General features: G+C 40.4%; 1 protein-coding gene across 2 annotated transcripts; it reads left to right on the top strand.

The window, feature by feature from the left end:
* Positions 1 to 147,141: 147,141 nt before the first annotated feature.
* On the top strand, positions 147,142 to 282,713 carry LPAR1 (lysophosphatidic acid receptor 1). Of its 2 annotated transcripts, XM_047700531.1 has the most exons (4): positions 147,142 to 147,991; positions 203,828 to 203,987; positions 227,093 to 227,840; positions 280,257 to 282,713. In XM_047700531.1, the coding sequence occupies exons 2-4, from the start codon at positions 203,943 to 203,945 to the stop codon at positions 280,556 to 280,558; spliced, it is 1,095 nt and encodes a 364-aa protein (XP_047556487.1). In that variant the 5' UTR covers positions 147,142 to 147,991; positions 203,828 to 203,942; the 3' UTR covers positions 280,559 to 282,713. The 2 variants fall into 2 exon arrangements, with proteins under 2 accessions (XP_047556487.1, XP_047556486.1); XM_047700530.1 differs by lacking the exons at positions 147,142 to 147,991; positions 203,828 to 203,987 and adding an exon at positions 222,866 to 223,004.
* Positions 282,714 to 288,358: the final 5,645 nt, after the last annotated feature.

Here is a 288,358-nt window from a genome sequence, read left to right as displayed (position 1 = left end):
CAGAGGCTTAACTCACTGAGCCACCCAGCTGCCCCTACCACACACTTTTTAATTGGATGCATGCTATTCCATTTATATGAATGAGCCATAGAAGTGGTTATACTATATTTATTTACCATGTTTAAGGTTGTTTTCTGTATCTATCATCTATCCATCCTTCCATCTCTCTATACATCTATCTACATATACTCTCTTAAAAACTTTCAAATATACAATACAGTATTGTCAACTGTAGTCACCATGCTGTATGGTACATCCTCAGAATTTATCCTATAACCGGAAGTTTTTACCTTTTGACCACCTTCACCCAGTCCCCCGCTCTTCACTGTCCATCTCTGACAACCATCACTCTGTTCTTCATAACTGTGGGTATAGTTTTTTGTTGTTGCTGTTTGTAAATTCCACGTATAAGTGAACCATACAGCATTTGGTGTATTGTTCCAGTTCATTGTAGTGGTCACTTACTGCTTTTGCAATTGTGAAAAACTCTTTCTGTGGTAAAGCTTCACTCCCAACTTCTCCAATGCAAAAAATACTGCAAATAAGAGAAGATGACGGAAGACTGGCTGGCAGTGTCTTTTTTACAGCATATTTGGCAAATAGGTTAATTTGCATAATACACAAAGAGCTTTTTAAAAAAATTTTTTTTATTTATTCATGAGAGACAGGGAGAAAGACGGGGGCAGAGGCAGGGGCAGGGGGAGGAGCAGGCTCCCTGGAACTTGATCCCGGGATCTTTGGATCATGACCTGAACTGAAGGCAGACGCTTAACCGACTGAACCACCCAGGCACCCCATAAAGAGCTTTTAAATACATCAGCAAAAAAAAGTTGAAAACCATAATATAATTTAGGCAAAGAACATGAATCAGCATTTTATGGGAAAAAATACAAATGGCAAATACGTGAAAAGATGCTCATTTCTTCTAGTTGGAGAAATGAAATTAAAATCAGATTTTTTTCACTTCTCAGATTGATAAAGAGGAAGAAGTCTGAAAATAATAAATGTATTTGAGGAAGTAGGGAATGGAAATGCCTTATGGATGTATAAATTGGTGTGACTTTTTAGGAGTCAGTTTTGCAATATTTTAAAACATTTCAATCCAAATTTTGGCCCATCATTTTCACTTCTAGGATTTTATCTTGTACAAATATTTGATGCATATAAAAAATAGCAGAAAGTGGTTCTTTTGATATTTGTGAATGTTTGTGTATCAGCAAAACAGATAACCAAACTGTGAACTGTCTGCATAGTCTGTATATCTCTCACCATGGTACTGCTCAAATGAGGTATATTCATAAAGGGAAATTTTATATAGCAACTAGAAAATGGACTGCATAGTTATTTGAAAAGAAGTTCCTGATATGCCAATAACTGAAAAAAAAGAAAGTTCAGACTCGCTTTTATGGTTTTATGCACTTACGTCATATGTACGCTATCAGGTAGAAAAAAAAACATGCTTAGTTATGCAAAGACAACTTGTGGAAGAATTTATAAGAAATTGTTGAAGGGGTTCGACTGTGGTGATGGACAGTAACTAGATTTGCCGTGATCACTTTGTAGTGTGTATGGATATTGAATTAGAAAACTGTACATCTGAAACTTACATCATTAAAAAAAATTGTTGACAGTGACTATTTTCTGGGAATTAGATTGAGGGGCTCAAAAGGAGAGGGGAGGAGTTTACTTTTGACTCTCTCACTTTCTCTACCTTGGGAATCCCTCCTCCCCAGTATTGTATTATGCAAAATTTTAAACATGTAGAAAGTTTAAGGAGCTATTCAGTGAAAACCCATAAATTTACCACCCAGATGCTGTAATGATTTTCTATAATTGCTGTATCACTTAATTAAAAACCAAGGATGCTTAATCATTTTTAGAATTTAGTAAGAAACGGGAGTTTAGCAAGAAGAGTACGTTAGAATAGTGATAGAGTAAAATTTTTAAAAAGTACATAAATCTGGAGGAGAAAACGCAACAGGATAATGCGACAGATGTAAACAACTGTTAGGAGTACAAGGCTCTGTGTCACAGTTCTATGTGAGAGCAAAGGTATAGAGGCTCTGAAACAGGAGGGGTTTCCTGCTTGCGGCTCCTCAGGCCTGAGGTCAGGGGAGGATGGTCCCAGGGCAGAGAAAGCTCAGGGCAGCTTGGGCTCCTATGAACGGCTGGTGTCTGTGATGTTACAGGGGCCCTGGTAATGGTCTTCGGACCAGGCTCATCTCACACTTCAGTGGGTGTTAATCACCAGGGAAACTTGTTGACAACACGCATTTGACCCTCCCAAGCTCTGTCTCTCTCTCTCTGTGTGGAAGGGAAAGAGATTCACAAAAGTGTTGGAAACTAGCTTGGATTTGAGTGAGGACTGAGAGGAGCGTTTTGTCTTGCTCTGTTCTGAACTTCTTAGTCATTCAACACTGAGCCACTTCTCTCTGAGTAAACCTTGATTCAATAGAAAAGAGTTGGGGTACAAAAATCTAAACTTTTAACAAGCACCCTGGACGATCTCATGGCAGGGAGGTGCTGGCAAACATTGTCCTTTACTAAGGATGTGGTTTATTTAGCGTCCCCCCACCCCCCACTCCCTCGAGATCCAGCTGCCCCAAGAGCCTGCCCATTGCCTTGCCCGGATGCCTGTCTTCTCTAACAGCTCTTACTCGTTTTCTAAATGATCCTTGATTACTCAGCTCCTAAGGGAGTGAACCATCAAGGGCTTTATCTCTTGGTGCAGGTGAATGATCTCACCCCTGGTGTGAGATCCAGGGCGGGGTCTAGAAAGCAGAGATTCGTATGATTCTCAGACTTCTGGTTGTGTGATTTAGCGCTGGTGCTGTGCCCCTTGGCGTAAAGCTTCACCAGGGCATTTGATGCCGTTCCTCTAACCTCTGATTTGCAGGGTCTACCAGATGCCTGTGGTTTAACTAGTCCCTCCTCTGAGGGAGAAGTGTCTCCATGTCCCTCTCCCTGGTGCTTCTTTTTTCCTTTGGAGGCATTGCCTTACGGCTCTCGCAGCGTATTTGAATTCTCATCAATTTTCTTGTGACTTCTCTGGAATGTGCTGGTAGAAGTGCAGCTGTTACATCTTCTACTTAGAGCAGGTTTCCCTCCCCTGAAGGATTAATAGGGAGGCAAACTATTTGCAGTTGCTTCGGCCTTACCTCTGACAGCTCTTTAACCCCATGAGAACGAACCACCTCTGAGTTTCTCAGTGCTCCTCAGAGTGACATGTTTCTCTTCCTTGTCTGCTCTTACCTTCTCTTGTTCCATCTTGGCTGGTCAACGTAAGCCGAAAAATGTGTTTCTATGGTGGCCCGTCAGCTAAAAGAAAATATGCTGTCTCAAGTAATGGGAACTTAATATTTATTTATTAAAAAAAAAATACAACGAACATTTCTTGAGCTCTTCCTGTGCACCAAGTATTGTGCTAAATGCTGGAGACGTGGGAGAAAAAGACAGTGGAGCCACGTTTCCCATGAACCTTGACAAATCCAGGTTGAGAGCATCCCCTATAATGAGGACCAGCACACATGCAGCCTTGGGAGCAAAGCTGTAGCATAAGAGGACATCCAGGTGTGGTGGGGATACAGGTTGTTTGGTGAGAAATTCAAGTTTTTTTGAAGACTTGGTGCTGCTGTCAACAATTCAATAGGAAATTATTTCTTAATTTTAAAAAATCAAGATACAGAGAACACATCATTCTAATATAAGAATGAAAAAGTAAATTGATGTTTCTTTTTTTTTTTTGGTAATCAGAAAAGCATGGTAAGAGTTAATGAGGATAAAGATGATGAAAGGAAAAGGGGAAGGAATTCATGTGGACAGATGGTCCAAAAATAAGTATCAGCACAGAGAAAGCTACATAGAGAAAAAGATGCACAGGCACTAGGATAGTGCCTGTTACGTAGTACGTGCTTATGAAATAGTTCTCCAGTGATAGAATGAGTGGCATGGGAAGAATAAAATGAAAGGAAATAGGGAGATGCACATACCTAGAAAATACCAGGATAGTGCAAGGAAAATATTGAGAGACAAAGCAGACAGAAATATGCATATTCAAAGGAAGCAGATTGGCAAGGGAGATAGGGAGAGAAAGGACCGAGGGGAGGCTCATAAATTCGGCAAGTGCTACTGAGCAAATGATTCCTCGGGTATACTGCATCTCAGTCACTGTGCTGGCTGTGGGCTGTAGACCTGGGGAAAGTTACTCAACTTTTTGAGTGTCATCTGTTTGAAGAAAAAGTGTTGAAATGGGATCAAATACAGTATTGTAAAACGTTATGATCTGAGGAAGTTCTGTGGTAAGGATGTGGGACTTTTCTACCATTCACTGTATTTAAATATGTTTAAAATTCTCTTAACAAAAAGATCTTATAACAGGAGGGCTAATAAAGGAACATGGGCCCATCTAGTTCCCTCCCCCCATTAAGTCACTAGAGTTACTGTTGTCAAGACGTGGCCACAGACTGCATATGGGAGGCAAATGGCCAAAGATCCTGTTCACGAATGGTTCGTGTCCTTGTGACTAAGGGGGTGATTGTGCCGAGTGGAATGACAGGTTGGGGAGGAAACTAATAAACCTACTTGTCTCTAACGTTAGGGGATTGTTCAAGGAGATATTTGTATGTAGACCAAAGGCAGCTCGTTCCTTAAAGAGCTGGGATTTCACAAGGCACAGTGGGACGGTTTGCAAGCAGCAAGGCATGGAGGTGGGAAGCAGAGTGGGGACAGCCTGGGAGGGGAGAGGAGAGAGGCTGGGGAGCCTTGGCTTATACTCTTCCTTAGTGAAGAAGGAGGAGGCAAGGGTGGAAGCCTAGATTGAGGGTGTGGCGAGGCTAACAGCTGAATTTGTTGAATTATCCAGCCCCAGTGTTCCTGGTGGAATGTTGACTTGTTGGCCTCTGCAGAGTTCTTAGCCTCCCAGGTGCTGGACACAGTTGCTCAGAGCAGCTCCTGCAGGGAAGGTCGAAGGATCAGGAAGGAAAGAGGTCAGAGGGGAGTGCTAGGCATATCGGCCTCTGCAAAAGGCACTTATTTTTCTTGGCATCTGACAGGTGGACGGGATGAAATCGAGCTGGGGGCCCAGCCCGGCCCAGCCCAACCCAACCCAGCCCAGCCCACAGATTCCCTTAACTGTTCTCACCACTCCCCGTAAGTTCATTCCTTTGTAAGGCAGCTCTTCTTCACATTTTTCCTTTGGTGGACATTCTACAGCATTTATTTGCTAAATGACAGTTTAAGGGAATAAGTATAAAAACCCCTTCAATGGAAGTGGTTTTTGAAAGTGACAAATCAGTTTAAAGAAAATTTGATGTTGTTATGAATTTCTGATATTCAGTACCTTTTGCTTTTTTAAGGACTTGGAAGCCTAACTCATTAGCTGAATTAGAGAAAGAATTTTTTGATATCTGAGATTGAGGTAAATTTGTAGTTTTGTCTGTATGGAGGAAGATTCCTAATGGAATGAATGATTACTGATTGGTTTAGAAAATCATAAAACATGTTCATGACAAGAAAGAAATACTATGTCATCATGGATTCCAAACAAAATTAATATGTCCCAAATAAGTACCAGCTGTTTAGAACATCAGAGAGGGGGATGGGAGAATTCAAGCTTAATTAATTATTTCCTTGGTTAGAAAACAAAATCTTCCAACAAAGAGAACATTATCTCTGTACGACACCAGCATTTCTAAGATTCCAGCCACAGTAAGACCAGCAAACAATAAAGCCAAGACTTTAACTGGGTTTTGAATCACTCGCATAAACTTGGAAAATTACAACAGAGTAACTGCAAGATTGTGTTTAGGTAGTTGGGATCAAAAGACTGGTTGTGCTCCCTTTTCTGGGAGCAGGGTTCCTGCTTTTTATTCTTCTGCATCCAGCTTGTCATCAAATCATATTTCTTTTGGGGGGGGAGGGGCAGAAGGAGGCGGGCAGAGAGAATCATCAGCAGGTTCCACACCCAGCATGGAGCCTGACTCGGGGCTCGATCTCACAAACCTGAGATCACGACTTGAGCGGAAATCAGGAGTTGGACACTTAACCCACTGAACCACCCAGGTGCGCCTCAACTCCTATTTCTTAGGATACTTCAATATCAGTTGTACTCAAACTTGAAAACAAAATAGAGTGAAGAGTCTAACCATAAGAGTTAAAGCTGTTGACCACCAGGCTCTATCACACACACTGTATGACTGTATCTTGTCCTTCTGGCAGCCCTCCCGTGAGGCACTATTATTAGCCTTCCCATCGGGGATTCACAGATGGGGAAACGAGGCCTTTGAGCAGTGCTTCTCCGCTGTGGCTGCCCATTTGTGTGGCTGGGGGTGGGGCTTTGAAGACTGTCAGGGCTCAGGCTACCATCCACCCGGAGCAATGAAACCAGAACCTCACTGAACATGGGACCTGGGCTTCTGTAATTTCTTAGCGCTCCCCGGGTGATTACGAAGTGCCCGAAGGTTAGAACTCCTGACTGTGAGAACAGTGAATTCACCAGTGCAGGGTCACAGGGCTGACTGGGTGATGGAGCAGGGCTTGGAATCCAGGGCTGTTAGATTTTAGAGCCTCGTCTTAACCTCTTTGCTATATGGTCTCTCAAGGTATTTACCACTCCCGGGCATGTACCTGACATTCTTGCATCGGGGGACATGGGTCAGAATATTCATAGTAGCCCTTTTTGTGATGGGTGGAATCTAGAAACAAGCAGAAGTGTTCCACTGCAGCAGAATGGATCAATAAACTGGTGTATACTAAGACTGAATGCTTGCGTCCCCCCTCCCCCAGATTCGTTATGTTAAAGGCCTGACCCCCAGTGTGATGGTAGATGGTGTCCTCTGAGAAGTGATTAGGTCATGGGGGTGGAGCTCCCGTGAAATAGAAGAGCCCCAGGAAAGCTGCATCACCACTTCTGCCCTGTGAGGAGATTTTTATCAGACTCCAGGTCTTCTGGCTCCTTGATCTTGGACCTTCCCAGAAGTTCTTCCGGAATGGTGAGAAATGAATTTCTGTTGTTCACAAGCCACCCAAGGTGTGGTGTTCTGTTACAGCATCCCGAGGGGCCTGGACAGTGTGTTAACGAAATGGAATACAATACAGCAATAAAATAGAATTACGTCTGTTCACAAATACAAAACCATATAATTTTATATTCAGGTACATAATCATGTTTGGAGAAATTTTCATAGAGAAGCAAAGCAAAGTTTATGAAGTAGAAGTTGAGGGAAGGTGATGGGTCATGGGAGGAGCATACCGAAAGCTTCAAATACAACGTTCTATTTCTTAAACTGGGTGATAGGTATACAGGGTTTTCAAAAACTGTTCTTTATATTCATATATTTTTATAAACAGTCTTTGTTTTTTAAGATTTTGTTTATCTGAAAGAGAGAGAATGAGAGAGCGTGCAGGAGGAGGGGGGAGGCTGGAGAGAGAAGTAGACTCCCCATTGAGCTGGGAGCCTGTTGCAGGACTTGATCCCAGGACTGAGCTGAAGACAGTCGCTTAACCAACTGAGCCACCCAGGTGCCCCATAAACATTCTTTTTATATCTACAAATGTCTTTTTTTTTTAAAGACTTTATTTATTTGACAGAGATCACAAGTAGACAGAGAGGCAGGCAGAGAGAGAGGAAGGGAAGCAGGCTCCCTGCTGAGCAGAGAGCCCGATGCGGGGCTTGATCCCAGGACCCTGAGATCATGACCTGAGCCGAAGGCAGAGACGTAACCCACTGAGCCACCCAGGCACCCCTACATCTACAAATGTCTTAAGTGATTATAGAAAATAATAATTACTGGTTTTTAATGAACTATATTAATGCAATTCTAACAATATAAAGTACTAAGCAAAAAACTAAAGACAAAAAAAAAAGCCCCACCAAAGATGTTACCACTCAGAAACACGTATGAAGTGATAAACATTTCACAGTATCTTTTATGCATATGTAAAAAAAGGACAGATACGTAGGCAAATTAGGATTTCCCCAATTATGTAGTGTGTATAACAAACCACGTCTAAACCTAGTGGCTATGGTTACAAAACCCAGTTATTTATTTATGATTCTGCAACGGAGCAGAGCTTGGTAGGATGCCTGTCATTACTCCTCGTGTTGGCTGGAGTTCCTTGTGTAGTTGCATTCAGCTGGGAAAGTGGGTGGGGCTGGAACATCTAAGATCACTTCCATGTTAGGAACCTCTGCTAGGATGGCTAGGATGGCTCAGGGCCTCTGGCTAGGCTTCTGTTTTTCCATGGGTTCTTATTATTCTGTGGATCCCAAGAAGGAGAAAGCAGAGGTTACAAGTGCTTTAAGATCTGGGTGTGTTAGTCCCAGAACACACCTTCCATGCATTCTGTTGCTCAAAACCATTCACAGGGCCAGTTAAGACTCAAGGGGAGGGGCGCCTGGGTGGCTCAGTGGGTTAAGTCACTGCCTTCGGCTCAGGTCATGATCTCAGGGTCCTGGGATCGAGTCCCGCATCGGGCTCTCTGCTCAGCAGGGAGCCTGCTTCCCTCTCTCTCTCTGCCTGCTTCCCCGTCTACTTGTGATCTCTCTCTGTCAAATAAATAAATAAAATCTTAAAAAAAAAAAGACTCAAGGGGAAAGGAAACAGACTCCCTCTTAATGTGCAGAGAGACACACGCCTACGGGGATCGAGGAACAGGTGGAGGCTCTTAGGAAATGATCTACTATGTTGGTAGGAAGTATTCAGCTGTTCACAGTCTATTGGCAGAACGCTGTTTTTTTGTGGTTCTTTGAACAACTTCAATAATTACTATTGAATATCTACTATGTGTCAGGGGTTGTTTCTTTTGAAGATTTATTTATTTGAGAAAGAGAGAGGAGGGGATGGAGAGAGAGAGCATGGTGGGCAGAAGGAGAGGGAGAGAGAGTCTCAAGCAGACTCAGTGTTGACTGTGGAGCCCAGCTTAGGGGCTCCACCTCCGGATCCTAAGTTCACAACCTAAGCCAAAACCAGGAGTTGGTCTGACACCTAACCAACTGTGCTACCCAGCCATCCTTAGGGACTGTTTTAATCATCGTTAGAGCTGAAAACCAAGAGACAAAAACTACGTCTTCATGGAGTCTACATTTGAATGATGTAGGCAATCATTCAGACCATATGCCCTTTTATACTGGAGATCAATAAAACTTGGTGGGGTGCCTGGGTGGCTCAGTGGGTTAAAGCCTCTGCCTTTGGCTCAGATTGTGATCCCAGGGTTCTGGGATTGGGTCCCTCATCGGGCTCCTTGCTCAGCAGGGAGCCTGCTTCCTCATCTCTCTCTGCCTGCTTCTCTGCCTACTTGTGATCCCATCTATCAAATAAATAAATAAAATCTTAAAAAAAAAACTTGGCTAAATAGAGAAATTTGGTTAATTGAAATGAAAGAATAAGAACAGGTGAAAGCTGCTGACCTTACTCAGTGGTCTCTCTGAGCTCAGATAGAACTAATAGAAAAAAAGAGTTTCCAGAAATAACAAATCTTGAGATGCCACGCAAATGAATTCGGCAAATACCTACTATATACAAAGATCTTTGCTGGTCTACTGGAATGTGAGATAAATTTGGAAGCATTTGATTTGGTTCAATTAAGGATTTGTTGTATGTATGGGTGAGGTGCCAGAGGTCGTATACAAGATTAAAAGCACAGGATTCCTGCCCTCATGGTGACAATGATGTCGAATACCCATAACTGTGTATCTACAAGGTAAGTGCCAAGGCTTGATATCAATATGGTACTAGGGTCTCCCAGAAGCCAGTATCTCATTCCTGTGTGGGAATCACTGAGTCTTCTTGAAGGAGAGAACATTTGAGCTGGTTCTTGAAGACTGACTACATTTTCATTTGCGTGGGGGCTAACAGGCTTTGTAGAACAGAACCATCTGATGCTGTGCCCTTTTATCATCATCTCACGGGTGGGTGCATTTTTCCTCTCTGTTTCTAGCTGAAGCAAGCTGGTGTGGGCATTAATGGTGCTTTGATGATTTCCATTTTCTACCTGAATTCCTTGTTTCGATGACCTATTTACATTACTACTCTGGGTGACACCTATGCCTGGAGATGTCTGCCAGTTGAAAATGAACAAACAGCAGCTAGGGGTTTCTTATCTCTAATGGATATTCTGCAAATCCCTTAGCTTTACCATTTTGTGTGCAGTGAGTTTTTTTTTTAAAAAGTGAATAAAAGGAATTAGAGAAGGAAGGACACACATCCAGGTGCTGTGTGCAAACATCATGTTATTATGTCAGGTGACTGTAAGCATAGGATATGCAGTTTGGAGGCCATTGACACAGAACTGTGTGTGCCTTCTCGCTTGGTGTCCGCTTTGTTAAAAAAAAAAAAATGGACTTGTGTCTGAGGTTAAACTTGTTAACCTCTGCTATACTGTTATTTGTAAAATACCACTTTCATCAGGATATTCTCTTATACAAAAGGGAGTTACTCCCAGAGGAGTAACATTTTATTTTGATAATATTTCAAACTTAAAGAGCAGTTGCAAGAGTAGCATAGACAGCTGCCTTATCTTCTTTACTGAAATCACCAATATTTTACATTACTACATTACTGTCCTATCTGCTTTCCCATTCGCTCTGTGGAGTATGTGAGTATGTGGGTAAACTTTGTGAGCCACTTTGAGACTAACTTGAAGTTATCATGCTTTCTTACCTCTAAATACTTCAGTGCATAATTCCCAAGAGTAAAGACATTCTTTTATGGAACAAATAACATCAGGACCATTGATATAACACTATACCTAATCCATGGTTCATATTCAAATTTTGTTAATTGTTAAGTAATTGTGTCTTTTAAATAAATTTTGTTTTAATTCCAGTAGAGTTAGCTATACTGTTTCAGGTGTACAACATGATACTGTATAATATATTGTATATTATACAGTATCATGTTGTATTAGTTTCAGATGTACAATGTAGTGATTCAGCCATTCCATATGTTACTCAGGGCTCATGAAGAGAAGGGTCCTCTTAACCCCTGTCACTGCTCCACCCACCCCCACCTCCCCCTCTGGTGACCATCTGTTTGTTCTCTATAGTTAAGAGTCTGATTGTTTTGGTTTGTCTTTTTGTTGTTGTTCATTAGTTTTGTTTCTTAAATTCCACATACGAGTGAAATCAGTCATACGGTATTTGTCTTTCTCTGACTTATTTAGCTTAGCATGATACTCCTAGATCCATCCATGTTGTTGGAAGTGGCAAGAGTTCATTCTTTTTTATGGGTGAATAATATTCTGGCATATATATATGTGTGTGTGTGTGTGTGTGTGTGTGTGTGTGGGTGTGGGTGTACACGTATATCACATCTTTCTCCATTCATTTTTTGGCAGATACATGGGCTGCTTCCATAATTTGGCTACTGTAAACAATGCTGCAGTAAACATAAGGGTGCATACACCCTTCAACTTAGTGTTTTCATATTTTAAGGGTAAACACCCCGTAGTGTGATTACAGGATCATATGGTAGCTGTATTTTCAATTTTTTGAGGAACCTCCATACTGTCTTCCATAATGGCTGCACATGTTTTCATTCCCACCAATAGTGCACAAGGGTTCCTCTTTCTCCATATCCTTGTCAACACTTGTGTTTTGTGTTTTTGATTTTAGCCATTCTGACATGTGTGAAGTAATGTTTCATTGTGGTTTTGATCTGCATTTCCCTGGTGATGAGCGATGTTGAGCATCTTTTCATGTGTCTCTTTGCCATCTGTACATCTTCTTTGAAGAAATGTCCACTCACATCTTCTGCCCATTGTTTAATCAGAATATTTGATTTTTTTTTGGTGTTTGAATTGTTTAAGTTCTTTATATATCTTGGGTACAAATACTTTATTGAATATTTCATTTAAAAATATGTGCTTAGTTTTGTTGGTTGTCTCCTTTGCTGTGCAGAAGCTTCCTGTTTTGACATAGTCCTGATAGTTTATTTTTGCTTTTGTTCCCCTGGCCTCAGGAGACATATCTAGAAAGATGTTGTTATGGCCAATATCATAGAAATTACTGCCTGTGCACTCTTCTAGGATTTTTATGTTTCAGGTCTCACATTTAGGACATTAATCTATTTTGAGTTTATTTTTGTGTCTGGTGTAAGAAAGTGGTCCAGTTTCATTCTTTGGCGTGTTGCTGTCCAGTTTTCCCAACACCATTTGTTGAAGAGGCTGTCTTTTTCCCATTGCATATTCTTGCCTCCTTTCTTGAAGATTAATTGACCATACAGTCATGGGTTTATTCCTGGGCTTTCTATTCCATTCTATTGATCCACGTGTTTTTGCACCAGTACCATACTGTTTTGATTCCTACAGCTTTGTAAGACATCTTGAAATCTGGCGTTGTGATCCTTCCAGTGTCGCTTTTCTTTTTTTTGAGATTGCTTTGGCTATTTGGGGTCTTTTGTGGTTCCATTCAAATCTTAGGATTGTTTGTACTCATTCTGTGAAAAATGCCGGTGGTATTTTGATAGGGTTTGCATTAAATCTGTAGATTGCTTTGGGTAAATATGGACATTTTAACAATATTTGTTCTTCTGATCCATGAGCATGGAATGTCTTTCCAGTTGTTTATGTTGTCTTAAATTTCTTTCTTTTTAAAAAATTTATTTGACAGACAGAGATCACAAGTAGATAGGCAGGCAGAGGGGTGTCGGGGGAAGCAGGCTCCCTGCTGAGCAGAGAGCCCAATGTGGGCCTCAATCCCAGGACCCTGATATCATGACCTGAGCTGAAGGCAGGGGCTTTAACCCACTGAGCCACCCAGGCACACTTCAATTTCTTTTATTGATGTTTTATAGTTTTCAGAGTACAGGTCTTCCACCTCCTTGGTTAAGTCTATTTCTAGGTACTGTATTATTTTTGGTGCAGTTATAAATGAAATTGTTTTCTTCTCTTTCTGCTGCTTCATTGGTAGTGTATAGGAATGCAAGAGATTTCTATACATTGATTTTGTATCCTACATGCTTCCTGAATTCCTTTATCAGTTCTAGTAGTTTTTTGGTGGAATGTCTTGGGGTTTTGATATATAGTATCATGTCATCGCAAATAGTGGAAGTTTTACTTCTTTCTTACTAATTTAGATGCCTTCCCTTTTCTTGTCTGATTGCTGTGGCTAGGACTTCCAGTACTATGCTGAATGAAGGTGATGAGAGTAGAAATCCTTGTCTTGTTCTTGACCTTGGGAGGAAATGTCTCAGTTTTCCCCATTGAGTTTGAAATTCACTGTGGATTTTTCATATAAGGGCTTTATTATGTTGAGGTATGTTCTCTCTAAATCTATTTTTGGTGATGGTTTTTATCATGAATAGAATTTACATTTTGTTGAATTCTTTTTGTGGATCTATTGAAATGATCGTGTGATTTTTATTCTCTCTCTTTTTGTTATGATGTATCACATTGCTTGATTTGTGAATACTGAGCTGCCCTTGCATCTTTGGAAAAATCCCTTGATCATGATGAATGATTTTTTAAAATTTATTGTTGGATTTGGTTTGCTAATGCTTTGTTGAGGATTTTTTTTCTTCTTCTATGTTTATTAGAGATGTTGGCCTGTGGTTCTTTCTCTCTCTCTCTCTCTGTGTGTGTGTGTGTGTGTTTGTGTGTGTGTGAGAGAGAGAGAGAGAGAGAGACAGAGAGAGATAATTATATTGTTTTGGAATCAGGGAAATGCTCTCCTCATAGAATGAATTTGGAAGTTTTCCTTCCTCCTTTATTTTATGGAAAAGTTTGAGAAGAATAGGTATTAACTGTTTTTTCAATATTTGGTAGAATTCACCTGCAAAACCATCTAGTCCTGGACTTTTGTTTCCTGGGAGGCTTTTTTTTCCTTGATTACTGATTCAATATCATTGCTGGTAATTGGTCTGTTCAGATTTTTCTTCCTGCTTCAGTTTTTATAGGTTATTTTGATAGGTCTTTTAGGTTGTTGAATTTGTTGGCATCCGATTATGTCCTTATAGCCATTTACTTCTTGGTCTCTTTCATCTCTTTGTTATCTGAAGCAATTCTTCATTTTTAAATTTATGTTCATGACATTGATTTTTTTTGAAGATTAAAGGCAATTATTTTCTAGAATGTTCTTCAGTTTAGATCTGCCTAATGTTTCTTTTTTTTTTTTTAAAGATTTTTTTTATTTATTTATTTGACAGAGAGAGATCACAAGCAGGCAGAGAGGCAGGCAGAGAGAGAGGAGGAAGCAGGCTCCCTGCTGAGCAGAGAGCCTGATGCGGGGCTGGATCCCAGGACCCTGAGATCACGACCCGAGCCGAAGGCAGCGGCTCAACCCACTGAGCCACCCAGGCGCCCCTGCCTAATGTTTCTTAAGGAAATATTCACATTACTTATTTATAATAGAGAAAATATGGAAACAACCTAAGTTTGTTTGATTAAGTAAGTTAAGATATAGCTAGAATATGAGATAATATGTTGTCAAAATGATAGTTATAGATGTTTAAATATTGATATAAAAAGTTCTAAATATATTAAGTGCAAAAGGCAATGCACAAAAGCAGTCTATAAAGATGGTACAATTTTTGTAAGCAAATATATAGTTATTTACATGGGCAAACTTGCATAGGAAATAGTCTAAAAGGAAATACACCAAGTTACTAATTCTAGGTGTTATTTTTGTCTCTAGGTGATAACTCAGAGATTTTTTTCCCCCTCTTTTCCTTTTGAAGATTTTTGTTTTTCTGTAAAGAAGATCAGTTGTTCATGCAATTTTAAAAAGGAAAAAATGTTTTTTTTTTCTTTAAACCCAACAACCTTTTCGATTTTAAAAATAGGGGTGCCTTCATTTTTCCAGGAAAAAAGAGTTAAATGAAATTTAATTGGTTTAATGGGAAATACATTGAATTGAGATCAAGGCCAAATATTGCCATTTACTATTTATAAGATCTTGTTCAGGAGTTTTATGATTTTTGGTCCTCAGTTTCCTCATCTTAAAATGGTGATCTTAGGGGGCATATGGGTGGCTCAGTCACTTAAGCATTTACCTTCAGCTCAGGTCATGATCCCAGGGTCCTGGGATTGAGCCCCACATTGGGCTCCCTACTCAGCAGGGAGTCTGCTTCTCCTTCTGCCTCTGCTTGCTACTCCCTCTGCTTGTGCTCTGTCCAATAAATAAATAATCTTTAAAAAATGGGGATCATAGTATGAATTTCCTGTATGCTTTGCAGAGTCGCTTTGAGGATTAAATGGGATAATATATGTTACTCTTCTTTGTAATCTTTGAAAACCAGTACCAGTACCAACAAAAAGCATTCTTATTTTTCAGAAAATATTCCCAGATCATTGCATGCCAGAGATGATTTTTTCCAAAAATTATTTACAGTTAAAAAAACCCTCAAACTACCCAGGCATTTGAACATCATCCTTGAAAGTTTCCAGTGTTACTAATCTTCTCACTAGTGGAATAGAAAGAGCAGTAAAAGGAATTAGCAGATCAACCACCATAACATTTATAGCTTATCCATGTCTTTAGCTCATATTACTTGTTTTTCCATTTCTGCTTCAATTTTTTCAACTTATTATGATCATTTATTTCTTAGCTTTGAGAAAATGTAGGAAGTTCTCCTTTGCTCTTTATGGATTTCTTTTCTTTCTTTTTTTTTTTTTAAGATTTTAAAGATTTTATCTGTTTATTCGACAGAAATCTCTGCCGAGCAGAGAGCCCAATGTGGGGCTCAATCCCAGGACCCTGCGATCATGACCTGAGCTGAAGGCAGAGGCTTTAACCTACTGAGCCACCCAGGCACCCCTCTTTATGGATTTCTGATCTGCCACATCCTAGGAAGCAGGAATCAGAAAAAGCCGTTAATGAGTATGCAGTTATACCCAGATGCTTCTGGGGTGTCAGGGCTTCTGACAATACTATAACCCATTTCTGGGATGGGAATGCCTCATGTCTTTTGCTCTTACTGCTGCTCAGGTCTGCAGAGCAACAGGAGAGGCAGGGACTTAGGAGAGACAGCAGCCATGGCTGAATGAGATAAGCTATGAGGAAGTAACTTGGCCACGGCAGAGAGACTTCTGGAGCCATCCAGAAATTTTTCTGGAAACCCCAAGAGCTGGGGAAGAGGAAGTGGAAGGAAGGAGGAATGAGGTTCTATCATCTCATCTTAAAAGGTCGCAGACAGAGAACACTGGTTTTGTTTCTGCCTTTTTATCTAGATTCAGAGGCTCTTCTTAGGCTGGTGGTCTGTCATGCCACACAATCATTCATACTTTCATTGTGAATGTTAAATCAATATTTAAGAAATAATGATTGTTCACATAATAGAGTTTGGAGGCCAAGCTGGCCTCTTATATCCCAAATATGGATATTCATTGTGTCACAGAGTTCACTGGAAAAAATTTCCCAATGGCAATGCAAATGAAACCATTTGTAAGTCCACAACACACAGAATCCAGGGATCACTGAGTTACTGTAATGCAAGTTTCAGCTGTTTTTTTTTTTTTTTTTCAAGTGAAGGCTTCAAACATGTCTCCAAAGCAATCTAAACAGTTTAGATGTTATCATAAACCACAATATATTGTGAAACAATATATTATAAAAATGAAATTTTTTCCTTAAAGATGAAGGCTGCTGCAAATTAAATCTTTAAGGCTTCCTTTTTTTCTCTTTCTTTCTTTCTGTCTCTCTTTCTTTCTTTCAAGATTTATTTATTTATTTTAGAGAGAGAGAGAGCTTGGGTGGGGGGAAGGAGTAGAGGGAGGGAGAGAGAGAAACTCAAGCCGACTCTGCACTGAGTGGGGAGCCCAACATGAGGCCATCTCACAATCCTGCGATCAAAACCTGAGCTGAAACCAAGAGTCGATGCTTAACCTACTGTGCCAGCCAGGCCCCTCTTCAAGGCTTCTATTGAAGATCCTCATTTTTTTTTTCCTGTAAAATTAATACTGAGGAAGGAAATGGATAATCAGGTAAAGGAATTCAGTTTATTTATGAAAAGCATGGCAGATGTACCTCCATTATAGTCCAAGAGCTTTTTATGCTATCTTTTAATTGGTGTATATCCTAATCCTAGGACATTCTAGTGATCTTGATGACTTCAAGTATATGGAGAGAGTCTGTACTCAGCATACAAGTTTGGGAGATGAGTCAGGCTCAGTTCAAGTACATGTTTAGCTTTTTTTCCACATCCTTTTTCCTTTGTGAATAATTCTTCATAGTGTTCTCATATCATTATTTTTGATGGGATTAAATGCAGGAACCTTGAGTTGACATAGTATTGTACCCTATGTAGTATCATGTATGAAGTGATTATACGGCAATATCGGTGGCATACTTACCTGGGAAAATTATGAATGACCCCATTCATGACCAAAGAAGCAACACGACATCTTTCAGGCACATACTGAAGAACCAAAAGGAGCATTTATATCCTTTTTTCCATTTCCCTAAAGGATGATCATTGGGTTAGAAAGGACAGAATTGCCTGTGAAAAAAGGCCATTGACAGAGCCAGCTCGGGATAGAGACACAAGGAGCTGCAGCATCATATACTTAAGCCTGCACTGTGTAGCGAATTTTGGAGGGAAGCACATTCTTCCCTAAACAATAAATTGCAAAGATAACCATGATGAATCAGCGATACATTCCATGAAGTGAGAAGTAAATATGCCAACAAAGAGCAAGTGGAGCAATGGCCAAAGTAGGACATACCAAGGAAGAAAGGAACAGTTAAACTGATTAAAGACTATGTAAAGGAACAGTGGTTTGGCATACCAAGGAAGAAAGGGATGGATAGTCAAACTGGTTAAAGATGATTAACAACTTATTACTGAGGAAACTAGAGAAAAAGAACCCCCTATGAGTAATGTATTGGCACAAAAGAGAGCATGGATTAAAAATACATGCACCTTATGAGCTAGCAAGTCTACTGTAGGTGTTTATTCAGGAGAAATGAAAAGCCACATGCATAAAAGCTTTAACATGAACATTCATGTAAACTTGATTTGTAATATTCCCAAATTGGGCTGGGAAGGAGCACAAGGGTCATTGGAAATTTCCTATATCTTGATTGGGGTAGTGGTTATACAGTTGCCTACATTTATCAAATTCATTGAAGTGTATACTGAATAACTATACATTTTATTATGAAATACACATGAGTAAAGTTGGTTTAAAAAGAGATGGAAGAGGGGCACCTGGGTAGTGCAGTCGGTTAAATGGCCAACTCTTGGTTTTGGCTCCATTCCTGGTCTCTGGGTTGTGGGATTGAGCCCTGAGTGGGGCTCTGTCTCAGGGCAGAGTTGGCTTGAGGTTTTCTCTACTTCTCCTTCTGCCCCTCTTCCCCACTCACATGCTCATTCTCTCTCTCTCTCCAAAAAAAAAAAAAAAAAAAAAAAACGGGTTGGGGGAGTGAAAGGGAGAGATGGAAGAGAGTTTTGGGTGGGGGGCATTCTTCCAAAGCTGGCACAAAAGCAGTAGAAAATTTCTTTTGCCTCCTGATTTAGCAAGTAGACCAGAAGAAACTCTGTGTCCTTGGGCACATAACCTGAACTTCTTTGTGTATGGAACTATGTACAAGTAGACATCATGCAGTGAGTAGAGTCTCAGACTACAATTGAACAATTTATACTTGTTTATTTTGAAACAAAGTTATTAAAAAGTTGAAGTACAGAACAAATAACTACTTTTCTCAGAATATTTAAGAGAAATTTGTCGGGGCACCTGGGTGGCTCACTGGGTTAAGCCTCTGCCTTCAGCTCAGGTCATGATCCGAGGGTCCTGGGATGGAGCCCCGAATCCGGCTCCCTGCTCAGCAGGGAGCCTGCTTCCTCCCCCCCACCCCCCCGCCTGCCTCTCTGCCTACTCTCTGTCAAATAAATAAATAAACTCTAAAAAAAAAAAAAAAAAAAACTAAGAGAAATTTGTCAACCTGATGCTTCATTACCCCCAAATACTTTAGTGGGTGGGATGGGCAGGATAATAGCCCTCACGATACTAGGTTTTACTCTCTGGAAACTGAGTGTTACATAGGGAAAGAGGGTCCTTACATGTGATTAAGTTAAGGATTTTCAGATGGAGAGATTATCCTGCATTATCCAGGTGGGCCCCAGTTGCCTTTGCAAGTGTCCTTATGAGATAAGCACAGGGAGAGTAAACAGACACAGAGACAGAAGTGGAGGAAACAATGTGACCACAGAGGCAGAGAGTGTGGTGAAGGGGAAGAGGAAGATGAGGAAGAGCTGTTTGTTACTTTTGATTACATAAATAGATTTCTGTTTCTAGTTCATTCATGTCTAGCGGTAGAAAACCTATCATTAGCTTTTGTGAGGTCTACTCCAATTCTCCTGGGGTTGTGTTGAATATCGAGAGGGCTTACACTGAACTAAGGTGTTAGTGGGAGGCAACTCTGTTCCTTGGTCATTGGACCAAGTGCTCAAAGCCCCATGTCTTCTACATAGTCTCTGCCAACTGGGGGACCCCCGCTTAATTGCTATATTGAGGGAGCCACTTTGCTTCTGGGCCCCACTTTGGAGGAAAGTCCCACGCAGACCTCTTCCACTTCCTTTGCTTTTCACTGTATCCAGGGGAACATGATTCTGGGATTGGGTGGGCAGCAAGTGAGAGCCCCGCTGTCTTCTTCCTGTGATTCTCAAACCTCGATTTATGAACCTCATGTTTTAAGTTCTCTCTTTAAATACTTGAACTTCTGGGGGCACCTGCGTGGCTCAGTCATTAAACATCTGCCTTCGGCACAGGTCATGATCCCGGGATCCTGGGATCGAGCCCCACATCGGGCTCCATGCTTGGTGGGGAGCCTCCCACTTCCCCCTGCTTGTGTTCCCTCTCCTGCTTTGTCTCTCTCTGTCAAATAAATAGACAAAATATTAAATAAAAAAGACATACATACATACATATTTGAACTTTTGGAGGACAAAACCAGAGTGAACCACACAGTTTATCTGCATGCCAAAAAGAACATTATTTTTAAGGTGGAACGTGACAAACTAAAATAGCCTTCCCTCCTCCTTTTTTCCTATTTCAGTAAGTAATAATTCTAATTACTTAGCACGGGGCTTAGCAGGTGATATGTGTTCAATAATTATATACTGAATGCAATAAAGACCCCGCCATAGGTGAACACTTGCCAACCATGTGGTTGAGCCAACTTGGCTGTCCATCCAGGCAAGCTTTTGGGTGATTGTGGCCTCAGTTGACATCTGAATGCCATGACATGAGAGACCCCAAAGAGAGACTTAGCAAAGCCTTTCCTAAATTCCTGACCCTCACAATTGTGAGCAAAATCAAATGACTTTTTTTATACCACTAAACCTTGGGATAATTTTCATACAGCAAGAGTGACTGGAACAATCATGTGGCTTCATACATTTTAAGGAAAAATAAAAGCGAAGGTTTCCAGTGTTACTGTTCTGCTATGCAGATCCCAGAGCAGGCAGTTTCCTTTGCCAGAATCCACGCTTGCATTTCACACATCGTTCCCTCTTCCATCCTCTCCGTTGGTCTCTCCCTACAGCCCTGCACCATCCCCAACTCTTCGCAAGCCAGTGTGGTTCAGGGTTTCCTAGACTTGCTCATTATTCCAGTAGTCTCCAGCTCTACAAACTCTACTGTGTGAGGAGTTATTGTCCAGATCGAGCAGGAGAAAAGAGTATGTGTTTCGTTCAAAGCCACTGATTGGATTTGGAATTATTTTGATTCTCTCTGACATTCCAAGAACAAGATGCTTGTTTTTCCAGGATTCTTTCCTGCTGAATAACAGACTACAGATCACAGCAGAACAGACTTTTGTTGTGAACTGGCCATGGGGGCTCAATGTTCCTTCTCCCTTTTTGATTTTGCTTAGAGTTACCTTCCCTAGGTTACCAGGGAAGCAGGAAGAGCATGTAAGAATTGAGAGTTTTCTTGAAAAATGTACAGACTTTTCACTTCTTTATCGTTACAGTGACTTACACTGCGCTGCCCCAAATTTGAAGAAAATCTGACGCATGATTGAAAGTTTTACAGACCTATAATAGGGAACTTTCATGATTCAACAGCCATTTGAGAAGAAGCAGTCCATCCTTTCTTCCTTTCTTTTCTTTTTTTTTCTTGATAGAAGAGAGAATTTGTCATCTCTGGTATTTTTCTTGTTTGCTTTAGAAACAAATCATTTTATTTTTTTCTGGTTCATTTATTATTCAGCAAACATGTGTTGAGGACCTACTGTGTGCTTCCTACTCTTCCAGCTATGGGAATACATGGGTAGTTAATATGAAATAAATTAGTTGGTATAAAGTACTACAACAGAAGAATAAAACACAGCAAGAAGCATAGGTTTAGAGGGGGAACAGAAGGTCTCTCTGTTATATTTAGGCGTAGCATCATCTTTTTGACCAAGTAACATTTGAGCAAATCTCTGGAGGAAATTTTGTAGACAGAACAATGCCCCCCTCCAAAGATTTCTATGTCTGAATCATTGAAACCTGTACATATGTTACCTTACATGTAAAAGGGATTTGCCGTTGTGATTAATGATCTTGAGATGGGAAGGTTAGACTCAGTGGAAGGGATTGTTACAAGCAGGGGCCCAAGAGTCTTTCTAAGAGGGTGGTAGGAGGGTCAGTCAGAGAAGGAGATGCAGCGGGGGAAGTAGAGTCAGGGAGATTTGAAGATGCTGTGCTGATGGCTTGAAGATGAAGGAAGGGGCCCTGAACCAAGGAATGCAGGCAGCTTCTCGAAGTTGAGAAAGGCATGCAAACAGATTCTCCCCTAGATCCTCCAGAAGGAATGCAGCCCTGCTGGCAGCTGGATTTTAAGATTTCTGACCTTCAGAAATGTATGATAATATATTTATGTCATTTTTAAGCCACCGGGCTTGTAATTTGTTACAGCAGCAGCAGGAAAGAAGCAAAGGCAGAAGCAGGATTAACAGGTAATTGGGGAAAGAGGAATCCCAGAGGAAAGCATAGCAAGGGCTAAGGCATTGAGGTAGAAGCATGAGGGATGAGTTGAAGGATGGACAGTTTTGTGTGGCCATGAGTCAAGGGAGTTGGCAGGGCGGGTGAGAGTGGAGGAGATGAGGTCATCCAACTGCTGGGTTATAAGGACTGAGACCTTCCCTCTAAGTGAGCTGGGAGTCCCCGAAAACACAAAGATTCATTACATATTGCTCAGTTTGTTACTTGCTCTTTGTTTTCCCTAATTGCCATAGTTCTCAATTTTTATGTTATCAAATCTGTTAAATTTTTCCTTTAAACATATCTCTATTGCTGTATGCTTAGGAATTCTTTCCACAACTCAAGATCAGTTAAATAACCAGTTGTAATATCTTCTGGTTTTTAAGGGTTTTATAGCTGTATTAACTTCTAAATCTGGCTTATTAATTTTTATGTGTAGTATTAGGAGGGGCTTTCATCTTTATTATTCTTGACTTTTTTTTCCTTCCCAACAGAAGCCAGTGTTCTCACAATATTTATTAGATAATTCATTATGTTTCCACTGGTGTGTGATACTTTGTCACATATTAAATTCTTAGACATACTAAAATCTCTATTCTTGCTACATATTCTCATTTTTCTGTTCTAAGAGCAGGCCCTTTACATCTCTAGCAAGGTGCCTAGAAGTATAGATTGGTAAATATTTTTTGGACAACTTGCCAGAGGTCTAGAGGAAAGAGGGAATGTGACTTGTTTGGGGAGAGGGAATGTGACTTGTTTGGGAAACTAGAATCAATTGTTCATGTGATTGGAATGGAGGGGAAAGGAGGAGAGTAAAAAGTGGGAGGTGGGGGCGCCTGGGTGGCTCAGTGGGTTAAGCCGCTGCCTTCGGCTCGGGTCATGATCTCAGAGTCCTGGGATCGAGCCCCGCGTCGGGCTCTCTGCTCAGCGGGGAGCCTGCTTCCTCCTCTCTCTCTGCCTGCCTCTCTGCCTGCTTAAATAAATAAAATCTTTAAAAAAAAAAAAGTGGGAGGTGGCAGTGTCTGGAAATGAGGCTGGAGGCACAGGCAGGATTTGTAAGTCAAGCTGAGTAATTTATATTTTATTACAAGGGCAATGAAAAGTATTTATTATAAGGTTTGTAGCAGAGAAGTGACAGGATCAGATACAGTATATGCCAAGGCTATTCTAAGTGAACTCAATAGAGAGCTAGAGTTCAAAGCTAGAGGTAACATTGGAATTTTAATTCCCTAGGAATATACAAAATCTTGAGGGAAGGTATTGGACTTTTGACCAAATGCACATTTGGGTCACAGGGAATAGGTTAGATAAATGGTGGCACACCCATAATTCATTATTTTCTATATTGGAGTTCATTGCCATGAACTCTAACTCTAATCCCAACATTGTGAATGATGCTGTAGGAGGATTTTAATGAGACGGGTGGCATATTGGGACATATCGCTACCTGAAACCAGAAGGTCATCTTGGGGTGGTAGACTTATGTGTGATTGCCATCTTTCCTGTTGCTTATTTGAGTATTCTTTTTCTAATACAGTCATTATATATGTTTTATAATTAGAAAGGAAAAATTTATTCTAAGGAAAAAAGACACTGGATTTTCTATTTTTCTGGGTTTTTGTATATCTGGAAAGATGAATTTTTTTTCTTTCACACAGGAACAACTACCCATGTGTAAATAATATTCTTGTTTTAGGACTTTACCTCCAGAAAATCCTAGAGACTTTTCTATTTTGTTTTGGCATTTTTTTATTGGAGAGAATTTTGAGGCCAGCATAATGTCAGGGCCGGCCAGCCGGCCTTCCATCCATCCTTTCTTTCTTATCGTTGCTGTTGTCTTTTAAATTTCCTTCGTGCCCCTGAAAGCTTAAAGGAGATATATATATATATATACATATACACATATGTGTATGTGTGTGTGTGTGTGTATCTCCTTTAAGCTTTCAGGGCTCAAAGGAAATTTAAAAGACTATATACACACACACACACACACACATGTATACGTATATATATGTATGTATATGTATATATATATATATCTTATGTGTGTATATATATATATAGCTTAAAAGATATATATATATAAAGCTTAAAAGATATATATACATATATCTTTTAAAGATTTTATTTATTTATTTGACAAACAGAGATCACAAGTAGAGAGGCAGGCATAAAGAGAGAGAATGGAAACAGGCTCCCTGCTGAGCAGAGAGCCCAATGCAGGGCTCCATCCTAGGACCCTGGGATCATGACCTGAGCCGAAGGCAGAGGCTTTAACCCACTGAGCCACCCAGGTGCCCCTATATATATTTTTTAAAAATTTATTTTTAGAGAGAGGGAGAGAGGGGCAGAGGGACAGGGAGAGAGAGAATCTTAAGGAGGCTCCACACCCAGCATGGATCCCAGCATGGGGCTCGATCTTACAGGGTATTTCCTTTATTCTTCTAATTCAGAAATTTTGGCATAGATCTCTTTTTGTTAATTTCACATAAAACATGTTCATTACTTTTGATATGAAATATTCTAATCTTTGTGTTTTTAAGCTCAAAAATGTTATGTGACTTAAAATTATTCTGGTTTTGTAGGTATGACCATCATTAATTCCTTGGTTAGACTATCATAAAAGTCCTCAATATAACTTCCCACATGATAGTCAGTTCATTGTCCTTTACAGCTCTGTTTTTGGAAGATTCTTCAAGTTGATTTCCATATTTGCTTTCTTTGCCACGTCATTTCTTCTCTTTGCAGATCTTAATTCTGCTAGTTCAGTACCAGTTTCTTTTTTGTTCTCTCTCTCACTCCAACCCCTGCTCATCTCTAATTACTATCTGGGCTTCTCAATTTGTTGCCATTATTTTACCTCTTCCTGTTGTCCTTCTTTCATAATTGCTGTGTTGTCTTGCATCCTATTGAAGATGCCAAGTTTTATGAAATTATCCTTTGCTTCCCACCAAATATCTTTTTCAAAGATAGGAAAGTTTCTTTTAGATTATCAGATTGATATTATGTTTTCCTTGTGACCCATTATTTTTTCCACAGGGCCTGTTTACCTTTTCTTTTTCTTTTTTTGTTTTGGAAGAAATTTGAAGCTATACATTTTTTCAAAAATTTAAAATAAAAATTTTAAATTTAAAACAATTTTAATTAAACATTAAATTAAAATATTTTATTTATATTTTTAAACTATCTTAAAAATTTGACATTAAACATTTTCTTTTTTTAAGATTTATTGATTTGAGAGAGAGAGAGAGCATGAGCAGAGCAGGGAGGGGCAGAGGGAGAGAGAGAGAGAGAGAGAGAAAGAGGCAGGCTCTTTGCTGAGCGCGGAGCCTAAGGACCTGAGGACCCCAGGATCATGACCTCAGGACACCTGAGCCAAAGGTAGGTGCTTAACTGACTGAGCCACCTGTGTGCCCCTTCTTATTCTTTTTAATCAATGGCAAGACCTACTCAACCCTGGTGTTTATCTCATCAGTCAAGATGAGTAGATTCTCCTTGAATTTTGGCATGATCTTATTGGTGCCTCTTAGCCAACATGGCACCGTGGTCCATGCGTTCTGCTGGAACAAGGTGTGCTTTTCTCTCATTTCCACTCTGTGAGCTAATGAGCCTGTGAAACATCAGAGCTGGCATTGTACATTCTTATGAAATTTTTGCGTTTGTGATACAGCTCTCCTTGTGTGGGGCCAGAGAAAGAGAGCAGAAGAAGGAGGAAGTGAAGTGTCTGTACTGTCATTTTTCAACTAAGCTGAGCCCTCTCTTTCGCTTGATGAGGCTTGAGAAACTCTGGATTGTTTTTTCTCAATCCAGCCCCATTGACATTTTAGTCAATGGGAATTCTTTTCCTTCCACATATTTCCACTATAGTGTCTATTAATCTGACTGCTGCTTTCATAGTTTCCTGAATCTTCACCACAGTGTGAGAATGTTTTCACGAAAAATTGTTACAGAAGTTGCAAAGTAGACGCCAATTTAATTAAAAAAAAAAAGATTTTATTTATTTATTTGTCAGAGAGAGAGGGGGGGAGAACACAGGCAGAGCAGCAGGCGGAGGCAGAGAGAGAAGCAGGCTTCCTGCTGAGCAGGAAGCCGGATGTGGGACTCAATCCCAGGACCCTGGGATCGTGACCTGAGCCGAAGGCAGCAGCTTAACCAACTGAGCCACTCAGGCGTCCCTAGATGCCATTTTATACCAAAGTCTTACATTTTCTTTTATCTGGTGGAAATATCTAAGTCCTGTGTTCAATTGAAATACTTTTCTTTGGGGCACCTGGGTGGTTCAGTCAGTTAAGTGTCCCACTCTTGATTTCAGCTCAGGTCTTGATCTCAGGATCTCACGGTCTTGAGTTCAAGCCCCACACTGGGCTCCATGCTAGGTATGAAGCCTACTTAAAATTTTTTTTTTTCCTCAACATAGTTTTCTCACATAATTACTTATTCTACCACTTCTTACAATGTCTCTGTTAAGTCTTTCATTTCTTTTTCAGTCTCTTAAAATCGTTTTTGGAATTTGGAGGAGCAGCAATAATAAATGAATACATGAAATGAGTTTTTCCTTTAACAAAAGTAGCCAAATCGCCGAGACTAAAATAATATATAACTTCAAAAAGTAATAATACCCGGAATTTCCAAGCCAGGCTGCAAACACTGAACCCTTCCAGTATATTATTAGGCTCATTGTCCACTCAGGATCCTGGGTAAACACTATCATATTTATCCCACAGTCAAGAATGAATGAACTGTGACCCATAGAAGAAGTAATAATTTTATGTTTACACTGTATCTAGCCGATCCTAGCCATTTGCAGACTCTTCACTCATTCTGAGATAGTATCCCTGAGGAAGGAAGTGGTTCTATCCCTGTAGGCGAAGGGTCGTCAGAGGCTTAGAGATGGACATACCAGCATTCTCGACTGTTTTTCAACCCTAACCTGTCTATCTCCACATTCTCTGTTTTATCACCATGTCATCCTGCCTCAGCATCACCAAATAGTCCTGCTCTAATGACAAAGAGGCTTGCTTTCTCCTATAATCTGCAGAATACTTCAATATACTATAAGAATTATGCTCAACTGCAAACATTTTGGGTGCTGCCATAGTTGCTGTGAGAGCTTACTATGTCCACATTCTCAAAAGTATAATCATTCAGAGAGCTTTTTCAAGACTGAGGGAAATTTCCAGACAGTTCTCAGTGTAAAATAATCTTTCCCCAGAATTACTCAAGACTGTGAAAGGATATAGATTATTTCTTAAAATGTTTGTGCTCCATACACCATTAGGCACTCTCTCTGTCCTAAAAAGAAAATAAGGCTAGTGAATAATTTCTTCTACTTTTATAAATATTTAACCTGGCATCCCCAAATAACAGATTGGTCTTGTGAAAGTCGGTGAAACCATTACAAATCTCACTGAAAATTCTTTGAGAAGTCGATGCTTCAGGGTCATGTATGTAACACATGGAGGACATCTTTTTTGTCAAACAAATTTGGGTTCTCATGCTTAATAACTGTGTGCTCATTGTTTAGCTTGGATCTTCTTCATGTTCCTGGTCTCTGTCTTTTGTAAAGAAGGTTGTTAATGCTCAGCCAGAAGGCTTGGTCACAGAAAAAAAGGTGGTAGACCACTGAAATTTCACTCTGGTGAGACAAAATAGAATTTATGCTATACATTGACTCCATCCAAAAAGCTGGGTTATTAAGGAACAGGAAACATGGTGTAGAAATAAAGGACCATCCATTTTACTTTGAAGTAATGCAGAGGGAAAGAGAGAGAGGGAGAGAGATTGTTGACACAAAATACTACTTAGAAAAGGATAATTGTAGAGTGTGGTTGATATAAGACAATAATAACTGATTGCCTAATTAAGTTGATTACCAAGTCATTTAAATTATTTGTCTCCTTTATTTTAATGACAAATAAACCATTTTCCCATCTTGTGCCCTAGATTTTTTTTTTAAGATTTTATTTATTTATTTATTTGACAAAGAGAGAGAGAAAGAGAGCACAAGCAGGGGGAGCAGGGAGCCTGATGTGGGGCTCCATCTCAGGACCCTTGGGATCATGACCTGAACCAAAGGCAGACGCTTAATGATTGAGCCACCCAGCGTCCCTTGTGCCCTAGATTTCTCATCAGTTTTTACTGCCAATGAGTACTGCTGCATATGCATGTATTCTTTCTTTTGTTTGTATTATTACACACATTAGTCAAAGATGTGGTAGAAGATTGTTCTGGCCCATGTCTTCATTGTGTCCTGAGAGTGACAAGACACCCTAGAGAACCAGTAGTTCAGAAAGCTTTCAGATTAAACACAAGGTCATTAAAAAAAACGCCAGCAAGAACGTTTGAAGCAGTCATCCCCTCTACCACGAAGATATCATACATACCCCCTAGTACAGTAGATTTTACAGATTCTACATATCTGAATTGGGTAGTGAAGAGTCTGGAATCAGACCAGCCAGGTTTAAGTCCCTGCTCTACCATTCTCAGCTGTGGGATCTTGGGCAGATTTTTTGGTGGTGGTAGCAGCCCTGTGCCAGACTGATCCTTTGATGTGACCTTAGCTGGTGGTGGGTTTCTCAGCCTGTCCTCATTCTGCTAGGAAAAAACTTCCCAGCAGTTTTAATAAACTTTTTATCACTTAATTCAGACCCTGGCAAGTCCATCTCATTAGCAACTCCTGCAATGATTGCGTGCTACCCGCGTCTCTCTAAGGACTCATGGTGGGAGACGCCAACCCCACAACCTTTGGAATCCAGGTCTTTTCCCACACAAATCCACCCCATCTTTCACTAATTCTTATTCATTCATCCCACCAAAATCTCATTCTCTGCTTAGTGTTCCTGTGATGGAGAATGGGAAAAGGACCGAGGGAAATCCTGGAATCACAATGATGATCCTCTGGGACGAATGTGGGGGTTGACACAACCGTGCAGACCTTAGAATACTGTATAATGAATGTTTCTTATGTAATGTCCAGTGTCCACTGAAAAAGCATTACATAATGGACCCTTGTGTACCATCCCCCCCAGGGAAGTTTCTAGTTTCTGCCTCATGAATCCCACTGGACCATTTGTGTGTGTGTGTGTGTATGTGTGTGTGTTTATGATATTGAAGCATTGCTTCCGGCTTTGAGTAGTGTAGCCAAAACAGTGAAACAGAATCAGAATTGCTGGTGCCCCTGTTAGTATACATTGCCAATGCTCTAATATCCAAGCAGTCTGGGAGCTCGTAAGAACTCTTCACCTTCGTATCTTCTTGACTGGCTATAAAAGAACTATAAAGAAGGCAACTATGTATTCAGTTTCCCTAGGAATGTCCTGGTTTACCACTGTTGTCCCAATGCGATTATCCACAGTATTCCAGATTGAATGATCAATTATGTAATCACCCTGTTTATAAAAGATTCCCTCCCTCTGGGTGTCATTATTGCAGTAAATCTCTATAGAATTTTAAATCCCAAACGAGTTTAACCCATGTTCCCTAATGTTTGGAGCAGATGTTTTCTGATTTTTTGTTGTTGTTTCCTACTCATGCCTTTTGAAATAATACTTCAAGTTTCCATTGCCTCTCAAGCATGCCCTCATCTTGTTGACTTTGGTTGCCTTTTCCTATGAACATATTAGCAGGCAGGCACTATGTTCTTTTAGTCTCTGTTCCATGATTAGAATCCTTGATGGCCCATACCCAAAATTACAAGCTTGGCACATTCTGGAAATTTGTAATGGCTCAGGGAAAACGCATGATGTAATGTTAAGCAGAAGAAGGATATACAACTATTTCCATGTGTGGTACTAATTATGATTTTTTTTTTTACTAGCTATGATTGGAAACAGTAACTTGAACTGGTAACTTTTCTTATCACTTCGTGGGAAGATTATGGATCAAATATTGTCTTACCTTTTATTTGTGGAAATTGATTTTAATCCACCATTCACATAAAGTCATGTCACATTTTATCATCAGAAAAAGGATGTAAAAATAATGCAGAAATGTTAGTGGTCTCTTTTGCCTTAAGAAGTTCAATGTCCAGCAAGTTCCAGAGGTGCCTCATCCATCCTTTAGTAGATGGATTTTATTTATACTTATTAAAAAATTTTTAAAATATATCTGACATACAGTGTTACATTAGTTTCAGGTATATAACAAAGTTATTCAATTTCTCTTATGCTCCACTCACTGCAAGTGTAGTTACCATCTGTCACCATACAGAGCTGTGACAATATTATTGATTATATTCCCTGTGCTGTGCCTTTTATTTTCCAGACATATTCATTCCATATCTGGAAGCCTATACCTCCCACTCCCCTTCACGGGTTCCCCTGTTCTCTCACTCCCCCTCCCCTCAGGCAACCAAGCAGGTGGATTTTAGATTAGTGACAAACCCCTCTACCTTTCCTTACTGACCCATGAAACGAGATCCTGCAACACAGGCTTTTTAGGACTTGTCTATAGTATCTTGTGTGAACTGAGGAAGCAGAGTCAAGGTCTCCTTTATTTTTCAGAAGACCTCTCATTAGAGACTTTCGGGAACTCCCAAATTTGCCAAGCTTCATATCAATCAGTTCACAGTGAAACTAAGAAAATTTGACTGGAGACTTCTGGATCACTGGAACGGATGGCTGGTTCTAGGCCCAGCTGTTTCCTCTTCATATTCCAAACCCAGATTATATTTTCTAATCCAGAGTAAAACAGTCAGTTAAGCATTATGGATGATCTCTGAAGAACTTGACCCTTGTGGAAAGACCATTGTCTTTCCAGACATGGCCAGGATGAAGCTATAAAAAGAATATGACTTACCAAGTCGGGTTGGTCTTCATTTGAATTTTTAATCCACTGCTTACTAGCTTTCTGTCTTCGGACAATGTTTTTTTTCTAAACCTTTGTGACTTTGTTTCCTCAGAATAATTACAACTTGTCCCTGATCGCTGGAAGCATTTTAAGTTTCTTCTATGGTACCTGATTTGTACCAGGTACTAAGTACTTGTTAGGCAAAGGGTCTGTTCTAGTCGGTGGGATACATAGATTGACAAGTATCTTATTTTTCTATTAATTTTTCATGAATGCAGAGCCATACCTGATCCAGAGGGTGTCAGTCTTACCTCCTAACGCCAGGTGGAGAAGGGGGACTGGCAAATTGATTTGGTTTATTGGTGCCGTTGCTTTGGCTTCTGCCATGCGTTGTTGCTGTTACAAGGCCAGTCCTGCTCAGCCTGATGGGTGCCTGTCTGCAGCTGAGGAAATGCTCGTAAAGGTCTGGCTTCCTGCCAGTACTGCCGTGGTTCCTGGCTTCGAGGCTGCGTTCTAGGCTTGGTCACTATTCTCCAAACAGCTCGGCACAGCTAGTGTGTCTGAGGCTGCAGGGTGTATTGTCGTAGCCACCCAGGGCTTTCCTTCCTAAAACCTAGGCTTAGCTGAAGGCTGCACCACCTACTCAAGAAAAAAGAGCCTTTTTTGGTTTTCTCTCAACGTTTTCTCCTTTTGTGTCCTTGTCACTCTCTTCCAGTATCTCTTGCTCAGTAACACCTTGGTCCTTCCCACATTTCCCTGGCCTTGGATTTTTAGGGGGACAAGGGCTGCAGTCTCCTTCCTTTCCACCTTGTAGATTCTGGGCTTCTTATGCAAGTTGATACACTTCTTCCCTAGAGCTCTCAGGGAAGATGGGCAGCCTTCCCCCAGGTGAGCAATGACTGCTGACTTTATGCTGCATAATTGAGGGCAGCCACAGAAGTGAATTTTCACCGAACACAGACCAGCTCCTAGGGAGCTCCTTTCTGGGTGTCTTCTTCAATCAAGATATCACCCCAGGGGGCGCCTGGATGGCTCAGTGAGTTGAGCGTCCAACTCTTGGTTTTAGCTTGGGTCCTGATCTCAGGGTGGTGAGATCGAGCCCCATGTGGGGCTCCACATTCAGCAAGGAGTCTGCTTGGTGTTCTCTCTCTCCCTTACTCTCTGCTCCTCTCCCTCACAAGCTCTCTCTCTCTCAAATAAACAAACTTTAAAAACAAAAGGATGTCACCCCAGAATAAAAGGAAAGCCAAGCAAAACAAAGCAGATAAAGCCCTGTGCCTCATCAGTCACCCCATCAGAGTAATTATATTTTATAAATTCTAAGACAACGTTAGCAAACACAACAGCAAGCAGCCAGGCAAACAACAACAAAAAATCTTTGCCAGTCAAACCACAAAGCATCATAGATTGTAAGATCCATCCTGATTGCAGAGGTGGTAAAATATGAAAACCAAACCAAACAAGAACAAAAACTAAACACAATAAACCAAACCTGAGTCTTTAGAGTTGATGAAAGGCCAATAGATGACTTTTCCATCAGTGGGCAAGAAGGAACCTCCTCCCTCAGTTAGTGGTTAGGTGACTACCCAGGCCAGCCAGCATCCTGTAGATTCAGAGTGAGGTTAGCAGATTTGGGGTAAGGAGGCCAGGAGGAGGGAATAATGAGGTGGCTTTCCTTGGTCTGCCTTAAATGCAAGCATGTTAAATTCATGAGTGAGAAACCCCGTTTTAAGTCTTTGTTTCAAACTTGGAGTATATGGATTTCTCCCTTCTTTCCATCTGGACTTTGTTGAAAACCTCAGGTCAAGCCAGCTTGAAAAAAAAAAATACAGTGGAGTTACCTTCTACAGTATGACATCATGTCTCCTCTGTTTCTCATTATAAAGTTGAGTTTCAGATGTTAAAATCATATCCTCCTCACCCTTCTTGGCTTTCTTCTTCCCCCTCCCCCACAACAATCCCATCTTGTTGGAGTTCTATTGTTTTCACAGTTGAACCACAGTGCCAGACACACCAAATTATTAACCTGACATTGGGAAAACATCTTCTGGCCAAGAATTCAGCCTCTATAATTTTTAACTCTATGGAGTTTTTAGCATGTTTCTTCACCAGCTGCAGACCTACATCTCATTTTTAACTTTCCAGTTTTGCCCTAATTACAAGAGGCTATATTTTATAGAATGAAAAACTTAGGATTTGTTAGAAAACATTACATAGCTTCTTAGGCAGTATTTGAAATTATAACATAATTTATAAAATAGTATATACAATTTTATTTAAAGTTTATAAAGTACTGATATAAATTTTAAAAATTTAAAATAGTGGAAATATGCCATAATAATGGAAAATGCTTATTATCAACACTGGAAAATATAGAAAGGCTATATAAGGTTTTTGGGTACAAGGTACACTAGTATCTAAAATTTTAATTAAAAAAAACCCCAAATTTTATTATTGAAATTAGTTAAAAAATTCTTTTTAAGAATAAGGATTTATAGTGAAACTATAACTTGATAGTCCAAATTATTATTTGAGTAAATGTAGTACCTAATACTTTATTAAAGTAGCATATTTGTCCAAGATACTTGATAATATTAGTGAAAAGTAGCAAATTAGCCATTTCTAAAATAAATTACATTTTACAGAATTAAGACAGTGGGCTATACGAAGCTGTCATCTACTCTACTGTGCCTTATCTAAGCAGCAATTCAGAGAAGCTCGAGAAGACAGGAAAGCAAGTAAAAAGGAAACTAGCAGAAGTATTGGTTGTGGGAGGAATGTAACTGGCAGGTAAACCCTTTAGGTAAAAATAGAGAGAAACAAGATGGGAGAGTTGATTTATAAATATGCATAAAATGTTGTACCCTACAGAGAAAACCCATCCTTTTTCATTATCTATGGGTTTTTAAAAATATATGATCATCTATTAAGGTATTAAAAAATATCACTATGTATGGAACCACAGAAGACCCTGAATAGCCAAAGCGATCTTGAAAAAGAAGAACAAAGCTTGAGGCATCACACTATTTCAAGATATACCACAAAGCTGTAGTAATCAAAACAATATGGAACTGGCACAAAAGTAGACACATAGATCAATGGAACTGAATAGAGCCTATAATAAGCCCACACTTGTATGGTTAATTCATCTCCAACAGAGGAGGGAAGACTATACAATGGGATAAAGATAGTCTTCAATAAATGTTGCTGGGAAAATTGGACCACTACATGCAAAAGAATGAAACTCAACCATTTTTTTATACCATACACAACAATAAACTCAAAATGGGTTAAGGACCTAAATGTGGGATCTGAAACCATAAAACTCCTAGAAGAAAACATAGGCAATAATCTCTTTGATATTAGCAGTTGCAACACTTTTCTAGATAGGTCTCCTCAGGCAAGGGACACAAAAGCAAAAATAAACTACTGAGACTACACCAAGATGAAAAGCTTTTGCACACCAAAGGAAACCATCAATAACATGAAAAGGCAACCTACCACATGGGAGAAGATATTTGCAAACCATATATCCAATAATAGGTTAATATCCAAATATATAAAGAACTTATATGATTCAACACCCCCAAAAAAAAAAAAATCCGATTAAAATAAGCAGAAGAAGGAAAGAATGTCCAATGGAAAAAAGACAGCCTCTTCAATAAATGGTGTTGGGAAAATTGGACAGCCACATGCAGAAAAATGAAATTGGATCATTTCCTTACACCACACACGAAAATAGACTCAAAATGGATGAAGGATCTCAATGTGAGAAAGGAATCCATCAAAATCCTCGAGGAGAACACAGGCAGCAACCTCTTCGACCTCAGCCGCAGCAACATCTTCCTAGGAACATCACCAAAGGCAAGGGAAGCAAGGGCAAAAATGAACTTTTGGGATTTTATCAAGATCAAAAGCTTTTGCACAGCAAAGGAAACAGTGAACAAAACCAAAAGACAACTGACAGAATGGGAGAAGTTATTTGCAAATGACATATCAGATAAAGGGCTAGTGTCCAAAATCTATAAAGAACTTAGCAAACTCAACACCCAAAGAACAAATAATCCAATCAAGAAATGGGCAGAGGACATGAACAGACATTTCTGCAAAGAAGACATCCAGATGGCCAACAGACACATGAAAAAGTGCTCCATATCACTCGGCATCAGGGAAATACAAATCAAAACCACCATGAGATATCACCTCACACCAGTCAGAATGGCTAAAATTAACAAGTCAGGAAATGACAGATGCTGGCGAGGATGCGGAGAAAGGGGAACCCTCCTATACTGTTGGTGGGAATGCAAGCTGGTGCAACCACTCTGGAAAACAGCATGGAGGTTCCTCAAAATGTTGAAAATAGAACTACCCTATGACCCTGCAATCGCACTGCTGGGTATTTACCCTAAAGATACAAAGGTAGTGATCCGAAGGGGCACGTGCACCCGAATGTTTATAGCAGCAATGTCTACAATAGCCAAACTATGGAAAGAACCTAGATGTCCATCTACAGACGAATGGATAAAGAAGATGTGGTATATATACACAATGGAATACTATGCAGCCATCAAAAGAAATGAAATCTTGCCATTTGCGACGATGTGGATGGAACTAGAGGGTATCATGCTTAGCGAAATAAGTCAATCGGAGAAAGACAATTATCATATGATCTCCCTGATATGAGGGAGAGGAGATGCAACATGGGGGGTTGAGGGGGTAGGAGAAGAGTAAATGAAACAAGATGGGATTGGGAGGGAGACAAACCATAAGTGACTCTTAATCTCACAAAACAAACTGAGGGTTGATGGGGGGAGGGGGTTGGGAGAGGGGGGTGGGGTTATGGATATTGGGGAGGGTATGTGCTATGGTGAGTGTTGTGAAGTGTGTAAACCTGGCGATTCACAGACCTGTACCCCTGGGGATAAAAATATATGTTTATAAAGCTGTAAAAAAAAAAAAAAAAAAAAGAAAGGATGAATACCCAAGTTTTGTAGCAACATGGACGGGACTGGAAGAGATGATGCTGAGTGAAATAAGTCAAGCAGAGAGAGTCAATTACCATATGGTTTCACTGATTTGTGGAGCATAACAAATAGCATGGAGGACAAGGGGAGATGGAGAGAAGGGAGTTGAGGGAAATTGGAAGGGGAGGTGAACCATGAGAGACTATGGACTCTGAAAAACGATCTGAGAATTTTGAAGGGGTGGGGGGTGGGAGGTTGGGGGCACCAGGTGGTGGGTATTGTAGAGGGCATGGATTGCATGGAGCACTGGGTGTGGTGCAAAAATAATGAATACTGTTATGCTGAAAAAATAAAAAATTAAAAAAAAAATAAGCAGAAGACCTGAATAGACATTTTTCCAAAGAAGACATACAGATGGGGGTGCTTGGGTGGCTCAGTGGGTTACACCACTGCCTTCATCTCAAGTTATGATCTCAGAGTTCTGGGATTGAGCCCCACATCGGGCTCTCTGCTCAGCGGGGAACCTGCTTCCCCCCCCCTCTCTGTGCCTGCCTCTCTGCCTAGTTGTGCTTTCCTTCTCTGTCAAATAAATAAATAAAATCTTAAAAAAAAAAAAGACATACAGATGGCCAACAGACATATGAAGAGATGTTTAACATCACTCATCATTAGGAACTGCAAATTAAAACCACAATGAAATATATCACTTTACACCTGTTAAAATGGCTAGAGTTGAAAAGTTAACTAACAAGTATTGGCAAGGGTGTGGAGAAAAATGAACCCTTGTGCACTGTTGGTGGGAACGCAAATTGGTGTGGCCACTGTGGAAACAGTATGGAGGCTCCTCAAAAAACTAAAAATAGTAAAAGTAAAAAACTAAAAATAGAAATAGCAATAGTAATAGTAATTAGTAGTAAAAAAGTAGTAATTAGTAATAGTACTAGAAACAGTAATTCCACTACTGGGTATTTATCCCCACCACCCAACAAAAATGAAAACACTGATTTGAAAGATAAATATGTATATATACACACCCCTGTGTTTATTGCAGCATTATTTACAGTAGCTGAGATATGAAAGCAATGCAGTGTCCATCGAGAGATGAATGGATAAAGAAGTGGTACATATATGTACAATGGAATATTACTCGGCCATAAAGAGGATGAGATCTTGCTCTTTGGGACAACATTGATGAACCTAGTAATATAAGTGAAATAAGTCAGAGAAAGACAAATACCATATGATTTCATTTATATGTGGAATCTAAAAAACAAAAACCAATAAACAAAAAGCAGAAACAGACCTATATATACAGAGAACAAACTGATGGTTGTCAGAGGAGAGGTGGGTGGGGGGATGGGCAAAATGGGTGTAGGGGTGTGGGAGACACAGGGCTACAGTTATGGAATACATAAGTCACAGGAATAAAAGGTACAACATAGGGAATATAGTCAATGGTATTGTAATAGTGTTGTATGGTGAGTGATAGTAGCTACACTTGTGGTGTGTATAGTGTAGCATACAGCCTTGCCCAATCACTGTGCTGTACACCTGAAACTAATGTAACACAGCGTGTCAAGTATCCTTCAGGTAAAACAAATGTCAATAAATTTAACAGCTAGGAATAATTCATATCCCATTGTTTGGTCCACTGAAACAAACTTAGAAATTAAAAATTAAAATAAATCAGGGGCACCTGGGTGGCTCAGTGGGTTAAACCTCTGCCTTCGGCTCAGGTCATGGTCCCAGTGTCCTAGGATCAAGCCCCACATCAGGCTCTGTGCTCTGCAGGGAGCCTGCTTCCCCCTCTCTCTCTGTCTGCCTCTCTGCCTACTTGTGATCTCTGTCTGTCAAATAAAATAAATAAAATCTTAAAAAAAAAAACAAACTCTCTGGCAGATAGTGATTCTTTTTCCCCGTTTATCTGTTCTCCCATTTTACATAGTAATAGAGTTTTTAACCGAGCACCTGGCCAAACAGGGGAAGACCATGCGTCTCAGGATCCCTTGATTCCAGATGTGGCCACGTGACTGAATTCTAATGCGGATGGCAGTGATATATGCAGTGTATACTTTGTAAATCCTTTCCTTCCCTCTTCTGCTCCTTCTGTGGATGGGAATGTAGCTGTGATGTTAAGGACCACTTCAGTGATCTGAAGTCATGATATGGAAACTGCACACTATGGACACTGGTGGTATATATCTTAACAAGATAGAGAAAGACTGAGCTGCCCTCAGCCCTGGGCTCCTACATGGATATTTCCCTGATTTCAGCCACTATCAGGGCCTCTCACAGCAGCCAAACCTGATTTTTAACGAATACATCTCTTTTCTTGACTTAAATAGGAAAAAAATTTGAAGCTGAGGTTATTGAACATGATGAGAACACTGAGTATAAGATCTTACATAATGGAAGCTAAGTATATCCAGAATGTGTTCTTATAGTGCATCTCTACTAAACCAGAAAGGATGAAAATAAGCTATCATCATCAAAGAGTTGGAAAGCAATTAAATTAATCTAAGGCAAGCAAGGGAAAAGGATTAAAGGTAAAAGCAGAAATTAATCAAGAGAGATAAAAGAGAGAAACCGCCAAACAAAATTAGCTTGCCATGTACAAAACACACAGTGTTATGAATTAAAATGGGATTTAACTTTAAGTAATGGAGTTATAAAAATTTTATAAGAGAATATGATATTTAATATTAGCAAATAGGTAAACTGGCAATTTGTAGGAAAATATGTATTGCTCAAAATGAGTCAGGATACAGAAAAATTGAATATACCAATAACCTTCAAAAAGAATTTTTTCTGAAATGGATAAAGACCTGAGTCATTTTTATGTGTGAGTTTTTTCAAACCTTCTAGTAACTGATAATTGCTGTAGTACATGAACTATTCTAGATTCCATAAAATGAAGGAAAAGTCCCAAATTCATTGTGTACTGGCTAAACACTGATACCAAAATCTGACAATTATGGTCACTGAGGCCAAACTTCCTGAAATGCTTACCACAGGAAAAAAAGTTCTCCATTTACAATTACAGAGGCAAAAAATGGACCTACATTGCTTATTTAAAAAATAAAGCTATATATTTACAACTCAAGAGGGGGAAAAAACTACCTAAATTCTTGACAAACCAAATGTAGAACTACATTGAAAGGAATATGGTACCTAGGAATCTGGAATAATTTGATGTTAGAAACTCTGTTATGGGCTCCTGGGTGGCGCAGTGGGTTAAGCCTCTGCTTTTGGCTTGGGTCATGATCTCAGGGTCCTGGGATCAAGCTGCATCAGTCAGCGGGGTGCCTGCTGTGATCTCTGTCTGTCAAATAAATATATAAAATCTTAAAAAAAAAAGAAACTCTTTTAACATATCATGGCATTAGTAGATCAAAGGAAGGAAACCATTTGAAAATTTTGATAAGTTGTTGAGATGAATTTTCTGTACCTGGAGAGGCAAAACTCTATACTCATCTATGACAAAATTCAAAGAAAACTAAGGATAGATGATAATATCTTAATATGAGAGTGAATCTTTCTCTTAATCTAATGTCAATATCCTACTAGTGGTAAATATTAAAGGCATTTTATCAAGATTATAAAGAGGACAGGAATTCTAGATTTTATCATTTTTCCTTTAATTTTTACTGATATATAATTGATATGTAGCACTGTATAAAATTTTCCATCACTAAAAAATAGCTTTTTGGTAGTGCAAGCCAAGAACAAGGCAGTACTGTCATTATTTTTTAGTGATAGGATCAATGAAAACAAGCCGAAACAACAAATTCTAGAGAGAAAATAATGGAAATAAGGAAGTTAGTTAAAATAACTATACTATTATTTTCCTATATAGGAGAAACAACTCACTGGTGAGTATGATGGAAAAATATATAATTAAAATTTCTACAAAAGTAATTTTTGAACTGAGGAAAAAACTTAATATGTTGAGAGCGTATTCAAATAAAAATGAATAAATGGATATATAATGTGTTTCTGATAGGTTGACCCACTATGTTATCAGTTCCTCTTAGGTTAACTTATATATTTAATATGACCCTTGGGGCACCTGGGTGGCTCAGTCATGTAAGCCTCCAACTCTTGATTTCTGCTCAGGTCATGATTTTAGGGTTGTGAGATCAAGCCCCGTTTTGGGCTCCACACTGGGCATGGGGGCTGTTTAAGATTCTCTCTCTCCCTTTGCTCTCTCTCCCCCCTCCCTCTGAGCACTCTCTCACTCAAGAGAAAATAATATGACTCTAAGCAAGAAACCAACATGGGTATTTTGGATCTATCAATTTTTTCTTTGTGGAAGTATATGAAATCAAGAATAGGCAATACGTATGCAATAAACATTTTTTTTAAAAGATTTTTATTTATTTATTTGACAGAGAGAGATCACAAGCAGGCAGAGAGGCAGGCAGAGAGAGAGGAGGAAGCAGGCTCCCTGCTGAGCAGAGAGCCCAATGCAGGGCTCGATCCCAGGACCCTGAGATCATGACCTGAGCCGAAGGCAGCGGCTTAACCCACTGAGCCACCCAGGCGCCCCGCAATAAACATTTTTTAACACTGTTTTCAGTGAGTTATATTAATACAATAAAACGTAAAAATTTTGATTTTACAGCTCAGTGAATTTTTACAAATGTCTATACCCCTTATGACCACTACATAAGATATAGAACATTTTCATATCCCTAGAAAGCCCCAACCCAGAAGTAATTACATTGTGGTATCTGTCATCATAGATTAGTTTTACCTGGTATTGAATTGCATAAAAATCCAGCCCTACAGTAGCGTTTTGGGCACATATCATTTTTTTGCTTCTTCTCCTTTATGGCGGAAAAATAACCTTAAAATTGGAACAGGCTTTTAAGTGATAATTTTAAAAAGGAATTTAAAAAAATAATCAGAGAGTGACTTGCCTAAACATAGTTAACATAAAGTATTTTACAAACCTCCTTTGTTTCCATTCAGTCTACTTCACTAGCTAACTTTTTCTGTGCCCATTTTGTGGTACTAATTTAAATAGTGTTCCTTTGTGTAAATTGATGTTCCCAGAACTCACCAGACCATAGGTCTGGATGCGATGATTGTAGTAATAAATTCTTTGGGCACTTGTGTAAGACTGACAAAGGATGTGCAGCCTTTTCAAGTTTAATTTGGTTATTTCTGTGGTGTCTTACTTTAGCTCATGTTTTTCCACCCTGTGCACCCTTTTGAATATCTGATGTTCATTAAACTTCCAGAAAGTTGTAACTCAGCATCTCATCACTGCTGCTGGTGTCTACCATGACAACTTTGGTGACATTGCCAAAAGATGGCAATCCTCAGGCCCTTGGGGTGCCTGAGGGACACTGTAGTTCCTTTAGTCCTCACCAAACCAAAGCTGTGCTATGCATGGGCCGAAGGGAGGAGCCTGCACCCTTTCTGACTATATGTTGCTCTTTGTCACCTGGGTAACACTATGCTTCTTTTCCTTCCTTGGGGAAATAGCTCCTTTACCTCTTTCCTGCTGTCTACTCCAAGGTGCTAGGCTAGGAACCAAGACCAAGTATACCTTTTTATTCTACCCCAATTAAAGAGTGGTCTGTTGGGATGCCTGAGTGTGGCTCAGTCAGTGAAGCGTCTGCCTTCATCTCAGGTCATGATCCCAGGGTCCTGGGATCAAGTTGGGTTCCTTGCTTGGCGGGAGCCTGCTTCTCCCTCTGCCAGCTGCTCCCCCCTACTTGTGTGCACTCTCTTTCTTTCTCCTTTTCTCTGTCTCTCTGACAAATATATAAAATCTTTAAAAAAAGAGAGAGAGAGAGAGAGAGAGAGGTCTCCCAAGCAAAGTTCATTTGAACTTTCTACACACACAAATGAACACCTAAACTACCTAATCTACCCCTTGTATGTCATGTCCACACCTGAATGAGTCTCCTTTAGGATCAGCTATAAGTCCCAAGAACACATTCGTAGGCTGAGTTAGATGAATGATGATCCATTCCATTACCAATTTTTGCATTTCCCTTCACTTGTGGTGGAAACTCTACTTCAGCAGGGACTGTATTGCTGGTACTTGTTTGGCCTCAGCGAAAGCCTTTTGCTCAATGGCCCTCATTTCCTTCCCTCTGTCTGGCAAGTCACTATCTTTACCTATATTCTGGTGACACAGTGAAGTGTAACTGATTGACTATAGTGAAACATGTGGGAGAGAAGCCCAAGACAGGCACAGTGAAAAATTTTAAGACTCAAACCAATGAATCAACTAAAGAGGCAGAATCTCCATAAGAAAGAGGACTGACCTTCTAAGCTTTTGCCCCTCAGGGAATATTAGTTTTACCTTTGCTGTTAACGTGATGGCAACCAGGCTGGGAATTTGGGATAGATTATTTATTCAATGTGACAGTCCCTCCTCCTCTATCTCCCCCTCCTACACTTTACCCATGACCTTTCCTGTCTCTGAGGTTGTGTAAAACAAATGTCATCAAAGAATCAGTCTTAAGTGACTAGGCATTGGTTACCTGAGTAAACTTTGTTTCCCTTTGTCTCAAAAAACAAAACAAAAACCCCCCAAAACCAACAACCCCCCCCACCTTTAAATACCCAGGTGATCTTTACCTATGGAAATTAATGGTAGCAACAGTAGCCTTTTAAAAATATTAAATTATCTCATGGATCCTCGGAAAAAAAACAAAAGTTCTGTAGTTCCAACTGCCTGTGTGGTAGAAAGAAAAATGAATTCTTGAAAAAAGTCTGTTGATCACAGCTTTCTCTTGTTAAAAGAGCGATTGCTCATGGGAACTGAAAGATCACAAATCTCCCACTTTTGGAACCAAAAGATAGAGTTCTAATACCTTCAGAGAAATAAAACTCCTCCCTCAATGAGCTACTCAAACACTGTACTGCTTGAATAATGTGCTAAGTTAAGGAGGGAGGCCTGGGATGCAGTAATTACTCCAAGGAGGCTGCAGGGAAAGGAAAGTACATACCAGACACCTAATCATTTACAATTGAGTTTAATGAGGTAGCAATTTACAGCTTTGGGGGTGGAAGTATGGAAAGGTCCCTGCCAGGAGCTGGGCAGACTCTTTTAAAATCCTGAAGTTTAATGAAGGCATTGGAGGGTGGACTCATATGGCCAAACTTGTGTAATTCCATCTGCTCTGTTCCTGGACAGGAAGTAAATGACAGGACACTTGGGACCTACATCTGGAAACAGCATGTTTCAAAGGATTTTATAAATCCTGAAGTAAAAGAAGAAGAAGAAGGAAGAAGAAGAAGAAGAAGAAAAAAAAAACAGAGGTGAAGGGGCATAGTTGTGTGGGGGATGGGGAAGCACAACAGAGAAGGGTCAATGCCAGGTTCTTTTCAGTTTGAAGAAATAACATTTTCTAATGTCATGGTCGGGCATTGATAATAATTGATAAAACATGCTCATCAAGCCCTGTGTGAAAACAGAAGGGACTGAACTTTGCTTTTTGGATCAGATTTGGGTGAAGACTACAGAGTAGTTCAAGGTCCACTTAACTTCCCTGAACAACCCTTGTCAGTCTTCCAGTGGTGTTGCTGGTACCTTCTTTATTGTCATCATTTCTTGGTTTGTAATTTACTGGGTTAATTAAACTTTTTGTTCACTGGTACTTTTTAAATACAGCCGCAAAATCAAGGAAGTGGGTCTTAAAGAGATGGAAAAGGCTCAAGGTACAATTATGGAATTTTGGAGGCAAAAAAGTCGCTGCTAGACTGGCTTTTCAGTAGGTCAGACCAATGATGGACACATACATATCTCAGGATTTGTTTTCTTCTCACTTGGGCTGGCTGTCCTTCATATTTCATTTTATGTTACCCCATTTCAACTCTCTCAGGAGTAAACCTCATGCTCTTCAGTGTCCAGATCCTCAAAAACATTCTCCTATTTGTCACCAAGTCTTCTCATTCTTTCCTTCTCTGGTTTCTGAAAGTAGGGAAGAAAGATGAAGGAACAATGAAGGTGGATCAAAAGGAACAGAGAAGAGTCATTACATTTCTTGACTTTTAAGAGCGTGGATCCAGGTTAAAACTCATCCTTCCATTAGTCTGTAGGAAATATTTAAGAAGGAAGTATTATGTGACCATGTGCCAGGCAGGCAAGTGGGGTTAAAGGGAAACCAGACTCACTCATCGCCATCTATACTACTTACCGTGATGACATTCCCATTCCTAACCGAAATCACTAATAATAGTGCTTGAGAGTGTACTCTATGGTAGGTGGTTTCCATGTATTATTTCATTAATTCTTTCAGTAACTCTGAAAGTATGGAACAGGCCATATTTTATCCCATTTTGTAGATGAGAAAAGTGAGGCTCACAGAAGTTAATAGTTCAAGGATAGTTAGGATAGTAAATAAAATGGAGAATTCAAACTCAAATCTGATTTGAGAGCCTATAGTCTTTAATTCCTTTGTTATATTGTCTTGAATTTTATGTGTTAAGGTATCAGATTGTAGTGATTTTAGAAAGATTTGGCCACAAGGCAGAGTGATGATCTTAAATGACATTTAGGAAGCCATTCCATTCCCCCCAAAAGCAAAAATTCTATCTTTGAAGTATAATGATATTTGGACTACTGGATACAGAAAAAAAAAAAAGATTTTTTTTCCCCCTCATGTAATATCTTTTTACCACAGATTTTAGAATCTGGCTCAAAGAAAAGGGGAAATTGATTTTCCAAAGCTTTATTTCCCTGTTTTCCAGAGAATGAGTTGTTTTCCATGTCTTATTTTGAACAGTCTTTTGAACAGTCTTTTCCTGGTTAAAAATCATAAATAAGTTTTTTAGTTTCTCAAGATGTATAATGTGCCTTTTGAAAGTCTGGGCAAAATCTGCCCCCTGGAATATTAATTATTCTTTGGAAAGCTATGTATGCCTATTCACAATAGGAAACATGTGACAAGGTGTTTAGTTATGGTTTCAATCTGCATGAACTGGGGAGGGCTTTCAAGTTAAATAAACCTTCGCATATGTGACAAAAACAAGCTTCCATTCGCCGACGGTAATGCCGGCAGTGAAATCTGAGACCAGAACTGCTAATGAGGATGGAAAAAATTTGAAAATTTTGATATTATGGTCTTATTTCTCTCTGTTTTTGGTGTGCAGAGTTAACAGCCTGATTACTGGAGTTTTCTTTGGTACTGCTAATTTATTTTCAGTCTTAAGAACATTACACTGCTAATCTTCGAAAAACCACTCCCTTACTTGGAAAAAGTATACTTCGTTAACCACAAATAAGACTGTCATCTCTCTGTGGAAGACTGTAGACCTACCAACATCAGCAACCTCCCAGTCCCTGGACCAGTGTGTACCAACTTGTGTAGGATTGCTGATATCAGATGTTATTTCCATGATGCAAGTTGTGTTATATTTATCACCTCTCAAATACCTTTGGCATGACTTAAACACAAATTAAAAATAAAAATTAAATCCACTTATCCACTTAAATCCACTTTGGTTCTTTTTTTACCCTTTGAAGCAGTACGTTAATGTCCCATTTATTTAGCATGATTGAGGGTTGGGCTCCTCTATTAAATAGACCTCCCCCCACCACCGAAATGTTACCTCTTCAACTGCAGGCTTTAAAACCTTGCAACCAGATTCTATGGATAACTTTAAAATGTATGAGTTCCCTATCTGCCTTTTTAAAATAGAAGCTATGTTAATTAATTGAATTTAAATAACTTTTAAAAATAAAAATAAAACAAGATAACTGAATACAACTCAGTCTTATCCTCATAACCTCAGATCATTGTTCTAAACAATTGTTGTCTTGTGCTTCTCTGCATCCTGCTGTCTTTCAGAGGAACCACTGCTAAGGTATAAAGGACTTGTGAGGTGTGAAGTGCTGTGGTAAGCCTGCATGAAACCACACTAGGTCATTTAAGTTCTTGCCCAAGCTTCTGGAACTTTGTGTGTGTATGTGTGCGCGCGCGGGCACACTGGTGTGCTCCCTCTAGTACCTCGCAGTTGGTTGCTTTTAGAATACCTATCTCTAGGGGCACTGGGGTGGCTCAGTGGGTTAAAGCCTCTGCCTTTGGCTTGGATTATGATCCCAGGGTCCTGGGATCTAGCCCCACATCGGGCTCTCTGCTCATCAGGGAGCCTGCTTCCCTTCCTCTCTCTCTGCCTGCCTCTCTGCCTGCTTGTGATCTCTGTCAGTCTTTAAAAAAAAAAAAAAAAAAAAAAAAGAATACCTATCCCTAAACTTGGGGCCCTGAGAGAACCCACCAAAGTCCTCGTGTGTAAGCTTGGGCTTTGTGACATCTGCTTAGGTCATTTAGAGGCTGTGGTTCTTCCATTTCTCATTCTGGATTGTGTAGTAGGCCTAGGAGATTGCCAGATTACTCACCTCTGAGTAAGTAGGCAATTTCTCTAATATTATGCTTATTTTGCAACTATTAAATGATTTCCCAACTCTCCATGGCAAATCTTCCTCCTGTTATAGACCCTACGTCACTAATGACACTGCCATCTATTTCAGTCACCTCCCCAGAGGCCCAGGTTGTACCATAAAGCACTGGGGTGCACGAGGTGAAAGTCAGGTACAGCTGTGTTTAGATCTCTGCTCCCCACCTGGCTCGTTGCATAATCTTCAGCATGGTGATTTATATATCTCACTTATCCAGGTAACAGAAATTTATGTCCACTTGTGCCAGGCGGTGTTCTGGGCCCTTGGGGTAGAGATCCTGGAGGCTACAGACTGGTTGGGGGAGAGAGGTAACAAACAAGGAAGTAACTATACGGTATATCAAATGATGACATGAAGGATGGAGGGTGAGTGAGGGAGACAGGTTTGGGGATGTTGTTTATGAAAGCCGTTTCCGCGGAGCATTGGGAAGGGAGTCTGACAGGAATGTATCCGAGAGAGAGCGGGAAGGGCAGGATGTGAGACACTCTTTGTAGGTCGACCTTCCATAGAATGTCCGCAGTAGAGGGAGGCAGAATTGTGTTGTGGTAGCAGGGAGGGAATGTGGGGTCAAGTGAGGGTTTTATTTTAAGATCTAGCATTTTTGTACGCTGATGCGAATGACTCAGTAGAGAGAGGGAAATTGAAGATGCAGGGGAGAGAGGAAACAATTGTTGAAGTAGTGTTCTTGAGTTGGCAAGAAGGATGAGACCTACCACACAAGTGGAGGGCTTGGCCTCCGCTCAGAGGCCACGAGTTTATCCATAGCCACAGCAGGGAGGGTGGAGAGTAAGGGCACACGTACCGATACGTCAGGAGACGTGGTGGTGGGAGTATGTCAAAACCTTTTCCCATTGCTTCTGTTTTCTCAGTGAGAAAGCAAGCCGTCTCAGCCTCTGAGACAGAAGAAGGGGAGGAAGTGTTGAAGGTTTGAGGAGACAGAAAAGGATACAAACCAGTTATGGAGAGTAGGCCGGTGAATGAGCTACTGAAACACAGTTGAGTGGCCCAGAGGCTCTCTGGGACCATTTGAGATTAGTGATCATCAACCTAAAGCTGCAAGAGTTATTAGAAGTACTAGGATATCTCTGCCTCCATCCTCCCCTTCACATCCCCCTTCACAATTTTTTTTCCTAGGAAAGTAAGTGAGTGGTTTCTCTTCTGCCCTTCCCAAACTGCTCACACATACCTTTCTTCTAGCACTCTTCAATGAACTGCAATAATTTCTTTACGTTTCTTCCTCCACTCTCTCCTTCACTGTGTATGAATTTCTCTTCCCAACCACTAGTACATTATCTTCTTATTAGAGATTTTTGGGCAAATCTGTAATGAATGGAGGAAGGAATGAAAAATAAAAATTCTGCCTCTTATTTCCATGTTCAGTCCTTATAGATGCCCTATTTCTGACATTCAAAGACTAAAAAACAAATCACTACACTTTGTGTCTCTAGAGATAGACTAACAGCGATTTTTCTTTGGATTTGATTTGGAGATTCCATTTATTTTACTGAATATTTCTTATTTTTCTTCTGGTATGTCTGAACGATGAAGAATATTTCTTGGCACCCCTTTAACAAGACAAGCCAAAAATGATTTATTTTCTAACAACTGTTTCCCTTCCAGATAATGGCAAATTACATAAAACATTTCTAGGTCAACCAAGGCAACTGAGAAATTTTGACTTTGACCACGGCTGAGGCAATTTGCTGTGGAGATGGCTGGAGGCGCACAGAGGCTCCTGAAGCCAGTTGGGGGGCTGTAATTGATTTCAGATGTGCTCTGAATAACACTGAAGATAAATGTCCCAGAGGTAGATTATTGGAGAGCTCTTTAGCTGTTTCTAATAAAACTTTCTTAAAAATTCCAAGATTTTTTTTCCCTACAGATGCATATAATAATTCTAGCATGAACTAGTGGGCCTGAATGCAAACTACACGTTTGTTAATAATTTTTCCATTTCTCCATAATTATGAAAGGAATTCATGGTCTCAGTAAGAAAGCTGAGAGTTACAGATAACTATAAAGAAGAAAGTAGAAAGAATCACTGGATATTTATACACATGCATTTAGTTGGGATCATATAGGATACAGTTTTCTATATTTTAATTTTTATGTGCTATTATATCTTGAGCCTTTGCTCTCATCATTACAGATTTTTCAAAGTATAAATTCAGTAGTCTTATACTATTGTACAGCGGTGTTTTTTTCAGTTTTTCATGTAGTCTTGGGGATTCACTGAAGTGCTTAAGGGCCACCACAGGGCTTGGGAGAAGCAAGAACTGGGAGGGAAGCTACTGAGTCAGTTGGCTCAAGGCTCCCCTTGTGATTTTCAAACAGCAGCTCCACACTTAACTCATCTATATATTGGGCTTCTGTACAAAATTCTCCTTGAAGAAGGGTTCCCAAGCATATCTAAGTTTGAAATCAATTACTGGTGAGCCATGATTTATTTAACCACATTATTTGTTGCATATACAGTTTTTCCATAGTTTAAGTCATAGCATGGACCATTTTGTACATGCATACATAGATTCACATGTAAATATAAAATATAAATACAACATACCAAATATGATTATGTGTAAAATAGGTGAATATATATATATATAATATAAATATAAATATATAGTTATTTCTCTAGGACATGAAAAGATCTGGGCCCAGGTGGTGGGTTAGGCACAGAGCATTGTCTCATGTGCCGTAACTAAATGCAGCCTGGGGTCTGCTTGTGTGACATCAACTCCTAACAACAACATGGGAAAGGACCTGTCTCATAGCGCACAAATTATGTTTTCTTGGTGTTATTTTCCATTTGCTGGTTAAAAAGCAAGACATCACTGTTATTTTAATAAGCAATTATTTTATTATGGTAAGGCTAACCTTTTATTCACATGATTATAAGTGATATTTTCTTGCATGAATTTTCTTTGCTACTATTTTTTATTGGGAGTAGCAGTGTTTTTCCATTAGATTTGAAGACTTAGAAGTATGCTTTGTATATTAAGGGTATCAAATTTTTGCCTTATTTGTGGCTGTTTTTCCAGTTCCTCACTTACTGTGTTATGATAGGTTTTCTATCATTTAACATACTTTATGGAGTTTAATTTATCAGTTTTTTGCTTTATGAATCTTACGATGGCCTTTACACTTGCAAAACCTCTTTCCATGTGCTTAGACATTCATCTATATTTTCTGATAGTCTAATCGTTTCATTAAAAAAAAATAACATTGGGACGCCTGGGTGGCTCAGTTGGTTAAGCGGCTGCCTTCGGCTGAGGTCATGATCCCAGCGTCATGGAATCCGAGTCCCACATCGGGCTCCTGGCTCAGCAGGGAGCCTGCTTCTCCCTCTACCTCTGCCTGCCACTCTGTCTGCCTGTGCTCACTCTCTCTGACAAATAAATAAAATCTTAAAAAAAAAAACAACACATTAAAATCATAAAAAAAAAAAAAGAGTTTCTTTGGGATTAAGATGTGTTTTGTTTTAAATTTATAATAGTTTATTTTAGTGTCATTTTTTGGTTTGGATTATTAATGTAGGAGAATGCATTGATTTTATATATTGACATTTTATACAATGACTCAGCTAAACTGTGTTGTTTGCTCTGGTAGTTTGTTCTAAGGGTTTCTTAGAGTTTCTAAATGTTAGCAAATATTGTCAGGAAAGAATAGTTTTGTTTCTTTCTCTCCAACCTATATGCCAGTTATCTTTTCTTTCCTTAGCCCTCTGGCTAGGGCATCTGGTACAATGTTGAATGGGAAGTATTGATTGTGGGTATCCTTATCATGTTCAAAAGGAATGCTATGACTTCTCACTATTCAGGGGGATTGTTGTAAGCTTTCAGTAGATTCTGTTTATCAGGTTAAGGAAGTTCACTTTTATTTTTATTTGCTAAGAGTTCTTTAAAGTCATGAATTAAAAAACCATTTCCCTCATTCCCTAGTTCATTTTGTTAAAGTGGTTGGGTTGTACTAATTAGGTTTTCAGATGTGAGCTGCGTTTGGACACCATGTAGTTTATTTTATACATTACTGGATTTGATTTAATAATATTTTATCTAGGTACTTTTTGATTTATATTTTTAAATAAGACTGGCTCATTTTCCTTGCAGTAGTACTTCAGTAGGCTTTGGAATCAAGATTACAAAAGCAGTGTAAAGTGAGCTGGGGAACATTTCTTTTCTTTCTTTCTTTCTTTTTTTTTAATCCTTTGGAAGAGAGTGTTTATAGAATTAGTCTGCAAAACCAAATGGGCCTGACTGTGGGTGCGTGTGTGCGTATGTATTTCATAATATAACAGATCTATTCCAGTAGGTTGTCTACAGAGGTAGACATGAGCAACGGGACGTTGTATGCACACGAAAGTCCTCCAGTCAAGAGTTAAAGTCTGTTTACCCTTTTTTGAACCTGGGTGTGCCTTGCTTTGGCTCATGGAAGCAACTGCGCTGGTATTGTGCTAGCTGTCGTCCTTGAAAGACCAGGGAGCTTGGGTTCTTGCTCTCTTGCCTTATCAGCCACTGTGTAAAGGAACTCACACAAGATTACTGGCAGATGAAGAGTCCAAGCGAAGAGAGTGATTGATGGTGGGGGAGGGAGAGAGGTGTGTGACTGGGAGAGAGAGAGAGAAGAGAGAAGAAGGGAGGGACAGGGAGGAGGAGAGGAGAGAAGGTCCAGCCAGTCTCAGTCAATCCTGCCACCCCAGCTGAAGCCCCAGACACATGGTGAAAACCATCTTGAAACTTCTAGCCCAAGCTGAGCTGTTTTAGTTCACACAATGAGAGGTGGAAATACGCTGTCTACTCGGAGCCGTACCACAATTTTAGAATCATGAGAAGCAACAAATGGATTTTTGTACTAAATTCTAATGTTATGGTTGGGTCTGTTTCTGTCTCTTATCGTTTGTGGGATTGTTATTATCTGGGTTTTTTTCTGCCCATCTCTCACATGGCTGTTAGTATTACTTCATTATATTTTTCCTCTAGTAGTGCAATTCCCCCTTTTTATTCTGGATTTTTAAAAAAATTCCCGTCTTGTTTTATCATTCAGGTGAACCTCAGAAAATTGTTGTCAATTTCCTTTTTGTTTCTTAAAGATCATCTTTATTTATTTCTTTTTTTTTAAAAGATTTTATTTATTTATTTGACAGAGAGAGATCACAAGTAGGCAGAGAGGCAGGCAGAGAGAGAGAGAGAGAGGGAAGCAGGCTCCCCGCTGAGCAGAGAGCCCGACGCGGGGCTCGATCCCAGAACCCTGGGATCACGACCTGAGCCGAAGGCAGAGGCTTTAACCCACTGAGCCACCCAGGCGCCCCTCTTTATTTATTTAAGAGAGAGAGATAGAGAAAGAAAGAGAGCGAGAGTGAGCATGGATGGGGGGAGGAGCAGAAGGAGAAGCAGGCTCCCCGCTGAGCAAGGAGCCAGACAAGGGGCTCCATCCCAGGACCATGGGTTCATGAGCTGAGCCAAAGGCAGACACTTAACCAACTGAGCCACCCAGGTGCCCCTTTTTGTCAGTTTCCTAAAACCCTTCGGAATTTCATTAGGATTGCATTAAAGTTATGAGTTATTTTGGGAAGAATATTTGTGTGGTTTTCTTTACAACCTAATTCATGATTTGTCTTTTCATATTTTCAAGTCCTTTTACATTCCTTAGTAATTATTATAGTCTTTACATTTTTAAAATTTAACCCTTCATTCACTCATTTGTTTATTACCAATTGAGAGGGCACATTTCTTTTTTTTTTTATTTTATTTTAATTCCAGCATAGTTAACAGTTACACTAGCTTCATGTATGCAATATAGTGATTCAACAAGTCTCTATATGACTCAGTGTTCCTCATGATAAGTGTCCTCTTAATTCTCTTAGCCCGTTTCACCCTCCCCCTTTCCATCTTCTCTATGGTAATGATCAGTTTGTCTCCATAGTTAAGAGTCTGGGTGGTTTTTTTGTTTTTTTTGTTTGTTTGTTTGTTTTGGCTTTGGTTTTGGTTTTATTTTGTCTCTCTCTCTTTCCCCCCCTTTTGTTCATTTGCTTTATTTCTTAAATTCCACAAGTAAGTGAAGTCTGCTATTTTTCTTTCTCTGACTGACTGATTTCACTTAGTATGCTACTCTCTAGATCCATCCATGTTGCTGGAAATGGCAGGATTTCATTCTTTTTAATGACTGAATAATATTCGTGTGTGTGTGTGTGTGTGTGTGTGTGTGTGTGTGTACACCACATCTTCTTACCCATTCATCTATTGGTAGATACGTGGGCTGCTTCTGTAATTTGACTGTGGTAAATAATGTTGCAATAAACATTGGGGTGCATATACCCATCAATTTAGGATTTTCATATTCTTTGGGTAAATAACCAGTAGTGTGATTTCTATGTCATATGTTAATTCTATTTTTAATGTTTTGAGGAACCTTCATACCGTCTTCCACAGTTATTACACTTGTTTGCATCCCCCCCAGTAGTGCACAAGGGTTCCTTTTTTTCCACATCCTCGCCAACACTAGTGTTTTTGATTTTAGCCATTCTGATATGTGCAAAATAATGTTTTGTTGCAGTTTTTAATCTGCATTTCCCTGATGATGAACAATGTTGAGCATCTTTTCATGTGTCTATTGGCCATCTGTACATCGTCTTTGGAGAAACGTCCATTCACATCTTCTGCCTATTGTTTTATTGGATTATTTGATTTTTTGGTGTTTGAATTGTTTAAGTTCTTTATATATCTTGGGTCCTAATACTTTACTGAATATGTCATTTGAAAATATGTTCTCCCACTCAGTAGGTTGTCTTTGAGTTTTGTTGGTTGTCTCCTTTCCTGGGCAGAAGCTTCCTGTTTTGACGTAGTCCCGATAGTTTATTTTTGCTTTTGTTCCCTTTGCCTCAGGAGACATATCTAGAAAGATGTTGTTATGGCCAATATGAGAGAAATTACTGCCTGAACTCTCTTCTAGGATTTTTATGTTTCAGGTCTCACCGTAATCCATTTTGAGTTTATTTTTGTGTCTGGTGTAAGGAAATGGTCCAGTTTCATTCTTTGGCATGTCGCTGTCCAGTTTTCCCAACACCATTTGTTGAAGAGGCTGTCTTTTTCCCATAGCATATTCTTGTCTCCTTTCTTGAAGATTAATTGGCCATACAGTCATGGGTTTATTCCTGGGCTTTCTATTCCATTCTATTGATCCACGTGTTTTTGCGCCAGTACTACTGTTTTGATTCCTACAGCTTTGTAAGACATCTTGAAATCTGGCGTTGTGATCCCTCCAGTGTCGCTTTTCTTTTTTTTTGAGATTGCTTTGGCTATTTGGGGTCTTTTGTGGTTCCATTCAAATCTTAGGATTGTTTGTACTCATTCTGTGAAAAATGCTGGTGGTATTTTGATAGGGATTGCATTAAATCTGTATATTGCTTTGGGTAAATATGGACATTTTAACAGTATTTGTTCTTCTGATCTGTGAACATGGAAAAGATGTATGGCACGACTTCAATCTTTTTTAATTTGTTTGTTTCCAGTTGTTTGTGTCATCTTCAATTTCTTTTATCGATATTTTATAGTTTTCAGAGTACAGGTGTTTCACCTCCTTGGTTAAGTTTATTTCTAGGTATTTAATTATTTTTGGTGCAATTATAAGTGAGATTGTTTTCTTCTCTTTCTGCTGCTTCATTGGCAGTGTATAGAAATGCAAGAGATTTCTATACATTGATTTTGTATCCTACATCCTTCCTAAATTCCTTTATCAGTTCTAGTAGTTTTTTGGTGGAATGACTTGGGGTTTCGATATATAGTATCATGTCATCCTGAATAGTGGAAGTTTTCCTTTTTTCTTACTAATTTGGATACCTTTTCTTCCTTTTTCTTGTCTGATTACTGTGGCTAGGACTTTCAATACTATGCTGAATAAAAGTGGTGAGAGTAGAAACCCTTGTCTTGTTCTTGACCTTAGGAGAAAAGGTTTTAGTTTTTCCCATTGTGTATGATGTTCGCTGTGGGTTTTTCCACATAAGGCCTTTATTATGTTGAGGTATGTTCTCTCTAAATCTACTTTGGTGATGGTTTCTGTCATGAATGGAATTTGTACTTTATCAAATACTTTTTCTAAATCTATTGAAATGATCATATGGTTTTTATCCTTTCTCTCAACTGATGTCACTTATCATGTTGATTGATTTGAGAATATTGAACCACCCTTGCCTCACTGGAATAAATCCCACTTGATTGTGGTGAATGATTTTTTTTTTAAGATATTATTTATTTATTTGACAAAAAGAGAGATCACAAGTGGCAGAGCAGCAGGCAGAGAGAGAAGGGGAAGCAGGCTTCCTGTTGAGCAGAGAGCCCAATGCAGGGCTTGATCCCAGGACCCTGAGATCATGAACTGAGCTGAAGGCAGAGGCTTAACCCACTGAGCCACCCAGGCGCCCCTGATTTTTTTTTTAATGTAATTTTGGGGGGCGCCTGGGTGGCTCAGTGGGTTAAGCCGCTGCCTTCGGCTCAGGTCATGATCTCAGAGTCCTGGGATCGGGTCCCGCATCGGGCTCTCTGCTCAGCAGGGAGCCTGCTTCCCTTCCTCTCTCTCTGCCTGCCTCTCTGCCTGCTTGTGATCTCTCTGTCAAATTAAAAAAAAAAAAAAAATCTTGGGCGCCTGGGTGGCTCAGTGGGTTAAGCCACTGCCTTCGGCTCGGGTCATGGTCTCAGGGTCCTGGGATCGAGTCCCACATCGGGCTCTCTGCTCAGCAAGAAGCCTGCTTCCCTCTCTCTCTCTCTCTCTGCCTGCCTCTCTGCCTACTTGTGATCTCTCTCTGTCAAAAAAATAAATAAAATCTTTAAAAAAAAAATCTTTAAATGTAATTTTGGATTCGGTTTGCTAGTATTTTGTTGAGGATTTTTTTTTTTTTTAATCTATGTTCATCAGAGATATTTGCCTGTGGTTCTCTTTTTTGTGGGATGATTATCTGGTTTTGGAATTAGAGTAATTCTGGCCTCATAGAATGAATTTGGAAGCTTTCCTTCCTCTTCTGTTTCATGGAAAAATTTGAGAAGAATAGGTATTAACAATTTTTTAAATGTTTGGTAGAATTCACCTGTGAAGCCATCTGGTTCTGGACTTTGTTTGTTGGGAATTTTTTGGTTACTGATTCAGTTTCCTTGCTGGTAATTGGTCTGTTCAAATTTTCTATTTCTTTCTGCTTCAGTTTTGGTAAGTTATATGTTTTTAGGAATTTAACTATTTCTTCTAGATTGTCGAATTTGTTGGCATAATTTTTTTCATAGTATTAAGATCCTTTGTGTTTTTGAGGTATTGGTTGTTATTTCTAATTTAGTTTATTTGTGTCCTCTCTCTCTTTGATGAGTCTGACTAGATATTTATCAATTTCATTGATCTTTTCAAAGAACCAGCTCCTGGTTTCCTTGATTTTTCTACCTTTTTAAAGTTTTTATTTTGGGACACCTGAGTGGCTCAGTGGGTTAAGCCTCTGCCTTCGGCTCAGGTCATGATCCCAGGGTCCTGGGATCGAGCTCTGCATCGGGTTCTCTGCTCAGTGGGGAGCTTGCTTCTCCCTCTCTCTCTGCCTGCTTCTCTGCCTACTTGTGATCTCTCTCCATCAAATAAATAAATAAAAATTAAAGTTTTTATTTTATATGTTTTATTTCTTTTCTAATCTTTGTTATTTCCTTTTTTCTGTTGGTTTACATTTTGTTTGTTCTCTTTCTAGCTCCTTTAGGTATGAGGTTAGTTATTTCTTTGAGATTTTTCTTGCTTCTTGAAGTAGGCCTGTATTGCTATAAACTTTTACAAATGCTTTTGCTACATCCCAACGATTTTGTACCATTGTGTTCTCTTTTTCATTTGTCTCCATGTATTTATTTCCACTTTGATTTCTTGGTTGGCCCATTAATTGTTTAGTAGCATGTTATTTAACTGCCATGTATCTGTGGTCTTTCAAAAGTTTTTCTTGTAATTGAGTTCTAGTTTCATGTGTTGTATTCACAAAATGTGCTTGGCATGACTTCGATCTTTTTGAATTTGTTGAGATTTGTTTTGTGGCTAATATGTGATCTATTCTGTGCACTTGAAAAGAATGTGTATTCTGTTGTTTTAGGATAGAATGTTTGGAATATGTTAAATCCGTGTGGTCCAGTGTGTCATTCAGAGCCACTGTTTCCTTGTCAATTTTCTGTTTGGATGACCTGCCCATTGTTGTAAATGGAGTGTTAAAGTCCCCTACTATTATTATATTTTTATAGATTAGCTCCTTTATATCTGTTATTAACTGTCTTATATATTTGGGTACTTCCACGTTGGGTGCATAAATATTTACAATTGTTATGTCTTTTTTTGGAATGTCCTCTTAATGATTATATAATGTCCTTCTTTGTCTCTCATCACACTCTGTGTTTTAAAGTCTATTTTGCCTGATATAAATATTGCTGTTCTGACTTTCTTTTCACATCCATTTGCATGGTAAATATTTCTCCATTCCCTCGTTTTTCAATCTGCACGTATCTTTAAGTCTGAAATGAGTCTCTTATAGGCAGCATATAGGTGGGTCTTGTTTTCTTTTCTCTTTTTTTTAAATCCATTCTGTCACTCTATGTCTTTTGATTGGAGCACTTAGTCCATTTAAATTCAAAGTAATTATTGATAAGTATGGATCTTTTTTGCCATTTTGTTATTTGTTTTGTGGTTGTTTTTGTAGATCTTCTCTGTTCCTTTCTTCTTTTTCTCCCTTCTCCCACTATAAGTTGGCTTTCTTTAGCGATATGCTTATATTCCTTTCTCTTTATTTTTTGCATATCTATTACTGGTTTTGATTTGTGGTTACCATTTGGTTTGTATAGAACATCTTAGGCCTATAACCGTCTGTATTAAGTTGATGGTCACCTAAGTTTGAACCCATTCTTTTCTCTTCTCCCTACATTTTAGGTATATGGTGTTATCTTTACATCCTTTTATCTTATGAGTCCCTTGACTGATTTTTATAGAGACATTTATTTTTATTGCTTTTGTGCTTCCTACTTTCCTTACTTTTACTTGTGGTCTTTCTTTTCCACTCAAAGAGTCACCTTTAACATTTCTTATAGGGCTGGTTTAGTGGTCATGAAGTCTTTTAATTTTCATTTGTCTGGGAAACTTGTTATCTTTCCTTCATTTCTGAATGATAGCCTTGCTAGAGTGTTCTTAGCTGCAGATTTTTTTCCTTTCAGCACTTCGAATATTTCATGACACTCCCTTCCCGCCTGTTATGTTTCTGCTAAAAAGTCTGCTAATAGCCTTATGGGGTTTCCTTTGTATGTAAGTGCTTTCTTTTCTTGTGCTGCTTTTAGAATTCTCTATCACTACTTTTTGCTATTTTAATTATTATATGTCTTTTTGTGGGTGTTCTTGAGCTAATTTTGTTGGGTTATCTCTGCGTCTCCTGGATCTGAATTTTTGTTTCCTTCCCCAGATTAGGAAAATTTTCAGCTATTATTTCTTCAAAGAAATTTTCTGCCCCCTTTTCTCTTCTTCTTCCATGACCCCTATAATATGAATGTTATTTCATTTGATGGGGTCACTGAGGTCTCTAAGTCTGCCCTCATTTTATATAATTCTTATTTTCTCTCACATGCTCAGTTTGATTACTTTCCATTATTCTATCCTTTAGTTTGCTGATTTGTTCTTTTGCTTCCTCTAGACTGCTATTTATTCCATCTAATATATTTTTAATTTCAATTATTGTGCTCTTCATCTCTGATTGGTTCTTTTTTATCTCTTTGTAAAGTGTCTCACTAATGTCCTCCACTCTTTTCTCAAGTCCATTGAGTATCTTTATGATCATTACTTTATTTTTTTAATTTAATTTTTTTTCAGTGTTCCAAAATTCATTGTTTATACACCACACCCAGTGCTCCATGCAATACGTGCCCTCTGTAATACCCACCACCAGGCTCACCAAACCCCTCACCCTCTCCCCTCCAAAACCCTCAGTTTGTTTCTCAGAGTCCACAGTCTCTCATGATTCATCTCCCCCTCTGATTTCCCCCAAATCACTTCTCCTCTCCTAATGTCCTCTGTGTTATTCCTTATGCTCCACAAGTAAGTGAAACCATATGATAATTGATTCTCTCTGCTTGACTTATTTCACTCAGCATAATCTCTTCTAGTCCTGTCCATGTTGATACAAAAGTTGGGTATTCATTCTTTCTGATGGAGGCACAATAGTCCATTGTATATATGGACCATATCTTCTTTATCCAATAGTCTGTTGAAGGGCATCTTGGTTCTTTCCACAGTTTGGTGACTATGGCCATTGCTGTTATGAGCATTGGGGTATAGATGGCCCTTCTTTTCACTACATCTGTATCTTTGGGGTAAATACCCAATAGTGCAATTGCAGGGTCATAGGGAAGCTCTGTTTTTAATCTCTTAAGGAATCTTCACACTGTTTTCCAAAGTGACTGCACCAACTTGCATTCCCACCAACAGTGTAAGAGTGTTCCCCTTTCTCCACATCTTCTCCAACACTTGTTTCCTGTCTTGTTAATTTTGACCTAGTCTAGCTGGTGTAAGGTGGTATCTCAACATGGTTTTGGTTTGAATCTCCCTGATGGCTGATGATGATGAACATTTTTTCATGTGTCTGTTAGCCATTTGTATGTCTTCTTTGGAAAAGTGTCTGTCATGTCTTCTGCCCATTTTTTGATGTGATTATCTGTTTTGTGTGTGTTGGGTTTGAGGATTTCTTTATAGATCCTTATGATCATTACTTTAAATTCTCTATCAAGCATATTACTTATCTCCATTTTTGCTTAGGTCTCTTGCTATAATTTTGTCCTGTTCTGTCATTTGGTATGTGTTCTTCTGTCTCATCATTTTGTCTAACTCTCTTTGTTTCTGTGTTAGGAAAGTCAGCTAAGTCTCCTGTTCTTGAAAGTAGTGGGTGGAGCATGAACTTTTAATGGGTGGTAGTGGTCCTCTGCTGGAGGGGATATGCTGCTGCCGCCAAGACATTGCAGTGGAGACCAATCTGCAAAGCATGTGTGGGTGGGGCATTCAGTGCCTGCAAGTTTTGTGAGCTCTACCTCACAAAGGATGTACTACCACAAAGAGGACTACTTCTTCCACAGGGGACTTGCAGCCGCCACTGAGACTTGGACTGGTCAGGCCCATCCACAAAATGTCTGGGGACAGGTGTGCCATTTTAACAAGGTTCTTACATACTCTGTAGGAGGTGACTGGTGGCAGCCACCAGGACTGAGGTCCTGCAAAGTATGTGGTTGGGAGACTTGGTGTTGGCAAGGTTTGTTTAGGTCTTCTAAGGGAAGGGACCCACAAAGCTGGGATTGAAGTTGGCTGGCTGGAAGGGGTAGGACACTGCATAAGCAAGTTAGGTGTGAATGCTGGTGCCCTGCTGTTTCCACCCTGCAGGTGGCCATGTGTTTTTGCTGGGGGGTGGGGGAGGGAGGAGATGGAAATGGCACCTGCCAACTCTTTTGTTTCTGGAGGAGTCTCCCAGTGATCTCCTTCCTTCTGGGAAAGTAAATAATTCCCCCTCCCATGTGCTCCAGGCATTTTTCAAACTGATATGTCCATGCTGAATTTCTGTAGGCTGTTTGTTGTGCTGTCTCCTTAAGGGTGGGGACTTGGCTTCCTATCACACTCTCTCTCCCAGAGTTGAGCCTGCTGATTGTTAAAGTTCCAGGTTTTAAGTCTCATTGGTTGTAAGAACTCATGAAATTTGGTCCCTTTAGATTTTGCCAAATATTATGGGGATTCATCTTCTGTTTGTAGGCTCCCCAGTGTGATAGTCTTTTCCTCTCCCTTCTCCAAACCAGTGGCTCCCCGCCTCCTGCAGACAGTTCCATGTATTTAGTTCCCCACAGAGTCTCTGCCCTTCCTACCCAATCTGATGTGGTCTCTTCTCTACATTTAGTTGTGGAGCTTGTTCTTCCAGTCTTTGGGTCATTTTCTGGGTTATTTATACAGATGTAAGTGTTATCTAGTTGTATCCATGGGAGGAGGTGAGCTCAGGGTTCTCCTATTCTCCCATTTTCCCTGGAACCAGAGGACACATTTCTTCTTTCCTCCCTCCCTCCTTCCATCACTCCCTTTCTTTTCCCTTTCCTTTCTGAGAGAATATGAGCAGAGGACAGGAGTGGGGGACAAAAGCGGGGGGGAGAAAGAATATCTTATGCAGACTCCACACCCAGCATGGAGCCCCTTGTGGAGCTCGATCTCATGACCCTGAGACTGTGACCTGAACCGAAATTAAGAGTTGGACACTTAACTGACTGAGCCACCCAGGTGCCCCAGGGAGCACATTTCTTATTTAACTCAAATTTGCAGTCCACCACTAGCAAGAGTATAGGACATTATAGAATGTGCTTTGCATACTAATTCTGTCACCTGGTATTATTTTGTTCTCAACTTCACCCTCTTTTTCTATTTATTTTATTGTGGTTCTTATACATTAGAGCCACCTGGAATCACACTGCATATATTAATGCCTGAACCTTTACACCCCCACAGGTTGCTAGGTCATTGGATACAGGCTGCCCTGAGGTGGGTATGGCCATGGAGGAAGAAGTCCTAGGTAGAGGAGACTGACCCTGAAGTTTCTGTCAGCTGGAGGCTCACTGCTGAGCACGCTTCTCTTAGCCAGGCAGTGAATTCATTCTTGAAGAGGGACCTGGACAGTGTATTGCTGTGTTCATTACAGTTCTGAGAAACTTGGGGAGTTCATATCCTTGGCCCTGCCAAATGGGGAAGGGGAAACAAAGTGGTTCTCTGTACTATCTGCTGCTTCTTGCTGTTTTGAATTCTCTCTGTTTTTCTCAACCACAGCTTTTAGTCTTTTCCCTGATGTGTGTTTATTTAACTTGCTTTAAAGTCACTGGAGAAGCTTGACTTACAGCTTTGATGTAAGGAGTGACTGCAAGACCCTCAGCATGTAGTTGTTCACACAGAAGCCACAGCAAGGCGCGGTCCTGACAGAGCAGGAGGCCGCATTTCTGGCCCTGGAAGGAGATCCCAATTAAATTGCGTTCATGGCTTTCCGTTTAATTGAAACCTTTTGGCACTCCACTTTTGTCGTTTCATCTTTCTGCAGTGTTTTTGTGGCTTGGAGATTTGCATGCAGTGCTAACTCCTAGACTTTCTGTAAGTAAATAGACCTAAAATATCATTAATGTATTGTTGGCTGACATTTACATTTCTCTCCATCCAGAGGATGATGAGTCTGATATTTTCAATAGACATTTTGTTCCTGAAGCAGTGTAATAAAATTCATCTGATGCCATCATTTTTTTAAAAAGATTTTATTTATTTATTTGACAGAGAGATAGAGAGCACATGTAGGCAGAGTGGCAGGCAGAGGGAGAGGGAGAAGTAGGCTTCCTGCTCAGCAGGGAGCCTGATGTGGGGCTCCATCCCAGGACCTTGGGATCATGACGTGAGCTGAAGGTAGATGCTTAACGACTGAGCCATCCAGGCACTCCTGATGCTATAATTTTTCGAAGTCCATTAATAGAGACACCTGAGTGGCTTAGTCGGTTGAGCATCTGACTCTTGATTCTGGCTTGGGGCATGGTCTCAGGGTCCCTGAGGTCAACCCCCATGTCAAGCTCCATGCTCAGTGGGGAGTCTGCTTCTCTCTCTCTCTCTCTCTCCCTCTGCCCCACCCCTCGCTCACACACTCTCTCTTTCTAAAGTAAAGAAATAAATCTTTTTAAAAAAATTTTTTAAAGTCCATAAATAAAACAAAATTATTTTTCTCTTTTTACATTACCTGTTTCTCAGATCATCTCAATTAAACATTTTCCTTAGGATCATTATCTAGGGAAAGGAAGACAAATTTTGAAATGGATGTGAGGGCAGCAGAACCCCAAATAAGTTTTTATTAAAATATATGTAAATAAGTTATTTATGTCATTATACGAATATAGAAATATTAAAAGTCTACAACTAGATATTCTAAGCTAACTAATTGAAAACAGTAATCTGTGATCAAGGTATTTTAAACACTCTTGGTAATGCCAACTTTTTAACCATCCCTACCTAGATTTTGTGCTACCAAATTTGGTTTTAAACCTCAGTGTATGATATACTCTTTCCCAGTGATCCATTAGGCTATGACTGGTATATAAAACTACATAACTAAAGACCCTAAAACCAAATAAAACTAAATGAATAAAGGCCCTAGAAAATAGAGATGGTAGGAGACCACATTCTAGAGTACAGAAGGCAATTCCATCTGCTGCTGTGACACAGAAACTGTGTTGAAACTAAAAGACCATGACCTATATGCTCCCCTACTAATGCCACAGTGCATGGCAGGTGGGAAAATAAAACAGAAGGAGATTTGAACTCACTCCCGCTCTCTGGCCTTACCTCTGAGAGATGGAAGGTTCCCTGGGCAGAAAGACAGCCTCCTTCACTACTTCATACATATGAATTTTTTGGTAAAGGGGCCAAGTAGACGTCTCTTTCTTTCTCAAATTCCTAGCCCCTATCAACTGTCCTCTTTTTTTCACTCATGGCAGCAACCTGACCATTGTACAAACTAAAGGAAAGGAGAAAAAGGATGTTTTATTTTCCAAGATGTGTGTTTGTTTACTTCAACGGAGAGGTTATAGGTCAGGGAAGAAATGAAAAGAATGTGGAGGCTGCTAGGAAGGCTTTCAGGGTAATATACTTGAGTAGAATAAAACTTCAGGCTGGATCTGGTGTCCTCTTATGGCCAGAGGCCTGGAGCCATGTGAGAAGGTGGAGTACCTCAGTGGGTCTGAGGTGATCCAGTCAAGAGGCAAATAAGTGGAGGAAGAGGGAAGAGAATCCACTTATGCTGGTGAAAGACAAAAACAAGATTAGAATAGATGTCTCCAAAAGCATGAAAAACAAAAAATAACATTCAGCCTATGAAGTGTTCTTAACTTCGAATTTGTCATGCTAATATAACACAAGTATTTACAAATGTTATTAGGAAGTTAGTTTAATCATATTCCAGTGGCCTTGTATTACACTGAATGGGTGTACTAAGAGTCTCTTAGTCTCCTATTCTCAGATATTTGTATTATTATTTTTCACTAACATAGATAAAAGTGTAACAGCCAAATCTATGATAAAGAGTCTACTGTAATCAACTTTTTTGTTAGAAGGGAATTCTAAAACTGTGACTATTGGTAAATTACTATCAGTTTTTAAATAATCCTGTGACATACTATGTTACTTTCTTTTTTTTCTACTATGTTACTTTCTAAAAGTTGTAGCACTTTCTCCACCAGTATTGCTTATTTTAATGGACAGCTGCCATCAATAGTCTCTTCTGTTTTTTTTTTAAATAATGTAATTGGTGAAATGTTTATGTATTATTGCTGTAACCATATCCTTAATTAATAGGAAGGTTGAACATTTATTATTATTGGAAACAAGGATTATTATACTCTCTCTTTTGTGAGATTTCTCATCATGTATTTCCATTTTTCTGCTAATACTAGGAAAAATTTTAATGGTTTAATTTTCTACCCAGGTAAAGGTGGAAGACAGTTTTGTGACAATCAAATGATAGGTTATATCCCTAAATTAAACCATGAAAGCTGTAACATCCTCAGTATTTTTTTAAAAGACTTATTTATTTGAAAGAGATAGAATGAGCAGGGGGAGGAACAGGGAGAAGGAGAGAGAGATCTCAAACAGACTCCCCACTGAACATGGAGCCTGATGTGGGGCTGGATTCCAGGACCCTGACATTATGACCTGAGCTGAAGTCTAAAGTCGCTATCTTAACTGAATCACTCAGGTGCCCCAGAAATAAAATCTTAAAATTAATCGTTATCCTGGAAAAAAATAAGTTTTGGTGGGTTAGTAGTACAAATTATTATAATGACAGTGATGAGGAGTGTTTGCAAGATATTTTGTATTTTGCAAATCATCTCACATATCCATATATGCAATATATTGTGAAATAAAAATGGAATTTACCAAACTATATATCTCTGGTCCTAATTTTATTATAAAATATGTATGTCTTGGGGCTCCTGGTTGGCTCAGTGGGTTAAAGCCTCTGCCTTCGCTCAGGTCATGATCCCAGGGTCTTGGGATCAAGCCCTGCATCGGGCTTTCTGCCTAGTGGGGAGCCTGCTTCCCCCCCTTCTCTGCCTGTCTCTCTGCCTACTTGTGATCTCTCTCTGTCAAATAAATAAATAAAATCTTTTTTTTTAAGATTTTATTTATTTATTTGACAGAGAGAGATCACAAGTAGACAGAGAGGCAGGCAGAGAGAGAGAGAGAGGGAAGCAGGCTCCCTGTTGAGCAGAGAGCCCGATGCGGGACTCGATCCCAGGACCCTGAGATCATGACCTGAGCCGAAGGCAGCGGCTTAACCCACTGAGCCACCCAGGCGCGCAAATAAATAAAATCTTAAAAAAAAATAAGTTTGAGGAGATATTTGCAAACGACATATCAGATAAAGGGCTAGTGTCCAAAATCTATAAAGAACTTAGCAAACTCAACACCCAAAGAACAAATAATCCAATCAAGAAATGGGCAGAAGACATGAACAGACATTTCTGCAAAGAAGACATCCAGATGGCCAACAGACACATGAAAAAGTGCTCCATATCACTCGGCATCAGGGAAATACAAATCAAAACCACCATGAGATATCACCTCATCCCAGTCAGAATGGCTAAAATTAACAAGTCGGGAAATGAGAGATGCTGGCGAGGATGAGGAGAAAGGGGAACCCTCCTACACTGTTGATGGGAATGCAAGCTGGTGCAACCACTCTGGAAAACAGCACAGAGGTTCCTCAAAATGTTGAAAATAGAACTACCCTATGACCCAGCAATTGCACTACTGGGTATTTACCCTAAAGATACAAACATAGTGATCTGAAGGGGCACGCGCACCCGAATGTTTATAGCAGCAATGTCTACAATAGCCAAACTATGGAAAGAACCTAGATGTCCATCAACAGATGAATGGATAAAGAAGATGTGGTATATATACACAATGGGATACTATGCAGCCATCAAAAGAAATGAAATCTTGCCATTTGCGATGACGTGGATGGAACTAGAGGGTATCATGCTTAGTGAAATAAGTCAATCGGAGAAAGACAACTATCATATGATCTCCCTGATATGAGGAAGTGGAGATGCAATATGGGGGGTTAAGGGGGTAGGAGAAGAATAAATGAAACAAGATGGGATTGGGAGGGAGACAAACCATAAGTGACTCTTAATCTCACAAAACAAACTGAGGGTTGCTGGGGGGAGGGGGGTTGGGAGAGGGGAGTGGGGTTATGGACATTGGGGAGGGTATGTGCTAAGGTGAGTGCTGTGAAGTGTGTAAACCTGGCGATTCACAGACCTGTACCCCTGGGGATAAAAATGTATTATATGTTTATAAAAAATTAAATTAAAAAAAAATAAGTTTGTCTTCACAAATGCCTGCAAATGCAAATGCATGCATAGTCAAGATGGAAGTATATATTCCAAAATGCACATTGGTGAGTGAAGTTATGAGTAATTTTTAATTTTTTGAGTGTCTGTTTAAAAACTATAGCACTATTCTTTTCATAATCATTGCACTTGATTTTATTTTGTGTTTTAAAAGCAACCTAAAGATAATTAAAGGCAAATACCAGACTTAAAAATTTGCTATATGATTCATATATTTAATATATAAAGAACCTATGTAGTTTTATCAGACACACCTAGGAAACCCATTGTGGAATGGTAAAAAGTTATGACACTTCATCCTCATAATAATCTAAAGTACATAGGACAGTTTTGTTTTGTTTTGTTTTGTTTTTTTAGACAAACAAACTACAATTTAGAGAAGTGGGAGTGGTTTTTCCAAACTCAGACAATCAATAACCTATGAAGCCAGAACTAGAATTAAAATTTTCTGAATATGAATAGGCTGCTATAAACTCTTAAATCAGTTAATATTCCATTTTTAAGGACAAGCATTGCCAAATAAAGCAGCTGCAGTCCCTTGTAACCAGAAAAATGAGGAGAAAATGCCTTGGAGAAAATGAAGCCAGAACTTGGAAAATCAAGTGGTGATGGGAACCCCCCAGGTTGTTATCTGACATTGGGTGTGCTCTTTCACAATGGAGCCAGTGGTGTGAGGACACCCTGAAAATTCAGGGGTGTGGTACCCTTGGAAAATAATTCCAGCTGGCTTCCCACCTCCCACATTGGAGGGCCAGTCTTGGCTGGATGCACTCCAAATTACTCTACGAGATACCAGCCACAACCGTGCTAGTGTGTCAGCTTCAGAGCCAGATTTTCTCCTGACTCACATAAACACGGCCCAAATGTGCAGCTCCGGGGCCAAGTCTCCATTCCCTACTCACAGATTTTTGCTGAAATTGTTAGTTATTTCAAATCCAGTTGCTTAAAATGGCTTAGTCTGCTCTGCAGACTTTCATTACTCTCCTGTATCTAGGTAGTAGTTCTCCTAAGAAGCAGTCAACTCAGAGCATTCCTGTTCTAGAAAGAGTGGAACTCAGGCAGGTCCGGTTAGTTCCTTGAGCTTCCTTAAATTCCAATATATTGTGTTGGACGATCAAGTTGGACCAAGTTCCCGTCTTCTCAAATACCTGGAGAGGAGCTTCCTAATCACGAAGTAGACCCACGTATCCAAGCTCATCTAGGTTTAGATACGCTACTGGGACCCGGAGCAGTCTTAAATCCTTAGCCAGCAGTGGAAGTGATGAGTATAGAGAAGTGATCCTTTTTTATGAAATTATGGAATCTGGGCTGAGAAGGGGAGCAAAAATAGAACCTAGGAAATTTTGGTGGAGATAACAAGATGGCCCCAGAGTTGGAGCAACCAAATAAGAGAAAGAGATGGAAGTGAAAAGCAGTGGTGTTTGAGTAAATAATCCAGTCTCAGTGTCTGGTAAGGGTGACAGAGGAATGTAGGTACGCTTTAATCTTTGTTTTGTTTAGCTTTTTTGGTCTTGTTTTTTTGGTTATTCAGCATCTGTTCCAGTTTCTTTTGGAAATAGGACCTGGATTTTCTTTAAAATTTGCCTTTAAAGACAGTCTGATGGTCAAGGAAGGCTAGTTGGAAGTTCTCTGCCTAAAATTTGAATTAGGAGCAGAATGATGAAAGGCTGTTAGTTATAGGAATTAATTCCTTATGGCACCAGTTCCTGGGGGGCAATGGTATACTTGCTGTTACCTAAACTCTTTGGAGCAGTCTGGTTTCTGCATGTTCCATGCCTGGTTTCCAAGCCCTCCGTCAATCCTGTGAGCTTCCCTATGTCCTTCCAATAAATTCCCTGTTTAAGTTAGTCAGCATATGGTGATCACAACCAATGTGATCTAAAACTGATCCTCGAATATTCCAGGTGAGGTAAAGTAATTCAGGCTGAGCCTTGTGATTTCATAGTACTAGCACTATACTGAATCAATATAGGCAAGTCTATTTTTGAGAGAAGAATGGAGCCGTAATCCCCAAACATTCCCCAAATGATCATGAGCGAAGGGGATTATTGAAGGCAGATACAACAAAGTAATGTACTTACTTTGTATTTTATTTGTAGCCGGGATGGAGAATGTGAATTGATTTTTTTTCCCTCCAGCATTTTATTATGAAAAATTTTAAACGTGCAGCCAAGTTGAACAAACTTTACAGTGAACAACCCTATGTCCACTATCTACATTCTATAATGAAAATTTTACTTTGCTTTCTTTGTCATATATCTATCTAACTATTCCTCTAAACATCTGTTAATCCATCTTATTTTTTTTAAGATTTTTATTTATTTGAGAGAGAGGGAGAGAAAGAGAAAAGAATGGCAGAAGTTGGGGGAGGGGAAAGGGAGAGGGAGAAGCAGACTCCCTGTTGAGCAGGGAGCCCAACGCCAGGCTTGATCTCAGGACCCCGGGATTATGACCTGAGCCAAAGGCAGATGCTTAATAATCTGAGCCACCCAGGTGCCCCTAATCCATATTATTTTGATGATATAATTCAAGGTAAATTGTAGACTTCAGTATACTGATATCTGCATATTGTATTATGTATGTCATTAAAACTATTAATTTACACTTTTTTAAAAAGATTATTTATTTATTTATATATTTGACAGACAAGAGATCACAAGTAGGCAGAGAGGCAGGCAGAGAGAGAGGAGGAAACAGGCTCCCTGCTGAGCAGATAGCCTCATGCGGGGCTCAATCCCAGGACCCTGGGATCATGACCTGAGCCGAAGGGAGAAGCTTTAACCCACTGAGCCACCCAGACGCCCCTAATTTACACTTTTTAATGTAAAACTGGCACACCGTGAAATGCACAAGTCTTGGGTATTAATTTTTTGAGTTTTCACAAATGCATATACTTGCGTGGCCCAAACTCCTATTTCCTTCATCTTAGAAAGTTCTCTTGTCCTTCTTCCTAGATACTCCCTGCCCCTGCTCTGCAGCTCCCCTCCTACTCCCCAACATCAGTACTCTGATTTTTCATCATGGAGCTGATTTCCTATTTTGGGAAACAGGTGAGCGAACAAGATAGGTGCCTGAGTCTCTCGTCATAGGGCTACCGAAACATTACTGCAGATGTAACTATATGGAGAAAATTGTATTTAGCACAGCTACTCTTGGGGAGAGCTCTCTAGGTGGTTGAAGAGTGTTTTACCTAGGTAGACTCTTGGGGTGGGAGGAATTGGCTTTCTAGAAAGCAAGCTCTAGTCACAGCCAGCGAGATTCTGTTTCTAGGACTGTGCAGAGGGGCCTCAGGTCCTCCCAACCATCATTCAGTCAGTTTTTCCTTTAAGTAAAGGACACACACATCCCTAAATAACATCTGTTCAGAGGCGTACAGATGTTTAGCGACCTGTAGTGTGAAATTATCTGTATGAGTCCTCAGATGCCTCTAGGCCTGAAGTGAAAGGGAAATACGCGCTGAATAAACGTATAGCAATTCTGTTTATGTCGTGTTAATTACTAGCTAGGAGACACACATGAGATTTTAACTCTTATGCATTTGCTACAGAATACTTGACTGAAAAGACTGAAAAGAGAGGAACAAAATATAGACTTTTAAACTCACGGATGGTAGGCTCTGGACAGTGGCAGGGATGGCCTGGAGTCTGGGGAGGGCAGAATAAACTCTACTCTTTTTTTCCCTCAGGAGGCTTCGTAATGGTCTGTGGTTGTCATGAACTGGTGAAACTCCAGATGTAGTCTCTCTACTTTTCTATTTCCTGCCATTGGCAGAGGGGGTGATCTGATCGCTTAGCATAATTCAATATTAAACTTGACCTCACAGGGACAGGCAGACTCCTTATTTGTCTCAAAGGGTTATATTCACCTGGAAATAAAAATGCATGTGGTTCCAGGAGCTATCACCACACATCAATTAGGATGGTTATTATGAAAAGGCCAAGAGATAACAAATGTTGGCTAAGATGTGGAGAAATGGAAATCCTTATATGCTATTGGTGGGAATGGAAATTGGTTATAGTCATTATGGAAAACACCGTAGAGGTTCCACAAAAAGTTAAAAATAGAACTTCCGTTCTACCACATGATCTACCATATGACCAGCCATCCCACTCCTGGCTATATATCTGAAGGAAACAAAATCACTATCTTGGAGAGATATCTGCACTCTCATATTCATTATAGTATTATTCAGCATAGTTGCGATATGGAAACAGCCTATGTGTCCTTTGGGACACAGAGAAAGAAAATGTTGTGTATATGTATAATGGAGTATTATCCATTAGGATAATCCTGCCATTCATGACAACATGGATGAAACTGAAGGATGTTATGCTAAGTGAAGTAAGCCGCATAGAGAAAGACAAAGCTATATAGTATCACTCATATGTGGCATCTAAAAAAAAAAAGGCAATTTCATAGAAACAAACAATAGAGTGGTTGCTAGGGGCTGTGGGTGGGTAAAAATGAGGAGATGTAAATCAAAGGTATAAACTTTCAGATAAAGTTTCAGATAAACTATTAGATAACATTCTGAGGAGCGAATGTACAGCATGGTGACCTTACATAATCGTGTGGTTCTGTACACTTGAAATCTGCTGAAAGTAGACACACGTGCATACATGCATGCACACATGTTAACTGTGTGAGGAGATATGTGCGTTAATTATCTTAGTTTTGGTAATCAATTCACAATGTCAAATCATAATATCAAATCAAGTTGTACACTTTAAATATATATTCTTTTTCTTCTGGAGGTTTGTCATTCATCTGTGCTGTAAGAACATCCCCACCTTAAAAACATAGATGGCTGAATCAAGATGTATGCAGGCCGGGGATTCTGACCCTTTGGGGGAACCCATTGGAACCAGGGCTGAAAATGGGAATCGTTGGCTGGCTGGCTACCACAGAGCCCCACTCACCTTGGAAGTTTTTTGGTTATGGGCCAAAAACTATGGAAGCCAACAGACATCACATGTATTTTCACATATAGTTTTTCTTCTAAAATTAATTTCACCGTTCCAAAAAGAGTGGAGAAGAAGTTTTTAACTTGTCACCTTAGTAATTGCTATTAGCATTTTGTTATGTTTTATAAACAGGATGTAGATTCTGTATATTCGTGTATTTTATATTATTTTTACCTTTATTATTCAATTGTAAGAAATTTCCCAGTGTGCATCTTTTAAAATTAACTTAAAATTTAATTAGAAAATATTTTCGGAGGGTTCCAGAGTATTTCAGTGAGCTCACTTATGATGATGGGATGTTTAATGATTTTCTAATTCTTAGTCATTTTAGGTTGTGTCCATTTTTTACTGGTATAAATAACACTGTGATGGATGTCTTTTTTTTTTTTTAAAGGTTTTATTTATTTGAGAGAGAGAGAAAGTGAAAGCATGAGCAGGGGGTGGGGCAGAAGGAGAAGGAGAAGCAGGTTTTCCACTGAGCAGGGAGCCCCACGTGGGGCCATCTCAGGACCCTGAGATCAGGACCTGAGCCAGAGGCAGACGTTTAACCACCTGAACCACCCACGTGCCTCTGGATGCTTTTGTGTACATATTAATCTCCACGCGTTGGCAGTTATGTACAAGTATGAATGGAGGTTACTACTAAAGGCTATTACTGTTTGCTTAGGAACGTGCATACCTTCCCCTCAATATATGTAAGCACAGATAGTGAAGGGTAAAGAAAGCAAGCTAGCTAGTGAAGATCGTCTGATGGGCTCCGCGGCCTGTGCCAGGGCTGGCTACCTCTCCATTCTACCAGGAGTCGAAGACAGGGACCCAGTTTTGCAGTGGATACACCGTTGTCCTTTTGCAACTCAATATTTTAAGTATTGAAAATCTTTGCATTGCTTAACCTATTATTTGCCATTTTGCACTCAGGCTGCTGCCTATTTTACTTATCTAATTTTATATGTGATTCCAAAAGTTTTATACCCTTGTTGGTGATATCAATAATATATATGTCTCCTTATCATTATTAATCAGTGTTCTATTAATGAATCAAGATTTTTTGTTTTTCATCCCAAAGTTTTAAGGCATTTTTGTAAACCAGAAGTTTATTTTGTTTTTTAACACCTTTTTGTGCCTTCCCTCATATTTCTGATTTATTATTTTAAGATGTTTTCATTAAGTAGAATTTCTGGGTCTAATTACACAAATAAGTTTGTGGCTCTTTATTCATGTACCAAATACAAAGGTGCCACGTTTATTTTACATTCATCTACAAAACCCGAAATTAATATTGTGTATTTTGAAATAAAACTTTAGAACAGTAAGCATAGTGCTGTGTAGCAGGAAGACACAGAAGCATCTGGAAAAGCAGTTCCTGTCTCACTGACTGCCTATTAAGTGAATTTATTGGTTTGTAACCCAGAGGTTGCTGACCTCCAAGGTTGTCAGAACTAGCGCTTCCCCCTGATTCTGAATGAAAGGATCTGAGCTCTCATTATGTTTGACTACAGCAAAGTTAGGCTTTTCTCACTTTCCCCTCCCCAAGGGCTCTGAGACTCCCTCGAGAATACCCGAGTATTTCCCACATCAGTCCTAGATTTCACTGCACCCTTGGGCCAGTGACCTCCTTCTGGCCTGCATCTCTGATCTTTGGATAATACCTTCTTATTATTTCCAAACTGGCTTTCTAAGGCCACTGCAGCTCACCCTATAGAGCTGTAACCCAAATGGGGACATAGGCCCATCGATTAGTACGCAGAGTTAGCTGAGATCGGACTGCAACATTTAAACAAAACTCTACTCACAATGCTGGGTAACTGGTTGGCTTAAAGATAGAATCCCATTACGAACGCATCTCCTCTAGTTCTACAATTATTTTGCATGTCTGTATTCCAGGGTTAACATCTAGCCCTGGGAGGGAATACATCAGTGAACAAGACAGATATATCCTCCACCTCCAAGGAGATTACTGCCTGTTCTGGAAGATTTATATTTTAAAAATATGCATACTTAGTGACATGACTAATTAAAACTGTGCTGATTGCAGTATATAAGGTACAGGTGACCTACACATGGGTAAACCATGAAGTGGGAGACGGTGGCACAGTTGAGGAATTCCAGGAAGGTCATAGTGATTGAAGGCAGAGAGAGAATCAGAAAGAATGAACTGGAGCCACAGAGGGAAGGAAACCCCGGGTCACGTGGGGCCTTGTTGACCGTATTAAAGATTTTGACCTTTATTCCAAGAGCAATAGGAAGCCACTGAAAAGTTTTATGAGGGCTTAAAGAAATATTAATGACAGGAAACAACCTATCTATCCAACTGAAAGGAGAAGACTTTAAAAATTATATTACTACCAGGAATAAAATACTTTTCATTATGAAAAATGTTCATTGGGAATTTTTAATGGCATAGAAAAATGACAGTAACTAAAGTTAAAATTTAATAGTTAATAGGTTAATAGGTATAATAGATATCCATGAATAGAAAAAGTTAGCAATGGTAAAATCTACATTTGAGGGCTTCCATGAATCTTACGTTTTTCATATTTTTCTGAGTGTTCCACATTTTCTATAACGAATGTGCATTAATTTTACAACTCGAGAAAAAAACCATTGTAATATTTTAATTTCTGATCCCTCTGAATTGGTTGCTTCTGAAATAATTTATTTGTGGACCCAGTAAAAGTGAATTTTAGGTAAACTTCATTCACTTTTCTTTATTTGGACATGGATGAGACTTACACGTGTGTGTATGCGATTGCCACATCTGCTGACTTGAGAATTTGTAACGTGTGTGCAGAAAAGAGTTAAAGCAGCAGACTAGAAACTTCTATCCTTGGAAATGCCTGTTTGCAAGGTGGCCCTTGACTGGCATCTGGAAACCTGGATTTCTGGAAGGTTTCTATTATTTGCAGAACTGGTAAGAGTGGCTCACTGGGCCTAGACCTTTTGCACAGTGTGGTTTCTGCTGAATACTGGCTTTCCTTTTGGGAATCTGGAATTTTGGAACATGCTAGGCAGAGGGTGCCTGTGTGACCAGCCCCCAGCAAAAACCCTGGGGGCTGAGTTTCTAATGAACTTGGTTGGTAGACAACATTTTACATGTGTTGTCACAGTACGTTGCTGGGGAATTAAGTGTTTCCTCTGTGACTCCACTGGGAGAACACTCTTGGAAGCTTTCATGATTTCCGCTGGCCTTTACTTTGATTTTGCTTTGATATTTTTGCTGTAATAAATCACAGCCATGAGTATGGCTTTCTCTTGAGTCTTGGAATCCTCCCAGCAGATCATCAAACCTGGGGGTGGTCTTGGGGACCCCTGACACATGTTGTTGAAAACTTTATGCCAGAATTGTGTTTTTAATTGACATTAAGACATAATTTAGGGGTGCCTGGGTGGTGGCTTAGTCAGTTAAGTGTCCATCTGACTCTTGGTTTTGGCTCAGGTCATGATCTCAGGGTCCTGGGATCAAGCCTCTAATCTAGTTCAGAGCACAGCAGGAAGCCTACTTGAGATTTTTTTCTCTCTCTCCTTCTCCTTCTACCCTTTTCCTTGCTCATGTTCTTTCTCTCTCTCTCTCTCTCTAATAAAATAAAATCTTCAAAAAAAATCATTTAAGTGTGGGAATGAATTTAAGTGGAGAAGCATGCTGACTCCATATCAGTAAAATGCGACAGTATGTTTATATTAGTGTATGACCATATAGAACTAGCTAAATTTATGCTCATTTACAGAAAGTTTATTGCTGACTTGGTTTGAGTGTCAGTGATTCACAATGACAGCACAGTTGTATTTGAAAACAAAAATTTCTAAATAACTTCCAAATATTTTGCAGGTCATCTAAAACCAAATAGTTTATACTTTACCATATTTTCTTATTTAGCTCAAAGTTATTAGATTTCAACTTAGTGTATAGTTTTAGCTCCAGACCTCATAAATGTGTGTGTGTGTCTATGTTTAGTCCTGCTTTGTTTTGCTTAACATGAAATTATGAATATTGTCATATCAGAAAATATCCTTTTTGACCAAAATCTCACTTGGCACAAGGTTCTATCTTATGGATGTTCTATGTAATCAACTAATCTCATCTTCTATTTTTTTTTTTAAGATTTTATTTATTTATTTGACAGAGAGAGATCACAAGTAGACGGAGAGGCAGGCAGAGAGAGAGAGAGAGGGAAGCAGGCTTCTTGCTGAGCAGAGAGCCCGATGTGGGACTCGATCCCAGGACCCTGAGATCATGACCTGAGCCGAAGGCAGCGGCTTAACCCACTGAGCCACCCAGGCGCCCTAATCTCATCTTCTAATACATTTAGGCAGTTCCTCAACTTTTGGTATTTAAGCAATACTGCTATAATATCCTTATCAGATTTTTGAAGGTTGATATTTTTAAAAATCAATGGGAATATATAACTGATAAAAAGATATCTAAAATTTAAAAAGATTATATTCTAAAATAATATAATTGAATATTTACATAATCTTGGAGGAAGATGTTTGAAGCATGGTTTCAAACAATGGAAGAAATCACAATGAAAGAGTATTGACTTTCTATAAGACATAAAAACATATAAAAGAGAAAAATCATAAAAATCATAAAAAAGGCTAAAGGACAAGAAAAAAATAAAGAATAAAGAAATAAGGAATAAAGAAACAATGAGAAAACTATTTGGAACTCATATAATGGATTAAAAATAAGAGTGATAACTTATAAGTTTATTAGAAAATATAAACATGGCAATTGATACATGGAAATCAATGGAATATTTGTAATGGCTAAGAAAAATACAAAAGAGTCTTCACCTTCATTATTGAAGGTAATAAAAACATAAAATAATGCAAATATATTTAGTTTATCTTGTCAAGCTAAGTAACATGGAGAATTATAAGACAGTGTGAACATGAATACAATGAAAAGCTCTTACCACCAGTGGGATTACAGATAGCATAATATCTGTGTATATTAGCCGCCCTCCAGATATTTGGTAATTGAATGAATATGTATGAAAGTAAACCTTTAGGACTGATTATTAGAAAAGGCTCTGTGAATGCATAGGCAGCATTGTTCACAAGAAAGCAACATGGACTTTCTTGCACCTTAACTTCATTCTCTTCTTTAACATGGAGCCAGGCTGGAGGGTGAGGTCACTGCATCTTGCCTTCAGCGACATGTATGACATGACCTCTCCAATATGCTAATAATCAGAAAAGAGAAATGTAGTCTTTGGTAAACCTAAAAGTAGTTCTGTGGATATTAGACCTATTGAATCAGAATCCCTACAGGTGAGTCCAGAGAATTTGTAAGCCACCCAGCTGACTCTTAGGTACACTAAGGTCTGAGCACCTATGGGCTAGATGCTAGAAACATGATGGGAATTAATTAATGCATAAGGAGGTTTCACATTATGTATAACCTCTGTGCCCCAAGATGTCCTGGTAATTCTTTTCATCAGTGACTTTGATGATGACCTAAGGATTGTTCCTTACAAATTTTCATATATCACAGAGCTGGTGGAGTTCATGAATACCTTAAAAAATTGCATCAAATACAAAGAACTGGAATAGATCAAGATGAAGTTTGATGGAATTAAGGTAACGTTTTATGCCTTATTCCAATACCACTGCATGAGGGACGAGATGATAAAGATAGTTTTGACTTAGCAGCACTGATTATGAACAAGTCTCGGAGCTTTAGGCACTAGTCTTTGACTCAGTTATCAGTAAGCTTTGTGCATTAACTGCCCCAAAGGGCTAATATGATTTTAGGATACATTCATGTAAATGAAGTAACCAGAATAACCAAGAAAATAAGCATTTATTGTGTGCCAATCAGTCCACATTAAATGTATTTGGGTTAGGTGCCAAACTCTAGGGAGGTTATTCATAAATTAATCTATATTCAGAGAAAATCAATAAGGCTGAAAAAGCAACTTAAAATCAAGCATATGAAGATATATCAAAGAGATTTTTATCCTAAAATAGAATAAACACTGGAGAAGGAGAAGCATAGGTTATTTATTTTTTAATTTGCCTTTTTTGCTTAATTTTTTAATTTTATTATTATAAAAGTAATATATTTGCATTATTTTAATAATTAAAAATTGAAATTTTCTCACTGCATATGCTTTTAGGCATTGTAGTATTTTAGCACATAGAAATAATATCTAGAAGCACTAAGTCAATGTCAACTGGCTTATGTTTTACACTATTTTCCAGATTTCTAAAGTTGAATTCTTTCATGTTTATTTTCTCAAGAAATGTATAATCATTTTGTCAGGTGAAAAACGTTCCATTAAGATTTTGATTGGATCTGGGGCGCCTGGGTGGCTCAGTGGGTTAAGCCGCTGCCTTCGGCTCAGGTCATGGTCTCAGAGTCCTGGGATCGAGCCCCGCATCGGGCTCTCTGCTCAGCAGGGAGCCTGCTTCCTCCTCTCTCTCTCTCTCTGCCTGCCTCTCTGCCTGCTTGTGATCTCTCTGTCAAATAAATAAATAAAATCTTTAAAAAAAAAAGATTTTGATTGGATCTGTATGGAATTTATGGGTTAATTTAGGGAGTTTTCCTGTTCCAAATAAAACGACCTTTATATTTCATCTTTCCACAGAGTTCTTCAGTTGTAAAATTGAGATATGATTCAAATAACATTAAATTTACCTGCAATAAATTATGTATAATTCAGTGGATTTTAATATACTCAGAAAGTAATACAAACATCACCAGTAATTCTAAAGCATTTTCATTTCCCTAAAAGATGCTCTCTATCTCACTGAGCATAATGTTCTCAAGGTTCATCCATGTTGAGGCATGTACTAGTACTTCATCTCTTTTTATGGCCAAATAATAGTCGATTGTGTGTAAAACCACATTTTGTTTATCCATTTGTCAGTTGATGGATTTTGGATGATTTACACCTTTGAGCTATTATGAATAAATCTCCTATAAACATTATATGCAGAAGTTTTTTGTGTGAACATATATTTTAAATTTTCTTGTCATATACCTAGGAGTAGAATTGCTGGGTCATATGATTAAATTCTCAAAGAACTGCCAAATTATTTTCTAAAGTGTCTACACCATTTTACAATCCTACCAGCAATATGCAAGGGTTCTAATTTTTCTGTATCTTCACTTGTTATTTTGTATATATATATTTTTTAAGATTTTATTTGTTTATTTGACAGAGATCAGATGTAGGCAATGAGGCAGGCAGAGAAGGGGAGAGCAAGATCCCTGCCAAGCAGAAAGCCCGATGCAGGGCTCGATCCCAGGACTCTGGGATCACGACCTGAGCCAAAGGCAGAGGCTTTAACCCACTGAGCCACCCAGGTGCCCCTATGTTTTTTTATTATAGCCATCCTATTGGATGTGAAGTGGTATCTCCTTATGGTTTTTATTTGCATTTCCTGATGGCTAATGACATTGAGCATATTTCCATGTGCTTTAGGCCTGTTTGTTATCTTTAGAGAAATGTCTGTTTAAGTCCTTAGTCCATTTTTCATTTGGGTTATTTGTTGAGTTATGAGAGTGGTTTACATATCCTGGATATAAGTCTCTTATCAGGTATATGATTCACAAATGTTTTCTCCCATTCTGTGGATTTTTTCACTTTCTTGCTAGTGTCTTTCGAAGCACATATGTCTTAAATTTTTATGAAATATAATTTACATGTTTTTTTTCTTGTGATGTTTGATCTTTTAGTGTTATAGCTAAGAAATCATTGCCTAATCTAATAAGAGTTTTATAGTTTTAGCTCTGAGATGGAGGTCTTTGATCTGTTTTGAGTTATTTTTGATGTGATGTAAAGTAGTGGTCTAAATTCATTCTTTTGTGCGTGAATAGATAATTCTTTTAGCAAGATTTATTGAAAAGTTTATTCTTTTACATTGAACTGTCATGGCACTCATCAAAAATAAATTGGCCATAAATGTATGGATTTATTTCTAGACTTTCTTTTCTATTGATTTATATGTCTATTTCAATGCAAGTGCCATACAGTTTTGATTACTATGGCTTTGTGGTAAGTTTTAAAATTGGGAAGTGTGGGTCCACCAATGTTGTACTTCTTTTATAATGTTTTGGTTATTCTGAGTTCTTAGAATTTTCATATGATCATCTTATTAATTTCTGCAAAAATAAAAGGCAGCTTATGGGGCGCCTGGGTGGCTCAGTGGGTTAAACCGCTGCCTTCGGCTCAGGTCGTGATCTCAGGGTCCTGGGATCGAGTCCCGCATCGGGCTCTCTTCTCAGCGGGGAGCCTGCTTCCCTCTCTCTCTTTCTGCCTCTGCCTCTCTCTGTGATCTCTCTCTGTCAAATAAATAAATAAAATCTTTAAAAAAAATAAATAAATAAAAAATAAAAAATAAATAAAAAAAAAAATAAAAGGCAGCTGGGATTATGTTAGGGATTTCATTGACCCTATAAATCAATTGGTAGAGAATTTCTATCTAACAATTTTAAATCTTCCAATCCATGAATATGGGATGTCTTCCCTTTCATTTAGGTCTTAATTTATTTCAATGATATGCTGTAATTTCCAGTGATCAAATCTTGAACTTCTTTTTAAAAATGTTTTTCCAAGTGGCTTAGTCAGTTGTGTATCGAGCTCTTGATTTCGGCTCAGGTCATAAACTCAGGGTTGTAGGACTGAGCCCTGTGTTGGGCCCTGTGCTGGGCATGGAGCCTGCTTGAAATTCTCTCTATCCCTCTGCACCCTGCAAAAGAAAGAAAAGAGGAAAAAATGTTAATGTCATTAACACTACACATTAAAAGAAAAAAAAAAGTAATCTCTGCACTCAGTGTAGGGCTTGTACTCACGACCCAGAGATCAAGAGTCATCTGCTCTATTACTGAGTTAGCCAGGCGCACCTCTCCCCTTTTTAACCTAATATCCATTTCCACAGGACTCTTCAGCACATTCAGGTCCTTTGCCATGACTATGGTTTACCCACCACAACCAGGTCAATCCTCAGCCGATCCTAGATGGATTCAACAATTAGCCTTCTGCATTCTTTTTCTTGAGTTGCCAAGGCTTGCTGGAAAAAAAAAATCAAGTTTGTATTACTCTAAGTCCATAGATGTTAAATCGAACATGGCACTTACTGCCATTCAGCAATTCTTTGCTTCTTTCTAGTCAATTACTTTTATAAATAGCAGGTTGTATCCTGATTCTACAAGTTACTAGTCTGTATTTAACCTCCCTGATTTTCCATTATTAGTCTCTAAAATGAGAACAGTGGTACCTATATCAAAAGATTATTTTAAGGATTAAAATAACAATGTATATTGAAGCAATGTATCCCTTGCCTGGCACAGAATACTCAGTTAATGCTTGCTCTTGTTTTAATGGCAAATCCCAAATTTTGCTGCTTTCTTTATGTCCTTTCCCTTGAATCTTCCTTTCTTCCCTATTACCCTCTACTCTTAACAACTGCTTTGACTTTATGGAGAATAGAGGCCAACACTTGTGTATCTTCTGTTTTCCTTTCCTCTCCAGATAGACCACGAATTGTATTCATTTTTTTGCACTCTGAATGACTAGCTCAGGTTTAGCACATGAAAATATCCAGGGTTGGTTCCATTGGATTTAAAATGTCCATATTTTTATGTTCATCCCATGGGATTAGGGAAAGATAAGGCGGCAGGAATCACAATGCAATAATAAGTTTGGGGAAATTAGGCTAAATATTTGCTTGTGATGGTTGGTGAAAAATAAATCCCCTGGTATTCAAAATCTGCCTGAAGGAGACTTTGAAAATCAGGAAATGTCTAAATGAAAACACTCATTTAGGTCTGATAATTAGCAACATAAACGGAAAACAGATGAATAAGCTGGCTTTATTTGTAAACAACCATTTATGGTCCAAATCATTTCCCTTCTATGACAGAGACTTCCCTGCTCAACATTGCAACATCTCTCAAATATAAACAGTAAAACCAAATGGCTACAGACAATGATCAATGTGTTTTATGATAGCAATACAGAGGGAGAACAAACATTCCTCTACTAACTAAACACAATCAACCAAGCAAAACCATTTTAACCTTTCTTGGGTCAGGATTAGAGTCTAATGATGTTTTCAACATATACCCAGTCCGAATTTTCTATGGCTAATTCTGACATTAAGTTAAGTTTCTTTTCCTGAAGTAAGCTTGAATTTAGGAGAGAACATTAGGATGATGTTATTTTCTTGAGGATATTTATTTTTTTGCTAAGTGTTTTAAGCTAAGACCTTGATATAGAAATTTGAGATGGGGAATTTTAGCAGAGGAAGCTTATGGATTCAAACTGCATTGAAAAGTCATTTTCTCGAAACCTTCTTTCCCTTAAGAATATCTAGGGATGCCTGGGTGGCTCAGTCCGTTAACGTCTGCCTTCGGCTCAGGTCATGATCCCAGGGTCCTGGGATCGAGCCCCATGTCGGGCTCCCTGCTTCCAGGTAGCCTGCTTCTTCGGGGCGCCTGGGTGGCTCAGTCAGTTAAGTGGCTGCCTTTGGCTTGGGTCACGATCCCTGGGTTCTGGGATGGAGCCCCACGTAGTGCTCCCGGCTCTGCGGAGAATCTGCTTTTCTCTCTCCCTCTGCCTGCCTCTCTACCTACTTGTGCTCTATCTCTCTGTCAAATAAGTAAATTAAAAATCTTAAAAAAAAGATTAAAAAAAAAAAGAATATCTATTTTATTTGTGTTTCCCCAGTGGGGAGTATATAGACTTTCAGAAGCTGCTGGTGTTCGTGGGGTTTGAGAACAGAAAAGGTCTCTGGCAATTTCTGAAATGTGAGTACATCGACAAAGTGAAATCAAACTGGTTGTGAGTCAAACACTCTGCCCTTTAGGAATTCAGATAATTCAAAGATTATCTATGTTCTACACCAAAGTTCATGTGCGATTGCAGTAATACATTTCTAGAATTGCTTACGTAGATTTAATGGGTTTTCTGCTTTTGTAGTAGAAAAACTGGGACACACTCATCCCCCAATTTCTTTTCTGTGACTCTTTTCCATTCAATCAATACATGTAATATTTCTTTTTCTTTTCATTAATTTCTCATATTTTTCAAAAAGAACCACCTGAGATTGAGGGTGCCTGGGTGGCTCAGTGGGTTAAGCCGCTGCCTTCGGCTCAGGTCGTGATCTCAGGGTCCTGGGATCGAGTCCCACATCGGGCTCTCTGCTCAGCAGGGAGCCTGCTTCCCTCTCTCTGCCTGCCTCTCTGTCTACTTGTGATCTCTCTCTGTAAAATAAAAAAAAAAAAAAAAAAAAAGAATCACCTGAGATTGAGAAGGAAACATTGCTATAAGCTCAAATTGACACGATATATTAATGTTTAAAGATTTTATTTATTTATTTGTCAGAGAGAGAGAGAGAACACAGCAGGCAGAGTGGCAGGCAGAGGCAGAGAGAGAAGCAGGCTCCCCACTGAGCAAGGAACCCGATGCGGAACTCTATCCCAGGACCCTGGGATCATGACCTGAGCCGAAGGCAGCGGCTTAACCAACTGAGCCACCCAGGTGTCCCTATATTAGTGTTTAAAGTTGTGTTATATCTAGCCTTGCATTCATAACGATGGTCTATTAGTTAGGATTCTAAGTAACGGAAACCAAATTCTAACTTAAGCAAAATGCAGTTGATCCTTGAATAACGTAGGAGTTAGGTGTGGTGACCCCTGCTGCACCCCCCATGCAGTCAGAAATCTGTGGTGACTTAATTCCTTCAATACTTAAGTATTAATAGCCTGCTGTTGACTGGAAACCTACTGATAACACAAAGAGCCAATAGATACATATTTTGTATGTTGTATATAGTATGTACTATAGTCTTACAGTAAAGTATGTTGGAGGAAAAAAGTTATTAAGAAAATCATAAGGAAGAGAAAATATTTACCATACTTTACTGAATTTATTGAAAAAACATTCACATGTGAGTGGACCCGTGCTGTTCAAACCCATGTTGTTCATGGGTCAACTGTAGGTAGATTTGCTTGAAGGATTCTAGGGAATCGTATAGGATTCAAGGGCAATATGATACTGTGTTTCAGGAATAGACTGGTAAAGAGGTGCTTTATACATCTTCTCCATTTTCTCCCATGTTTTCACTATACATCTGCATTATTCTTGACCCTACCTTTACTGGCTTACTCAGCGCTTCAGACCATATAGATGGACGGGTGAAAGAGAAGGGGGTAATTTTTAGAAAAGCTATGAGTTGGGCTGTCCGAACAGTGTGTGTGTGTGTGTGTGTGTGTGTGTGTGTGTGTAAATTTATATTTATAGTATATATATGTTGACTATAAATCATTATAAAAATAATTTGTAGACATATCTTCATGCAATAAATGCTACATATTCTAAGTAGATCATTAGTTTAGTCCTTGTTATCTGAACGCATGGTCACATAAGCTTTTTTTGTTCATGCATTTCTGTACTGATGATTCTGCCTCCCCACTCCCATACCCATTATCTACCCTCTCTGCATTCTTGTTTACCCCAGAAGCCTGATATCTTCCCAGTATATCACCCAGGATTCATTATCTGACTTACAACCAGATTAAGCTGATGGAGATCAGTGGTGGTATGTGAGAGATATCAGAATATTTATTCCTGGATTCTTCCTGCTTCAGTGCTACGTCTTTGGCAGTAGCTGTGACTGTCCATGAGTACAGCTCTCTGCTGGTGACTCTGCTCACTGGGATCCAGTAACACTGTTTCCTTCCCTTGTCTCTCAAGCCGAGTGGTGTTAATTTCAAGGTACCTCAACATTCATTGATACTGCCCATATATTTGTAATGGCGTTTTCATTAAAGTCTCCTAATTTGAGTTACTGGGGAGAATTCTGTTTACTGTTGGGACTTGGGTATTTGGCACAAAAAGTAGCCCCAGAGTCAAACTTTCAGCATGGGAATTCTTGAGCAAGATTGCTCTTACTTAGGGAAAATAACTTCTCAGCTTGAGTGTACCAGGCAATGAGAAAATGGTAAGATGCTGTACGTAGTGGCATTACTAACGTGGATTATGGAACTCACCATCAGTGGTCTCTCTGATTCCAGCTGCTATTGCAAATGTGATGTTTCTGCTGGAGAAAATTAACACATTCCATGGTGATTAGTGAGATATATGCCTGCCAGACGGTGGGAAATAAACTCTAAGTCCCAGCAGGTCTGGGACTTAGAAAGAAGAGGATTGGTTATATGAAATACGTGGATGGACCTCACAGAATGGCCAAAGAGTGTGGAGATATTTGTTTTTGGTTTTTTTTTTAAAGATTTTATTTATTTATTTGACAGAGAGAAATCACAAGTAAGCAGAGAGGCAGGCAGAGAGAGGAGGAAGCAGGCTCCCTGCCGAGCAGAAAGCCCGATGTGGGGCTCGAACCCAGGACCTGGGATCATGACCTGAGCCGAAGGCAGCGGCTTAACCCACTGAGCCACCCAGGCGCCCCAGTGTGGAGATATTTGTATCTCATCAGGTGGCACCTGCTGTAGAGGAATATCTCAACAATCAGGTGGACAAGATGACCCATCCTTTGAATATCAGACAGTTTCTTTCCCCCAAATGGCTTATTTGGTGGGCTTTTGTACAAAGTGATCATACTGGCAAGGATGGAGGTTATCCATGGACTCAGAAATGTAGATTTCTGCTTACCAAGATTTATTTGGTGGTTACCCTGATGATGGTCTACCTTGTAAACGAAGGAGACCAATGCTTAAACCCTGATATGGCACCATTTCCAACACGACCTGCCATCACCATTATGGAGGATACGGCAACTTATTTTTTTTTTTAAGATTTTTATTTATTTATTTGACAGAGAGAGATCACAAGCAGGCAGAGAGGCAGGCAGAGAGAGAGGAGGAAGCAGGCTCCCCGCTGAGCAGAGAGCCCGATGCGGGGCTCCATCCCAGGACCCTGAGATCATGACCTGAGCCGAAGGCAGCGGCTTAACCCACTGAGCCACCCAGGCGCCCCACGGCAACTTATTTTTAAAGATATACATGCAAATTCCAGAAAGGGATGTGCCTCGCCCTGACAGCACTGCTCTGTGGATTTACAAACGGGCCTGTCCATTGTCATGGTATTCCAAACAACATTTCATCTGGGTAGGAATCGTGAAGAAGCTTCAAAGATATGTGCCCAAGCAATTCACTGGTATTACTATGTACCTCATCCTAGAAGCAGTGAATGACCTAATAAAGGGAGTTGGGAGACAAAACCCTGCCCGGCTGGGAAATTATCTTACAGGATACAGCATATACTTTAGACCAGCATGAATATTTGATCACATAATTCTTTAGGCTCCTAAACCATCTGCTAACTGTTTCTCTCAGACCCACGAGACTGAGCTTGTTCAAGGCTACCCCCTCAGCTGATTCGAGAATTCTTCAGGAACTTTTATTCATGTAGACTAAAAAAATCATGTGCCTGAATACCTCAAGTGCCATATATTGATCACAATCAATAATAACAGTCTGTTAAAAGTTTTTAGTAGAATGACCAAAATAGTGCTAACATTTTTCAATAACTGTTATTCTACTGTTAGTTTTTTTATGTTTTATTGAAATGTATAAAAACAGTCATGAATATTATTTACTCATTTTAAAGATTTATTTATTTTTTATTTATTTATTTATTTGACAGGCAGAGATCACAAGTAGGCAGAGAGGCAGGAGGAAGCAGGCTCCCCGCTGAGCAGAGAGCCCGTTGCGGTGCTTGATCCCAGGACTCTGGGATCATGACCTGAGCCGAAGGCAGAGGCTTTAACCCACTGAGCCACCCAGGTGCCCATATTTACTCATTTTAAATAAATCTCTTATTAATATGAATTGCCTTCTTAGACCCAATTCATGCTTTTCCTTTAATTAAAATTTATCTGATATTATATTGTGATCATTGCTTTATTTTTGTCAGATATTAGCTTTATATCACTGACTTTTTTATAGCCATTTTTGTATTATTTTTGCTTTGAATTTATTTTGTAGATATGGAATAGAGCAGAACTTCATTTTCTGACACATCTGAGAGACTTTTTTATTTCCTAGGGAAAGTGATTTGATTTACATTTATTATAGTTAGTTTATTTTTTCTTATTTCTGGCATTTTCTGTGCTTTCCCATTTGTCTTTTTCCCTTCATTTTCTATCTTTTGCTCTATGGACTGTGTTTTCTTTGCTTTTAACTTTGCAGTGCTTTGGAATATTATGAGTGATTGTCTTGAAATTTTTTATCCTGTTCTCTGATTATCAGAGAGTTGAACATGAAACTGTGTGCCCCCTCCCAGTATTTTGCTTCTTTTTTTCCCTTGTGTTAGCTCTTTGTACAGAAATCACATGGAAGTAGATATTAATCTGAATTTTTCTAAAAACTGCACCTGGATGGTATGCTTTCTAATTGTTTATATATTTGGAAGTATGAATTTCTTGCCTCCACTCATGATAGGCAATTTGGTTTTTATCATTTGGACGTAATCACTGAGTGTCTTCTGGCATTTTTGTAGGCAGTGGGCATATGTGAAGTTATCAGGTAAGATAAAGAATGACCACAAAGAATCTAAAAACATCTTAAATCCTACAAATAAGGAGAAAGGGGGAGGATTGGGACCATGGAAAATCTCATCAATAAAGTACAATACACAATGGACACGTTCCTGCAGTACAAGAAAAGGATGACGAGGAGAAAGAAAATGAGAGCCGTGGAAGACAGAACCAGAGATTTCTCACAGGTGAAACCTGTGATCCTGTAGAAGAGCCCCAGACAAATGGAACAGTGGGAACAATGCAACCACAAGATGGAAACCTGTTTCTGAGCGAAATTCACTGAGAGAAGCATAAGGTCAAACACATTCTGGAAACACTTCTGATGATAAAAATGGAGGACAAAAAAATCCAGTGCGTTTCCAGGCAGACGAAAGAAGGAATCTAAATGCGAAGGTACTTCCTTGATTTAGTTTTGGTTCGTGATCGGTTTCTACCTTTTCCCCAGTGCCTTTCTAGTAAGAAGCAGATAAGCTAAATGGGGAACTGCTGGCCAGATGTCATTTGTAAGCAGGAAGTATTTTATAGACCTTTAAAAAAATCAGGCAAGGTTTAGTTATTTTGAACTCCTAACTGTCCCAGGTCCGCCATGACTCCTTTTAAGTGGATGTTACTGACCAGCCAGTGATGCTGGTGTTCTTCTACTGTCTCGGCTGTCCCATGGCTTGTACTTCTTTCATGAAGGAGATGCCAGTTTCAAATGAGAAGATTGGGGTGCTGAACTCCAATAGGAGGAGACTCAAACTCTCTTTGCAACATTGAACAATCCACTAGAAACAGAGAATAGAAATAGACAAAAAAAAAATCTGCTTTTTATATAATTTCCCTAATTCCCGTTACCCTTATAAAGCCTTGTATCTTGGTCCTCTTGAGTCACTTGCCATAAGGAATTTCAGGTAGGCCGGCATCCCAATCGCAGGTCAGTGGTTTTAGGATCCAAGTCTTCACCGGGTCTGGGTGCTGAGTATCTCGGAATAGTCGTGGTTCTTCTGAGATTTGAAATGCTGTCCATTGGATGGGAGTCTGCTGCCCAGGGGGGCCAGGTTTTGAGTGATTCAGCAATGACTCAGAGAAGATAACTCTTTTCTAGTGAAAGAAAGCAATCAGATCAAATCAAATAAAAAGCTACCTCAACCCTCTGGGCTATCTTACCTTGTGCATTTGAGCAGACAAGTTGTGCTGAGGGACATGAAGCGCGTATAGTATATGTAGGTGGAGTTCCAAACCCTATTCCCCCTTTAATACTGAAAATGTTTTGACATTTCAAACTGCCTGATATAACCTGAAGGTGATAGGGATCCTTCTGGGACCCTGCTGGGATGCTGCCTTAGGGAAGAAACTGTGACTCAGAGGCACCAAGTTATGAATATGAAAATGTAACCTGCCTGGCCTGAGAGCAGAGCCTTGGGCTCCCGATCTTGCCCTAAAATACTGCATATAGCCATTCACGTCTCCTCCCGTCACCTCTGTTTTCTTATCTCTGAAACGAAATGGTTGGTGTTGATTAATATAAAGATCAGTGTAAAGAGGTAAAGCACGTACAGTTGCTCTTACCTAATCATGGAGACTATTAGGAAATTGCTTCCTATGGATTTAGACTTTGCTATTTGTTTGTTTTATGGAAATGCACGCAGCTGCTTTCTGTCTGAGTCTGTTCTGATTCCACAGTTAATTTTTGAGCAACCCGAAGAGGAAAGAAGTTTGTCTATAACTTACATGGGTAAGGTGACCTAGAGGAACACCCAAAAGTGAGCAGCTTGTCTGATAGTCACATCAGGACAAGCACAAAAGAAACTCTCTTGAATAAATGTAGAAATTGACCACTAAAAGGGAAGAAGGCTTATGCATATTTAATGTGTCAATTCTGGTACCACTTCCAATACTGCTGAATACATTTTTCTTCCAAACAGTATTTATCAGACACTTAATTTATGCCGGCAACAGAGAGAGAACAGAGTTCCTGCTGGTAGGATAATTAAAATCCAGAGAGTAAGACAAGCAAGTAAGCCAACAGTTTCAAAGCAGTGGGATAGGTGCTTGGATAAATTTGTGCACAAGAAACTTGGGTTGTACACAGCACTGCAGTGTGTGAGGGACTGCTTCAGGGGAAGGGGCATTGGGGAAGGCTTCCTGGAAGCACTGATTCCTGAATCTCAAAGGATGAGCAGGAGTCGGTTAATCCAAGGAATGGATGGTGGAAACACACTGATGGGCACCATTGAAAATACGTGAACAGATTCTGACAAGTGTGCTGTAGGAAGCATGGATGGGGTGGGGTGTTTAAATGTCAGGGCGGATGTCCACCAGGTCTAGGGTTTAGTAATTGTGTACTGAGTAATTAAATGGGAGATTTAGTCCAGAGCCCTGCTAAAGCACAGATAACTCTTTTCTACTGTCTTTTTCCTGATCAGCCTATCATAAATCTGTTAAAAGAGAAATGAGGTTCATTTACCACAATTCATTTTATGTGACTATAATGGTTGTAGTAATCCCTGATTTGTTTTTTAATCTCCCTCTTGATAAGGGTCAATAATAAAATTCCTCAGTGTAGGAATGTATTAGAATTACATTTTTTTTCTCACATTTATATATTCCAGAAATCAAAGATGAAGTGGTTTAGAGATTTTTACCAATAGGCTCTTCTCTCCGTGAAGTCGTATTGAATAATCACCTCTCCTTAGCCAACAGATTCCTCTGTGTTGGTCAGAATTAGCTTCCAGAAGTGGAATACTTTTGTAGAATCATGAAAAGTGTGGCTCTGAGAATGAAACCAAACTTAGCTTTGAAGCCTAGTTCTCCCGCTCACTAGCTGTGTAACCTTGGGTAAGAGTAGTAAATGTGACATGTGAAAGCAATGATGAATTTTTCTTTTCGGTTCCCTCTGTGTAGATAGTTCCATAGATGTCCTCTTCTTTTTTTTTTTTTTTTCCACAAAAATGAAAAATTTTTAAAGGGATAGTTTTTCGCAGTAGCACCATCTCAAGGTTTCATTTTTCCGTATCCTACTTTAATTCTTCTGTGTACTCAGATCATTTATTACATTACCCACATTCACACTAGCACCCGCTGCTTGGATTACTTTATGAAGTGTTTCAGTGAGGAATGTTGAAATTTGTTTGTTGGAAATTTATAAAAAGTTCAATAAATCTAGAAACCAAAGTGGAAAGTCTGATCATGGTTTTATACTCTGCATGTATAGCTACATAACATTCTTCATAACCCACAAAGTCAGTATCACTGTACTCTTTTTACAAACGGAGAGATTATGGCTCAGAGGGATTCAACAGCTTATCCTAGGTTGTATCTACAAAGTGACCGAGCTGGGATTCAAAGCCAGGTTTTTCCCCATAGAACCATGATACATTCTATCTGATGATATTCGTTCTTCTTATGTTTTATGCCGCGACAGTTCATGTGAATTCAGCAGTAGCTTTATTTCTAAAGGTTCCCGTGGCAACAGCAAATGACCTCTATCCCCCACTAAGAGAGTTAATAGATGCTCATTATATGTCATAGTTGCTTCACATAATTTTTTTTCTGTGCAATAAAACGTTACCAATAGAGCGGAAGCCCCATCTTTTCTTCTCCCTCCCTCCTGGGAGCTAGTTAGTACCTTGAAGTTCTCACGCAGGTTTTAAATCTTTTACCACAAACGCATATCCGTAAATATAGTATTTAATTATGAATACTATACTCAATTTCTCATAGATGTTTTCATATTTAAAAGAAGCAGATATCATTTCAAGATGAACCAATAAAGTCGATGTATCACTTAACAAAAATGTGGGAGGAAAAAAATCTACCCAAAAATGCATTATATTTAAAACAGATGCACTAGTATCTGAACTGATTCAAAGAAAAGAATATTTTTAAATCACAGGGTGAAAAAGGAAAAACGGTCACTGCAAAAAAATTTGTGTTACTTTATATTTCAGGACAGAGATGTTAAAATAGTTACTTTGGTTAAAACTAATCAAGTACGGAAAAATTGATACTAAAGGAGGAAATGGAATAAAAAGAAACCCAATGAGGCTTTTATACCCTTTGCATCCTGCGGACCATAAGATTTCCTGGCATGTTAGTTAAAGGCTCCATAATTGGAGAGCTTTCTGATGAAACAAATTAGTACAGGGCATTTCTCCTTTGTCTTATTAAACTTCCTAAATCATGGATTTTAAATTATACGTGGAGTTGCTCTGTCCAAACAGACTCTCCTGCTTCTCGAGTAATTGAAAGCACCTGGATGTTTGCCCCTGGCCCACAGCATCTGGGAAACATCCATCTTTTTTGTCCCAGCCCCCCAAATATATATACACACAAAAAAGCAAATATCACTATGGTCTCCGAGGTAGATTTTTAAATTTTCCCTTATTCAACATTTTTTAAAAGATTGTATTTATTTATTTGACAGAGAGAGAACACAAGCCTGCAGAGTGGCAGGCAGAGGGAGAGGGAGAAGCAAACTCCCTGCTGAGCAGGGAGCCTGATGTGGGGCTCGATCCCAGAACCCTGGGATCATGATCTGAGCCAAAGGCAGCCGCTTAACCCAGTGAGCCACCCAGGTGTCTGCCCTTATTCAATTTTTTGTTGAATTTAATTTGTTGCTAAATGATGCCATCGACATAGCAAAATAAAATCAGGGTGAAGGGGAGCATAGTTTAAGCTTGCTGGCAATTCTCGTAGGTTTTTACCTGGGCCGTATGTTTACCCTGGTTTCACGTCTATGCCAAGACAATGGCATTTCAGGGTTATTTCACTTGGTTTTAGGATTCTTCCGTGGCACGCAGCCTCTGGATAATAGCCCCCAGGAGCCAGGAAAATTAGGAAGGAACTCAGGTGAGTTCTGCCTTGGAAGTTGAGACATCCCCAGGCCATTAGACTTCTGTATCCAAGGGAGCGCTTTCTAGAGCCCTGGGACTATTTAATTCTCCATGATGGGTCCCAGTCCTGACTTCCTCTTACCTTTTAGCTTGTCGGGCCCTTCTTTTGAAGCAAAGTGGAAGCAATTGTTACAGTTGCAGGATAGAAAGGATCTTAAAATTTACGGGTCAGTAAATATTTTGATTGCTTATTAAAAACATCCATAGAATTTGTAGCAGGAATAACTCTTCTATACTGAAGCCATAAAGCACTGAGTTTCAACTAAGTATTTATACGAATATAAGTATAAAGTTTGGAATGCTGTAGAACAATCCTATCATTTTAGAATACTTAGGCAGAAAGGAAAGTAAATCAGTTGTTAAACACTTAATCAATATTTAACTTGGCATATGTCCAACAGATATGTTTGAGATTGCTGTCGGTAAATATGGCTTTAGGAATAATTTCCAAAGAGATCGATTTTTAAAAATGGTTTTGAACAGCAAAAGAACAGACTTCAAAAGAAAAACCTCCCTGCACAATTGGTAGGCTTTTTAGCAATGTAAACAGAACTCAAGCTTTGAAATCAAACAAAAAAAACTAAAAATACATCAGAAAGAGATTTACATTAGTTTCAGGTGTGTAACACAGTGTTTCCACGAGTCTGTAGGCTATGCCGTGCTCACCACAGTGGAGCCATGATCTGTCACCACAGGAGGCAATTACAGTATCATGGACTGTATTCCTTATGGCCTTTTATTCCTGTAGCGTATTCATTCCATAACTGGAACCTGTACCTCCCGCTCCCCTTCACCCATTTTGCCCATCCCCCTACCCACTTTCCTCTGGCAACCATCAGTTTTTTTCTCTGTTGGTCTCATTCTGCTTTTTGTTTGTTCACTTGAGCTTTTTTGACTCCACATATGAGTGAAATCATATGGCATTTGTCTTTCTCAGTCTGACTTATTTCAGTTAGCATATGTCCACCCATGTTGTCATAAATGGAATGACCTCATCCTTTTATATGGCTATGTCATATTCCATAGTACGTAGAATAATTTTTCTTTTTATCCTGAATATTTGTCCCTAGAAGAATATGTGCATATTAGTGAGAGGTGTTATCTGCACAGGCAGGATTTCCAAATCTCTGCAAAAATCATCTCCTTCATTGGTCCGTCATGGTCATAACCCCCCCAACCCCCACCCCCCCACCCCCCCACCCCCCGCTCTGCTGAAGTTCTTGCCTGTTATCCTTACAACTTAAAACCTCTTTGGTGAATTAGACAATTGATGAGAAAACATTAGACTAAAACTACCTCACATTAGACTGAATCCATTGTGTTTCGGAACTTTTCCACTGTTCTTTTGTACTGAATTCTTGCCTCCTTGTTCTTCAGATCCCAACTTGAGGACCTTCTCTATGAAGCTTTAGTAACACCCCCCATGCTTCCTTTGCACGCCTCTCTCAGTTTGGTGGATGGCTGCTTCTTCCAGGCTACCTCCACATGTGTACAGATCTTAACCACATGTTATGACCAGAGTCAGTTACTGACACACTTGTAAAATAAAATATACTGTGAGATTTTTGAGGAAAAAAAAATATTTTTAGCCTCAAAGCATTGCAAAGAACTTGTCATATGGTGTCCTCAGTAGAATCCATGCTTGATGAGTAGCTAACGGGAAGGTGAAGAAAATTCCTGGGGCCCTCTGTGTGGCCCATCAGCTTAGCTGATCATGGCTCTGGAAGCTTGAGAGGAAAGATTACTTCAAAATCAATTTTGAGAGGAATGGGGAGTGGTTATTTAATCAGTAGAGTTTCAGGTTTCCAAGGTGAAAAAGTTCTGGAGATTGAGTGCTAAGGAAGAGGACATATGAACCTAAGAAAGCATAGGTGACCTAAAGATCTCTCGACTGTGTCAGGTGGAGGTAACGGTCATGTTAACTGACTGTTCCAACTTTTTGGTACATAGTGTTTTGCAGCATAAATCTTGCTTGATTTTTTCAGCAACCCTGGGAATGAACACATTGTTTATTCTTTATTTTAAAGACCAAAAGATGAAGATGAAATAAAGTGATATGTGTGACTTGAGCTGGGGATCTGCTGAGCTGAGCTGCTGAGGTTGGCCGTCAGCCGTCCTGTGGGAACCATACAGGCTGGGCACTCAGTCTCACCACGACTGGTCCCATCTACCGTGCACTAGGCTTAGAGGAAGCCACCTGTGCCCAGTTTCCACAGGGGCTGTCTGGTGGCTGGTCCAACAGGCAGCTTATAGGTCATTCCAGAGCAAATAAGAGAGGAAGACTTTGCTCTCAGAGAAGGCAGTTGTTCTTTATCAGGCCCAGAGTTCTCTGAAGCAGCTAGTCCTTTTGGTGGTAGACAAACTGAAATCTGTGGTGCGATCCTCTCTCCATTCATGTTTCCTCAATGCTATGAACAACGTAACATGGGCCCTGGTAGATCGTGGGAACCTGAATGCTGCTTCATCCTCTTCCCAAGGACCTGCCTAGTGAGCTGGCTTCAACCATGCTGACTTGTATCATATTCTAGAGTGGGAATTCTCAATTGTTTGGATCTCATGACCTCAAACTCTTAAAAATTAGGGGTGCCTGGGTGGCTCAGTGGGTTAAAGCCTCTGCCTTCGGCTCAGGTGGTGATTCCAGGGTCCTGGGATCAAGCCCCACATTGGGCTCTCTGCTCAGCAGGGAGCCTGCTACCCTTCCTGTCTTCTATCTGCCTACTTGTGATCTCTGTCAAATAAATTTTTAAAAATCTAAAAAAAAAATTATTTAGGAGCCCAATTAGCATTTGATTCTATGGGTGAATTTACCACATTTAGAAAGTAGAACTAAGACAATTTTATTAACTGTTTATTAAGTCACTTAAAAGTAATGGTAATAAACCTATTACATATTCACATAAATAATATATTTTTATGAAAACAATGTACTTTACAGTAAAAATTTAAATTATGTATTAATTCACTTAAAATAATTATATCTTGTATGTGTTACTCTAAGGAATATTTTAATTAAAAACTATATTTTTAAAGACAAAACATTTAGTGAAAGGAGGGTGATTATTTTACATTTTTGCAGATCTTTTAGTGGCTGGCTTAATAGAAGACAGCTGGATTCTCGCATACATTGCTGCAGTCATTCTGTTGTGATATGTTCTTTTGGTGAAAGTATATGAGGAAAAGCTAGCCACGTGTGGATTAGTAGTTGGAAAAGGGAGGAGTGGTTTAGCAGCCATTTCAGGAAATTTTATTCTCCTTTGACATTGCACCAAATGACAAGTGGTAGTTTCCCTTTCTTTCTTAGAAATCAATAATAAAAAAAAAGGTATTTCAACAGAAAACTTTTAATATCGTACTCCACATAAATGTGCTGGCTAGTCTCACTTTAAATTTATGACCGTAAACCTTAAGTGGGCCCTGGGGGGCTGCCTAGCAATCCTCCTCCACTCTCCACTCAGTTCCTTCTCCCTTCTTTGGAACTCTTGCCTCTCATTTCCCTGAGACCATTGCAGTCAGGACGGAGCTTCCATATCCTTGGGCTTCTTCCAAGTTTACCAGCTTGCCTCTGTCTCCATATACTCCACCTTCCTTTCTGTTGCAATGGATTGTCTATGATGCTAAAGGTAGTCTATCCACCTGTGCTCTGGAGCACAGCCATGAGTACAGGAATTACCCCTTGACAAGTGGTAGTTTCTTTTCCTCCTTTTTTTTTTTTTAAGGCTTTATTTATTTGAGAGTGGGTGAGCTCGAGTGGGGGAGGGGCAGAGGGAGAGAATCACAAGTAGAATCTGCACTGAGCACGGAACCTGACACTGGGATGGACCTCGTGACCCTGACATCATGACCTGAGCCAAAATCAAGAGACAGATTCCCAACCAACAGAGCCACCCAGGAGCCCCAGCAAGTGATAGTTTCTTAAAGATTAGTTGTATTATGAAATCTGAAACTGTATCAAAGAACTTTCATACTCAGTTTCAGGAAAAGTCTATTGGTCTATTTGGTATTTTGAATGGATTTTTTTTTTGCCCATTACACTATTGGTTCACTAAGTTATAGAGATCTTTAAAATTTGACATATTTTATTATAGAACATCAAAACATCCCAACCGTTTATTTCAGCACTGGTCTCAGAAAAACAATTTTAGCAGCTTAAAGATAGAAACATCCCTAAGTACTGGAAAGCTGTCGGCTTCATGATACAGGTACAAATTTTCCAAAATTGTGATTTTTGATCAAAAGCTCAAATTTTGTAATTGGCAACAAATACTGTCCATATGATAGAGTCAAGGGATGGATTCGCTTTTAAATTTTCTGTCAAACACCCAAATCTGTATATGAGTATTTGTCTTTCAGCTTCCTTTCAAGGAAAAATCATGCTTCATGAAAAAAGAAAGTACCTAGTTTAGCTTGAAATTCAAAATTGCACAAGCATTTTTCTCTGAGACAAACATGTTACTTTTTTATGCGTTAACTTCATGCATACTGCCAAATACATCAGACAGAATATGAAAAAGAATCCAGTTAATGAAAGTTATCCTTTTTACTGCTTCATCCAAGACATTTAAAGTGAAACGGGCTTTCCCTCTTTTGAATGTGTGGTAGTAGAGAGTAGAATGACTGCTGGCCCACGAGTACATGTTTGGTGTCCCTGCCTTGACTTGTGCCAACAGTTTTACCCACCATTGCTTTCGTCCCATCAGTCCAAATAGGAATGTAGTGAAAAGCACATGATATCTTAGTATTATAAAAGTAGTTTTGACCTCTGGATCTCCTGAAAAGGTCTCGGGGACTCTAATGCTGAAATATTGGGAAGACAAAGACTTCCATGTTCCTGGAAATCTCCCCAATGCCGACACAGAGTGGCAACAAGATATTAGATGCAATAGCACAATGAAGGCTCCCCAGAGAACTTAGACTTACCGTCTACTGTTGTGAGTATTCTTTATTCCTAGCTGAGCTAACTTGCCAGGAACGGGAAAGTGAGCTCCTGATAAAACCTTTTTTCAGGGCCTGGGAGGATGAGGTAGGAGCTGCAAGAAGTATGTGGTTTGGCAAAGTCCCCGCAGTAGAATGGGCTATGTTGTTCCGATGCTTCTGAAAACCCAGAGGACAAGGGATGTCAGAGGTTACTTTGCCTTGGAACTCTTCCATCAAAGACTTTGTAGCTCTCTGTAGCCCCATTTGGCGATTACAGACCCATCCCTTTATTTGTTAGTCCTACAGAACAACTCTTCCTCCATCCCACCTGAGCTCAAGGTATCAGCAGGAGCTAAATGCTGGGTGGGCTTCCCATGCTCTTGTAGTCAGTCCTGGGCTACTGCTGCAGATGGCTAGCAGGGTCCCTCCCAGGCTCCTAGCGGCCTCCCTTGAAGAACAACACTCTTATGATTGTAGGCGAAATTTGCTTCAAAGCAAAGGACACATGAGGGAAATGGGAGAAGCCAGGTCTGATCCCCTTTGGAATGGGAATTCTGGTAGCATATTGGAAGTTCTGTTTTTGTTGAGGGTCTCTTTGTGGTGTAATTCCGATGGTGTCTTGACTTGATCGCTTAGGATTCACCTTTCTTGGGTCTGCTAACTTGTTTACTGTTCGTCTTCCTGCATTTTTTAGCTTCCCCAAATCTGTGTTATTGTTTTACTCTGAGTCAGCTCTGGGAGGGTAACAATAGACCCCTTTATCTAGTGTTAGGATACTCTATTGGTCATGGTCCATAACCAGACAAATTTGTTGTATTCTGTAAATGAGTACCTGGGGCCACTTTAAATAGTTGTAAAGTTTGTCCTTTGACAGACAAAGGCACCTAACCCAGAAGTAAATGGCGGTTGGCCTCTAGCCAGGCTCTGTTCATTGAGCTGTGCTCCCGCAGGGCTGAATCTGCACCAAATGGGCATCTTTTTCTGATGTCCCCATAGAAGTGTTGTCTTTCTCTAGCTCATACAAAGATACTTTTATAGAGCCTAGTGGCCCTATGGGGACCCACACTGGCCCATCCTGGGTCCTTTGGATGATGTTTTTCCTTCATGACCTGTTCATGTATGTTTTCCTTGGAAAGGCCATCTGTAAGGCCTTCCAGAGACAAATCCCATTGTTTGTGTTCTTCTTGCCCAAAGGAACAGGGCCCTGGAGGAGTGGGCCAAAAGCTGTACTTCCTCCCAGCTGGACAGCTGGACTTTCTTCCTTCTCCACCAGCTAAGTTGCAACAGCTAAGTTCTACCAATTAATCTTCTTCCTGTATCCACATCTAACGCATACCCTTGTACTCAGCAAAAGGAAGGTATTTTTTTTTTTTCTTTGTGAACATGGGAAGGAGTATCTGATCAGCCAGAGACCAAGACACAGCTGGCCAGCACCAAGCACTCACCAGGAGACCATGTGAGTGAGGACATAAATGCGGTTTTGTTTATCACAACCAGATGACCCAGACTATGGCAAGGTCATGCACAGTCCTAGCAGCGACGACTCCTGTTGCTGCTACAGTTCCTGTTGTGCAACCCTTTGTCCAGAGCTGTAGCATGCAAGCAGAATCTGAGACAGGCATGTCAGTCTTCGCCCTGCTCCTTCACGTCAAATAGTGCTCTTAGCCCTCTGCACTTGCTAGTTCTGAAGTGCCTCCAAGACCCTGGGCTCCTTTCACCACTTCCTTTGTGAAAAAGTCTTTAAAAAAGTGTCTTCTGGGAGTATGGTGAGTTTCCTGCCCTTGGCTGATACCCTCATAATCATGAAATTACAGAACTCTGGCGACAAGGAGAAAATCCTGTAAGCTTAGAGATAGAGGAGGGGACGCGTTGGGTGAAGATGTTGGCGGTGAATGATTTTGGTTTTCTTAACAGCAACCAGAGGAAGCCAGAGATTCATGGAGGCTTTTCTTACAAGCTCTGAATGAAAATTATTTCCGACATGGATTCTATACCCAGGAGAGAATCAGTTAACTATGAAATAGACTGAAGATGTTTTCAGATGTGCTGGGTCTCGGGGGATTTACCATCAAAACATTATTTCCTAGGACGTTTCTGAAGGAGATGTTCCACCACAGTGAGAGAGTAAATAATAAAAAGGAAGACATGGGACCTGGGAAAGGTAAAGGAACATGGAGGTAAAGGGACTTCTCAAGGGAAGGAGATCCCAGGACAGCAGCTGTGTAGCTGGTCTAGGGAGCCATTGAGCTCATGGAAACACGTCAGCTAGCTCCAGAAGATAAGGCTCCAAAAGAAGAAATTAATAGATCGCTTCTCGGCCTTTTGGCTAAGACCAAGTGTAGAAGAAATTAACAGAGTCTCAAAAGGAGGTTTAGACCATGGAGAAGAATTTGAAAATGTCTTCGTAGTAACTATACAGCAAACAAAACAAAAAATGCAATTATTAATACTGTGGCAGGTAAAAGTTGTTTAAGAATGAAATAAGTAAGTATAGCTCCACTTCCTGGCTTAATTGCAGGTAATGTCAACACTGTCTGTTGATCTAAGTGCAATTAATACATAAACATATCACGAGTACAGAGAGATAAGATACATGTGATTGTGTGTGTGTGTTAGTGATAGTAGTGATGGTGGAAATGGGAAGAGATGCAGAGGTGCCAACCAGACAATAAATAACATCTAAAACTGAGAAATCAAGAAGTACTATAAACATGCTATTGAGATATATGAAAGTAAAGAATCAGCTGGGAATTCTTTAAAGTGTTTGTTTTTGGGCAGCGGGACATGGGAGAGATCTACGATACAGAGGATTGCTGTTTTTGTTTGTGATTTATTTTTATCTTTGTAACAAACCTTATAAAGTTCTGTGAAGGTATAATTTTGAAAAATATAAAACTAAATTTTAAAATATGTTAAGAAAAAATATTTATAGAGAGTATATGAATGGAAATAATTTTGATTTTAATAATTTTGTTATAAGACAAAAGCAGGGTACAAATTGTATGTCTAGTATAAGCTTATTCATTAAAATATAACAAAACCCAAACCAAATCCTAAACATGGGGAGAAAAAGATGTAAGAGTGATGGGATTCATGTAATTTTTTTTTCCTTTCCTCAAATTTGCCTTATTAATTAATAATCCTTCATAGGATAAAAAACAAAACCATTAACAAGTGGATCTGAAAGCAGAGAGCAGAAAACGCTGTCCCCCGGCTGCTCTGGGCTCGCTCGAGGGCTCTCGCCAGATGGCACGCTCAGCGCCCAGACGGCTCTGGTCTCAGAACCGCAGATGAAAATCCCATTTCCTTCCAGGGCACGGTCAGAGCTCTCCGTTTTCTAATCACACCTCCCTCCTTGACCTCTCTTACCCTTGACCATGGTAGTTTGTTTGTAGTTGTGTTTCCAAAAAAAAATATGTCCAAGTCTTAATCCCAGGTACTTGTGAATGTGACTTTATTACGAAGTAGGAACTTCGTGTATATTGGGAAGTTAAGCGTCTCAAGAGGAGGTCGTCCTGGTTTTAGGGTGAGTCCTGAGTCTACTGACTGGTGTCCTTATAGGAGAAAAGAGGATGGAGTCTCCCCTGAAGGTTTGAGAGGGAGTGCTGCCCTGCCAGCACTTTGAGCTCAGACTTTGGGTCTACAGATCTGTGAGACAATAACTCTGCTGTTGGAAACCTCGAAAATTCATGATAGTCTGTCACGGCAGCTGTCGGAAGCTTCTACAACAGGCTAATAATGCTGATGGAGAAGAAACAAGCCTTGGAGCTCGCATGGTTCTCAGGCACTCCTCTCACCTGCCCATCACCTGCTGTTCCTTGGGCCCTGCACGGTCCTCAGGGCTGGAGGGGAGACTGTGAAGGCGCAGGCGGCTTGACGAAGGCGCTGTGGTCCCTGTGGAAGTATCTGGGCTTCAGCTCATGACCTTGAACAGGCCCCTGAGGGATTGGAAAGACGAGTTCTGTGCTTTGGAAAAAGAGCTCAGGAGCTTGGTGTCACAGGGAGAATGGGTTACAACAGGGACTTGGAAAATGTCAGCGAAGATGGGGGTTTTCACATGGGGAGCTTGGGCCCCTTCATTGTGGTGACTCGGATGGGAGAAACTAGTGATATACGAAACAAAAAATTCAGTGTGTCTGTTGTTTTCATAATATCATTGACAAGAAAGCCAAGCACAAGAAAATCTTGGCTGGTGGAATTATGCAGAAGACAGCGTGAAACAATGTTGCAAGGCAATGGATTTTTAAAGGTTAGTAATAGCATGCCTAATATTTTCTTCGTCTCCTACTATGTACTACCCCAGATGCTTTTTATTTGTTATTTCACTAATTCTCCAACAGCCTTATAAAGAGAGAACTGTTATTACCTCTGTTTGAATCATGAAAATTTTAGGCTTAGATTTGAGGGAGGTCACACAATTTATAAAGGGCAGAGCTGGGATGTTAACTCAAGAGACTGTGCCCCTTAACCTTTACACACTGTTGCATTCCCCCCGAAAAGTTTAGGTAAGTGGACAGTCGAATGGGCCAGAAATTATACAAGTTTGGGTGAAAGCAGTCGCAGTCAGTATGGGTGGGAAAACAGAGGTGAGGCCAATTTCAAAAGTTATGTCTATAGGACTTGGTGACAAATTGAAGGAGAAAGGAGAGGGGGGGAAAAGTGACTTGTCACACAAGCAGAGACTTTAGCCATAATTTTTTTTTCCTTCTGCTTTTGCAATGTCATATTATATTCAGGATTTTGAGTTTCAGATATTAGGAGTGTTGAAGAATCAACACAGTATAATCTGCCTAAAGCAGTTCACTCCATCTCAGGGTACAATAGACCCCAAATCCCACCTGAGCCCCAGACACGATGGAATCCCACAAAACTCTGTCAGTGACTTCTATAGCAGTGATGATAGAAAACTCAAGTGTCCACATGCTAGCTTCTCTCCTGGATGGTTAGACTTCTCCAGAGCCTGTAAATTAATTAACATTTTCACACCATGCAGTTGTGTATCATCAATACCCTTAATTGGAAAATAAGCCTGATTTTTTTTCCCCCTACATAACTTCATCTTGGGAAGTCCTTGGCACATGTTTGGCACCACATTTGTCATTGCCTGTGTTGGTTTCCAGGCATGCAGAATAAAGTATCACAGGTTAGGTGGCTTAAAGAACAGAAATTTATTTTCTCACAGTTGTGGGGGCTAGGAGTCCAGAGTGAATGTTGGAAGGTTTGGTTTCTTCTAAGGCCCCTTTCCTTATCTTGAAGGTGGCGGCCTTCCTGTTGTGGTCTTCCACCGTCTTTCTTTTGTGCATATCTGTGTCCAAATCTCTTCTGATAAAGACATCAGTCATACTGGATTACTGTCCAGCCTAAAGACCTTATTTTAACTTAACTACCTCTTTAAAGACCTTGTCTCCAAACACAATTACATTCTGAGGTACTGGGGGTTAAAACTTCAACATATGAATTTGGGGGTAGGGGGTGGCAGCGGACCTAATCTGGCCCAAGGGCAGAACCATATTCACACTGTATGATGGGATCCAATTTCACAGGCTGTCTGTACAACCAGAAGGGAGCCAAAAGTGACTTCACTACAGAACGCTTAGGGAAATAACCTCCCTCTTCCTCACTGTGTGGCCTGTTTCCCAGGGCTAGCTAGGGGTTTCAGTCATTCTTTGGCTTTCTTGCTGGCCATGGGGAAATCTACATCTGATCTTTGAAAGGGATGAGAACATGGGTGGTGAACATTGCAACCATTTGTTTAGATACAAGTACATGGAGAAGCTGAACGAAATGTTGTGATCTCAGAGGGTGTCTTGGAACTGTCAAGAAACTTTGAAGGTCAGTCCTATGGGGCTGTAGAAATATGCCCCTTGTTCCCCTAGTGCATCTCTCCCTCTGAAAGGTCATCACACATTCATCAATTTGACATCGTGGAAGAGAGATTTCCTCCAATCTTGTTTTTCCATATATGTGGTGCAAAGTCCATTTTTTAGGGGAACTCTTGTGGAGGTATGTATAGATCTCTTAAGAAAACAAAGAAGGGGCAAGTGTTTTGCTACATTTTAATTAAAACATCTATTTTCAACTAATTGGTTTCAAATAAAACAAAACACTATAATAACCTTCTATTGTTTAAACTCCCCCCACCCCACCCCATGGAAGGTTTCTTCTACTTCCTTCTTCAGTGAATGGCCTTCTGTATTTACCTCACCTGTGACCTTCAAAACTGAAACTACTGTCTAGAATTTTCTCTAGAGTTTCACGAGTCTACTGCCAGTTTCCTCGAGTTTTCTCACCACTTGACACCTTATGGCCCTTACACTCAGTATATACATTCAATAGATACAAAACTGAACTTAGTGTCCCTCAGAAATCTGCTCATCCCTCTATGTGCCCTGTCTTGGTTCATGAAATTTAATCACCCAGTGCCTCAGAGAACTTAGAGGTACATTTGCTTTCTTTTCACCCCTCATCTTCCGCATCCAGACCCCAAGTCCTACCAACTTTTGTCTTCGATACATTTGTTTCCTGGCAATGCTTTCCTCTTCATTCTCTTAAATTTAGATCCCAACCAAGCCTCGTGCATTTGCTTCCCTGGGTGTCTCACTGTCTCCCCCATCACTTCCTTCTCCTTTCTTTGGCACCCTAAGCCTATAAAATGAATTTCAACTTCCTTAGCCAAACACTATAGGCTCCCATCCTGGACCTCGCCAATGATCCAGCCTCCTATCCTGAAACACAACATTTGCTACAACTATTTATAAACAACTTACTGTTGTTTCACATAACCTGATGTTCCCTGACTTAATTAAGGTCATGAGCGCATGTGCAGTTTGTCCTTCTGGCAAACTCCCATTTCTCTTGCAAGCACTACATCCTCGGGATGCCTTGTGTGGTCCCCTCAGCCTGGCCTTGGCACTCTTAGCTGTGTGGCTCTTGGCATAGTTTGCAGCTCTTTCATTTTACTTTATCAGCTGAACGTGACCTGTTTCCTTATCTGTCTTATGTATCAGAGTTCCAGTTCCTTCTACTCAGGGACAGTTTTATCACCCTTTGTGCCTCTAGCATCCAGTCAGTGCATGACACATGGCAGTCCCCTTAAGTATACTGAGACAATGTGAAAATGCTTTGAAAAGTTTTAAATGTGATGGAAGTAGAAGGAATTTTTGACAACGTTGTCACTTAAACATCTGTCATGAGTTATTGTATTATCGTAAGAAGAGTGATGAAATCAGGGTTAGGAGTTTCGAGTGCCTGTCCTGTGTTAGCCTATAGTAGTTAATTTCCTCAATTGTAAGCTGGGGATAGTGATCGTGTCTAAGCCAGCCACTTGTGAGAATCAACTGTGATAAGGTGGGCAAATTTTATTTCTAAACTATAAATATTCTGTGAAAACATATACTATGAACTAATAATGGCTATGCTCAAATCTTTCTAAAACTGAATGTATATATTTGTATTTGTATGTGTGTATATATATATGTACACAAAAACATACATATATGTTTTCGTACTTTGTCTTGACTACTTTCCCTTGAATGGTGACATAGTAATTTCCTCATTTTTGAGGGAGAACAATTAGGTTTTTGGGGTAAGATTGGGTCTCAGTGAGATGCTCATCATCTATCAGTGTAATTAAATGTAGAATTATGTATCAACATTGAGCCTGTTCTCAGAAATCGCAGAAGAAAAGTTAGGTCCTGTTTGGGTTGAGAGAATTATTCAAGCTAGAAAAAAATTTGTGGGTGAAAGACCTGAGCAATATTTTTATTTTATCGGAAAGAACCAGAACCTTTTGGTATGTTGAGAAAAGGTGGGAGTTAGTACTGATTTTTGAATCTAGGAATGAAGAAGAGCCTCTTTACCCATCCCATCAACATTTTCTGATTTTACACCCGTTGCAGAGGAAGTGTTCAGTTATTAAGGTGACCACACCTCCCATTTTGTTCAGAACAGTCCTGGTATGTCCTTCTGTCTTGGTAGAAACAATTAAGCATCCCTTTCATTCTCTAGACCATCCCCATTTGGATAATAAATCATAGGTATATGTTCATCATAACCCCAGTATACATATTGGTGAACAAATGAATGGATGGCTGAATGAATTCCCAGCTTCATCCAACATGAGGAAAATAAAGATAAACATTTCAACTGTAGTGTTTTGCCTGGAAGCATAATTCAGCCAAAGAAATAGATTCAGATTCCATAATATAGAAAAAGTGGAAAGACGCCTCTTCCCTCCTCACTTCTCTTCTCTGGTCTCTAAACTTTCCCCATTTCTTCTTTAAAAAATTAGCATAGCGATAAAGCCTGACAAAGCCGCGGAGCCATCAAGGATCAAGAGAGGGAGAAGCTATTGAGATAGAAACAGAGAGGTTCCAAGGATCCCTAGATTTCAGTGTTCTTATCTTATTATGTGTGATTTTAACTTTAACCTGGTGATGAGATTTACATTTACTTCTAGAATTAACATCGGTTCCATTTGATCAATAATCTGAGTTGCCTTAATCTGACTTTTAAGAATGGGATCGATATTATTTATAGTTATGGGTATATTCTGTTTGTCCTTTGACCTTTCCATTTCAGAACACCCAGAGGTCATGGGAAAACAAGTCCTCTAATGTGGCTAAGATAAACACCTGTTGACCCCTCGGGAGACTGGCTGGGAATCAATGCGCATTTATAGCAGTTCTTTGAGCAGGAACTCTAGGGCTCCTTTGGCAGGAGCTCAGGCAGGTAGAGCAGCAGCTCTCCTGGGGACAGCAAGTGTGACACAGCCATCCAATTAGCATTAGCAGAAGCTGTCTGGCCCGGGAGCCTGCTGCGGGCTCCAGAAAGCCGGCTCCAGCCACAGGCGATCTTGCTCCCAGGTATTTACTTAACACCCTTGAGCCAAGACAAAGGAAAGTTTATGGGGTAGGATCTTGCTAAGGGAACAAATGCCTAAGGGAATGGAGGAAGCTAATTAAGGAGGAAAATCAGAATCCCGCTGGGCTTTCATTTCCTTAAGCGCTCCACTCAGAGGCTGGTTCACCTGGCCCAGCAGATGTCATTTTGTGGTCCTACTCTGGGTGCAAATCCCCACCAAATGTCAGCCTCCCATATTTGAGAACACCCCACAAGGACAGGGAGGGTAATAGGGCTTCCGACCTCAGATCTGGGATGCAGCAAATACAGATAGGGCACCATGACTGAGAATGAAAGGAGAGACTAAGTGATCTCATTTACTTATGGAATCTAAAAAAGTGAGCTCCTTGGGGCTCCTGGGTGGCTCAGTAGGTTAAAGCCTCTACCTTCGGCTCAGGCCCTGATCCCAGAGTCCTGGGATCAAGCCCCACATCCGGCTCTCTCCTCAGCAGGGAGCCTGCTTCCTCCTCTCTCTTTGCCTGCCTCTCTGCCCACTTGTGATCTGTCAAATAAATAAATAAAAATCTTAAAAAAAAAAAAAAGTGAGTTCGTGGAAGCAGAGACTAGAATGCTGGGTGCCAGGGGCTGGGCTGGGGAAAATGAGGAGATGCTGGTCAAAGGGTCTTAACTGGGGGCACCTGGGTGGCTCAGTGGGTTAAGCCGCTGCCTTCGGCTCAGGTCATGATCTCGGAGTCCTGTGATCGAGTCCCGCATCGGGTTCTCTGCTCAGCAGGGAGCCTGCTTCCTCCTGTCTCTCTGCCTGCCTCTCTGCCTCTCTGCCTGCTTGTGATCTCTCTCTGTCAAATAAATAAATAAAATCTTTAAAAAAAAAAAAGGGTCTTAACTGCCAGCTATAAGATGATTGTGTTCTGAGGACTTTGTGTACTGCACAGTGACTAGAGTTAATACCATATTCTGTCCTTGAAAGGTGCTAAGAAAAATACATCTTAAATGTTCTCAGCCAGACACATGTATACAGAAAAGTGTAACTATTATGTGAGATGGTGGATGTGTTAATTAGCTTGATAGTGGCAACCATTTGACAAAGAGAACATACATCAGGTCATCACACTGTGGCCCTTCATGGAAGAAGCATGGGCTTGGGGGAGGGGGAGGTCTGCCGAGTCAGGTGCTAAGGGTGGAGGAAGGCAGGTAGATGTGAAGACAAGGGCTCAGACTGTTGATGGACTCCTCCATGGGTTCTATCTTCTAGCTCTGCCTGCCATCCCCATGCATCATGAAGAATGTCACTCCATAAACAAGGCTCGGTGACATTGAGAGGTCTCTTGAGCTCCTGAATGGAGAGCTCAACGTCTTGCTTAGAACCTGACTTTTTAGAAAAAGAGGTTTCCGTTCTGTAATCTGAAATTGTTTCAGGGGATAGAGGTCTGATTTCAGCGTGGCTGAGCGTCGCCTCCCAAGCGACTTGTCCGTGCTTGTTCTGATAGCGTAGCAAAGTGAACATTTGTTGGGACGATTAGTCAGCGAACGGGAAGGTGTAGACTGGTTGCAATCGGGTCCAGGGAGACAGACCCAGATCTTAGCCATTGCTCTGTCCCTTTCTAGAGTTTCCCATAAGGGAAGTGGAACTAATAACAATTAGGGATTTAATGAGATTTAAACCCATGTGTTTTCGTAGTAAGCTCTCGAATGAGACTAAATGGTTTATGAATGGATTTGTTAGGGAAAATGAATCACTGTTGTTCTCACTTACACCGTCTCTAAGGAGTTATCATTTGGTCAATCATTGACAAATTGTGGTTTTGCCTGATTGTGTTCCTGTCTGCAAGCTCTTGCATGATAGACATAAATCTCACTAAGCCTCCTAGCACTGGTCACGACCCCTGAGATAAGTCTTCTGAGGTATAGATTAGACAGATTCCACCATCATAGTAAAAATAATCTCTCTCTGTTTTTTAAATTTCTATGTGCCAGGGAACATCATAATGTTTGAACTGTCAAGAGTAGATGTTTGTCCTTCATTAAGAAGATCAGATAAGCAGAATTCATCAGGGGAGTCTTTAAAATTGCAAGCCCATTGCCCCTGCCACAGTGATTTTTCCCACCACCTTTACTGAGGATAGTTGACAAAAATAATGTGTATTTAAGGTATACAATATGATAATATGATATACATACATATTGTGAAACGATTGCCACACTCAAGCTTATTAACACATCCATCACCTTAAATAGTCACCTTTGGGGGCGCCTGGGTGGCTCAGCGGGTTAAGCCGCTGCCTTCGGCTCAGGTCATGATCTCAGGGTCCTGGGATCGAGCCCCGCATCAGGCTCTCTGCTCAGAAGCCTGCTTCTTCCTCTCTCTCTGCCTGCCTCTCTGCCTACTTGTGATCTCTCTCTGTCAAATGAATAAATAAAAATCTTAAAAAAAAAAATAAATAAATAAATAAATAGTCACCTTTGTGTCGGGGGGGGGGCGGTGAAAACACTAAGGATTTACTCTCTTAGCAGCTTTCTAGTATAGAATACAGTATTATTAAATATAGTCTCCATACTGTACATTAGATCCCCAGATCTCATTCATCTTATAACTGGAAGTTTATTACCTTTGACCAGCATCTCCCCATCTTCCCCATTCCTACCTAATCCCTGGCAGTCTTGTCTGGTTTCTGTTTCTGTGAGTTGAGTTTTTTAGATTCCACATATAAGTGAAATTCCAGACTGTCTGTCTTTCTGTGTCTGGGTTATTGCGCTTAGCATAATGTCGTCCAGGTTCATCCATGTGGTTGCAAATGACAAGATTTCCTTTTACGGCTGTATAATATTCCATTTTCTTTATCCGTTTATTCATTGCTAGGCATTTAGGTTGCATCTGTATTTTGGTCACTGTGAATAATGCTGCAATGAACATGGGAGTGCAGACATCTCTTTGAGATACATATTTCATTTCCTTGGGATATATACCCAGAAGTAGGCTTGCTGGATCATGTGATAGTTCTTTTTTAATTAGTTAAGGAAACTCCATAGTAGTTTCTTTTTTTTTTTTTAAAGATTTTATTTATTTATTTGACAGAGAGATCACAAGCAGGCAGAGAGGCAGGCAGAGAGAGAGGAAGAAGCAGGCTCCCCGCTGAGCAGAGAGCCCGACACGGGGCTCGATCCCAGGACTCTGAGATCATGACCCGAGCCGAAGGCAGCGGCTTAACCCGCTGAGCCACCCAGGCGCCCCTCTATAGTAGTTTCTATAAAGGCTGTACTAATTTACATTTCCACTAGCAGTATACAAGTGTTCTCTTTCTCTACGTTCTCACCAACATTTGTCCATTGTCTTTTTTTTTTTTTTAGATTATGTATGTAATGTATGTATTTATTTATTTGACAGACAGAGATCACAAGTAGGCAGAGAGGCAGGCAGAGAGAGAGGTGGAAGCAGGCTCCTTGCTGAGTAGAGAGCCCGATGCGGGGCTCGATCCCAGGACCCTGGGATCATGACCTGAGCCAAAGGAGAGGCTTTAACCCACTGAGCCACCCAGTCTATTGTCTTTTTGATAATAGATGTCTGGGGGTACCTGGCTGGCTCAGGTGGTAGAACACATGACTCATCTTGGGGTTGTGAGTTTGAGCCCCACAATGGATGTAGAGATTATGTAAAAAAATTTAAAAATCTGATAATAGATATCCTCACAGGTGTCAGTTGATATCCGATTGTGATTTTGATTTGCAGTTTCCTGATCATTAGTGATGTTGCATAGGGATTCAAACTGTCATTTGATTTGTAAGAATTCAACGTACAGTTGTTCACACACTTTGCTTCTATAAGGCGAGATGCACTGGTGGATTTGGGGTTTTGAACACTGTCCTTTCAGGTTGAGCGCTTCTGTTTCTTCTCTTTCTTAATCTGGTGGGTCACAAGGGAAAGGGAAAACCTCAGGACCCTGGGAAGTAGCAATTAAAACCCTAGAAGTTCTTCCTCTCTTGAGGCTTCCAAGATGGAGCTCACTGTGATCAGAAATGCTGTGGTCTTGGGCAACATGGAGTTGCTCGGATAGGAAGTAGCATGTACAGACAGCCTTGATCTTCACAGCTCATTCTTGGGAATCGTGCCATCCAGTGCCATCTTTCTCTTAGTGACCTTTGGGGCTCCATCTTTTGCTTTGCCTCCATAACTTCTCTCTGCTCCCTCACCTTGAGCTCTGGGCGCTTACAGGCTCCCCTCTTTCTCCTTATCCCCATCAAAGTCTACTCTCTGATTCTTCTGTCACACTAGAGCAGTGATTTTCAAACTATGACGCAAAGAGCACACATGTCCGAATTCCAGCCGGGGCTTGTAAAAAGTGCAGATTCCGGAACCCATTCCTGACTTACCAAAGGAAACTCTCTGAAACTGAGGCACAGGGAATCCACATTTTTAAGACGCAACACGGTGGTTGCCTTTGCACATTAATGTTTCATAGCCTATGTTGGAAAATAGCTAAAGTGTTACCTCTTCCAAGGAGCCTAAATTTTTGACAGAAATTGTCATTACACTGAAGGCTATTAAAGTAAAAGAAGAAAAAGAATTTCTATAGCAGTGGTCCTCAGCCTTGAATTTATATTAAAATCCCTGGGAAAGTTGTTGTTTTTTCATGAAAATGAAAAAACAAAAAGCCATGCCCGGGCCACGCTCTATCAGAATCGCTGGAGGGAGGGTCCATGCATTACTGTTTTTAAAAAAGCTTTCCAGACCATTCTAATATAAAGCCCAGGGTGAGAACCACTGCTCTGAAGATTGTAGGAGGGGGTCAGGAAAATCAAGCAATGTCTCACACTGAGTTTTCCTTTGAAGCACGTAGAGGTTTTAGTAAAGTGAAGATTCTGATTCTGTGGAATCCAGATGTTGCCTGAGATTTGCATTTCTTATGAGCTCCTCAGACCATACTTTATATCACCAAGCAGTAGAGACCTCGTTTTCAAACTCTGCTGCACGTGAGAATCAGCAGGGGATGTTACAACGAGCTGATGCCTGGGCTCACTCTAGAGCAATGAAGTCAGAGTTTCCGGGAATGGGTCCCAGGCATGAGTAGTTTCTGAAGCTTCCCAGGTGATGCCATTGTACAGCAAGGGCGGGGAACCAGTGCTGGAGAGGGCTAGCAGATACATGGAACTCCCAAAGAAGGCAGGAGGTTTTAACCACATTGACCCCTAAGGAGCAGAAGAGATTTAACCCTTAATTGATGTTGTCACAATCTAGCACCACTGAATTTTTAAATCCCAATTTGTTTCACTTGGTTTATGGGAACATTATTCTCTCTTAAGATTCCCACACTCACCTCTACGCACCTCCCTTGTTCTACCTTCACGGTGAGCGCGTGCTTCTGCCATTTCCTGGTCCCCAGCATGACCAGGGTTGCGGGGGGGAGCTCCACACCCCCTTATTCTGTTGTATCGCATTACTTTGCTCAGACATGGGCTGTGCTGACTTTCTAAATAAGACACGACAAGCCCCCAATTTAAAAACGTGAGGTCATAGGAAATCTTTTTAAACAAATAATTTGGTACTCATGGAAACAAGAAGCTTAATGACATCCTCTAAGAACGTTGTCTGGAGAGACACTTCCCACAGCTCTCAAATGGCTCCTGGTTATCAGTTGCTGGGAGCATCCCAACTGGCTGGAAGGGGATCAGTTTGATGCCATGGAAAAGCTGCTAAATGGAGAATTTTAGAATTTCGCTCCATGTTCAATTCCATAGGGACAGATATTTCACTTTTTCCTCGGTGATCTAATAGCGAATTTTTGATTTGCAAACAAGTCTAAAAATAAATGCATGTCTCAACACTCTTTAGTTTGACCTTCATTTTTTCCCTCAGGGTGTGCTAAGATGGGTCCCATCTAAGTTCCTTATGTGAACCCTATTGCTTTTCTCCCAAGATTATTCCAGCAGGTGACATACCCAGGGAAGACTTACCTCATGACTTTGTATCTCCTGTAGGAGGTGACACACAAGCTTTCTGCTTTCTTTGAGTCTTCTGGGTTTTTGTCCTGGGATAAAGGTCTTAGCACTATATTCCTATTTCAGTTTTATAATTGTTTTCTGCACATTTACTCTGTCACAACCAGAAGAAGTCTTCCAATTACCTTTTAAAGAAACTTAAAAAGCAGAAAAGGTCTTTTCATATTTATTGCCACATTTGCCATTTTACTTCTGTATTGACCATCTTTAGTTTTACTGCCCTTTATATTTTGTTGTCTTTTATATGCAGTTAATAGGATTAATAAAAATTAATCCTATTAACTGCATAAGGAATCATTAGGTTCTCAGAGGCACAACTAATGTACTCTTGAATTTCTGGTTCCTGGAAAATATGAGATAATAAGTGTTTGCTATTTTACACTGCTAAATTTTGGGTTAATTTGTTACACAGCAACACATAACTAATATGATACTTTAATGTAGTTATAATCACTGCTTTAAAGTCCTTTATTGGAGGCAACTGGGTTACTCAGTCGGTTAAGCATCTGACTCTTGATCTCAGCTCAAGTCTTAATCTCTGGGTTGTGAGTTCAAGACCCATGTTGGGCTCCATGCTGGGTACAGAGCCTACTTTAAAAATAATAATAATAATGACGTCCTTTTGTGCTCATTCCATCAAGTCTTTCATCCATGGATTTGTTTCTATTCCCTGATTTTTCTCCCTGTTTTATAATAAAAGTTCCAAATGGGGGAAAAAAAACAACAAGAATTTTCCTACTTTTTGACACATACATTTTTTTAAAAATTGTGGTAAAGCATACATAACATGAAATTTACCATTCTAACTATGTTAAAGTGTACAATTCAGTAGTATTAAGTATATTCATAGTATTATGCAAACCTCACCTCTATCTAGTGTGAGAACAATTTTTTTACCCCAAAAGAGAACATATACCCCTGGGGTATATGTACATATACCTTAATGGGGTATACCTATATACCTATTAAGCAGTCATTCCTGATTTCCTCTTTTCCCAACCCCCCTGGACACCACTAATCTGCTTTCTGTCTCTATGGATTTGCTTATTCTGAATATTTCATATAAATGGAATCAAACAATATGTGATCTTTTGTGTCTGGCTTAATACAATGTTTTTAAGTTTTCATATCATAGTATGCCTACATCAGTACCTCTTTGTTTTTATGGCTGAATAATATCCCATTGAATGGACATACCACATTTGTTTATCCACATATTGGTTGATGGACATTTGGGTTGTTTCCACTGTGGCTAGTGTTGTTATGAGCCTTCATGTACAAGTTTTGTTTGAACATCTGCCTTCTTTTGTATATATCTCAGAGTGGGATTTCTAGGTCAAATAGTAATTCTGTTTAATTCACTGAAAAACCACCAAACTGTTTTCCTGCAGCAGCTATAGCACTTTCTATATCCATTGGCGATATGAAAATTTCTCAATATCGTTGCCCTTGTTATTTTTCATACTGTTGTATTAGGGCCATTCCAGTGGGTGTGAAGTAGTATCTCATTGAAGTTTTGATTTGCATCTACCTAATTCCTAATGATATTGAGCACATATAATTTTTATTGGATTCCGGACATTGTGATGATTGCCTTGTTGAGTGTCTTGTGTTTGTCACCTTCCTTTAATCTGTGCTGGATTTTATTCTGGAAGGCAACTTACTTCTGGATATTGTTTGTCCTTTCAAGGCATTTCTAAAGCTCTATTAGAGCATGTCTAAAGTAGCCTTTGCTCCAGGGCTAAGCCCTGTTCTTAAGGTGTAGCCTTCTGCAGATTCTAACAATGCCTTGAGTGTTCAGTGAGGTTTCTCCATTTTGGTTGGGCAGATTGAAGTGTTTCTTAACTCTGTGAAGGCTCTTGTAGTTGTTCAGCTTACAGCTTCATATAAGTACTCCTTGCCTACCAGTTACTCTTGTGTAGTCTCATGCTTTAAATAACACAGTTTATTATCTGGTCAGACATTCAAGGCAATCCCCATGCAGATTTATGGAGCAATTTATTTATACAACCCCTTCCTTTCTGGTGCTCCATAAAAATTCTATCCAGTTGAAAAAAAAAATTCTAGCTAGTTTTGCCGCCCTGAACTCTGGTCTCTGTGTCCTCAGGTTATTAAGACCCCTGTGCTCTGCCTGGATTCTTCCTCCTGTCAGTGTCTGGTAAATGCCTCCGTACAGGAAGCTGGGGTCATCATAAGATTCAATTCATTTGTTTTTCTTCTGTTAGGTGTCACAATCCTGTGCCAATTGTATGTTGTGTAGAAATAGTTGTTTTATACATTTTGTCCAGTTTCCCAGTTGTTTACTGTAGGAAGGCTAGTTTGGGATATCAGTTACTCTGTCCAAGTAGTTCCTCTGGCCAAAAGTAGACCTATAATTTTTTTTTAAGGTATTATCTCATAAGAGCTAGGAAGCTTCTTTCCCAAAGTTCAGCTCAGATGCAAACCTCCAATGCCTCTCATTAGTCATAGTGAAGTAATGAATTTGCTTGTATCTGAACCAGTCTCTTTGGTTATCAGAGTATGATTATTGTAAATCAGTCACTAGGGCAAGGCGGTCTTAGGCCTTGATTTCCTTAATCCAATCAAGATTCACCCTTGAAGCTGGAGGTGGAATCAGGTGACCTCTAGAGTATTTGAAATCTGTGAGTCAGGGGTATACTCATGAATGAGAACTATGGATAATGTTAGGGTAGCAGAGGTGGGGATTGGATTTTGGGGTAGGCAATTAGCAAATATTCACTACATCCATTTTATCAATGGTAAGTGGAAGGACAGAGCAGGTAGGTAACCGGATCTGACATCCAGGTTTAGTCAGGGACTGAATTAGGACTTACGTACACCCTAACCCATTTGACTCCAAAGGCAATGTGGATGAGAGAGCAATGTAATTAAATAGATTTTATTAATTTTACAACACCGGTGTACCTTCTCTTATTTTAATTCTTCCATCAAGCTATTGGGTTAAGCAAGGCAGGTATTGGATGAGGAAACTGTATTTTAGAGGTGAGGAAACTGTATCTCAAAGAAATAAAGCGATTAAAAAATGCATGGCTTGTGCAGAACTGGGATTCAACCCACGCCCCTGTACTCTTTTCATGGAATATGATCATTCCAATATTTGTTTAGTAATTTAGCCTAGTTTTTTATTTTTTCCATTTCCCTTACCTGTTAAAGAGAATAGATTCCAGAACTTCACTGCGAACCATTTGGTTTTCGTTTCTTAATTTTACAGCTGAGTTCCTTTCACTGGGAGTCACAAACCACATAAAGAAAGATAAAATAATGTGTTTGTTTTTTTCCTTTTCTTGGTGAAAGGCTTTGGCTCATGGGATAAGTTCGCTTTGTTTGGCAACTTGAGATAACCAGAAATTGATTACTTGAATCATTTTAATCTCTTTATCATTTTAATCTTTTCATGCAGAATTAAAGATGGTCATAGGTCGGCGACTACAGGCGAGAAGATCACTGTACATGCTTTTTCTAAAAGCAAAGAAAACAAGTGGAAGACAGTATCTTGGAAAGAATAAGGGCTTTGGAATCTGGGAGACCTGAACTAAATCCTGCCTCACTACTTAGTCATTAAACTATTGTAAGCCTCAGTTTTCTCAGCTATAAAATGGGGATATTAATAAGTAATTGGAAGGGTCATTTTTAGAATTAAATGAAATAAGGAAGGTTCCTATGTAGCACCACCACATAGTGAATGACAGCTATTATTATTACTACAGAATAGAGAATTACAGAAAATTCTGGTGCTCCAAGAGTAGTGCATTAACATTTTTATCTTTGTCAGATCCTTTCTTCCAGGCTTATCAGTATATCAAGAAGAGAATCAGCGTCCAAAGTCTTAGAAAAAACAAGTTGGACTGAAATGGTTAATTTCTCTTAGCCTGAAAACCATAGTAGACTTGAACCCCTTCGTGTAGAACAGTGACCCAGGATATCTGAGTTGTTCCCTGGCTTTGTGACCTTGAACATCTTTCTGTGCTTCAATTTCAACATCCATAAAATGAGAATTATGATAATGAATGTGTCCACTTACATGGAAATAGAACAAAATGAGGTAGGGGACACCTGGCTGGTCCAGTCGGTAAAGCATGCATGTAACTCTTGATCTTGGGGTTGTGAGTTCAAGTCCCACATTAGGTGTAGAGATTACCTACTAATAAAATCTTTATAGATGAAATGAGATAACCTATATAAAACAGTCTATGACTGACACCTACTAACAACTCAAAAAGTGCTGTTTTATATTGTTCAAATTGGATAAGAACCTGAGGTAGAGAATGAAGATAATTTATTGGTTCTCCATGAACTCTGCATTTAATTCTCAATATGTAGGCTTTCCCAGCCACATGGAACAATTTATTAGCTTCTCCTGAATGCCTATACTATCTTTTTCTCTTTTCCTTTTATCTTTATGTATTTTATTTTTAAATCTCTCAAGAGCTGGACTATCCCTGGAAGCTGGACTGTGGAGAAGCCTCCTGAAGGTGTAACAGGCAAATGTTATGCAGCACAGACCGTTTCTGGACAGAGGCTGTGAACCCTTAAAGAGGGTGGCAAAAATGTCTGAGTTAGAAAATGCAGCCGGCAGAGGAAGGTGAGAGATATGGAGTGGAGGCCAGGAGGAACTTGGGGAAATAGTGTTCAGTGCAATGATGTGAGGCAAAGCTTTGAAGAAACTGTGAGAACTCGAGGCTTCAGGGGAGGAATAACAGCATATTTCTAGGACTGAGAGTGGAGAAGCCGGTAAAGGTACTTGAGATCAGATAACACATCCATCCAGTGGCAGCCCAGTGTGATGCCCAGCGGGAAACAGAGGAGTCTCAAAAGGGTCCACTACCCGACATCTGGGAAGGAAGTGCCATTTATTGAACAACTCTTGTAGGCCACTTAGTGTCAGAGACTTGTCACGGCAGTTAATCCTCACAGCAACTGTGCAGGGCGGGTACTGTTATCAAATCCACTCTAGTTCTAGTCAGTTCCCCAGGTCACATGACTCGTCACCGTTAGAACTAACCATCCTGTATCATTCAGTTTCACACAGTTACCTTCCTTTCTGTAAAACCTGTGGAATAATTCCACTGGAGATGGCAGCAGATTTATATAAGCAGAACTTTGGTAGACGAGATGGTAAGCATCAGCTCAGTAAGAGACTACATCCAGCAGACGAAGAGAAATAGAGATAGTAAATTTGGTATAATGAGAGTAATTACTGATAAGCTAGGAATCCTATGCACTGCAAATGCCAACTTGGAAACTATCTAGATTTTTTAAATTATTATTCAAATGATTACCCCATGCATTAAACTAGTTTATAATGTAGAATTTATACCTCTTCCCTTCCCCTTGCCCCGAACATGAGAGCACTCCCAACCATAGCTGGATTCTTAGGAATCTGGGTTTAAGGAGTTTTTCAGAACTCTTAAGGAAACCATGTAGTTGAGTAAGCACTTTGCAATTTTCCACCGAACCTCAAGGAGTTCCTGCTGGTCACATATGGTGGCCTCTGGGAGCTCCGTCTCTTCCCTTCAGCTGAGAACAGAAGAAGGGTATTTACCAATCTGTAAAATCCATCCAGGTGCTTGACTTACCTTGGAATCAACTCCCACCTCAACAAATTCAGTCTAATGAGAGAGATCTGGGCTAAGGTATTCAGGTTCTCTGCCTCCATATGCTCTAGAAAAGTGGAGGGGGGGAATCTTTCACCCCTAAGACTTTCCTTTTAACTGGTTCCTTCTCTAAATAAACACTGGTCAGACAAAGTGACCTCAGATTTGGCCTGAGGCCTGCAGAATATTCTCCTAAAAGCAGAATTCAGGGCTCCAAATCATCACCCTCTGAAAAGAGCTCACATGGATCCTTCTGAGGATCTCTGGAGACCCTCGGGGATAGACATTTTTCATCGGATCTCACAAAATTCTTTTTTTTTAAATTAAAGATTTTATTTATTTATTTGAGAGAGAGAGAGCATGAGAGGGGTGGGGAGGGACAGAGGGAGAGGAAGAAGCAGACTCCCCACTGAGCAGGGAGCCTGATGAGGGTCAGGATCTCAGAAGCCTGAGATGACAACCTGGGCTGAAGGCAGACGGTTAACCCACTGATCCACCCAGGCACCCCGATCTCACAAAATGCCTTTTTTTTTTTTAAAAGATTTATTTATTTATTTATTGGACAGACAGATCACAAGTAGGCAGAGAGGCAGGCAGAGAGAGAGAGAGGAGAAAGTAGGCTCTCTGCTGAGCGGAGAGCCTGAGGTGGGGCTCGATCCCAAGACCCTGGGATCATGACCTGAGCTGAAGGCAAATGATTTAACCCACTGAGCCACCCAGGTGCCCCATGATCTCACAAAATTCTTATCGATGACATCAACTTCGCTTCTTTACTTTCCTACAGGCTATGAGTGATGTACTATCAGCTCTTTTGAAAGCTACCCAGCCCCTACAACTAAGTTTGTATTTTCCATATCTGTAGCACCTGCCCTTTGTCTGGGTCAGTTTCCAGAATCACCTTCTACTTAAATTAGCTGTTTCTTTAGCTTTTCTATGTCTTTTCATAAATGCTTAAACCAACAAGTCAATAGAACTATTCTCTTAAAGATTTCCCTCTGAGGTGGGTTCCACAGTTACACCATTTTTCTGGGTGGACGACACATTTTCTTGGTAACTGCTTTCTACCAGCCAACCCCAAATAGGGTTTTCCTGTGACTGATTGCTCAGGGGTTCCGGGAAGTTCTTCTTGCTTCTTCCTTTGTCCCTGGAGCAAGGCATTCATTATGTTAATGCCCCCCCTCTATCAGGGTATTGGTTCAGGGAGAAGTATGGGATAGAAAGAATGCTGTAGTTCTCCCCTAATAGGAAGTTCTTGGTCACATTCCCGAATAACTTTTTCCCTGATACCTAACTCATCTGAACCTGGGAAGTATCCAGAGAACCAGCTGCCCCATGAAAGTCTTCTACCAGTAGGATTTTGATGTGTTCTCATTTTCTACTTTGGACTTGTCTTTCCCCCAGGATCTGCCTTTGAGAGAACCGAGGTGGAGATGAGAAAGTTGGGATCTGATTCCCTGTGGCCTGGGAGGTTGGGGGAAGCATGTTGAGGATCTGTCTAGGACTAGGTTGATTCTCATGTGTGACTGAGCCGTTTTTTCCCCCAGGAAATAGGAGGCCTAACACAAAAAATAATGTTTGGCTTTTATAAGTCACTCCAAAAATTTAATGAGACTCTAGTACAGAACTGACGTGGACAGTGCTGAGATGGTATCTTTTAGTCAATGACCAGTCCCTGTGGGCACGGTTTGGACTGAAGTCCCCGGTGAGCAAGAAGAGGGAGTGAGTGAGAGAAAAAGCTGATGAGGAGAGAGAAAGAGTGACAGGTCCCAGATTGCCTTCGTTTTCCTTTCTCTGGCTCAGGGTGGGAGGGGAACAATAATAATCTTAGGAGTCTACCCGTGTTACTACCTCAGGGCAACAGATGCGGAATCCTTAACAGTAGGGAAAAATAACGGAAAGTGGACATCTTTTGGAAAATTTTAATTCGTGGAAAGTGCAGAGAGAGTTGTAGGATTTCTTGTTCATCCTACCCGAAGTATTCCTTTACTGCCTTCTGCACCTGCCAATTCTTTTAACCCACAGTCTAATACGTGGTGCACTTCAAAGTAAAATTGTTCAAACACAAAACCAAAAATAGCACGGCCACATAACTCAGGCAAATTTGAGAAAGTTATCTTTCTCACACATTGTGTCGGTTTGGAAAAAAATAGAAGGGCAAAACTTGTGGAGAACTTGATGTTTTGGTGTGAGAATAAATTTAAACGGGGGGCAGAGGTCGTGACCTCCAGGATTTCCTACCTGAGGAGAGGGAAGGCATCAGCTTCCTCCTCTCCTCTCCTCAGGCCAAGTGCTTGACTGAAATTATTTCTTGCTGAACAGCCGCTGAGGGAAGGGGGATCCCATACTTTCAGAGCTTAATTCCTAACTAAAATACTGTTCTCTCAAAGTTCTGGCAGTTCTTTGTTTTATGTGGGTAAGTAGGGGTCGGGGTCGGGGGGAGACATTCCTTAGTTTTGGGAAGACCACCACAAATACCTTATTTTGGGTTGGAAAGCAGAGACAACATGCGGTTGCCAGGAACTAAAATCCTCTGTTATTCCTATAAAAGGTTGACTTCACTGTGGGCAGAGTTGGATCTTTGCAGATTTTATTTCCTTTAGGAAAATACTGCTTTTCTAAAATACTGCTTTTTTTTTTTGGACTGCGCTGTTATTGAAAATTGTTATTCTTATGAAGTGTATGTGTATGTTTGTGTGTGTGTGTGTGTGTGTTGTCACAGTTATCCACAGGCCATATATACATGGGATAGTACATATTATGTATTTTATACGTTATTTTATATTTGGTATATGTTATATATATTGTTATACATGGTTTATATTATGCATATGAAATATACAGTATACATGTAGAGTACAATTTGTTTAATGCAAATCAATTGTCAACTAAGTCAGTGAGGGTTCAGGGAATTTCTGAAGAGACCTCGAAAGAAGGCCACGATTTCAGGAGCTCTTAGCACACAGAAAAGGGTCAGAACTTGACAAATGGTACTGGACAGTGGAGCATAAACTGATTAGCATCAAAGAGGGGGACATGGGGACATTAGGATAAGAGGGTAGCCAGAAGTTTGGTCTGAAAGACATGAAGATGCTTTTTTTTTTTTTTTTAAAGATTTTATTTATTTATTTGACAGAGAGAGATCACAAGTAGACGGAGAGGCAGGCAGAGAGAGAGAGGGAAGCAGGCTTCCTGCTGAGCAGAGAGCCCGATGTGGGACTCGATCCCAGGACCCTGAGATCATGACCTGAGCCGAAGGCAGCGGCTTAACCCACTGAGCCACCCAGGGGCCTGACATGAAGATGCTTTGAGAGAGTAGTCTGGTCTGAATTAAAGAGGGGGAATTAAGCAGATAGTGCCAGACTCTGGGTGCAGTGAGTTATGTGAGTTGCATAAACGAATAGGCCTGAAGCTTAGAATCTGTAATAGGATCTGTATTTTATTTTATTTTTTTTTAAAGATTTTATTATTTATTTGACAAAGAGATTACAAGCAGGCAGAGAGGCAGGCAGAGAGAGAGGAGGAAGCAGGCTCCCTGCTGAGCAGAGAGCCCGATGCGGGGTCGATCCCAGGACTCTGAGATCATGACCTGAGCCGAAGGCAGCGGCTTAACCCACTGAGCCACCCAGGTGCCCCAGGATCTGTATTTTAAAGCTAGAAGGGACTTTGGAAGGGAGCAGAACTCTAACCATGAGCCAAGCATAATGGTCTCATATGTGTGGTTTTAGCGGAGGCAATAGCCTTGAAGCCAGTTAGACTTAAGAGTCAAATCTGGGCTCTGCCACTTTTTTACTTTGTGACCCTGGGCAAATTAATTAACCTTTCAGAGCTCCAGTTTCCTCATGTAAAACACGGGGACAGAAGGTCTGCCTTTGGAAGGGTTTTGTGTGAATAAAAATTTACAAGTTCTGCCAAATGCCTGTGAATGTCAATTTTCTGCTGTTCCTTTAATAGTTGAGAACATTGAGGCTCGGAGATTGGGTGCCGCCTTTGATAAGGAGATTTGGCCAAAATCAGGTTTCCTTTTCCCTGGTCTGATTTTTCCCTCCCATTACGCTTTGTCACCACTCAAATGTGAATGACCTCTACTAGGCAACCTGGATGCATCTGGTAGTGCCAGGTCACCAGGCAGTTTCTAGGAAGGCAGCTATTCCTTTCTGTTTCCTAGAAAAGCATAAAAAGCAGCACTGTTGTGCAGACAAGGCGGATGGCCAGTCAGCTGTCCCTGAAGATGCATAATTCAATCCTGCTGCTGACTTCGAAGGGAACGGTGAGGGGTGCCTGGATGGCTCAATGGGTTAAAGCCTCTGCCTTCGGCTCAGGTCATGATCTCAGGGTCCTGGGATCCAGCCCTGCATCAGGCTCCCTGCTCAGCGGGGAACCTGCTTCCCCCTCTCTCTCTGACTGCCTCTCTGCCTGCTTGTGATGTCTCTCTCTCTCTCTCTGTCAAATAAATAAATAAAATCTTAAAAAAAAAAAAAAAAAGAAAGGAACGGTGAGGTCCTGTGCGGCGGGTCCAAGCAGTGCAAGTGCTTCTTTTTTCTTTTCTTTTTTCAAAGATTTTACTTATTTATTTGACAGACAGAGATCACAAGTAGGCAGAGAGAGAGAGGAGGAAGCAGGCTCCCTGCTGAGGGGAGAGCGCAATGTGGGGCTCGATCCCAAGAACCTGGGATCATGACCTGAGCCGAAGGCAAAGGCCTTAACCCACTGAGCCACCCAGGCGCCCCAGTGCAAGCGTTTCTTAAGGAAGAAGTGTTTCTTGATGAGCCACTAGGATCGTGAAGCTAAGTTTTTGGGTTATGGTGGGTTGAAGATGAAAACCAGTTTTCAACTTCGAGATAATATTTCCTCTGTCATTTCCTGGCATAATTATCTGCCATTAACAAGACACATGACTGAACACACTGGCTGGGATTCGCAGGGAGCAGAAGCTCCAAAAAGTCCTGTGAGGTCATTGTCCGTTCCTACCTAAAGTGCTCTGAGGCTCCAGAGTGGTCTTAGTCATTCTGGAGAGATTTAATAAGCTGCCGGTCCAAGCTCCTTCTCTTTCCCTGTTTGTTTTCTAGGGCAAAATGTGCAAGGATGATCACGTCTGCGTATCGTACAGACGGAGAGCCATGTGACTTGTGGTTTGCTGAACTTAACTGGTAGCTCTTTCCAATGTGTAATTCCCACCCTGCTCCTAGGAATATGCCCCGGGAGCAGATAAACGTAGATTTGTTGATTTGCAGATGTGAGACATCATCCTGTTCGTTGGGGCTGTGGTCTTGGTGGGCAGACGGGAAGCAGACCCGCTGAGTGGTATGTTCTCAGACGGTAACTGGAAGGATTGATGTCATGTTACAGTCCATATTTCACAATAAGGCACTAAGCCTACCTCTCTATCCTCTCAGAGCTGCACCATGTGCGCACGCCTAAAAAAGGAAAACTAAAAGCAGAACATGAAGAATATGTTCCATGATAAGCTTAAGAGGGAGGTGAAAAGTTTAAGCAAATGAAAAACAGAATCATTGTCAATGGTTGGACATTGTGATTCAACATACAAATGCACCCAACCCTTAAGCAACTGTCCACTGTCTTTTGGGGGCAAAAGAAAATACAAAAGGGTATACAGTCGATGCTTAGCTGTCCCCCCACCCCCAGCCCCAGCATGATAAAATGCAGGCTTTTTACCAATTCTGACGTGCTGTGGAGACAGGTTTAATGACAATGAAGAGGGGACTCCTGTCACAGGGACATGAAGCTGGTATAAGCAGAAAAGGGGAAAAGACTGCACAATTTAGGCTCAACAAGAAGGGAAGAGCAATTTAATTGGTTCCTAATGTTCCACAGAGCACTGGCCAGAGCTCTTAAAACCTAGTGGCTTGTTTTTATTTGTGAATAGATTTGACTTTTTTTTTTTTTTTTAAATGGGTTTTCCATCTGTGTTAGCGGAATTCCAGTCAAGAAAGTCCGATCCTGGCTCCTTTGATCTTGTGCTCACCTTCCAGAGCCATAAAAAAAGGTCTACTTTTTCCTTTATGTAAAAGTACTTCCAGCCAATATTTAATATGAAAGAGATGTTTATCAGACTTGGGATGGGCACACTGAAGCCCTGTGGGGGGGAGGTGTCGGCACTTTCTCTCCATCACTTCCCTGTCTTTTACACATACTTTTCTCCCCCCTGCCTCCCCCAGCCTGGGTCCCTTGACTGAGGGTTTCCGTTGTGAATCTGTACAACAGAGGGGGGTATAGGTGTCAATCAAGTTATTATAAAAGTTAAGCGAGAAGAATAAGAATTAAAGGGAGAGTGCTGTGAAAAGGAGAATGTGCATTAATTCGACGGAAAAGCCTCTGAGTGACGGCAGGCTGTGATTTTATAGAAAGCTGATAATTTCAGGACTGTGTTGGCCAGATCTTGATGTGAAGTCCAGACTGAGAGTCGGTGTTTGGAAGATAATTCTCAGAGAGCGCTGCTGTGACTCCTCCTCCCCTTCCTATCTCTAGGAAAGCTGTCTCTAAGTGATTTAAATTCAGCAAATCAAATAGATCTCTTTGTGAACTTTTGCAACTAAAACAGAATTTGTTGTTTTAAAAACCTACTGAGGATGATAAAATGGATCTTTTTTCCAAGTGAGAGAACTTTTCTCATTCCTGGACACAAAGCCTACTCATCTGAGACAATTCTACTAACCAGTTAACTTACATAAAATTAGCATTTCTTATGCGAGGTAAACGCGGGTATAGAGTTCCTGCTTCTCCCAACATTTAAAGCAAAACACTCAGTGAGACAGAATATGCCTCCACTTTAAGGAAAAAAGATTTTTAATCAACATTAATGTGCCAAATAAGATGAATATTTGCATAACAAAAAGAAGTCATTATTTGACAAAAAGATTACTATAAATTTCCTTTAAATTACAGAGCCTGGGAATACATATAGCTTAAACACACTTTTATTAGCCATAATTTAATTAACATGCAATTCTTCAGTAACCTTGACTGCAATAAAAACCAGTAAATTTCTAACCAGTTTTCTTTTAGCTTTTTGTGTTTAATAAAACAACAACCCCAGAAGGTCTGTATTACTTCTGCAGGCAACAGGTTTTGAAGAGAATTTTTTCCTATTCGACTAACATAGAACTCTAAAAGCATATGGAAGAGTTAAGCCTTTTTCTATAAGGCCCATCAGATGGAAACTTTCTTGAAAAATAATTAGTGAAATTCTGGTAAAGGATAAAGGAGGGCAGGACACTGTAGGCTCTTAAATATCTGTTTATCACACATTCCATATGATGGAGAAGAAACACTGGAGCCGTAGGTCAGCTGTTTAAATGCCTCTCCCCAAATCAAAGAGGGAGGGGACTTTATGAATCCCAGCTGTGCTTACTTTCGAGTTTCCTGGCTCTTTACCATTTTGTAGTTTGTAGCCCACGTGTCCAAAGCTCAAAGAAGATTTCAGCCCAGCACCTCTTACCCAGCTTGGTCTCCTCTTCTCCCCTCCCCTCTCCCCTCCCCTCCTTTGCCCTCGCCTCCTTTCCCCTCCCTTCCCTTCCCTTCCCGTCCCCTTCCCCCCCTTTTTGGTAAAGGGTATCAGATACTTGTAATGCTCAACATATTGCCAGGATACACTTAAATGCCAGAGCAAAGCAGGGCAGGATAGGAGAGAGAAACAGAGAGACAGAGGATGAGAAAGAAGGGGTGAGGAAAGAGTGGAAGGGAAGTGGGGAGACTGAAAACCAGAAAACGAGCGCACTGTATTGTATTAAGTTCCAAAGAAGGAGAAAAGGAAGGGAGAAAGGAAGGAAAGTAAGAAAATGAAGAGTTGAGAAGACCAAAGGCCTTTTATCTATTTTTTTTCACTTCCTAAGGTTTAGTATGCATCATAATCATCCCAAAAGCTTGTAAAATGAAGAATCCCAAGACTTGCTGACAGTTTCTGATTTGCCAGAGGCCCAGGAATCCACATCTTAACAAGATACACCTTAATAGCCATAATGTTGAATAATAGCAAAAATGGTGAAGGGCAGTTCCTCTCAGGTGTCCATCGAGGCCTGTAGATGTTGCTGGAAGATGGGCTGTGAGGGCCATGAAACCACAGAAGCAGAAAGAATGAACATTTCAGAGGGAACAAGGGGGAACATGGGTAGGGAAGGGAATAATGGGTCAAACAGCAGTGACACTAATGAGATACCAGAGAGGGGGTTCAAAGATGGGGTGAGTAGTTACAGAGATTCTAGATTCTTTTTCTTTCTTTTTTTTTTTTTTAAAGATTTTTTTTTTTTTTTTTTTTTTTTTTTTTTGACAGAGAGAGACCACAAGTTACAGAGAGGCAGGCAGAGAGAGAGGGAGGGAAGCAGGCTCCCTGCTGAGCAGAGAGCCCGATGCGGGACTTGATCCCAGGACCCCGAGATCATGACCTGAGCCGAAGGCAGCGGCTTAACCCACTGAGCCACCCAGGCGCCCCTCTAGATTCTTTTTCACTTATGACATCCAGATTTGCCTCTCTTTAGATGAAACACAGGATAGGAAAAGGAGAAGCAATAGAAGAGGACCAAGTTGCATCAATTAAATTAGCCGAAACTTGCGGTGGAGTTCCTGGATGACTCGATTGGTCATTATGCCCCGACATTTCTCTTTGAGATACTTACCGCACAAGAAGGAAATCCTAAGAAAGTACTGTCAGGAGTAAACGACTGTTTGAATTTATGGCCCTTATTCCCAGAGTTCTGTTGAGGTGCCTGCCTTTTGTGAGAGAGGAGGATGGAATTTAAAGTCACTCAAAGGAGGGGCGCCTGCGTGGCTCAGTGGGTTAAGCCTCTGCCTGAAGCTCAGGTTCTGATCTCAGGGCCTGGGATCGAGCCCTGCATCGGGCTCTCTGCTTAGCAGGGAACCTGCTTCTCTCTCTCTCTCTCTCTCTCCCTGCCTCTCTACCTACTTGTGATCTCTCTCTGTCAAATAAATAAAATCTTTAATAGAAAAAAATTAAGTAACTCAAAGGAAATCTGATCCAGAAGGTCTAGGATCTAAAATTGCCAATAGAAAGATGACAGCCTGTTAGTCCCTGCTTCAGAAATGCCAGCTTCAAAACTTTAGATTTCAAGTGCCTAATTTAAGGGTTGAGAGTTCAAGATGGTGTTTGTGTTTGCCACCGATGATTACAAAATTTCTGTGTATGAAGGAGTTGGAGGCATTTATAGTGTTGAATGGAAGCCCAAAGTTGTGTTTGCATAGCACTTTACCTAAGTTTGAGAAAGTCAATGTTCATCTCAAAGAATAAAGGAGGGACAGAGATTACTGGTGGTGGGGTGGGTTGGCTAAAGCCATCTCAGTCTCTTTTTTTGGTGTGCCAATAACAAGGCTACTACTCCCTGAAGCCCACTCACATGGGCCCTCACTAAAATATCTATAAAACCCCGAGAAAGGGAAAACATGAGTCGGAAAGAAGACGATAAACTCTTACCTGCGTTCTAGAGGGGACTCAGTGGACTACGCAGACCTTGAAACAACCTGTGGACATGCTCCCACCTGAAATGAAGCAAGGTGCCAAGTCCCCACCACCACAGACTCTTGGTTTCAACAGCAGACACTCACTGTTGAATCCACTCAGTGGCCTTAGGTCATACACATGAAGGCACATGGGAACATCCGGTTCCCCTACGGGACACATCCAGGTGTGGGAAACCATCTTCCTAGCCACCTCCCTGCACCTAGGGAAGAAGTCCACCGGCTTCAGGCCCTCAGCTTCCATGATATCTTTCCTCCGTGTCTCTCACTGACCTCTACACTGGGAGGACAAAAGTGAAATCACTGGCGCCGAACTTCATCCCACCTCTTCTTTCTCTCCAAACTCCACTGCAAAAGGAAAGGATGTACTTTCACTCCTTCCTCTGTTGGCCTGGCCTTTGCTTCCTGAGTCCTCTCTGTGTGATCCTGGTAGCGGAACTCTGTGATCAGCTTAGCAATCCAGTAAGTGAGAGCTCAAAGAATTTAGAAAATCCTTTTCTTCCTGAGCAAAACCATTTGACAGTCAGAAGCTGAACACTGAGTCTTGTTTCTCTTGCATTCCTGCTGCTAACAGTGCTCATTACCACTGACCATCATCCAAATGGGATGGATGTTCAGAAAAGGAAAACCACATTAAAATACTTTCCATATTTCACACATTTTTACCCAGTTTATCATTTTTTTAAAGTGTTGGCTTGTTTTTATTTGGAAGCTTTTTAAATTGGTATGTAACCCCCTTATCAAATAAGGGGAGCAAAGTGCCATCTTGGGCTGGTTGGGCTTATCTTCCCTTCTACATGGAACCCTGACTCCCACCCCTTCCTCCCTGCCTTGTCTATAGTTCCTCAGGTCTCTGTTCAAATGCCATCTTTACAAAAGGCCTTTCCTGACCATTCTATCTCAACTAAGTGCTCCCCTAAGAGCTCCGCAGTCACTTTTCTCTCATCTTCTCTATGGCTCTGATTGCTACCTGTTGGGCAGTTTGTTTATTGGTTGATTTTTTTCTGTCTCCTCCCACTGGAATGTCCGCTCCTTGAGGGAGAGCTCTCTTTTGTTCACCTTTCGGTCCCCAAGGCCTAACACGGGACTTGACTGGATTTATTAAGATGCATTTCTTTTTTCTGCCTTGACCTCATTTGGGGATGACTTATGAATAAAATTATAAACCATTTTTAAACTCCTAGAAGTGACTTTATGTGGTTATTTTGAAATCCTACACTATTGCCATCTGTCTTGTAATAGTTGCTTTTAGAACATTTTCATCTATAAGTACAATTGATTAGTACTTTCTTTTTCCATACTGAAATCTCCCCGTGCTTCTAATAATTTTTGCTTTGGATAGTTAATGTAATATTGTTTGAACACAAAGTTTCATTGCTACATCTCTCGATAAATTAGACTATCTGTTCAGATGAACCATCCATCTTAATCTCACTTAATTTTTTCTTTGACTATTACTTATTCTGACCTTAATAATGTTAATGAGTTTTAAACTATCATTTGCATAGTACTTTCTCATTTTGCTTATTTCCAAAGTTATATTTTCTTTTTCTTTTAGGTCTGCTTATTTTAAACAGTAGATAATGGTTGTGTTATTCAAACACTCAACCTTAAAAAAAAAATTCTAAAATTTTTTTCATCAATGACTATACCCATATGTGTTTTCTGACAATTTAGAAACAATTCTCAGACATTGTATTATTTTATATTTGAATACTTCAGTGTGTTATAAAAGAAAATAACCCTTTAAAACATACCACAATACTTTGATCACACCTAAAAATTAAAAATAGTTCCTTAATATCTCAATACCCAGTCACAGTACAAATTTCCCAATTGTGTCATTTTTAAAACAAAATTTATCTGTTCGAGTCAGAATCCAACTAAGGTTCATACGCCAAATAGTCGGTATGTCTCTTAAGTTCTGTTGAGTCTAGAGTTGTACCTCTACCCATGTTTTTTTTCTTACTACTATATCTTTTTAAAAAGATTTTATTTATTTATTTGAGAGAGAGAGAGAACAGGAGAGAAAGCAAGAGGGAGAGCATGAGTGGAGGGAGGGGCAGAGGGAGAGGAAGAAGCAGACTCCCTGCTGAGCAGGGGACTCAATCCCAGGATATCCGATCATGACCTGAGCTGAAGGCAGGTACTCAACAGACCACCCAGGTGCCCTTACTATTGTATCTTATAATCAATTCTCCCAATTAAAACTTCCTGAAGCTGTCAAGAGAGAGCCTTTGGACTTGACAATGAATGGTATTCTTCACTGATTGCCTCCTACTTACTTGACAATTCTCAAGTTTCTTTAATATACTGGACTGAGTCAGGTGCCACAGGTTCTCTGTCCCTGCTGCTTCTGCTATGTTCACTGCTAATAGCAGTTTCACTAGAAATATGTATCATCAGTGAGAATCACATAGAGTGATTTATGTAAACTCTCTGAAAATCCTTGCCCTTCCCTTATCTCCTGGGGCTGGGGAAAAGGGTGCTGGTAATGGCTAAGGGCCATTGTGACATCTTTTATTATACCATGTAAGTCTTTCCCTACCTATTAGTGTCTGTCCTTAGGAAGTGTGCACAGGAATTTCTTTATTTTTAGTTGTCAACATGAGTTACCGTTTTAAAATATATGTATACATATATATTTTTAAAGATTTATTTATTTATTTTAGAGAGAGAGACCGAGCTGGGGGAGGGGCAGAGCGAGAGGGAGAGAGAGAATTTCAGGCAGGCTCGCCACTGAGCACCAAACCTGATGCAGGGTTCAGTCCTAGGACCCTGAGATCATGACCTGAGCTGAAATCAAGAGTCAGACACTTAACTGACTGAGCCACCCAGCTGCCCCCCAGAATTACCATTTTTGTAAAATTGGAAAAGTTTTACTCAACACTCTGTTGGATACATATAGCATCCAGTCTCCTGTATTTCTCTTCCATGTTTTTTATCTTCTCTATTAAGAAGTCCACTTCTTTGCTTTTTGCGGGATATTAATAATGATAACTAACATTTAAGTATTTTATATATCAGGCATTTAGAGTTTGCATAAATTACCTGGTTGAATCTTCATGGCTCCAATAAAAAGACATTCTTATTACCTCAAAGTGATAGATGAGGAATAAATGCCTAGAAAAGTTAACTAAAACAGCACAAGACAAAATAACTATAAAGGGAGTAGAGCTATGGATTGAACTCACAAGGGTCCCCTAACGGTGAAGTCCATGATCCCATCAAAACACTACCTTATGGTTACACGCTGTTCTAGCTAGGAGAGTCCAGCAGTGGATCTAACCCATTAATGTGATTTCCAGGAATGTCCATTCTGCCACTTGTTGGTTTTGCTTTAATTTATTTACTTTTGGCAATTATATTTTTAAATCTGTAAGAATTCATTCTTGCTCTTCACTTACTACTTTCTAGTACAACAAACAGTAGCCTGTTTTCATCTCATCTGTGCATTATCCTTTAAATCTCATTGAAAATGTCAATTAGAATGTTTCTTAAAAGTTCTAGTGAGTGTTCACCATTACTACTCTTAAATGAGGCCATTTTTTTCTGATTTTTCAAAAGAGAACCACTCTTCTCTTGGGTGTCAGATTCTTTCCTTTTATCTGGTTATTTTTCACTGTCCACTCCTTATGAAGAGGGTTAGAATGATGAACAGTAGCCATCATGGGCTTTCTTAATGGTCTTGTTGGATCGTGTTTACTATCCCTTGGTAGTTCTCTTCCCTCCCCTTCCCTCCTTGGGTCGGGTAGGTAAATGTAAGAATCCTGAATGAAGTGAGTTGGCTGGGCTGGGCCAGAAAAGTTTCTTCTTTTCAAGATAGAAGCAGACCTGAAGAACAGCCTCAGAACTGCCCTTCTAGTGACTTCTTGAGTGCCAGAGCTCCACATCGTTTACCCTACTACTTGCCCCAAGTGAAGTTCAGGTTAAATGAGCTTCATGAGGTATTCCAGGTATGCTGTTGACATCCTGTGGTTTGCTCTCTGGTCACTGACTGGTCTTCAGCTTGCCTATTCATACAGCCTTTGCTCATGAGATCCCAGGGACACTGACATCTGGTTAGAAATGTAGTTGCTGCTGGGAGGCAGGAAGAGGTTACCATGGTGACTGAGAACAAGTGGGGTTTTACTGATATACTGAGCTATTCCCCCTCACTCCCTTGTAGTTTTGTGGTAGAAACTTTATTTAGCAGAATTTAATTTTTTTTTAAAGATTTTATTTATTTATTTGACAGAGGGAGATCACAAGTAGACAGAGAGGCAGGCAGAGAGAGAGAGGGAAGCAGGCTTCTTGCTGAGCAGAGAGCCCGATGCGGGACTCGATCCCAGGACCCTGAGATCATGACCTGAGCCGAAGGCAGCGGCTTAACCCACTGAGCCATCCAGGCGCCCTGCAGAATTTAATTTAAAAAAAAAATTCTTGCTTAGTTAACATACAGTATTATATTAGTTTCAGGTGCAGAATATAGCAATTTATCCTTTCCATACATGGCCCAGTGCTTATCAAGATAAGTATACTCTTAATCCCCTTCACCTATTTCACTCATTCCCCCCCCCCCCCAGCTCTCCTCCGGTAACCATCAATTTGTTCTCTATAGTTAAGAGTCTGTGTTTTGGTTGTCTCTCTTTCTTTTACTTTGTTTTATTTCTTGAATTCCACATATGAGTGAAATCATGGTATTTGTCTTTCTCTGACTGACATATTTTGCTTAGCATTATACTTGGCAGCTCCATTCATGTTGTTGTAAATGACAAGATTTCATTCTTTTTTTATGCCTGAGTAATATTCATATATATATAACCATATCTTTATCCACTCATTTATCAAAGAACTCATTTAGCATTTAGACTGCTTCCAAATTTGGTATTTTAAAGAATGCTGCAATAAACATAGGGGTGCATATATCTCTTCATATTAGCATTTTTGTATTCTTTGGGTAAATACCTAGTAGTGTGATTACTAGATCATAGGGTAGTTCTATTTTTAATTTTGGGGGAAACCTCCGTACTGTTTTCCACAGTGGCTGTACTGGTTTGCATTCCCACCAACAGTGCAAGAAGGTCCCTTTTTCTCCACGTCTTCACCAACACTTGGTGTTTCTTGAGGTTTTGAATTTAGCTATTCTGACAGGTGTGAGGTGATATCCCATTGTGGTTTTGATGTGCGTTTCCCCGATGATGAGTGATGTCGAGCATCTTTTATGTGTCTGTCGACCACCTGTATGTCTTCTTTGGAGAAATATCTGTTCATGTCTGTGCCCATTGTTGATTGGATTATTTGTTTTTTGTGTGTGTTGAGTTGTATAGGTTCTTTGTATATTTTAGTTACTAACCCTTTATTGGCTATGTCTTTTGCAAATATCTTCTCCCATTCAGTAGGTTATCTTTTCATTTAGCAGAACTTTTGGCCCCACTCTACTTTAGAGGCCTGCCACACAGAATTGTCCATTTTACTTATTTGAGCTGTCCTCACCAAACAAAATCTGGAAATACACACCAGATTTGCCCACTTTGTATGAGCGGCTCAAGTTTAGTGGACTTTATATTCATTACTGTGGTACAATGGTTAATCACAGTGCTTACCGTTCCCATAGCCATGTCTAAGAAAAACTGTTCTGTCCTATATTATGCCCACAAATGAAGGGAATAGGCAGGTATGTTTTACAGCATAGCCTCCTCTCTACCCCACTACACTGCAGTTGTCAGGGAGGACAGAGGCTCTCTAACCCAAAGGTAGCCAGTCTTATAAGAAAGCCTGGAACAAAAAGGTTTGTCCAGCTAGGGATAAGCGGGGCCAATGGGATTCTCACTCTCAAGAATTCAAATGAAACAGAGTGAGAATCAGGCAGTGGCAGGAAGAACAGAAGAAAAAAAGGGTGTAGGGAGAGAAGTGTTGGGGTGCTTCGGGGAGCATTGTCAACTTAAAGTTATAAAAAAGCTGAAAACTAAAATGTAAATAAAAGACTTACCATTGAGAGTGATGAATGCAGTTGGGAATAGGAGAAGCAGGATGATAGAGGCAGGAACAGAGACTGAGAAAAACACTGAGTCACGTTAAAGGTGTGCTTTAAAGAATCTACAACCTGCTGCTCTCAGACATCCAGCTCCATCTCTGGGAGACCTCTCACAGCCGCAGAGGGTAGCTGGACTGAGGTATGGCTGGGCCAATCATACCCTCCGACTTTTGGGGGAAGATGACCGGTTCTTAATCATCAAGCCACACACACTTCCAAAGGTGAGAAAATAGAAAAGTGTCAGCTATTTTATGGGAAAATTTTTTCTCACATTTCTTCCCCCCCACCCACTCTCTTTGATGCACTTAAAATTATAGGGCAAGTTATGGTATTTTCATCTGAAATATTTGGGAGAATCATTCGCACAGCGAGCATCATCCTCCTGATGATTGAGAATGACACAGATACAGCCCCTATAAAATCAAAGCAGTCGGGTCTAGAAATGAATCAAAATGAAGTTCTCATAGCTGAGGGGCTTCCTTCTTCATATTTTTTTTTAAGATTTTATTTATTTATTTATTTGACAGACAGAGATCATAAGCAGGCAGAGAGGCAGGCAGAGAGAGAGGAGGAAGCAGGCTCCCTGCTGAGCAGAGAGCCCGATGCGGGGCTCGATCCCAGGACCCTGAGATCATGACCTGAGCCGAAGGCAGCGGCTTAACCCACTGAGCCACCCAGGCGCCCCTTCCTTCTTCATATTTAAGCAGAGTTGTTTTTCTCAGTATTATTTGACAAAAGTTTCAGCTTTGTTGTTAGGGGACAAAGCAATATGGTGATGGCTGCGATAGTTTGTAAAGACTGAGGAGACACTGAAAGACCCTGGCCAGATGGAGTGTGATTTAGGAGACAGTATGAAATGGAAATTACCTGTTATGAAAAAGTAGAGGAGGAAATGGTGAAAGATTCAGAAATAGGAATATTAGAATAGGGGCTAAGCTGCTATATGTGTGTGTGTGTGTGTGTGTAAGTACATATATGTGTGTGTATAAGTACATACATATGTGTGTGTGTATGTATGTATACACACACACACACATATATACATACACACACACATACACACAAAAGAGAGGTCTAAAATACAGGAGCTTAAATAATAGAAATTTGTTTCCCTGTCAAATAACAGTCTAGTGGTGAGTGGTCCTGGTTGGTGGTATAGCTCTCCTGTCTTCACTTAATCATTCCAAGACATTGTTTCTTTCATCTTGTTGCTTCTCTGGTCTCTAGGGTATTATCCTTGCTAATTGTTTGAAATTGAATCAAGTTAGGTGATGGAAGACAAGCAATCTCCTTTTAAGCAAATGATGTAGAAATTGCACACTTTTCTCCCACTCATACTCTTCCGTTTCCATTTTTCTCCCACTCATACTCTTCCGTTTCCATTAGTGCGAACTAATCACATGATCATAACTGGCTACAAAGTTGGCTTGGAAATGGGGACTCTAGCTGAACATCCATAAACCCAGCTAAAATTCCACTCGTAGGGGATAAGAAAAGTAAGGGTTTCTGGTCGCCACCAGCAGTGTGCCACACCATACTAATCCCTATACAGGGAACACATTTCGTGGAAAGTATGGAAACTCAGGTCAATGCTTTTTCCTAAGGCACAAAGCACCCTTGTGGGTTACTGGCTAAAAGGCAAGTCTCTGAAATCTGTCACAGTAACACAAATGAAACCTTTTAGTTGCTACCTGTTGAAATTGTTTTCTTTTCAGCTTTATCCCCAAGGATTCTGTGTAAAGGTACAGAAAGTTTTCTTTGCCTTTCTATGAAGGGCAATCTAGACTCTCTCTTTTCATGCCCTGAAAGATTAGCTCTGCTCAGGGATATCCTTAAATCCCAATCTTTTTGTTTTTCTCCAGAGCCTTCTTCAAGTGCTCTATTGTTTCCCCTCACAAAGGAACACAAAGCAAATTCTCTCCGAAGGGGCCAGAGACTCTTAGTTCTTTCCCCCTGTCTGAACTCCTTGGGTAGCTCAAAGAGCTTAAATACAGACTGGAATGAATTGGCTTATGTAAGTTAAAAGTTCGAGGGACAGACCATAGGTACACCTTGATGCAGGGGTTCAAGTGATGTCTTCAGGATATTATCTCACTCCCTCTAGATCTCTATGCTGCTCTTCTGAGTGTTGGCTTACTCCTTTGGAAGTTCTCATTTATGGTGGCCTCTGACATTTTAGGTATTCAATTTCACCGCTCCAATTGTAGCAGGAAAAGAGAATATATTCCTTTCTCATCAGCTCAAGCAAAAGTACCCAAGGTTGTACATCATTGGCTCTGATAGGATCACTGTCTCCTCTTTGAACTGATCAATGGGACTGTGGAACTGAATGCTTTCAATGGCCAGGACCCCATGAGAGGAAAAGGTTAAGCCAACAAGAAATAGTAGAAAGGAATATCAGGCTGTTGTTAGCAGAAGCGAGCATGGATGCAGGACAACAGATGTATGTTCTCTACGTCATCCGTTTGCCTATGGACTTGACAGATCAGAACTAGTCTTAGGATGACATTTAAATACTTGCCTGTGAGTTAAGACTTTTTTCTAAAGCCCTTTGAACTACTTGGTTTCTCTGAGTCATCCTCTTGCAGCGCCAATCCTCCAAATGTTTGTCATTATCATGTCCCCGTGTCCTTTCACCTTGACCGCAGGCTTTCTCATTTTCTTTCTCACTAGGACCTACTGATCATAAGTCCTATCACAGTAATTGCTATTTTGCAATTGTACCTCCTTGTAGTTTTGATTTTATAGCCCACATCCATTTTCTGTAACTTCAAGCTGCACATTAGTTCTAATGCAAAGGAGTGGCTTTTTTTTTTTTTTTTTTAAATCATGACCCACCGTAACATAATGAAGGATGTCAAGACTAGAGCACTCATAGCAAGAGTAATTTGTAAAGGATTTCTGGGGGAAAAAAACCCTTTCTTTCTTTTATTTTTTTTTTATTTTTTTTTTTTTTAAAGATTTTATTTATTTATTTGACAGAGAGAAATCACAAGTAGACAGAGAGGCAGGCAGAGAGAGAGAGAGAGGGAAGCAGGCTCCCTGCCGAGCAGAGAGCCCGATGCGGGACTCAATCCCAGGACCCTGAGATCGTGACCTGAGCCGAAGGCAGCGGCTTAACCCACTGAGCCACCCAGGCGCCCCCCTTTCTTTCTTTTAAAAGATTATTTATTTGACAGAGAGTGAGTGAGACAGCAGGAACAGGGGGAGGAGCAGAGAGAGGGGGAGAAGCAGACTCCCTGCTGAGCAGAGAGCCTGATACGGGGCTCTCTCTTGGACCCTGGGATCATGACCTGACCTGAAGGCAGAGGCTTAACTGACTGAGTCACCCAGGCACCCCAAACTGCCTTTATTTTTTTAAGAAAATAATAGATCTCACCGAGATATAGTTTTGACGGATCCTATTGATAGATGGTTATACATGCTGGCATATACTCTAAGGTTTGCAATAAATAAGACATTTGCCACAATCATAGCAAGACCCTGTTTACATTAATGAGGACGAAATAAGGAGCAGAGAATCTAGTTTTGTCACTGTTCTCTTGGAACAAATTAGATTAGCTGCGATTTAAACAATGTAATGTGGGGTGAGGTGGTTAAGAACACGGACTCAGACATTTTCCATACCCCGAGGTTGACATCCTACATCTACCACTGCCTTTTTGACCTTAGGAAAGTTACTTCACTTGACTTTCCCCTAGTTTCTTCATCTATAAAGTGGAGATAATAACATCATTGACTTCGCAGAGTTGATGTGGTGCTCATACGAGTTAACATGATAAAATGTATAGAATAGTTAAAACTGTAAAAGTAATATATGAACCATGCAAGTACACAGTAAGAGTTTGTTTGCTAGTATTATTTAATTTTTCAAATGAAATTCACATATACCTATTCGAGGGACAAAGTGAGGGAAGCATTATTCAGTAGCACGTTCCTTGAAGAGAACAACCAAAGCACAAAACCCACATTTTCTTTTTAAGAATCCTGCCTAAATTATCCACATCTGAGTAAGAAAGTGGGAATGACATACTAATGGAAAAACAGGCTAATAAGCCTCCCTTAGTTTCATATTCAAGGGGTGGAATAATTTATGGGAAAGCTCTCAAGGCTTCTAAATGCTACAATCAAATCACTATATGGAGAAAGCTACAAAATCAAATTCCAAACAATGAAAACATCAGTTTCTTAATGGAACAGTTCCAACCATCTGGCATTCATATGTTGTTTGCAGGGGTGGTTACTGTGCAGACATAATGACCCAATCCCACTTCTAGGCAAGAAGCTTTCATGAAGGAAGTTTATCCTGGCCATTTGTGGCTGGTTAATATTACCAGAATAGGTTTTTGTTGGTTTTTTTTTGTTTTGTTTTTGGTTTTTTTTTTTTTTTCAACTGTTCCACTGTTAATGTTTCAAATTCAGACTTCTTTTTTTTTTTTTCCTGAGAGAACACAAAAAGAAAGAGCCACAAATATAAATGCAGAGCACACGACGGTGGACAGATTTCAACATCTCAGAAATAAATTTTTCTTCAAGGCAATTTTTAGAAAAGAGGTGCCAAGTTACCTAGGCTGGATTCAGTCTTGATAATCGGTTATCTCTTCTAAACAAACTGAAATTAAATATTGGATAATTCTCTTACTATACCTTAAAAACTGATTTTGAATAAAACTGGAAACAAATTAATGACATTCCATTTTTACTCGAATGAACTGCCAATTTTGTTAAGATCTTATTTTCCACTTTGCTTTGGACTTGACCTACAGTCAAAGGTTTGTTCATTTACTTAAACTAAATGAATCCAACAAGTATTTACTAAGCACTAGATACTGAGTTGGGCATACATATGTAATAGAGTGTAAAAAGATGAGTTTTTAAGAAATGAGAACAGGTGAGTAAGGAGAAGGGCAGGTTGATATGAAATGTTAACAGCAAGAGGTTTTTTTTTTAAGATAATTGGATAAGATGAAAAAGAAGGAAGACAAGAAGAAGATGTGCAAGAAAATTTAAAATTCAATGTAAATAAAATTTATATTGGAGTGATTAAAGAAAAAAATACGGGGCACCTGGTGGCTCAGTCATTAAGCATCTGCCTTTGGCTCAGGTCACTATCCTGGGGTCCTGGGATCGAGCCCTGCATTGGGCTCCCTGCTCAGTGGGAAGCCTGCTTCTCCCTCTCCCACTCCCCCTGCTTGTGTTCCCTCTCTCTGTCTCTCTCTGTGTCAAATAAAGAAATATAATCTTAAAAAAAATAAAATAAAGAGAAAAATGCCATGGATCATAAGATCAATAAAGTGGATTTCACATGTTATAAGCTCTCCCAGGGAGAAAAAGCAAAGAGATAAAAATGAGAAGAGAGTAAGTGAGTGGAGAATAGAGAACAAAGAACCAGTGTATGGGTATGGATAGGGCTGTTGCTGAAGGAGACAAAAAAAAAAAAAAAAAAAAAAAGAAGCAAAGGCACAATTAACTATGTAGTAGAAGAGAACTCTTCTGAGCCTGTTTTATAAAGGTTTGCAAACCTATTTGTAAACTTATTACATAAAGACCATTTTTGTAAATTTGAAGAGGTTTCTAGGTTACAATGTAGTTCTATTTTTCGGAGAGAACAGAAAACATTCAGAGATATGCAGACTACAACACATACCTCCCATAAAGCCTTGTTGAGAAGTGTAAAAATTAGTCTAAGTGACTGAGCTATATGCCAAGTTGAGAGCATTTAACTACTATTAAAAGAAAAGAAAAAAAATAAATTAATGAAGCATTTAGCACCAGAAACTAAAGAGAATTACAGAATAAACTCAAAGAAGTCAATAGGAAGGATTTCACTGTAAACAAAAAGTTAATGAGATACTCAGCAGAAAATGAATAGTGCTGATGAATAGATCCTAGATCTTTTTTTTGTGAAAAGTTAAAAAAAAAACTTTAGCAAAGCAAATCATTAAAATATAAATTTTATATAATTTTATATAATTTTGAATATATTTTATATATTTTATATAATTTTTATATATAAAAATATAAAAAATAAAATATTAATTTACAGTACTAGGATAAACAAAGGGATAAACCCCCTAACAATTCCAGTTCAAGCAATTTCAAAATCTCAACACAGTGACTATTACATGACCATTATTTAAAGATAAGTATAATCCAATTCTAAAAAGGCGGTGACTGTGGAGTATACTTGTTACAGGTTGAGTTCTCTGGGAAGTAGATGCTGTGGCTGAGTTGGGAGTGCAAAGAATTTATTGGGGAGTAACATCTATGAAAGGAAAAGCTGGAGAAGCAGGATAAGGCAAGGGGAGCCATCAGGCCATGACACAGAACCAACAAAGTTCTTGCAGGCCTGATAGGATCTTGGGAACAAAGATAGTCCATTAGAGAAGTCCCACACTGGAACTTGTACCACCCCCTTGCTCAGTCATTGGCCATGGCCCACCAGGAGACGAGCCTGCCCTTGGCTATCACTTCCCTCCTTTGCTGGCTGAAAGGATGTCCTAGGAAGAATGTGGCCTCACCTCAAAAGCCACAGAGGACCCTGAAATTGCTAAAAGCCATGGATTATCTTTGCAGCTGATCAGTGAGTTCTTTCTTGAAGCAGATCTGAATGGCACGTCTTCACATGTGTGTACTTGCTCTACGTGGATCCACTTCTGGAGGCTTGTAGAGGTAGTAGCGCCTCCAGGGATCAGGTGGGCCTTTCTTCCTGAAGATAAACTTAGAAGAAGGAGGGACCAACTGTAATCTTTATCACTGCAGTTTGTCTCAGGGCCACAGCTGGTACTTAGCTGCTCCCCCACTCTGCCATCCCTTGCCCCTTATACCTTCTATATCTCCTCACCCTCAGGTAACATGTCTGCCAGTCTTGGTAAAACACCTCATGGTGGGACTTAAACCCTCATTCCTCTGGGCTCTGTGTCCTGGGTAACCATGTTCTTTTTTAGTTGCTGTGTTCATCTGTTCACAGCCACAACACCTTGTCTTCTGGTCTTGACACCCCAGGACCACACACTGCCCAAGCAGAAATCACAGCTTGTAGTTCACTGGGACTTTTGCTGTGAGACTTTTAGCCCTGGTAAGAGTACAGACCATCCACCTTGTAGATCCCAGAATTATAGGGAGAGAAGACCAAAGTCCCACAATGGGTCATGGACAGTGATGGTAGGGGTTCCTTCTTATGCCCTCTAATTTCAGGGACCTGTGTATTTTTCCTGTTGATGATAAAGTATCACCTTAATAGGTCTCTGATCCAATGCATATATTGCATCCTGAAAGGAGTTCCCCGTCCTTGAAAGGTCCTGCCTCCAAGTTGGTACTTCAGCTGTGTTTTTTAGCAGCTTCTCCATCCCTCCACAGGAAGCTTCTGGGTGGGGCTTTATGTGATAAGACCACACGATGTATCTTCTTCACTGTAAACTAAATGCCTTGGTTGAATGTTGCATGTGATTCCATGCCTGTGGATCAGGCATTCCATAAGATCTGGATAGTGATGATGACTGAGACCCTGATGCCAGGAACAGCAACACCATATGCAGAATAGATGTTTATTCCTGTGGAAATGAACCACAACCCTTCTAGCAGGGAAGAGGATCAACCTAGTCAACTTGCCACTAAGTTGCCAGTTGGTCTTCTCAAGAAATGGTCTGTACTAGTTGCTCAGAGTCGGTCCATGCTTACGTCCATGCTTGGGCTTTGAGTAGGTCTCTGTAGCTGGCAGTTTAGATATTTAGAAGGAGCATCCAAGAGGTCAGCTTTGGTAAGTGGGAGTTATAGCCTTCCTCTCTGCCATGGTGGCCACTTCATTCACGTGTCCATTGTGCTGTTGACAAAGGCTGGGTCAGCATTCCTACTTGTGGAAAAGTGTAGAAGTTCCACCTCTTCCCTCTCTTTTACCAGTCAGAAGAATTACGGAATGGGGAGGATCATGTTCATTCAACTTCATCTTGGAATAGATTATGATACTGAATATAATTTACACTTGCCAAAACCTATGCCAAATGGGTCAAGTCCAGGTTCTCTAGGTCTAAATTTCTATAAGTCAGTGCCAGTCTCTCTCTGGGAAGTTACGGTTATTGTTGTTCACCTTTCAGAAACTTAAAAGTCCCAGAAATGGGTTTTACAAATAACTTTTCATAGATGTTTCCTTGGAAATTAAAGATAACCTCATCAGCACATTCTATCAAGGCTCATTTGCTATTACTTCCTTCCTACTGATCATACTACATCATCCCAGGAGTTTTAAAGTGTTTTGCATTACTGTTTCAAACTCCTTATAGTCCATCTCTATGGTGCAAATTTGCAGTGACTTCTGCGAAGTTACTTCTTGTCTGCATAGTAATCCTCCCAGGGTTGTGTCACATTGTATATAGGGTTTGTAATCTTTCCAAGGCGCCCACATGAATTGGCCAAGTGTTATTAGCAATCATGGATAAGAACTCCAACCTTAATCAGTGTTATGCACTGAATTGTATCTCCCCCCAATTTTTTTTGAAGTTTAAAGAGGTAATTAAGGTAAAATGAGGTTCACATGAGTGTGTTCTTCCATTCATGTCCATTTTTTTTTTTTAAACCTTTGGAATTTATCCTGTCTCTGTTTTTGGCAGAATATACGTTGGTGGAGCCATTTAGTGAAATGTAATCAGTGCTTATTCAAGCAGAGTTTGTGCAAAGGTGTACCATCTCTAACTTGCCCACTTTTGGTGAGTGCCCACTCCAGAAGGCAGTACATCAGAATTTCTCCTTTTCTCAGGTCAATCCACAGGTGTCATTGACCTGCTGAGATTGCAGTCAAAACGCATGTAAGTATATACAGTAGTTAAGCCAAGTTAACCAATAGATCCCAAAATTTACTGGTTCAAAGAGCAATAGATGTCTTTCTCAGGCAAAAGTCCAGAGAGAGTGTCCACATCAGTAGATAGGCTTTTGCTCATATGGACACTAAGGCCTCAGGACTTATGGCTGCCCATTGTCTTCAACCCATGGCTCCAAGGTTGGTATGAGCATCACCATCCCAGTCAACCCAAAGGGACAAAAACCATAAGGAAGCACATGTGGGAGAATTTTATAGGTATTCGTAGACTAGGGAGAAGTCACTTATGCTCACATTCTGCTGGAGAGAACTCAGCTATGTGGCCTCAAATACCTATGAGAGTAGCTGGGAAATCTAGTCTAGCTGGTACCCAAGAAATGAAGAAAGGATATTATTGTAGTCAGAGGCCTCTGCTACAAGATATATACTCTACATTCATCTGTAGAGAAGTTTCACAGCTTTGATTAGGTTCTGAAAGTGATCTATATCCAAATATGTTTCAGCCTCTTGTACTGCTGTTTTCACTTTGCTCTATAATATATAGTATATATTATATGCTATATATATACTATATATAGTATATATATATACTATATATATACTATATATTATATACATATAAATATAATATATAGTAGACTATGAAAGCAAAACAACAGATGACAAAATACACATGACTTAGGAAAACCCTGTACCCCACTTTTTCCTAGGGTGACACAGTGTTATTCATATCCCTTAGAATAATCATTGCAGGGCTTGAAGCAGACATCATATCAACTACCAGAACTCACAAGAATCCAGCATATTAGAATCAGTCTTTTTTTTTTTTTTAAAAGAAGACTCTTTTTATGGTTTGTGCTTTTTGTACCTTGTGTAAGAAATTCTTCTGTACCCTGAAATGATGAAGATCTTCTAAAAATCTGGAGGTGTTGCCTTGTTTTTAAAATCATTAAGAACTTACTTTTGTTTACAGTGTGAGGTAGGGGTCCCATCTTAAAAAATATATGAAGAGAGTGCTAATTATCTCAGCATCATTAACTAAACAGATCATCTTTGATTTACTAATTTGTGTTGACTTATCCATCATTTATATGAATGGTTGTTTCTGAACCTACTATTCTCTTTCATTAGATTATTGAATGACATAATAGACCCTGCAGGTTCTTGTGGTTCTGTTTCTGAACCTGCTTTTCTTGTTCATTAGTTATTTACCAATCACTGCACTAACACCACATTATTACAATATGAAGCTTTTGATATCTGAAGGGAAAGTTTTTCTTCCCTACACTTCCTCAGAATTGTCTTGGTCATTCTTGGCCTCTTCCAATTCTACATGAATTCTGGAATCACTTTGTCAAAGTCTACGAAAGACCCTGAATTACAATTTGGAGTAGACTGGTTTGTGGTCATGGAGTCTTCATATCTCTGAACATGATTTATCTCTACATTTATTTAGGCCCTTCTCTGTATTTCAATAAAGCTTTATAATTTTCTCCACAGATATGCTACCTTTCTATGAATTTTTATTCAAGTTATAATAAAGATTGGTTTCTATTATGAGTATAACCTTTAAGAATTTATCATCTGTAATGGGCTGTAGTTTCTTTTATATTGACCTTTTATCCAACAATGTTGTTAAACTCTCTTATTTGTTCTATTACTTTATTAGATTTGCTTGAATTTCTTAGCAGACAACCACATCATCTATAAATCATATTTTCATATTTTCTGACCTTTATAGCTTCTCATTTCTGTGTGTGTGTATGTTATAGGCAAGGGGCTTCAGTACAATGTTGAGTAGAAATGGTAAAATGGTAAATCTGTCCTTGTGTTGCTGACTTTAATAGAAAAATGTTTAATGAGTTAAAATTAAGAATAATGTTTCTAGCCCGGAAGCTGCCCCATCCCGGGGTCATGATGGGCAGCAAGATGGCGTCTGCCAGCAGGGTCGTTCAGTATCAGAAGTTTTGAGATCAGCAGGACTACCATCTCACTCTTCTTCAATTTCACAGCATTCTAAGGGAAGTAAATCACCAGATTTGCTGATGCATCAGGGTCCACCAGACACTGCAGAAATAATAAAAACATTACCTCAGAAATACAGAAGGAAACTTGTATCTCAAGAAGAAATTGAATTTATCCAACGTGGAGGTCCGGAATAATCACTGACAGTGTGGCTGCTATTTGTCATCAGACAAAAAAATAGTCTTTACAATAAAGATTGTCCAAAAATCCAAAATGGCACATGAGAAATTATATAGCAAACAACTTGAATACTCTCCAAAAAGAAAAAAAATGAAATATAGAAAATTTAGATGGACAGTTGTATCTTCTAATATATGTATCTTGGTCAGCTTCTGCAAAAGCTTACCTAATTGTTTATATGCTTATTAAAGTATACATTTAAAAAAAAAAAAAAAGAATAATGTTTCTAGATTACATTGGTGGTAGCAACTCTTTATTGTGTTCATGAAATTCCTTCCTTTCCTAGTTTGCTAAGATAAAAAAAATAAATGAATGACAAATTACTTTATATTTTCTAATATTAAGTCATTGTTACATTACGATATTAATCTGATGAAGTATATTTTTATTTTTATTAAAGAACTTTTTTTTTTTAAGATTTTATTTATTTGACAGAGATCACAAGTAGCCAGAGAGGCAGGCAGAGAGAGAGGAGGAAGCAGGCTCCCTGCTGAGCAGAGAGCCTGATGTGGGGCTCCATCCCAGGACCCTGGGATCATGACCTGAGCTGAAGGCAGAGGCCTTAACCCACTGAGCCACCTAGGCACCCTGAAGTATATTTTTAAAACCCATTGCTGAACTGGGTTTGATAACATTGCATGTAGGAATAACATTTTTTTAATGCCTTTTGAGATTTGGCCAATAATTTTCCTTTTTCCTTTTTTTTTTTTCCTTTCTGATTTTGGTATCAAGATTTTATTAGTTCATAAAATCATCAAGATGCTTTCCATCTTTTTATAATCTTTGAAACCATTTGAATAGAGATTGTCTACGAAGATTTCATAAATCTTTCCCACTAAATCCTTGAGCTTTCTTGTAGGTAAATTTAGAAATGCAAATTCAATTTATTTAATGGTTATAGATACATTCATGTTATAAATCTTTTGAATCAATTGGTTTTATAAATTTATATTTTGCTAAGAAGTATTTATTTTAGCTAAGTTTTTAATGTTCAGAAGGAATATATGACTATACTATTCTTAGTATTAAAAAATTCGACTGAACTATAATTATAATCTCATTCATAGTCTTTTTTTCTCCACTATCCATTTTACTAGCAATTTAGCTATTTTTGTTTGATTTTTGTTTTATGACCCTTTCTGTGGTTCCTTTGTGTATAGGAGTCTTATTAACTCTAAAATTATACACGTGACACATGTTTTTTGATCTTCATTTTTTTTTCTTTTCCCTCTGTTTGTTTTCTATCAAAGCCTTTTCACTTGGCTAAGGAAGATGATAGAAAAGGAATTGCTAGTCCTTGATCTACTGCAGACGAGCTAGATTTTTCGGCCAGAAATGTGTGATGAGAAGCAGGTGAGCACAGAGGCACGCCATTGAGGGTTTCCATTTCATTGCCCTCCCACATGACTGCTGTGCACACAACCCCGACTTCTCCTCCCCATTCCTTAAGTCTCCCTATGCTACTTCTACCCTTAAGAGCATTTTTAGAAAAACAAAACAACAACAACAACAACAACAAAACAAAACTAAATTGGGCTGCCTCACCCACCTCTGCCGCTGGCCTTTTAAAATAGAAAGGTTTCCTGAGGAGAATGATTTCTTTCTGGCCAAAGGAAAAACACCAGAGCAGCACAAATGCCCCATTTAAAGAAGGAAGAAACCTATGCCCCAGAGGCACCTAAAGAACTTTCCCAGCAGGCTGTGTTCTCTCAGGGTATTGTTCCACCGAAATATATTTTTTGCACCAGTCTCTACATTACCAGACCAGAGGGAAAGTTTCCAACAGATCTTTCTGTTGATAGTTTTGATTACTCTCATAGAAAATTTCAAAGATTTTTTGCCAGACGAAAGGGAACATGGGGAGGCCAGCCAAGAACTGGCAAGACCAGCAGTCCCTTTCTGAACAAATGATAGAGCCTAACGCAGTCACAGCCAATTTTTCCATCCTAAATGCTTCGTCAGTTTTAACTCTTGGACCCCTAGCTAGATAACATTAGTAATCCAACGAAGTCTGTAGTATCCTTTGAGATAATAGTGTAAACTGTACTTGAAATACTCCTCATTAAAATTCTCTTCATTTTGCTGAGAATATTTTTTTCTCACATTTGACAGTACCAGCTGTCTTTGAGTCTTCGGCTCTGCTGAAGTCATTTGAAGAAACAGATCTAGAGAAACACTGCTTTGCAGAGGATAAGAGAGAAAGGTTAGAGCAGAAAGCGTTTGGTGACTATCCAGGAGAAAGAATGGCCTGAATGACAAGAGGGCCACAGGCAGGTAACAGCACTGAAGAAAGTGTATCACAGTATCCTTCACCTCTATTGAAACATCAGCGTTTCAATATTGAAACCATTCAATGTTTTAAGAAGACTGTTCAAATATGTTACCTTACTTTGATAAAGACAACTCAGAATCCAGTAAAATAGACTATGCTGGTATTATTATCCCATTTTACAGAGGAGAAAACTGGCTTATTTGGAACATAGTACTAGTTTTGATGAATTAATCTCTGTGCTGAGCTGAATTCTGTTTTGGATTTCATTTTCTCACTCCCTTTTACACTGGGCATACAGCTTACAATTGATTTGAAAGTTACTGTTCTAAAGCTGGTTGCAGAGCGGTCTTATTCAGACAGGTCTACACTTGTCAGAAAGACAAGTCTGTCCAGGCTGACCTTGAATTTTGCCCTCCATTTCATTTTAGGCCACAGTAGACCAAAGAAAGAGGAAATAACGTATTGTGCAGCAAATAACTTAGAACTCTTGAAGACATATATGTCTTATGTGGATAGAACTCCCCATCGGATGTTGGGACAACAGAGTAGGCAGTTACATATTAAGGCAGTTGATATATAATCAAAACACAAGCAGCAATATTCCTTAAGATGGTAAGGGAGAATCAGTATATTCAAAAATATTCAAGGGCAGTGGTAAACAAGAAACTCATTTACACTTCGACTTATGAGGAGGGGCTAAACATTGAAATACTTGCTTAAATTAAATAATCTGTAATGCTTATTGATAAATTAATATCATACTTTTACTATTTTAAATAAAATGTAGAATATTCTTTTTACTAGATAGTAAAGTTTTGGCATTGAGAAACCTAGCGGTAAATAAGGAGTGTGTAATCAGGAGACATGAAAATTAGCTAAGTGTGGGGCGCCTGGGTGGCTCAGTGGGTTAAGCCTCTGCCTTCGGCTCAGGTCATGATCTCAGGATCCTGGGATCGACACCCAAATCCGGCTCTCTGCTCGGCGGGGAGCCTGCTTCCTCCTCTTTCTCTCTCTGTCTGACTCTCTGCCTACTTGTGATCTCTGTCAAATAAATAAATAAAATCTTTGGAAAAAAAAATTAAGTGATTTTCTGGATTGTGTAGAGCTATGGTTGAAAACAAAACCCTTTCAGCATATATTCTTTTCTTCTTAGCAATATATACACTGTATCATGCTTAGACTTTATAGTGGATATGGTCCTATTTGTCCAATATATTTTTTGAGTATAAGATCAATGCCTCTCATCATTTGAAATAAGAGTGTGTACATGCACTCCTATACTGTAATGAACATATTGGCACCGTGCATGTATTACCATTTCTAATTTTTCACATTCTAAGTGGATTATTGTAAAATAAACTGTAAATTGGTAGGAAAGGAGAGAAAGTGGATTGTATGGGTTTTTTTTAGAAAGGGGCGCTTGGCTGGCTCAGTCCATATAGCCTGGGTCTCCACCTCCCGGTTGTAGGTTCAAGCCTCAAATGGGGTGTAGAGAGTTCTTTAAAAATAAAATAAATAAATACACACACATATGTATACACATATACACATGTATACACATATACACATGTACACACATATACACATGTATATGTATATATGTATACATATATACATGTATACACATATATGTATAGACACACATATTTTGAAAGGAGAAGGATTTGAAAGATTATTTTTTATTTTAAAAAATATTTATTTATTTGACAGAGAGAGATCACAAGTAGGCAGAGAGGCAGGCAGAGAGAGAGGAGGAAGCAGGCTCCCTGCTGAGCAGAGAGCCCGATGCGGGGCTCGATCCCACGAACCTGGAATCATGACCGCAGACGAAGGCAGAGACTTTAACCCACTGAGCCACTCAGGCGCTCCTGAAAGATTATTTTTTTAAAAGAAACCTCTTTAGGTAGTAACTGACTAGCGGACAGGTCTTAGCCCTGCGCATCCTGTGAAAACCACAGGCCAATACGGTCAAGTTCTAAGCAGTCGCGGGCAGGAGCGGGTCAGGTCCTAGCAGAAGCATACCTCACTTGTATCTAGAAAAGTTTCCATCCCTTCTGAGAAGTCTTCCCCTCTCCGCCCACTGCGGTTTAAAGGGGCCTCTCCTTTCGGAAAGCCGGAGATTACCGAGCGACTCCCACCAGTGCAGCCCCCCATCTCCGTCCTGCGTTTCTTCCTCCGACGCAGTTACCGTCCCGCCGAGCGAGTCCCCACGCCACACCGCTGTCCCGGTCTCTTATGTGTCCTTTCAGGCGAGAGAGCCCTCAGCTTTTACTCCTAAACAGCTACTTTTGAGGCGTGGCGACTTGGGCAGCGGAGCGAGAGGCAGAGAAGTGCCCCAACTGTGGAAATCCTGGGAAGCTAAGGGTGGGAAGCGGGAGGTGGGTGGGAGGTGGCGTGGGTGGGAGGTGGCGCGGCTGGAAAGCCCCCGAGGGAGCGGGTGTTGACGCAGGACCAGGGCGATCCCCTGTGGCTGCCACCTTCCAGAGCTCGAGCCCCAGGCCTCAGTCCCGCGCCGCTCCCGCCCACACCTCCAGGTGTGCATTCCCCGCCCTTAATCACTCGCCTGCAACTGGTAGTTTGCACTGAAAGTTTGACTGGGAAAGCGGAAGAGAAGCGTGTAATCCCGGCTCCGGAGATCTAGGGGAGCCCAGTCCCACTTGCTGGTACTGCAGATCGAGTCAGCGGAAAACTCAGACACAGAAACGCGTGCACCTTTCTAGCCGAAAAGTCGACTCTCGGCTCTTTGCAGCCTCGGGTTACAGGCTGTGCGGGGAGAAACTTCGTGTCTTCTGCAAAGTTGAGAAGCTGAACTACGAGAGAGGCCCAGACTTCAGGGGTTTTGCGGGCCCGCGATGTTTTCCAGAGCTTTTCGAGGGGGAAGAGGAGAGCGACAAAATGAAAACGCGCGGTGCGAGGGAGCCCCCCCAGCCCAGCAAGCTGGCGGGCGCTGAGGTGAGCGCGGGAGGGGCGAGCATCCGAGCCGGCGGCCGCGGGTCTCCCCGACCTTGGGTCACTGGGGGCTGCGGAGGGGGCGGGGGTGGGACCGTAACGGGAGGCTTCGGCGCCCCTCCGCTCCCGCCCAGCGGCCGGTGCCCGGAGGTCGCCATGATGGGGGAGGGGGCGCGCCGAGGGTCGGGGCTCCGGGGGCGTCACGCCAGGTGACGGAGCGGGCCAGGGGGAGGGAGTCGGGGGTGCGGGAGTTGCTGACTGGTGCTACGTGGAGCCGGCAGAAAAGAAAGAAGGCGGAGAAGAAAGGAGGCTGGCGTCCCCGCCGCGGCCCCGGCTCTCCCTCGGCGCCCCCTCCCCCGCCGCCCCGGCCCGCGCGCCAAAGCGCGAGCAGGCGGCCCCAGCGGCGGCTGGCGCTCCTCCGGGTGCGACTGCTCCGTCCGTGGCGGAGCGCTGCCCGGATCTTGGGCGGCCTGGGCGCCGGCGCCGCGGAGCCCTCCCCGGCTTCCCCCGGGGGGTGGGCGCAGGGGGCGGCCCCGTTCCGGGCGACTGCCGAGGGAGCGGGTGGAGGGCCGGGCGCGGGCGGCGGGGAGCGAGCGCGCCGCGGGGGGCCAGCCCTGGGGCCAGCGGCGGGCGCAGGTAAAGGGGCGGGCGCCGGGCGGGGGACAGGGCGCGAAGCCAGTGGCCGCCGCGTCGCCTGCGCCGCCGCACGGCGCGCCCGGCTCGCACTGTCCCGGGGCAGACAGGCTTTGTGGCTGTGCGTGCGAGTGTGCGAGCGAGTGTAAGTGTGTGTGCGCGCGCGCGCGCTCGCCTGGGTCGGCTGTGGGTGGGCGTGCGCGCTTGCGAGCTGGCCTGCGGGAGGCGAGGCTCTCCTGGCCTCCGCCGCCAACCAGTTGACCGAGCCCCGGGAGGGAAGTTGCCGCAGCCGCCCCGGCCGCCGGCCCTTTCGTGCCCCCCCACCGGCCAGGTCCGTGCGCCCCGGGGCCCGCGCTTGGTGCCGCGTTTGCGTCCCGGACCCGCCCAAGTGACACGTAGGTGGCCTCGGGTTACCTGGGTCTGGGTGGGAGCGCGAGAAGGCTTGCAGGGGGTGGAGGGCTCGAAATTACCCCAGAGCCGGGTCGGGGTGGACGTGGATCGCCGGGATACCCTGCGCCCCGCAGCGCGGAGCTCCCGCACCACTTGCTTCTCTCGGGCGACTCCTTAGTCTCTCTCCAGCTGCGGACTTTCAACTTCGTTTCTGTGCAGCCGCCTAACAAACACGCTCAGCAAGTAACTGGGAAATTGAAGGCAAGGGAGGGACCTGGCTTAGAGTTGGTGGTTTTGAAACCGACAGGCTCGTTTGGTTTGTGTAGGACTAGTTTGTTATGAATGGATTTAAATTTTATTCTTATTTTTTTCTTTGCTGCCATTTGGCCTTTGGTGTGTGAGGCATGACGGCATGCAGGACTTGTTGCTGCCTTCAGTCTGGGGCCCGAGATTGTTGCTCTCTGTCGCCACTTCTCTTTCTTTTCTTGTTTGTTGAAATCTCTGGATTTTTCGTAAATGTGGGTTTTCAGAGAGTGCTCCCTTGTTAAAGTTGCACCGATTCCCATTGGCATAGGTGCACATTTGCAAACCTGAATATCGGAAACTTGTAACTGCCGTTACTAGGATAAAATCTTCTATTCCTTCAGGCTCTAACAGTCCGTGTTTTTCACTTATTTGCATAAGTGTTGTTTGCCCAGCGTAAGCATAACTGTGAAGCCAGAGGTCTGTGATTTAAAGCCTGCGATTCTGGTTAAAGGGAGACTGCACTGGGAAACCTTTTAAATTCTAAGAAGCCATTCCCTTGTCAAATAGAAGAGTAGGCCTGAAGGAAAAGGGTGTATACTGACGTTCTGATGGTTTGGACTGAGTTAAATTGCATTCTGTCTGTCTGTCTGTTTCTCTCTTACACACACTGTACCATCTAGTTGTTTCTGTCCTCGGTTCTCTAAATCTGGTAGGAGTGAGCAAATTTGCCTTGAATGCAAAACTGTGAATAACGATTAGCATGTTAAGTGTGTTAAGTCTGTGTTTCACTTCACGCTGTTTAATTTGAGGATAAAGAAGCTGAATAACTAGGGAAAGAGGTAGTGCGTAGGGGGAAGGGACCGGCTGAAGGCAGGGCCAGGAGGGAAGAGTGGGTTGTCCTAATCTGAGCCTGTATGCTCACCACGTCCCCTAGTGGTGCCACCTCAGCCAGTCAGGTCAGCTTTTCCTTGACCTCCTGGTACTCATCTGGAAAATGGATGGATTTAATGATCTTCGCTGTTCTTTCCAGCTCCCCCAAGTAATTAGAACCTGGCGGTTGGTTATCCTCTGCTGGAACAGTATGAAGAGAGTAAAGTGTGAATGGGTTATTCTAGAAGGGAAGTGAGAGGGCAACAGGATGAAAGGTAGAAAACAAAAACAAAAACAAAAACACAACCTGCTGTAAGAGATGCCTGGAGGGGTGGGTAGGGGTAGAACCTTGACCCAGGGGGGTTGATTTTCCTCTGTTTTTTCTTTTCCTCCTCCACAACGGCATCAGTAATACTCCCCCAGACCCCCTCAGTCTTCCATTATTCTCTTACAGTGAGTGAACTTGTTCAGCCTTAAAAGTGATGTGATGTGAGGGTATTCTCTGTTGTGGGAGCTGACCAGCTTCCCATTTGCCCCACTGTCTCAGGCTCGCAGCTGCCCAGTGCCGTGGACACTCACTCGGAGGATCTCAGTATCCCTGTGAAAGATGGGGAAAAATACAGAGATGGGAAGGGCAGCTCTTTCAACAACTTGTGTTTGGAAACTTCTATTTTTGTTTGAAGCTAATATTTACCAAACAGAAATTTCATTTAAAAAAAATTATAGATTTTTCAAGGCCTTATTGAATCTGCTCTGTTAGACTGGGAAATTCAAAGAAAGTGAAGCTCTCACTTGCTAAGTTTTTTTGCTACATAATGACATTCAGTCTTTAAGTTTGTGATTTTTAGGGCCAAGAATCTTATTTCAAATGCTTAGTAAGGAAAGTTGCACTCTGGGCAGAATACACTGTATCATTTTCAGTGGGAAGCTCCAAGTGTTCAACAAATAACAGTTAAAATTTAGTTTAAGGTCAAGATTTTAATGTCTGTGCTTAATGTGTGGCTGGTCTTTTTTTTTTAGGGTTTCTTTTTTTTGTACCCATATGCATACACACTTGAGGAACATGATTTATTTTAAAAGTGAAGTGTGATGTAATAAAACTGGGAACATAAGCTCTTGGTTTAAAGTCTCAAAGTTTGCTCTGGCCTTGTTAACTCAGCATCATACTATTTGGTTTCTTGTTTTTTACATATCCTGCCCCCTCCCTCCATCCCTTTTGTGTTATTACTTAAAATACCAAGTGGGGAACTATTATGGATGCCTTAGAAGGTTGGGAAAAAAGGAGAAGATTGTAATAGAATAAGCAGTTACTGAATTTCTCCTACAGAGAGAGACACAAAGATGCTAAAAAGGAGGCTTTAGAAGGAGCAGCAGTGGAGAGAGGAAACATGCAGCTAACATAGTAGCTGGTTTGCATAACTAGGGGGCAGCTGTAGAACCCAAGAACCCTTGGCATGCTCTGGAATGGAAAATGAACTTCTGACTCTGGGGAAGACTTCACAGAAGGGCCTTGAAGGATCCTTAAATGGATGCATCTCTTAAAAGATGAATGGTGTCGCAGACCTGTACCCCTGGGGATAAAAATATATGTTTATAAAAAATAAAATTTAAAAGAAAAAAAAAAGATGAATGGTGGAGAACGAAGATATAGTTGGAGTCTGGGGTATTGAAGGCTGGAAAGGGACCAGCCGGTAAATTAGGGGGGACCTTGGATGTTATTTTAAGAAGTTGTGCTATGTGGGGTTGGGAAGGACTAGGCATTAACCCCCAAAATGCCAAAAGACAATGGTGATGCCTACTGGGGCGTCGTGAGAGGTGAAATGTGTGAAAGGACTGAGCTTTGATTCCTTTACTTTTCATTGTAACTCATGGCTAGTGAATTTTCGGGCACTGCTGCCGGCTCATCCAGATTATATAAAAATGATAGAATAAATGATATGTAGTTTCTTCGTCCACAGTCCTCCCAAACCAATAGTGGTCTTTCGAGAAATTTCATTGAGCAGAAATTAATGATGCTTGCGAGGCCTTTTGAGCGTGTGAGTTAAAATCACTCTCCAGGCCCAGAGCTGACCAAGAAAGCATTTTGTTTTGTTTAGGAAAGGGCCTGCTAGTTAATGCTAATTTAAACATGACTCTGATGGCAACCAGCATTCTTGACCCTGTTTATCTTATACGTAGCGTTTAACCACAGCGGTTGGATATTTGTCATGCAGAAGAGAAAGAATTATTATTAGTTTTGAAATGGGGCTAATGGCCTTGTAAAGGGGAGGAGGTAGGAGAGAGCAATACTTTGGAGACTGCAGTGAGGGCTAGACCCAACCCTGAAAATCCTTTAAACATAATTCCAATAGAAGTAGCTTCAGGGTATAGACGAATACTTCTTTAAGAATCTCCTTTCCAGTCATTTTTTTTCCCCTCCTGTTTTTTTTTTTTTTTTTTCCTCCCTAAATCTCCAGAGCTACGGTGTCTAGTTCATAACCTCTCAGATAGGAAGAATCTCTTTCGGGCCGGTCTGTTTCTTCTCCTCCCACAGTGCCTCCATGTCACAGGTAGGAGTTGGGTGGCTTTTCGGCTGTATGTCACAGGTTGAGCTAGTCTGGCTAAGTCTTCTAATGCCTTGAATCTGGAGATGCTGGGGTACCCAAGAGCCTTAATAAAAGGAGATTATGTCAGCTGTTTTTTACTATCTTCTGGAAACAATTTGAATGAAGGATCCTCCCACCAGTTTTATCTTTTACAAGGGAACCTGGCTTTGGCGTGTTTAATTAGTTAACTTGAAGGAGCCCAGGGTTGTATACTGTTTCTTAGAAGGATACTTTGTTTCTTCAGTTTCTAGGGAGGGAAGTAAGAGAGGATGGTGGTGATTGTGATTTTATTTAAATGCCCTGACATTTTTTTCCTGCAGGTTAGTATGATTTCACCGTAGCATTGTTGTTACTGACTTACGGAGATGGAGCAAAGAAGATTGTCCTACCACTTTGATGTTAGCTCCTGTCACCCGATTGCTGCTATAGAAACATGAACCTTGACGTTCATGTAAAATACAAATTTCTTTCAGAAATGAAAGAGGACTGTTGTACTGTGTGCATGGATCTAGGTTATAATTTTTTTTTATTTTTGTAGTACCGTTTTTGAAAAAGTGCTAGAATGACAGGGCAGACTCTTAACTTTAGTGCTAAAACAAACATGTATAAGCCTGAATGAGCTAGAGCAGGCTGTGTTTGTTGTATTTAATATGGAGATAAGGGAAAAGAATTTCAAAACCAGCCTGTTTCTCTAAAAGAGAAAAAGAAAGTTTGACCCATAACACCTGGTCGTGGGTCTCTCTGGGGGTGGGATTTCCTAGGTTGAAACCGATGAAGGGAATTTTGTTCATTACAGCCATCATAGGTGCCTATGCTTACGAGGGTGCTCCTGTGAACCACTTCTTTGTAGCAAGTTTCCCTTTATCCAGTTCCTTAAATATCAAAACAATGGACTAGATTTGATTTCATGTAAATCTGTCATCCTTGGTTTTCTTTGTCTAAGTGGTTCTCCTTGACCAGCCTGTAAACTGCCTTCATCCTGAAATTCTGCCCTAACGGAAGGATATTCCTGGCTCTTTGGAAGGAGAAATAATTCAGGGGCAGAGGAGACCAGTTCCCCCTAACTCTAGCAGCACTGAAGTGACCGCCTGCTATGTAATAAGCATTGTGCTAGGTGGTCGGTGCTGGGAGTCCTCCAGGAGGTACAGACATGTTAACAGATTCCGTGTAACAAGTGATTCAGTGCAGCACGTGTGAGGAGGGAGATGAGTGCCAGGCAGTATGGGAGCACCCAGCAGGGACACCTGACCTTCAAGGGCGTGGTGGTGGTGGTGGTCAGGGTCAGTGAAGGCTGCTGAAAGATCAGGATTTTGAAGGACCCTAGGAGAGAAATCAAGGAACCTAAAAGAGAAAAAAGGGATCAAGATAGAGGGAATCAAAAGGCTTTGTATTTGTAGCAAATAGATTTGCTATTATTGCACTAAGTCAATGTTTCTCTCTTTTTACATCTGTAAAATGGGAATAAGACCTGACATTATCTGCTTGCTAATTCTAGTTTTCATTTACTTGTTCCTTAATCTTTCATTTGTTCATTTATTTGTTCCATAGTCAGTGGATATTGGTTGCACACCTGACATATACTGGGACACAGAAGAAAACAAGATGTGTAAGGTTCCTTTTCAGGGAGTTCTCATTCTGTTGTACTGTTTTAATGGAAGTTCTTTTGAAATGCTTCAAATATGGAGCATGATTGTGGAATTATTCTTCCATTTAAGTCGCGGTGGCTCCAGGTAAGTTAGCCTTTCCCTCGTAAACAGGAGGACACAGAGCCTGGTATTCTCATTGTCAACTTTGAAACTTGAAATGTTTTGCTGAGATTTACCTGTTTGTGTCCATTGTAGAGCCAGATGCAGCTGTGTCTTACCTGTAACCTTGACTTGCTTCCATCTCATTTTGGATATTTTTATTTTATTGTTTTAAAGATTTTATTCATTTGAGAGAGAGAAGGAGTGCAAGCATGAGCAAGAGGGAGGGCAGAGGGAGAAGCAGACTTCCACGTTGAGCAGGGAGCCTGACACGGGGCTGGATCCCAGGACCCTGAGACTGTGACCTGAGCCAAAGACAGAGGCTTAACAGAATGAGCCACCCAGGCGCTCTCATTTTAGATATCAATTTTGACCCAATGTGTGTTTAAGTTTCTATTTTCAGTTTATGCTTTACTAGAATAATCCAGATCTAGTGTTCACTGGAGAGTCAGAGTTCTTTTGAGGCCACACTATCTCCGAACTTTGCTGTTAATGCATTTCACTGGTTTCGATCCCAGAGGGAGTGAACACAGCAGAAAATGTTCTAACCAAAAGAAGGTAGCTGCATCCATTTATAAAAAGATGTGGATTTTGTAATGATCCAAACAGTATAGATGTGTCTAAAGTAAACACAATAACCTCCCTCAGCCCCTTTAACCTTAAGCACGCGATGTACCTTCTTTGTCAACAGTTGGTCGCATGGCCTTCCACACTTGTGCTTCTGCTCGTACAGATCTACAAACTTGTCGTGTGTAGTAGATATTTCTGTGTGTGTGTGCAGGTCTGTTTATAGATACCCAAGTGTCTGTGTGTCTGGGTGCACACGCTCGCCCCTTCCTCTGTTTGTCATGAAGGCTGTTGCCAGGGCTCAGATGCTTGAAGTCCCAGGAGCACGTGAGGCTTTCCTGAGCCGGCGCAGTCCGGTGTCACTCCGTGAGGCTTCTATCAGAGACGGAGGTCTGGCTGTTAGGAACAGGGAGCAAGAAAACTATTTCCAGCTGCGTGACCACCGAGACAACAAATAGCATTGCAAAGAATGTTATTCTCACAAGACTCTGCTTCATCTGGGTGTCCGGTGAGGGGAGGAGGGGCCTTGGGGAGCGCGACTCTGGCATCTGTGAACCTTTTGTTAGGAGGAAAACAAGACGTTTGTGGTAGGCCCAGCGAGCATGCCCCCAGAGAAGACAGGTGGAGCTCCTTATCTGCGGCAGGTTTCATGGTGCCGGTATTAAGCAAGGACCCTCTTCGAAGTCAGTAATCAGACGGCAAGGGTGGTGGGCTCTTGCTATGGGAGACTCCCGGCTGAGACAGAATTCCTTTTGCGAAGGAACTGCTTCGCCATCTTGGGCTGTGATTTGTTGGAAGAGGGGTTATTGTCCCGTCAAGAAAACGAGGCATTCATTCTGTATTCAGTATTCTATTGTAGTTCCATACAGAACTGCTTGCTGTCCTTGGCGTCCACACAGAGACCTAAAAGTTCAAAGGCTAGGGCAGGATAACTGACTTCCAATTTCAACAGAATCTGGTTCCCTTGTCACTTTCTCTGAGACCTCGTCATTTCAGCTTCGTGCGGCCGAAATCCTGGTCCTGGAGCACTTCCATGGTTAAGTCCTCATGGCTCAGGACACTCAAGTAAAAAATGATAATAATAAAAAAATACACCCAGGAAGTATGGTCCCTTCTCTCAAGTAGCTCATAAAGATGGAGAACCATGAAAACAAATGCCCAAGACCAGGCAGACAATGATGAATACTTGAAGCTGAGGTTTAAACCAAGTGCTATCTGAGCATCTGAGGATAGAGAGAACAACTCTGCCTTGGAGGAGAGGAAGGATTTGCAGCAGAATTCTGGCCTCTGTGCACAGGCTGGCTGAGCAGCTCATTCCACATGGAAGCATAGAAGGCCCAGGGACTGCATGTGAGTGACTGGTTAGGGTTTGTGGCAGAATGATGGTTTGCTTTGCGTCAATCTTGCAGTGCCCACAGAAGGGGGCAAAGTCATGGGGGCCAAAAAAAAAAAAAAAAAGGCTTGTCGAAGCCGTTAGCAGAGGGGACGTGACAGTATAAGAATTCTTCCAGTGAGGCATGTCGGTTTTAGGCAAAGATTTTCAGCTGGTAGCTGGAATGTGAGTTTGAAGCTTGGCTAAGTCAGAGCTTGGCAGTATTGGGGAGAAATTGTTATATGTCAGAGTAAATGCCAGTGAAATTTATGGGATAAGCTGAAGAGCACTTTTAGAGTGAGAAGAGTGGTATATATACTCATGTTTTTTTCAATATACAAAATGCCCTCCCCCAGCTTTATGGAGGTATAATTGACAGAAAATGTTAAGATATTTAAAGTGTACAATGTGATGATTGGATGCATGCATACATTGTGAAAGGACCCTCACCCTCAATATTCTTGGTGGTTTTTTAAAAAAATATTTTTATTTATTTATTTGACAGAGCAAGAGAGACCAGAAGTAGGCAGAGCAGCAGGCAGAGGGAGAAACAGGCTCCCTGCTGAGCAGGGAGCCCGATGCTGGGCTTGATCCTAGGACCCTGGGATCATGACCTGAGCTGAAGGCAGAGGCTTAACCCACTGAGCCACTCAGGCGTCCCATACTTGGTATTTTAACAAGGACAAGATGTATTTTGATTCTTCAGGCTGTTTTTCTTTCTAGCAGGTGATTGAAATAGTCTTACAGGCTATGTCACACATTCCCTGGGCGCTCACGGCGGCTTCTCTTGATGAGGCAGTCCTGGGATCAGACAGAGGAAGAAGTCCCAGCTCGATGTCCCTTTGGGTGCAGGAAAGCTCCCAAAACAATTCATTTTGGCAAAGGAAAAGACAACTCTGAGACTAGTCAGAACACCAGTGATAGTTTGGGTGCTGAGAGGAATTGCAAAGTATAGTTTTAATTTACCGCGGGACTCAGCAGTGAAAGTGCTATTACAGTCATTGCTACAATAGAAGACAAGCTGAGAAACTCAGCAAAACTCTGGAAACTCCCCCTAGCCAAAAGACCAGATGTGGAGACCTCAACAGGTTTGTCGTGGGGATTTATAAAATCTGGTCTAGTACATGTAAGCTTCCATTGGCTGATTAAGGTAAAAATAGGATACAGTACAACTTTGCTATTTACTTGGTCAAGAAAAAAAAAAAAAACTTTTCTAATTAACAGTGTATTTCCATTTTGTGTCATTATATTGGCATGGTTTCCTGCATGTGAGCTAGGATAAGGACACATCTGTTCTTAGTCGTTTTTCTGTCTGGGCCATTATGATTCTTTAAAATTATACTCCTGAGGCGCCTGGGTGGCTCCATGGGTTACAACCTCTGCCTTCGGCTCGGGTCGTGATTCCAGGGTCCTGGGATCGAGCCCCACATCGGGCTCTCTGCTTGGCGGGAAGCCTGCTTCCCCCCCCCCCTCTCTGCCTGTCTCTCTGCCTGCTTGTGATCTCCGTCCGTCAAATAAATAAATAAATAAATCTTTAAAATTACACTCCTTTCCATTTAATAGTAAAAACAGTACATGCTGCTTTTAGAATCTGGAAAGTACAGGAGACTCAGCCATAGTGCTGTCCCTCAAAGAATAACTTCCTCCTTCCATCTTGGGATCATTTCTTGCAGTTTTTTGAATATTTGATCTTCCCGAATAGTGGGTAGCATCCCGTGTTGTGTCCTAAGTACACATGCCATTAAAATCATGTTTAATTTCCAGTGACAACCTGGTAGTCACAATGTTTAATATGTAACATGTTTCATTATTTCCCATCTCTGCTTGCTTGGCTTCTCGGCCATCTTGAGGTGCTGGTGTTCCCAGAGCCCCAGCCTTCTTCTCAGTCGTCTCCGTGGGCGAGCTTAACTACACGGTGGACTGTGGCTTCTGCCGGCAGTTCTCTGTTCCCTGGTATCAGTATGCTTGCTCTCTTTCCATTTTCAGGTCTCCACTCAAATAACCACCTTCTTAGTGCAGCCTGCCCTAATGACTTCATTTAAAATTGTATGACCTTTCCCATTTATCGACATGCCTGATATTTTTTTGTTTCCTCCACTGTATTGTCTTTTGACTTCTTAAGTGAGGGAAAGTAGTTTTTAAAAATTTTTCGTTCTTACTGCTCTGTTCCCGATGCTTAGTACAGTACCTGGCACATAGTAGAACTCTGACTTTCTGAAGAAAGTCTTTTGAACGGACATTTTTAAAATTCAAAATTAATATACTGAGCATGTTATATAGTCCATAACGTACGGTCTTGAGTGCTTGGGATTTACAGTCTAGGGAAGGAGGCAGCCTTGAACAAGTAACCCCCGGGGTGATTGGAATGTTTGAGGAAAGCAGGGTGTCCTGGAAGAGTATGGCAGGGAGACCAGCTTTGGGAGGGTGGGAGGAGTTTCTTGGAGAAAGTGGTGTTTATACTGAGGCTGGGAAGATGAGTTAAGTGAAACTGGGAGGTGAAGATGCGAAGAGTAGAAGAGACCTTGATAGAGAAAAGGAAGGGGGTGATTTGATTGGAAAAAATTAGGAAAATAAGCAAAAAGTCCGAGTCTCACTTCTTGAGTTGAAATTAGGTCATTTGTTTTAAAATGATGAAATTGTATAAGGGTGGGGGGATTGATCAGCTTTGGCTTTTTTGACATACAGTACTTCATTTGCAGTAATTTTGCATTATCAGCAGCATTTTTGCCAATTTTGCCTGTCATTGAGGGAGGAGGAATTTTTCAGTCTGAAAGTAGCAATATTTTTAATGGACCTAGCTTAAATTCTGTTTTGTGCTCAGAAAAACGCTGTGAAAATGTAAAACAATACAGGCGCAGTAAACATTCTTGCTAATACCTGACTTCATCAGGAATGCTACTGGTGGCTCAATATGACATGGCCAATTATTGCTTTATTGTATACATGTAAACTTTGGCATAAACGTCTTTTATCATGTAACTAAATGAGTTTTGTACAGTTTCTCTTTCTGGTCAGCTGAGGGTTTTGTGATGCTTGGAAAATGCAGTATTTTCTCTATGTGACAAGTACAGATAGGTTTATTAATTCAGCCATTATAATATTATTCATATTTTCTATGCCCTGGTTCTGTACTGGAGTTGTCATAGCATGATAATGGGCCTTTAGTCTCTACAAATGGGCTTTTGTCTATTTCTTTATAGCACTTTCTGTGTGTTAGCATAATATTAAATAAAGATTCCTATTGGGCCTTTATGAAGTGTTTATTAATAAAAAATAATCCTCTGTGCATTTGGGACTACTACTTTTTTCCAAATACACAGAGGATTATTTTATATTAATATATTACCAATCTGCTTTTTGTCTTTGTCTGAAAAGACTTCACTCATCCTTTCTGATTTTAAACTTTCAGTGTCATTTTATTTAATATATTTTTGCCTATGAACATTTAGTTGGATTTTGTTTTAACATACCTCTTAAAGGAATTGTATGGTTTTTACGTTTATTGTTACAACCAACATGTTTGAACCTAACTCTTACCCTTAACTTTTTTCCCCTTTGTTATGAAAGATACCATGGCTTGAGTACGAAGTAGTAGCTTGCCTTTCCTCACCAATATTTAGTCATTTGGGCTTACATAAATTACATAATGTCTTTAAGCCTACACATTTCTATTTGTAAAGAAACAACACACAAACACACACACACACACACACACACACACACACACAAGTTCTGCATTAATAGTTTAAAAATGTTTGGCACACTGAATGTGTTTGCTTTTACTATTTTCATTGTTGATGGGTTGTCGTGTGAACTTGATAGTTGGTTGCTCCTGACCTACGAAAATGGCAGGTTTTGTGTGCTTCAATCTATCATTATGCTTTCTGCTTTTATTTTCTCATTCTGTGCATTGTTGGTTCAGTACATCTATAGTATCTGAAGTGGCCAAGTCTAGTTTCCAGTTTTACAACTGATTGCCTCCCTTTTCCAAATACATGCCTAAACCTTGGTTTCTCTGGTTCTCAAGGTCAAAGAACTAAATTACGTTGATCCCACTTCCCTGCACAACAAAGAATTTAGTAATGCCTTAATTATTCTTGCCTTCTTTCCCCTTTCCAATTTCCATTATACATTTATATGTAAATTTATATATGTTTTACCTCCTAAAGTGTAAGAATAGACTTCAGATTTTTGTCTTCTATTCTGTAATAAAGTCTGCTGCTGTATTTTGTATCTGCCTGTTTTGACCCTCGTTAGCTCTTGGGACCATTAGGCCCCTTGCTTTAGCTGGCTGGAAAGGGGTCTCCTGTGTAGTTGGGGAAAGTCCTCAGATTTATCCGGCCAATGGATAAATATTGCATTCTTCTGCATTCCTGAGTTAGACTCAGGATTTTTCCTATATTTATCAGAGCATCTGTCCTGTTGAAGTTCAAAAGATGCATTGTGTGTCTTTCAGATTTATGTGGTCTAAGAATGTGCTGCATATCCATCTTCAAAGAGTATAGTGGAAATAATGGCTTGATTTTTGGCTTCCCCTTCTTGTTTTAGTACTGTTGCTGATTTTTGGCATTTTGTGCACCTTCTTGAGCATTTTAATGGGAATTGGGAGGAGTTGTATTGGGATATCTGGTTTAGTGGCTTTCAGCTTTTTTTTTTTTTTTTTTTTTACCATGTCCCAAGGTTAGCAATGGTTATATATGTGAATAAAACAAGTTTTATGCAGCTTAACTATAAACTAAAAACTGTAGCACTTTTTGTTTCTATATTTTCTATTATGGCCTGTTCATTTTCATTAAAAAGTGCTGGTCGTAACTCAGAAATTTTGAAAACCATGATCTGGTCTTTTGCTGTTCTATGTGGAATTAGGACCATTCGCTATTCAACATGTCTTTATTATGTACAATACCAGTTCCTGTGCTGGTAGCTGGGAATAAAGCAGTCATTATCACTGGAGGCATGAAGCATGGAGTCTAGTGGGAAGGGGGCTGTTGACCAAATGGTCACTCAGATATATGCTTACAAAATATGGTGAGTATTAGAAGGGAAAGAGAACAGGGAGTTTCAAAAGGGATTAAATGGGGAATCTTATCTGACTTTGGGGTGAATCTGGATTTCCCTGGGGAAGTGACATTTGATTAGATCTGCAGAGTGAGAAGGGGTTAACTCTGCAGGGCTGTGGTGGGTTGTGTGCACATGGGACTGTAGAGTCATGGAAGAATTGAGTGATAGAAGAGAAATAGAGTACTAGAAGTGAATGACAGATGGAAGGCGGGCCTTTTGGTCTGATGAGTTGGCAATTTTTTGTGATACTTAGTGGGCCTCCTATTTGTGACTTTTCTTCCCCCACTGAACAAAATTCAGGTTGGAATAGAAAGGCTATTTTGGGGAGGTAGGTGTAAGTATATGTTGTAGCAATTTTGTGTATTGCTAAAAACAGCTGGTGTTTATTGAAGGCTTGCTCTGCATTAGGAACTGTATAAAGCCCTGCCTGGATACATAGGTGTAGTTTTGGTTGGATTAAAAAATACTTATATAGGGTGCCTGGGTGGCTCAGTGGGTTAAGCTGCTGCCTTCGGCTCGGATCATGATCTCAGGGTCCTGGGATCGAGTCCCGCATCGGGCTCTCTGCTCAGCAGGGAGCCTGCTTCCCTCTCTCTCTCTCTGCCTGCCTCTCTGCCTACTTGTGATCTCTCTCTGTCAAATAAATAAATAAAATCTTTAAAAAAATACTTATATAGTGTTATTACCAATTTAGTAGGTATGCATAATCTGGAAGAAAGTTAAACACTGAAATTAAGTTTTGGTACGTGAGGACCACACGACTGGGTGAGTGTTTCATAACTTCTCAGTGGCTTTTTTTGTTTGTTTCCAAGAATGGAATTAGGAATTATTGCTGTGAAGATTTTTTTTTCTCCATAGTAGGATTTTTAGGGTTCTCCCCTCACCTTTTCTAAATCTGTGTGAAGAGGTTTTTGTTTTTGTTTTAATATTTTAAATTGGAAATTAATAAGTTTGAAACTAAAAGAGATGTGAGATCAGGAGTCAAGTGCCAGTTTTGTCACCACTGTCCGTGGGGCCTTTGATTGTACCCACACTTTCCAGGCCTTTACGTCCTTGTCTTAAAACAGAGGCCTTGGTCAGACTGAGAAAGACAGGCACCTTGATTTCACGCAGAAGCAGAATCTAAAAAACAAATGGAAAAAAAGCAGAATTGGCCCTATAAATTCAGAGAACAAACTGGTGGTGGCCAGAGAGAAGGAGGTTGAGGGATGGGCAAAGTGAGTGAAGTGGTGGGTGGGGGGTGGGGGGCAGCGGGAGATAAGGGCTTCCAGTGAAGGAATGAGTAAGTCATGGGAATAAAAAGTCCAGCATAGGGAGTATAGTCAGCGATACTGGAATGGCCTTGTGTAGTGCCAGATGGTAGCTACCCTTGTGAGCAGAGCAGAACCTAGAGAGGAGTTGAATCACTGTGTCGTACACGTGAAACTAATGTAACATTGTCTACAGGACTTGGGATCGGTTTGCACTAATCATTCTTGTCATAGCCTGTGACTCTGTACTTTTTATTTTCAACTTTGCCCTGGCTGTTTAATGTTCAAAGACCTGATGACCCCGTGCCATCAAGCGAATTTAGCCTGACAGGTTCCAGCTAAATGCAGGAGAACTCTGGGTACTTCCGTCCTTACCTGTATTGTAAGGCCAGGCTCATAGGATGACACAGCTGGTGCTTCTCTCGGCCACATGGACGGGTGGGCAAAGATTAGGACGTTCCTGAGCAGATCCTTACGTCTTTACCATCCTGGTTTGCGGTTCGTGCATACCTGAAGTTAAATTTTTCTTTTTCTAACCTTTGAGAGTCTATGAAGGTGAAAAATCATTATCTTCCTTCAGTTTATTTTCTGAGTAGTTGCTTTGGGGGAAAGTGCAGTATCTAAGTTATATATAACCCACATTTTAGAAAATCCCATTGAATATATAAAAATAATATATATAATATATAACATATATAAAATATATAAATAAATATAATGTAAATATATAGAAATATAAATAAATATAAAATATAAAAATAATAAAAATATATATGAATATATAAAAATCCACATTTTATAAAAACCCATTGAACAGTGAGTGAGGTTATTTCAAAGAGATTTAAAGGGCTAAGGAATCATGTAGAAGACTAATTCAGCTTTAATGACTATTTAATGACTATTCCAAGTTTAATTAAAGAATATTTGATAAAGAATGGGTCTTAGTGGAACAGAAGAAAAGTACTTGATGACTCTATTTTTCTTACACGCATATTAAATCAGTTGATTAAAGTGGAGTTTTTTGTAATTTCAAAGTTTTAAGTCATTATTTTACTTAGGAGTGCTTTATTTCACTTGTTCTTATTTTTGAGTAAAAAGTACTTGGAAAAAAAGACAAGACACATGCTTTTTCTGTTTGAGCTTTATCTAATTCCTCATTCATAATATTTATTCAAGAAGTTTGGGTAGCTGTGGGTATTTTAATTAATGGGTTTTGGTGCTGATCCATCTGCTCATATTCCTTTATTTGTTGTTGAATTATCTTCTCTTTAAGCTGAAACTATGTGGAAACCCAGCCAGGACCTCAGGGCTCCTGATCTGGGACAAGGCAGGGGCAGGTCATGTAGGTGGTGTTTGGGATACAGGTTGGGCATAAATCCAGGCAGGTAATGGGCACAGGTACTGCTTAAGGCTAGTACTAGAAATAGGTGAATCGGAAGGGTTTGGAGTCATGGAGTTAGGTTAAGTTCAAGGCAGACAAAGCCAGGAAGAGGCACAGGGTGTTCTCATGCGCTGCCTAGTGTTCTAAGGAAAGGCATTCTGGATAGCTCAAGGATTGAAGTTGTGTAGACAGAAATCTAAAGCTCCCTGGAGGAATTTTATCTTCAGAATTAGGAGCATCACTTGAACATCTCTGCTTGTTCAAGGGAATGTCAACCCTCAAGCAGAGCTGCTTTGTCACCGGGACCTTGGGAAATGGAATCTTGGCAACTCTTCAAGCATTTGGCCACCTCAGAGTGGAAGACCACAAATCACAAATTTGTATCTGCTCCAGGAATTAGGGACCTTGTTGAACACCTTCTCTAGGAGCAAGAATCAGCTCAGGTTTCATGTCTAAATATATTATATTTATATTTTAGTTATATATAGTTGTATATAACTATAATAGTTACTGTAAAAAATATACTTAGCGTTCCATTAATTTTGGGAAAAAAGTTTTAAGTGTGTCCATTGCTGTTACAGCAGAGGTTAGTGGACTGTTTGGGGCTAATACTAATACAGGGAGAATGTACTGACCTAATCATTTACTTACCTGGGTCCTTTCCTTTTTCGTCCTATTTTGATGGTGGAATAACTCAGCTAGTAAAAATTTTTCAGTAAACATATCTTAAAGTATTCACAAAACTGTTCAACTCCTTTTAAAAAGTTTTTATATAAAAACACTGATTAGAATATTCCTTAAAATGCTTAACAATTTTCTGAAACCAGACATTATGAAACCACTGCATTATGGCAATATTTAAATAAACAAACCCACTCATGTTTGCAGTTCCCTAATGTAGTATATTTTTCATTTAATCATGTTAATTTTATGGCCTATTTCCACTGTGGTCTATTTTATGGCCTACTTCTACCTAGAGTTAACAAATGTGTTTTTGTTTCTACTGACCATTTCTTTTTTAAAAAAGTTAATTTTTTTAAATTCAAGTGTAATATACAGTGTTATATTAGTTTCGGGTATACAATACAATGATTGAACAATTCTCTGCATGAGTCAGTGCTCATCACAATAAGTGTACTCTTAATCTGGTTCACCTATTTCACCCATCCCCCCACCTACCTCCCCTCTGGTGACCATCAGTTCTCTATAATTACGAGTCTGGGTTTTTGTTTTGTTTCGTTTTTGGTCTCTTTTTTTGTTTGTTTGTTTTTTAAATTCCACATATGAGTGAAATCATGTGACCATCTGACTTATTTCACTTAGCATTATGCCCTCTAGATCGATACATGTTACAAATGGCAAGATTGCATTCTTTTTATGGCTGAGTGATACTGTGTGTGTGTGTGTGTGTGTGTGTGTGTGTGTGTGTGTGTGTGGTGTTTGTGTGTACACCATATCTTTATTCATTCATCTAGGTATGGACAGTTGGGTTGCTTCCATATTGCGGCTATTGTAAATTATGCTGCAATGAACATAGAATGCATCTATCTTTGAATTTGTGTTTTTGTTTTCTTTGAGGAAATGTGCAGTAGAGTTACTGAATCATAGGGTAGTTCTGTTTTTAATTTTTTGAGGAACTTCATATGGTTTTCCACCAATTTGCATTCCCACCAATAGTGCATGAGGATTCCTTTTTCTCCAGAGCCTTGCCAACACTGTTATTTCTTGTGTTCTCAATTTTAGCCATCCAAACAGGTATGAGGTAATATTTCATTATACTTTTGATTTGCATTTCTCTCATGATGAGTGATGTTGAGCATCTTTTCATGTGTCTGTTGCCCATCTTTATTCTTTGGGAAAATGTCTATTCATATCTTCTGCCTACTTTTAAATTGGATTACTTGGTTTTGGGGGGTTGAGTTGTAGAAGTTCTTTATAGTTTGGATACTAATCCTTTATCAGATATGTCATTTGTAAATATCTTCCCCCAGTCAGTAGATTGTCTTTTTGTTTTGTTGATTGTTTCATTTTCTGTGCAGAAGCTTTTTTATTTTGATTAAGTCTGGTAGTTTAATTTTGCTTGTCTCCCTTGCCTCAGGAGACATAGCTAGAAAACTGTTTCTATGACTGATTTGGAAGAGATTACTGCCCATGTTTCTTTCTAGGAAATTTATGGTTTCAGGTCTCACATTTAGGTCTTTATTTTGAGTTCATTTTATGTATGCTATAAGAAGGTGGTCCATTTCATTTTTTGCATGTAGCTGTCCAGTTTTCCCAATACCATTTGTTGAAGAGACTGTCTTTCTCCATTGTACATTCTTGCCTCCTTTGTTGTAGATTCATTGACCATATAAGCATATGTGGGCTCTTTTCTTCTGTTGATCTATATGTCTGTTTTTGTGCCTTTACTGACCATTTTCTGTTTACTGTTAGATGTGGCCATATGGACTGAATCATTATATTTTTTAATAGCCTAATAGTAATCCATTTGGATTAAGTTGTTAAACTGTTGTTCATTTGACCATTGTCCTGTTTTTGGACATTTAGTTTTCTCATTTCTCATTTTCTCATTTCTCAATATAAAGAAGGTAAAAAGAGGTTACAGTTATCACCTGGAGATAGCAATTGTCAAGTTTTTATGAGATATTTCCTTCTAATTTCTTGATACGTTTTATAGGGTCAGTATCTTATTGGGTACAATGACTATCCTGTCCTTTGTCTTAATAATATATCCTAATTAGAGGTGACCGTAATTCCAGCAGTAGCTCTACCTCTCACTTTAGTGAACACCTTTGTATACATGGCTTTTTCTGCATTTCAGATGATTTTTTTTTTTAAGACTTATTTTTAAGGCGAGATCACGCATACACACAGGGGACGGGAACAGAGGAAAGGAGGGAGAGAAGTGGACTCCATGCTGAGTGTGGAGCCCCACGAAGAGCTTGATCCCAAGACCCTGAGATCAGACCAGAGCATTTAAACCAAGAGTCGGAGGCTTAACCAACTACACCACCCAGGTAACCCTTGGATAATTTCTTTAGAGCAGATTCCTAGTTAGGTCTTACTCAAAAAGTAGGGATGATTTTTATGACTAGTGAGGAGAAATTATTAAATTGCTTTTCGAAACAATGATAACACTTCACAGTACTGCCAGCTGAATTTCAGAAAAATTTAAAGATCGAAATTTGTATAAATGTGGATTTGCAGAACTTGGAAAATGATCAGAGCCTCAAGCTTTAATAATAATCAGTCCTGGATGACACTGAGTGGAACTGATCTGCCCTCACTAGTGGATATACTTCTTCCCTTTGTGGTAATATTTTCACTCCCCCACAGTTAGATATTCTAACAGAGAACATTTTCTTGAGGTTTCTCTTGGTCCTTTACCCTTTGAATACACAGATTTTAATATGCCATAACATATTTTGGTTTTAACTGCATTCACTGTATTAACTGATTGTGGAATATTCCTGGTTAGTAGGCTTCTACAGAAGAACTGGTTAACTACTAACAAATGGAACAAATATTCTAAAAATGGATAGCAAATAACTAAAAATTATGTAGTGTTTATACCCGTACTTGTTTACTGTGTTTTCCTGGAGGTTGTCTCCATAATGCCTTCTAGATGCCATTGGCATTAAGGACAGAGGCCACTTTTTATTCTTCTGAGGAAAATAAATGACCTTCCTTAAGAAGGAGGTAGTTTACCATTTCAGCCATAACTGGAAGTAATCATGCGATGTAATTCAATTTGGCAATAAATGATTGTTATTAGACTCTAGAGCTACAAAATGAGTGAGAAGGAAGGCCTTGTCTTTAAAATACTGACAAACTGTAGAGGTGGGAGCTAACTGAAAATACTGTGTTGGTTATTTGTGCATTTCCCTCCTGAAGAAAAAGAAGTTTAATATGCACAGGAAGGAAATGCAGAGAGAAAAAGAGAGTGTGAATTTAAGCAAAGACCAAGACAGAGGGTCCCCCTGAGGGGTCCCCCATGTATTAGGAAAGGACTTGACATTTCACTCTTCTTCCTAGTAGTTGACACGAAGAGGGAACACGATCACCTCTATGATCCGGACAACCTGTGAGCATCAGGACTAAAGAGAAGACCCAACACTTCTTGGCCCTGGGAGGAGAGAAGGTTTTATCTATGGTTCTCGAAACATTAGATATGTTAGTATAATTAACAGTGTCTCCAAACACAGTCTTTATAATGAATATAACAGTGGCGTTAAAAAAATAATGTTGCTTAATATGGGTCAAGGGCATAATGCCAAAGCTTATCTCAGAAAAGCAGTTCTATGGGCGTCAAGGCAAGATAATTCAGACAGGTAGCTCTTTGCTGGTGTGGCTCTGTCCCAGCATAGGCCTTCCACATTCCTTATGGAACAGTGGGCTCAGTACCTTTCAAGATCTTGCCTGTGAATGTTATTTCTCACAAAATATTTTTGGTAAATGTTGAGTAACAGTGAGTTCAACTCAACACGGCATCCTTTCCTTGTAATTGGCGAAGTGCGTATCTGTGTGCTTTAAGCGTCGGTCCCATTGAGGGTAGAGTGAACGTGGACCAGTCTATGAACCACAGGTAGGCTATGAAAATAACCCACAGGCAGGCTATGAAAATAACCCACAGGCATATTCCTTAGCTTTTTCACTTCAAGAAGTAGAAGGAAGGGAAATGAAGGCCCTGACATTGTGTACCTTTGGCTAAATGAGCTTGGCTTCCTCTGCATTTTATTTGGTGCAGGGTTTTAAAAGGTAAGATGGTGAGCATCGTTATGATTGGGTCTAGTGCAAGCATGGTTTCTGTATCATCATGCGCATTTAAGATGTATTTTTGCTAGATACTTCATTGGTTTATGATACCTGGTCCTGTAGGTGTTCATGTTGGTGCCACCAGCCAAATGGTCACCGTGTAATCTGAAGTATGTGTAAGTTTCAGAGGCAGTAAAGAACAGGTAGCAATTAATCTGGGTGGGGAGGAGGTTCATAAAAGATTTCACTGAGTGGTGTGGTCTAGGCTGTGTGTGTTGTGTAAACCAGAGAAGATATGTGAAAATAATGGCCCAGATTATTCAAGCGATGGGCAGTAGCGGGGAGCAGGAGGGGAAGGACAGAACTTAAAGGGTGTTCTTGCCTGATGCTTACTGGTTTCTCCACAATGGATGTGAAAGTTATGGAGCTTATTTGAAAGGATTAAAGACTTAGAAGAAATACCATGAGAAATGGAAGAGAGCAGAGAGAAGTGACAGCACTAACGGCGCTATTGTGGGCTCTGCTGAGATTAGAACATATCAGTTAGCAGTGACATCTTCATCTTGTTTTCTCCATGGGACCCCTGGAGGCTGTGAACGGGAACAGAGCAGGCAGTTTGGAGTTGAATCAGAATTGGGGTTTGAAAGGGCAGAAAGGAGCCTGAGAGGTAGCAAGCTGGTATGTGGTGAGCTGAGGGGGTAGACTGTGGCATTTTGATTGGACAGGGTGGGAAGCTGGGAACTTGACATCCAAGGGCAGATATATTGTATGTGAGTGAAAACAGCTGTATGATTGTCCAGTTCCAGTTAGAAGGGGGATTTGGAAGTGTCACCGGGCGACTCTGAGTAATGAGGAGCTAAGCAGAGAGGTCAGACTATTGAATATGTTGAAATTGCCCTTGATAATGACTTGCTTGACGACTGAGTTGTTTGGAAGAGGGAATGGACGGCGGAGGGATTTAACAGAAAATCTTTAAGGTCCCTTCCAGTCTCAGGATTTAACAGAATGTAATTTTGGGGGTCACTATTTGTTTTTTTCCTTCTCTTTGTTACTTTGGAATCAGAGCAATCTAGAAAACAACCATAGGACAATTCCATTTTTATTGATCCCCTTATAATTGTAAATGTTTGACAGATTATGGAATCCACTAACGCTTGGGTCATAGAGTCCACACAGGGTGAAGTAGTACATTGGTCAGAAAATGTCTCCACCAAACTGCCGGCTTCTGAGGCCTATCCTGGGCAGTTATAACAGAAAAGAGAGGAGCTGTTGAAATTCTTTTTAAGGTAACATTAATTGGATTCATCTTTTACCACATGGTAAAGGATCATCGTTACCACACTTACCATTTCGGGTTTGGACTTTCGCCCCCTTTCTTGTGGATTTGTTGGTCCCGGGCATTTTCAGATTTAGTTTTGTGGTAGGATGTTTTGTCTGCAGTTTGCATCTGTGTTTGGCAGGAGAATGAAGTGTAGTTTGAAAAACGAGGACCCAGAACATCAGAAAGAATTGTGATGGGCACAGTTTGTGTTCAGGGTTAGGATTTCTCCTTGATATTTGAGGAAATGACTTTGATCCTCATCCCTGCATATAAAAGGGACCTTTGGATTTTGGTTCTAGTTGTAGCAAACGCAGACTTTGATTTTGAGTTTGCTTACCTGGGGAAAAATGTTTTCTAAATCGCATAAAGCTTCGTTTGAAATCAAGAGTACTTGACAACGTTCTAAGAGTGAAACAACAGAACCTTCACCGAGCCATGGGCTGAAGCCAGTTAGTGTGTCCTGTACAGTCACTGGAATTCCCCTTCTCTGTTGCTTGGGATTTCCTTTCTTCTCTCCTCTTTTGGCAGGTTCCTCCACATTGAGCAGTTTCTCAGCTTTTTACCACTTACCTCCAAGGATCAAGTGTGGATAATTGCTTTAGGCTGTTTGCCCAAATTTAGCCCCATCTAATACTCAGCCCCTCTCCTCCTCCTCCTACTACCTCACAGACTGGCTGTTCTCCTTTATAGGGACAAGCTTGGACTGGAGCTAAAAGAAGTGATTACTATTATTTGGTTCTAATCCCAGTTGAGCTGAAAGCAACTGAAAGCAGGTGAGATGGTACTAGTCATTTTGTTTCTGCCTTTGTGGACGGCCAGGAGATGGAGGGTAAGGGCCAGGGAGATGTGTGTGTGGTAAGGCAACAGCAATGTAGCGATCATGGGGTACCCCGCTGGTGCTCACCCGTTACATTGTGTCATGATCACCAGAGACTATATTTTAAAACTCAAAGTCCCAGGCCCTCTCACAAAGATTCTGATTCATGCAACCTGGGAAGGATCCAGGACTTTGCATTTTTAAGCAAATTTTATTGGTGGACCACATTTTCTTCGAGAAACAGCAGATTTCAGAACTTTAATTTTTATAATTCTCCGTTTCATAGTAGTAGCAGTTTCTGAAGCGGGGATGTTTGAAATGGCTGTTAAACCAACGTGTAGACTCTTTCATTGCAGTGTGTTCTCTGTACACCTCACATGTGAAAATTAACACGCATGCAAATGACAGGTTGGTTTCCCCATCTCTTGGCTTGGGTAAAACCATCCAGCAAAGGTGCTATACTGTCAGGTGTTTTAGCTGTCACCCTTTGAGAACAGCTGTGCTCTGAGTGGAGAGTGGGACATTTCTCTGAAGATGTGTGAAACAGGGCAGACCTGACCGCTAGGTTCATCTGTTTGCTCCACCTTCACGTGTTTGAAGGATGAGATTCAGTTTAACTACAGAAGAGCGGCTGGGTCCCATGCATGGCCTTCTCAGTCAGAATGACTTGAACTACATCTAAGAGAGAATTTCTAGGAAGCAACCTGCTTGAGGATTTCATGGATGGCCTTGGAAAGTAGTGAGCTTCCCATCATTGGAAGTTTCCTGCAGCTACTGGAGAATGTAGGCACGATTAAAGCATTGGATAAGTGGCAGAACTGGACTAGAAATTTCCTTCCATTTGGGAGATGCTATTAATTTTATGAACAGCACACTTACAAGTTTGAGGACACTATGCAAGAACTCAGAGCTAAAGAAGAGTAGGTAAACTATAGTTGGTCGATTGAGTATACACACATATACTTAGGCACATTAGTGATAAATGCCAGGCTAGTTTGGGGTTGTCTTTGAAGTTTATTATTTGCAGGTGTAGAAGGTCTTAGTTTTTCCTTGTAATGTTTCTGGAAGCAGAGTGCTCTCTTGAACTGTCTTTGATGATTCGATGTTTATACATCAGGTCTGCTGCGAATTTGGAAGGCACAGCAGAATCACTCCTTTAGAGATCAGACGAAGACTGGATAGAATAAATTAAAAGTTTTGTTCTGAGACTTTGTATTCGTGTCCTTTGATTAGGGATCTGCTTGTAGAAAGGGGGAGTCATGACCTTTTGTGTAAACTCAACCAGGCAATGTGAGGTTTTCCTCTCATTTGCTAATAATAATGCATATTTAAAGTCTCATCAAAGTATGTTGCCTATAGTTTGAATGTTCATTCCTGAATAAATAAGAAATTAAAATCTGGTTTTTAGGTTAAAGATACTCTATGCCAGCACACAAATCGTGTATCTGATGTGGATTTTGATGGCATTAAAGAGAAGTGGCAGCCGCCATGCATTATTAGCTATGCCCCTTTTCCTTAGTCACGTTGGTCTTTTCTCCTTATGTAGAAAGGCCCTAGTCAGTGTTGACTTTCCCCCTCTAAGTGCCAATAATTCTAAATTTTAATGTGTTTTAAGATAGGTGGTTTTAGTTCCTGTCTTATTTTCCGGGTTCTCTTGTTTGCACTGCTCTGATTCCCAGGACTCAAAAATTGGGGCCAGATGTGTGTCAACATTGAGAAACCCTGACTGGCCCTCTTGTTCTCTCTCCCCCCTGATATTAATGTAAGAAGGAAACTGCACCACCAGGGACAGCCACTGCTAGCATTCTGTTATTTCTGCCTGTTATCCTCCTGCAGATGGCTCATGAGATCTGCACCTGTTTCGGTTGTGGGCTTTAAAATTTTAACATTTAAAGACAACACTTTCCCATAACAGTATAACCCTCTGAAAACATTGTATGTAAATGTGTGGATATGCTGCATGTTTGTTCTCAATTTTGATAATTTTAAAATGGGGTTTTCTTACACAAAGTTCTATCCAGAATTCTGAGACCCAACTGGCTCACCTATGTATTCATATGCACATGTTAATTTTTTTCTGAACTTTGAAACAACAAATGAAAATGTGTAAAATGTAACCGATATTAACAATAAAAAAATGAATTTGTAAAATATAAAAATTATAGGTCATGTAGTAATAACATTCTTGTAAAGCCACTGTATATGTTTTAAAATACCGCCTGTTTCCTTCTGTATTTATACATATAATTTATCTATATTTGTACCTATACTTGTGTGATTGTAGATTAGAAACTATAGGTAAAAATCATTCAAATTCTTATAAACTAAAAATATTGACTGTTGACATTTTGGTATGTTTTTTCATATACTCGAATACATATGTTCAGCATTGTTTTAAAAAGTTTAGGTAACTTGTTATAAAAATGATACATATATAATTCAGAATCCCTGGAAAAGATTAAAAAGCATAAATCAAAAATAGACAAATTTTTCCACTTAAAATAAGCATACACTAACAATTTTTAAAACCAGCTCTTCTAAGTACATACATGTGTCTATAAACTGACACTTCTTATAAAAATGACCCTAGAGGGGCGCCTGGGTGGCTCATTGGGTTAAGCCTCTGCCTTCGGCTCAGGTTGTGATCTTGGGGTCCTGGGATCGAGCCCCACATCGGGCTCTCTGCTCAGTGGGGAGCCCGCTTCTCTCTCTCTCTGCCTGCCTCTCTGCCTACTTGTGATTTCCGTCTGTCAAATAAATAAATAAAATTTTTAAAAAAGTGACCTTGGAGCACAATATACTGCCTTTTTTTTAATCTTAGGAACATATAAAAAAATTTTTTTTAAAATTTTACTTATTAGAGAGAGAGAGAGAGAGTGCACGAGCAAGGGGGAGGGACAGAAAGAGAGGCAGACACTTAATTGAGCCACCCAGGTGCCCATAAACATTTTTATTTTATAGGCTGTATTAAATAATTCCATTAGATTTTCGAATTATTTGTAGATTTTGTAGGTCCAACTCTGTTGTTTTTAATCATTCTTGTATGTGTTGCCTTACTTCCTCTTGTGTTTTGCGATTTTTTTTTTTTTTTTTAATGTGATCTCACATTTCTAGGAACTTTTTCTTTGGGACTCCTTTGAGAACTCAAAGTGAATCAGTTCAGAAAAATCTTGCATTTGCTTCTACTAGATGCCTTGAAGACACTTTGGGGTCCTGTTCACTTCAGTTTAAATGTTCAGCTTGAGATCTTTTGAGTGGCTCCACAGATTGTGTGAATTCAAGCCTCCCCAGTATTAAGGGCATGTATCTGGATGCAAATTCTCAGGGGAGACTCTTTCCTGCTTATACTCAAGTCTGAGCCAGTCCTATTTCCCTACGTGCTTCCTATGCGATGAGGGTCAGTATATCTTTTCCCCTAAATTGAGGGGACTTAGGGGTTTTGAGTGGGATGTCCCAGGTTTCTGTAGAGGTTTTTGACTTCCCACTTTTTACTTGCTTTCTGCCTGTGAAAGTCAAAATTAGCAGTCACCCAGGATTGGGATGTACCTGGTTACTTGGTTCAGTGTTCTTTCACATTGACTGATTTCTTAACACATTTTGGCTTTCCAAGAGGTTCATTACTCTTTTGGCCACCTTGACTAGGCATTTGTGAAGGCAGGTGTGGGTGTATGTGTGTATGTGACGCATATGTATACAAATGCTCAGCGGTTTTAGATGATTTTGTACTGGGAGTGTATTGAGGGTAATTTGTTCTTAGCATTCCTGGCAAGGAAAGTCTAAAGTGGGACTTTTTAACTGTAGGATATGTGTCATCCTTCAAATATGTTTTTTACTTAAATAATCCCCTTCCTTGGAACCTTAAGGTTACTTTCAGTTTCTCTGTTACAGTGTTGTAATAGATGTCCTCATATAGTTGTCTTAGCATAGGCCACTGATTATTTCCTCAGGACAAATATCTTGAGGCAGAATAGCTAGGTCAAAGAGCATGCTTGTTTGGTTTTTGATAGACGTTGCTAGAGTCCTCCTGAAGGATCAGGATAATTGTTCCGTATTGAAACTTGTGATCACGGTATTTGAAAGTGCCATATTTAATTAAAACTGAGTGTTCTTTGACCATTTCTTTGAAAGGTGAATTATAACATTTTCTTATCCTCAATGAGGACCATTTGTATTTCTCTCGTAAATTTTCATTCATGTTTATCAATTGTTTTTCTCTTAGGATGGTCATTTATAGGTTTCTTTTTATTTGTCTAAACTGTATATCATATATAATTCTTTTAAAACTTTTAAGATAGTAATGTGTTCATATGATATAAAACACTTTCCAGTGTGCATTTCCTTTTTTTTTTTTTCTAATATAAAGAAGCTTTACATGTTTAGTCACCTCTGTCGATCTTGTATGGCTTTTGCTTTTGCTAAAATAGCCTCCCCTTTCTCTACAATTACATAAGTGTTCTATTATGTTTTCTTTTAGGCCCGTTAAAGCCTTATTTTTCATAGAAACTGTATTTGTTTATGTGGTATAAAGATCTATCCCCTTAGACCACTGCAAATTTTTTTTCATGTTGCTTTGTCTTGTTATTGCTTGGAGGTATGGGTTGGATAAAGCCAAATTATTTGGGAGTGTTTTTCATGTTGAGGCTGTAACTTTTAGAAATAGAATTGGCTTAATATGGAATTTGTAATGTAGATGTTCATATGGACAATGGTGAATTCCAAATTCATGATGAACAAAGCAGGTGAGTGTGTTAAGGAAGAAGGAATGAGCTTAGGGATGTGTTAAAGAAGAAGGTTAAGTATAATGGTTAACCATCATAGGGTCATCTTTCTACCAATTCGTGTATGTTTTTTCTTTGTCTTCCTAGTGACAATTGGGAATGTGTGGGATTGACCAGGAAGGCTCTTGTATTGTCGGGGGTTGCAGTGACTTGAGAAAGCTGAGAGGACTGTTACCGGCACGTTGTTTCTTGTGTGGTATGGCCTTTTGTGTATCGTGGGTGCTGAATAAGTGTTCGTTGTATGAATGAATGAATAAATGAATGAATGAATGAGATCCCCTGGCTAGGACATATAGTTAAGTAGTATTTAAATACTTTGCAGTTTGGGGTAGACCAGTTCTTTAGTTCGTTCTTCATTTCTCATGGCTGTGTGTCCTTATTCATTTTTCCTTTTGTTGTTCCACAAGCCTTTATTGAGGACTGTGTGTCAGGTGCATTGGGCATTAGTATAAGAAGATAATTATGGTGCTGATTATGTCCTCAAGGAGCACAAAGTCCAGCAGCTGTGTCATAAATAGTTTAGTGTGGTGGCTCTTATCTCTTGTGTGCAAGGTGCAGAGAGGACGACATATCTGAGGACACACAACTCTCTGCTGGCAGTGATATGTCTGTGTGTGTGACTAAGGAAACTGGAAACTGCTGGGATTTGGTAACAAAAGATAAAGAGGAGCTTACTTTGCATTTCAGTAGTGGAAGAGGGCATTTTAATCCATGAAAATAGATATGAAAAGGCTTGAAATAATATGGTGTGTTCTAGGAACATCAAGTAGTTCCGTTGGTAAATAATGGAAGACTTGCTCATGCATGAGGCAGAGGCCAGATTATGAGAGGTCTTGTGGAGTATGGAGATGAATCTAAGTTTGTCTCTTCCGTCTCAATTCTTAACAATTGAAAGGATTTCCACAGGCTTTTCAGGTAGATCTGAACCTACTATGGCAGGTTAAGTTGGAGAGGGGCAGAGAAGTGCAGTAAGATTAGTGATAGAGATTCCTGCAATTATTCTGGGGAGATGATCTGCACTAACTAAGGGACACTGGCAGTAGAGGAGAGAGAGTGGATTAGAATCTATTGGAAAGTGTTGTCAATAGAATTTAGTGGCATGTTCGAAGTAGAAAATAATAAGTGGATTTGGAATATTTTAAAATGTGAGGTCCTTAAATTATATATAGGCCAGTTGGAGTGTGGGAGAATGTTCTAGAATGGGGATGTATAGTTAAGAAGCATCAGCCTGCAAAAATCTGTGGGATCCATTGGTATGAATAAGCTGGTCTAAGAAGAGGGAGCAGAAGGAGAATAGAAAAGGGCCAGACAGAGAACTCAGGGGTGCACCAACATTTCCAGATCAGCAAAGGAAGAGGATCTTGCAAAGATGGCCGAGAGAGAGCTGTCAGAAAGTTGGTTAAGAATCAAAGGAGTATGGTGTCATGAGTAGGGCCACTTTAAAAAGACAGTGACTGACAGTGTAAAATGCCACTAAAGGGTCAAGTAAGATGAAGACAGAGAAATGTCCTTATTTAGAGGAAAGTGATCTTTTCTCAAAAATTTGAGTCGGTGAGAGCAGAAGCCATGGTGCATCATTGAAGGATGCAAAGGCAGTGAACACAATCGGTTACTTCAGTGTTCTTGGCCTTAAACAGAGAGGGTGATGGAGGGAAGGAGCAAAGTGGGGGATGGGGAGAGAGGAAGAAGTAGTAGCTGGGGTCAAGGGAGTATTCTTCTGTTAAAAATATGAATTATAGTATGTTTTTATTCTGAGGGCTGGGAATGGAGGAGAGAACAAAGCTGAAGGTACAAAAGAGAGAATAAGAGTAAAGCAAACTTTAGTTCAAAACTAGATATGGCTGTTTGAGGACTAGGATGGATGGGGAGAAATGTCTTACAGAGTCAGTGTTGGCCAAAACTGGTGACTATTACTATCATTGGAAGGTGAAGGTTTTCAAATCATATGCTTTACAGATGTTTATGGGCACAAAAAACTGTGTAAGCTGTCTATTGGGTGTATGATAGAGCCTTGATTATGTCTTCATGGAATGATGAGTTGGTCATTTCCTCCTAAGTCTGACTTGTTGGGATAAACTTTATTGGAATCATTAATCGGATTGTGACACGATAAAAAATATAAGGACACTGTATAAAAACCACAGTTGGCACAATGTTCACAGGTACATGTAAATACATTGTTACTTTTGGATTACTGCTTAGCCTAATTCTGGTTTCCATTACATTCTTGCTTCTGTGAGCCACGAGAACCTGAAGTACAATCAGAGGTGTTAGGAGATAATGAAGATTTGTGGCTCACATCTTGCCTTCATTCCCATAAAGACTGATTTAGTTTTCATTTGCTGGCTCCCAGACAGATGACTTCAGACGGATGGTGCTCTTGGGAAGGAAGGAAGCTCCCGGTCATACCATGTTGTACAGAAACCTGGGTGACTCTGCTCATTCTGTGATTGCTGCCACCACTTTGTAGTCACTGAATTCCAAATGCTAGTTCACCTTCCTCCATCCCCCGAAAATGGAAGGAACTTGTCCTTCTAAGTAGGGAAACTCTACCAGGCATTCTCAGAGATGCCTGCACTTTCAAAGGCACTTCCCACTAAGCAAATTTTATGTTAGGTTTCCCTGGAGGATGGGCGCTAGGAGGATTTGGGTGCCATCCTGCTGTTTGCACTTAGGCCAACCTTTCTCTGAATCAGCACTTGAGACGTGAGTGTGTACCTGTGAATGCTCTTCTACCTTGGAGTATTCTGGTTTTGCCCACTAAACTTTAGGGATTGGGGCAGCCATCATCTGTCCTCCTCTGTTTGAGAATGAATCTCTGTGGTTTAAATACTTTCCGATTGATTCCATGGGAACTAAGGATTCCATTTCAAAATGGGCTCCTGAAGACCTGCTTGTATTTCCAGAGTTTCTGATCTAGGTATGCAAATTAGCCTGCTCCTTATATTATTCTTTTACTGACAGTTTGAATTGCTTTGCCCTATTACCCTTGGCAGGAAAAATCCCATGTGTATTTATGGTTTTAGATCCTCATGTTTATTTACCTTCAATTAGGGATAAGAGGATGCCCACCTACTGGCACAAAAACAGACACATAGACCATTGGAACAGAGTAGAGAGCCCAGATATGGACCCTCAACTTTATGGTCAAATAATCTTTGACAAAGCAGGAAAAAATAGTGGAAAAAAGACAGTCTCTTCAATAAATGGTGCTGGGGAAATTGGGCAGGTATGTGTAGAAGAATGAGACTTGACCATTCTCTTACACCATACACAAAGATAAACTCGAAATGGATAAAAGACTTCAACATGAGGCAGGAATCTAACAGAATCCTAGAAGAGAATATAGGCAGTAACCTCTTCGACATTGGCCACAGCAACTTCTTTCAAGATAGGTCTCCAAAGGCAGAGGAAACAAAAGCAAAAATGAACTTTTGGGACTTCATCAAGATGAAAAGCTTCTGTACAGCAAAGGAAACAGTCAACAAAACAGAGACGACCCACAGAATGGGAGAAAATATTCGCAAATGACAGTCCAGACAAAGGGCTGATATCCAAGATCTATAGAGAACTTCTCAAACTCAACACACACAAAACAGATAATCACATCAAAAAATGGGCAGAAGACATGAACAGACACTTCTCCAAAGAAGACATACAAATGGCTAACAGACACATGAAAAAATGTTCATCATCACTAGCCATCAGGGAGATTAAAATAAAAACCACATTGAGGGGGTGCCTGAGTGGCTCATTGGGTTAAAGCATCTGCCTTTGGCTCAGGTCATGATCTCAGGGTCTTGGGATTGAGCCCCACGTTGGGCTCTCTGTTCGGCAGGGAGCCTGCTTCCCTCTCTCTCTCTGCCTGCCTCTGCCTACTTGTGATCTCTGTCAGATAAATGAATAAAATCTTTAAAACAAATAAAAAACACAAAAACTACATTGAGATACCACTTTACACCAGTTAGAATGGCCAAATTAACAAGATAGTAAACAACATGTGTTGGAGAGGATGTGGAGAAAGGGGAACCCTCTTACACTGTTGGTGGGAATGCAAGTTGATGCAGTCACTTTGGAAAACTGTGGAGATTCCTTAAGAAATTAAACATAGAGCTTCTCTATGACCCTGCAATTGCACTATTGGGTATTTACTCCAAAGATACAGATGAAAAGAAGGGCCATCTGTACCCCAATGTTCATAACAGCAATGGTCACAGTCGCCAAACTGTGGAAAGAACCAAGATGCCCTTGAACAGATGAATGGATAAGGAAGATGTGGTCCATATATACAATGGAGTATTATGCCTCTATCAGAAAGGATTAATACCCAACTTTTGTAGCAACATGGACGGGACTGGAGGAGATTATGCTGAGTGAAATAAGTCAAGCAGAGACAGTCAGTTATCATATGGTTTCACTTACTTGTGGAGCGTAAGGAATAGCATGGAGGACATTAGAAGATGGAGAGGAAAAGTGAGTTGGGGGAAATCGGAGGGGGAGACAAACCATGAAAGACTGTGGACTCTGAAAAACAAACTGTGGGTTTTGGAAGGGAGGGGGGTGGGGGGAATGGATGAGCCTGGTGGTGGGTATTAAGGAGGGCATGTACTGCATGGAGCACTGGGTGTGGTGCATAAACAATGAATTCTGGAACACTGAAAAGCAATTTAAAAAAAATAAAATTTAAAAAAGGATGTCCACCTATTAAGCTCTCAAAAGCTGATAGATATTGACTTGCATTTATCCTCACTATTCTCCCATTGATGTTGTGTGATACTTTTCTCCATTTTAAAAGATCTTTCTGAAATATATTCTGGTTTAACTTTGACACACAATGAATATTGTCTGGTAAAAATAAGTGTGTTTTGTCTTAAAATAGCTACAATACATACTCTAGTATTACAGTGATTTACTGTGGCATGTGCAGTGTGGGGCGGCTTAAAAGTAAGATAAAAAATTGATTGCTCAAGGGAATTTTACAAGGATAGCATAATAGAGGAATATAGACGAATATGTAATTAGAACCCTCTTCCTTTTAAGGGATTTACTTAGGACCGCTAAGTGTTTCCATGTATTTGACTTTAATGTATGAAAAATTGGGAAACAGTGAACAGAAATTGTTAATCGGCTGTGATCTTATCATCACTGCCTTAATGCCTACTTGGTTGGAGCTAGATTTCATTCTGACTCCAAAAGGACAGAACTCTCTGGAAACTACATTTTGTAGAAGAGAATTATCCCGCTTCTGTTTTAATTAGAAAGTAACAGAGCTTTTTTCCACTTCACAGTGTTTGTGGACAGCATTCCAGCATGTCCAATAGAAATTTCTGCAGTGATGGAAATGTTCTATTTTTGCACTGTTCGCATATTACGCATGACCATCGTATTGGATAGTGCAGACCCTGACTTTGGACTGAAAACCAACCCCTGTTACTAGCTGTGTAGCTCTGCTGGTTTCAGAAGGCCTTTTCTTTTGGGCAGGCACAGCTCCACGGTGAGGGGGAGGGTGCTTGCTGGACTCCAGCCCTGCCCCTCCCACCTAGCCACGTGCTCTTGTGCAGAGAGCAAGTGGCACCATTGGCAAGGATGACCCCCTCCCCACCACCTTGCCACCGAAGCTCTGTACCTTGACTTCTGACCTGGGAGAAAACCCTGGCTCCATGCCCCAAAGAAGTCTCCCCACTTAGAGCTCGGCCCATTCTTTCGCAAGTTATAAATCAGTGCTAAGAGCCTCGGGTGTACAGACAAACTGCATGTTAGAATTCTTCCTGTACCCAGATGTCTTTAGAACAGACTTGCATTCTCCCATATTCAGGAGACCCTGGACCTGCCTGTGGATTCTTCCTTGTGCCTACTGACTTAACCAAAAAAGTTCCTTGCACAGGATTTCCGAGGGTGATGGGAGAAAAGGGGAAATAGTGGATTGCTACATGATTATTTCAGAAAGCAGAGCTGCATCATACAGGGCTCCTCCCCACTGTTCTCTTTGGTACCCACCCTTTATTCTGGAAAAGGAGGTAGAGTGGAGGAGGTCTGAGCCTTCTCACTTTTAATTGTTCTTTATCAGCAAATGAAGCGTTCAGTGGACATTCACTGCTTTTAACTCAGCCTCACCTTCACTGTACTTTATAGATAATACACTGTACTTAGTAGGTATCACTGCTGGGTATCATCATCATCATTATTATTTTTAAAGATTTTATTTGACAGAGAGAGACAGGGAACAAAGCAAGGGGAGTGGGAGAGGGAGAAGCAGGCTCCCCGCTGAGCAGGGGCCGGAGGCAGGGATCCATCCCAGGATTCTGGGATCCCCACCCATGCTGAAGGCAGAGGCCTAAGGACTGAGCCACTCAGGGGTCCCTATTATTATTATTAATGGCAGGCCGTTATCCTTGGTTTTGAGGCCATGTTGAGGTTTTTGCTTGTCTTTTTAACAGGAAATTGGGTGGAGACCTATCAAGGAGTTGGGGTTGATGTCATCTTTATTCAGAAGTCCGTTTATGACCATTTTCGTGATGTATTGACTTAACCAAGGCTTTTGATCCTAATGAAATGGTTCTTGGGTTGAACTGATTGATCTTAAAGATTTTAGACTTGAGTATTTAAAAGGGTTATTACAGCCGCCCTGAGAATCATGAGTATATAGGAATTATCTTTTAGATGGATCCAATTCCATTTCCAAGTGATCTAAAATCTATCTGTGTCCACATCCCTCTGTTTTCTTTTAAATTTATGACTAATAACTTAAACCTTTCTATGAACCAGCTATTTCCTTTATCGTGGTGTGATCTTGTGCTCCCGACCAGGAAATGAATTTAAGATGCCTCAGACGTGTTGGCTGGTCCTTTTCTTTCTTTCTTTTTTTTTTTTTTTTAAAGATTTTATTTATTTATTTGACAGAGAGATCACAAGCAGGCAGAGAGGCAGGCAGAGAGAGAGGAGGAAGCAGGCTCCCTGCTGAGCAGAGAGCCCGATGCGGGGGCTCGATCCCAGGACTCTGAGATCATGACCTGAGCCGAAGGCAGTGGCTTAACCCACTGAGCCACCCAGGCACCCCGGCTGGTCCTTTTCTTAAAGGAAACCTTGCTATTGACTTTGTCCACATGAAAACTGTTGGTTTTGGCAGACAACTTTCACCGTTCAGATGGACAGCATTAAATCCCTTCATTCCATGGGTCAATTCGTGTAATGGTGTGCTGGGTACATTTTGCAGCCCTCTTATTCTTGTGGACTCACACTGGGATTGAGTCCTGCTCAAAATGACATGTTCTTAGCTTCAGTAAGTGTTTGTTCATGTCCAAGATTTATAAAGGGCAACACCTGAACTCAGATCTTTTCATCACTGTCCCGTGGAGTTTCAATTAGTCTTCACTGAATAATGCAAAGGCTCCTTCCTAAGAAAATTTCTGGAAATCCTCACAATTGAATAGCCAAAATTGCCTTCTGTTTGGATTACAATGTCATTTTTTTTTAAAAGAAAAGACCGAATTTGCTTTTTATTTTTAGTATCAAAAACACATGGGACTGGTTTTTATTCAACAGCCCTGAACACTTAGACTTTAGGCACTTAGCAGAGACTGCAGTCCTGAGTTGTCTACTTTCCGGTTGTATCAAAGGCCATTTGAGGGAACTGATAGATTAAAGGAACAGTCTCATGAGTGGTTCTCAAAGTGTAGTCCCTGGTGCAGCCCCACCAGCATCACTTGAGAACTTGTTACTAAGTGCAAGATGGCTGCCCCTTGCAGACCTACGGAATCAGAAACTCCGTTGGTCAGCCCTCAGCCGTCTGGTGTTTGAACAAACCTTCTGATCAAATCTGGGCGTTGTAGACTATAGTTTGAGAACCACTAGTCTAATGCACTAGTTAACACATCTGGCTTTCAACCTAGGCTCACTTGGGGCACTCATTAAAATACACATTCCTGGTTCACATCCACACACAGTCTGATTCAGTGAGCCTCACATAGGGCCCAGGAATCGGTGTTTTTAATATTCTGTGGCAAAGCCTGCTTTGGCAACCTCTGCTCTCACCTTGTGGCCTATTAGATCACTCAGTTGTGTACATGTGGAAGATAATGCATTGTCCGTATACAGGTGTCTCTGTAGAACTCTGATTTAAGATCATGGCTTGTAATGGAGGTTTACTTAAGAAGGCGTTAAAACTACAGGTGACTAGATTCTGCTAAAGCAAAAGCCTCTGGTAGAGGTGAGGAGAGTTGTTCATTCTGGTGTGTGTTCTGGGTTTAAGAGTCTCAGCCCTCTGAGAACTGTGGATTTAAAATTTTTTTTAAATTTATTAAGTTTTTAATTTTAATTCCAGTATAGATAACATACAGTCTTATGTTAGTTTGAGGTGTGAAGTATAGTGATTCGATAATTCTGTATATTACTTGGTGGTCATCATGATAAATGTACTCTTTAAACTCCATCACCTATTTCCTTTATGCCTTACCCTACCTACCTCCCTACCTACCTCTGGTAACCATCAGTTTGTTCTATATAGTTAAGAGCCTGTTTCTTGGTTTGTCAATCTCTCTCTACCTTTTTCTTTCCTCATTTGTTTTGTTTCTTAAATTCCGCAGATGAGTGAGATCATATGGTATTTGTGTTTCTTTGATGGACTTTTTTCACTTAGCATAATACTGTCTAGCTCCATCCACGATGACATGGCAAGATTTCACTCTTCTTTATGGCTAAATAATATTCCATTGTGTGTGTGTGTATGTGTGTGTGTGTATATACACATGTGGAACACACACACACCTTCTATCTAATGGACACTGGGCTGCTTCTATAATTTGGCTATTATGATTAATGCTGCTGTAAACATAGAGGTACATGTATCCCTTGGAATTACTGTTTTTGTATTTGGAGGGTAAATACTCAGTAGTGTGATTGCTGGATTGACAGGTAGCTCTATTTTTAACTTTGTGAGGAATCTCTATATGTCTTGTACAGTGGCTACACCAGTTTGCATTCCTACTAGCAATGCAAGAGGGTTCCTTTATCTCTACATCCTTGCCAACACTTGTTTCTTGTGTTTTTGATTTTAGCCATTCTGATAGGTGTGAGGTGGTATCCCATTGTAGTTTGGATTGGCATTTCCCTGATGATCAGTGATGTTGAGCATCTTTTCATGTGTCTGTGGGCCATCTGTATATCTTCTTTGGAAAATGTTTGTGTCCTCTGCCCATTTTTAAATTACATTATTTGGGTTTTTTGGTGTTGAGCTGCATAAGTTTTTTAAATATGTTTTGGGTACTAACCCTTTATTGGATATGTCATTTGCAAATATCCTAAGAACCATGGATTTTTGTCTTCTGCTTTCATTGAGGGTTGGTAGAGAAGAAATGGCCATATTAATATTTCTTTCTGGGGACGCCTGGGTGGCTCAGTTGGTTAAGCAGCTGCCTTCGGCTCAGGTCATGATCCCAGCGTCCTGGGATCGAGTCCCGCATCGGGCTCCTTGCTCGTCGGGGAACCTGCTTCTCCCTCTGCCTCTGCCTGCCATTCTGTCTGCCTGCGCTTGCTCTCTCTCCCCCGCTCTGACAAATAAATAAATAAAATCTTTAAAAAAAAAAATATTTCTTTCTGTTTTTACCACATGATGACTCTCACTTAGATTTAGTAGAACATAATCTCTCTCTCCCGATAGTTAATACGCAGCTCTTTATTTTCTCTTTTTGGTTTAGTTACCAGAGAGCTCGGTAACATTTTGCACTCAATTTAGAAATACTTATTTCCCTTGTCCACTTTTATCCATGAGTCTTATCACCCCCAGCTTTACTGAGATATTATTGATCTGAAACACTGAGTTTAAGATGTACAACATGTAGGTATATGTTGTAAAATGATTATAAAAAGTTTAGTTAACATAACCATTATCTCTTATAATTACCTTTTTTTTTTTTGGTGGTCATGACATTTAAGATCTATTCTCTTAATAACTCTCAAGTGTATAATACAGAATGTTAGTTATAATCACCATGCTATACAGAGTCCCAGAACTTACTCATTTTATCACTGGAATTTTGTAAACTTTGACCAACATCTCCCCATTTCCTCTACTTCCTAGCCCCTGGCAACCATTGTACTACTCACTATTTCTATTGACTTCGCTTTTTTAGATTTCACATACAAGTGAGGGCAAACAATATTTGTCTTTCTCTGTCTGACTGACTTCACTTAGCATAATGCCCTCAGGGTCTATCAATGTCACAAAAGGCAGGATTTCCCCCTTTTTATGGCTAAATAATATTGCATTGTACATATATACACCACCTTTCCTTTAGCCATTTATCTGTCCATGGGTAGTTAGGCTGTTTCCATGTCTTTTCTGTTGTTAATGTTGCAATAAAAATAGGAGTGCAGATACTCCTTTGAGATAATGATTTTATTTCCTTCAGTAATGAAGTCCAGAAGTGAGATTGCTAGATCGTATGGTAGTTCTGATTGTCTGTAAACCTCCATTCTGTTTTCCACAGTGGCTGCACCAGTCTGCGTTCCCAGCAAGGGGGCACAAGGATTCCTTTTTGCCCACCACCTCAGCAACGCTTGTGATCTCTCGTCTTTTTTTTTTTTTTTTTTAAAGATTTTATTTATTGATTTGACAGAGAGAGATCACAAGCAGACAGAGAGGCAGGCAGAGAGAGAGAGAGGGAAGCAGGCTTCCTGCCGAGCAGAGAGCTCGATGCGGGACTCGATCCCAGGACCCTGAGATCATGACCTGAGCCGAAGGCAGCGGCTTAACCCACTGAGCCACCCAGGCGCCCTATCTCTCGCCTTTTTGACGACAGTTATTCTAACAGGTGTGAGGTGACATCTCATTATGGTTTTGATTTGTATTTCCCTGATAATTAGTGATGTTATGAACCTTTTCATGTATCCATTGGCCATTTGTATGTCTTTGGAAAAATCTCTATTCAAGACCCTTGCCCATTTTTAAAATCCACAATTTTTTTTTTTTTTTTTTTTTGCTATTGAGTTGTAGGAATTCCTTATCTAGTTCAGATATTCATCCCTTATCAGATAGGTGGTTTGTGATTTTTTTTTTCTCCCAGTCTGTAGATGTCTTCTCATTTTGTTGATGATTTCTTTTGCTGGGCAGAGAATATAGAGAATATAATCCCATTTAATTATTTTGGCTTTTTATTGTTTGTCTTTTGGTGTCATATTAAAAAAATCGTTGCCAAGGCCAATGTCAAGGACATTGTTATGTTTTCTTCTAGTAGTTTTACGGTTTTGGTTTTATACTTAAGTCTTTAATTCATTTTGAGTTAATTTTTGTGAGTAGAAGGAAAAGGTACAGTTTCATTCTTTTTTGCATGTGGATATCCAGTTTTCTCAGCATCATTGGTGGGAAAGACTGTCTTTTCCCCCATTGAGGATTCTTAGCTCCCTTGTCAAATATTAGTCAATCATATATGTTGCTATTATTTCTCAATCCTCAGTTCTGTTTCAGTTGCTTGTGTTTTTTCTTTTTTAATTATGTTTGAGTAGCATTAGTTTTTGATGTAGTGTTCAACAATTCATTGGTTGCTTATAACCCCCAGTGCTGTGTGTTTGTTTTTATGTCAGTACCATATAGTTTTGATTATTATAACTTGTGATAAAGTTTGAAATCAGGAATTGGGGTGCTTCTAGGTTTATTCTTTCTCAGGAACAATGGCTATTTGGGGTCTTTTGTAGTTCCATAAGAATTTTAGGATTTTTTTTTCTGTCGCTATAAAAAGTGCCATTGGAACATTGATAGAAAATGCTTTGAATTGATAGATGGCTTTTGGTAGTATGGACATTTTAACAATATTCTTATTTATGAACACATATCTTCCATTTGTGTCTTCTATTTTTTCATCAGTCTACTAATTTCAGCATACAGCTCTTTGTGCCTTTATCAAATAATTATTCTTAAACATTTATTGTTTTTGACTCATTCTAAATGGGATTGTTTTCTTTTTAATATAGTTGATTGTTAGTGTGAAGAAAGAAATGATTTTTGTGTATTGATTTCATATCCTGCAACTTTATTGAATTTATTCTAACTCATTTTTTGGTGGCATCTTTGAGATTTTCTATTTATAAAATCCTATCATCTGCAAAGAGAGACAACTTTTCTTCCTTTCTGATTTGGAAGGCTTTTATTTATTTATTTATTTATTTATTTGCCTAATTGCTTTGGTTAGAACTTCCAATACTAAATATAGGAATGGTGAGAGTGGCCATCTTTGCCTCATTCCTGATCTTAGTGGGAAAGCTTTTAACCTTTCAGCGTTGAACATGATGTTAGTTGTGAGTTTGTCATATGTGGCCTTTATTATTTTGAGATATGTTCCTTCTAGTCCCAATTTGTTGAGAGTTTTTTATTATGAACAGATGTCAGATTTTGTCAAATGCTTTTTCTGCATCTGTTGAGAAGATAACAATATTTTAACCTTTTATTAATGTGGTTGTATCATACTTATTGATTTGTGTATGTTGAGCCACACTTGCAGTGTTAAATCACACTTGTCATGGTGTATGATCCTTTTCATGGGCTATTTGAATTTGGCTTGCTAAAATTTTGAGAATTTTTACACTTTTTTTTTTTTTTTAAGATTTTATTTACTTATTTGACAGAGAGCACAAGCAGGAGGAGTGACAGGCAGAGGGAAAGGGAGAAGCAGGATCCCCACTGAGCAGGGAGCCCAACGTGGGGCTTGATCCTAGGACTCTGGGATCATGACCTGAGCCAAAGGCAGATGCTTAACCAGCTGAGCCATCCAGGTACCCTGTGCACCTGTGTTTATCAGGGATATTGGCTTATGTTTTCTTGTAGTATCTTTATCTGGCTTTTGCATCAGGTTAATGTAGGCCTCATACAATGGATTTGGGAGTATTCCTTCCTCTTCAGTTTTGGGAAGCATTTGGGAAGCATTTGGAAAGGATTGGCATTAATTCTTCTTTACATGTTTGGTAGAATTCACCAGCAGAACTATCTAGGCCTGGCCTTTTTTTGGTTGGGAGGTTTTTGATTAGTGTTTCTATCTCCTTATTTGTGTTTGATCTGTTCAGATCTTCTATTTCTTTATGATTCAGTCTTGGTAGGTTGTTTGTTTCTAGGAGTTTATCGTTTTTTCTAGATTGTCCAGTTTGTTGGCATACAGTTGTTCGAACTCATAACTCTTGTTCTTTTAAAACCTGTAAGCTGGCTGAAACTGGAGATGGAGGGGGCCCAGAAACTATGTGAGTGGAAGAATATCTGCCTTTGACTTTGAAATAAGCTTATTTGGAGAACCTCTCCCAGTCGTGGATCCCTGTCTCCTTTGTGTCTTCTTACATATATGATAGACGTACCACAGTTGTCAGTATCCTGGTCGTGAAAGAGTTAATGTTTTCCATTACCAGGCACTGACCTAGGCAGTAGGGGAAATCTGGTTCATTTTGTTTCAAAATACACCATACCTCCAATAAGTACAAACAGCTGCAATGCAGGATTGGGGCCAAAAGAAATCAGTGTGGTGCTCTGAACTCCAGCTGAGAGGAGTTCATGTAACATGGATCTGAGATCAGGCTCCAAAACGAAACCATCAGGCCCCAGCAGGAGAAGAGTCTTCCTTGTCATCCTGGTCACCTCCACAGCCACCACTAAGACAGGGATGGCTCTTCGAGAGGTGACTGGTTCCTGTTACGTCTGGATCCCCTTCTGGGCTGTGGACTGAGCACACCACCTTCAGTTGGAACCCAGTGCCACAGTAGGGCAAAATGAAGAAATCTCGGAACACAGAGGATTTATAGATCTGTTGCCGGCTTCTTTTATCTCCATGACTTGGCTTAAAACGACAACCACATGAACCCTGGCCTGACAGCATCCTCCTTCCTTTTTTAAGCCCCAGGAAACCCTTTTCAGGTAGAAACTCTGCCACTGAGTGTGGTTGGGGGTTTTTCCTTCTTCCAGATTTTTCAGATAACATCTGTTGAGCAAAACTTTTTTTTTTTCTTTTTCTGATTCCTTTTCTACCAGAATACCCTTTTTAATTTTATCATGCTTTCTCTTCTCTTGGGCTTAGCCATATAATATCTTTTCACACTGGCGAGATGTTTTTCTGTAGGACACTCTCCATTCTTTACATATTTGGATTTCCCCCTGTGATTTTTCTGGACAAGTAGGACAGCATTTTTCAGACTGATGATTAGATGGTCAGAAGCCTTTAAAGTGGTGTCTCACAGCTGTTTTTAGGTCTCCAGCTGGTTTTTAGGTCACGTCTCAGGCATAGGGGTTCTGTGGCTACTTGGTGGTTTTATTATCTCCGCAGTTTGTAAAAAGCCTTCACCGCCTTCCCATTTTCTGCTGCTTTCCTGATAAACAGCTTCAACAATAATTTAAAAAGATAACCACTGTCACATTTAAAATCCTTTCATAAGAGGAAAACAAGACTTAGAATACCATTCACGTAAGTTCAGGAGGGGCCCCTTTTTTGTTTGCTTGTTTTCCTAGTTACTAAATCATGGTGCACTGAGGAGAGTCCTTTAATTCCCTTTGCTCCACATTCCTAATTTCTTCAGCAGGGATGATAATGTTGTAAAATGTTACTCATGAAATTGTTATATTAATGAACGAGGCCAGCCCTCCCTTACTGACCTTTCAAGTTGGCAAAAGCATGTTCGAGAATTCTCAGGAACCAATGGTATTTACATATCCTCTGCCCAGCCGGGAACAATTCATACTGTCCCCCAATCCTAGCGGTCTTCAGATTTCCCTCCATACTTATTGTTCTTAGGAAGTCTGTTTTAAAGAGAGATCGCCAGGAGGGACCTCACTGAGAGACAGCGAGCAGGAAAGGAAATTAAATTAAGCGCCTCATTGTTCCCATTGTATTCAACAGGTATTATTTCTTTCCCTCCTCAAAATGTTGGCCAGGATGTCTAGGTCTAGACATAGGATGTACAGGATTTTTTTCTTTCTTTCTTTCTTTCTTTCTTTCTTTCTTTCTTTCTTTCTTCTTTCTTTTTTAAAGATTTTATTTATTTATTTGACAGAGAGAGATCACAAGCAGGCAGAGAGGCAGAGAGAGGAAGGGAAGCAGGCTCCCTGCTGAGCAGAGAGCCCAATGCCGGGCTCGATCCCAGGACCCTGAGATCATGACCTGAGCCGAAGGCAGCTGCTTAACCCACTGAGCCACCCAGGCGCCCCTCTTTCTTTCTTTCTTTCTTTCTTTCTTTCTTTCTTTCTTTCTTTCTTTCTTTCTTCTTTTTTTTTTTTAGGTAACTCATCTCCAGTTTAATTAGAGATTAGTAAAGGAAACGTGGTTTCTTATTTGGCTCTTGAACTTTGAAAAGAAATAAAACGTTCATATTTCTGAATAGCACGTTGAGAGCCAAACAGCATCTGGAAGAGATTATTCTCACTGGTAGGCAGAAGAAGTTTCATAATCCACCCTCTTCAAAGAACGTGGTACCTTGTCCCATTTCCCCCATAGCCTGGAAACTGAAGACATCTTAAGACCACATTGGTGGGTCATCTGCCTTTTGCTTTGTTTTGTGTTGCATGGAAATGTATCTCTTTGGTGCCATAATACTTCTTTAGCTTTGAAACTCAAGCAAAACTTAATGGTGTGATGCTGCCTGCATTGTGCGCTGTGGTCCAGACTTTTCTCCTCTTTCAAAAGACCTATTTGACTTTTGGCAATGCGCCTCTCATACCCAGCCATTTGTCTGAGACCTCTTTTCCTGTCTTCTGTACAATCAGGCACATGTGTGTCTGGGGTAGTCATGTAATTTGTAACAGTAACTCCTAACCAGATTAAATTTTGTAAAATTCAATTTATTCTCTGGCCTGTGTATTCCTATGTTAAACTGTGACACATGAACACTCCTTTCCAATTAAACACATTTTCTCTTGGATGGTGGGGCTTCTGCTGCCCCTGCTTCTCCCCTCCTCATCCTCTACCTTTCCCTTCTCTTTCCGACTTACAGAGAAGTTGCAAGTAGAGTACGAAAGTACGAAGGGACCTTTTAACTCACGGAGTCAATTAGAAGTGACTTGTTGAGGGGCACCTGGGTGGCTCAGTGGGTTAGGGCCTCTGCCTTCGGTTCAGGTCATGATCCCCACATCGGGCTCTCTGCTCGGCAGGGAGCCTGCTTCTTTCTCTCTCTCTCTCTGCCTGCCTCTCTGCCTACTTGTGATCTCTGTCTGTCAAATAAATAAATAAATAAATAAGTCTTAAAAAAAGAAAAAAAAAGAAAAAAGTGACTTGTTGATGTGATGTTGACACCCTCAAATACTATAGAATATATTTCCCATATACAAGGACGTTCTTCACATAGTCACAAAGCCACCATCCACATTAGGAGATGAGCATCTTTATTGTGTCTAATTTTCAGGCCCTCCTGCACTTTCCCCACTTACCTCAATAATCCTTATAGCAAAGGATCCAGTCCAGCATCTTGCATTGTATTCGTTTATCATGTCTCTTGTCTTCTTTAACAGGGAACAGTGTCTCGGTGTTATTTCCCCCCTTTTGTGACCTGATCTTTTAAAAAATTATAGGATGCCTGGCTCAGTCAGAGGAGCCCATGACTCTTGATCTCAGGGTCATGAGTTTGAGCCCCACATTGGGTAGAGATTTACTTCAATAAGTAAAACTTAAAATTAAAGGTTATAGGAAAGTTATCTTGCAGAGCTTCCCTTAATTTGGGTTTGGCTCATGTTTCCCTTGGTTAAATTCAGATTTTGAAACTTGGGCAGGAATATCACAGAAGTGAGACTTTGTTCTTCTCATCACATCCTCTCAGTGGCACACAGAGTCCGTTTGTTCCAATTTCCCGTGATACTTACTTCAAAGATTTGATTAAGGTGGTGTCTTCCAGACTTCTCCACTGTAAAGCTTCTGATTTCCCTTTGTAATGTATATGGGATTTTGTGGGAGAGTGTTTGGGTCTATGGAAGTATCCCATTTCTTGCCAAATTTTTATTTATTTACATTACATTTACATTACATTACATTTTATTATTTATTTACATTAAAATGAACTCCTGGATTTCTATTTAAAAGGTTTTAAAGCTGTTACTGTCCTTTATTTTGAAGATTAAAAATTTTTATTTTAGGCCAAGGCGCTGCCCTTCATGCTAACTTCCCCGTTCTTTTAACGTGTCCCCATGATTCTTTGAGTGCTGTTTTTCTGGCAAAACAAGATACTCTGAGTGATACCATGTACCATTTCAGGGCTTAGTAAATATGTGTGTATTATCTTTGTATGTTTTTCCAAATTGTGGGCAGTGTATAGATACACAATTTCAATATAATTTAATTTTCATTGTATAAAAATTGTATAAATTTTTATCATATAAAATTAAATTGTATGTAAACAGTTTTAGTAACTCAGTTTGGCAAGTCTTGTAGTATCAGGTGTTTAGATTGTTTCTAAAATTTGCCAGTCATACACAACAATGCATCAAGCATCCTTGTTGCAAAATCTTTGCTTAGTATTAATTCTTTACCCAGTATGAATTCCTAGATGCCTTTGTTAACAGGCCCCTTTGCTGTTATAAACTGTTACTCTGGGCTGAGTCACTGGTCTTATCACAGCTGTAGACTTCTGTATTCTGGCCAACTGTTTGGATACATTGCCCTCCCCGCCCCCATTTGCTCTCTTTTCTTCCCCTCTTCCCTTCTCCTTAAATCCATTAACATGAATATGCATGTCCATATTCCTTCAGTTGTGGGCCATTTAGGAATTTTGACTTGAGAAATATGCGCTTGCTCTCAGGAGGAAGTACCTTCCATCTCCTCCAGTGGCTGCTTTTGGCAGAGTCTAGCTTGGCCCAAGGCTTGGTTAGGGAGGTTGTCATTCTCCGTGTCTTGAACCTGAGGGACTACAAATACTCCAGCACAGCTCAGAGGCACCCTCCCTAAACATTCCTCAGTAAAATTTATCCATGCTATGTGTCAGGGTACTTCTTCTTTCCCGTAGATACAAGTCCTAAGTCCCATTGGTCTTTGCACTACTCTGGGTCCCTATGCAAATGGCTGAGGGTCATGGCATGAGATACCAAGAAGACCAAGAGCTTAGACATTGTGGGGCTTGGCAGTGGTGAGTCTGTCTCTCTTTCTCTTTTTTTTTAATCTTTTTTTTTTTAAGATGTTATTTATTTATTAGAGAGAGCGAGAGCATGAAGGTGAGAGGTCAGCGGGAGAAGCAGACTCCCCGCCGAGCAGGCAGCCTGATGTGGGACTCCATCCTGGGACTCCAGGATTATGACCCGAGCCGAAGGCAGTTGCTCAACCAACTGAGCCACCCAGGCGTCCCGAGTCTATCTCTTATCCAAAGAGAAATTTGTCCTACCTTTCAAGAGGATTCTCTCAGTCCTTTTAGTTGACTTCTCTTCCTTCATCCCTGTCTCTTCTCTCCCCCTTTGTGATGGAGTACACTCACTTGTTCATTGTTTTCTAACCCTGAAAGCTGTAATTCTAGCCCATTCCTGATCTACTCTTACTAAAGCACAACCCCTCTCCCCCATTTTCTAAGCAATATAACACAGACTAGCTTGAGTTTGGATGATAAACAGAGGATGGGTAACACATCTTTCCCTTTAGTAGTGACAGCTGTTCTGAGATTTTTCTGCCACTTGTGTTCTGACAATTCCTGGTTATTTTGAGACATTTCAGGAAAGTATCTCTCCCAGTCAAGAGCACTGTTCAAAAGTGAAAAGAGTGTGCCTGTCAGCGCACTCTTTGAAATCAGAACAGTGAGTTTCTTTAGATCATTTTGGGCCAGTTTCTAACATCTGTAGAATGCTGGACACTGAACAGATAAGATACATGTTAAAGTGGGCAATGGTGGTACTTTCGTTTCTCCTTCTGCTGGCCGCGTGTATCCCTTCCTTGGAATGCGTCTGCTGAGTGCCATATGGAAAGAATGATAGACTTTTAGGCCAAGTGTAGAGTGAAAGGTCTGACTGAAAAGCTGGAGAAGCAGATGGAAAAACTGATTCTATATGTAGGAAAAGAAAAGATTTAAGAACACGAAACATTTTGTCTTCAGTAAATATATTGAAGCAAGGTCTTGGGCCTGATACTTTGAAGAAGAGAGGAAAAGTTTCTGCTGCCACAGGTAGAGATGGTATTTTAAAACAAAACATGAGGAAACGATTCGGTTTCTTAAGTGCTTTTCTGATTTCTTTGTTCTAAGTCTGCATGGGAAGCAAATGGACCCTGAGAATGATCACAGCTTTCTTCATCCCAGCTGGACCATTTGCTTCATTGGTTTTATGTGAAGCAGTGGTAAGGCTAGGAAATTGAGTTAAAAGAATGCGCCATGGATCTTTAGTCACCCATGTATTCCCCCTTATTTGGCCCTTTGAGCCTGAAATTCTCCTTTTATTGACATTAGAAATAAAAGAGTATTGATTAACTCTCCAAAGGTGATGAATGTTTTCCTTTTTCTGGCAATTTACTGAAGGTCTTTTTAAAAAACCATTTATTTATTTATTTATTTATTTAGGAGAGAGTGAGCTGAAGAGAGCGGGTGCAGAGGGAGAGGGAAAGCGACTCGTGCAGAGCCTGATGCGGGGCTTGATCTTACAACCCTGAGATCATGACCTGAGCCGCCACCAAGAGTCTGATGCTTAACTGACTGAGCCACTCAGGTGCCCTGATGGAGTTTTTCTCTTGGTTCACTACAGCTATATGCATTTCAGTTACATAGCTTTTAATAGTTACAATAACTGCATTTTTTGGTCCTGTTAGGATCCCAGGTATTCTGTGTTTACATTGAAAGTCTGCCCGTGCTCAGGCTCCCCTCAGCACCTTATTTTTATTTATCACGTGCATTATACCATTGAGTGGATTTTTCAGGGAGAACTATATCCCAATTATATTTAATAAAAGTGCCTTGTTCTTGCTATTGCAAGTTGATGACAGTTTGGGTGAACATATACTCTGCTGAGCAGAGAGCCCGATGCGGGGCTGGATCCCAGGACCCTGGGACCGTGACCTGAGCCAAAGGTCATGGCTTAACCCACTGAGCCACCCAGGCGCCCCGTACATATACTTTTTGAGTCATTCCGTATTTCTGACAAAACCATGAAATTTGGGGCACCTGGGTGGCTCAGTGGGTTAAGCCTCTGCCTTTGGCTCAGGTCATGATCTCAGGGTTCTGGGATCGAGCCCCACATCAGACTCTCTCCTCAGCAGGGAGCCTGCTTCCCCCTCTCTGTCTCTGCCTGCCTCTCTGCCAACTTGTGGTCTCTCTCTCTGTTAAATAAATAAAATCTTAAAAAACAAAACAAAACAAAAAAAACCCATGAAATTTGTTCCTGTCTTACCCATTGTGGTCAGGATGATGGTGGCTATGTACAGCTGCTACCCACTGCCCGGCCTTGATCTTTCTTTTTAATGGGAATGCTTTTAACCCTTGTGGTTCACCAACTTAGTGCTTCCGTTGTTGTAGGTCATTTACCCCATAGTTTCCCTGGAAGGTGGTGAGCTCTCTGTTTTCCCCCTTTTAATTGTGGTAGCAGATACCTAAGATAAAATTTACTGTCTTACCCGTTTTCAGGTTTGAATAGTGTTAAGTATGTTCCCATTGCTGGGGAGAAGCTCTCCAGAACTCTTCATTTGGCCAAACTGAGACTCGGTACCCATGAAACAACAGATCCCCATTTCCTCCTCCCCGCAGCCGCTGCCAGCTATCCTTCTGCTTTCTGTCTCTGTGAATCCGACTGCTTTAGGTACCGTGTACAAGTGGAATCAAGAAGGGTTTATCTTTTCGTTACTGGCTTATTTCGCTTAGCATAATGCCCTCAAGGTTTATCCATGTTGTAATACGGGTCAGCATTTTCTTCTTTTGAAGGCTGAGTGATATTCCCTCGTGTTTACTACCACATCATTGCTCCATTCACTTGCTGATGGGCACTGGAGTTGTTTTTACTTTTTGGCTATTGTGAATAATGCTGGTTGGAACATGGGTATACAAATATCTCTGTTGAGACCCTGCTTTCAGTTCTTTTGGTGATATATCCAGAAGTGGAATTGCTGGGTCATAATGATGATTCCATTCTTAAGTTTTTGAGGAACCCCCATCCTGTTTTCGATAGGAGCTGAGCCATGTTACCAGTAGTACATAATACTACTGGTATTAGTACATAGTGTACACATTAGTACATAGTACACAAGCAGTAAAATAAAGGTTCTGATTTCTTCACATCCCTGCCAATACTTATTTTCTGCTTTTTTGCATAGCAACCATTCTAACGGTGGGGTGCTATCTCATTGTGGTTTCAATATGCATTTCCCTAACACTTGGTGATGTTGACTGTCTTGTCATGGTGCTTTTTGGCCATCTGTATATGGAGAAATGTTTGTTCAAGTCTTTTGTTCATTTTTTAAGTGTTTGATTTTATTGTTGAGTTGTAGCAGTTCTTTATATATTCTGGATATTAACTCCTTTTTAGATTTAGGATTTGCAAATATTTTCTTCAATTCCATGGACTGTATTTTTACTTTTGATTGTGTCCATTGCACAGAAATTCTTAATTTTGATTTAATGCATCTTTTTTTTTCTATTGTTGTTTGTGTTGTGGCAAGCTCTTTAAATTTTCTACATCTTTTAAGAAAAATTTACTTGTATTTTTAAGTAACTAAAGTGCCATTTGTCCTCAGATCTACCAGTTATTCTTATATTGACTCTCTTCTTTCTGTGCTCCATAGCCATACTGTCTAATCAGTCTAGTAAATTCTATTATTATAAGTATGTGTGGTTTTTCTCAAGCCCCTCTTCCATGGCATCCACTTGGTTTTCTGTTGTAATACTTCTGCCTGTTGTAGTTTTAAATTTTTAGTGTCAGCAGTGAAACTATTTCTTCTTTTGCTTTTATTTTCTGCTGCGTGTTTGTAACTTTAATTGTCAAGTAGCTGTTATGAGACTTGCTTAAGAAAAGGAGCTCTTCTCTCCCTACCATTTTACCCTCACCATAAACAGCATTTTCATTCTTTTAGTGGCTTTGTTCAGTATTTTCATTGTACCTCTAAGATCTCTAAGATCTTTACTTGTACTTTTTGGTAATCAGTTTTGAATATTTCTAGCTGTCCCATGGGGAAGGTATGTCATACACACATTCCCATCCTGTACCTCTTTGTCCTAATACAGGTCATGATTTTGATTAGGGCCCTTCATTCCTCAGTGTTAATGCCACTGTGACCTTGTTAATGTTAATAGTGGAGCTATCTAGAATTCTAGGAATCTTTCTCCTCTTCTGCAAATCCTCCAAAATTTTAATCCTTCTTTCTATGTTTGTGTTCTGTATACTCATTCAGTCCTAAACTCTGTCAGTTCTAGAAGTCTGCTCTCCATATATCCAGATGGACAGTTATTTTGCCAAAGCTGCTTTTTGAGTCCTATCACCTGTCAGCCAGGGATCGCGTTTCTCAGTGATGCCAGAAACTCTTGGTTTTTCTTCTGTTTTGAACTCCTGTTTCTGTATTACATGCCTTTTATTTTCTTATTTTCCTCCCTGTTTTGCTGAAGAACATCCTCCAATACAATTGTAGGTTGTAAATGGCTTGCCTCATTGTTTTCTGGCTTCCAGGTTGCTGTTGAGAAGTCCAAAGACTCTCTGATCCCTAATTCTTTATCTGCGCCACCCACCCCCAATTTCTGATTGGCCACGGGATTTTTTTCTATCTCTACCATTTAAAAAATTTTTGTAATCATATGCTTAATGTGGGCATATTAAAATCAGTTGAGTTGGGCAGGTAGGCACTCAGTGGATTCTAATAGTCAACAAATTTATGACTTTTCTGTTTTAGGAAGTGTTTTGAGTTATGTGACCCTCCTCCTCCCATTTCCTTTTTTCTTTCATTCTGGAATTGCTTTTCTTGAGCTCTTGGATCTCCTTGACTATCCACTACCTTTTTCCTTCTTACCGTTCTATTTTCCTTTGCTTTTTTGGCTCTACATTTTGGGCAAGTTTCTTAACCTGATATTTCAGTCTTTCTACTGCATTTTGAATTAGCATTTGTTAAGTATCCTGTGTTTGTTTTCAGTGGGTGCAATGTTATTTTTCTGGTGTTACTGTTGTTACGTTTTCATCTGCTTAGAATCCAGAGAACATTAGTCCTTTGATGCTATAAGGCTGGCTCTCAATGCTATTTTGCTCTGGTAGGGGAATAAATACCAAGAAAGATGACCTATAGCTCTGACCTTCCTATCTCACATCTTGTTCCTCCAGGTTTGAGGTTCAGAGTATTTTTTTCTACTTGGTTTCTGCCAGACTCTTAAGAGTTCCCTGTGGAGGGGCGCCTGGGTGGCTCAGTGGGTTAAGCCACTGCCTTCGGCTCAGGTCATGATCCCAGGTCCTGGGTTTGAGCCCCACATCGGGCTTTCTGCTCAGCAGGGAGCCTGCTTCCTCCTCTCTCTCTGCCTGCCTCTCTGCCTACTTGTGATTTCTCTCTGTCAAATAAATAAATAAAATCTTAAAAAAAAAAAAAAAAGAGTTCCCTGTGGAAGGATGCACAGATTTAAAGTCTGGCATTTTTTCCTACTTCATCTAAACGTCTTTATTTATATGTAATGCTTTTCTAAAGCTTTAAACATTAATGTATTCTTTCCTGGTTGTAGCATGGATGACTTCTTTCTTCCCCCCTGTGGTACTTTTCATTCATCTGTTATGTTTTGGGAATGGCAGCTTTGAAATCTTTACCCATGTAAGCCCCTCCCCCACCAAGCTCTGATTTATCTTCTCCTTCTGGAAAACCGTCTTTTACTTTATTTTTTGTTTTCTGCTTTATCGACTGCCTTCATTCAAGTTCATAATTCAGATTTTTTTCTTTTTTCTTTTTGGTTAACGCAGACTCATTCTGACCACAAGATTTTAAAAGTTTTTTTCTTAACATAGTACCCCCATTCCTTAAGTAAATACTTGCTCTGATCCTAGAATCTTCCCTCCTCTTGAGCCATAATATTTTTCATTTGCCTCGTGGATTTGAATTTTTCTCTGTTGCTTATCCATAGGGAGGGAAGTCTATGCATATTCAGTATCCGGTATTGCCCTGTGTTCTTTCAAGAGACTGAAATGAGTCACTGTTGGACTCAAGTCCAGATAAAGGAAAATGGTTAGATTTATAGTACATTAATTTGCCAGTTAGAAATTCATCTTCCTATGAGGCCTAGAGAAGGAGCCAGCATCAGCTGCAGAAGTAAACAAAGGGGAGTTTGCCTCAGAACCAAAGACTTTTCTTTTAGGTATTTGGGGTGGCACTTAGTAAGGTCTTTGTCACTTGGCAAGCCCATGTCAGAAGCCAGCTGGTAGAGTTTTCCCCCACATGTTTTCTGGGGCAGTCATCATGGCCACATGTAAATCAGAAGTAAATACAGCCAGACATGACTTGCTCAGTTGAAGCCAGGAACCCCATCTAAGGAGCGAGTGTATTGGAAAGGTGCTCCAGTGCCTCCTGGCTTCATTCCCTCCACCCCTCATCCCTCTGAACTAGGAGTATCATTATGAATCTATTAGGGTCTCATTTGCTTATTTTCTGTCCATTCAGTGTGGTTTCACGTGAAGGCAATGTTGTACCTTAGTCCTCCTGTCAGCCTCTCATATTGATTCTTTCTAGAATGTTTTTCTGAAAATTCAAGCAATAGCAGAGCCTCTGGGGCTGATTCAGAATATTTCCTGTTCTTAGAGTCAGCTGGTGATTTCTCTGGTAATGTGGCACGGAGGAATGAGCCTATGTAGCTTTCTTACTTAGGAATTGTATTTTGTACATCTGTTTTGAATCGTAGGGAGGGATAATGAGTTAATTCATACCCAATGACTATAGAGGAATGGATGAATGGGCCAGTAAATAAGTAAGTGATGGCTGATCTTTTGCAAGTGAAGGGCAGGAGAAGTGGTTTGCGGTTTGGGGAAGAATGGTAGAGATCAGAAGAGATGCCTAGAATGGAGAATTAAGTGAAGTAGAGAAGGGGGGGAAGAGCAACAATAATGACCCAAGGGCAGCTGGGGTCAGTGGGGCCAACCCCCTTCACTCCATGGCTCTCTGTAGCTGGGGCACAGTGTTCCAGCTCAAGTGAAGGGAGTGGAGAGCTGGATTGGTGGCCCATTGGAAGAACTACAGGACAGGCAACCAGATATTTGGAAGAGTTCAAAGAGGGATTAATTTCTTCAGAAATTCCGTGCGATGCTATGGTTGACGTTGCGAGGCTCTGGGACAGCAGGGGACTAGCATGTCACAGGGAGGTGGCTTACTTGGATAGGGACTGAATGTTAGTATTTAGGATGTCCTCTTATCTTGTCTAGCTCCCCCATGATCTGTGCAGTTTGGTAAATAAGTTGGGAAGTACATAGGTTTTATAAATGTAGTTTTAGGACTTCACTCCCACAAGAGAGCTGATTTATACCCTTTGCGGTAGTATCGCTTAGCCCTCGTATTTTGGAGTTAAGTAACCTTGTGCCATTTCATAAAGGGCTCCTGTCATGTCAGAATAGGTTCCACAGAAGCCTCACAACTCGGTAGGTCTGAAATGCATTAGAGAAGGCAGTTAACTTTCTGCCTTATTTTCTTGCTTGCTTCTTGAAGATAGGAAACTAAGAATCTGGGCTCTCTCTTACGTATATCAAGGATGTGTGACATAAATCAAAATTAGGAAGGCCCCGTTACCATTTTCTACAGATGAGAGCAGCAGCCCAGGGTTCTCTGTTTCAGAGTTTGGGGAAGTTGGTTACTCTGCAGGGCCTCTGGCTTACATCCTGCCTTCTTCGGGATCATCTCAAATTTGTTCTTCAAGCCTAAACACTTTCTGTCCTTATTTTGTGTTCACATGGGTGGGGTGGGGGGCTAGTCTGTGGAAAGAGCATGGCCCTGGAGTGGGACCTGGACAAGTGTCCGCTCCCTCGTGTCTGGGTTGTGTGGCTTTGGCTACCTATACTACACAAACTTTTACAGCCTCAGGGTCCTTGTCCGTGGAATGAGGTGACACTCTGTGCCTCAAACTGTATGCGGAATGAGTTTCTCAGTGCTCAGCATCTCCTAGGCTTTCATTAAATCCCAGTGTCTTGCCTGCCCCCTTTGCTGGTTGGCAGTGATGCCACCAGGCATATTTGCCACATCCACTTCTATATCCTTTTCCCTACCACAGGCTAGCTGCTCTCTAGTCATCTTTCAGGCAATTCTCTGTACTCTGAATATTGAAAATCTTTGAAGGTCATATCGCTAAATGACTTAACTTAGATATTGGACCCGAGCACACAGTGTGAGTCTTTAAGAATAGAATCTCACTTGCCTGCTTATTTTCTTGGTTATATATACATCTGTCCACCCCACATATGATAGAGTAAGACAATATGAATTATAAACACATGAGAAGGAAAGAGGAAAAATTTTTAAAAAAAAGTAGGGATGGGCACAAAATGATGCTGGGAATAAGTTCAGTACAAAACAGTGCACCATGGGTGTCCTGTAATTTTCTCAGTGGAGGCTTGGCATTCAAGCCCAAAGGCACTCCCACTCCCCTGTACATACACCTTTCTCCCAGGCTGTTCACTTAGATTCACAGTATGATGAACAATGGTCTTTTTTTTTTTTCTCTCTCCCCTAAAGCGAGGATTAAGGAGAACATTAGGGCACCTAAAGAATTTAGTGTTGAACGTTCTATACCAAAATAGTTTGACAGCTTTACTCCTTACCTGTTAATAACTGTAATCCCATAACAGAGAAGACAAAGAAGGAAGGAGCCATAGTTCTACACAAAACCTAAAGCGATTGAAACTCCAGGATGAAGGGTAATATGCAAAGATGGGATAAAAAGTAGACCTTCAGGTTCATAGAACCTAGGTTATTTCTTGGGACACAGTTGTGCTATTCTGTGATTTGCCTGGCATCATCCAGCTGGTACAGAGTGGTGCCAGAGAATTCGGTATTCAGAAGGCTTGGATTAGATGTCCAGCTCAAGGGTTAAATCTTTACTTCTGCTATAATGGAAAGTATCATCTTCCAGTAGTTGAGAAGTGTTGAGTATCATCTTGCATGCTGGTGAAACGAGAAAGGATATTTCTAGACAAGAGCTCCCTGAGGTCAGGGGCTGGCTCAGTTTGATTCATTATGCTCCTGGTTCGCTGTAGATGTTCAATAAATATCTTTTGAATAAAAGAAAGGGTACTATTAGGTGGCCCGAAAACAACCTAAGAATAAGAACTTAAAAGGGAAGACTTTCTTAAATTCTTACAATGGAAACAGTTTCCCCACAGATCGAATTATAGTGTGGAAACGATCACTTCGGTCTTCAGACAGAACTGGGGCCATGCTTTACTGCAGAGAATTCAACATCTTTTTGAGTTTCCTTAATGAACATATTAGTAACAGAAGGTTTGTTACTGTTTTGTGCCTATCTAGCATCCTGTCTCCAAGGATGTCAAGAAGGCTGTAGAAATGCACTCTTCCCCACTCATGGGCAAGAGGAATGAAGCCCCCACCAGCAGTTGGAGTTCTTGATTCTTTCTTATAACTGACTCCTATCACTTTGGAATGTCTTCCCTTTCTTTAATTTTAGCGGTAACTCAGTTTCCTGAGGAAATGTGAACATGGAACATACTTACAATCCCTACGAGACTGGGATTGTGGCTCCAGTCCTGCTTCTGTCATTAATGAAATGTATGACAATAGTTTCTTTTCCGCACCTCAGTTTTCCATCTGCAAATGGGTATACTTGAACTGGGTGGTCTTTAAGACACTCTTTGCCCTTTGTATTTAAACTGGCGGTTATCGATCGTGGGTCCTTTGTTTTTGAATGATGGAATGGTGTCTCCCTTGGGCCCACCGTCCCCAGCTTTACAGCTTGAAATGGCCTCCTCAAAACATCTAGCCAGCAAGGACAGCTGGATTCAGATTTCTGAAAATGCATCAACCTAACATGATTTGGCTGAGTGGCATGGGAGCCCTGGCTCTGAGTTGTGCGATGCTGTCTTCTGGGTTCTTTCATTAAGCTAGGAGTTGGTGTGTGGCATAGGGACTTTTGCTTCCTCTGGCCAGTAGTACTTGACTCCCACGCCCTAGTCCTTTCAGGTTAACTGTGGATTTTCCTGCCCTTTTCCAGGTACACAGTTCCTCTTAGCATGACCGTGATCTGATCAACAGCTAACTTGACCTGACTCCTGTGTGTGGCACAGCTGTGCTGGGGGCTGGTCACTGCCCACAACTACGGAGCTGCCATGGCTGCTGCCTCCACTTCCACCCCTCTAAATTCACAACCCCAGGTAAGTGATTCAGCCTGGTGTAAGTTTTGCACTAATCTTGATTGCACCAGATATTTAAATTGAGTTTCAGAAGGTGCGTCTGACTCTAGGGACGGGATGAAACCTTGTAATGATCATTTGGTGGGCATTTGGATAATGGTGCTTTCGTGGGGGAGGTGCTGTTGAGTTCGAAGCAGCTGGAACAATGAGCAAGTGATGAGAGAGGACCAGCCTCTGTGCGGTGGGGTTTTCGTTTTCAGTGCTTTGAATGTCTGTCTGTTCCTAGAGGCATCCCAGTCAAGACAGTTGAAGGTAAATCCTGCTGCGTTTCCCTCTCTTGGCTTTTTTAACCACTGAGCCACCCAGGCGCCCCTCTCTCTTGGCTTTTTTTAGGGTTTCAATGAAATAGCTCAGGCCAGATCTCATCTTAGAAGTTTTCTGAATGCAGTCTCATTGTCTGCTTCCTCTAATTACTGTTTTGCCTTGACCCGTTCTAGGAGCTTTGCAAAGAAGAGGCCCCTCCCGAAACTTGTGAACCATAGTCATGCGTTACTTTTCCTGTCCAGTGAACAGCAGTCACGTGGCAAGAATATTGCCGGCAGATTATTTTACAGTCTGATCTATTAGAGTAGTAATTGGACCCTTTCCATTTTAACTGGCAGTGTGGTGTAGTGGGGAAACAGCCTTTGCGAGCGTTGGGCCGGAAGTCACATCCCGATGGTTGGATGGCCTTGGTCATGCTGACCTCGCTCAGCTTCGACCTCTCCTCATGCCACCATACTTTGCGGGATGGTTCTCTGGATTAAGTGATAGCATATATGCGGACACATAGCAGGGGCTCAACAATTAGTTTCCCATCTGCTCTTCCTTCGTCTTCTGCCCCTCCTTTTAGAGTGTGGCCTTCCCCATCTCATTCATGATAATCATTTTTAAGCCAAGGTTAAGAAAAAAGTATACCTTTGAAAAAAGAGCCATTTTGTTTGAAGTTTAAATCTTGGTGATACAGAATGTTTTTCCACACTTTTTTTTGGTTCTGTATTGTTTTCCAGGCCACTGGGTTCTGTATGTATTTCAAGTTAGGGATATGTGGAGGGAAGAGCCAAGAAGCCGGGGGTGGGGGGGTGGGGAGGGGGCAGAGAGCATTTTTACTTCATGTATATATAAGTGATTTTTGTCTCTTCTAAAAAAAGACCTTGGAATTTGTCATCTGGATAAAGTCCTCCTGTTATTTAAGATTTTAAAGCATTTGATATTTTCCAGAAAGTTTATTGTTACCACCATCATGTGTATTTCTCTTTCTGGTAAATGGATCTTGCTTTTCCAGCATTTCATTGACTTGGACTGTTTGGTTTCCATTCCCCTCAGTCGGGTTTTTAGTGCTGCAGAGACCTTGTAAGTGTGTGGTGAGACCGAGCACCCGTTACCCGAGGTCGCCCTGTCAGAGTCCGCTGTGGCGGTCCCCATGCAGCAGCCATTCTGAGCCTCTGGTGAAGTGAGGTAGGCCCTAGCTCCGGTTTTCTGGGCAAGGATTTCAGCCCCTCTGTCTCGATGTTGCTTCCGTCAGCATCTCCCAGAGGAGCATCTTATCGGCATGCCTTTTTGCTCTTACACAAGCTACTATCAGCTGGTAAGCCAGAGTAGTATTTCTCAGTGACTCATTTAATTAAAATGTTTAACACCACCCAAGGTAGAAAGATTTTGTATTGAATACAAACACTTGGGGAAAATATGGGCTCTTGTAAATCCTCTGTGGGAAGGTAAATTGGTACAGTCACTCTGGAGAGTAATTTGATAGCATCTATTAAAATTCTATCCCTTTCCATATACCCTCTTCCCATCTCAGTAACTGCATTAGAAAAACACTTGTAGATGAGCCCAGGGAGACGTGCATTAAGATATTTATTCACTGAAGCATTAGTTGAAGGCCAAGAAGTACAAAACTTTCGGAATATACGATAGCAGAGTGACAATTCAGGCGTGCTGTTATGATTTAAGTACCATGAAGCAATTAGAAAAATGGTAAGTACATATCTCAACACAGTTCTGTCTCCCTAAGATACCTGACGGAGGAAAAAGAAAGTAAAATGCAGACTCATTCAGGAAGGTATCATTCAAACTGTAAACCAAGATCGTATGTTTTTAGGGACGACCGTAGGATACATTAATGTAAGCGCATAGTGAAAAGTCTAGAACATACATTGTCAGTGGGGGATGATGTTTTCCCCCAGAGTGCAAAAATTGGATCTTGGGAGACAGAAAAAGCCCTTCTAAAGTTTAACACTACCTGATGACATCCTGTCCCTTAATATTTAATTTCTCTCATTGGAGAGAATTTAAATATAGTAAGTTTTCTTGTTGAGAATTACTGGGGGCGGGGACGGGAGGGGCAAAAAGTCAAGCCCTGGGATAGATGTTCAAGGGCTCTCCCTGGGTTTAAATCCTGGCTCAGCGTTTACTGCCTGAGCCTGTGGGGGTGGGAGAAAGGTTTCTGCCCTGTGAGGTGCTTCCTTACCTGCAAAATGCACATAAAAATTACAGAGCCAGCTTCATAGGATTGTTTTAAGGATGAAATGAGATAATATGTCTGAAACTTAGAACAAAGTCTGGCGCCGAGTGCTCAGTACACTTTAGTTAATAGTGTTGAGTACGCTCACTGTGGGCAGGCCTGGGGAGTCCAAGAATAAATCAAAGAAACAAGGCTTTTGCCCTGCAGAGTTTAGAAATGTAGTGGGAAATGTGCAGACGGGGAAACAAAATATTAGAGACCAATGTCACACCCGCTAGGATAGAAGTATGGGGACTTTAGCAGAAAAGTAAAGCAGCCAGGAAAGATCTGTAGGATCCGGGAAGGCTTCTGGAGGGAGGACCGCCAGGCTGGGAGCTGATGTGTCCTCACTTTGACAAGGGAGGAGAAGGAGCACGTGTGAATGTCGAATGTCCCAAGGGGAGAGCGAGAGCCCAGCATTTGGGGGTCCGTTCAGGATAGCTGCCATCTGCTGGGGTGTGAGGTGGTAAGCACAGATGTGCTCAAGCCAGCTCTGCCAGCTCCTGAGATCTGATTGTTAACATTTTCAGGAACCGTGCGAGCCCGCTGACTTCATGCTTGTAGCTTGCACTCAGCCGGGGTGGAGTCTTTAACCAGGGAAATTGGCAAACGCAGTCCCTGACTCTTAAGGGCCCATTGTTAGGTATTTATCAGCATACTTCTGGTAGTAGAGGAGGGAGATGGGTTAGGTTACAAGGTCGGAGAAGATTCTTACAGGGCCTCGAAAGCTACATGGAAGAATTAAACATTAGTCTTGAAGCGTGTGTAGCTTTGGAGTCATGGGGCTGGCTTCAGACCCTGACTTTTGATAGTTCTATTGAACAAGTTCATTAATTAATCTCAGTGAGGGTTGCAAGTCCCATTATTCTTAGCATGTGCTGGGAACAAGCGGCCTCGGATTGTTGGAGGAACCCAAGTCCACCTGGAAGGAGTCAGCAGTAAACTATCAGCTTAGGTCCCAGGGAGAGGGAGCTTATGCTCCTGGAGAGCTGCACGTCCCTGGGTCACTTTGTTCCTAGGTCCTCTGGTCTACAGCAGGCCTTCTGATGATCTGTACATCCGTTCTTCACATGTAATTTGTGCTGTCAGATTTTAGTCCCAGGCTGACTTGCCCTCACTCACGAGTCTGTATGGATGTCTACTCTCCCCAGGTTTCTCCAGGTTCAGAGAAGGTGAAAGTAATTGAAATACACGGTCTCCTCAGACAAGGCGAAATGAGCAATTCCTTCCATCAGCCTAGCCTGGTATCGGCTGGCCTATCCACTCGCGTTCTTTTAGACTGAATTCAGGGACCCGTGTAAAGATAAACTCACCTTCGAGTGTGAGAATCCTGACAATCCTTTTCTAAGGCAAAAAAAACAATTGCAAAAAAAAAAAAGAGCTTTTGGTTTTGTTTTCCTCTATTCATTTGGTAACAAAGAGCAATTTTCTAATCAAGGCTGCCTAATACTAGATATAAGCTAATTAATATGAACAAATAGCCTGTGATTGTTTCAAACAATAATAGGGAAGAAAGCTTCCTTTGTCACTTGGGCTGGGGTTGCTGTTTAGTTAGTGACAGAGAGGCCTTGTGCTTTGAAGTGGGACAAGTTTGTATTCCCTGCTTTGCCCCTGACTAGACTGTGAGGCGGATTTTTGTTTTCTCCTGTTGAGAAAGCACCTTGTTCTTACGAAGCGAGATAAATACTGCAGCGAAACCGGGCTAGTAGCAGCAGGAAGACCATGTGTAGCTAAGATACTCCTGTGTTAGTCTAGGCCTTGATAAAGAGTTCCTTGCCCAAGGAAACCTTTAGGGAAATGTTTGCAGACGGGAACACGTTCACCATTAGGTTAAATTAATGTGTTCATATCCTGCAGATATGAGCTTGGGGTGGGGTAGGAAATTAAAAAAAAAAAAAAATCTTGCCACTCTTAATGGCCGGTTTCTGTTTCTAAAATTCTGGTTAGCATTGCTTTAATTGAGTCGCATCCAATGACCGTGGGTAGAGGATGGATTCAAAGTTTTATTTTCCTTTTGATTGGAAGCACTGAGTGGTTCACTACATGCATGAACAGTTTGGCCTATCTCAAGCCCAGGACTGATGTGGAGAATTTCAACGGTATTCCAGTCCCACTCCCTGGGATTCCAGTAAGGGAGGACTCTATTCTAGCCGCATTTTACAAGGTACTTCATTCTGTCATTTGTGAAGTGGCTATCTTGGTTTTAAGCCTGGGAAACAAAGATATTTTGATCCCTGCAAGTGATTTCCTGTAGCTTTCTTTAAAGACATGAGTTTGGGTAGATAGGGACTAGTAGATACCCAGTGTTCTCATGGAACACAAGTAGGTCTCTACTTGTCTCTTGGAAGACAGGTGTTTTTGAACATTACCCAATAGGTTCCTCTAACAAAATCCATTATATTTCCAAAATGTATGTTCTAGAGGTTTCATTTCTGATGTTGGAGACTGGATACTTTTGGATTAAAGCACTTGAATTCCATATTAAGTGGGTTGCATTTTTTTGCCATTGAAAGAAAAGTTTTGAAACTAAAGTTTTTTACGTTTTTAGAACTTTTTATGATGGCAGTTTTCAAACGTTCACAAAAACAAAAAAGAATAGTATAACAGGGGTGCCTGGGTGGCTCAGTGGGTTAAAGCCTCTGCCTTTGGCTCAGGTCATGATCTCAGGGTCCTGGGATCGAGCCCTGCATTGGCCTCTCTGCTCAGCGGGGAGCCTGCTTCCTCCTCTCTCTCTCTCTGCCTGCCTCTCTGCCTACTTGTGATCTCTGTCTGCCAAATAAATAAATAAAATCTTTAAAAAAAAAAAAGAATAGTGTAACAAATCCCAGTAAAGCCATTACCTAGATTTAACAGTTCTTGGTATTTTACCATGCTTGTTTCATTTCCTGTCATCTGGGGAGATGAACCATTGTAAAGCCAATGTTTGACATCGTGTCCTCTCACCGTGACCTTTTGTACATCGGTGTGCATCCCTAAAAATTACTCATGTCTATAACCACAGTACCGTTATCACATTTAACAAAATTTTAAACAACTCCTTAATGTTTTTTTATACTCCTCCATATTCAGATATCCCCAGTTGCTCTTCTAAAAAGTGGTTTTGCAGTCGCGTTATCTTTTAAACACATTGATAGATCCGTTTTCTCTAAGACTATTCCATCACTTTTTAAGGTTTAAAAGGCAGTTCCGTTTCCTCCCTTTATTCTCTAAGTGGGAGGTAGATTGACATATGAATCAGAATATTTCACCACTGAAGAATAAGAAAAAATGAAATGGGGGCGCCTAGGTGGCTCAGTGGGTTAAGCCTCTGCCTTTGGATCGGGTCATGATCTCAGGGTCCTGGGATCGAGCCCCACCTTGGCCTCTCTGCTCAGCGGGAAACTGCTTCCTCCTCTCTCTCTCTGCCTGCCTCTCTACCTACTTGTGATCTCTCTCCCTGTCAAATAAATAAAGTCTTTAAAAAAAACAAGAGTCTTAAAAAAAAAATAGGACATACACTGAAGGCTCCAAAGTAAAAGAATGATTGTAATTGTTAAATTTTCAGTCTCTAAGGGATCACAGACAGCTGGATAGGGCTTTTAGACTAAAATGTAAATATTGGAATTTGAAATATATTTCCAGTGCCACACAGTGAAGACATGGTGTGGTCTGCTTCATCTAACATGGAATTGAGAAAAAAGAGTTCCTGAGCTGAGATACAGGTGAATTTTAGGTCAAATCTCATAGCTACGGCATTTTTTTTTTAAAGATTTTATTTATTTGACAGAGAGAGAGATCACAAGTAGGCAGAGAGGCAGGCAGAGAGAGAGGAGGAAGCAGGCTGCCTGCTGAGCAGAGAGCCCAATTCGGGGCTCCATCCTAGGACCCTGAGGTCATGACCTGAGCCAAAGGCAGAGGCTTAACCCACTGAGCCACCCAGACACCCCGCTACGGCATGTTTTAATATAGGTATCTCTTTTAGTTTTATTTCTTTTAATCTCTAAAATTCAAGTAATATACACTGTGCTCCTAAGTTTTAATGGCAAAATATCTGTGAAGTCCTTTATCTGTTTAAATGGCAAAATATCTGTGAAGTACACTATCAGCTCCTTAGTTAGATACGTGACCTATATTATTTCCTTCCTTTCCCCCCCATAATTATTCTGAGAATTCTTTACAGGGAGAAGGTGGTTACCTCTACAAATGGTGTGTGTATATGATGTGCTTATGTAGTGTGCCAGAGATCCATCAGAGGAAAGCCAAGTTAGATAAACAGTACTGAAAACTCCAGCCTATTGCCAGGAACAAATGCATGCGTAGATAAACACTTAGATTTCCGACTTACTCTGTCTTGAGCCACATTTCTCTTAGAGGTTAAAACTTGTGCTTATATTGCAATTTAAATTCATCTCTGCTCTTTTTTGTGTTTATAAGCTCAGATAAAGCTTGAGAGGATATTTTATTTCAGAATATGAGGGCACATTTTCTTCCCCCCTCCAAACCAACTTACATAAAATAAAGGTGGGGGAAGAGGGATAGGGAGTTAATTATCTCACGTGACAAAAAGTCGTGTGATTTTTAAAAAAGGGTTTTTATTTATTTATTTATTTGACAGAGAGAGAGAGAGAGATCACAAGTAGGCAGAGAGGCAGGCAGAGAGAGAGAGAGAGAGAAGCAGGCTCCCTGCTGAGCAGAGAGCCTGATTCAGGGCTCGATCCCAGGACCCTGAGATCATGACCCAAGCCGAAGGCAGAGGCTTAACCCACTGAGCCACCCAGGTGCCCAGGATCATGTGATTTTTTAAGAAAGATTTTATGTATTTCTTTTTTTTTTTTAAGATTTTATTCATTTATTTGCCAGAGAGGGAGAGGGTGAGAGAGAGCGAGCACAAACAGGGAGCAGCAGGGAGAGGGAGAAGCAGGCTCCCTATTGAATAAGGAGCCCAATGCAGGACTCAATGCCAGGACCCCAGGATCTTGACCCGAGCTGAAGGCAGACACTTAATCAGCTGAGCCACCCAGGCTTCCCTATTTATTTATTTTCTTTAAGTAAACTCCACATCCAGTGTGGGGTTATACTCAATCCAAGAGTTGCATGCCACAGGGACTGAACCAGCTGGGAGCCCCGAGGCCACGTGATTTTACTTAGAATGGGTCTAGGAAATGTTTAACAATTATACCCATTTAGTAAGTTTTGAACTTTAATTCTATTATAGTTAACATATAGTGTTATATTAGTTTCAGGTGTATAATATAGTCCACAATAGTGTACACTGTAGTGTCCAGTATAGTGATTCAACAGTTGTGTCCATTACTCAGTGCTCGTCTTGACAAGTACACTTCTTCATCCCCATCATCGATTTCCCCCATCCCCCCACCCACCTCCCCTCTGGTGACCATCAGTTTGTTCTCTATAGTTAAGAGTCTGTTTCTTGGTATGTGTGTGTGTCTCTTTTTTTCTTTTGCTCATTTGTTTTGTTTCTTAAATTCCACGTATGAATGAAATCATACAGAATTTCTTTCTCTGAATCATTTTGTTTAGCATAATACCCTCTGAGTCTGTCCACATTGTTGCACATGGCAAGATTTCATTCCTTTTTATGGCCAAGTAATATTCTATACACACCACATCTTCTTTAGATACACACACCACATCTTCTTTATCCATTCATCTATATGAGGGCACATTTTTTTTTTTTAAAGATTTTATTTATTTGACAGAGAGAAATCACAAGTAAGCAGAGAGGCAGGCAGAGAGAGAGGAGGAAGCAGGCTCCCTGCTGAGCAGAAAGCCCGATGCGGGGCTCGAACCCAGGACCTGGGATCATGACCTGAGCCGAAGGCAGCGGCCTAACCCACTGAGCCACCCAGGTGCCCCATTGACTTTTCTATTCATATAATGAAGATATCTGGGTACAAAGACCTTTCGTATTTGCTGCTTTTTCTTTCCAATATTTTCTTTCTAATTAGTCTTTAATGATTAATGGAGCTACCTCTATAGTCTTCAAAAAGGATGTGTTTTTCTCACTCTTCTGCCCATTCTGATGCTGTTTGCCTAGTTTCCTTTTCTCCTGCCTAGCTTCTCCAACTATTTTTCTTTGAACTTTCACTGCAGCTTTTCCAGGAATAGACACTAAGGTGGGGCAGGGCCCTGCTGCGTTTCCCAGTGGAGGAGAGCATAATCACAGAGTCCAGATTTCTGTCTTTGGAGAACCGTACCTTGCTATAAGAAGACTGTCATTTAAAGAATCAGCCTTCATCCCCTGTCTGTGATGATACTGCTGTTTCATAATTGCACAGCATCCCTTAAGAACTGCCCTTCAGTTAAACTTATCCCACTTCATAAACGGTAATCCTAGGCAGGCACAGACTGGGAAAGAAATGTATTGTTACCTTCACCTTAGCGTCTAAGACAAAAAGTTTGTGAAAGAGTCATGGAATAGATTGAGTTCTTGAAAGGTTAAGTTGGAAGTAAAGTGACTTTCAGTGATTCAGACCCACTTTGGAAGCAAGAACCTCCAGTCTCAGAGAAAGGAGGGATAGGACATGGTTGAACTAGGTAGCTTCCTGATGTCTCAATATTTGCACTTAGATGAACCTCCACCAGCCAGCATGGGTAAGTTTTGGAGGCTTAGTTGAGGCCTGGAAAGAAGATCTGTTCATCCAGAATCAGCTTTGAGCCCCAACTCTACGGGCTTTGCATATTCCGAAACTCTGTCTAGCATGACCTTAATTGTAGTCGATCAAGTTACCAAAGAAATCTGGAAAAAACAGAGGAGGGGAGGACCCAGAAGAACCCCAGCCCTATGGCTTGTGTTCTGGGTTTATCTCTGACATGCTGGATTGAGTGGGTGACCAGTGGGGACTCAGGACTCCGCAGTCATGGTCAGGCAAAGATCTTCCTACCTCTGTGAGACCCATCAGGGTAGAGACTCAGCTGCTCATTGGCCGTTGTTTCATTCAGGATGAGCTTGGAAAACTAGGATGACACTGAGCTTGCAGATGGGAATTCGGTTCCTTGATAGTGGAGCAAGAAAAGGTGGAAGAAACAAGGAGGCATGATGGGGAATCTGTGAGGATTATGGTTGTAGTTACACTGTGATGTTTAGCTTTTTCAGATGATGTATCAGGAATATACACTTACTCTTAGAACTTTTTTGCATATTTTCCTTAAAATCATTAAAAAACCAATAAAGTAGTGAATGCTGCTGCTTTTGGATGCACTTTTTTTTTTTTTTAAGATTTTATTTATTTGTCAGAGAGAGAGGAGAGCGAGTGAGCACAGGCAGACAGAATGGCAGGCAGAGGCAGAGGGAGAAGCAGGCTCCCCGCCAAGCAAGGAGCCCGATGTGGGACTCGATCCCAGGACGCTGGGATCATGACCTGAGCCGAAGGCAGCTGCTTAACCAACTGAGCCACCCAGGCGTCCCTGGATGCACGTTTTATTGCTTTCTGTATTACAGAAAAAAAAGCAGACGAGCTTTGTAGGAATAAAAGAGTACATAAGTGTAGGTGGTAGAATATAAAGATTTAAATAGGTAAATAATCTGGGTGCCTGGGTGGCTCAGTTGGTTAAGCGACTGCCTTCAGCTCAGGTCAAGATCCTGGAGTCCCGGGATGGAGTCCCGCATCAGGCTCCCAGCTCCACGGGGAGTCTGCTTCTCCCTCTGACCTTCTCCTCGCTCATACTGTCTCTCTCTCTCTCAAATAAATAAATAAAATGTTTAAAAAAAATAAATAGGTAAATAATCTTATTTTTCAAAACTGAGCACCTGAAACTAATATTATTTATCAGTTATGTCTCAGTAATAAAAGAAACCACTGTTAGTTGAGAAAATTATCCAGACAAGCAACGTATAAGTATGTGAAAAGTATTAAGCACCTAAGAAAGTATGTGAAAAGTATTAAGCACCTAAGAATAATAATAAAATAGATGTAAGAGCTCTTTCAAATTACTTACCAAAGTTTCATAGACCTTCGAGAAGACTTGTATAGGTGCTGTGTCAGTAGATTGTAAGACTCATTGATTTGATGTCAGTTCATTGCAAATGCATTTTGTAGATTGAATGTGATCACAATAAAATACTAAATTTGTTTGGAAACCTCACGAGTTCTAACACTTGTATAAAAATAAAAAAGGTCAGGGGTACCTGGGTGGCTCAGTGGGTTAAAGCCTCTGCCTTCGGCTCGGTCGTGATCCCGGGGTCCTGGGATCGAGCCCCACATAGGGCTCTCTGCTTAGCGGGGAGCCTGCTTCCTCCTCTCTCTCTCTGTCTGCTTCTCTGCCTACTTGTGATCTCTGTCTGTCAAATAAATAAACAAAATCTTAAAAAAAATAAAAGGTCAAAAAAACTGATAAAATCTTAAAGAAAAACTAGATGGGAAAAAGTACTTTTCCAGATGCCAGAATTTATAATAAAGTTAAAATGAATAAGGCAATGAGGTATTTGTGTGGGGATAGATAAAGCATCAGGAGAAATAGACACCAGTCCACACCCGTATCGCTGTAAAGAAAAAAAACAAATGGGAACAAGATAATAAGGAAACATTCTACTGTCAGACTATGAAAAAGAGGGGCTAATGGAAAATAATTTTTCATTTTCTTCATGGATGAATGACATACTGTTTTCATCTGTGAGTTCAAGAACATTGTGTTTGGAGGTGGTCATTGATTTATGAATGTCAAGCTCTCTGGGTTACTGAATTCAAAAGTTTCCAGAGAAGGGATCTCAGAGACTGAGTAATAAGTACTCCATCTTTCAAAGTGGGTGGTGTTTTTCTCTCCATTTTTGCAGTTGAGGAAACGGAGCACTGAGAGGGGAGTGTTATATAATTGGCATTTGAACTCCGGTTTCGCTGAGTCTAATATAAGTTTCCAGCCGCTAAAAATCTGTGGTGGCGCCTCCCATTCCCCTTGCTGTCTCCCAGAAATGGGCAATTGAAGGTGAAGTATCATCCCATATCCAGGTGTTACTCTTTAATCACACTGTTGGGCTTGCTGCTACCCTTCCCTCTCCTTCTTCCCGAGCCCTTTTAAATTGACAATGCAACCCATTTGCTGTGACTCCCAACTCCATTAGCTGCGCGTGTTTTTTTTTTTTTTAAGATTTTATTTATTTATTTGAAAGAGAACAAGAGAAAGAGCAGGAGAGTGGGGGAGGGGCAGAGGGAAAAATCAGACTCCCCACTGAGCAGGGAGCCTGATGCGGGACTTGATCCAGGGACTCCAGGATTATTACCGGAGGCAGTCAACCAACTGAGCCACCCAGGCACCCCTGTGTGGTTTTTATTGTTGTTGTTGTTGTTGTTGTTGTTTTTAATATGTCAAGCCTACAGAAAAGTGTAGAGACTGTTACAATACAGTGGTAGATCTGTTACCCAGCCTTGTAAAATTTTAAACATTTTGGTGTAATCCCTTCAAAATCTTTGGGTCTTGAATAAATGAAACAAATAATTACAGATAAAGTTGAAACCCCTTGTAGTCTTTGCTAGTTTAATGAACCTCCCTTTTGGCTCACGCCCGACATGGAGATTTGTCATCTCCCTGCGTGTGTTGGTGGATATATATACATACGTGGGAAAACACAAACGATATTTCGTATTTCTACAAGAAATGCTTCCCAAGAATGGTGTGGTGCACCCACTGCTTTAGTCATCAGCATACATAAAGCTCTCTTTGTTCATTCTGACTGCTTCATAGCATACCTTTCTGTCCAGATTATAACTTACCCGTTCTCCACTTGATGGGCATTTATGTTGCTTCTGATATTTCAATGTGTTTATTTTATTTATCTATCTAAGAGATTGACAGAGAGGAGACAAGAAGAGAGGGAACACAAGCTGGGGACAGGGAGAGGGAGAAGCAGGCTTCCCGTTGAGCAGGGAGCCTGATGTGGGGCTCGATCCCGGGACCCTGGAATCATGACCTGAGCTGAAGGCAGAGGCTTAACCCACTGAGCCACCCAGGCACCCTCGTATTTCAATGTTAAAGAAGAGAGTAACAATGAAAAGTCTTGCGCATGCCTCCTTAGGCACATGTGTGAGTTTTTTCTAGGATTAGAATCTCTCAGTCACGTGTAGGAACATGTCCAACTTGAGTGGCTCCTGCCAAACTTTTTCAAAGCAGTTGTACTAAATTTTACTCCCACTGACAACTCTTGATGTTTTCACACGTGTTAATTGTTGCCAGCCTGATGGACCTAAGTTGCATCTGACTGCACTTTGTATGTAACTTTTTCTGATTCCTTGAAGACCAATTACCTTTTGGTGTGATTATTGGCCATTAAGGTTTCCTCTTCTGTGAATTACCTCTCCTTAGCTCTGCCTGTTCTATTATTGGATTGTTTGCTTTGTACATTTCTCTGTAAGTCTTTTTTGTGGACATTGCCAGAATTTCTTCTAGTCTTCGGCTTTTCATTTTGCTAATTATAAGTTCTTTGCAGCATAGAAGTCTCGGGTTTCTAATTAGTCATATTTTGTCAATGTTTTGGCCTTGTTTGGAAAAATCTGTTTATGGGTTATAAACATAAGTCTTTGTTTCTTCTAAAAGTTTTAGAGATTTATTATTTTTCACACATGTCTTTATATTACCTGAAATTGATTTCTGTGTATGTGGCATAATCAATTTATTTTATTTTTTCATATAGAGGAACAGTTACACCATTTTCTCCATTGATGGGTAAAGCATGTCTCTTATGAAATTTCTGGCTCGCTATTCCATTGGGCCATTCATGATTTTCTGTGACAATGTCTTAACTACTATGACTTTAAAAATGTGGCGCATCTTATAGGACAACTTGTCTTCCAAGTTACCTGGGTATTCTGATTCTTGTATACCTCCATGTCAATGTTCAGGGAAACTGTCAAGCACCATGATGAACCCTTTGGGATTTTTCATTTTATTGCACTGAATTAATATATTAATAGCAGGAATATTGACATCTTAATATCTTTCTCTGGCCATAAAATATTTTCTCTGTTTAGGTTTACTTGTAAGTTTTGAATATTTAGGCTTATTCTTAGGTACATTAGAAATTTTGTTCTTGTAAATGAGTTCTTAAAATAATGAAAAAAATACTTTTTCTGGTGTTTGTAGAAACACAGCTGATTCATGTGACTTGATGTTTAATCTAACAAATTGGCTAAGCCCTATTCATACTGTCATCTTTGCATTTTCTATGTAACTGATTATCTCATTTGTGAAAAACAATAAGTTTTTCTTTTCCAATTCTTTTTGTTTTTTGTTCTTACTGTTTGGCTATGACCATCAATACATGCTAAAAAAGCATTTGGTAATTTGTTTCATTTCTGTTTTTTTTAATTAATTAATTTACTTATTTTTTAAGATTTTATTTATTTATTTGACAGAGAGATCACAAGTAGGCAGAGAGGCAGGCAGAGAGAGAGGAAGGGAAGCAGGCTCCCTGCTGAGCAGATAGCCCGATGCAGGGCTTGATCCCAGGACCCTGGGATCACGACCCGAGCCGAAGGCAGAGGCTTTAACCCACTGAGCCACCCAGGTGCCCCTCATTTCTGTTTTTAAAGGGAATACTTCCATCAACAGCGACAATTGCCATGGATCTTTTATCAAGCTAAAGAAGCTCCCTTATAATTCTACATTGCCATATTATCATGAAAGGGCTCTATAGTTTGCCAAATACATTCTTCTCATGTCTGTTGAGATAATCATTGGCTTTTTTTCTTTCCTCGAATTTGTGTGGTGAATTGTATTATTAGATACTTAAATGTTAGATCATCTTTGCATTCTGGATTAAACCCTATTTATTCTTGAATTATAAAATTATATTTGTATATTATATATGATATATAATTATATGTATGTTCTAATATCACTATAATATATAAATACATAAATGTCTAATATACATTAGGAATATATAATGTATTTAGAAGCTCTTATTTATATTCCTAAAAAATATTGACTAATAATTTCTTTTGCTCTTAGTTTCCTTGTTTGTTCTTGTAACAGCTAGGCTGCTTCATACAAAGATAGCCAAATAGATTTTGAAAATATAGAACCAAAACAGGAGGGGTGCCTGGGTGGCTTAGTCAGTTAAGCATCAACTCTTGGTTTTAGCTCAGGTCATGATCTTGGGGTCATGAGATGGAACCCCATATTGGGCTCCACAGTCAGCATGGAGTCTGCTTGGGACTATCTCTCCTCCTCCCTCCCCTCCTCCTGCTTGTGTGCTCTCTCTCTCTCAAATAAATCTTAAAAAAAAAAAAAACCCAGTGATATCAAGTATTTTAGGTAGGTTTAAAAACAAATGGAAGTAGAATGCTGAGCGGCAGTAACACATAGGATGGGAGCAGAGGCATTGGAAGGAAAGCTTGCATCAGGGGAAGGAGATCATCTTTAGACTGGATGTCAGGTATGCATGTTAAATCTGATAATCTGATAATCTTTAATCTGCTGTGCTTGGGACTAATCCTGCTGTGGACTGTTCTGCTGGTTCTCACATGTGGTATTCCTCGTGTGTCCTTGTTCTTTTGGTGATGAGTTTGTCTTTGGTTTGGCTGCCCTCAGGTCTGGCCTTCCGGAGAGGTTCGCTGCTTGCTAGTGCCAGGCAAATGTGCAGCAGGAGGAAGGGGGTGGGGATATCGCACACCCAGGACCATGGTTTGTGGTCATTCTCCTGTGACTTCACAAGACTTGGCAGGTAGTTGAACTTCAGATCACGACTATATGTGATTTATAGGCTTGGGGTCATGACTCAGAAGGGAGACTTTTTATCTATTTCCTAGCCTGGAGCCTAAACTGAGATAGATAGACTTCCTTGTTTTCCCCAGTGCAAGTGGGTAGATTATACACACACACACACCCCTGCACTCTTTTACTGATAAGGGATCTTCAAGCCTTCTAGCTTAGTGATTGTTCTTAGTTTTAACTCACTGCCTCCATCAAGGCTCAGGGCTCCTTTTTCCCCCAGTAATATTTAATGCCCTGTCTCCGTAATCTGACAGTGTGCTACTGGGGCTGCCTGTCACCTTGGCTTGTGGTTCCCTTTTAACTCAATAATGAATTGAAAAGAGTATTATATTTTCTCCATAACCTCTGAATCCTTTTTTTAATTTTTTAAAAGAATTCCTTCCTCTTAGGACCAACTCAGCATTTTCTTGTTGGAAATTTGATGAGTATAATGTTCCCCACTTTATCTCTGCCCCTTGCAAGGGGCTGTAACAGATACAGAGTATTTTTACTGGGGTGCAATTTGCTTTCAATGGTTTCTCTTTACATAGGTACATCTCTTTTCATGTACATTGTTACTTTATAAGAAATAGCATTTTATGTACCTTTTCAGGTAAACTTTCAAAAATCTTATAGTTGGCTTATTCTGTACCTTTGGTAATAATTCTAGCTTTCAGGAGTGCAGGGGTGATTCAGTCAGTTAAGCATCTGGCTCATGATTTAGACTCAGGTCATGATCTCAGGGTCATGAGATCATGGCCCACGTAGGGCTCTGCTCTGAACGTGGAACCTGCTTGAGATTCTCTCTCTCACCATCTGCACACCACCCCCCCCCAAATTATAGTTTTCAAACATTTTTTGTTTCTATCAGCATTGTTTTGTGGACCATTTTCTAGTTCTAGTGGCAGATCCTTTCACTTTTTGGTTTCTAAGTTGAGGCTCTAAATGGGGTGAGAATTATTTTTCTTCATAAAGATGGCATTTAATTCTGTGCTCTTTTCTGATTCTTCTTCCCTCCCTCCCTCCCTCCCTCTCTCTCTTTCTTTCTTTCTTTTTTTGGAAGGGGGAAGAAATGTATAGAAGGCCTGATTATTTTAGATTGAGGAACTTGAATTTAGGGGCCTTAGCATTCATACCTTGCTTTGTAAATAAAAGAATCACCAATCTGGGCAGTTACGGGGCTTACTGAAGACACATTAGCTCTCCCCAGCGTCAGAATCAGGGAGAAGCATTCACTCCATTGTTTTACTTTAGCAGAGATGGGAAACTAAGCTTGATGTATATCTTACGACTGGTCCTTTATCCAGTGTGGAGTAAAATCTCCATTTTAGAAGATCAGTTGCACACACACTTTTTATCTAAATAGTTACTAAATCACAAAGGGTTGATTACCAGTCTGAGAGCTTGTGCTATGTGTTGTTCTCTTTTCAACCTGGCTACAGGTGGAAATGACTACATTATTGTCTTAGAAAATCACATTGTGTGGACTGTGAGGGGATGTGCAGCAGGCACCAGGGGTATCATTTCGGTACCCCTGTAAGCCATAGTGCCGTGCAGTGCCCCACCCCTCCCTGGCATTCTCTAAATGTCTGTGAGTGTGTGGACAAGTCAATGAGGTGCATAGTGAAGATGAACACCGTATGTGGCTCCTTAGCATTCAGGCTTGGTGGAATTATTATGACTTCTTTCGAGATCACATGATAGGGGGTGAGGTAAACGTCTCAGATTGGGAACATCTGCTGTGCAGGGCAGCCAAGAGGCCTCCCTCCACCCCATCAGCCTGAGATGTAATTGGTGGATGTGAAAAGGGCATGAATGGGGACTTCTCTTTTTAGCATCAAGGACAGTATTTTCGGAATAAAATAATCCTGTTTTATTTACATCTTTGTTCCTTGAACGTTGCAGAATTCTGCAACTTCTCTGATTACAGAAGAATTTCTGACTGTAGTGATTTGGATTTAGCACAATAAACTTTTTTTTTAAGATTTTTATTTATTTGACAGATAGAGATCACAAGTAGGCAGAGAGGCAGGCAGAGAGAGAGGGGGAAGCAGGCTCCCCACTGAGCAGAGAGCCCGATGCGGGGCTTGATCCCAGGACCCTGGATCATGACCTGAGCCGAAGGCAGAGGCTTAACCCGCTGAGCCACCCAGGTGTCCCTAGCACAATAAGCTTTTTAAAAGTGTTGAGTTTCATCTGATCATATTTTTGTTTTCCCTAGATTTTTTACGAACGATATGATAATTATTCAATGAGGTGGTTTTTTTTTTTTAATTTATTTATTTGACAGAGAGAGATCACAAGCAGGCAGAGAGGCAGGCAGAGAGAGAGGAGGAAGCAGGTTCTCCGCCGAGCAGAGAGCCCGATGCGGGGCTCGATCCCAGGACCCTGAGACCATGACCTGAGCCGAAGGCAGCGGCTTAACCTGCTGAGCCACCCAGGCGCCCCTCAATGAGGTGGTTTTTAAACGTTTTTGAAAATTACTGTTATGACTGAGGTAGCACGTCTTGATTCTTGAGAAAGAAGAGAAAATGAATGTTTACATTCTTCTCCCTCATTTCAATGCATTGTAGTCCAGGCTCTTCTTGATAAAGTGATTCTAATTCCAGATTAAGTTATTTTTATAAGTACACTGTCAAGTCTTACTTTTGATATTTGCTTTAAGTTTTAGAACCACATGGAGAGCAGTGACTTAGGCACCTGTGTTCCGGGGTTTTCCATGGTTGCTGCCACTGCTTTTGCTCTGTTGTGTTTTTTAGGCAGGAAATGTAGATGATGTTCTTTGTGACCTGCCACATTTCTGAAACTGTTGTATATTATCCTCATGTGGGAACATCAGTATAGTTGGTTGTGGAATTTATGGACTTCATTTTCTCTAGTTAATGGAGATTTAGTTTGCTTGTGTTCTGTCCTTTGGAATTCTGTCGCAGTAGCTTGGCAATACCCTATTTTGTCTCTCTTTCTCTAGGTATTTGATTTGTTGGCTTTTTGTTTATTTTTTTGTTTTTTCTTTTTATACCTAAAGAATTTTTATCTTTACCCTTGAGATTGCAAAATCTAACCAAGTTATATCTAAATTCTGGTTGCTTTTAATGAACTGTTTTGTAATTTACACAAATGCAAACCAGTAATCTGAGGTCTTTCTTCTTAAGCGGTAACTTATGTTTCAAGCTATCTTACTCAGCTTTGTCCTGATCTTTCTTGGATTCCTAGTAACTAGATGTTTCCCTCTATATGCCTCCTTCCCTTTTACTCTTGTCATCTCTGATCTTCTCTGAGTGCTGAGTGAATTTCTTCAATATGTCTTCAACTTGCCATTTCATGTTTTCTGGAATTTTCAACTTTGTTTCATTGTTTGAATTGCTGATTTTAATTCAGAAGTTGTTTTTCATCTTTGGTGGGCACAATAGCGGTTTTCAAAGATGTCCATTACTTAACCTCTGGAACCTGTAAATATTCTACTTTACTAGACAAGTTGTGATTCAGTTAAGGATTTTGACATGGGGAGATGATCCTAGGTTATCTGGGTAGTCTAAGTGTAAGCACAAGGGTCTCTAAATGTGGAAAGGGGGAGTGGATGGGAAGGGTAGGTGTTAGAATGATACAGTGTGAGGAAGACTTGATTGGCTGTTGCTGGCTTTCAGGGAAGGGGGCCAAGAACCAAAGGATGTGGACAGTCTCTAGAAATTGGAAAAGACAAGAGAAAGTCACTGTGCAACCTTTGGAAAGGAACACAGCTCTGCTCACACGTTGATTTTTGCCCAGTGAGAGACCCACTTTGGACTTCTGACCTCCAGGAGTACAAAGTAATAAATTTGTATTTAAGCTGTGTGGTGATTTATTACAGTAGCAGTAGGAAACTACAATCTCCATGTAGTTTTTACTGTTTCTTTGTTTTGTTTTTTGTGTTTACCATGGCTTGTTCTGTTTTCAGTGCTAGTACCCTAACAAAGTACTTTGAGAATACAAATCAGAAATGTCCTATAACTTAATCTTTTTCTTTTAACCTCCCCTCCTCCCCCAATAAATTTGCTCAAGGTGGGTATTTTCTATTCTTCAGAATGGTCCTCTCCTCTGAGGTTGTATTTTTGTCTTACTGTATTTGATTTTTTTTTTCTGTTTGCTGTATTGTTATAAGCATGACTGCCTGAATGTATTATAGTCCAATCATAGTTGAGTTAGATTCTCCCTGAGCTTGATTTGGGTTTCTGCCTAAGTCCCTTGGGTCCTGAAGAAGTGAGAAAGCCGGTTGACTCTACCCCGTTGGTGGCTTTGTTGGGGTCACCTTCACTTATACTCCAGGCCTCCTTTTTGCAGATGAAAAGAGAGGAGATTTCATTCTTCTTTCAGTTCAGTCCTGTTACCCTCAATTCAGCTGACATTCCCTCTTTTTCTCAGGTATATTCTATCCTTACTATTTCCATTCCAGGCATATTTTGTGCTGTCTTAATATTTAGCTTGCAATTTTTATGAAATGTTAAGTTCTTATCCAGAATTCTCTTGATACAGATAATAATAATCTAGCTCAGTTTTCTTATTTCACAGATGAGAAAACTGGGGTTCAAACAGTCATGTAAGTTATGTCATTAAATGTGGTCTGGTGTTTACAAAGTTGGAACACTGTGAAATACTGTGTGCTTGGTGTTTGATTTAAAAATGGATTTGTCCAGAGAAAGTAAATGGTTATAGGGGCTAAAGGGAAGAGAGAGTTTTGCATTTCTAGTTAGAATTTATATTTTTGTGTATTGTATGTCTTTGCAGAGAGGAAACTTGTAAACAATTCTGGAATTTATTAATGCAACCAACATATAGTTAGCATCCAATCTAACAGTTGAATGCTGTACAACAATGAACAAGAAAGTTAGGATTTCGGCTCTCATAGGGTTTATGGCCTATTATGAGGAAGTGTTAATTGAGCAATTATTATACAGTGTGCTGAGTGTTATTGTGGGATAAATGCAGGGTACTGTAGCAGAAAACACCTTGCCTAGACTTGGGAATGTCTAGGGAAACTGACAGTTTCCTTTCTGCATGAAGAATGAGAGCAAGGGAGCCAGGTGAAAACTGGGGGATTATTGTTCTAGGCCAGTGGGAGTCAAGGTGTGGTCTCTGGACCGGCAGCATCAGTATCACCTGGGGACCAACTTTATATCTGCCGAATCAGTAATTTTCAGGATCTGGCCAGCAGTCCATGTTTTAGAAACCCTCCAAGTGATCTTGATAGAAAAAAACCACTGTTCTGAGAAGCAGAGATGAGGGAGAGCACATCACATTACCTAGAGCTAAAGAAGAGGGCTGGAAGTCATTAGCAGTGTGGGTTGAGGCTGGAGGTCAGGTGTAGGAGTTCACAACACTTGGATGGAAGGAAGACCCCTTCCATTGTAACAGAAGAGGAAGAAAGGATGGATTCTTGAATAGGTGATTTTGTTTTTCATCAAAGAGAACAGTAGGTAAGCTTAAATTAGCCACTGTGGAGACGAGGGAGAATGATGGGAAAATCAAACCCCTTGTGCTCCTGAAGTCTCCACTGAGGTTAGATGTCATGAATTTAGATCAGAAACAATCTCCCAGATATGTCAATTTTCTTGAATGTTTCTCAGAAGCCTTGGTATAGATGTGGAAGTGACATCCAGTTGCATTCAGCCAAGACTGATGTTATTTCAAGAGACTGGTCATGGAAGGGCAGTGAGGCAAGTAGGCTAAAGGAGAAAGGTCTCTTCTTCCTTATCTGAAGTTAAAATATTCAAGGTCTGAAAACTGAAGACTTTTTCATAATTCACTTAGTGGCAATACCTCAGAATGAATTTATGTGAGGTTATTTATAACTTTTATTTATCAAATTTAATGTATATGTTAATATATTTTGCTATAGAAAATAATGTGTATGATTATGGAATGAGGCTTCAAATTTTGTTGGGGGATATTTTATCATCTAAGGATTATCTACTGTGTAACTGTTCTTAAAACCAGAAAAAAAAAATTGAGTTTTGAAGGATCTGACCTCAGAATCTTCAAGGAGAGAATGTATTTCTGTCTTAGCAATAAAGAGGTTGAAATGTATACTATGAAATCTAAGCTGTATAGGAAAAGGGAGAAGATAGCAAGAGTATCCAGTGGGGAAAGGTAGGATGTGTAAGGAAATAGATGACTTCAAAGAATTGATGTATTGGGGATCAAATGAGAAAATTGGAAAAATGGCAGGTGTGGTGAGTAATTAAAGTGTATAATTTATTTCCAAAGGCAGATAGTTCTGAGTGGTTACAAAGTTCAGGGTGTGACCATGGGAGTGGGCAGCTGAGTTATAATGAAATAGAAGGTCATTAGGGATGGGGTCAAGAAACTGAGAGGCAAGAAAATTAGATGAAATAGCCAGAGGACTGGCATGATTTGGGGTAGAGTGGGACATGACAAACCAGGTTCTCAGATCTCCAATAATGAGACTTTTTGGAAAGTAAACAAGATTACCAAGGTGTGTAAGACAAGGTCTTCACTCTTTTCTTGGGCCATGATCTCCTTAAGAAACAGACAGTTGATAAATAATGATATACATGGTAAGGGTAATGATAGAAACATGATCTAAAAGGTCTTAAAGTCTAAAGGAGGAGAGACTAAATGTCTGGTCAAGTCAGAATAGTAACCATTTAATAAGCATTTTACACTCTTGTAATGTTTGTTGTTTATTAAAATTTTTGTATACCCTATGGATATTCAGTATAACATTGGATCAAAAATAGTGGTTAACACTGTCATATTTGCTAAGTCATTGGTTAAACATAAAAGATAAAAAGTTAGGATGTGAGCTGTCTTTAAATAATTTCTGATTCTAGGAGTCTCAGACAAACTCAAGGCTTTAGGAGAATCACTTATTCTACTTGATGTGTAATTTTCACATTTCTATTTTATGTTACTATTTATTTTCTAATTTTAATCATTTTATTGACTACCTATATTATGTTATAAACTTGCTCAGCCTCTTTAGGATTCAAGTGAGTATAATTAATAAATGAGTGTATTCTAATTGATGAAAAATAAGAACACATAATAAAACATCCTTACTTCACATTTTGGAAAAACCTAAAGTACACTTCACTTTTTGTAGAGCAGAATCAAAGTGTCAACTACATTTTGGATTACATTGGAGGTTACATTAGGTAACATATTTTTTATGTCCTGCGAAGAGAAAAAAGTTCTCCAACGTCATAGATTGGTTGACAAATGCTATTCTGGGGATAAGGAGTCATGGGGGTAGACAGTGTTGACCACAGGAATGTCGAACAGCAAATGCTGGCTTTGGGCAGAGCAGCTTTGATGCATGGTGACCTCTCTGAAATGTTGGTACTGATGGTCCTTGCGGGGACTTGCATTACAAAGTGTTTGTCACAGATCGAACATACTATGTGAGAACAGAAATGCAGAATAATGGTGCAATAATACCCTATCTATAAACCAACTGTGTTTACAGATTCCCTAAATAACAGGTCAATGTAGGTTTTACGATGGTAAATACTCCAATTGCAATCTCTGCTCAATTTTCATCTGTCTCATGTATTTTAAGCAAGATTTCTGGGCCATGTGGCTTTTCTAGTAGACTTCAATGACCTGCTACCACTAAGCACAGACCTTGTCATTTATTTCATTCCAGCTGTCTTTAATCTTGAGGACAGTAAGACACTAAAGAGCCTTGGGTTTTCAACATAATAATAGAATGTTATGCTGGGTCAGATTTTCAGATTCTTTGCCTGTGCGTGTGTGTGTGTGTGTGTGTGTGTGTGTGTGTAGGTTTTCTTTTTCTTTCTTTCTTTCTTTTTTTTTTTTTCCACATTTACCATACTGTACATCTTTAAATTTGGATCTGTGGTTTCTTCTTTCTTTTTCATCTTCCTTTCTCTTTTAGTTCACAGCCATGAATGAACCACAGTGCTTCTACAATGAGTCCATTGCCTTCTTTTATAACCGGAGTGGAAAGTATCTCGCCACAGAATGGAACACGGTCAGCAAGCTGGTGATGGGACTTGGAATCACTGTCTGTATCTTCATCATGTTGGCCAACCTACTGGTCATGGTAGCAATCTATGTCAACCGTCGCTTCCATTTTCCTATTTATTACCTAATGGCCAATCTGGCTGCTGCAGACTTCTTTGCTGGGTTGGCTTATTTCTACCTAATGTTCAACACAGGACCCAACACTCGGAGACTGACTGTCAGCACGTGGCTCCTCCGCCAGGGCCTCATTGACACCAGCCTGACAGCATCTGTGGCCAACTTACTGGCTATTGCAATCGAGAGGCACATTACGGTTTTCCGCATGCAGCTCCACACCCGGATGAGCAACCGGCGGGTGGTGGTGGTGATTGTGGTCATCTGGACTATGGCCATTGTCATGGGCGCTATACCCAGTGTGGGCTGGAACTGCATCTGTGATATCGAAAATTGTTCCAACATGGCGCCCCTCTACAGTGACTCTTACTTAGTCTTCTGGGCCATTTTCAACTTGGTGACCTTTGTCGTCATGGTGGTTCTCTATGCGCATATCTTTGGCTATGTTCGCCAGAGGACTATGAGAATGTCTCGGCATAGTTCTGGACCCCGGCGGAATCGGGATACCATGATGAGTCTTCTGAAGACGGTGGTCATTGTGCTTGGTAAGTTTTGTCTTTACCGTTAACTTATTTTATGGAATATCATTGTCTTTATATAAAACCGTATTTATAATAGTGGTAGGCAAATGAACATACAGGAATTAAAAGGGGGATGAGGCACTTTATAACAGATGTCTAGGATGAAGTCAGCACACAGCTCATCCTACAGTTACAGAATTGGTTTTGGGGAAATGTCTCAGTGATGTGCTATAAGTGATACAATGTGAAAGAGGTCATTAATGAGTTTAGCTATCAAATATTGAAAATACCAGCTTTCAAAGGGTTTCCTTATAGCCCAAATCATGTTATTTTTGCCTTGTGGTCTCTTTATTATAGATATTCAGAAAGTAAGTGCTTTTATATAATATGAATATGCTTTCACATATAGTTGTTTTTCTGAGACTCTAAATAAGTTATCTTCCACATTCTGTAGTTGTAATAACAAATATGGAGGTAAACATGCTAAGGTTTTGTATAGATTTGCTGCACAAAATAGCACTTCTGTGACCATCTTAATGGAAACTTATGTTTTCATTAAGTTTCTGTTTTTAGTGGCAGAAAATTTTATTTCAAGGTGAAGAGGAAGATTTTATTTCCCATACATGCCAGTAACTTCTGCCTTTCACTGTTGTTTTTCTTAGATGTAAATGTATGGGAAGGATCAGGGGAATGTATTTATTCATTTATGTACTCAGAAAATAGTTCTGAGTACCTCATATGTTCCAGACCCTGTGCTGACTCCTGGCCATGTACCCAAGAAGACAAACACAGAACATTTCTTTTTGAGCTTAGAGTACCTGTTTTAAAAGTTCACCCAGCGAGGGGTGCCTGGGTGGTGCAGTAGGTTAAAAAGCTGACCTTTGGTTTTAGTCTGGGTCATTTTGGGGTGGCGAGATCGAACCCTGCATTGGGCTGTGTGCTCAGTGTGGAGTCTGCTTGGGATGGTCTCTCCCTCTCTTCACTCCCCCACTCTTTTTCTCAAATAATAAATCTTTTTTTTTTTTTAATAAAAAATAGAAGTTCACCCAGTGAAAATTTGTTTAAATAATTACCCTCTTGAATTACATTTTTTCCACAGACTACATTCAGATTAATGTTTGATCACCATTTGAAAATATCTAAAAATCTTGAGCATTTCATCTTTTCCCGTGGAAATTCACTGGAAAGTTCCTGTAATGCTCATTGCACCAATTTGTAGAGCAGTGTTGAATGAGTGTAACTTGGATTGTGTGGCTCCTTGGAAACTCTGGGACTCCTATTAATCTGAGCCACTGGAGGAGAGAGCCCTAATTATGGCTAACTAAGCTAACATTCTGGTTAATGCATCAGTCCCATCCATTTTGGTAAGGGCGAATGCATCCAGGAGTTCATACCTGAGTATCCTGCTTGTGGTCCTCTGGTAGACCTCCAAGAATAAAAACAAAACCTTGAAATGGCTGACACAACAGAAGCCCTGTCTTAGTTTACCATGATTGTTATTTTTGTGTGAAATGAAATAACATGAGATGTTTTACTTCTGCGTCGACTGAAATAGTTGTTCATTTACTGATGTTCTGAATGTTGGTTGAAACTTTTCATATGGGTGTCCTTCTTCTATTACCATCTTGAGTGCTGCTTATAGTTCACAGAAACACCAGTAAACAATGACTGCTGATCTTAAACTATGAACCTGCCAAGTTCTTGTTTTAATTTTGCCCTTTGTATAATGTGTAGCACCTTCTGGTGTGTAGTGAGTTTTCATGATTCATATAAAATTAACTTCTGTGCTTCATTGGATCGTTTTACAGGTTAGATGAGAATTATTTTGAGGCTTTATGGGGCAATAGCTTCGGTGTAGATCCGCCCCTGAGTGCCTCTCCCACACCACCGTGCCAACCCCAAACATGAAAATAACAGGATTAATGTTGCCCTCTGAGGTTTAAACTAATAGCCTCTGTGAAGATTGAATATGTGTAACTATCTCTGGAATGAATAACATTTTTTATAGGGGTGTGATGGAAGAAATTTTAGAACATGGAAAACTCCAATCAGGGTGATAGGTGAAGAAATTTGGTGAAGTAAGATATGTATGTGATTGTAATATGAGAAGGAGAAACTAAATGGACTGTAGCCTTTTTTAGAAAAGCAGCATGAGTGGAAGAATGGGTGGGGTGAGGGGATGGGTGGTTGGAAAGCTTAGAATAGGGAATTCACAATCCTCAACAATCAGATGTTTGTCAAGGTGATGTCTAATACTATTTATACAATGTATTCTTCTGAATCCTGTGTAGTCATAATGATTGGATGGAAGACATGACTTGGTCTTATAGAAAGAAATGTAATCTACTCGAAGCTCTTCCCACTGTAAATTCATTTATTGATCATCAGGCTTTGTGGGTGCACATTTGGTTTTTAACATCTGCCTTTTCTGCCAGATGGTCAGCTTTGTGATGGCCAGCAGGGACTGTTATGACATGTTGTCCATTTGGTCCACATTACCTGTCCTGGTATCTGACACAAAGTAGATGCTTATTAAGTAACGGATGAATGAATGAACATGGTGCAAAGCCATCGAGGCTTCAGAACTGAGGAGCGGAGAGACCCGTGGTGAATTCACTAAGCTAAGACCAGTGTTTTGAGCTGTGTGGCAGAAGGTAGACCTAGGTACACTCCTATCACGTTAGGTGCCTTCCAATCAAATACAACAGCTTAGGAAGTGACTCAGTAATATGTTTTACTTTCATTTATTATGGGATGATGATTAAGGTTTAATTAATTTTGTTAGAAACCTTCAGTTTCCATTTTACCATGTCAGAATGACCTCTGGGTTTCAGACCTGTTCAGTTCCCATGATCAATAAAAGATGTGTTGGTCAACAAGTCAGACTCCCAGGAGTCAACATAAAGTAAAGACATCTTTGAGATGTATCATGGCAATACCGGTAGCAATTTTTCAGCGCAAGGTTGTACGTATGCTACTTTTGAGGACTGAGTCTTAATATTTTTCGTTGTCAAATACTTATGTACCATTAATCATGTGCCCAGCCCTATTCTACCTGAGGAATTAGTATTTACCAAAAAAACAAATCAAACAAAAAAACAGCCCCACAGAGTATAGGTACCATTTCTATTTGTTATCTTCACCTTCCAGAGGTGAAACGTGAGGTATGCGGAGATGAGGTAACTTGCTGAGAGCCACACAGCTAGATAAGGACAGAGGCTAGAAAACATTTCAGGCAGTCTGGTTCCAGAGCTCATGTGGGGTTTTCCTGTCTTTTTTTTTTTTAAAGATATTATTTATTTATTTATTTGTCAGAGAGCGAGAGAGAGAGAGAGAGAGAGAGAGTGAGCGGGAGAACACAAGCAGGCAGAGCGGCAGGCAGAGGCAGAGAGAGAGAAGCAGGCTCCCCACTGAGCAAGGAGCCCAATGCGGGACTCGATCCCAGGACCCTGGGATCATGACCTGAGCCGAAGGCAGTGGCTTAACCCACTGAGCCACCCGGGTGTCCTGGTTTTCCTGTCTTTTGTTTTTACCTCCATGCGATCCTGCCTCTCTATAATAAAAACAACTATGAGCACAGGCTGTATTTTGTTATAAAGTTCCAACAGCTCTGTGCTATTTAATGGAAACATCGTGATCCCATTCGTTGCTGTTGATACTGCCTAGCTGTCTGTGCCTTGTTTCCTCTGATGAAGAAATCTTGAAGGGAACATTCCTTTACTCCTCTTCCTTCTGCTAAAGATGCTCACAACAGTCATTTTGTCAGTCCGTTTCCACTGCTTGGTGATGGAGCACCAAGAACCAACTATTGATTGTGAGGGAGTGTTTTGCTTAAGGTGTATTTCACTTAAGGATTCATGGTTCCAGCAAAAGGCCATGTAATCCTTCCCCAGGCTTGAATTCTCCCTATTGACATTTTGCCAAGAATTCCTGGAGTGTGTTCCTAGTTGAATCAGAGTGGCGGGCAAGAAGTTCTTCCTTATTTGACCAAAGTCTATCTTGAGTTGTAAGTCATTGCCTTTCTTGTCATATTCCTTGTGTTGACCTTTGTATTGGTGATAATTAGAAAAGCAAAGAAGCAGGATTTGGAAGGAGAATAATATTTACTCTATGGAGGTCTTGGCATCTTTCCCCAGGAGAGAGTAAGGGACATAAAAAAGCAAAATAAATCCAGGTGGGGCTTACCTCTTTGGGGAGCAGGGAGGAGTCATGGTTTTTTCTAGTTTGATCTGCTCTGGTTGGAAATGATCACCACTAAAATGAAATTACTACTTTTTACCTGCATACCCTGTGCCAGGGTCAATACTTGGCACCAGTCTTCACGTGCCATATATAATCTTACCAAGGAAAGTCGTATTTCGCCTGTTTTATACTGAGGGAACAGAGTTAACAGAGTTATACTGAATCTAGCGGAGGTCTTGATGCTTGTGAAGGAAATGCCATCTGTAGGATGGGGGCAGAGAAGGAAAGCAATGGCAGGAGCAATGCTCCTTATCTTCTGGGCACTGAAGGAATCAGGTGTGATTAGCATATGGTGGGTGTGCTGGAGAGTTTTGACTGGAGAGTCAAAGCCTTCATAACATACCAAGGCATTTAGGCTTCTGGCTGTAGGCGATCAAAGGTGGTAAGGGGTTCCTGATAACACCAGTACCTTATAGGGGTTCCCATATAATTTATCATCCAAACGAGATGCTTTTGGTAGTGAAGACAGGCACTAATTGGTTGGAACTCAGGAGCAACAGGCCTAAACCATGTGTGGTCAATGCAGGGTGTGTGGTCACTCTGCTTCTGGGTTCTGCTTTTTGTTTATAGTCTTTCCATATTTTCTTTTGGCTTTTTTTTTTTTTTTAAGATTTTATTTATTTATTTGACAGAGAGAGATCACAAGCAGGCAGAGAGGCAGGCAGAGAGAGAGGAGGAAGCAGGCTCCCCGCTGAGCAGAGAGCCCGATGCGGGGCTCGATCCCAGGACTCCGAGATCATGACTTGAGCGGAAGGCAGCGGCCCAACCCACTGAGCCACCCAGGCACCCCTCTTTTGGCTTTTTAAATGCAGATTTCAACTCTGGTTTTGATCCATTGTATAGATAGATGGTGAGGAAGAACTTCTGTTTTTTGTTTCTGCTTTGTTTTAAAGCAAGGATCTGTCCAGATTTGAATTTTAGAGCTGAAAGAGTCCTTATAAATTACAAATAGTACAAAAACCAAAAAAATTACACCATCCAGCTCCTTCATCCTACAAAGAGAGAGACTGAAGCTCCCGGGCTAATTGAGAAATTTAGATCTGAGTTCTCTGGTGGCCCAAGCCAAGATCCAGGTTTGCTCACTTCCAGAAAGGTTCTGTTCTTACCGTATATGTCTCCATGTTGTTCAGTCCCACCCACAATTTCCATCATTTTCTTCCTTGTGAACTTCAGCATGTATTTATGGGGCTAGCCCGCCAGGATGGGAGTAAACATTGTGGCTGTAAAGCTACCTGGCACCCACAGAAAGGGTCACCTTGAATTTGGCCTCATTATAACCACCTAGTAATCTCTGCAATGAAACTTTCACAAAAGTCCTTGGGAACTGAATAACTTGCACAGCAAGTAGTTTTTATACATTATAGCATCCTGTCAGCTTAATAACAGCAGTTGTATGAATTTCTCATTTATCTTAGTTTATTATCAAGTTTGTTTTACCCACGGGGAGTGTGTATGTGTATGTGTGTTTTTCCCAGTTAATATTCATCAAGGTAGATGCCTCTGGGATCTTTCCTGACTCTGCTGTTAACCATCTGGGTGATTCTGGGCAAGTTACTTTCTCTGTGCATTAATTTCTCTGTACTTTCATTTGTAGGAGGAAGTTGGCTAATTTGATTTCCAAGATTACAGTTCTGCTTATTACCCTGTCAATAAAACGATAAGAACATAACTCTCGTGGGTCAACCATGCAAAATTCTCTAGTAGAAAACACAGAAATAGAAATGGAATAATAGCAAGGGAGGGTGATCTTTCTCCATATCCACTTCTTTAATAATTAGTTTTAGATATCTATACCCCATTAGAGGGAGGGGCACATTCATACAGGATAATCTCAAATGAGTTGTTTTCCTTTACCCTCCCCCCGCACCCCCATAGAGAGCTATCTGCCAGGAAGAGAAGGCTTCCCAGTTTGTCCCGTTGTGAGAGGAAAGGAGTGGGTATAAGAGGCTCTTATTCCCTGGCCGCTGGTGACCAGTCACACATTCTGTTGCTCTGCACACGAACTAGAGCCATCCCAAGTCTCCTCAGGTCTCTGTGGCATCCCTGTTAAGACCTCTTTGAGGTGGGACCTAAGAGAATATTCATGAGAGCCCTGATTGTCTGGCCAACCACACGGCTGGCTTGGCACCCTGGGTGTGGACAGGAGGGACATCCTACAGAAGCGCCACAGGGCTGCCCAGACCCCAAATCCACGGCCCTGGTCAAAAGCAAAAACAACTTTGAAATACCAGTTCTTTATACCCTTTTGTTGCCCAACTCCATTCAAATATTTTTACTCAGGAGCAACTCTCAAACAGAAACAAAAAACAAAAATACCGCACGAACCTAACAGAGTTTCTTTTGAGGTGTGGACGGAGCAGCCAGAACACGAAGCTCTTTCTTATTTTAGGCCTCATGCAGACTTCATGTTCCTGGGGCTCCTGTCAGTCCCCCTGTGAGTGCTGCACAGACATTTGTCCTTATCAGGAAAGATCCTAAGAAATGTAGTGATTCCTTGAACGGTGTGTGGTGACCCCCGGGAACCCACTGTTGCTGAGGGCTTGAGGGCGGGGGTTTGGAATAAGATAGGCCAGAGTTTAGAATTCGAGCTCTGACCCATCTCTTGCTGGTTTCCTAACTGTGAGCGTTTGGTTTAATCCCTCTGAACCTCAGTTTCAGAATTAATAGTGGGACATTTCTCAAGTGATGAGGACCACTCGATGCGCTGCGCACATGAAGCAAAGGCAGCCAGGGTCCCGCCAATATAAACCCCAAGTGGTAGCCAATCTCCTCCTTTCCATTAGGTCTTGTCGGCACATGCACCCTCCCCCTTCTCTCCTTTCACCAGCACCCACAGGCCAGCACACCGAGGCCAGTGGATTTGGTGGTTGAGATAGTGCTTCCTTTCTGGGACGCCGTGTAGACGTCCTACTGTGTTTTAGCTGCTGTCGGCTCCAGTTTCAGGCTGTACCTTTGGTTCAGACGGGCCCTTGCTTTTCCAGAGATCTGTCTGTACTGCAGCGGTGTCTGCGTCTTCTTGAGCCACAGCTCGATGTACTCAAAGTCCTGTTAGCGTCGTAAGTAGTGGCAGTTTTGACCTGGTAACTCTCTGAAGATTAAATGGCATTAACCCTTAAAATGAACTTTGGAAAAAAACAAAAAAAAGAGGACTTCTGAAATGGAACAGGCCACTCTGCCAATATCTATCAGAAAAGGTCATCGGGGGCGTCTGGGTGGTGCAGTCGGTTAAGTGTCCGTCTGACTCTTGGTTTCAGCTCAGGTTGTGAACTCTGGGCAGTGAGATCGAGCCCCATGTCAGGCCCCATGCTCAGTGCGGAGTCTGCTTAACGCTCTCTCCCCTTCTGCCCCTTCCCTGCCCCTCCACCTCTCCCCACCGCCCTGCTCACGTGCTCTCTCTCTCTCAAATAAATAAGTCTTCAAAAAAAAAAAAGGGTCTTCAGTTCCTTCAAATGGACGTGCTATTATTAGGGCGCAGCTGGCAGTCCAGCTACCATTAAGGGCACCGGTTCTGTTTGCTTTTGACCTACAGTGAAGGACATATTTGGCATAAATGGAAGACTAGCCAGAGGCTGGGGTCATGACACCTTATTGCCATTCCCTATTCAGGCCCAGCTTGACAGTGTATCCAGTTAGGATTACTTGGGCTGGGGCCTCATCGCTGTTCCCCTGGAAAGAAAAGGATAAAAGATACTTAACTCCTATTCTCTCACTGCTACTTCATCAGTCTCCTCGGAGTACCATTATGGACATCCATGATGGCGGGGCTTTATTATTTCCCAGTACCTAGAACGGGGGCTAGCATTAGCCAACTCTAGATATTTGTAGAATAAATCAGTGAAATATACTTTTTATTCTGGATAGAATTTTACAGGCTCCCCGGTAACAATAGAAATATACCTGTCTAGCTTGAAATTCAGTATAATGTAATAATGAGTCTCATTCAAAGGAGTAGTTGTAAGGCAGTTCCACATCCTGCCTGTCAAGGACATTTTTTTGGGCTAAGTTCCAGAGTGAGCTTGTTAATAATAGTTTATTTTGTCAACAAACATGTATTGAATGTCTAGTAGGTCCTCTGTTAAGGAGTAGGTCCTCTGTTAAGGAGTAGGGATGCAAAGATCAGTGAAAATAGGGGCCCTGTTCTCAAGGAACTCTATTTTAGTAGATCAGGATAGGTAATTTAAGTAAATGCAGTATAGTATGGTAAAAATAAAATATGCAAGGTGCGGGGCGCCTGGGTGGCTCAGTGGTTAAAGCCTCTGCCTTCGGCTCAGGTCATGATCTCAGGGTCCTGGGATCGAGTCCCACGTCGGGCTCTCTGCTCAGCAGGGAGCCTGCCTCTCCTCTCTCTCTCTCTCTCTCTCTCTGCCTGCCTCTCTGCCTACTTGTGATCTGTCAAATAAATAAATAAAAATCTTAAAAAAAAAAATATGCAAGGTGCTGTGAGAATGCTGTCTTTCCATCAGGGTGGTGAAAGGAAAGACTTCATGATGATAATTCGGAATTACATCTTAGATGGTACATAAGAGTTTGCCATGTGAACCCCAGCAAAGAAATAATTTCAGTACTCTTGGAACGCTGAATTGAATTAAATATGCAGTCACCTTCTTAGAGTGCAGTTAATGTGTCACTTAGATATGACAATAAGTCCTGTTAGGCTGGCAAATCTGCTGGAGGCAGGAGGGAAGGCTTGCATAATTTTAAGACAATGTTGTGTGTATCGTTTTTTGCCCTCGTTTTTGAACTGGTATAATACATCTTTTTTTAAATTGACCGTAGTTAGCAGCTTCACATGCAGTTGTTTGTAAAGTAAAGGAGTTCCTTTACTGACCTGTCAGGAAAGGGATAAATTTCTACATGTGCAAATTAACATCCTGTGGGAAGTAAGATGGGCTCTGTAGTGACATGTATGTTTCAGGGCCTGAAAGAGTATTGCCAGGAAATATGGACACCTACACTTACAATAAACACATAGATGTGCGTGGGAATTGCCAGATGTAGCAAATAAAAACAATTTTGGGGGGACGTGCTAACAAAAGTACTCATTGTTGATCTGGAAGTCAGATGATACATTTTATCTTGCAACCCCAATACACAGCATTGAATGGGAAGGAAAGCATTTTAGACGGCAATCAACTCTCTCTACAGAGATTTTTCCCTCTTACAGGTTTCCATATTATCCTGGGATCGATTTAAGTACATGAATGGTTTTGCTTATTTAATACTTCTGATTTGTATTTTGAGTTGTCTAGAAATAGAGGGACATATCTGGTTTAATAAAATCTTTTATCTGTGTCTCAGAAATTATGTTGGCTATGAGCATACTGTCTTCCGCATCCATCCAGTTCAAAACTGAATTATTCTCTCCTTTTACACGTTCTTCATCATGCTTTTTGGGGAAAAAAAAAAGTACTTTAACGAAAGTTTGTTTTTCCATAGAAACAAAGGATTTTTTTTCCTTGTGTTTGTACCTTAGATATTTTTCTTCTTTGAGGTCTAAATTACAGCCTTATGCTGCTGAGAAGCGACTTTTTATTCATGTATTTTAGCGCAGATGATAGTGTCTAGACTGAGTGTGGTCATGGCTTTACTTAAACCCTGGCAGGGCTCCTCCGCCAATAGAGGAGTTACTGTGATGATCCAAAGCAAATAAGAAGTTCTAATAGGGTGACACAGCAATAACAGGGTCTTTTTTGAAGAAGTGGGATTTAATCTGGCATCGGGAGACTGGAAATTCATGGCTTCACCTATTTATCCTGCCCAAACAGACCTTTGTTGACACAGAGAACACTGCATTTTAAGCAGGGTTTTCCATGAGTTCATTCTAAATGGGCATTTCTGCACTTCAAAAAGCTTCTCTTCATGCAACCAGAGTGAATTCATTTGCCCGAGTTATTTTCCTTCCTTTTAGGAGAGGGGAAGATACACTTAGGAGTCCAGGACCTGCCCAGCAAACTGATGAACTGAAAAGCTGAGAAGCTTTTGTGGCAGCCAGCACGTGACTCACCACGTTAATGCTGCAGGGATTTGCTCTGCTAACCTAGCTGAGCACGTGGTAGCCTGGAACGCTCCTTTGTAAATTGCCCCAGCCCCAAAGGAAATGCCACCCGATAAATTGAGGAGCTGGAATTAGTGAGGTTCAGACCAAAAATGGGAGCCTGTATTTGGAGGTTCTACAAAGTGCGTATGTAATGATCCAGATACGCAGAAGTGGTAGAGATGAGAAGCACCAGCTTTATTTAATTTGGCAAATTCTACCGTCTTGGTCAGGGGTCAGGGGGCCAGGGAAGAGGTTTTCATAAAAATAAATTATTCGCGGGGCGCCTGGGTGGCTCAGTGGGTTAAAGCCTCTGCCTTCAGCTCAGGTCATGATCTCACGGTCCTGGGATCGAGCCCCACATTGGGCTCTCTGCTCAGTGGCGAGCCTGCTTCCTCCTTTCTCTCTGCCTGCCTTTCTGTCTACTTGTGATCTCTGTCTGTCAAATAAATAAATACAATCTTTAAAAAAATAAAATAAATAAAATAAAATAAATTACTCGCAAGGTACCATGCACATACTCTACCATATTTGCAAGTATCAATACATAACAGCATTTTATTTAAAATGCAAGAGGATGCTGTGGAAACAAGATGTGAGCAGTAAGTCTAAGATAACAAGACTGCTATAATTCTGTAATGGAATGTCTTAGCATTGTAGTTCAATCTGATTTGGTTCTGTCACTTTTAAGGCTGATGCCTTACGTAAACTTAAAAGACATTAGAAGCAGGAGCAGAAAAAATTAGGAACAGAATTAGAAAATGCAGTCATTCATATGTTGATCTGTCTATAGTACATTACATAGTAAGCGATATATTACAGTATAATACATGACCCATGTGTTGTCCCTCAGCAATCAGGCTTACAGCTTTAATAATAGTGTTGTTGGTATCTTTATTACTGTAACTTATTGAGGTATGGAGTACTTTGACCCATTGTTTCGTGCAGACCTCAAGGACTGTCTTTATAAATCTATGTATCTAAATCGGAGTAACATTTTTGTTGAGAAGGTATTTTCTGAAGTGTATATTACTAGTCTGTTTTAATTACTTCAACAATTTAATATATAGCACAATGAAAGCATTTCTAGTTTGCTCCATTTTTCTTCAGATTTAAAGTTCTGAAATTTTTAAGAGAATCACATGTTTTTATATAGCTTATAAAATGACTTAATTTATCAGTTTTTATAAACATATCAGGTTGTAACAAATTGTCTACCATTGTGAGTTCTCATTTTTCTTCCCACATTGATTTTTCCTTGGCCTTACTTTATGGCTAAATTTTTTTAAAAAATACTTGATTTGGAGGGGGTTAATTAGTATTAAGTGTTATTGAGTTTGGTTGTTAGTTTTATTTTTAATTAAGTTTTCCTACCAATTTTAACATCTCCTGAGTCAATATTTACAGTTTAGTTTAAAAAAAAAAAAGATAATGTTAACATTTGAGGGCTTACTAGATCAAGACTCATCACATCCTACTACTTTGCCCCAAATATATATAATAGAAAAATTTCAAGCAAGAATCTAAATCCCTGTGAATTTCAGTTCCTCATCTGGCAAATGTGGATCATACATTTTTGTGAAGATCATATATGATAGTGGTTGTGGAAGCTCTTTGTATAGGAAATGTCACATAAATGTAAGTTATGAGTGTTTTTGCAGCTGCTGCTTATAGAGCAGTGACCAAAAAAAAGTTTGGAATGCCAAGCAAGAAATGTGATGTAGAGAGTTCGCAAAGCCATTAACCATATTCTAACTTCCAATTTGCCTCTTACTTTGGGCAAAGCACTTGACCCTTGTGGTAGTTTCTTCATCTGCACCATGAGGGGCTTCACTCTGTTGGTGTCTCTCCAGGTGTGCCTGGAGGACCACCAGCACATGAATCACCTGGGCTGCTTGTTGAACAGGCTGAGTGCTGGGTCCTAGCCCAGACCTACGGGAGCAGATTCTCTGTGGCGGCATCAGGTCATCATAGTTGAGTCATGTAGACCTGGCATTAAACCTGTCCTTGCTCATTTCTAAAATCTGTTTCTCAGGGGCACCTGGGTGGCTCCGTGCCTTCAGCTCAGGTCATGATCCCAGGGTCTTGGGATCGAGCCCCGTGTCAGGCTCCTTGCTCATCAGGGAGCCTGCTGCCCCTCTGCTTCTGCTTGAGTGCGCTCTCCTGCTCTCTCAAATAAATAAATAAAATCTTTTATTTATTTATTTGACAGACAGAAATCACATGTAGGCAGAGAGGCAGGCAGAGAGAGAGGAGGAAGCAGGCTCCCTGCTGAGCAGAGAGCCCGATGCGGGGCTCGATCCCAGGACCCTGAGATCATGACCTGAGCTAAAGGCAGATGCTTAACCCACTGAGCCACCTAGGTGCCCCGTATTTATACCCTCTTACAAAGCCGGAAGAACACGTGGTCTTCTCGCCTCTGCTCAAACACCTTGGCTGCCTGGAGCGCTCTTGTCTCTCTAGAGACCAGACTGTCCTCAGCTACAGAGGGACTAGTACAGAAACTGAGCCACAGTCTGGGAGGGAACCGTTTTCTGGGAACCACTCACCAGATCTAGTTACTGCCCTTGAGTGCCGTAAAGCACACTGCAAGTATTTACTAACTAATTCAGTTCACATGGCCTATATTGCCTTTTGGGTATTAGAATAACAAATACCAAAATGTATAATCCCTACTCATTTACCAGTATGACCCAACTACAAGGCAGGATGGGAGTAAGGTTGATGACAGGTACAGTTATGAAGCAGATTTGGCCCTGCCACCCTAAAGCCCACAGTCTGGTAGGAAAGATTCCATATGTATATAGGTGATGATTGTAGAAGGCAGGCGGTCACCAAAATACCAACAAAGAAGTACAGATAAAGCTGTCTAAAAATGGAGAGAAGGGAGAGAATCCTATCAGTAGTATAATCAGGAAAGCTTTATGTAAATGAGGTTTGGAGTGGTACAGTGTAGGTGATGAGGGAGGAATGAGATATTGTTGGACTGCATTTACCTCTTTAGATCTGAACACTTTTTTAATATTATGACTTTTTTCTTGACTACCAAGGTAACACATACTTGTCAGGAGGGAAAAAAGGGAAGATGAAGAAAATTTAAAAATTAAAATTAAGAAAATCTAGAATTCTAAACCATCCAGAGAAAAAGCAAAATTTTAAAATGAACACACTGTTTCTCTCCAGTCCTTTGTTTTAATGAATACTTTTCAACTGAGGTTATACAGTACAGTTTTGTTGCACAATTAAAAAAAATATCCTGTGCTTGTTAATGCCCTTAAGTAATTTTTAAAAACATGAGTTTTCCTTTTATTATTGAAGTATAATTAACAGACAGTATTCTGTTATTTTTAGGTATCCCATATAGTGATTCAGCGATTCATTACTCAGCACTCATCAAGACAAGTGTCCTTTTAATCCCGGTTACCCACTTCATCCATCCCCACACCCATCTCCCTTCTGGCAACAACCAGTTTGTTCTCTGTATTTTAAGAGTCTTTTTTTTTTTTTGGTCCCCTTTTTTCTTTATTCATTGTTTTGTTTCTTAAATTCCATGTATAAGTAAAATCATGGCATTTGTCTTTCTGATTTATTTCACTTAGCATCACAGCCTGTAGGTCCATCCATGTTGTTGCAAATGGCAAGATTCATTCTTTTTTATGGCTGAGTAATATTCCTCTGTGTCTGTGTGTGTCTGTGTGTCTGTGTGTGTGTGTGCGCGTGCGCACACGTGTACACACACACACACACATACCACCTCTTCTTTATCCATTCATCATCCATGGATGGACACTTGAGTTGCTTCCATAATTTGGCTATTGTAAATAATGCTGCAGTAAACATAGGGGTGTATCTGTTTTTTTGTTTTTGTTTTTGTTTTTTTTTTTTCAAATTCATGTTATCATTTTCTTTGGGTAAATACCCAGTAGTGGAATTACTGGATCATAGGGCAGTTGTGTTTTTAAATTTTTTGAGGAACCTCCATACTGTCTTCCAGGGTGGCTGCGCCAGTTTGCCTTTCCATCAACAGAGCACAAGGGTTCCTTTTCCTCCAGGTCCTCGCCAACACTTTGTTATTCCTTGTGTTTTTCATTTTAGCCATTCTGACAGATGGAAGGTCATAATATCTCATTGTGGTTTTGATTTGCATTTCCCCGATGATCAGTGATGTTGAACATCTTTTCATGTGTCTGCGGGTCATCTGTATGAAAACATGAGTTTTCTACACAGACTTGAGACATTCCAAGTGATAGATCAGTGGGCATTTAAGTTTTATCTCTCTTTCTCTCTCTCTCTCTCTGCCATGGTAAATAACACTGAGATAAATATTATCTATTTTTTTAAAGAGTTTATTTATTTGACACAGAGAGACAAAGTACAAGCAGAGGTTGCGGCTGGCAGAGGGAAATGAAGAAGCAGGCTCCCCGAAGACCAGGGAGCCCAATGCAGGACTCAGTCCCAGGACTCTGGGATCATGACCTGAGCTGAAGGCAGACACTTAACCAACTGAGCCACCCGGGGCCCCAAGATAAATATTATCTAATGTGAATCTTTACTCTCCTCACTGAGACTTTGTGAATCTTGATTATTAGTGTTCTCCATAAAGTGTGTACCAATTTACACTCTTTTTTTTTTTTTAAGATTTTATTTATTTATTTGACAGAGAGAGAGAGAACACAAGTAGGCAGAGAGGCAGGCAGAGAGACAGGAGGAAGCAGGCTCCCTGCTGAGCAGAGAGCCCGATGCGGGACTCGATCCCAGGACTCCGAGATCATGACCTGAGCCGAAGGCAGCGGCTTAACCCACTAAGCCACCCAGGCGCCCCCCAATTTACACTCTTAACACAAAGGAATGAGAATATTGTGTTATATTCATGCCAGTATTTGGATGGAAGGCTTTTTTTTTTTCCCCCTTAACGGTGCCATGTTGTAACCATTTATGTTATTTTTATTCATGAGCACAGGCCTGGAAAAGAAATGGAAGCTTTTCCAGGATTGAGAAACTAAGAATAAAAAAAAAAATGGGAATGCATTTAGTCCACTCCACTTAAATATCTACACTACTTTGAAGTATGTTGTTCCATGTAAAAGTCTAACAAGTGGATTTATTTTTCTAGAAACCTACAGGCCTAACAACCGAACAGCATAGCACAGGGAAAACAGGGTTTCCTCTGAAGTTCCAGCTGTCTGGGTTTTAGTCCTGACCCTGCTACAGAGCAGTGTCGTCCTGGGCGATGGGCTCAGTCACCCCATGCTTCCGTTCCTCTGTCTGGATAAGGAGAAGTGGAGCTGAAACAAAAGCCTCAAATGAGTAAGACGGTTACATAAGATGCCAGGAATGTAGGTACTTGGTAGATACTATGACAAAAGACATAACTTGGTATTTGTATAGAAAGATCATGCTGTTATGTTGAAACCTAAAGCCCCTGGATTAGTCCTCATTGTGGTGGGTCTTTATTCATTATATTGTGAGAAGAAGCGACAGAGCAGAAGGATCGGGACCCATTACACTTTCGGGACTCAGTAAGACGGGTTTTCCGTGGACTGGGTGGGGCTTTCATCTCAGGGATCCTGAAAATCTCTGGAGACAGCTCAGTTCTGAGATTCCCCCATGCTCTCTGCCCTAGATGACTTTAGTCCCACATGCAGAGGTTCCCATCATTTCTCAGTGTCCTTATTTCCATCTTTTCACAGTGCTGAATAAATACATAAGAGCTTAATTTATTAAGCAGTTAAGTCAACTTAATAAGTATATACACTTTCGGGTTGCTTGGGTGGCTCAGTCTGTTAAGTGGCTGGCTCTTGGTTTCGTTTTGGGTTGTGGGCTCAGGGTCCTGGGATCGAGCCCTGTGTCAGGCTCTGTGCTCAGCAGGGAGTCTGCTTAAGGTTCTCTCTCTCCCTCCCTCTGCTCCACCCTCCTACCCCCTTTCTCTCTCAAATAAATATATAAATCTTAAACAAACAAACAAACCCAAATACACAGCTCCTAATAAACTAGCAGCTGTTTTGTAGCAACAGCAATAACAACAAAATAAATTGAGAGAAAGAAGATCATTTTAACCTAATTCTTTTTTTTTTTTAAAGATTTTTTTTTTTTAATTTATTTGACAGATCACAAGTAGGCAGAGAGGCAGGCAGAGAGAGACAGGAGGAGGAGGCAGGCTCCCTGCTGAGCAGAGAGCCCGATGCGGGACTCAATCCCAGGACCCTGAGATCATGACCTGAGCCGAAGGCAGAGGCTTTAACCACTGAGCCACCCAGGCGCCCCTTAACCTAATTCTTAACAGCAACTACTGAGGGCTGTGTGCACCTTTTGACCACTGTGTAACTTTTCAAAGTTTGGACTCGAATCAGATACCACCATCCTCCTTTCCTGTCCACAGTGAGTTTTAGACAATGTTTGATTTTTATTATAGCAGACAATAACGCAAAAACATGTCACAGAAAGGAATTTAATGCCATCTAATGTTGAAACTGTGAACTACTTCAAGCTGTCAGTTTTCACACTTTCTGACAGATGTTGAGTGTCCCTGATGCCCTCAAACTTAAAATATCCAGCAGTGCTCTTTTTCAAATGAACTGTGGAACCCTATGGTGCCTTGGGGTGCAGTTTGGGAACCAGGGCCCTATGGTATTTCTGTTTTCTGGTTTTACTTCAGCTCTGTTTTCTTCTGGCTAGTTGCCCCCTCTCGTTCTCTAGTTCCTGTTTTTATTTATTTCTTGGTTCTAGCTGCCTCATTTCCTTCCCCTTTGCATAGGGCCGTTCTCTGTCTAGTCTCCTGTCAAGCAGCACTGGTCTGCGTGTGGTTGCTGCTGGACCTTCACAGCCCTCACTGCAGCCATGGAGGTCCTGATACGGTTTGGTAGCTGGCCAAGGTCAGTCATGAGGCTCTAAATCAGAGAGGACTTTTTCAGTTCACAACTCTGGGGAGCGTCCTTTCCACTGTAGGCTTCCTAAATGGTATGCCAGTGATGTGGCTTCTCTTTAGATGTCCGTCTGTGGCACTCTCCCACGGTGTGGGTGGACATGCCCTCCACACCAGACCTCCCAACTCTTCAGGAGCAGTCTTCGCTTTATAGCGACAGAGAACAGCCCAGACCACATCTCACTGGTGGTGTTCTTGGCCTGTCCACCCAGGAAATGTGTTTGAAACCATTGAGTGGTTACTTGTGGGCTCTGGATTAGACTGTTTGCTTTTGTGTCCTGGTTTACCACTTACTGTTCCATTTCCCGAAGCTCCATATTCCCCATCTACAAAATGGAGATGATAATAGGCCTTAATTCTCATGAGAATCAAGTGAGAAAATGGGTGGTGTTCTTAGAGCCATGCCTGACATTAATAAATTATTGAGGCACTGAATAAATGTTGACTGGTACTGATTTTTTTTTTCTGACAGTAACCATGAAATTTACTTCCAAATACTTCAAATTTTGTTAGGAATAACATAACTACTCATTTTTTAAATTTAGTGATTGTCTTTGCCAATTTAAGAGCAAAAGCATCAATTATTAAACATGAAGAAGCACTTTGCATTCTTGTAACATTTGGTTTATATGAACTAAAGTATCTTCATAGACCTATGTAATCACTGAAGATTCTCATGACGGGTGCCTGAGTGGCTCAGTTGGTTAAGTGTTTGACTCTTGGTTTCTGCTCTGGTCATGATCTCGGGGTTGTGGGATGGAGCCCTGGGTCAGGCACCCTGCTCAGTGGGGAGTCTGCTTCTCGTTCTCTCTCTCTTTCTTGCTCCCTTTAAAATAAATCTTTTTTTTTTTTTTTAAGGATTTTATTTATTTATTTGTTAGAGAGAGAGAGCACGAGCATAGGCAGAGTGGCAGGCAGAGGCAGAGGGAGAAGCAGGCTCCCCGCCAAGCAAGGAGCCCGATGTGGGACTCGATCCCAGGACGCCGGGACCATGACCTGAGCCGAAGGCAGCCGCCCAACCAACTGAGCCACCCAGGCGTCCCTAAAATAAATCTTAAAAAAATTCTTATAATACACGTATACCTTATAGGTTTGACAGCGCAAGTACTATTGTTCCCATTGCAGAGGTGCTAAAACTGAGTCTCAAGAGATCATTCATTCATTATTGCTGAAGATTATGCATTGTTTATGGTAGTCTGCGCTCTCACTCAGAATTTGTAATTTCAGAACTAGCACTCCAAATTTGCTGTGTTGCTTCCTTTTAATATTTCAAAAGTTAGAAATGGAAAAGGAAGGAAGGAAGAAAAGAGGGAAGAAAAGGAAGGAAAAGAAAAGGTGACTATTACTCATGATTTTTGTAAGCAATGAAAATTGGCCATTTCTGCTGGGTCCAGTACATCTCAGTGTGCTACTGGTTTTAATTAGTGTATAGGAGTCATAGCAGTTTGAAGGAACATTGCCAGTGCTTTGTTGCCTGAAATAATTTCAGAAGAGAAAATGCTTGGCCTTCTCACTGCATACCAAAAACATTGTATTCACCACACAAAAAAACATAATGCAAGGGGGCATTATGGGTGGCTCAGTCGGTTAAACGTCTGCCTTCAGCTCAGGTCATGATCTCAGGGTCCTGGGATTGAGCCCCGTGTATCAGGCTCCCTGCTCAGTAGGGAGCCTGCTTCTCTCTTTCCCTCTTCTTCTCCCCCTGCTTGTGTTCTCTCTCTCTGTGTATCAAATAAATAAAAATTTTTAAAAAAATTTTAATTTCAGTTTCTGATGAAGAGAAAATGCCCCGGAAAAAGGGACAAATTTTGTCCTCTCCCTGTCTTTCTTTTATTCCCAAACGTTCACATGCCTAACCCCTTCACCCGTGCTAGAGCCATTGCTGCCTAACCGCTCTTTGGGCACCGTGGCATGGAAATACATCATCAGGGTATAATTTTGTGCATAGCCAGGAGAACATGCTATTATGGAACCGAATCTCTGCTGGGTAGCCTGGTGGTAGACTGTGTTTTGATTTCAGTGTTAAAATGGAAGTAAAGCCCAGGCTGCTCCTCTCAGGTCTGTCAGAAGCTTGCTGGCTCCATGCTTGTTTGGTGGGTTTCATGTCCACATGGCAGGTGAGGGGGAAGAAATGGTTTTTTAGTGTCAGGCTGAAAGGCATTGACTTGGATGTGCTGAATCACTGTAATAATCTAAAAATGGAGCTTAATTCTCTGCTTGGCTGACTAGGAAATCATGGAAGTCATAGGATGGCCAGCCTAAATGTTTCTTGGTCGACTGGAGGCAGGTTTCTTGGGAGCAGGTAAGCCCTGAATCCTCACAAGGATGCCACGTGGTGGACTTCCAGACATGGCGACAGCAGCTTTAGTAATGTGAATAGTTAAAGAGTCTGATGTCAGGGGACGCCTGGGTGGCTCAGTTGGTTAAGCCACTGCCTTCGGCTGGGGTCATAATCCCGGGGTCCTGGGATCAAGTCCCTCATCAGGCTCCTTGCTCAGTGGGGAGCCTGCTTCTCTCTCTGCCTCTGCCTGTCACTCTGCCTGCTTGTGCTCTCTCTCTTTCTCTCACAAATAAATAAATAAATAAAATCTTAAAAAAAAAAAAAAAGAGTCTGATGTCAGTCATGTCTTGATAGAGTGGTTTTAAAAAAAAGCATTAAAGCAACAAGGAAAGAATAGAAACTCCCCGGGGTAAAAAGAGTCTGAAGTCTCCCTTCCACTTGTTTTTGTTTGGCTAATACTATAAGCAATTCCCATGCCAACTGACTGTCTTGAGATGTGAGATTCATTTTCCATGCTGTGGAACAGATCGCCACACGTTTGGTGGTAAAACGCCCATTTATTGTTATTTCAGTTTCTGCGGGTCAGAATTCCAGGCCCTCCTTCGTGAGTTCTCTGCCCAGGGTCTCACCAGGCTGAAATGAGCTGTCGGGCTGGGCTCTGTTCTCCTCGGGAGGCTGGACTTGGGGACGATCTGCTTCTGAGAGCCCCCAGGTGCAGACGGAGCGTATTTCATTGTCTGTAGCTTTCACAGCAGCTTGCTTCCTCAAAGGCAGCGAGGAGGAGAGTCTCTGCTGCTTCTCTTCTCGTCTCCGGTCTCTAGATTCTTTTTGAAAAGAGTTGACTTGATCAAGTCCAGCTGACCCAGATTGATCTCCTTTTTGATTAAGTTTAATCACATCTGGAAAATCCCTTCACCTCTGCCGTATAATAGAACCTAGTCAAGAGAGTGACTCCTCCAACCCAAATTGCCATATTCTGTTTGTTAGAAGCAGATTGTAGGCTCTTCCCACACACAAGGGGAGGGCGCTATACCGGGGTCTGACTCACTGGGGGTCCAATGAGGGAGTGTGTCCGCCATAGACCTGCCTGTGTGTTTCAACAGGATTATAGCTAGAAGAAAAATTTACTTTTGAAAAGTACCATTTTAAAAGGAATCTGTTATTGAGTGAAAGACTAAAGGATACTATGTATTTAAGTCCACATTTTTCAAAAAAGGTATTTGCACCTGAGCTATTTACCTTTCCCTAAAGAATGTGTCAATGAACACTTCCATCTTGGATTTTTCTTTCCCTTTGGCTGCTGGGAAATTACTCCTAGCCGGTTCCCTTGCCTCTTGATGCATCCCTTCCCTTGTCCTTCTTCCTTCCTCTCTGTTTGTTTTTGAAATGTCACACCTCTAGCCTGACAGTTGTCTTTGTCTACCCACCTCAAGGATGGAAGTCTTACACCCCGACCACCGACTTCCTGAGCACAGTGGTGCAGAAACACATAATCACAGCATAATTGTGACCCTGCCGCTAAGCCAGCAACTCTGTTGGGGTCAGGCTGGAATCTGAGCGTCTGCCGGAAGGCCTGTGGGGCACGGACCTTACACGTGTTTGGATCTCGCTGTTAAAATAGGAATGAAAATTTACTTTCTCCTTCTTGGTCTGTAGGAGACACGCTGGTTTTATTCATGCTGGGTGGTTTTATGTTCTAATAACAGATTATATAAACAGTCCTACAGACGTGTGCAGGGTATGTGCCTGTGTTGGTTTACACTTTGTGGAAAAAAGGAATTTAAGGCAGCTCAGAAAGAGACATACAGTTCAGAGGACAAAAGTTGAACTAAAAATAAGCAAGAAAGAGAGAGGGAAGAATCAATGTCAGAAAGTGACATGGAGTGAGGTAAGGGCGTACTTTCTGGCAGTTCACGTGGACGTAAGCACAAAAGGTCCATGATTTGGTCGCCAAAGGTAAGATGAGGAGAAATAGCGCCTCTGAGTACTGAGCCCAAAGTAGACATTTCTCCTGGGGGTCTTCATCTGTGGTGGACACGTTGGCCCTTGTGTGGTGTGCTGGACAGCTTACGGTGTTCATATGCAGGGCCGTGTCCCATTGGTCATATCTTAGAACATTCTTCCATGAAGGCTGGTGGCATGCTGCCAAAGTGTGGTCAGTGAAAGCCTTTCTGTGGGGCTTGACTTTATAATCTATCGGTTGACTCAATTTGGAATGAAATGTAGCACAGTACTTCTTAGTCTCTTTCATACTTCCTGCCCTCCACACAGAAGTTTAAGACATTTTTAAAATTTTGCTTTTCATCCCTTGGAGTATGTTTTGAGGTGAATTTGGTTTATCTTCCAGCTGGAAAGTCATTACATTATTGAGAATGAACACATTCTAGGTATTATATATATATAATATATATAATAATATATATATATATAATATATATATTTAATATATATATTATATATCGTTTTCCAGCAACCATTAAGAATCTTTGTTGTAGCTTGTGTAGAAGACTGAGGGGTGCAGCTTGCCATGCACATTATATTGTGCTCCTTTTTAAAGTTTTTTCCCTTCAGATTCTATTTCTTGATAACATTTGAACACTTTTTTTTTTCCCCTAGTTAAGTATAGTTTGATCGAAGTCAGTGGGATTTTCTGTTTATTTTTTTGGTGAGTTGTGTGTGTGGGAGGTGGTTGGTAATTAACATTTTCCAGAGAAATCTGAGAAGCTTCAAACGTCATCTGCCTCATTTGGAAACTGTTCTACCTCCATTGCAAAGAAAGGAAAGGGAGACCCCGTGGCCACATCCAGGATCTCTGTGCAGAGCAAGGGACTGGGCCTTCTGGACTTCATGGTGCTGATTCCCAAGGGCTGCATGTGATACTAATTTACTAATCACTAATTTATTCCCAACTATCAAAGTAAACGCCACCTAGTATTGATGTTTTAAAATATACAGAAATATCAGAGTAAGAATACCAAACTCATCCTGAATTTGACCGCCGCCATTTTGACATACGTCTATGCTGTGTATTTGTTCCTATGGCAGTGTTAGCTTTGTGGCTTAGAGTGAGGACCTCTGGAGGCACTGAGATCCCTGTCCCACCATTTGTTAACTGAAATGCCTGGAGAGGTTTCTGGAGCTCTCTGAACCTCAATTTTCTCCTTTGTAAAATAAAGATAGTGGGAGTGCCATTCTCATAAGAAGGAAACCATGAGTTATTCTCACAAATGAGATTGTTCTTGAAGCTTGATAGAAACACATTTATTAAAGACATTGTGTATATAATGATAAAACAGTTGAAAAGCTAGGGAGATACCTACACGAGAAAATAAGGGGAATTGTGATTAGAATTGAAAGAGCTAGAGGTTTGTAAGTTCTTGAGTGTGGAGCTTGCTCTCCCCTGAGAAGAGGCAGTCTTTGAGATGATGGCATTTTCTGTGGGCAGGAACAAGGAAAAAAGCAATAGGGGAACTTCCTGTAGTCCTTCATCTCCTGCCAAAGATAAAGGACTTGATACTTGTCAGGTTTGGACACTTCTCATTAATACAGTCTAATAACTGCCAGCCTTCCTGGGGAGGAGTACCGCAGGCGCCAGACCGCAGGTCAGAGCTCCTCCCTCCACTTAGGGCATCCTACCTTTCCTCTCTGTCCTACAAGATTGTCACAGCCATCTTCCTAATTGATAATTCAGATGGGTCCCCCACTGCCTAAGAAGAAAAGCCTAAATCTCTTACCCTAATATTTTCATCCTTCTAGAATGATAGTCCAGCCTATTCTGGAGACTTACGTCCCATTACCCCCTCTATTTACTGTCTTCCATCGAAAACGGGCTGTTGCTCCTTGAGCATATCGTGCGGTTATCTGCTGGTCTCTCCTGCTTATTCCATGGGCTCGTGATGTCTAAAGCTAAAAGTGGGTACACTTAAGATATATGGAAAAATACCTTTCATCACTACTTTTGCTAAATTTGACTCAGAGATTTAGAGAATGTGTATGTGTGCGTACGTGTGTGTGTGTGTGTGTGTTAAGTTGATGCTGATTTTCACTTCTCTTAGGACGAACCTTTCTGATTTGGCTCTCGGACCAACTTGGAACAGTGGTAAATGCTACTTGTACAAACTTGTGCTTAATGTGTGGGCTTCTCTGTATTTACCATATGACATGGTCTGGGGGAAATACCTTTGAGTCAGATATTATAACACTGTATTTCCACATTGATAGATAAATAAATAGCACCTTCTGTATACCAGATGAGTTTCTGGGTCTGGGAATACAGAGGTATACCTGAATTTGCACACAGAATTCAGTTTGGGTGGTAGCCCATTGATGAGCCCATTGAAATCAGCTTTAGGTTCCTCATCTGGGAGGCAGGAAAGCTGATCATACTTCCCACACTGCATTGAAGAATAAAGGCAGAATGTCTGCCACAAAGTCCTCATTCAGTGCTTGCGAACTTCCTTGCCTTATTTCTGTGCCAGACCTTCCGGGGGCTGAACATCTGACCTTGCCAAGTGTGAGTGGTTGCTCAGTCCAGCTTCACTTGTTGAGGCAGTCTCTGGAGAGGCAGGATGAGCTCCCTGTGCGCTGAAAGCAGCCCTCTCTCACCGGGAGGCTGGAGAAGGAAGGACAGATTCCAGGGGCCATTGAGAATGGAATCTCTAACCCATCTTTCTGGACAGTTTCTGAGTTATGGGGAAAAAGCTATGATGTTAAGATACTGTCTTCAGCAAGAGACATTAGGACTGTGTGTCAATAGTTGGTTCACGTTTCTATAGTTGATGGAAACCTGAGTGGCTAATCATTAGCTCCACTGATAAGATTTCAGAGCTCTCTGAATGAGGAATGTCTGAAAACAGTTTTATTGTGAAAGGAGAAGCTCATTTAATTTCGCCTCTTCTCTCTTTGCTTTTAGTAGTAAAAACAATTAAATGAGGAGTCTGCTGTCAGCAAAAAGGCCTTTGACCTCTATTAATTCTCTTTTTCGGGTAAACTCTCATTAAAAGACTAGAGTTTTCCTTTTTTGAGGTTTTATACTCTGTCTCGGGATCCGGGATCAGACGTTTGCATCTAGGAAGACAAGAATTACCTCCGAGGGAGGGAGCTTCTTGGCACTATCCCAGCTTCCAAGTTCAAGGTTCTGTGATAGGAGGTTCTTCCACTCACCTTCATGAGGAGAGGGTCCCGGCAGAGAATCCTAGCCTTGTGGGTGGTCAAAAGCAGGGTGTGTTTGGAAAGAAGTTGTGTTTTTCTTTCCATTGTCTTTGAAGTATTTAAAACCTGTGATTTAACGGTTTCATTTCTGTTTTGCTTTTGTCCTTTCCTCTCTCCCTTCCATGGTCCACAGGGACCCTCTTTGCTTTTCATCCATCTCCCTACTCTCTCTGGGTTCTCTGCCTTTGAGGTTTCCTTTAGACTGATGCAGCGGCTCTCTGGCCTTTCTGCTTTCTTGTCATCCCTGATACGGGCACCTAGACCTTTTGGGTCTTAATGTTTCCTTCCGATCTCAACTGAGAAACAGGAAGTGTTAGGAGTAAGGGGAAGGAACAAAAGCGCTCGGGATCATAGACATAATCCACCCCTCTGGTGTCCAGTCCCTAGTTATCCTGTCCCTTCTGAAATGGAAACTGAAAGTCCCGTTGACCTTTTCCTATGTGTGGAGTGTGCACCCTCTCTTCCAGGGATGCTGGGCACGCCTTCCCTGTCCTTCAGCAAGGTGCTTCCTCCCTCCCTGAGCTGCTGTCTCTGAGTTTAGGAGGCTTTCTGGGAAATTGTATGCAGGTCAGGGAGTTTCTGTTCCACAGAGGAAAAGGCATTTCTTCACAGTGTCTAGTTGACCTGACTTCTTAGTGAGACTCTCTGACAGGGAGAATGTTCTATTCAGTGCAGTTGGTTAAAATGTATTCATTAGTGTACTTCATATTTCCCTCTGGGTTTCTTTCAAAGATATTATGTGATAAGGCATTAATTTATATAGGAGTAATCTACCTTAAGACTTTAATAATTGAAACTAAACTATTAAGGTAATTTAATAATAAAGTCTAATAGGAAAAATGGTTTTTACTGTTAAATCATTGTATCATTTATAGTCGTGTCCTAAAATACAATAAAATAATAATTAAAGGATTTTAAAATAGCTTACTAAGAATTTCTTAAATATTTAAATGCTAAATATTTAAAATTAACAGTACTTTAATTCCTGGTTTAAATGGAAAATGTTCTTAAAATACGCTTAAGGAGAAAAAAATGGGAAAAACCCACTGATCTGTTATTTCTCTAGAAACAAATAAGGGACCATTGATGGGAGGCTGAATCATTCAGAATAGAAAAGAGCTTAGCCTTTACCCACTGTAGTAGAACTTCCTTAAAAATCCATTTTAGCCTTTCCCTAAAATCAGAAAAGTGGTGTGTGTGTGTGTGTGTGTGTGTGTGTGTGTGTGTGTATTTTAAGGATGAGTCTTTCTTTTTTTTGGTATGAAGATTTTAGAACAATTAAAATACATTTAAGTCCAGTAAATCAGAAATCTCAATTATTTGACTAGAAAGTCATTTTTCTCTCTATAGGTCCTGTTCTGCTCTAATCTCTGAATTACTATGTTAATTTCCTTCCCCTGTAAAGATAAATTGGGAAATATTGAAAAAGAAAGAAAATAGTCATTGAACACCACATCAAAAACTAATGATGTACTATACAGTGGCTAACTGAACATAATTTTAAAAAAGAGATTAATATAAGTAGAAGTAAAATGGCTTGTCTAATCAGTCAAAAAAAAAAGAAAGAAAGAAAAAGAAAGAAAGAAGATAGTCACTTGTGGTTCCATCACACAGACAATAATGTTCCCTTTCATCTGAGAAGGGCTTTCTGTGGTCCTGACATGTGAATGACTGGAGAGAAGAAAACAGATGAGGACATTTCCTGCAAATGCTTAAAGATGTTGCCTTACTGGACACTGATTTAGAAGAGTCTAGGGCCAATCAGATTATTCTCCTTTTATGGCTAATCTATTTTAGCCTCAGATCATCTGTTTTAGCCTATGCTCCTTTCTCTGGACTTCGTCTCTTCCACCTAAGAGCCTTTTCCATGGGAAGCCTGGAACTTTACCCCTCCCCTTTCTTCAGTGCAAAAGTGGGTAAGAACCATCTATGCCTTGATGCCTGCCAGGTCTCTGATGAGTCGTTCTAGGCCTGTCTCCACCCTTGTCTGTTGGTCATAGTTTCTCTCTACCCCTCCTCCCCTCCCTTGATAGTTCCGTGATGTTACTCACTGGACAGTGTTGTTATGTGCGACATCATTACCATCAATTTCACAAGATTATAATCTCTTAGATAATAGGAGTTATTAGATTAGTGTTCTTTTATTCGCTTTGTCAGTGTTTTGATCATTGCATTTTGAATATTTTCAAACACATATTAGCTGTTGTGACTAGATACCTATATTGTAGTAAAAGACACTATATGGGTATTTATAGAAGTCTTATTCTTGATTTTAATTTTTTAATTATAAAGTTATAAAAATCTAAAACTCTTTTTGCATCAGTGAAAAATGTCCTCATATCATCATTTTTAGAAACTTCCTTTATCCTTGAATTGGTCCTTAAAGTGATTCCAATACCATTACAGAAACTTCTGTCTTAGATATATCTAATTGTTGTATCTTATATTCGTTACATTTTTGCTGAATATATTTATATGTTATACATAGAAAAGCATTTTAATTTAAACCTTGTTGTCCTAGAAGAAAACTGTTTTTAAAGTACTTTGACAATAGGTTAACAGCTCTAAGAGTTATGAGAATCACATCCAAGAAAAATGTTTAAATATGAAAAAAAAATTTACCACAGAATGATTGGAATGTGTGCTTTTATTAGATAATTTTTTGAGGTAAGCATTTTGGCATATACTGGGCTGGTATTAGAAAAAGAAAAGATAAGCTTGTGTTTCTACAGCAGGCTAAAATTACAGAGAGGATTTTTTTTGTTTAGAGGGAGAGAGAGAGAAATAGGAGGAGGGACAGAGGGAAAAGGAGAGAGAAAAAACTAAGCAGTGATTAAACCCCAGATAACAGATGCTGACTACATCCAGAAGGCTAGCTCTGGAGAGAAAGGAAGGGAAGTCCATTCTAGACCAGTCACCCCTGCCCCCACTACCTAGCTCCTGGGCCAGCCATACGACATAGCTACATTGCTTGTGTTCTCCTTTCTGATTATCTATTACCTTTACAATGGAAGGAAATAAATGTTATAATGATTCAGAGATTAGAGCAGCATAGGAACTACAAAGAGTAAAAGAATGCCTTGCTATTCAAAGAATATTTGAGATTTCTGATTTACATGTATCTGTTTAATTGTTCTGAAAATTTCAAACCAGAAAAAAAGGGGAAGGGCTTATCCTTAAAACATACACACACACACACACACACACACACACACACACACACCACTTTTCTGATTTCAGGGAAAAGCTAAAATGGATTTTGAAGGAAGTTATACTTCAGTGGATAAAGGCTAAACTCTTAATCTTGTCTGAATAATTCAGCCTCCCATCAGTGGCTCCTTGTTTATCTATTGGGAAATAACAAATCAGTGGGTTTTCCCCATTTTTTTCTCCTTAAGCATATTTTAAGAATATTTTCCATGCAAAAATCTTTTTTGTTTTGATTTTCAGAGCACTTTTAGAGACCTCTGAATCCTAAGGAATAATACAGGGTAAATGAGAAGAATGGAGATTCATAATTTATAATCAGATTTTATCACTGGACATGTCCCAGTTTGTCTGACAGACATACCTCTCCAGCTGCTTCTCTTTCAGAGATGAGGAAACTGAGGCCCAGTAAGTTCTGGTGATCTACGTCCCCAGTTAGATTCAGTTAGAGACCCATCCACTCCAGGACTTTTCCCTGAATGACTTTATGCTTTTATATATGGGTAGGTATCTGGTGTGCAGAATCCCAAGTAGAAGTTCATTGTTTTTAGAATTTCATCTTGATTTATGTGCAGTGTTTTTGAGTGGATCTCTTTGTATTTCTCTCTTAATGTGTAATTGAACATGGTGTACTGATGTCAACATTTTACCACTTGGCAGTGTGGAAGCCTTACTTCCATTGAGGTGCCTTGACCTTCCCCACTTTGAAATATCATAGTTTTGAGTATCAGATGGTGGTAGAGTATTTGTTTCAAATATCTAATAGGTTTTGTAAAACTCAGGAGGAGGATTGTCTGTTTCTATTACAGGTAGTCTTAATGGGTCCCTCCCAACCCCACAAAGTATCCTAGTAAGACTTTGGTCCAGACAAGAGACTACTTTCTCCCTGTAGCTCCCAGCTAAGTAACCATATTTCTGTTCCTTTTGTTGTTCTTCCTTCTTGGTTCTAAGATTCCTTCTTCTATCGTTTCCTTTCTGTTTGAAAAAAAAATTTTTTTTTCAGTCATTCTTTCAAGGTAAGTCTGCTAGCAACAAATTCTTTTCCTTTTCCTTCTTCTGAGGATGTCTTTATTTTCTCCCCTCATCCTAAAGGATAGTTCTGCTGGATATAGAATTGAAGGTTGATTATTTTTTGTTTTTGTTTTTCTAGCAGTTCGAAAATCTGTGACTTTTTCTGGCCCCCATAGTTTTAGATGGGAAATTTACTGTTTTGTGAACTGGTGCTCCCTTACTGATGAAGTGTCATTTGTCTCTGGTTGTCATCAACATTTTCTTTAAAAGAAAATTTATTATTAATTAATTAAATTTTTAATTATGAAATGTCTTGGTGTGTGTTTCTTTGGGCTTATTCTCTTTTAGTTTCTTGCAGTTTGGAAAATTTAAACCATTGATTCTTCTAAAATTCTTTTACACTTTCTTTGTCCTGTCTTTCTGGGACTCATGATACAGACGAATGTTGGATCTTACTGTCTCAGTTCCTGCCATTGTTTTTGTTTGGTCTATTTTCTCTCTTTTGTTCAAATTCATAGAGTCTGTTGATTATCACCTTCACTGATGACCTGTCCTCTGTCATTTCTACTATTGAACCCACTAAGCTTCTGCTTGTTATCATGTATTAAAATAACTTCAGTCCTTTTTTATAACTTCTAGTTTTTTGCTGTGATGTTTCTGTTTTTATAGTTCTAAAATAATTTGCAGTTGGATATCAAAGCATTTTCTTTTATTTGTCAGAGAGAGTGAGCACAGGCAGACAGAGAGGCAGGCAGAGGTAGAGGGAGAAGCAGGCTCCCTGCTGAGCAAGGAGCCCGATGTGGGACTCGATCCCAGGACCCTGGGATCATGACCTGAGCCGAAGGCAGCTGCTTAACCAACTGAGCCACCCAGGCATCCCTCAAATCATTTTTTGATGACTGCTTTGACAAGGACGTCCGTAATTCCAACATCTGATTCATCTCTGTGTTGGAGATGAATCCACTGATTCTTGATGAAGATTGATCAAGATGGATTGATGAAGAATCCATTGATTCTTTTCTCAATCACATAGTGATTTTCCTAGTTTTTTTCTGTGATGGGTGATTTTTTTTTTCATTGTGTCTGGACATTTTGACTATTACATTAGAAGGCTTGTGGTCTTATATAAATCTTTACTTTTACCAGGCAGCCATCCCATTTAGTTTTAGCATGGAGACCTTGTCCTAATTTTGTAGGCTGTTGCTTCCAATGACAGTTAAATTTTCAGAGACTTTGTGGTGCTATCTTGGTTTATCTGGAGTTGCTAGACATCCCACTGGCCCTGTTTGTTCCACCTGAGGAGATGGAGGCATTTTCCTGGGAAGGGCCTCCCAGTGCCTCTGGTGGGGGTTGAGGAGAGGCATTATTTGGCTGCTGAGGACAGACACACTTCCTGGCTCCTATTTTTCTGCAGTTCTCCCTTCCTCTCTCCTTCCTCTCTCCTCCCCTGCCCCAACACTGCAGGGAAAGAGGGCACTTCCTGGGTGAGGCCTCTTTTTTGTGGCAGTGTCCCCTTTGCTGGTACAGCCAGCTGCCTGCTGTCTCTCACATGGGAAGGGAGTCGTAGGCCTAGTGAGTAAGGAGAGTGTTCTCCCTGGCCACTTACTGTCAGTGGAGCTTCTGAATCATCCCCATTGCCAGTGCTGCTGGTTAGCCTGGTGGTGTTGGTGGGACTCTTTGATCCTAGCTGGGCTACCTTCTGTTGCTGGGTTGGGCGTGTGGAAAATCTGGGCTTCCTTGGCTTTCTCCTGCTAGGTGGGCATTGCAAGACCATTCCATCTTAGGGTCTCTAACCAGTTCACCTTCCTTTTTCTGCATTTCAGAAGTTTCTGGTTTTGGCTTTGATTTGTTTTGTTTTTTTTTTTTTTGGGTTGCCTCTTACGGTTTTCCCCCATGATTTATATTTGTAGTTAGCTGGGAGCTACAGGGAGAAAGTAGTCTATGCCATCTTACTGGGACCAAAAGTCTTATTAGGGGACTTTGTGGGGTTGGGAGGGACCCTTGAAGACTTCCTGTGATAGAAAAAATGAATTTGGTCAGTGGCTTCATTTCAACTAGAGTAATCTATCTCTTTACATTTCTGCCTCTCATAGTTCCCCGTAAGAAACCAGAATGCGATCTGTCCTCTCCCCCGCCACCTCCACTCTGTAATCACACTGCCATCATAGGCTTCTATGAATGGAAGTTCTTGTACTTTCAAGAGTGTGGAGGAAGCGTTAAATTGAAGCCTCGGTTTCAGTTTGCCACTCTCTGCGGTGGGAAAGTGAGTCAGCAGATGCTGTGTCCTTAGGCCACCACTTCTCCCTCTGCCTTCCTCTTAATCGCCTCATGTCGACCTCAACAAGTGTAACTTCCCGAGCCTGGGAAAATGGGCCTTTGAAGACAATTCGTTCAGTCTTGTACATCAAATTCAAGAAGGGAAGGACACTGAGTGTAAGTGCCATCTGGCTTTGCTCATCACCACTCTTCTCTTTCAGAAGCAGTTGAGCAGAGGTAGGCTTTTACTCTAAACAGCAGTTTGTAGGAACAGGTTGAAGAAAGGATTTGTATTTTTTGAATGATAATCACCTGAGTCACTAATTGTTCTGTAACTGAAGATGCCCCAGCCCTTGGCACATATAAGCAAAAATCTAAAAAATACAAAAAAGTTGCTGATGGACGTTTTGGATACAAGTTCACATAACCAAATACTCCTTCTCCTTTTAAGAGAGATAACAGAAAGTTCAGAGGTATTTAAAGAAGTAGGAAATATAACTGCTGTAATTCGAATGCATCCCTCTCAAATTCCTATGTTGAACGCCACCCCCTACGGTGACAGTATTAGGAGGTGGGGTCCTCGGGAGGTGTTTGGGTCATGGGGGTGGAGCCCCCATCCATGAATGGGATTAGTGCCCATATAAAAGAGACCTCACTGAGCTCTCTAGTCCCTCTCATCACATGAGGATGCAATGAGAAGTTGGCAGTCTGCATTCTGGAAGAGGGCTCTCACCAAAACCTGACCATGCTGGTGTCCTGGTCTTAGACTTCCAGCCTCCCGAACCATGAGAAATAAATTTTTTGTCATTTATAATGTACTTAGCTTGTGGTGTTTTTTCATAACAACACAAACAGACTAAGATATAACTATATGCATACACAAATAGAATTCTCAAGTTCTAGAAATCATCCAAAGATTTAGAAATGAATGATATTTTCTCATTTGGGTGCTAAAATGTAATTTTAGGGATGCCTGGGTGGCTCAGTCAATTAAGCATCTGCCTTGGCTCAAGTCATGATCTCAGGGTCCTCAGATTGAGTCCCACATCGGGCTCCTTGCTCAGCTGGGCATCTGCTTGTCCCTCTCCCTTTGCCCTCACCTCTTCTCTTTTGCTCTCTCTCTCTTACTCTGCTCTATATCTCAAATAAATAAATAAAATCTTTAGAAAACATGTAATTTTCTACTCACAATCTCAACAGCATTGGGGAGGCATGAGGCAGTGCATGAGAATGGTAAGAGCAAAAGGGGAGCAACCTGCTATGTAGACAAATCTATGTGTGAATAGAAAATGCTATTTCTAGGTAGGAAAGTACTTTTAGCACAGAATACAATCACAATTTTTGTAGGACATCGGAGGAAGACTTATTTTTGGTATGAAATTACTTCATGTTCTCAGCTTTTATTTTACTACTATAGTAGTGAGAAAAATAAATGGCCCGCCAAGGATATCCATACCCTTCTTCCCAGAACCTGGGAACATGCCCCCCCCCCTTATGTGACAAAAGGGACTTTACAGTTGTGATTAAGTTAAGGACCTTGAGATGGGGTAGTTGGCTTGGAGATGGAGGAAGGGTTTGTGAGCCAAGGAACACAGGTAGCCTCTGAAAGGTGGAAGAGTCAAGGGAACATGTTCTCCCCTAGAGCTCCCAGAAAGATAGCCAGCCCTGCCAACTCTTTGATTGATTTTAGCCCATCTCAGACTTCTACCTCTAGACCTATAAGATAATAAATTGGTGTCATTTTGCCCCACTGAGTTTATGGTAATTTGTCACGGCAGCAATAGAAAACAAATGCATGGGGAGGGTATGTGCTATGGTGAGTGCTGTGAAGTGTGTCAGCCTGATTCACAGACCTGTACCCCTGGGGCAAATAATACATTATATGTTAATAAAAATAATTTTTAAAAAAGAAGGAAAACAAATACAAATACTGGGTTACTTTTAAGGATGTTGCTGTTCACCTCCCATGCCTTCCTGTATAGAAGCCTTAGCTAGACCAGTGATTTTGTCCCCCTGAGAAAGTATGACGGTGTCTGGAGGTTTTTTATTTTCATGACCAGGGAGTACTACTGGCATCTAGTGGGTAAAGGCCAGGGATGCTGCGAAACATCCTACACTGGAAGGCCCACCCCCCATTTCCTGGCCCCACCCCCCCCTGCCCAGGAAAGCATTACCCAGTCCAAAATGTCATTAACCCAGGCTGAGAAGTCCTGAACTAGGTTGATTTACCTACTCAAAGCATGCTGTACCATGCAATTTGGTCTAAATTAACTGCCTGGTCTAGTGTCCAGTAGGGTGGCTGTTAGGCCTGTGGCTATTTAAATTCCTTAAAATGCAATAAATTTTAAATAGCTCCTCAATTACACTGGTCATATTTCAAGGGCTCACTATTTTCAGTGCCTCTTGGCTACCATATTGGACAGCTTGGGTATAGACCATTTTTGTCATTGCAGAAAGTTCTTTTGGGCAGCAGGGTCTTCTAGACCCTTGCTACCCAAAGAGTTCTATGTGGACAAGTAAAATTAGCGACATCTGGAAGGTCTTAGAAATGCAGACTCCCAGGCTTCCCCCCAGACCTATTAAATGAGAATTTGTATTTTAGTAAGATTCCAGGTGATTCGTATGCACATTTAAGTTTGAAAAGGGTCCACATGACTTTCTCTTGCCTTCTTGTTCCTGTTTCATCTCCTCCTATGGGCCCCCTTTACTGCTTCCCTTTTAGTCACGTAAGTGCCTTTCTTTCCAACCTCAGTTTCTAGGCTCTTTAAGCCAGAACTGTGTCTTATTTCATCTCTGCATTCCAACCGCAAAGACACTTAACACATCGTTTTGCACAAAATAGCTGCTTGGTATTATTGTTTCTGGATTGAATTTTGTTGAACTAACTTCTGAACAATCAGTGTAAGTTGTTTTCCTTTTAACCAAAAAAAATGGCTGTTTTCATCTTTTACTTTATAATTTAATTTGGGCATTTCCTAGAGTGTCAGCTATGAAAAAATACATAACCCTTCCAAATATCTGAAAATTTCATAGTGAATTTAAGGTTCCTAGTGATTTCATGATGTGAAGGAGAGAATGCGTATGTATGTATGTATGTATGTATGCTATAGTCAGATTTTTCTCTGTAACAAAATGTAGTAAACCTTTTCATTCTTTTTTTTTTTTTTAAGCGTGTATGTGTGCACGTGAGGGGGTGGGAGGGAGGGGCAGAGGAAGAGGGAGAGAGAATACCAAGCCAGCTCCACACTTAGTGCAAAGCCCAGTGCAGGGCTCAGCCTCAAAATCCTGAGCTCATGACCTGAGCCAAAATCAAGAGCTGGACACCCAACCAACTGAGCCACCCGGGTGCCCCCTCTAAACCTTTTCATTCGTAATATTAATTGCAAAGATCTCCAGAATCATCATTTGTTCTGATGGAATAATTCGTATTGCATTTTTAAAAAATTGCCTGTTTGTCTGAGTCATCTAAGGGTTATCAGGTTTTTTGGTACAAATCAAAATCTATTACTTTATATGACAGTTAAAACGCCAAGGAATTGTTCTTGCTTTACACTAATGCAATGAAAACATTCATAGGTTGTTTTGGAGTTAAGGTGACATACACTACACGAAAGGATGGATATTATGAGTATTATAGCTTATAGCATAAATAAGAATTAAGTTCTATAGAAAAGGGGAAAATCAAACTTCTAGTTTAATTAGCCTTAGATTATTTAGGCTGTAAGCGATCTTCCTTTTGCAAATAAGGATACTGAGGCCCAGAGAAGTAAGAATGGGGCGAAGGATGGGCCTTTTTTGGCTTATGTTTTATGGAAAGGGCAACAAGTTCTTCTAAATTTCATTATCTTTATCTCATAAATATGTGCAGTAAACCAGATGATCCTTGAGTACCTCATAACTTTAAAAACATCTTAAGTCCAGCTCTCTTCATTTTAAATATTTTATTTAGTTATTTGACGGAGAGAGAGAGAGAGATCACAGGCAGGCAGAGAGGCAGGCATAGAGAGAGGAGGAAGCAGGCTCCCTGCCGAGCAGAGACCTCGATGCGGGACTCGATCGCAGGACCCTGAGATCATGACCCGAGCCGAAGGGAGAGGCCTAACCCACTGAGTCACCCAGGCGCCCCCCAGCTCTCTTCATTTTAAAAGTAACATTCTTTTTACAGCATTATACTGCCTCTCTTGTGAGCTCTTTCTTTCTGCAGAGGGGTGGGATGAGGGAACAGGAAATAAACAGGCAGAGGGGTGAAAGTCTTCACTACAATACTGGTAGTGAAGTTAGATTTAAACTCATGTTTCTTTGCACAGATCAACCAATAAGAGAGAATTTTTACTTCCTATATAGATGAATAAAAGTGCCAAATTATATTAATTTTCTGATGTCATAGTTCCACAATTGAGAGCTACTGACAAAATTAAACACCCCCCCTTTTTTTTTAATTCTTGAAAGCATAACTAGCACTGGGAAAAATAATTTTGTCTGAAACTTTTTGCATATGAGCAAAATGTTGTTTTAGAACATTATTCCTGCTGAAGTAGGGCCATGGCTTTCACTGGATTCTTGAGGGGTTGTCACAGAAATGATTAAGAGCTATCCATCTTTTCAGCTTCTGAAATGTATGTCTGAAGGCCAGTGAGATGTGCTTGTACAAGACTCTAAGTCTAATTAGTAGGATTTCTTGAATCCCTTGTTTCCCCCTTTAAATATTTTCTTCCCTTCCTTCAAAAATTCTATGACGATTTTATGTAAACTTTATGAAATCATCCCAAAGTCTTCAAATTCAACGGTAGTGGTATAGAAGCTATATCATTGTAAGTGTAGTGTGGGTATCTGCTTAGTTTAAAAAAAAAAAAAAGCTAATTTTAGTGAATACCCAGTTCTTTTTCTTTCTAGATATCCTCAGTGTTTCTCTCTGAAATTAATTCTCCAGTTGTCTTTTTCTTCTACCTTATGTCTTCTGATCCTCAAAGAAAGGTGTGATGGGGATGCTCTCAATTGAACACAGGTGCCTCTAACTAACAAAGTGACATTCCATTCTCAGTGTCTGATCTGTTTGCAATTCTGATCTGTGGGGGCTTTGCAAATACACTAAGGGGGTTAAAGGATGGGAGGGCAGGATGTAGGAAAAAATGTTTCTGCCTGACAAAAAAGTTGCATATTGATAGACAAGTTACTGGACCAATCCCCAACTTCAAAGCCATGTTTGAATGTGTTATGTACTTCTTTAATACCCATAGAGCACCTGACTCTAGAAGTCTTTGATCTACCAACCTCACTCTTATTTTACTATTAAAATAATAGTTTCATCTTTCTGGAATGTTCTAGTCTTACATTATTCCATCTTACTGTGCAATTCTTGCTGATCCTTTGCTTTGTTTTTAATGTAGGGCTACTTTCCACATTGTACCATGGAACACGATGGGGAATAGAAAAAAAAAAAAAAATCCAGCACTTATGTACAAACTGCAAAACTAAATTTCACATCCTGAGATGCCTTTCTAATGTTCCATGAATGGGTTGTCCCTGGTGAGTTCAATCAGGCATTACAAAAGATACTGCGTAAAAATGCCTTTAAAAGGTATCATTGCCCCTCAGCACTTTAGGTAGTTAAGCTCAACAGACCACCAAAGACTGGATAGTACAGCAGGTGTCTGAAAAATAAAGGTTTATTAACAGGAAGCCATCAGTAATATTTATGAAAAATGAGAGGCCTGGAAGGTATCAGCAGAGTTTTAAATCTTAAGTGGTAACAAGCCTAAGCACAAATGAGACGGGAGGGTCTTCATTAGCATCATATCCCTGGATTAATGTGGGAAAGCCCATTTCTCTCTCCAGGGTAAACTGGAAGCAGATATTTGACTAACCCTTCGGAGCTACAGAAAGGCAAATGAATTGTATATTCCCTGATGGCAAGAAAAACGTCCAGCCCTTCTCGGCTTCATTTGGTTCAGTACTATTGCTGCTCTTTTTCTTAGGAAAATTATATTTTATCTGTTGTTCCCCCCCGTTAGCCAAAACTAGCCTGTGCTGGAATTCCCTCAGCACACACCCTCTGCCTGCGGCCCAGCTGTTTCAGGAGGGCGGCTTCCAAGCCCACAGGAGAGGCTGGAGGGCCTCTGAGGCCCAGCATCCCACTCACCGCTTGTACTGCCCAATAAGTACCCTCCATCCCTTCCTAAACTGTAACCTGGGAGAAAATAGAAATGGGAGGCCGGTATCTACTCCCTGAAGAAGTTCCCTCCCTGTCTTACCTGTTTTCATCAGACAGCTCGGCTGGGTCAGACCCTGTCATTAGAAAAACAAGTCCCTCTCAGCCAGTTTCCCAGTGAAGAATCTGGCCTCTGCCTTGGGCCTGGACTGGGGAAGGGGGTGTGTCTCAGTCCTGCCCTTCTTGGCTGTGGGCCCACCTGCCAGGTAGCCAGGCCCCAGCGTAGGGAACTCCACTGGCCAGGCTGTGGGCAGCTGTGTCCCTGCACCCGAGCCCCCCAGAGCCAGGAGTTCATCCTTTTTTAGAACTCCGTTACAGCATAGCAAGGCTGAGGTAGCCCATTAGTGTTTAGCAATTGTTCTCCTCTGTCTGAAGCACAATAAAATCAGGGTCCTTTCAACTTTTTACTAATTTTTCCTCTTAGCTCCAATCCTTGTTGAAAGGAGATAGAGTCTAAAAGTAAGAAAGTAAAAGAAAATACTTAATTGACTTTCCACCTAAAGTATGAAGAGGACCGGCCCTAAAATTTGAGAGCCCATCAGGAAACACTGGTGGACGCCTCCAGAACATTCTCAAACCAGGAGGAGGAAGGCGATCTTGTGCTCGCTCTGTGGCTAGGGTGAAGTTAGTGCCGCTCCCCACTTTACTACTTCTAGGCCTGGAGAACCAATAATAGTTCACTCCAAAGACTGTATTTCTTGTAGATTTATTCCTTGGGTTTTTCCTGAAGGAGGAGGAAAGGGAAAAAAATGAAGGGTGTCTATCAGGTGGCCTGTTAGTCTAGAGGTGGTCTCCCTCCTTCAGTCTTCATGCTAGTGTTGAAAGTACTTTCCCCATTTGACACAGAAGGAAATGAAGACTCTGCTGAATTGAAGAAGCTGTCCAATGTCCCACCCCTAGTAAGGGAAAAAACTGTGTGTGACCTCAGGCCTATCTCTTTTGTCCACGCAAATATGAATATATACCCTTCAAGTCTTCCAAATCACACAGTCTGGGAGACTGAACAAAATGTTATCCTTAAGAAACCTCAATCTGTCTTCCTCCCCACAACTAGCTTCTTGAGTGCCATGGGAATAATGCCTGAATATTGTCACCTATTCCCTTAATGATTAAATATGCTCCTAGTTAAAAAAAAAAAAAAACAAGCTGAAAATTACAAAAATATTGACATTAAAATTCAGAATCTACACTTCACCACCCTGAGCCTTCGAGGTAACTGCTGGTAACAATTTGGTGTGTGTCTTTCTAGACTTTCTGTAATGTGTAGCGTACGTACACATATAAGTACCTATTGCGATTTTATAATGATGGTGTGTGGTATAACTTTACAGATGTGTAGTTTGCAAATCTTCCTTTGTGGATAAAGACCTACGTGGAGAAATGTCTGTCCGTGTGCCCGCTGTTGACTACCCCGCTGATTTATAATATTGGTGGATGTTTAAATTGATGATTTTCTACCATCACAAGTATTGCTTCACTGAACATTCCGTATTCACAAATTTTATGTGCTGCTTCAAGTATTTCTGGATGATGCACGTTGGACTTGGTAGCTAGAAGAGGACATTTTAAATTTAGACATTGCCAAATGGCCCTTCAAAAAGATGGTGCAGTGACTTTTCTGTCAACAGTATATGGGCGTGCCTACATGGTGACTCATCCCATCATTAATAGGGTTTTAAGTCTTTCCCAGTCTGCTAGCCATTCTTTTTAAGATAAGAACATCCTATGTAACACTGAGGAGTTTTAGCTGTGAATTCAGACGTGCTGGCTCACATTTCATTCCTGGATCAGAAGACTCAACCACCGAGCCACAGACCGTGCTGGACAGCCGGGGGCCTCCCAGCTCAAAGCCGGCGCACAAGGTGACTGTGTGGTTCTGAGCAGCCGGACATGGGCTTCCTGCCAGCGGATGGGAAAGAGACTAAGGATGGTCAGTGTTTATCTTGGTCAATCTGCTTCTTCATCTCAATCACTTTTCCTCCTTCCTCCCTCCCATCTTCCTCCCCTTTCCCCTTTATTGAAGGATAATTGACATATAACCATATTTTTAAAGCATACCATTTACATGTACTTGACAATAATCAATATTTGATGTAGCATTCTAAAAACACTCTGTATATATATGAGCTTATATATATGTGGGAGGTGGGTAAGCACATATGTATATACACACACATGCACAGAGGGTGGACCTATTAATGTTATCTTAACCAACATGGTTGTTAACAAAAACTTCCTAAAACATAACAATTAATGCCAGCAGTCCTTTTTCTCTTAGCCACAGCAAAACTGCGTCAAAGCATTGTCTGTTCTTGCAGAATCCAATTTCTCCATTCACTCTTGAATCCACTCCAGTCAGGCTTTCGTTCTCAAGACACATTGAACTCTTATCAGAACTCCTTGGCGCTAAATCCTTTATTTTGGTTGCTTGCAGGCTTTCTGACTCCTCTCTCTGTCTCTCTTTCTCTCTCAAACATCCATTCTATTCTCAAATTAGATAAGTTTGACCATCAGCATCCATCTGTGATCACCTTCCCAAGTTCAAAGCCGTCATTGTCTCTTGTCTGGATTTCTACAAGAGCCTTCAACTGGTCTCCTTGCTTCCACACCTGCTCTCCCAGTCTCCAAACGCTGTCCCCCTCTAAGAGGGATTTTCTTTATTTTGTGGTCTTTTACATCCCTTCTGGAACCTAAACTCAGTGAGAGGAGAGATTTCTTTCTTTTTGATTCACGTGGTATCCCCAGTACCTAGGAGAGTACCTGACATATAATATTTTTTTAAAGCCAAGTAATTCAGCTCCTGACTATTACCAAGAATCAATTGGTTTTTGCTCCTAAAGCTCTTTATGCCAGTTTATTATAAAATAGCGTAACTAATTAAATATTACAATATCGAGTGAAAATGAGTACAAGATGATTCTGGGAAAATGAAGGTGAATATTTTATTAATATTTAATGAAAACAAGTTGCAAAAAGAAATTATTATAGATTTGCTGATGAGAACAACTCTAAGTTTGGAGAAAAAAATTTGCAAGATTTTTGTACTCAAACTGAATTTTAAAGTTCTGACTCCACTTTGAAGGAGCCAACTTGGAAGTAATATGTGATGCTTTATTGGTGTGGCTTTGCATGAAAGATGAGGCAGAACTCCAATTAGCAGACCCATATTCACATAGAGGGCCTTGGCTCGATATGAAAGGATTGGCAAATGAGAAAACAAATTGGTATTTTAAGTTCAAATAGAACGTTGAAGTGTCATTTTTATAATTTCATGTTCTAAACATTTTTAAAATATATTGATAGCTTCAGTTGGGGCTAATCATAGGACATCTGCTTTCTGTTTGTATTCGCACATGCTTTTTTGTTGCTGTCAAAGCATAATTGACAGCATATTGTACATATTTTTCTTTATCTTTTTTTTTTCACTGAACAGTGTATCTTGGAGATCATTTGGTATCAGGATGGAGTATCTTAATAACCAGTCAACTAGGATTCTACTTTATGAATACAGTGTAATTTGTTTCTCTTCTCTAGTTGTGATTACCTACACTATTTCCTATTTTTAAAAATAAATGATGCTGAGAAACAAGAGTTGGTGAGGTTGTGGAGAAAAAGAAACCCCTGTGGACTGTTCGTGGGAGTGCAAACTGGTGCAACCACTGCAGTAAACAGTAAGGAGGTTCCTCAAAAAATTAAAAATACAATCACCATATAATCCAGTAGTTTCACTACTGGGTATTTACCCAAAGAATTGGAAAAGATATATGCACGTTATGTTTATTGCAATAACATTTACAATAGCCAAATTTTGGAAGCAGCCCAAATGCCATCGGTTGATGAATGGATGAGGAAAATGTGGTATGTATACATATGGTGGAATGTTACTCAGCCATGAAAGAGAATGAAATCTTGCCATTGGTAACAACCATGGATGGAACTAGAGGGTGTAATGCCAAGTGAAATAAGTCAGGAAAAGACAAATACAGTAAGATTTCTCCCACGGGTGGAATTAAGAAACAAATGAACAAAGGAAAAAAACAAAAAAGCAAAAACAAAGACAAACCAAGAAATAGTCTTAACTATAGAGAACAAACTGATGGTTACCAGAGGGGAAGAAGGTGGGAGGTTGGGTGATGGGGATTAAGAAGACACTTACCATGATGAGCACTGAGTAATATATAGAATTGCTGAATCGCTATATTGTACACCTGAAACTAATATAACACTGTATGTTAACCATACTGGAACTAAATAATAATGCTGCAAAGAATTCCTTGCACAAGCGCAATTGTATCGTGTGTAAGTATATCTGTATGACAGATTCCCAGAAGGGATACTGTTGCAGTTTATTTTGAAGGCTTTAGAACTGATAGGCTTTTGTTCAGGATTTATGTCTTAGAATTTGCCTTGTGATATTTAATCTTGTTTTGTTAGTTTTGAGCAATCAATATTTTGCTCGGAACTTGTAGTTAAAATAATTGAAGTTCATGTAGAAAAATATGTTTATAATTTTAAATCTGGAACTCTTTAGCCTAAATCCCCACCTCCCAATTGAATGGTTGCTTTTGTAACTTTCTTTTTAAACTTCAAAATTTTTGATAATGAGAGATCTCTTAGGCATACAACTATCATATCCTAGTAGAACAGACTGTATCTTTTTCCTATTCTACCAAGAATCTGTGCTTTGTAAATATCCATCCAGAACATTTAACAACTGTAGGAGGGATAGCCAGTATTGAAAAGAATGATTAGATTTACCATTTCTGTTGTTCTTTTCATTATCTTTTAGCTACTAGAATGTATGTGTACACATACATATTTATACACATATAATTTTATATAAACATTTTTAGGTTGCAATAATATTTCACAAAATTTGCTGAATTTGCTTTTGGGTTAAATTTTCCCTGTTTTGTTAGTAAGGAAATGAATAATAAATGGAATTTTCATTACATTTCTTTGTCCTTCAAGTTTGTCTCTTGAGTAATACATATCTTGCTGACCCACGCCAGTAGTTCATGAACTGTAAAGAATAAGATCCATAGGATGCTGTCATCAGCTATATTCTGTGAATATTTTTCAACCAGATTTTAATATTCATTTTTCAGACTTGCGTCATTTTGGGAGAATCTTAATTCATAGTGGAAAAATTAAATATATTGCAAAGCCTATTACAAATTCCTTATTTATGTTGCAAAACTGATTATAAATTCCATGTTTATGTTGAACTTTTGCTAGGGAAAGATTCTGGGGGGTAGACTTTATTTATCTTTGTAAAGGAATAAATATTATTCAAATTACCTTGGTAACAGCTGGACCACAGTCATGCAATATGTTCAGTATCACTTTCTGAGTTAGTTGATGTTGGTCTGGAGTTGACAACATTGTCAGTGAGATTTAAGATTTATCATTTTTAAAATAAGGGGTGAAGCTTGCTTTTTAAAAAAAATTTGCAATCACAGGGCTTGGAAGGCAAAAGAAATTTCACTATTCTGAAAATGGTGAATTATTTTCTATGTGAAGAATATGTTAAGTGGCTTCCTTTTGAGTCTCAGAGTTTACTGTGTGCAAAAGAAAATAAATCTCATTTTTTTTAAAGACCCTAAAATGCAGCGATGGATGTGGGTATGAATATATGACTCTGTGTGTGTGTGTGTGTGTGTGTGTGTGTGTGTGTATGCATATATATGTATATGTATGTATATATATGCACACATGCAAATATATATCCATGCACACACATACACATGTGTGTTATATATACATTCATATCATGTGTGTGTGCATATATATAAATTGTATATATTTTTATAATTTTACAATCTGTCATTTGAGAATAGTAAGCACTTGCAAGAAAATGCTTTGGTGTAGGCATTTGGAGGAGCACTGTTTTTTGGTTATTAGTGGGTGGTGACGTTCTGGTGAGCCAGGCTTGTCCTCAGCTAGTTCACCCCAGGACACAGCTGGGTAGAAATCAGAAAACATGTTTAGGGGGGAAGGGGAGAGATGGTTATCCATTTTAACATAGTTTCATATCCATTGGTTTTGTTAAAATTAAATTCAAGCATTTCCTGTTTTGTATGCTTATAGAGACCTCAGGGGTCATATACTACTCTGGGAGATTATTAGCTACAGCTGGAAGTGGGGCATGGCTGTGGCTGTGTAAGGACATATAACTCATTGCGTCTTTCATTTACCAGCTGTCTCTTGAGTCCTTAGAATTTGGAGCTAACGAGTTGGCTGTGCTATTTCTGTCTTATTTGAACATTATTACAATCTCGTATTCACTGCTCATAGATAAGAACTTTCTGAAGAGTGCACTTCTCTCTGTGTGATTGTCTAATACAGCATTTTGCTTACCCATTTAGATGGGATCACTGGATATTTTAGGGATAGGACAAAGCTGGATCTAATGGCAGTTGATTTCCCAGGGAATCCCCTGTTTGGGAAAGTCTCCTGCATTGTGAATACACACATTCCCTGAAGCGTGATGTCCCTGCATGGATTTGCGTGTACTGCAGTATCTTACATTGAACCTGAAGTCCTCCAGGAAACACAAATCAGCTTCAAATAAATTATAGTTAATGTCCTCACCAGTTCCAGTGGATGTTGTATTGACCGAGCTAGGGTACATCCACTACATGAAAACACCAATCAGATAACAAAATAATGGTCCTCAAAATAAAAGATCTACTTCCCTTTCCCATCACTAATCAACAGTCATTCCATGTTAATTTCATATGCAATCAGAAAAAAGGCACACATTTAGAATAAAAAACAGCATTTTGAAAGTGCAAGATCATATACTGAAGTATCTCTAGACTGCAGGGCTCTAAGTGATTTTTAAAATTTCCTATTTGTAATTTCCTGCATTTTCCAAACTTTCTATAGGGGAAAAAAAGATGTAATAATTGAAGGAATTAGCTTTGTACCATTGTTTAGACATCAGTCACTGAAAGGAAAACAGCTGATACAATATGCTGGGAAGAAAAATATAATTAATGAGAATTATCCTTATCCTCTCATAAATTATGAGTTTTCCTTGAGGTAAGCAAACTATTATAAATTATCAAGACATAAGTATATGAAAACAATACAACAATATAGGCATGACACTTGGAAAAGTGCTGCAAATATTCATATTTAATATTATGCATGGATACTGATTATGATGATAAGTGACTAGAAGTGTACTTTATATCCTATTTTTTAAATGATTTTTTAAAATTATTTATTTATTTATTTATTCATTTATTTGAGAGGGAGAGATCACAAGGAGGCAGAGAGGCAGGCAGAGAGAGAGGGAGAAGCAGGCTCTCCACAGAGCAGAGAGCCAGATGTGGGACTGGAACCCAGGACCCTGGGATCATGACCTGAGTCAAAGGCAGCCACTTAACTGACTGAGCCACCCAGACATCCCTTGAAGTGTACTTCATATTCCATTAAAAAAAAAAAAAAAAGGTAAGACACTGTATGCCAAGGCACAGAATATATTCTCTCTCCGCACTCACTGAGAGCCAGGACGTGGGTATGAGACCTAATCACCACCTGTCAGAGTCTCAACATGGAACTTTTAATTCTGAGGGATTAGCACAAAGGTGTATCTGGTGCATTAGTGACACTGCAGACTCCAGGATCTGATGGGGCAGCATGATTCTACTGAACCATTCCTATAGCAGCAACGTGGGTAATGCCATGTCTCCCTTCATCACTGAACCCAACACGTTTCTCCAGAACTCAGGAGAGAATCTGATGTCCACTAGGATTGTTAGCAATAGATTTGCTTATGTTACAGTAACAAAGGCATATATGGTGAGACTTTTGCCTCTAGGGTCCACCTCATGCCCTTTGGAATGCGTTGTAGCACCCATTTAAAGAACTTGCATCCTGTTGGCATTAATGTTTTTTTTTTTAACTTTTTAAAAAGATTTTATTTATTTATTTATTTGACAGACAGAGATCACAGGAAGGAGAGAGGCAGGCAGAGAGAGGGAGGGGGAAGCAGGCTCCCCACTGAGCAGAGAGCCCAATACGGGGCTCGATCCCAGGACCCTGAGATCATGACCCGAGCCGAAGGCAGAGGCTTAACCCACTGAGCCACCCAGGCGCCCCTAATGTTTATTTTCTAAACCTTATGCAGTTACTTTATTACTCATTAATTTTCCTTCTTTTTGATGTGTCTGTTGGGTGGTTACATGTGACTGATGTGTGACAGATACATTGAATGTCCACCATATGCCCGCTACTGTTCTAGACGCTGGAGATCCAGACACGACAGAAACCGCAGTTACTCCCTTCACAAAGCTGACATTCTCACTGAAGGAAGATAGAAAATAAATATGTCAAATCAGTAAGAGAATTTAGGGTAAAGATAAGCGATAGGAAGATGACAAAATACGGGAGTGTAGTGGGGAGGGTGTGCAGCTTTAGTTAGGATAACAGGGATTGCTTTTGAGGAAGGGATACTTAGTAGTAAGTAAGTAGTTGTGAAGATCTCCAGAAGGAGTGTTCCTCGGTGAAGGAACCACAAATGCAAAGGTCCTGAGACAGAAATGAGCTTGGTGCATGTGACTAGAATCTAGTGAATGGGGGATGAGTGGAAAGAGATGATGTTGGAGAGACTGGCAGGGGCCAGTCCTATGGGGCATTCCAGATCACAGGATTTCAAGAAGAAAACCTTTGTAGGATTTTAAGCAAGCAAGTGATGTAATACAAACTGATTTATGCTTATGAAAGATCACTCTGGCCATTCTGTGCAAGCTTTGGGGAAAAAGCATTGAGGAAGAGGAATTGGTCAGGAGCCTGTCGCAGCAGGCAGATAAAAGGTATTGCTTACTCGGCTGAGGTTGTAGCCATGGAGAAGTGGTTTCTCCTGGCTGTCATCGAGCACAGATGTGTTCTATAAGAGGGGATGCTGGCCTGCAAACCACTTCAGCACGTGCTTTCCAATGTCCAGTTGCAGGATGAGACTTACTGTCTCTTGTAGGATACGGAGCAGGTAGGTGTATGATACTCAGTGTTCAACGTGAAAGAGAGCGTCAAATGCCGAAGCGAAGTGGGGGTGGCATTCTCCTGTGTATCCGAAAGCCAACACTGCATTACTAAAGACAGTACTAGCTGAAGCTTTTATCCAGGAATATTCAAAAGAAAGCATAATGAGTATTCTGTTCTGCTTTGAAATCTCTGTGTTGTTGTTTTTAAGGTTTTGTTGTTGTTTTGTTTTGTTTTTTCAATGTAATGTAATCTCTATACCTGGTGGGGCTCAAAGTCACAACCCAGAGATCGAGTTGCATGGTCCACCGACTGAGCCAGCCAGGCACCCCGAGGATCTGCATGTAGCTAATGTTCTTCCTTAAAGGATAAACGTTACTCTCAGGGGTGAAGGAAACGATAAGAGTACATCACACGATGAATGAAATCATGCAACTTTAAATGTATGAAGCATTTACTATGACCATGAAGAAGTACAAATGCATTACTTTTATCTTCTCCGTGTTCTCAGAAAAGGATCTTATAAATAATCTAGGTTAGTCTTATAGAAAAAAACTTTAATTTAGGAAAGTCATTTACATCTCCACTGCAATGATCCCTTGACTGCTAGACCTAGGAATAAACTTTTTAACCCGTGGTCTATTATCTAATGTAGCCTCTTTTAAGATACAGACTTTAGATGATTTCTTAGCTAGCCAAATTGTTTATGTGTACCTCAGTAGCAGAAATCATAACAACTACAGAAATTGGACTGAATTCTGGGATACACAATGTAGTGGCAATGGAAAGAGTGTATGTATTTGAACACCTAAATTCCCCTTCAGCCTCTAACACCACCCGCCTCTGAGATTAGACTCGTTTCCTAGATCCTTTGAGAAACAAGAAGAGCGAGGCCAAAGAAGAGGTTGACTTGAACACACCGCTGGTGTGGAATTGAGTTAACCTTGAGTCATTTTAGATTTGTGGGATGTCTGGGGTTTTTGTTGTTGTTGTTGTTGTTGTTGTTGTTTTTATAAAAACACAAATTTGCCAGCCAGACTGGAAATGTTTTCTGGTTTTTCTTCATCAGAAATCTTGGGCTCCCTCCCTAGCAGTCTTCTCTGTCAAATACTTTCTCTCTTTCACTTTGGTTCTGATGTTCCATATGTAAGCAGAGTTTAACTCGTTAGGGAAAAGCCACTCTAGAAAAAAAGACTCTAATTGTGAGACCAGATGGTAAGCATTACTGAGCTGATGAGGTTGTGTAGATTTGAAGGAAGGTGTGGTAATACGATCTTGATCTGCAGCTGTGACCCCTTGTTCCAAAACAGCCTCCTTCCTCCCTGCTTTTCACGTCTGCAGTCCAGCACCTCTCCTTCCGTCTTCGTGGGCACGGGGGCTCTCACGGATTGATTTGACAGATGTGGAAGGAAGGAATGAAGCTTGTTCTAAGAAGAGCAACTTTCAGCTATTTTATTCTAACCCACGGATATTTTTTTGAATAGCTCTCTCCCCGTGTTACTTGTGACATAGGCAAATAGCGCAGAATGTAACCACTCTTGTTCAGCGTGCTAGGAGATGGTTTCCCAGAACTCAAGTTGCCATGAGCATATCAGGTCCTTAAAATTCTGCATTTGAAGCCTGGCAGGTGCCTCGGACTATAGATGGGTAAACTCACGGTCATCCTCTCTCTTCTCCTCATCTTCCCTCAGAAAACCCCCATCAACCTTTTTTCCTGTGTTTTCCTCCTTCAGTGAAAGGTAGCAACGTTCTTCCTTCACCCCAGTGGAAAATCGAAGCATCACACTTAGATTCTTTTTATCTTACCCATTTCATGCAGTCCGTCTCCTAAATAGTTTACTGATCCTTTCATACTCACCCCCAGTGCCACTGCCCTGATTCAGGCTTTCATTATTTCTCCTCTGGAAAAACATCCAATGTTTTTGTCTTTATTTTTATACAGATTATTTTCTTCTTCTACTCTATGATAGTGTTCCATATTCAGTGAGACACCGACTAGGAGGGCCAATGACATTAACATCTCATGGAGGAGTATAGGTGAAGATCCTTCTTTCTTATAAGCTTTATGAGTTATTATAATGTGTGACTAGTCCTGAGAACAAGTGTGCCACACTGGAGAAATTTCGGATGTCTCAACCAGATGCCCAAAGCCTTCATGACCTTGAACATCTTATCTTCTGCCACTTCTGCTTCTGAATTTATAGTAAATAACCATAAGGTATTTATGCTTCCTTTTACTTTCCTACTGTTGCATACTATTCCTTTTTACATTTTATGTAAAACGTAAAATGTAAATCTAAAACGTTACGATACGTTTTATGCCTTGATCTGTGGGAATATGTCCATCGGAAATGTTCTGGAAATGTACAAACTACATAAAGCAGTGTCCCCACCAAGTACTCCATCATTTTATGTGCCATCTTGGTATAGGTATTGAGTTGACCCATGAGAACCTTCAGAATGATTTAGGGTTCCCATGCTTCTTTGCATTCCCTCGCTCTCCCTTCTTACCTTATTCTACTCGACTGCAAGGCCTTGGAATCTCTTACAGTTGAGGTGGTTTCTTCTTGGAGCTGCCAGCTCGTCTACAGATCAAAACATGCTTCCTCATTCTGCCCTTGGCAGAAATCTCCTCTGGTTCTGCTACACCAGGCTTTGCTCATGCTGCCCACAGTGTGTGTAGGTGGTATAGTCATATAGATACACAGTGTCTAGAGAGCTTTCACACGTTGTTTCTTAGCATGATCCTCACCGTACGCTGTGGAGTAGGCAGGGAGCTATCACCTTTCCACTTCACTGATGAGGAAATGGAAGTCCTTTGGACTCTTATTAACCTACTGTTGGTGTGCCCTTGAGTCTCTACAGATTAGGTGTTGATAGGGTCCATAATGCACTTCTCAAGTCCTATCACCCAACGGAATTATGGTTGGCTGCTTATTACTAATAAGGGGCCTGGGTGTAGTTTTTGTTTGTTTTTAGAAGCTTGTGGGTAAATCCTTAATTTAAGCAAACTTGATTTCATAACATTCACTCACTATTTCATTTGTTTAAAGATTTTAGTTTTTAGTAATCTCTACACCCGATGTGGGGCTTGAACTCACCACCCCAAGATCGAGAGTCACACAGTCTACTGAGTGAGTGAACCAGGAGCCCCACTGACTATTGTTTAGAAGCCTCAGCACCTTGAGATTTTCTCCTTCAGTAGTCCATCTTGACTGAAATGGTCAACCAACCTGATTGGTTTCAGGTGTTGATTTCTGAGGCCTCTGCTGTGAGTCCCTCGAATTACTCTTTGAGTCTTGAAGAACCAAACAGTCTTGGGACTGTGTAGTTGGGCCTGATCACAGCACTAAAAACAGTTCCTTTTGGTGAAGAAGGGACATGAGTCTGAGTTCCTCAGTGAAGTGTTCACATGTATTAGCTCCTATGTCAGACTGGTGTTTCCCACCTCCTGTCTCTGATCTAACAAGTCTCCTTGCCTTTTTTTTTTTTTTTTTTTTTTCCTTCTGGTCTGAAAGTAACACCCATGGGTTAGTTTCTGAGACTCTGGCTTTTATTGAAAAGATCTTGCTCCTTTTGAACTTAAAAATTGGAAGAAGTTACAAGCAATAAATGACCATATCTGAATTCTGTCACTTAAAGTCTGTGAGAATAAGGATGTTCCCTTCTGCTGCCCGGGAGGAGAAAAAGATCATTTTATTTCAAATAAATCTGTTGAGATGCATGTTGCTGGTATCTAATCAAGTTCTGAATGTGAGCTCAATTCGAGCTTTGATAAAAGAAAGGGAAAAGAAACTTACAAGAATGCTCTCCCATTCATGAAGGGCCTGCATGTTTTTAGTTTCCAAGTAAATGGAATAATGGGACCATGCATTTTCCATCCAAGCATTTTCCACCCTGAGAATAATTCCCTTCCTGGCTTCTCAATGAATAATGCATTATTTCTGAAACCCAAGAGGCATTCCTTTTATTTCCCTTTATGTTTAGCTTTCTGAGTGATTTTCGAGCAAGGAAATTCAAGGACTTGGAATGTAGGCTTTATTAACATTTTTACTTGAAGTTCAAATAGCTCCTTGGCTATTATCTCCTGATACTTGAAATATTTTTTTTCCTCTCTGAGGAAAGTCTAAGGTATTGTATTTATTAGAAAATGAAGCACCTTGGACAGTCTTCAAAGTGAACAGCAGTTTAAAACCAAGACACATTTGTGTTTTCGAACAAAGAGCTTTATGGGGGTACTTCTCTCCTTTATTTTCATTTCCCTGCTGAATCGGTTCAAGAAAGAAAGCTTGCATTCAAAACTGAGCTGTTTGGAGACTAAATCTCTTGTGTTTACATTTTACAAAACTCACTCCTTGAGGCTGGTCGGGATCCACGACCCCAGTCCCAGCCTGGATCCACGTAGGCTGCTGTCATTTCCATCTGAAGATTCAGATGCATTTCGGGGGTCCTCCCTGTTCCCTGTCTGCTCGCTATGGAGCCTGATTACCCATGCAGGGTGATCTGTAATGGGTTGTAATGGGGCCCACTGGTTCTGTTGACCCATGTCCTCTTGGCTGAGGAGCCCCCTCAGATCCCAGGGTAACACAGCGGTTGGTTTTGGTGCTGTTTCACAACTTCCATTTCCCCTGCGAGCCAGATTAGTGATTTGAGGAACAAAATCAGCTGAAATTAAGAATATAGTCTATATTTCCCTTCTTTCGACGGTTCTAGTAAAATCCTAATTCGGAATAGCTGGGAAGAAGAGAGAGTGGATCTAAATTAGTAAAACATCTAAAGCATGAAGTTTGGTGTAAACATTTAATTTTGTTAAGTTCAGGAAGCAGGAATATCACCTAGTATTTTCTCAACTCCATCATCCGCGTGATGGGGTAATGGTTTCTCTCTCATACGGTGGTGTACAGATGAAATGAATTAGTATTTTTAAAGCGTGCAGAACAGTACCTTTTAAGTGATTGCTGAATAAAAAATAAATATCCATCTTATTGTTGGAAATTTCTATTTCCAAATGGGCCCATGATACTGAGCAGGTAATAACAGTATTATTGTTGTTACTGCTAAAATATATACTTAACGAATTATTTTCTTAGCCGTCATTTACGCCTTACAACAAACCTGATGAGGCAAATACGATTGTTTCTATTTTCCACATCAGAAAACTGAGGTAAGAAAATTATTGTCCAAATTCACCCAGTTTTTTAAACAGCAAAGCAAGGATTTGAGTCCATTCAACTTGAACTCAGAAATTATGCCTTAAACTAAACATTAAAGGACATTGGTCACAGGCTTACCTTTTGTCCCAAAACAGTGTCATACTGCTCAAAACCCTACCATCATAACTGTTGAGGTGCGCATCTCCTGTGCAGTCCGTCATGTCTCAATTGCTTAGGGAACTCAGTGTTTTGCTTGAAGTAATCATTATCATCGTCTCATAAATACTCAATATGAGTATCATAAGTACTCAAAATGATCCAGATCTCATCTAGATCAATGAGATACTATTAAATCATTTTAACATTAAAATTTTCTTCAGGTTTTTTTTTTTTTTTTCCCCCAGCAAAAGAGCATTTCATTTCAGATGATGGTCTGGTGGCTTTGAATCTCAGTATTTCTTTTAATTTTATTTACTTACTGATTTTATTTATTTATTTGACAGAGAGATGGCAAGAGAGGGAACACAAGTCGGGGGGAGCAGAGGGAGAGGGAGAAGGAGGCTCCCCTCTGAGCAGGGAGCCCTGATGTGGGACTCAATCCCAGGATCCTGGGATCACGACCTGAGGCTGAGCCACCTAGGTGCCCCAAATCTCAGTGTTTTTATATTGAACCAAGTTGCTTTGCTTTGTAATTTTATATATATATATATATATATATATATATATATATATATGTATATATGTATATATAAAATATTCTCCCTTTTAAAAATCTTCTCGAGGGGCACTCTCTTTCTGTAAAATAAATAAATATCTTAAAAAATTTTTAATAATAAATAATAATAAATAATTTTATTATAAATTAATATATTATAAATAAGAAATAAGAAAAATAAAAATCTTCTCAATCCCTGCCCTTTATAGGTGCCTTTATCATCTGTTGGACTCCTGGATTGGTCTTGTTACTTCTCGATGTGTGCTGTCCACAGTGTGATGTCCTGGCCTATGAGAAATTTTTCCTTCTGCTGGCCGAGTTCAACTCCGCCATGAACCCCATCATCTACTCCTACCGCGACAAGGAGATGAGTGCCACCTTCAGACAGATCCTCTGTTGCCAGCGCAGCGACAGCACCAGCGGCCCCACGGAAGGCTCTGACCGCTCGGCTTCCTCCCTCAACCACACCATCTTGGCGGGAGTTCACAGCAATGACCACTCTGTGGTTTAGAAAGGCAACCAGGATGAGGAGCCAGCCATCACGGATGGAGGGATGAACAGCTCCCCCTCCCCCAGGGCCAGGGTCAGGTGGGGTGTGAGAGAGAGTGAGGAAAAATAAACTCTTGTACTTAAACACTAACCAATGGCAGTATTCGTTCCTAGACCCAGCAAGACTTGAGATATGCGGAAAATTAGCTTACGGGACAACCCTCATCCAGCTCCCCATTCCTTTTGAAAAGTAGAAAGTGGAGATCTTGCAATGGAATTCATAAACAGACTCGGGAGTGCCCATTTAGACTACACTAACTAGACTTCCGACGATTTGGTGTGGTTTGGTGCAAGTCAGAATAAATTCTGACTAATTGAATCCACAACTTCATCTACATACAGGCTTCCCTTTTTTTATTCCAGAAGGATACATTTCATTTAATAAACGTGTATACTTATCAGCATGCTTGCGATGGATAAGACTATAGGTGGTTTTTGAACTATCATAATTCCATTTTTTTCCTTCTGTAGGGAAACTGTAAATTAGAATGATTTTTTAGAAAGCATGCATGTAATGTATGTATGCAGTATGCCTTACTTAAAAAGATTAAAGAGTATTGATTTTAAATCTTCTAGGACCTAGAAGAACCTAGATGTCAAAGCCAGTTATTTGTTTAGGTTATGAAACAATGCTCTAATTCTAATATTACCTTCTTATCTAAGTGTCATAACACATGTAAAACAGGGAATGTAGGTTTATTACCAAAAGAAAATGTACTCTAAAAAAAAAAGTTCTAGAAGTCGAAGCACAGTAATATTGTTCCCACATATTTATAATATCAAAGTACATTCTAATTATCAGTACATCAGAGGAATGTTTTAATAGCCTGTGTTTTTCTGTATTATAAAATAATACATAGTCATTGTAGAAAACTTGAAAAATACAGAAATGTGTAAAACAGAAAAAAATAATTACTGGTAATATCACAACCCAGAAGTAACCACCATTAACAGCTTTTCCCTCGTGTATGCCTCTATGTATATTATATAACTTTTTATATAATTGGGATCATACGTAAACGATTTTATAACCAGTTTTTTTTTTCCTTCCACTTCAGAGTTGCCACATTTTCCTACGGCATTAAAAATTTTACAAAAACAATTTTACTGGCTATATAATATTCCATTTAATGGATGCAACTCCATTTATTTAACCGTTCCCACACTGTTGACTCCTTAGGTCATTTCTAATTTTCGCTACTATAAACTATGTTGCAAAAATTTTGTGTACATACAACTTTGTCCGTGTAATTGATTATTTACTTAGGACATATTCCCATGAAGGATTTTTTTTTTTTAATGTGAAATGTCTTTTTATGCTCTTACCTTTTATAAAAAGGGATTTCCTGCTTTGCGCCACATGGGTGGCAGTTGAGAGGAAAGCCAGTTAAATTGCCTTTTTACAAAGGAAATGCAGTGGTCACTTTAGTTGAGAGTGACTTTTTTATATCACGAGATGAACTAGAAACAGTTGTCACAAATAACCATGACACCCTAATGAATATATCTAGCAATGCCAAATTTCGTTTGAGGAGCCAATGTCCAGCTCTTGGTGGCCACACCCATATGTAGAAGTGAAGGTCACAGGAAGACATCAAGCATGCTAAGTGAATAAAGGATCTTCGTAGTAAATGGCTTGGGACTCTCCTATAGCAAATGGGTTGAGTGCGTTGGTATGGGACTGGATACTGACTGTTCTTTAGGAATCACCGTGGTAGGTGATAGCTGCTCAATGAATGGTCCAGATGAACTAGTTATTGCATCAGTTTGTTCGCAAAAGTAACTGGTAAAAGTCACAGTCATGAAGCAGGTGTGGGAAAGTCGGGAGTACGTTTAAGAGAAGGATGTCCGGAAGAATCACTTTGTCTAGGAGGGAGGAAGTCAGCACGGTCAGCATTTGAGCAGAGGGCAGACTTGTAAGGCGCCCACCGTGAGAAGAACAGGGGGAACCAGTCAGCAGAAAGGTGTTTGCACATTCTTTATACAAAATACAGAGCATGTTATGTTGGAAGTGATGAAATGAACTTGGACTTTCATGTGCATATATTCTGGATGATTTGAAATTAAAAACATACTAATTGGACCTTAATAAATTCATTTTCAGTCAGTGTTTGGCAGTGTGCGGTTGTGGTCAGTGCTGTTTCTTTTACCCCTGAGTCTTCCAGCTTGGGTTTCGTGGTGCCTGCCTTCTGTGAACAACGTTATTTCCCTGCCACCAGGGCTTCCGTACTCTTGAGGTGAAGCCACCATATGCTTCCCCAGCTCAGAACGGCAGCTTTTCAACATCAGGAATAAGTCTTATTCTTAGTATGACTTTCTTTTGGAAAAAGTGATTTAATGAAAACTTTCTGGTTGACCTGATGAAAAACTCTCACTAGGAGTTTATAAAATGACAGTGATCTTCATGCTTATTGGTTGTTTTTCTTTCTTTAAAGATTTATTTATTTTAGGAGGGAAAGGGGGATAGAATCTCAAGCAGTCTCCCTACTGAGTGTGGAGCCCCAGTTGGGGGTTGATCTCATGACCCATGAGATCATGACTTGAGGGGAAACTGAGAGTCGGGCACTTAATAGACTGAACCACCCAGGTGCCCCTTCATGCTTATTGATTTTAATAACAAAAGTCACAGCTATCTTCTAGTTATATGCCAATCATATTTGTTTTGGTATATTGCTAAGATGTTGGAAAAGATAACAAAATGTTTATTCAAATGAATGTCTCAATGATTATTTGGAAGAGAATTCTGAACCTTTAAATTTAGGTGGATGTAAGATTGTTAGAAATCAGATATTTTAGAACTCTTCTTCACAAATTAACCACCTCTTAGATGTTTTCTTTTTTAAATTAGTGAAACGATAATTTCCTAGACTCAAAACCTCAGCTGATACATGGTTTTCCCATTTCCTTTCCCAATTAGCTCTTAGGTTCCACTCTCTGTCTTCCTTCTAATTTACTCTGAGTCCCTCAACTTTAGAAGTGTAATTTTGTGATAATGTTTTTAAGCCTTTTTTTTTGAAGATTTTATTTGAGAGAGAGAGACAGAGCATGAGCCAGGGGGAGAGAGAGAGGGAGAAGCAGAGTCCCTGCTGAGCAGGACCCTGAGACCATGACCTGAGTCAAAGGCAGATGCTTAACTGACTGAGCCATCCAGGTGCCTCTCTAGTCCTTTTTCTTAAACCTGGCTTGTGACTCTTGCTAGATTAAACTGTAGAAACACGCCTTTATCCGTTCCCTTCATTACACCAAGGTAAGAACATTTCTATGGCAAGACCTTTTTAAACAAATTATTTTTAGCACCAAATGAGCTTCACCAAACCCCAGGCCCTCAGAGGTATTAGGATTTGTATGTGAGTTGGGATGGGCTTGGATTCAGGCATGATCTGACAGAAGAAATGTGTGTAACTAAGAGCCAAATGGGTCCGCCATCTTCCAAAGCTGGGTGCGTTCATTCTATAACATTCACCTGTACCTTGATAATCTACACATAAAATTCTCTAGTTCTTATAAATTTATAATGCTTATGTTTACCAATTATTTACTAATTTTTTTAATGACCTGGCATGTAAAGACCATTTTATAATCTAAAGCTGAGATCAGCAAATTAAGACCCATTGGCCAAATCTATAGTTTTTGTGTGAACTTAGGATGAGCTTTACATTCTTAAATGATTGGGGTGTGAGGGAGGAATATTTTCCAGCACATGGAAATTATATGAAATTTCAGTGTCAGTAGTTCTATTGGAATACAGTCACACCCACCAGTTTATTGTTTATGGCTATTTTTGTACTACAATAGCGGAATTGAATAGTTGCAACAGAGATCATCCCTCAAAGTCTAAAATATTTACTATCTGACCCTTTACAGAAAAACTGTACCAATCCCTGATTTAGAGAATTCCATTTTCACTCATGCTGTCCTCCTCGTTTGTGTATTGCTTATCGGAAGAGAAAGAAATTGGGCATACCACAATCTCTTTAGCTCTAGACTACAGAAAAAATTATCAGTTGTGTTTTTTATATAAAACATAATTTTTATTTTGAAACAATTTCAAAGCTTGCCAAGTTCACAGAACATTTTCTGGAACCATTTAGAAGTTGCCGACATGACGCCCCATCATCCTTGAATACTCTGTGATTCCTACAAACATTCTCTTTCACAACCTGAATACAATCATCAAAATCAGGCAATTAACACTGATAAACTACCATCTTATTCACAACCCCATTCAAGCTTCATTCACCAGTTTTTCAGCTAAACGTCCCTTGCAGCAAAAGGCTCCAGTCTAGGATCACTGGTTACTTAGTTACCACATCTCTCAAATCTTCTGGGATCTTGGACAATCCCGAAGTCTTCCCTGGACCTTCCTGACCTTGACATTTCAAGGTCATAGGTCAGTGATTTTGTAGAATGTCCCTGAATTTGGGTGCATTTAGTATATCTTTATGATTAGATTCATATTACTTTGGTAAGATAACACAAGTGCTGCAGTGGTTCTTCTCACTGCCTCCCAGCAAGTAACCCACGAGGCTGATTTGTTCCTTTCCTGGTGATGTCAACTTCCATTACTTGATGACGATATTGCCTGCCAGATCTCTTCATTGTAACGAAAAAACTCTTTTTGCTTTTTTCTTTGTAATAATGGCATTTTGTAAGAAATACTCTATTCATCATGGAATTTTGATGTCTAGTCTTAGCATCAATTGACACTTCTTGGATGAATGAATCGTTACTCTGATGATTGCCAAGTGATGAATTTCAAATTCTTTTTTTTTCCTGTTAATTTTTGGTTAGCTTTCTACTGTAAGAAAGTCTTGTCCTCTTCCATTTATGTATACCAGTATGGGCTCTTGGATTCCAATTTTATTCAGTTGTTAATATTTGAAAATTAAACGTTTCTTTGGAGATGATTATAGATTCATATGCAGTTGTAAGAATAATATGGAGAGATCCTCTGTCCTTCACCCAGTTTCCCCCAATGGCAGTATCTTGCCAAACCATAGCCTAAAGCACAACCAGGATATTGACATTGATACAATGTATAGAGTAGTTCTCTTAGCACAAAGATCCCTCCTATTACACTTTGATAGCCACAGTCCTTTCCCTGACCCCCATCCTGGCTGAACACGAATCTGTTCTCCAATTCTTCAGATACATTTTAACTTTTTCATACTGAAGCTTCTAAAACTTCTTTATCACAATAGTTGCAAGTTGGGGCTGATGCTTCCCCAGCCGTTGTGTGTGGATGTGTCCTGAGTTTTGTGATGATAAAAATTACACACACTTATAAATATTTCAAGGAATGCAGGAGTGAATAAAGTAGAAAGTAAAAATCACTCCCAAAGGTTGGTAGCTAGACCACTGATCTCTGTTGCACACATTACCTAAGACCCAGAGACCTTCACAAAGTGATCTTATATTTTATTTTATGGAATATTCTCAGTGTCTTTGCATTGACACCAGGGAAGCCAGAATGCATTTTGTTGTGGTATAATATTGTTTAGAATTGGTTTGCTTTTTATCTCTTGAACATTTCAGAAAATGAATCTTACTTGATACTCCCCACCTCACAGAGCACTAGTGCTTAAAACGCACTTGTTTAAATGAAGTAAAATGTGTGAACCACAAATAAAGGCACTCAAGACCAAGAAATGGCTCCTTGTTTCCACAAACTTGACGCAGGTTTTCCCTCACGTTTAAGAATCAGTTAAAATTAAATAGGAACAATGAAAAACCAAGGTCAAGGCTTTTGACTTAACATTTTGTCAATATTAGTTTGTACTTTCTGAGTGTGTCTTGTTTAACTCACCTTGGTATGCTTTGGGAAGATTTTAATTTAGTACATGTTGGATTTGTAATGTGTTCTGCAGCTTACAGAAGACACTCATATAATTTGTATTTTGGTCTTTGCAAAGCCCCTGTTACACATGAGGAAAGTGGGTCTCAGAGGAAAAGTCAGGGACCTAATATTTGTGGTCTATAGAATTATTTGAACATAGTTACATCTATTTTATATAGCGATCCGTAATTCCTCATATGTCCTTATCTTGGCTCCCCAAATTAAGAGTTCCATAAGAGGTACAATGTGTTGCATTATTTTAAATCCTTTAAAGAACTTGGCCAGGTAAAAACGATAGAAGGTAACAGGTCATAAACAGGTGCATGATTCATTCTGTGGGGTGCTCATGCTTGTATAGGCGTGCAGGTGAGACTGTATCCCAAACGAGATTATAAATTCTTTGAGAATGAGATCATCTTGTACTTTCTGCCTCCTTTTAATGATACAAATGACTGGAACAAAAATACAAGTATGGTGCCATTTGCTTAATGGTTCTTGATTGAGAACTATAAAACCATAATTAGATGTGATAGTCATCATGATCTCATTCTTTATTTGTTCCCAAGGACTCTTTGAGAGACTTCCCTATACTAGGTGTGTTTGGTACTGCTGTACATGAGATAGACAAGGTCTTTAATGGAACTTAGAATTTAGTAGGAATGAAGCAGAAAATATATTGAGTATGAAGGAAACTCTGGCATGACAGAATTAAAGGCAAATAAAAGAGATGAAGATGGCAGGGAGAGGGACTACTTTTGTAAGAATAGTCTAGGAAGGCTCCATCTTAGCACAGGAACTGTCCCCTCGAAACCCTCCCCTTGGGCTGGAGTTGCACAAAGGTGTGGCTCTGTTAATCTCCTGAACTTGCATCCACTCTGGTAACTAGTACAAACCCAAACCACCCGTTAGAAAAAGGGCACACACACACATCTGGCCCAGGTAGGTAGGAATTCCCAGCAAGGTGCGTAAATGCTTGGTGAGAGATTACATGTCATTTTGGGAAGAAGAGCAAGTCTAGACTGTGAGATTGAGACTTAAAGGCAGGCAGGCATGATTTCTTGAGTGATTTAGAGAGTCATTTTATCCTGGTAATTAGGGGGAATGGGTTAGAGGATTTAGGTAAAGAAGTGACATGGTCTGGTTTACATTTCAGAAGAAATTGAAGACCAGGAAGTCCAGAGGAAAAGGACAAGTTCAGTGGCTCTCCCATTAGCTGGGATGACAGATGAAGGTAGTAATGGAGGTGCAGAAAGGAGGTGGCTGGATTCGCAAGGGCTTGGTGCCCGGAGATTTTGCGGATAAGGTCAAAATCCAGGTGATGACCTTGGTCACCAGACAGATGGGGATGTGATGTGGTGAGCTAAGGAACATAGATGAGGAGCAAATTTCCAGAAAAATGATAATGAGTAAAATTTGAGATATCCATGAGCTACCCAAAGAGAAGGATGCAGTAGCAAATTAGTCACGTGATACACGAAGCCCAGGGTACCTCTCTGACTGAAGATCCAGATCTAGAGTCCAAGGTCTTCTGCTGTGGTCCTGCCACATTCCTCCTCAAGCCAAGAAGCACAGAGCCTTTGATATGTTTAAGAGTAGGGGAGAAATAAAAGAATAGAACTTAATATCTGAAACTATTATCCAGGAAGAAGCAGATTTCTTTGAAACAAAATGAGATTAGCTGTCTATGACATATTTGGGTTTTTGTTTTTTTTTTTACTCAATAACAGAAATATCCAAGGTTGGTAAATATGTAGCCACCTTAATGTGTAATTGAAGTCGAGATTTTTAGAGCTCATCCATATTTTATTTTCCTCTCCTTCCAAGCCTCTTGGAAAACTACATTGCTGCTTGGTGAGTCCGTGTGACTAATTATGGCCGGAAGACTGAGTGCATGTGACAAATGTCATTTCTAGGCTGAGAAAGTAA

Source organism: Lutra lutra, chromosome 13 (assembly GCF_902655055.1).
Source record: "Lutra lutra chromosome 13, mLutLut1.2, whole genome shotgun sequence".
Classification (NCBI taxonomy): Eukaryota; Metazoa; Chordata; class Mammalia; order Carnivora; family Mustelidae; genus Lutra; species Lutra lutra.
This window is presented reverse-complemented; position numbering and strand designations above follow the sequence as displayed.

Bases quoted from the DNA above. Each gene is read 5' to 3' on its own strand.
- LPAR1 (XM_047700531.1), top strand. From the start codon at position 203,943: ATGGCTGCTGCCTCCACTTCCACCCCTCTAAATTCACAACCCCAG. The intron at 203,988-227,092 runs GTAAGTGATTCA...TTTCTCTTTTAG, and splicing joins CTCTAAATTCACAACCCCAG to TTCACAGCCATGAATGAACC. The intron at 227,841-280,256 runs GTAAGTTTTGTC...TGCCCTTTATAG, and splicing joins GACGGTGGTCATTGTGCTTG to GTGCCTTTATCATCTGTTGG.